The 288358-nt window shown below is 45.1% G+C and overlaps 2 pseudogenes and 3 gene segments (V, D, J or C); 1 reads left to right on the forward strand and 4 right to left on the reverse strand.

Moving 5' to 3' along the window:
• Nucleotides 1–24434: 24434 nt before the first annotated feature.
• LOC103346599 (immunoglobulin heavy variable 3-23-like) lies at nt 24435–237963 on the reverse strand. The segment is given in 2 exon segments: nt 24435–24748; nt 237856–237963. Coding segments are annotated over 2 exon segments (360 nt in total).
• On the reverse strand, nt 88429–88980 carry LOC138847292 (immunoglobulin heavy variable 3-11-like). The segment is given in 2 exon segments: nt 88429–88755; nt 88859–88980. Coding segments are annotated over 2 exon segments (366 nt in total).
• Nucleotides 110448–116167, reverse strand: LOC138847313 (immunoglobulin heavy variable 3-23-like; annotated as a pseudogene).
• LOC100349297 (immunoglobulin heavy variable 3-23-like) lies at nt 195957–196563 on the forward strand (annotated as a pseudogene).
• Nucleotides 237964–251464: 13501 nt separating the features above from the next.
• LOC138847238 (immunoglobulin heavy variable 3-11-like) lies at nt 251465–252221 on the reverse strand. The segment is given in 2 exon segments: nt 251465–251778; nt 252212–252221. Coding segments are annotated over 2 exon segments (324 nt in total).
• Between the last annotated feature and the right edge of the window lie 36137 nt (nt 252222–288358).

Consider the following 288358-nt stretch of genomic DNA (forward strand, 5'->3'; position numbering starts at 1 on the left):
CTCCCTGAGATGGAGACAAGGCCAGCAGAGTGTGGGGAACAAGACCTCTCCACACCCAGTGGACTACCAACGGCCACCTCTGCTTGCAAATGAGAGCAGGTCCGGGATCCCAGGAGACGTGAGTGAGGAAGTGCAAGCAGGATTTCTCGGAGCCACAGCCTGAGCCACCCCTGAGCTGCAGGTTAATCCCTGACCTGGGGTTTGGACCACGTGGACCCCAACCTGTGAGTTCAGGGTGAAGAAGTGAAAGGGAGACGAGGGCACAGCTGTAGAGAATGCACACGGGAGCCCCAGGACCAGGACCACGGTGTCATCTCACCCCTCAGGGCCCAGCTGTGCAGGAGGGGAGGGCATGGATGTGAAACACTGCAGCATTCATAGCCCCTGACCAGCTCTACACTGCCCCTGGGCTCTCAGCAGGGTCCCAGATGACATCATCAGAGAATTCCATGGAGAGCTCTTCCGTGACTCGGGCTGCAAAAGCCTCCCCGGGTGCCCAGAGCTCCCTCAGGTCTCAGATGCTGGGGACCCCAGAAATGTCATTCATTCCTCCAAAACGACTCCATTTTCTTCATGTGACGTCTTCCCGTGATACCAAAACTTCTGCTCGGTGATCGGTGTTAGGGACAGAATCATCCATGCAGAATTGGAACATAAGAAATGGTTACAGGACCACAAACCCCAATTTTCTCAGGAGGACCAGGGATTCACCTCCCACTGCATCTGGGAATGGGTCTGAGTCTGCTCAGTGCGTCTTGTGCGCCCCCTGGTGGAGCCGCGGCCCCTGCATGGAGGTTTGTGTCTGGGCTCAGCCTGAGGGCCCTCACTGTGTCTCTTGCACAGTAATAGAGGGACGTGTCCGCGGCTGTCAGACTGCTCATTTGCAGATCCAGCGTGCTCTTGACGTTGTTTCTGGAGACGGTGAATCGGCCATTTACCCTGCTCGCATACCATGTGCTACCACCATTAGGATTAATTTCTCCATTCCACTCCAGCCCCTTCCCTGGAGCCTGGCGGACCCAGCACATCCAGTAGCTACTGAGGTCGAACTCAGAGGCTTTGCAGGAGTGTTTCAGGGATCCCCCAGGCTGGACCAGGCCTCCCCGTGACTCCACCAGCTGCTCCTGACACTGGACACCTGCAAACACAGACGTCCTGGTCAGGACACTGTCACTCACCCTCTCTGTGTCTCTCACTCACGTCCTCTCCCAGACTCAGTGCCCCGTGTTCCCCATTATTACCTTTGAGCACAGCGACCAGGAGAAGCCAGCGCAGCCCAGTCTCCATGGTGAGCGTCGGTGTTGAGTGCGCTCACTGAGTGGACACCTGGGAGTCCTGGGGCTGGAGCTCCTGTGCCAGAGCTGCAGGGTGAGGGCTGGGCAGGTTTTCATGGGCAGAGGGAGGCCCTGTCTGCATGTGCTGCTGCTATTTAACCAGTCATGGGGTCAGATGCCTCACACAGGACAGGGCCCAGGGCAGAAGTGGGTGTCCTGGGAGAATAGTATGATATCTATATTTGGATTCAGATCAAGTGAAATTTTACATTAACTGTGGAAGGTAATTACCTTCCTTCATTTTAATATGTGTGTACATTTAATATCCAGTGTTAGCAATATCATGTCATTCATTTTTCAAATAACCATTAGATCATTATTAACTATTTGAATGACATGGGAACAGTGACAGAGAGAGAAGGTGGGAGAGAAACCGAAATGTATAGATGGACAGAAAGATGACAATGGTAAATTTCTGCCTTTGTGTTGACAGCCCCAAACATCCCAAGTGCCTACAACATCTAGGACTTAGCCTTTCTAAAACCTGGAGCCCAAAACTGTGTCTGTGTTTCCCGGGTCCGAGGTAGGGGCTCATTTGCTCTTAGCGTCATCTACAGTTTCCCATGATGCATTATCAGGAAAAAAGTGTGGGAAGCCGTGTGGCTGGGCTCAGTCAGTTCTCACATGGGAACATGGGTGATCCTAGTGGGGACTTAGCCAATTTTGTCCTAATGCCTGCCACCCATATTTAAACAGATGAAGGACTGCAAGTGGATTTTTTAAGGTTAACTATGTTTTGTTCCCTTATTCATTCATTGCCTTAGTTTAAAACTGTTCCTGAACACAGAACACTGTACATGGTAGTGGGGTGTAGTGTGCTATTGGAATCTGTGTGTTGTAGAAATGGGCACAGATCAACTGAATGTCATTCACATTTCCACCTCCTTTCCTTCACACTGAGTTGGGAGGTCTGGAGGTCTCAGTTCTAGTTATTCGTGGAACCTATCATGGGTTGTAGTGAACTGAGTCAGCCCACTGTGGTGTCTACATAATTATTCCTCCCTTTGAGTGGTGCCTTGTGTCCTGGTAGCAGTCGTCCTCTTTTCCCCCCTCTTCCCTGTGTCTAGTAATCATAACTCTGAGTTCAAGTCAAGCACTGGGTATGAAGTCACTGTGTCACAATTCACCCGCAGTGCTGGCTTCAGGTTGCAGCTTTGTTCCCAGTAGTTCAGTCTACAATAAAGCAAGTGTGCATAGAACAGTGACTGGATTCTTTCACATTTGGATATGGAATATTATTCAGTATTAAGAAAGGGGTTTTTCTGTCATTACAAAATCATTGGTCAGCCTGGAGCATAATATGCTAACAGAAATAATCCCGGTACATGTGGACACATAGTATGTGACATTAGTTATATATGCAGTCCACAAGCTTGAACTCACAGAGGGAGGAAGCACAATGGTGATCACTGTCTACCATGACCCAAGTGTTTGTCACCTTCCAGCCTTGTGGGAAACTGGAGGAAGTTCCAGGCTCCTGGCTTCAGGCTCAGCCATCCCCAGCCTTTGCAGCCATTCAGGAAAAAAAAAGCAGTGATGGAAGATTCTCTCTTCAGCTCCTTTTGTGTTCCTCTCTCTCTATTACACAGTCTTTCAAATAAACTAAATAGACATTTAAAATAAATGAAAGATTAATTATACATATGGTTAGGAGCCTATTTCCAAATGTTGAATGAACTCAAGCCACTGAATCCCAAGGGAAGAAACCAATTGTTTAAATGCAGTGACTGACAAGGTGGTGACAGGATCAGCACTGGAGTTAGCATGTGGGATTCCTGCTCCTGCATTAAGATGCTGAGTGTTGTGTCCTAGTTTGGGTCCAATTTCAGATTCCTGTCAATGTGCACTCTGGGAGGCAGTACGAGAAGTCTGAGTTTATCCCATGTGTGAGACCTGGACTGAGTTCCATGCACCTGGCTATGGTCTGACCCAACTCAGCTTTTATGGGCATCTGGGAAGTTATCAGGATTCAGTAGATCACTGTCTGTCAGTCTCTATCTCTGTCTTTTTGGACAAATAACCAAATACAAATTTGACAAGATGTAAAAGTATATCTGTATTTTTTAAAGAAAATATATAAAGGCTACCATGTAAAAATGCTTTAAATATGGAATCTTCATTCATGTTTATGTTGGAGAAACAATGAGACATCCCATCCCTCCTGTTAGACTGAGTATTTTCAGACATACCAGATCTGACAAATCTTGTGCAGGAAGAGAGAGATGATAACCTGGTACAAGGCTGGAGTCAAGTAAGTTAGTAAAGCCTTCATGGAAAACATCAGAGGCTGGGAAATAAAATTATCACAGGATCCTCAAACACCATTCCTGGGTAGAAGGAATATGAAATCCCAGGGAGGTGTCCACAAGATGCGCAGTCACTATGGGAATGAAATCTGCAGTCCCATGTTCAGTTAAGGCAGAATCATTTGCAGGAGTTCACACACATAGCCGGCGCCACGGTTCACTAGGCTAATCCTCCGCCTTGTGCCGCCGGCACACCGGGTTCTAGTCCCGGTCGGGGCACCAGATTCTGTCCCGGTTGCCCCCTTCCAAGCAAGCCCTCTGCTATGGCCAGGGAGTGCAGTGGAGGATGGCCCAAGTACTTGGGCCCTGCATCCCATGGGAGACCAGGATAAGCACCTGGCTCCTGCCATCGGATGAGCGTGGTGCACCGGGCGCAGTGTGCTGGCTGCGGCGGCCATTGGAGGGTGAACCAATGGCAAAGGAAGACTTTTCTCTCTCTCTCTCTCACTGTCCACTCTGCCTGTCAAAAAAAAAGAGTTCACACATATAAACCAGTGAAATTTACAGTGAAGAAGGAATGGATAAAGGGACAAGTGGACAAAGTTATATTTTAACAGGACATTTATATGGCAGTAAACAGGAGGAAAATCAGATATCTTGGAAACTTGTAAGATCCTGGAGAATAATGTCCAAGGATAATGTGTCAGGATAAGTACACTCTAACTAGCTAGCTAGCTAACTAACTAACTAACTGCTAACCATCCAGGCCAAGAAGGTAATAATAGGTGATGCTAGCTACGTGGGATAAAAAGGATGAACTCACAGAGGCAGGAAGCACAATGGTAAAGACCAAAGTCTGAACATGGTAGAAACAGAGATGATGCTGGAGCATGGACAGATGTTTAGTCCGACAGGATCCACATGTTGTGTGGTCTACTGTACAGCATGGTAACAGCAGTTAAGAGAATACTGTGTCTACCGAATTCCAAAACGGGAGACAACTGACACTCTATCATGAAAATAATGTCCATTTAGTGATAAACATGTCACTAAATCTGAGAACATTATTTCTCACAATATACATTCATTTTGTCAGCACATATCATGGTACCTCATATCTCTATGTTCAGGTATTATTTACCAAACAGATAGATTCAGAACTCTGAATACTGGTGTTGTGTTAGCCATGTTAGCCAACGTTTTTGGAGATGATAAATAAAGGCAGTGTACTCAAGGCTTGGCAGCTGGAACCCAGGAGCATCGAACTGCATCAGTGTTCCCACCTTGGTGATGGGGCCTCCTAACAGATCCATCATCTACTGTCTTCCAGGGTGCACTGTCAGTTACTAGTCTGGGAAAGCGTGCAAATGGGCTCCATCTAGCACTCTGTATGCAGCTTGGGTGTTTCCCTATATAATACTGAGGAAAGATTCCAACTGCATTGATGATGCCAGTGAGCATGACATGGAGAGAAGAGCAGGGACTTTGGACAAATGGTCTCTGAGACTGGCTCTTCCTGCAGCTGTGATCCAGCCTCAGGACACTGGGCATCATGCTGGAGCCACAGACACAGCTCTCCATGATGTGGACTCCAGCTCCAGAGTGCACAGCCACTGTGTGTCGCACTTTCTGCTCTCCCTGAACCACAGCAGGTGCAGGGGGTCCCACGACACTGGAGCAAAACCAGATCAGCTGGAAGTACACACCCAACACTTTCCATCCAGTTATGACCTTGACTGCTGATGTCCAGTGCATTTCCCTCCTGAGTCCAGGCAGGGAGCCCCACAGGAGGGTCCCAGGACCTAGAGGATGAGGAAGTCCCTGTAGGCTCCCCAGGTGCCTGCAGAAGCTCAGCCTGAGACACAGCTGAGTGGCAAGTACATTCCTGAGTGCTGTGACATTCACACAGGAACAATTAAATGTTTTAGGAATAAAAAGAAAATGGCGATGTGGGCACAATCTGTAGAAATATGGATCACCCACAGATTAAAAAAAATGTAGGTTCAGTTCGGTACACATGCTCATTTTAATGGGAGGAGAGGGATGACTTAGGTAGTTGAGGTTTACCAGAACAGAAACCCTAGCTCTACTGTCCCTGGTTCTAAAGGGAAAACTAAAATTGTCCTAAAATCGGCACTGCCCTAGGGCGCTGTCCTGAGTCAGGTTGGAAAAGAATCACCAGGGTCCTCAGATTCCCAGGATCTCTGATCCTGGTGACTGCTATCCTTGTTTATGAACTGAATTTGTTCATTAAGGACTCCTTCCTTTCACATCAAACTTTCTCACCGTCACTGAAGTCATCGGCAGGGTCAGAACAACAAGAGTAGAATTAATTCCTCAAAACGGCTACCGGAGAGGAAACCCCAATTTCCTGACAGGAAACCAGGGCTTCATCTCTTCCTGCACCTACTCAAGACCAGAATGTGCTCTCGGTACGTCTTGTGCGCCCCCTGGTGGAGCCGCGCGCCCCTGCACGGAGGTTTGTGTCTAGGTTCAGCCCTAGGGCCCCTCACTGTGTCTCTCGCACAGTAATACATGGCCGTGTCCGCAGCTGTCAGACTGTTCAGTTGTAGGCAACCTGTGCTCTGGTCGATGTCTCTGGAGAGAGTGAATCGGCCATTCACCCAGCTTGCGTAGTAAGTGCTACCACTACCAGCATAAATGCATCCGATCCACTCCAGCCCCTTCCCTGGAGCCTGGCGGCCCCAGCATATCCAGTAGCTGCTACTGAGGGAGAATCCAGAGGCTTTGCAGCAGAGTTTCAGGGATCCCCCAGGCTTGACCAGGCCTCCTCCGGCTCCTCCTCCGGACTGCGTCAGCTGCTGACACTGGACATCTGCAAACACAGATGTCCTGGTCAATACACTGTCACTCACACTCTCTGTGTCTCTCACTCACGTCCTCTCCCAGACTCAGTGCCCCGCATTCTCCATCATTACCTTTGAGCACAGCGACCAGGAGAAGCCAGCGCAGGCCAGTCTCCATGGTGAGCGTTTGTGTTGAGTGCAATCACTGAGTGGACACCTGGGAGTCCTGGGGCTGGAGCTCCTGTGCCAGAGCTGCAGGGTGAGGGCTGGGCTGGTTTCATGGGCAGAGGGAGGCCCTATTTGCATGTCTGCTCCTATATAGCCAGCCCTGGAGTAGACGTCTCAGACAGGACAGGGCCCAGGGCAGATGTACATGTCCTGTGGGTGTAGGCTATGATAGGATTTGGATCATATGAATTTTTATATTTTATTGCTTTTTTATAACAGTTGAAGGCAATGACCTTGTTTCCTTTTAATATGTGTATACCCTTAATATCCAGTGTAAGCAATATCATGTCCTTCATTTTTAAATAACAATTGTTTCATATCATCTATTGACCTCTCTATCATCTATATGAAAGACATTGGAATAGTGATAGAGAGAAGGAGTGAGAGAAACACAAGTGTAGTGATGGACAGCAAAGATGAAAATGGGAGATTTCTGCCTTTGGATTGACAGCCCCAAACTCCCCAAATGCCTACAACATCTAGGAGTTAGCTTTTCTAAAACCTGGAGCCCAGAACTGCGTCTGTGGTTCCTTTGTCAGTTGTAGGGGCTCTATCGCTATAGCGTCATCTGTAGTTTACCACGATGTGTTATCAGGAAAAAGTGTGGGAAGCCGTGTGGCTGGGCTCAAGCAGCACTCTGATGGGAACACGGGTGTCCCTAGTGGGAACTTTGCCAATTTTGTCCTAATGCCTGCCGCCCATATTTACACAGATGAAAGACTGCAAGTGGATTCATTTAAGGATACTATGTATTGTTTCCTTATTCATCCATTACCTTATTTTAAAACTGTTCATTAACACAGAACACTGTGCATGTTAGTGGGGTGTAGTGTGCTATTGGAATCTGTGTATTGCAGAAATGGGCACAGATCAACTCACTGTCACTCACATTTCTACCTCCGTTCCATCACTTTGTGTTGGGAGACCGGATGTCCTCAGTACTGTTTATTTGTGGAACATATCGTGGGTTGTAGTGAACTGAGTCAGCCCACTGTGGTGGGGGCAGAATTATTCCTTGCTTTGAGTGCTGCTTTGTGTCCTGGTAGCAGCCGTCTGCTGTTCCCTCTCTTCCCTGTGTCTGGTAATCATGACGCTGAGTTCAGCTCAAGCACTGGGTATGAAGTCACTGTGTCACAATTCACCCACAGTCCTGGGTTCAGGTAATGCAGCTGTGTTCACAATAGTTCAGTCTACAATAAAGCCAAATGTGCATAAAACGGTGAATGCAGTCTGTTACATTTGACATGGAATATTATTCAGTGTTAAGAAGGAGATTGTTTTGTCATTAGGAAATCTTGGGTCAGCCTTGAGCATAATATGCTAACAGAAATAATGCAGGTACACGTGGACACATAGTATTTGACATTAGTTATATATGCAGTCCACAAGCTTTTACTCACAGAGGTAGGGAGTGCAATGGAGATCACTGTCTACCATGACCCAAGTGTTTGTCCCCTTCCAGCCCTGTTGGCAACTCGGGGAAGTTCCAGGCTCCTGGCTTCAGGCTCAGCCATCCCAGCCTTTGCAGCCATTCAGGAAGGAAACCTGTGGAAGGAAGATTCTCTCTCCATCTGTTGGTCTCTTCCTCTCTTGCTATAACACTGCCTTTCAAACTAAATAAATAGATATTAAAATAAATGGAAAATTAATGTTATATATCATTAGGAGCCTATATGCATATGTTGAATAAACACAGAAAACTGAATCCCAAGGGAAGACATCAATTGTTTAAATGCAGTTACTGCCAAGGTGGTGACAGCAGCAGCACTGGAGTTAGCAATGGGATTGCTGCTCCCGCATCAGGATGCTGAGTGCTGTGTCCTAGTTTTGTTCCAGTTTCAGATTCCTGCCTAAGCCCACTCTGGGAGGCCGTAGGTGAAGTTCCAAGAACTCCCACGTTGGAGACCTGGAATGAATTCTAAGTACCTGGCTGTCACCTGTTCCAGCTGAAGCGTTTGTAGCCACCTGGGAAGTGACCAGGAGTTAGATGATCACTGTCAGTCTCAGCCTTGTGGTTTTAGATAAAAACGTACATACAACTTTTAAAACAAAATCTATGAATTTTTAAATGTATATTACATCTATAAAATTTAAGAAATGATATAAAAGCAAACATGTAAAATGCCATAAATCTCAGATCATCATGTATGCACATTTTAGAAGCACAATGAGATGTCCCATCCTTCATGTTAGAATGAGTATTACCAGACAAGCCAGAGCTGACAATTCTTGTGAAGGAAGAGAGATGACCACTCTGGTTGTACAAGGCTGGAGTCAGGTAAATTAGTAAATCCATTATGGAAAGTCATCAAAAACTGAGACATACAGTTATCACAGGATCTTCAAACAGCATTTTGGGTAGCAGGAATGTGAAATCCCAGGGAGATGTGCATGGGATTCACAGTCTCTATAGAAAATACAACTGCAGTTCCATGTGCAATTAAAGCAGCATCGTTCGCGAGTGTTCACACATATAATCCAGTGAAATTTTCATGGAAGAAGGAATCAATAATGGAAGAAAAGGGCATGGAACAGAGGAGACATTGGAGCAAGGTCAGAGTTTCAGTCCCACAGGATCCACATGTTGAGGGATCTACTGTACAGCATGGTGACAGCAGTTAAGCAAATATTGTGTCTACAGAATTCCAAAACAGAAGACAACTGACATTCTACCATGGGAACATGTGGATTTTGTGATGAGCATGTCAATAGGAGTGACTTCATAATTCCACTCAATTTGATACATTTGTTTTACAACAATATCATTGTACATCATATGTCTATATTCAATTATTATTTATCAAACATTTATGACAATGAAATGGCAAAAATGGCAAATCATGAAGATTCAATACTCTGAATACTGGTGTTGTGTTTGCCAATGTTTTATGGAGATGATAAACAAAGGCAGTGCACTCAAGGCTTGGCAGCTGGAACTCAGGAACATGGAACTGCATCAGTGTTCCCACCTTGTTGATAGGGCCTCATAACAGATCCATCATCTGCTGTCTTCCAGGGTGCACTGTCAGTTACAAGTGTGGTTAAGAATGTAAATGTGGGCCAGTGCCGCGGCTCACTAGGCTAATCTGGGTTCTAGTCCCGGTTACGGCGCTGGATTCTGTCCCGGTTGCTCCTCTTCCACTCCAGCTCTCTGATGCAGCCTGAGAAGACAGTGGAGGATGGCCCAACTGCTTGGGCCCTGCACCCGCATGGGAGACCAGGAGGAAGCACTTGGTTTCTGGCTTTGGATCGGCGCAGCATGCTGGCCGTAGCAGCCATTTTGGTGGAACCAATGGAACAAAGACTTTTACCTTTCTCTCTTTCTCTCTCCCACTGTCTAAATCTGATTGTCAAAAAAAAAAAAAAAAACAATGTAAATATATTCAGTCCAGCACTCTGATATGCAGCCTGGGTGTCTCCCTCTCTAAAACTGATGAAGGATTCCAAATGGATTGATGATTCCAGCCAGCATAGACATGGAGTGAAGAGTAGGGACTCTGGATACATGGTTTCCGAGACTGGCTCTTCCTGCAGCTGTGATCCAGCCTCAGGACACTGGTCATCATGCTGGAGCCACAGACACAGCTCCCCGTGATGTGGACTCCAGCTCCAGAGTGCACAGCCACTGTGTGTCCCACTTTCTGCTCTCCCTGAACCACAGCAGGTGCAGGGGGTCCCACAACACGCGACAGAACCAGATCAGCTGGAAGTGCACACCCAACACTTTCCATTCAGTAATGACCTTGACTGCTGATGTCCAGTGCATTTCCCTCCTGAATTCAGGCAGGGAGCCCCCAGGAGGGTCCCAGGACCTAGAGGATGAGGAAGTCCCTGTAGGCTTTCCAGGTGCATGCAGAAGCTCAGCCTGAGACACAGCTGAGCTGCAGTACATTCCTGAGTGCTGTGACGTTCACACAAGGACCACAGACTGTGTTAGGATTAAATGGTAAATGGAGATTGTGAATAAAGTCTGTGGAAAGTGAGTGTTGATCACCCACAGTGTAAAATGAAAGGTTGGTTCAGTTCAGCACACTCACTCGTTTTGACAGGTGAGAGATATTAAATAGCCGATTTTTAAACCCAAACCCTGGCTCAGCTATCGCTGGATAGAAAGGGAAATGTAAAATTTCCCTAAAGTTGGCAGTGCCCTGAGAGAGTTGTCCTGTCAGACTGGACAACACTCATGATGTCCCCAGATCGTCCCACATATCTGATCCTGGTGATCCTGGAGACCGCTGAGCCTGGATTCGTTCATATAGGACTTCTCCTGTCACATCAAACTTCTCCACGTCAGAGAATCAGTAGCAGGGTCAGAATCATAAAAGAAGAATTCTTCCCTCAAAACTGTTACAGGAGAGGAAACCCCAATTCCCTAACAGGAAACCAGGGCTTCATCCCACTCTGCACCTGTGCATGACCAGAATCTGCGCTCAGTGAGTCTTGTGCACCCCCTGGTGGAGACGCGCGCCCCTGCAGGGAGGTTTCTGTCTAGGCTCAGCTGTCTTGCACAGTAATACAGGGTCGTGTCGCAGCTGTCAGACTGTTCATTTGCAGAGACACCGTGTTCTGGGTTTTCTCTCTGGAGATGGAGAATCGGCCATTCACCCAGCCCGCGTAGTATGTGCTACGATCACCAGTATAAATGCATCCGATCCACTCCAGCCCCTTCCCTGGAGCCTGGCGGACCCAGCACATCCAGTAGCTGCTACTGATGGTGAATCCAGAGGCTTTGCAAAAGAGTTTCAGAGATTCCCCAGGCGTGACCTGGCCTCCCCGGGACTCCACCAGCTGCTCCTGACACTGGACACCTGCAAACACAGACGTCCTGGTCAGGAAGCTGTCACTCACACTTTTGGGTCTCTCACTCACGTCCTCTCCCAGACTCAGTGCCCCGCGTTCTCCATCATTACCTTTGAGCACAGCGACCAGCAGAAGCCAGCGCAGCCCAGTCTCCATGGTCAGCGTCTGTGTTGAGTGCGCTCACTGAGTGGACACCTGGGAGTGCTGGGGCTGGAGCTCCTGTGCCAGAGCTGCAGGGTGAGGGCTGGGCTGGTTTCATGGGCAGAGGGAGGCCCTATTTGCATGTGCTGCAGGCATGGGGTCAGATGCCTCATACAGGACAGGGCCCAGTGCAGATTTGTTTTCCTGGTTGTGTAGGTTGATGGCTATGATAGGATTCAGATCATACGAATTTTTTTTTCTTGTTGTTGTTTTACCAGTTGTAGGCAACGACTTCATTTCATTAAAATATGTGTGTGCCCTTAATGTCCATTGTTAGCAATACCATGTCCTTCATTTTAAAATAACCTTTGCTTCATTATTAACTATGCTAATGACATTGGAACAGTGACAGAGAGAGAATTGGTGAGAGAAACAGAAATGTAGAGATGGACAGTGAGTTGACAATGGGAGATTTTTGCCTTTGGATTGACAGCTCAACAATACCAAATGCCTACAACATCTAGGAGTTGGTCTTCCTAAATCCTAGAGCAAAAGTCTGTGTTTCCTACATCAGTGGTAGGAGCTCATTCGCTTGTAGCATCAGGTACAGTTCCCCATGATGCTTTATCTTCAAAGTGTGGGAAGCCGTGTGAATGAGCTGAAGCAGCACTCATATGGGAACAGGGGTGTCTGTGGTGGGGACTTAGCCAATTGTGTCCTAATTCCTGCTGCCCACTTTTACAGATGAAAGAGTACAAGTGGATTCACTTAAGGTTAATTATTTTGTTTTTTTTTTTTTGAAAAATTGTGGTTTCATACCATGTGATTTTTCTCATTTTTATAAAAATTTATTTAATTTCTTTAAAATCAGAGATACACAAGAAAGAAGGAGAGGGAGAGAGAGACAGAGAGAGTGAGAGAGAGAGAGAAGTCCTCCATCCACGGCCTCCCTCTCCAATTGGTAACAATGGTCAGAGCTGCACTGATCTGAATCTAGGAGCCAGTTGCCTGCACTGGGTCTCCCATGGATTACGGGAACTGAAGATGGAAGCCATCTTCTACTGCCTACCCGGGCCACAGCAGGGAGCTGGATTGGAAGTGGAACAGCCAGGACTCCAACTGGCGTCCATATGGGATGCCAGCACTGAAGGCTTTACCCACTACACCACAGCACCAGCCCTGATGATCTTAATTATATGTGGAATCCGCAATCGTGAGCTCACAGAGGTAGGAAGTACAATGCAGATACTGAGTCTGCGAGAAGAGAAGAAAAGGGACCACATTCCTGCAAGCACAGAGAGTTTTTTGTGACCAGAGAGGCACGTCGAGAGATCTACTGCACAGCACGGGGACAACAGTTATGCAGCTTTATTGTGTTCTTTCCAGTTCCTGCAGGAGTAGGCATTTGTCATTCGATCACAAAATAATGGTAGTGTTGCTAGGGAAGGACTTGTGGGTTCATCTGACTCTAGAATTCCTGATGAAATAAATCCACATCAACACCTTTCCTTATACCTCACATAGAGATTCAGGTACTATTTGTAAATTTAACATTTATGAAACCTATTTTGAAGGGACAATTCTCTGTTGACTTGTCTTGCATCTGCCTGTGGTTTTATTCTAAGAAGAAAATTACATGGTGTTGCAATCATTCCTGGTACTAATGCAGTCACAAGGGCTGTGAGTTCATCGACACATGAGAGGTTATCTATCGTGTCCGGCTGGCACAACTGCCCCACCACAGCCCTCTCGAATTCCTCCCCTCCCATGTATACCTGAGTCATTTTAGAAGAGCCCCTGTCTTCACTCACATCACGTCCATGGAAACCTCTCTCTGTGCTGTTTAGTTACCCCCAATCTCCCTGTGTCCAACTGGTTTCACAAGATGTTAGTTCATGGACCCACCAAGGCCCACCTGCCAACTCCTTGAAAACACAGTCATCAGAGACCCCCAGTCATGCTTGCCCAGACAGGACCACCCTCTTCTCACCATGGAGCAGTCCTGCCATTTGTCACCCTGGGGACCCAGCGTCTTATACAACTGACAGCCCATCAGAACCTGGTGGGAGACTCTGTCGTGGTGCTTACACAAATGGAATATGTTTCTATCAGTTATAATTTGAGTAAATTCTCTTGAGTAATTTCTTGTGACTGTAGATAAGTGATGAATTATACATCTCACATTTCCTAGTACTGTAGATATGAGGTGTTCTCACATAACAATGGAATTCACTGTGTCAGATGGTGGATTCTGTCAATGAATTCTCTAGGTGAATGCATGAAAACTGTCCCCAGCTAAATAGAAACAATTTATGTTTGTCAATCTTCTCTCAGAAAAGGCAGAGATAAGTCAACTGTTTTAATTTAGTAGGAATTTTTGTGTCTCTGGATTTAGATGGGAGTCACTCAGAACACACATTGCTGCATGAGGTGAGTGACTGGCTGCAGTTTCTGTAAGAACTGTTCATGGCAGATCAATTGCAGTTTAGCAGAAAATATCCTGTAAAACACAGGGGATCGCTGCACTGGGCATTTCTGGCTGCAGGAACTTGGTTTGCCCTGGACGAGTATGAACTTGACAGAAGAGGAGTTATTTTCTCTTGGTAAGGATGAAGTACTGATGAGGACATGCAGGGGGAGCCAGGGAGGGAGGAGCGGGGACTCTGGACCAGGGCTGGCTCATCACGCAGCACTGATTCAGCTCACCAGATGGGTCAGCGTGTGGCAGCCCCTGGCACCCAGATCCCAGGGATGGTGACTCTGGCCCCAGAGTCTGGGCCCTGGACTGTCCCACTCTGGTCACCCTGAAACACCGCAGTGCAGCGGATTCCACCACACTGGAGCAGAAACAGAACGTGTAAGTCCACACCACACACTTTCCAAACAGATTATTCCCTGAATGCAAATGTCCACCTGTGCTTCCCATGGGTTCATGCAATGAGGTCATCTGAAATGTTTCAGGAAACTGAATGCGGAATTTCATGGTGCTTGGGAAACTTGAATGCACCTGAAAATAATTCATCATGCTGTCATCTCACACCAGTATCCCAAAGAGAGTGAACAGGATGAAACTCTTAAAGGCAAGACCCAAAACTGTAAAGTTCTAGAGGAAAACACTGGACCAAAGCAAGTTCCCATTGGTTTGGGCAATGATAGTTTGATAATCTCCAAAGTACAGGCAACCAAGATACACAGACAACGAATAATGGATCCAACTACAGATTCTGAGCAACAAAGAGAAAGAATGAAGAACCAGGAGTCGCCTGCAGATGGGGAGAAAGTATTTTCAGATGACACCCATGGGGGCCAATGTTGTGGCCCTGCAGGTTAAGCTGCCATCCCTATGCATGCATCACACAGGAGCATGGGTTCAGATTCCGCTTACTCCACTTCAAATGCACAGGTGCCTGGGAGACATGGAATGGCATCGTCTCTGGGGAGTGCATCCAGTGACGACTCCACGCCATGAGTGGATTCAACGTCAGGGCCTCATGGAGGAAGCTGAGGTCTCCAGTGCTCTGAACAGGACCACACAGAATGCTGGGAGCAGCCTGCTGGGGGTGGATGTGATTTGTCCTCACACCATCAGTGCTGAGCATGGCCCCAATGTAACAACACTGACAAGGGGTACACGGTCTGGATGTTTACATAAAAAGCATGGAATAACCAGACTCTGATGTCAAATGCAAAGTCCTTGTAAAACTACTGAAGGAAACCTTGGGCAGAATCTCCCTGATGTTGGTCTGGCCATGATTTCCCTTTCAGATCTTCAAAATTCAAGAGACCAAAAAAATATTCTCAAATGATGCTGCATAAACGACAGAGCTTCTGCATTACAAACAGACTGACTGAGAAGTGAGCAGCCTACACACAGATTGGAAGTGACTATTCTCTGTGGGGAGCAATCCGGACTAGACTGAGTTACTCGAATTAGGACTTATTCTATGCATCTGCTCTCCCACAATATGGCGCTGGGAGAGAAGTAAACAGCTTTCGCACAGCTGCCTCCAGTTCAACCAATTAACTGTAGGACTTGCTCCTGATTGGAGAGCAGCGTACTCGGCGTGTGGGCAGCCGAGTTGGGATTGGCGGAGGAGGACTATAAAGGAGGAGAGAGACGGCATGCACCAGGAACATCTATGGGGAACATCTAAGGGAACACCTGTGCAGCCCCCGAGAAGTGCCGGCCGGCGGTGTGCTGCTCCCCTGCGGAAGTGGGGAATGTGGCCAGGGGGAACTGCCCTTCCACGGAGGTGGAAGGGATAGTAGCCAACCCGGGAAGAACCAGCAGCAAACCCGGGGAGGGCCGAGCAGACGAAAGAACAGCGCAGGGTCCTGTGTCGTTCCTCCACGAAGAGGGGGAGCGACATAATGGTGCCGTGACTCGGATATGAAGCCTAGGCAGGGCTTAGTGTCGTTCCTCCACGAGGAGGGGGAGCGACAATTCTCATATCAAATGTATGATCAATAGCCTGTATCCAAAAGGAATAAGAAGGAACTATCTGTATGAGCTGTGTTTAGAACTGTTCTGAGTCTTCTGCAGTCTCAAAATAACTGTGATACACAATTGGCTTTTTCATCCTGATTGACAGGTTCTGTGTCATCAGGCCTACAATGGGTATAGAAGCAAACTTCTCTGATTGTGTGTGGCTCAGTGTTGCTATGGATTCATTCTGGTGGGGGCCAGTGGAGCGGGGTCACCACACAGACCCCGGGAGTTGGGTGAAAGCAGGTCAGAGGTGAGCAGCCCACAGACTCATTTTTTTCAGTAGGTACAGCCGCTTATATAGCCGAGGCAGCCAATCTGGTCAAGGGGCAGTTTATGCCTAACCAATCACAGCCTGTTGCCAGGCAGTATCTGAAGCCATCCAATCACACCCTGTTGCCAGGCAGGCTCCATTGCCAGGTGGCATTGAAGCCATGCCTGAGTAACTGATGCTTGCTTGCCAGCAGCCATCTAGGCATGGCCTTCTCATTCCACCACAGCTCAGTGTGTCCCAAAGGCATTGTGTTTTAGGTGTGCTCCCAGGAAGACCATGGGAGAAAAGATGGGAGCTCTGGGAGTGAGGCCTAGTGGGATTTGTTCATTCCTGGGGAATCTGCTATGGAGGAGATCACAGTAGATCCTGGGTCCCCAGCTTCAGCACAGAGCACAGTGCTGCTAGAGTCAGCACTGGTCTCGTCTGAAGTCCTGTGTGGGGATGGGGACTCTCCCATCCGTGTTCACAATATTAGGCTAAAGACTGCCATGATATTCACAATATTATCATGCCTGATGGCACAATATTCTGCAGTCACTATGGCAAACACCTCTGTAGTCCCATGTTCAATTAAAGCAGCATCATTCTCAAGAGTTCACAATATAATCCAGGAAAATTTCCATTTAAGAAGGAATGGATAATGGGACAAATGGACAGAGTTATATTTTAACAGGAAGTTTATATGGCTATAGTATAGAGGAAGAAATTCTGGTATCTTGGATAACATGGATGATCCTGGAGAATAATATCCAAGGATAATATGTCAGGATAAGTATACTCTGCTAAAATACCAAGGCCAAGAAGGCAAATAATATGTGATGCTAGTTACGTGGGATAAAAGGATGAACTCACAAGGCAAAAGTTCGATGGTGAAGACCAACGTCTGTGCTTGGGAGGAACAGAGGAGACACGGGAGCAAGGTCAGAGTTTCAGTCCTACAGGATCCACATGTTGAGGGATCTACTGTGCAGCATGGTGACAGCAGTAAAGCGAAGATAGTGTCTGCAGAATTCCAAGACATTGGACAAATGACATTCTACCATGAAAAACGTGGGTTTTGTGATAAACATGTCAGTAAGTCTGACGTCATTATTCCACTCAGTATACATTTATTTATTCAACACATATCATTGTAACTCATATGTCTATATTAAATATTATTTATCAAACATTTATGAATATGAAATGGCAATGACGGCCAATCATGAAGATGCAGATCTCTGGCTATGATAGGATTCAGATCAAGGCAAATTTTACTTTATTATTTTTAATCATTTGAAAGCAATACCTCATTTCATTTTAATATGTTTGTACTCTTTATATCCCATGTTAGCAGTATCATGTCCTTCGTTTTTAAAATAACCATTGGTTCATTATTAACTATTCTAATGACATTGAAACAGTGACAGAGAGAGAAGGAGTGAGAGAAACATAAATGTTGAGACATCTAGGAGTTAGACTTTCTAAAACCTGGAGCAGAAAACTGTGTCCCACATCAGTGGGAGGGTCTCATTCACTTGTAGTGTCATCTACAGTTTCCCATGATGTATTATCAGGAAAAAGTATTGGAAACTGTGAGGATGGGCTCAAGCAACAATCTGATGGGAACAGGGGTGTCCCAAGTGGGATCTTAGTCAATTTTGTCCTAATGCCTGCTGCACACTTTTAAACAGATGAAAGACTGCAAGTGGATTTTTTAAGGTTAACTATGTTTTGTTCCCTTATTCATTCAGTTCCTTAGTTTAAAATTGTTCCTGAACACAGAACACTGTACATGGTAGTGGGGTGTAGGGTGCTATTGGAATCTGTGTGTTGTAGAAATGGTCACAGATCAACTCAGTGTCATGCACATTTCCACCTCCTTTCCATCACTCTGTGTTGGGAGGCGTGGAGGCCTCAGTTCTAGTTATTCGTGGAACCCATGGTTGGTTGTGGTGAACTGAGGCAAATCATGAAGATTCAGATCTCTGAATACTGGTGTTGTGTTTGCCAATGTTTTATGGAGATGATAAATGAAGGCAGTGGACTCAAGCTTGGCGGCTGGAACCCAGGAGCATGGAACTGCATCAGTGTTCCCACCTTGGTGTCAGGGCCTCATAGAGATCCATCATCTACTGTCTTCCAGGGTGCATTGTCAGTACAAGTATGGGAAAGCGTGAAAATGGGCTCCGTCCAGCAATGTGATATGCAGCCTTGGTGTCTCCCTCTCTAAAACTGATGAGAGAACACAAATGGATTGATGACCCCAGTCAGCGTAGACATGGAGTGAAGAGCAGGGACTCTGGACAAATGGTCTCTGGGACTGGCTCTTCCTGCAGCTGTGATTCAGCCTCAGGACACTGGTCATCATGCTGGAGCCACAGACACAGCTCCCTGTGATGTGGACTCCAGCCCCAGAGTGCACAGCCACTGTGTGTCCCACTTTCTGCTCTCCCTGAACCACAGCAGGTGCAGGAGGTCCCACAACACTGGAGCAGAACCAGATCAGCTGGAAGTGCACACCCAACACTTTCCATTCAGTTATGACCTTGACTGCTGATGTCCAGTGCATTTCCATCCTGAGTTCAGGCAGGGAGCCCCCAGGAGGGTCCCAGGACCTAGAGAATGAGGAAGTCCCTGTAGGCTTCCCAGGTGCCTGCAGAAGCTCAGCCTGAGACACAGCTGAGCTACAATACATTCCTGAGTGCTGTGACGTTCACACAGGGACCACAGACTGTTTCAGGATTAAAGGGAAATGCAGTTCGGGTTAAAGTCTGCAGAAAGTGAGTGTGGATCACCCACATGTAAAGTCAAAGGTTGGTTCAGTGCACACTTGCTGGTTGTGGCAGGAGAGGGCTGAGTGGAATAGCTGCTGTTTAACAGATCAACGGCCCTGTCTCAGCTGTCCCTGGTTATGAGGGAAAACTGAAACTGTCCAAAGCTTTCAGTGCCCTGAGGGTGCTGTCCTGTGTCAGGTTGGAATAGATTCAATAGTGTCCTCAATATTCCCACATCTCTGACCCTGGTGAGCACAGTCGCTGTCCATGAACCAAATTGTTCAATTAGGACTTCTTCCTTTTATATCAAACTTTCAATCCGTCAGTGAAGTTGGGAGGGACAGAATCAAAAAGTAGAATTCTTTCCTCAAAACTCTTACAGGAGAGGAAACCCCAATTCCCTGACAGGAACCAGGGATTCATCTCCCTCTGTGCCTGTGCATGACCAGAGTCTGCGCTCGGCGCATCTTGTGCGCCCCCTAGTGGTTCCGGGCACCCCTGCAGGGAGGTTTGTGTCTGGGCTCAGCCCTAGGGCCCTCACTGTGTCTCTAGCACAGAAATAGGTGGCCCTGTCCGCGGCAGTCAGACTTGTCATTTTCAGAGAGACCGTGTTCTCGTTGGTGTCTCTGGAGATGGTGAATCGGTCATTCACCCAGCTCGCGTACCATGTGCTACCACCACTACTAATGTATCCGATGTATTCCAGCCCCTTCCCTGGAGCCTGGCGGACCCAGCTCATGTCGTTGCTACTGAGAGAGAATCCAGAGACTGTGCAGGTGAATGTCAGACTTCCTCCAGGCTTCACAGGGCCTCTCCCGGACTCCTGCGCCTACTGACAAGGACACCTGTAAACACAGATGACATGATCAGGACACTGTCACGCACACTCTCTGTGTCTCTCACTCACGTCCTCTCCCAGACTCAGTGCCCCGCGTTCTCCATCATTACCTTTGAGCACAGCGACCAGGAGAAGCCAGCGCAGCCCAGTCTCCATGGTGAGCGTCTGTGTTGAGTGCGATCACTGAGTGGACACCTGGGAGTCCTGGGGTTGGAGCTCCTGTGCCAGAGCTGCAGGGTGAGGGCTGGGCTGGTTTTCATGGGCAGAGGGAGCCCTATTTGCATGTGCTGCTCCTATATAGCAGGCATGGGGTCAGATGCCTCAACAGGACAGGGCCCAGGGAAGTTGTCTGTGTTCTTGGTGTGTTGGGTGATGGCTATGATAGAATTAAGATCATGTGAATTTTTATGTTATCATAATTTTAAAAAGTTGAAGGCAATGACCTTGTTTCATTTTAATATGTGTGTACCCTTCATATCGAGTGTTAGCAATATCATGTCCCTCATTTATTTAAATAACCATTAGTTCCTTATCATCTATATGAAAGACATTGGGACAGAGATAGTGAGAGAAGGGGTGAGAGATACAGAAATGTAGAGATGGACAGAAAAGGTGACAATGGGAGATTTCTGCCTTTGGGTTGACAGCCCCAGACACCCCAAATGCCTATGACATCTAGGAGTTTGTCTTTCTGAACCCTGGAGCAATAAATTGTGTCTGTAATTCCAACGTGGATGGTAGGGGTTCATTTGCTTGTAGCATCATCTACAGTTTCCCATGATGCATTATGAGGGAAAAGTGTGGGAAGCCGTGAGGTTGGGCTCAGTCAGTTCTCTGATGGGAACACGGGTGACCCTAGTGGGGACTTAGCCAATTTTGTCCTAATGCCTGTCACCCACTTTTAAATAGATAAAATACTCAAGTGTATTTTTTTAAGGTTAACTATGTTTTGTTTCCTTATTCATCCATTGCCTTAAAGTTTAAAAACTGTTTAAACTGTTTAAAACTGTTCCTGAACACAGAACACTGTACATGGTAGTGGGGTTTGTGTGCTACTGGAATGTGCATGGTAGAAATGGGCACAGATGAACTCACTGTCATTCACATTTCCACCTCCTTCCCATCACTCTGTTGGGAGGCCTGGAGACCTCAGTTCTAGTCATTCTTGGAACCTGTTGTGTGTTGTGGTGAACTGAGTCAGCCCACTGTGGTGTGGGCAGAATTATTCCTGCCTTTGGTGGTGCTTTCTGCCCTGGTATCAGCTGCCCTGTGTTCACTCTTCCCTGTTCTTTTTTTTTATTTTTTGAGAGGCAGAGTGAACAGTGAGAGAGAGAGACAGAGAGAAAGGTCTTCCTTTGCCGTTGGTTCACCCTCCAATGGCCGTCGCAGCTGGCGCGCTGCGGCCGGTGCACCACGCTGATCCGATGGCAGGAGCCAGGTACTTCTCCTGGTCTCCCATGGGGTGCAGGGCCCAAGCACTTGGGCCATCCTCCACTGCACTCCCTGGCCACAGCAGAGAGCTGGCCTGGAAGAGGGGCAACCAGGATAGAATCTGGCGCCCCAACCGTGACTAGAACCCAGTGTGCCGGCACCGCAAGGTGGAGGATTAGCCTAGTGAGCCACAGCGCCGGCCACTCTTCCCTGTTCTGTAACCATGACTCTGAGTTTAGCTCAAGCACTGGGTAGAAGTCACTGTGTCACAATTCACCCCCAGTCCTGCATTTGGGTAATGCAGCTTTGTTCACAATAGTTCAGTCTACAAAGAACAAGTGTGCATAAAACAGTGAATGGATTCTTTCACATTTAGACAAAGAATATTATTCAGTATTAAGAAGGAGGTTGTTCTGTCATTAGGAAATGTGGGTCAGCCTGGAGCATACATACTAAAAGAAATGATCCAGGTAGATGTGGACACACAGTATGTGACATTAGTTATACATGCAGTGCACAAGCTTGAACTCACAGAGGTAGGCAGTGCAATGGTGAAAACTGTCTACCATGATCCAAGTCAGGCTCCTGAATTTAGGCTGAGCCATCCCCAGCCTTTGCAGCCATTCAGGAAGTTAACCAGTGGATGGAATTCTCCCTCCATTTGTTGATCTCTTCCTCTCTTGCTATAACACTGTTTTTAAAATAAAATAAACAGAGACTTAAAATACATTGAAGATTAATTGTACATATGATTAGGAGCCTGTTTCCTAATGTTGAATGATCTCAAGCAACTGAATCCCAAGGGAAGAAATCAATTGTGTACATGCAGTGATGATAAGGTGGAGACAGGAGCAGCACTGGAGTGAGCCTGAGGGATTCCTGCCTCCCGTATCAGGATGCTTAGTGCTGTGTCCTAGTTTGGTTCCAGTGTCATATTCCTGCCTGGGCACACTCTGGGAGGCCGTAGGTGAAGTTCCAAGTAGTCCCACGTGGGAGCCCTGGACAGAATTCCAAGCACCTGGCTGTCACCTGACCCAGCTAAATCTTTTGTAGCCACTGGGGAAGTGACGCAGGAATTAGAACATCACTGACAATCTCAGTCTCTCTGTGGTTTTGGACAAATACATAAAGACAAGTTCTCAAATAAAATGATAAATTTTAAAATTTATATAATATCTATAAATTATTAAAAGAAGATATATAGGCAAACGTAAAATGCTATAAATCTGGGACCATCATGTATGTCCATGTTGGAAGCACAATGAGACATCGCATCACTCCAGTTAGAATGGCTATTATCAGACATACCAGAGCTGACATGTTTTATGGAGGTAGAGAGAGATGATAACCCTGGTACAAGTCTGTGTCACGTTAATTAGTAAAACCGTATGGAAAAGCATCAAAAACTAGAAATAGAATTATTACATGATCTTCAAGCACCATTGCATGGTACAATGAATATGAAATCCCAGGGAGGTGTCCACAGGATCTGCAGTCACTGTGCCAAACACCTCTACAGTTCCTTGTTCATTTAAAAGAGTCCATTCAAAAGAGTTCACACATATGATACAGTGACATCTCATGAAAGAAAGAATGGAAAATGAAGAACTGGACAAAGTTACATTTTAAAAGGAGTTTAAAAGCAGTGCAGAGTAAGAAATTCTGTAATTTTGGACAACTTGGATGACCCTGGAGAATAATGTGCCTAGGATAATATGTCAGTAAAAGTACACTCTGCTAACCATCCAGGCCAGGAAGACACATAATATGTAATGCTACCTACATGGGATAAAAGGATGAACAATGGCCAGTCATGAAGATTCAGATCTCTGCATACTGGTGTTGTGTTTGCCAATGTTTTATGGAGATGATTTAAAAAGGCAGTGCACTCAGGCTTGGCAGCTGGAACCCAGGAGCTTGGAACTGCATCAGTGTTCCCACCTTGGTGATGGGGCATCATAACAGATCCACCATCTGCTGTCTTCCAGGGTGCATTGTCAGTTACAAGTATGGGAAAGCGTGAAAATGGGCTCCATCCAGCAATGTGATATGCAGCCTGAAAGACTCCAAATGGATTGATGACACCAGTCAGCATAGACATGGAGTGAAGAGCAGGGACTATGGACACATGGTCTCTGGGACTGGCTCTTCCTGCAGCTGTGATCCAGCCTCAGGACACTGGTCATCATGCTGGAGCCACAGACACAGCTCCCCGTGATGTGGACTCCAGCCCCAGAGTGCACAGCCACTGTGTGTCCCACTTTCTGCTCTCCCTGAACCACACAGGTGCAGGTGGTCTCACAACACTGGAGCAGAACTAGACCAGCTGGAAGTGCACACCCAACACTTTCCATTCAGTGATGACCTTGACTGCTGATGTCCAGTGTTTTTCCCTCCTGAGTCCAGGCAGGGAGCCCCCCAGGAGGGTCCCAGGACCTAGAGAATGAGGAAGTCCCTGTAGGCTTCCCAGGTGCCTGCAGAAGCTCAGCCTGAGACACAACTGAGCTGCAAGTATATTCCTGAGTGCTGTGACGTTCACACAGGGACCACAGACTGTTTCAGGATTAAAGGAAAATGGAGATTGGGTATAAAGTCTGTTAGAAATGATGCAGAACACTCACAGTTTAAAATAAGATGGTTGGTTCAGTTCAGCACAGTCGCTCATTTTGAAAGGAGAGAGATACTTAAATAGCAGATTTTTAAACTCAAACCCTGGCTCAGCTATTGCTGGATTGAAAGGGAAAAGTAAAATTGCCCTAAAGTCGGCAGTGTCCTAAGAACTCTGTCCTGACTCAGGCTGGACAACACTCACGAGGTCCCCAGATTGTCCCACATCTCTGATACTGGAGACCACTGAACCTAAATTCGTTCATGTAGGACTTCTCCTGTCACATCAGAGAGTCAGTACAGGGTCAAAATCATCAAAGAAGAATTCTTCCCTCAAAACTGTTGCAGGAGAGGAAACCCCAATTCCCTGACAGGAAACCAGGGCTTGGGCTCCTTCTGCACCTGTGCATGACCAGAATCTGCGCTCGGCGCATCTTGTGCGCCCCCTGCATGGAGGTTTGTGTCTGGGCTCAGCCCTAGGGCCCCTCATGTGTCTCTCACACAGAAATAGGTGGCCGTGTCCATGGCAGTCAGACTAGTCATTTTCAGACACACCGTGTTCTCTTTGGTGTTTCTGGAGATGGTGAATCGGCCATTCACCCAGCTCGCGTACCATGTGCTACCACTACCAGTATTAATGTATGCGATCCACTCCAACCCCTTCCCTGGAGCCTGGCGGAACCAGTACATTGCGTAGTTGTCACTGAAGATGAATCCGGAGGCTTTGCAGGAGAGTTTCAGGGATCCCCCAGGCTTGAACAGGCCTCCCCCGGACTCCTCCAGCGACTGACACTGGACACCTGCAAACACAGATGACATGGTCAGGAAGCTGTCACTCACACTCTCTGTGTCTCTCACTCACGTCCTCTCCCAGACTCAGTGCCCCGCGTTCCCCATCATTACCTTTGAGCACAGCGACAAGGAGAAGCCAGCACAGCCCAGTCCCCATGGTGAGCGTCTGTGTTGAGTGCGAGCACTGAGTGGACACCTGGGAGTCCTGGGGCTGGAGCTCCTGTGCCAGAGCTGCAGAGTGAGGGCTGGGCTAGTTTTCATGGGTAGAGGGAGGCCCTATTTGCATGTGCTGCCCCTATATAGCTGGCATGGGGTCCGACGCCTCAGACAGGACAGTGTCCAGGGCAGACATAGTGTCCTGGGTGTGTAGTTGATGGCTATGATATGATTCAGATCATATGAATTTTTATGTTATCATAATTTTAAAAAGTTGAAGGCAATGACCTTGTTTCATCTTAATTCAGTGTGTATCCTTAATATCCAGTGTTAGCAATATCATGTCCCTCATTTATTTAAATAACCACTAGTTCCTTATCATCTATATAAAGACATTGGGACAGTGATAGAGAGAAAAGGGGTGAGAAAGACAGAAATGTAGTGATGGACAGAAAAGGTGACAATGGGAGAATTCTGCCTTTGGGTCGAGAATCCCAAACATCCTAAATCTGCAACATCTAGGACTTAACCCTTCTAATACCTGAAGCAGAAAAAAGTTTCTGTGTTTCCCAGGTCCCTTGTAGGGGCTCATTTGCTCTTAGCATCATCCACAGTTTCCCATGATGCGTTACCAGGAAAAAGTGTGGGAAGCCGTGAGGCTGGGCTCAAGCAGCACTCTGATGGGAACACGGGTGGGGACTTTGCCAATTTTGTCGTAGTGCCTGCTGCCCACTTTTAAACAGATGAAGGACTGCAAGTGGATTCGTTTAAGGTTAACTATATTTTGTTTCTTATTCAACCATTGTATTAGTTTAAAACTGTTCCTGGGCTGGCGCCGCGGCTTACTAGGCTAATCCTCCGCCTTGCGGTGCTGGCACACTGGGTTCTTGTTGATCCAGGCGCCGGATTCTGTCCTGGTTGCCCCTCTTCCAGGCCAGCTCTCTGCTGTGGCCAGGGAGTGCAGTGGAGGATGGCCCAAGTGCTTAGACCCTGCACCCCATGGGAGAACAGGAGAAGCACCTGGCTCCTGCCATCAGATCACCACGGTGGGCCGGCCGCAGCGCACCGGCCGCAGTGGCCATTGGAGGGTGAACGAACGGCAAAGGAAGACCTTTCTCTCTGTCTCTCCATCTCTCTCACTGTCCACTCTGCCTGTCAAAAAAAAAAAAAAACTGTTCCTGAACACAGAACACTGTACGTGGAAGTGGGGTGTAGTGTGCTATTGGAATCTGTGTGTTGTAGAAAAGGGCACAGATCAACTCAGTGTCAGGCACATTTCTACCTCCTTTCCATCACTCTGTGTTAGGAGTTCTGGAGACATCAGTTCTAGTTATTGGTGGAACCTGTCATGGGTTGTAGTGAACTGAGTCAGCCCACAGTTGTGTCTACAGAATTATTCCTTCCTGTGAGTGGTGCTTTTGGCCCTGGTAGCAGTCGCCCTGTGTCCCCCTCTTCCCTGTTCTGTAACCATGAGTCCGAGTTCAGGTCAAACACTGGGTATGAAGTCACTGTGTCACAATTCACCCTCAGTCCTGCGTTCAGGTTGCAGCTATGTTCACAGTAGTTTAGTCTACAATAAAGCAAGTGTGCATAGAACAGTGAATGGATTCTTTCCCATTTGGACATGGAATATTATTCAGTATTAAGAAGGAGGTTGTTCTGTCATTAGGAAACGTGGGTCAGCCTGGAGCATAATGTGCTAACAGAAATAATCCAGGTAGATGTGGACACATAGTATGTGACATTAGTTATATGTACAGTCCACAAGCTTATTCTCACAGAGGGAGAAGTGCAATTGTGATCACTGTCTACCATGACCCAAGTGTTTGTCCCCTTCCAGCCCTGTGGGAAACTGGAGGAAATTCCAAGCTCCTGGATTCCGGCTCAGCCTTCCCAGCCTTTGCAGCCATTCACGAAGTGAACCAGTGCACGGAAGCCTCACTCTCCATCTGTTGGTCTCTTCTTCTCTTGATATAACACTGTCTCTAAAATAAAATACTTAAAATAAATTGAAGATTAATTATAAATATGATTAGGAGCCTATTTCCTAATGTTGAATGATCTCAAGCAACTGAATCCCAAGGGAAGAAATTAATTGTGTACATGCAGTGATGATAAGGTGGTGACAGGAGCAGCACTGGAGTGAGCCTGAGGGATTCCTGACTCCCGTGTCAGGATGCTTAGTGCTGTGTCCTAGTTTGGTTCCAGTGTCATATTCCTGACTAAGCCCCTCTGGGAGGCAGTAGGTGAAGTTCCAAATACTCCCATTTGGACACGTGGACAGAATTCCAAGCACCTGGCTGTCACCTGACCCAGCTGAATCTTTTGTAGCCATCTGGGAAGTGACCAGGAGTTAGAAGATCACTGTCAGTCTCAGTCTCTTTGCCTTTTTGGAAACATATGTGTGGGGCTCCATGGGATGCACAGCCATGGAGCCCCCACGTCAAGGTCGGTCTGATAGCTGTTGCTGTGTCTTTATCACAAGGCGAATGTTGCTAGTTTCGGTTAGGGCAATGCTTTCCCACGGTTGGGAATTTCCAGAGGAGTTGAGAATGTTGTAAACAACAAGATGGCGCCGAGGACTGTGCGGTGAGCCTGCCTGCTGTGTGACACCTCATCTGATCGGCCTGAGGTCGCGTGCATAATGCGTGAACAGACAGCAGATTGGAGTGTTCCGTGCATGGACTTGAGCCCGTTTGCAATTGGCCAGATTTTGTATATAAGCTCTGTGCTGAGGAAGGAGGGGGCTTTTCTGTCCACTCTCCTCCCTTCATTCTTTCTCTGTCGCTGTTATTTTCTCATTAAAAGTCTGCTGAAGACCGATAAGCTGCAAACAGTGTCGTTCCTTTGCGGGCAAGGGATCGACAAGTGGTTCCATGCCTCGGATTTGGACCACTTTCTACATGCAGGAATAGGTAAGGAGCAAAATGTAAGCGTGCGTGTGCACGGAAATCCAGCTGGGGAAAGAATAGAAACCGCGGTTCCGTCAAAGAAAGACGGGGAAATTAAGTGCCAGAAAAAAGGGTAAAGGAATCCCTTAAAAGGTGGGAGTACAAAGTGTTCAGAAATGCCAGGAAATAGGCAGAAACTTCCTTTTTACCTCCAAATGGACAATACTCCATCCACCACTAGGTTGTGCATGCTGTTGATCCACTTGTTAAAAGCTGTGGGGAAGCCCGTTAAAGCTGCTACAGTATGTGCATTCACTATGGCCATTGCCAAGAGGTCACCATGGTTTGTGGAAGGTGGCCAATTAGATGAGCAACAGTGGCGGAGAGTAGGCAGACAGTTGAGAGCAGCCAGAGAGCCGGTAGAAATACTTAGATTATGGCAACTCATTGAACAGACACTTCAGGACCCCACTGAGAGCATAGATCTTTTACTTGATGAAGGATGCGAGCTCCTAGAAAAGGTTCAGGAGGAGTCTCGGCATGATAGTCAGTCTAGTGACTGTGGTAGTCAGTGGAACAGGAAACAGATGGACAAAGGTCCCTGTAGGGACCAGCCACTGGATAAGACAAAGGAAAATTCAGTGAAGGACCATCCCCCATTGAGTGTGCCCCTGTGCTCAAGGGAGTCATCTCATTTATATCCCAGTTTGACTAGGCTAGCAAATTTGTCCTTAGAGGATGAACCGCCGCCGCGGTATCGTCCATTGACTCTCCCTAAATTGGCCCCTAGGAAAAAAATAAAAAAGTTATAAAGACTCCATTACAGACACAGGGAATAGGGTTAAACAAGGCGAGCCATAGAATGGTTCATTAATGCTATAGGAATAGTCAGTCCTTGGTTCACAAAAGAAGTCGTAAATGAGCAACATTGGGATTTGTTCAAAACAGATTTAAATGTGCATTAAAAAAAAAAAAGCAAGCCGTGACAAAGGCTGTGAAAACTTTGTTGCAGATGTAAAAAATAGGGTTAAAGAAACAAACCGTAGAGCAGTTTATCAGTGCTGTTAAAACAATTAGTCCTTGGTTTGCTGAAGAGGGTGTTGTGGATAAGAAACACTGGGAGTAAAAAATATAGATCAGTGTACACTGGACAGCCCTCACCTTGCATTTAAATATTTCATTTGAAGTAAATGTTCTCTGTTATAAAGTTCATATTACTATGTAAAATGAAAAATTGTGGTAACAAAGTGTCCGGACTACCCATTCTGTTTTTGTTTTATGTACTAACTCTACCCCTATTATTGATAGGAATGCTTGAGCAGATTATGCTTGGTTTGCTTTACAAAAAAAAAATGTAAGTCAAAATATGCCGCAAGTAGTTAAGATTCCACACACCTGCAGAAATGTAATAATTACAGATAATAAGAGGCTAGTTCCCTCAGATATGTTTCAATTTATCCTTAAAACATACTGAATATTATTGTGTTTGATTGCTAAATGTAGATTTGTATAAAAATTTGTATTATATTCTTATGATGTATTAATTATGCCTATACCTTGGTACAACTCTAGGGCCAAATGTAAGGACAAATTTTTGGGATGGAGAGGCTTGTGTCTTTGTTTGGCTCTGATAAACAAGTAACTTGTCTGCCAGATGACCTTCTCCTGCTCCTTGGGAGCCTGGCCAGCTCCCGGGGAGGAGGATAAAGGAATGTTTTCTGATAAACAGGTGGGCATGCTTCGTGTCTTGGCTCTCTGGCCAAGATCCGGGACGGGACGCACTGCTTGCCCAACATCTTGGCAATGAGCCACCCTTGTCCTTGGGGGCTTTAAGGGGGAGCCGGAGCAAGCCTCTGCTGCTGCTGTTTCATCCCGGGGGAACACGCAGTCAAGCTGAACGTTAAACGTGCCCGTGATGATTACTAATGATGTTTAATTCTCAGTACGGATCCTTTTCTGGTGCTGTGTGAAAATTGCCTAGTAATGCCCATAGTACTGTAAATTCTACAAAACATAAGTACAACGCAGATATGGATCGATTGGCTATTGTGGCTGAGGTGTTCTGTAACAGTCCCTTTAATAAAAAATTAACAAAATAAATTAATTTAAAAAACAGAACATTCAGGACCTGCCACTCTACTTGGTAGGTCATTACAAAAATCAACAAGGAGGGCTATACCTGATAAATAAGGGTACTATCAATGTGGGCAACAGGGACATGTACAAATATTGTCCAAAAGTCAAACACCAAAAAAGCCCCTCCTCCTGGGATTTGCCCCCAGTGTAAAAGAGGAAGGCATTGGGCCAATAAATGTCACTCCAAATCTAATAAAAAAATTCATTAAATAAATAAAGTTCAAAAAACTAAAAGCGGGGCTGGCCCCAGGCCCCATCCCAACAAATTTTGGGGGCCATGACATTTGTTCCTCAACAGAACACCCTAAGTCCATCAATTTCCTCCATGGAGCCACAGAGTGTAGTGCAGGACTGGACCTCAGTGCCACCTCCTATACAGTATTGACCCCTGAGATGGGCCCACAAGGCCTCCCTACTGGGATTTTTGGTCCTTTGCCAACTGGGTTTTTTGGTCTCCTACTGGGCAGAAGTAGTATAACTATAAAAGGGTTACAGGTTTTTCCTGGAGTTATAAACACTGACTTTACTGGTAAGATAAAAATTATGACTCAAGCCAATAATGAAACTTTAACTCCAGGACAATGCATTGCTCACTTGATTCTGTTCCCCTTCTCTTCAATTGGTAAGTCTTTTTTAAATAAAAGAGAAAATAACTGTTTTGAATCTTCTGATGCTTATCGTATACAACCTATAACTGAGGACTGACCCAAATTTTTCTTAAAATTAAATAAAAAGTTATTCAGTGGTCTTTTAGATACTGGAGCTGGTGCCTCTGTTATTTCAGCAGCAAGCTGGCCCACAAATTAAAAAAAGAAAATTACCATAACTCAATTGCAAGGTATTGGTCAGAGTCAAAGATTAACACAAAGTTCCATATTGCTCCAATGGGAGGATAAAACATATATTTTGGCTGCATTACTTGTTAATCTCTGGAGACGTAATATTCTAACTTAAAAGGGGGCTTTAATACATAGTCCAAGTAAGATTGTTACCATTAACATACTTCAACAAGGTCATTTGCCAGGTAAGGGTTTAGGCAAACAACAACAAAGCATCACATCTCCAGTTACTATAACTGTCAATCATAACCAGAGAGGCTTGGGTTTCCCTTGATGGCTACTGGTCAGTCTGTGCCCCATACAAAAATTGAAATAAAATAAAAATCATATAATCCCGTGTGGGTGAATCAATGTCCTTTACTGCAAGAAAATATAAATACTGCACAGATATTGGTAAAAAAAAAAAAAACAATTAACAGCAGGACATATAGTTCCTTCTAATTCTCCTTAGAATAGTCCTATTTTTGTTATCAGAAAAAAAATCTGGGAGATAGCGATTGCTTCAAGGCCTTAGGGCTGTTAATGCTACTGTGGAAGTTATGGGGGCTTTATACCAGGTTTACCATTGCCTACTACAATTCCAAAGGACTCTTATATTGCAATAATAGATTTAAAAGATTATTTTTTATACTATACCTTTACATCCAAAAAATTGTCCCCGATTTGCTTTCAGTGTTCCATCAGTAAATTTTAAAGAACCTATGCAAAGATGCCTATAAAGGATCTTACCTCAAAAAATGGCTTATAGCCCTACTTTGTGCCAATAATTCATTAATGCTGCTCTTCAAAAAATTTGCAAAAAATATAGCAATTTATATATTATACACTATATGGATGATATTTTGATAACTGGACCCGAGAAATTTTTGGTGATACAATGTCTGACAGTAATAAGAGAGCAATTAACTGCTTTTGGTCTTAGCATAGCCCCTGAGAAAATGCAACTTCAATATCCTTATCAGTATCTAGACTTCCAATTATACCCATAAAAAATACTTCCACAAAAAGTCACCTTACAATTGGATTCTTTACAGACTTTAAATAAGTTTCAAAACTTCTAGGAAATATTAATTGGCTTTCTGCACATCTCCACCTCACAACAGGAGACCTTAAACCTTTATTCAATATCCTAAAAGGAGGTCAAGCTTCTGTAATTTGTGATGGTCACCATACTGTTATTAACACCTCTTTTTCATCTCTACAGCTAGTTAAATTAGCTGCTGTTGCACTTGCATTGCAGTCTACTTTGGATGTAGTGGTTAACATACACACCAATAGCAAATATGTGTTCCTATCGGTGCCTCAATTGAAAACGTGTTCATTCCTTCCTAAATCCTCAGCTGCTTCTCCTTTGTTTTCTCGCATTTGCACTGTCATTCGACGACATACCTGCTCTTTCTTTATAGGTCATATTCGAGCACATTCCAATCTTCCCAGACCTTTGGTAGAGGGTAACCATTTGGCAGATTCTGCTCTATGCATATATTCTATTAATACAGCAACAAAAGATCATGTTTTACATCATTTAAATGCTCATACATTATGCTTAAAACATAATATTACTCAAGAACAAGCTCGACAAATTGTAAAATTCTGTTCTACCTGCTCCATCCAGTTACCATTACCTCACTTTCGAATTAATCCTCGTGATTTATTCCCCCAATCAACTATGGCAAATGGATATCACCCACTTCATGAAATTTGGTAAACAAAAATAGATACATGTGTCTATTGATACTTGTTCTGGATTTATTTTTGCTTCCTTACATACAGGTAAAGCTACAAAACATGTTATTGCCCGTTGCTTACAAGCTTTTGCTTCCCTAGGAACTCCAAAACAGATTAAAATGGATAATGGACCTGCTTATATTTCTGCCTCTTTTAGAAATTTTTGTGTAACTTTCTATCTCATGTTACTGACATTCCTTATAATCCTCAGGGTCAAGACATTATTATACGTACACATCACACTTTAAAACAATATTTTAATAATATAAACAAAAGGGGGAGTTTAGGGTTCTTGCCCATTCTCCTAACAAATGGCTCTCACGTGCTTTATTCATTTTAAATTTTTTCACATTGGATAAAGATGATCGTTTTGCATCTGATCAACAGTGGCATCCACAAACAGCTGGGGTAAGAACAATGGTAAAATGGAAGGATCCTATCACCAATCAATGGAATGGACCTGATCCAGTACTGGTATGGGACATGGGCTCTTAAGGGATGGGTATTTTTATGCCACCAATTTGCTTTTACATTGTTAGCCCCTAATGATTTTTGCAACTGCTCATTGGGCCGTGTGGCCCCAATGCTAACATCTGTATTTCCAAAGGCACGACAGCGACGCTCGTTACCTGAGAACTGTGATGATGATGTCATCTTAATTGGAGACCTGCTTTCACCATGGCTATGCAGCTAGTGGGAGTTCCTGGATTGGTTTATGGAAATAATTGTGGACTACAAAGGCTTACACCTTTGGTGACCAAAACAATCAATCTTACTGCTACTGTGCTATCCAATATAGCTGAAGAATTGGATCAAGTTCGTTCAGGAGTACTCTTAAACCAAGCAGCTATCGATTATTTGCTGTTAAAAGATCATATAAGCTGTAAATCTGTTCAAGGGGAATGTTGTTTTAACATTACAATGCCATATATAGAGTCTGTTATTGATAAACTTAAAAGAGTAAAATGCAACATATATTTATTGCTAACCCACTATTCATTTGGAGGGTTTCAATGGATTTGTTGGTTATTAATGCGGGCTGGACCGTTACTGCTTTTCATACTTTGTATGGGATGTTTTCCGTGTGTTCTGCAATTTGTGCTATCTTCGCTACAGTCTGTATGGACTGACATTCATCACTTAAAACTTCGTACCAAACCTCCTTTGTAATCAAAAATAATTAATATTTGGCTGTATGTTTCATCTCTCACCTAATGTTGGGCTAAAATGGTACTCAAAATGGGTAAGACACTCCACATCCAGTACCTACCTAAGACAGGGCTCAAGTTAAAGAATGGGTCGCTATTGGTTGCTTGTTTGTCGTGGTACCACTGGGCCTTGCCTTCATTGCCAGATGGATCAGAGCCTTAGCACTCCGTCAGCAGAATACCAACTTGATAATCCAACAGGCTATGCTAGCCACCTTGCGATCTCACCCCAATAAAGAAGTATGGCTTAGCATGATGGAGCGGTAGTCAAAGACGGGTAAACACTGATGGGCGCTCCTAGCAACCTAAGACAGAGAGTAGGACAGGCTTCCTATTACCTCCATGACAGGTAAGCAGGTAGCGCGCCATTGGGTACCTAAGACAGGCACGTTTCCATGCCATTTAAATAATAAAGAAGGGGGAGATGTGGGGCTCCATGGGATGTGCAGCCATGGAGCCCCCACGTCAAGGTCGGTCTGATAGTTGTTGCTGTGTCTTTATCACAAGGCGAATGTTGCTAGTTTCGGTTAGGGCAATGCTTTCCCACGGTTGGGAATTTCCAGAGGAGTTGAGAATGTTGTAAACAACAAGATGGCACCGAGGACTGTGCGGTGAGCCTGCCTGCTGTGTGACACCTCATCTGATTGGCCCGAGGACGTGTGCACAATGCGTGAACAGACAGCAGATTGGAGTGTTCCGTGCATGGACTTGAGCCCATTTGCAATTGGCCAGATTTTGTATATAAGCTCTGTGCTGAGGAAGGAGGGGGCTTTTCTGTCCACTCTCCTCCCTTCATTCTTTTTCTGTCGCTGTTATTTTCTCATTAAAAGTCTACTCAAGACCGATAAGTTGCGAACAATGTCGTTCCTTTGCGGGCAAGGGAGCGACACATATGTAAATGCAAATATCTAAATAAGTGAAATAATATCCATAAATGTTTAAAAAAGATATAAAGGCAACATATAAAATATCTGGGACCATCATGCATGTCCATATTAGATGCACAATGAGACATCCCATCCTTCCTGTTAGAATGAGTATTATACAATCCAGAGCTGACAATCCATGTGGAGGAAGCTAGAGACGATAACTCTGGTACAAGATCGAAGTCAGGTAAACAAGTAAATCTATTATGGAAAATCATCAAAACCGAGAAACAGAATTATCACAAGATCTTCAAACATCATTTCTGGGTAGAAGGAATATGAAATCCCAGGGAGGTGTCCAGGGGAACCGCAATCAATGTGGCAAACACCTCTGCTCTTCCATGTTCAACTAATGCAGCATCATTCACAAGATTCACACATACAACAATGGAACAAATGGACAAAATTATATTTAACAGGAAGTTTATATGGCATTAAAGATGAGGAAATTCTGTATTTTGGACAACTCGGATGATCCTGGAGAATAATGTCCACGGATAATGTGTCAGGGTAAGTACACTCTGCTAACCATGCAGGACAAGAAGACAAATAATACGTGATGCTGGATACATGGGATAAAAGGATGAAGTCACAGAGGCAGGAAGTATGATGGTGAAGACCAACATCTGAGCAAGGGAGGGGTAGAGGAGACGCTGGAACAAGGTCAGAGTTTCAGTCCCACAGGATCCACACACTGAGGATCTACTGTACAGCATGGTCAAAGCAGTGAAGGGAATATTGTGTCTACTGAATTCCAAAACAGGAGACAACTGACATTCTACCATGGAAAAATGTGGTTTTCTGATGAGCATGTCAATAAGTCTGACTTCATAACTCCTCTCAATTTGATACATTCCTTTTTCAACACGTATCATTATACCTCATAAGTCTGTGTTCAGGTGTTATTTATCAAACATTTATGATGAAAAATGATCACAAATGAAGATTCAACACTCTGAATACTTGTGTTGTGTTTGTCAATGTTTATGGAGATGATAAATAAAGGCAGTGTACTCAAGGCTTGGCAGCTGGAACCCAGGAGCATGGAAATACATCAGTGTTCCCACCTTGGTGATGGGGCCTCATAACACATCCATCATCTACTGTCTTCCAGGGTGCATTGTCAGTACAAGCATGGGAAAGCGTGTAAATGGGCTCCATGCAGCACTCTGATATGAGCCTGGGTGACTCACTCTGAAATATTAATGAAAGACTCCAAATGGATTGATGACACCAGTCAGCATAGACATGGAGTGAAGAGCAGGGACTATGGACACATGGTCTCTGGGACTGGCTCTTCCTGCAGCTGTGATTCAGCCTCAGGACACTGGTCATCATGCTGGAGTCACAGACACAGCTCCCTGTGATGTGGACTCCAGCCCCAGAGTGCACAGCCACTGTGTGTCCCACTTTCTGCTCTCCCTGAACCACAGCAAGTACAGGGGGTCTCACGACACTGGAGTAGAACCAGATCAGCTGGAAGTGCACACCCAACACTTTCCATTCAGTTATGACCTTGACTGCTGATGTCCAGTGCATTTCCCTCCTGAGTTCTGGTAGGGAGCCCCCCCAGGAGTGTCCCAGGACCTAGAGAATGAGGAAGTCCCTGTAGGCTTCCCAGGTGCCTGCAGAAGCTCAGCCTGAGACACAGCTGAGCTGCAAGTACATTCCTGAGTGCTGTGACGTTCACAGGGACCACAAACAGTTTTAGGATTAAAGGTAAAAAGGAGTTTGGGCATAAGTCTTTAGAAAGTGAATGTGGAACAACAACAGCTTAAAATAAGACTGCTGGTGCTATTTGCTTACATGCTCACTTTGATAGGAAGAGGGATGACTGAAATAATTGAAGTTAAAAAAACAAGACTCTGGCTTGACTCTCTCTGGGTTTGAAGGGAAAACTAAAAGTGGGCCCCTCACTGTGTCTCCCACGCAGTAATAGACGGCCATGTCATCCTCTGTAAGATGGTTCATTTGCAGAGACACCATGTTCTGGGCGTTGTCACTGGAGATTGTGAATTGGCCCTGCTACCACTACCAGGATAAATATATGTGATCCACTCCGGGACCTTCTCTGGAGCCTGGTGAACCCATCTCATGCTGTAGCTACTGAAGTCTAACCCAGAGGCTTTGCAGGAGAGTTTCAGGGATCTCCCAGCCTGGACCAGGACTCCCCTGTACTCTACCAGCTGCTCCTGACACTGTACACCTGCAAACACAGATGTCCTGGTCAGGAAGCTGTCGCTCACACTCTCTGTGTCTCTCACTCACGTCCTCTGCCAGACTCAGTACCCCACATTCTCCATCATTACCTTTGAGCACAGCGACCAGGAGAAGCCAGCGCAGCCCAGTCTCCTTGGTGAGCGTCTGTGTTGAGTGCGCTCACTGAGTGGACACCTAGGAGTCCTGGGGCTGGAGCTCCTGTGCCAGAGCTGCAGGGTGAGGGCTGGGCTGGTTTTCATGGGCAGAGGGAGGCTCAATTTGCATGTGCTGCTGCTATATAGCAGGCATGGGGTCAGACGCCTCAGACAGGACAGAGCCCAGGGCAGACGTGGGTGACCTGGGAACTTAAGTAGCCAATTACTGCCTTGGAATGTGGTATTTGCTGTGGGATTATGGACAGATAAGCATTCTGTTCACCTGTATTTTTATTTATTTTTATAAATATTTATTTATTTAAAGTAAGAGTTACACACAAAGAGAAGGAGAGACAGAAAGATTAGAGAAAGAGGTCTTCGATCCTCTGGTTCACTCTCGAATTGTCTGCAACAGCTGGAGCTTAGCTGATTGGAAGCCAGGTGCCAGGAGCTTCTTCCAGGGCTCCCATTTTGTTCCAGGGACCCAAGGACTTGGATTATCTTCTACTACTTTCCCAGGCCATAGCAGAGAGCTGGACTGGAAGTAGAGCAGCTGGGACTTGAACCAGTGACCCTATGGGATTCCGGTACTGCAGATTTGGTCTGTAACATACTGTGCCACAGCGCTGGCCCCACCTTTATTTTTTTATGAAGATCATTCTGGTGAGTATATTCTGCCAGAAACACAAATGCCACGTTTTTCTCATACGTAGGAGCAAACACAGATGGAGAGCATTAGAAATGTGTGGGGTGTGTTTCTTGGGAGTCCACAGATAGAAACACTGTTCACCGAATAAACCATCTACGTGACAGTGTGCCCTCTCCCTTCCCTTTATGCCTTTTCCAGCCTCCTACTACATGAAATGAATAATTCTATTCAGGAAGGGGACGTTTGTGTATGTATTTAAACTCTACTCATGAAGTGATTACAGCTAAATGTTAAAGGTCATTGAATCTGAATAAATATAAATATGTGCATATTTATTTACAAGTCAGAATGCCACACACAGAGAGATGGAGAGACAGACAGGGAAAGACCCCACTGCTGGATTGCTCCCCAAACATCCACAGAAGCCAGGCCTTGCCCAGGTCAAAGCCAGCAGCCTGGACCTCCACGCAGGTCCTCCAGGTGGGAGGCAGGGCCCATGACCTTGGGCCGTCGTCAGCTGCCTCCCAGGTGCATGAGCAGGAAGCAGCGCCTGAAGTGGAGAGGCTGGTTCTTGAGCCATCACTCCAGCAAGGGTGTGGGCTCCCAACAAGGGCTCAGCTCACTGCACAACAGTGCCTGCCCCTGTGTTGTGTCTGCACAAGCACAGAAATGTGATACTGGCATGAGGGATACCTCCCTTGAACACGTGCACAGTTACTGAAGGAATCACAGACAGGCTGTGCTGTGTCCAGGGGCTCTAGTCTGGTAGGAGGCACCTCCACACTCTACACCTCTGTTCCTCACACAGGACTTCCCACTCCACCTAACAGCTCCAGGAGCGATGTGCGCTCTGTACCGTCATTGGTTGTGGTTGTCCAGTTTTCCTAATGATTTTGTTAATGTGCTGTGAAAGGTTGAAATATGAGTTTTTTGTGTATATGATGTTAAATTGTGACTGGGTGGGATTTATGTAAGAGCAATCTTTGAAGATACTGGTACATGAAAGCCTCTTAAGGATGTGTTTCTTCCATATTTGAAGTCGAATGTCACTGAAATCACTATAAAAAAGGGAATTCATGGCTTTTTAGGTTTTAGTGTGTGTGTGTTAAGAATTGAGTACACATCAAAACATCTGTGTGCTGAATATTAACACCAATGAAATATCAGTTATGGACAAAATGTGCTTGTCCATGAACTCCCACCCCAAACGTTCACCAATCTCATGCTTTAGTTCTGACAAGATCAGGACAGATAATACTTCCAAGGTCCACATTTCCTCGATTGTTTGTGTTTTGATGTTATTTCCTTACAACATGGCTGAACAGAAGCACAGTATTTCAACTGACTGGCCCATCCAAGAATCTTATATGGTGGGAATATGAAACCACAATCCTAGTTGTTGGAGGGTAAATAAACAGATTTCTAATTAGTGTTGGTAGAGGATGGTTAGTGGAGAGGAGATGAGCAGGAGGGCTTAGTTAGGTATCTGGTGCCCTTCACCCAAAAAGAATGAACAGCACAGGCCAAATCCAGGTTGCACTGGATGTTCAAGGCCAGACTCAGAATGCAGAGACCATGATGTCACCAACACAGGGCCCTCGGGTGGCCTACAAAAATGGAATGGAGCCCAGGGCATCCACCCTCCCATCTCTCCAGGGGAGACAGAACTGAACCTAATGGTCTTCCCTGGTAGGGACAGATAAGCAGGAGGCCACAGCCTCCCATGAACACTGCAGACACCTGAGTCCCAGCTGATGAAGAAGCTCAGAGTCCTCACAGACCTCAGCCCAGGGGGAAGATCTCCCAGGGGACCCATGCCAATCATTCACAGGAGCAACAAAACCATGACATAGCCTGGAGGAAATTTAGCAAGGGGGTGAGTGATGTCTACATGAAAATTCTGAATCAAGTTTCAAGATCCTGTCTCTGGCCTGGCTCACTTGGGCATTGTGACCATTTGGGGGAGTGAACCAGCAGTTGGAAGATCTCTCTCTGTCTCTCTCGCTCTTCCCCACCCTTTCTCTCTGTCTCTCCTGCTTCTTTCTCTGCAACTCTGCATTTCAAATAAATAAGTAAATAAGCAAACAAGGCTTGATCTCAAAAACCCTGGGAAATGTTAATGGAATAAAATTGTTGGGGCCTGTGTGGTGCAGTGGGTGAAAGCCCTGGCCTGAAGTGCTGGCATCTCAAATGGGCGCTGGTCTAGTTCTGGCTGCTCCTCTTCCCGTCCAGTTCTCTGCTATGGCCTGGGAAAGCAGTAGAGGATGTCCCGAGTCCTTGGGCTCCTGTACCTTGTGTGAGACCCAGAAGATGCTTCTGGCTCCTGCCTTCGGATATGCAGAGCTTTTGGCCATCTGGGGGGTGAACCAGCAGATGGAAGATCTCTTTCTTTGTCTCTACCTCTCTCTGTAACTCTTTCAAATAAGAAAATAAATCTTTAAAAAATTGCCAAATGATGCTCCTTCATACAGGGAATATGAAGTCTGAGGGATGTGTCCAAGGATTCTGATGGCACCATGTCTAGTCATTTGCAGTCACATGTCCAATACAGTGACCTCATTCACAACTTAGTTCATCTAATTCAGTGAAATTTTCATTGAGGAATGATTGGATAACTGAACAATTCATACTGTCATATTTCAAATGGTATTGTATATGCCAATAAATAGGTTCAATTCTGTCATTTGGGACAATTGGAGGGATTATGGACATAATAAACTAAATGAAAATATGTAGGAAATCAGAGAAAAATAACATGTGTGAATGCTTATGCGCAGTAAACGTTGAGCCCATACAGGTGGGAAGTTCAATGGTGTTCATCAGAGGCTGAGCATGAAAAGGAAAAGGGGAGACGTTAGTGCAAGGTCCCCGAGATTCAGGTTGAGAGCAGACACTCAGTTAGTGACCCATGCACAGTATAGCGACAGTAGTTAAGGAAACACACTGTGCATTTCAACATTCCCTGCAGAATGGACGAGGGCCAACCTCTCACAGCAGATGATAACATGGGTGATGTATGAACACGTTAGTGAGTCAAAATTCCTAACCCACAAGGGGTGCACTATTCACCAGGACATTTCATTGATACTCCTATCTGTGTTCAATTCTTATTTATCAAACATTTATGGCTAGGAAATGGAGCACGTGCATTGTGAAGAGTCAGTGTTCAGTACACTATTATTGCACGTGCTTATGTTCTTATTTTCAGATGGTAAATAAGTGACATCCTATCCTTTCATGATATTGACTACACAGCTACGAGAGCTGCGCTGTTCTGAAACACAAGAGTTTGTCTCCTGTGCAGCTGGACGTGATGACCCACAGCTCTGTCGTCCTCACTTGCTCCCTTCCCAGGGTAAGGGTCATTCATTCATACTCAGACCCATTCTTCTTTCACATCGGGTGCTAGGACACACTTCCCTCAACTGTCTACTAACTTTAGGACGAGTCTCCCAATGTCACTTTGAGTTCAAAAAGCAATTTTGGGACCAGGGAGTCCTGGGGCTGGAGCTCCTGTGCCAGAGCTGCAGGGTGAACACTCCGTGTTCTGGTTGGTGTTTCTGGAGATGGTGAATCGGCCATTCACCAGGTCGAGTAGTTTGTGCTACCACCAGAATTAATTTATGCAATCGACTCCAGCCCCTTCCCTGGAGCCTGGTGGACCCAGCACATTGCATTGCTACTGAAGATGATTCCAGAGGCTTTGCAGCAGAGTTTCAGGGATCCCCCAGCCTGGACCAGGCCTCCCCTGGACTCCACCAGCTGCTCCTGACACTGGACACCTGGAAACACAGATGTCCTGGTCAGGAAACTGTCACTCACACTCTCTGTGTCTCTCACTCACGTCCTCTCCCAGACTCAGTGCCCCACGTTCTCCATCATTACCTTTGAGCACAGCGACCAGGAGAAGCCAGCGCAGCCCAGTCTCCTTGGTGAGCGTCTGTGTTGAGTGCGCTCACTGAGTGGACACCTGGGAGTCCTGGGGCTGGAGCTCCTGTGCCAGAGCTGCAGGGTGAGGGCTGGGGTGGTTTCATGGGCAGAGTGGGCCCTATTTGCATGTGCTGCCCCTATATAGCAGGCATGGGGTCAGACGCCTCAGACAGGACAGTGCCCAGGGCAGATGTGGTGTCCTGTGGTGTAGGTTGATGGCTATGATAGGATTCAGATCATATAAATCTTTACGTTATCATTGTTGTTTAAACAATTGAAGGCAATGACCTTGTTTCATTTTAATATGTGTGTACCCTTAACAATCCAGTGTTAGCATGTCCTTCATTTTTAAATAACCATTGGTTCATTTTTAACTATTTGAATAACATTGGAATAGTGACAGTGAGAGAAGGGGTGAGAGAAAGAGAAATGTAGAGATGGACAGAAAAGGTGACAAAGGGAGATTTCCACCTTTGATTGACAGCCCCAGACATCCCAAGTGCCTACAACATCGAGGACTTAGCCTTTCTAAAACCTGGAGCCCAAAACTGCGACTTTGTTTCCCCCATCAGTGGTAGGGGCTCATTCACTTGTAGTGTCATCTACAGTTTTCCAAAATGCATTATCAGAAAAAGTGTGGGGAGTCATGTGGCTGAATGATTCATTCTGATGGGAACACGGGTGTCCCTAGTGGGCACTTTGCCTATTTTGTCCTAATGCCTGCCTCCCACTTTTAAACAGATAAAAGACTGCAAGTGGATTCTTTTAAGGTTAACTATGTTTTGTTTCCTTATTCATCCATTGCCTTATTTAACACTCGTCATGAACACAGAACACTGTGCATGTTAGTGGGGTTTGTGTGCTATTGGAATCTGTGTGTTGTAGAAATGGGCACAGATCAACTCATTGTCATTCACATTTCCACCTCCTTCCCTACACTCTGAGTTGGAGGGACCTGGAGGCCTCAGTTCTCATTATTCATGGAACCTGTCGTGGGTTGTGGTGAACTGAGTCAGCCCACTGTGGTGTGGGCAGAATTATTCCTTCCTGTGAGTGCTTTCTGCCCTGATATCAGCTGCCCTGTGTTCTCCCTCTTCCCTGTGTCTAGTAACCATGACTCTGAGTTCAGCTCAAGCACTGGATAGAAGTCACTGTGTCACAATTCACCCACAGTCCTGGGTTCAGGTAATGCAGCTTTGTTCACAATAGTTCATTCTAAATAAAGTGAAATGTGCCTAAAAGGTGAATGCATTCTGTTACATTTGACATGCAATATTATTCAGTGTTAAGAAGGAGGTTGCTCTGTCATTAGGAAATCATGGGTCAGTCTGGAGCATAATATGCTAACAGAAATAATGCAGGTACATGTGGACACATAGTATGTGACATTAGTTATACATGCAGTCCACAAGCTTGAACTCACAGAGGGAGGAAGTGCAATGGTGATCACTGTCTACCATGACCCAAGTATCTGTCCCCTTCTAGCTCTGGGGGAAACTGGGGGAAGTTCCAGGCTCCTGACTTTAGGCTCAGCCACCCCAGCCTTTGCAGCCATTCACGAAGTGAACCAGTGAATGGAAACTTCTCTCTCCATCTGTTGATAGCTTTCTCTCTTGCTATAACACTGCCTTTCAAATAAAATAAATACTTAAAATAAATGAAACATTAATTATACATATGGTTAGGAGCCTATTTCCAAATGTTGAATGAACTCAAGCCACTGATCCCAAGGGAAGCAATCAATTCCTTAAATGCAGTGATGATAGGTGGTGACAGGAGCAGCACTGGAGTGAGCCTGAGGGATTCCTGACTCCCGTGTCAGGATGCTGAGTGCTGTGTCCTAGTTTGGTTCCAGTGTCAGATTCCTGCCTAAGCCCCTCTGGGAGGCAGTAGGTGAAGTTCCAAGTACAGCCATGTGGACACCTGGACAGAATTCCAAGCATCTGTCTGTCACCTGACCCAGCTGAAGCCTTTGTAGCCATCTGAGAAGTGACCAGGAATTAGATGATCACTGTCAGTCTCAGTCTCTTTGCCTTTTTGAAAAAATATGTAAATACAAATATCAAAATAAGTGAAATAGTATCTTTAACTTTTTAAAAAAGATATGAAGACAACATATAAAATGATATATTGGGCCCATCATGCATGTCCATAATAGATGCACAATGAGACATCCCATCCTTCCTGTTAGAATGAGTATTATCCTACAATCCAGAGCTGACAATCCATGTGGAGGAAGCTGGAGATAACTCTGGTGCAAGAATGGAGTCAGGTAAATAAGTAAATCTATTATGGAAAATCATCAAAACTGAGAAACAGAATTATCACAGGATCTTCAAACACCATTTTTGAGTAGAAGGAATATGAAATCCCAGGGAGGTGTCCAGGGGAACCGCAATCAATGTGGCAAACACCTCTGCTCTTCCATGTTCAACTAATGCAGCATCATTCACAAGAGTTCACACATACAATCCAGTGAAATATTCATGAAGAAAGAATCAACAATGGAACAAATGGACAAAATTATATTTAACAGGAAGTTTATATGGCAGTACAGATGAGGAAATTCTTGTATTCTGGACAACTCGGATGATCCTGGAGAATAATGTCCAAGGATAATGTGTCAGGGTAAGTACACTCTGCTAACCATGCAGGACAAGAAGACAAATAATACGTGATGCTGGATACATGGGATAAAAGGATGAAGTCACAGAGGCAGGAAGTATGATGGTGAAGACCAATGTCTGAGCAAGGGAGGAGCAGAGGAGACGCTGTAGTAGGATCAGAGTTTCAGTCCCACAGGATCCACACACTGAGGATCTACTGTACAGCATGGTCACAGCAGTGAAGGGAATATTGTGTCTACAGAATTCCAAAACAGGAGACAACTGACATTCTACCATGGAAAAATGTGGTTTTCTGATGAGCATGTCAATAAGTCTGACTTCATAAAAACTCAGTCTGATACATTTATTTTTCAACACATATCATTGTACCTAATTTGTCTATGTTTTGGTATTATATATCAAACACTTATGTAAAGGAAATGATTAAATGATCAAAAATGGAGATTCAACACTCTGAATACTGGTGTAGTGCTTTCCAATATTTTATGGAGATGATAAATAAAGGCACTGCACTCAGGCTTGGCAGCTGGAACCCAGGAGCATGGAACTGCATCAGTGTTCCCACCTTGGTGATAGGGCCTCATAACACATCCATCATCTACTGTCTTCCAGGGTGCACTGTCAGTTACTAGTCTGGGAAAGTGTGCAAATGGGCTGTGTCCATCACTCTGATATGCAGCCTGCGTGTCTCCCTCTCTAATACTGATGGAAGTCTCCAAATGCATTGATGACACCAGTCAGCATAGACATGGAGTGAAGAGCAGGGACTATGGACACATGATCTCTGGGACTGGCTCTTCCTGCAGCTGTGATTCAGCCTCAGGACACTGGGCATCATGCTTGAGCCACAGACACAGCTCCCTGTGATGTGGACTCCAGCCCCAGAGTGCACAGCCACTGTGTGTCCCACTTTCTGCTCTGCTGAACCACAGCAGGTGCAGGGAGTCCCACAACACTTGACAGAATCAGGTGAGCTAGAAGTGCACACCCAACACTTTCCATTCAGTGATGACCTTGACTGCTGATGTCCAGTGCATTTCCCCTCTGAGTTCATGCAGGGAGCCCCCCAGGAGGGTCCCAGGACCTAGAGAATGAGGAAGTCCCTGTAGGCTTCCCAGGTGCCTGCAGAAGCTCAGCCTGAGACACAGCTGAGCTGCAAGTACATTCCTGAGTGCTGTGACATTCACACAGGGACCACAGACTGTTCCAGGATTAAAGGTGGCCACATTCTGTGGAAAGTGAGTGTGGATCACCCACAGTTTAAAATAAAATGTCAGTTCAGTTCCGCACACAGGCTACTTTGACAGGAAGAGAGGGAAATAGTTGAGATTTAACAGACCGGAGACCCTGGCTCAGCTGTCTCCAGGATATAAAGGGAAAAATAAAATTGTCCTAGAGTCAGCAGTGCCCTGAGGACACCAGCATGAGTTAGACTGGAAAAGACTCACGAGGTCCTCACAGATTCCCATGATATCTGATCGCGGTGAGGACAGTTGTCAATGATGAACCCGAAATTGTCACGTAGTACTTCTTCCTTCTATTCAAAGTTTTTTTTTTTCTTTATCCAAAGTTATGTTTATTTAAACAAATGTATTAATTTTTAATAATCCATTAAATTTTCATAATAACTAGAAACATAAAATATTTCTGAGAATACACAGCCACATAATAGGAAATGTTACTACCAATTATGTAATTTCCGTGTCAAAGTTAATATTCTTAAAATTACTATTATTGTGATTTCATTAAGACCACACTGTTTTTTCTTCTGTGATGCACTTTCTTTTTCTTTTTTTTAAATTTATTTAATGAGCATAAATTTCCAAAGTACAGCTTATGGACCACAATAGCCTCCTCCCCCCCATGTCTTCCCTCCCATCCACAATGCTCCCCTCTCCCACTCCCTCTCCCCTTCCCCTTCACATCACAATTAATTTTCAATTATCTTTATATACAGAAGATCAATTTAGCGTATGTTAAGTAAAGATTACCACATTTTGCTCCCACACAGAAACATAAAGTGTAAAATACTATTTGAGTACTAGTTATAGCATTAATTAAACACCTAAGAGTAATTGTGTATTAATTACAGAGCTCAACCAATAGTTTTAAGTAGAATATAAAATGCATCTTTTGTATTGTTGTGGCTTCCCCCCGACCTCCCTCCCTCCCGTGGCCCTCCCTCTCCCACTTCCTCTCCCCTCTCCCCCCTTCATCATGTTTCATTTTCGGTTACCTTCATATACCGAAGATCAATTTAGTATATACTAAGCAGGGATTTCAACAGGTTGCACTCACACAACCGAACCAGGTATAGGTATTGTTCGACTAGTAGTGTTGTTTTTGAGTTTCATAGATAAACATATTAAGGACAGAGATCCTGCGAGGGGAGCATGAACCCAGTGACTCCCGTTGTTGATTTAACAATTGACACTCTTATTTATGACGTCAGCAATCACCCGAGACTCTTGCTATGAGCTGTCTAGGCTATGGAAGCCCCTTGAGTTCACCAACTCTGAGTTTGTTTAGTCAAGGCCATATCACAGTGGAGGTTCCTTCCTCCCTTCAGAGAAAGGTGCCTCTCTCCTTGATGGCCTGATCCTTCTGCTGGAGTGTTGTTCACCAGGATCCTTCATTTAGATTGTTTTTTTGCCACCGTGTCATGGCTTTCCATGCCTGCGAGACTCTCATGGACCTTTTAGTCAGATCCGAATGTCCCAAGGGTTGATTCTGAGGCAGGAGTGCTGTTTTGGGCATTTGCCATTCTATGAGTCTGCTGTGTGACCTGCTTCCCCCGCAGGATCATTCTCAACCCTTTTGATTCTATCTTTCATTATTTGCTTACACTGGTCTTATTTGTGTAATCTCTTCGACACTTACCCTATCTTTTGGATCAGTTGTGTATTTATATTTGTCTCTTTACCAAGTGTGCTGGCATTGGTACCTGCCTCCTTGGTAAGATTGAGTTGAAATCCCATGGCACATTTCCAGTTCCACCATTGGAGGTAGGTCTGATTGAGTATGTGCCGTCCTATATATCTCCTCCCTCTCTTATTCCCACTCCCATGTTCCACAGAGATAAATTTCCTATTAATTTTTAAATGCTTAAGAATGGTTGTGCATTGATTGCAGAGTTCAACCAGTGGTCTTGTGTAGAGCATACTGAGCAACAACAACAACAAAAATACTAAAGGAACAAAATAGTAAGTTTTTCCTCAACAGTCTAGACAAGGGCTGCTCATGTCATTGTCTCTCATAGTGTCCATTTCACTTCAATGGGTATCATTTTAGGTGCTCGTTTAGTTGCCATCAATCAGGGAGAACATGTGATATTTATCCCTTTTGGACTGGCTTATTTCACTCAGCATGATGTTTTCCAGCTTCCTCCATTTTGTTGTGAATGCCCTGATTTCGTTGTTTTTTACTGCTGTATAGTATTCCATAGAGTACATATCCCATAGTTTCTTTATCCAGTCATCCGCTGATGGACATTTAGGTTGATTCCATGTCTTAGCTATTGTGAATTGAGCTGCAACAAATGTTGAGATGCAAATGGCTTTTTTCACTCCTTTAATTCCATTTGGGTATATTCCAAGGAGTGGGATGGCTGGGTCCTGTGGTAGTGCTATGTTCAGGTTTCTGAGGACTCTCCAGACTGTCTTCCATAGTGGCTTTACCAGCTTGCATTCCCACCAACAGTGGATTAGTGCCCCCTTTTCTCCACATCCTCACCAGCATCTGTTGTTGGTTGATTTCTGTATGTAAGCCAATGTAACCGGAGTGAGGTGGTATCTCATTGTGGTTTTGATCTGCATTTCCCTGATGGCTAGGGATCCTGAGCATTTTTTCATGTGCCTGTTGGCCATTTGGATTTCCTCTTTTGAAAAATGCCTGTTAAGGTCCTTGGCCCATTTTTTTATTGGGTTGTTTTGATTCTGTGGTGTTTTTTGATCATTGTGTAGATTCTAGTTGTTAATCCTTTATCTGTTGTGTAGTTTGCGAATAACGTCTCCCATTCTGTTGGTTGCCTCTTCGCTTTCCTGACTGTTTCCTTTGCTGTTAAGAAACTCTTCAATTTTAGGTAATCCCATTTGTTTATCTTATCTTTGATTACCCGTGCCTTTGGGGTCTTCTCCAGGAATTCTTTGCCTATTCCGATATCTTGAAGGGTTTCCCCTATGCTCTCAATTAGTTTCATGGTGTCGTGGCGCAACTCTAGTTCTTTGATCCATGTTGAGTGGATTTTTGTATAAGGTGTAAGGTAGGGGTCTTGCTTCATACTGTGGCATGTGGACATCCAGTTTTCCCAGCACCATTTGTGGAAGAGGCTGTCCTTGTTCCAGGGGTTGGTTTTAGGTCCTTTGTCAAATATGAGTTGGTTATAGATGTTTGGATTGATCTCCGGTGTTTCTATTCTGTTCCATTGGTCTATCCATCTGCTTTTGTACCAGTACCAGGCTGTTTTGATTATAACTGCCCTGCCCTGTAGTATGCTTTGAAGTCTGGAATTGTGATGCCTCTGGCCTTGTTTTTATTGTAAAGGATTGCTTTAGCTATTCTGGGTCTCCTGTTTCTCCATATGAATTTCAGCATCGTTTTTTCTAGGTCTTTGAAGAATGACTTTGGTATTTTGATTGGTATTGCATTGAACTTGTAAATTGTTTTTGGGAGAATGGACATTTTGATGATATTGATTCTTCCAATCCATGAGCATGGCAGGTTTTTCCATTTTTTTGTGTCGTCTTCTATTTCTTTCTTTAGTGTTTTGTAATTTTCATCATAGAGGTCTTTGACCTCCTTGGTTAAATTTATTCCAAGGCACTTTATTGTTTTTGTGGCTATTGTGAATGGGATTGTTCTTAGTAGTTCTTCCTCGGCCCTGGCATTGTCTGTGTATACAAAGGCTGTTGATTTCTGAGCATTGACTTTGTATCCTGCTACTTTACCAAACTCTTCTATGAGTTTCAGTAGCCTCTTATAGGAGTTTATTGGGTCCTCTATATATAGTATCATGTCATCTGCAAACAGGGATAGTTTGACTTCCTCCTTTCCCATTTGTATCCCTTTAATTTCTTTTTCTTGCCTGATGGCTCTGGCTAAGACTTCTAGGACTATATTGAATAGCAATGGTGAGAGTGGGCATCCCTGTCTGGTGCCAGATCTCAATGGAAATGCCTCCAACTTTTCCCCATTCAATATGATGCTGGCCTTTGGTTTATCATAGATTGCCTTAATTGTGTTGAGGAATGTTCCTTCTAACCCCAATTTGCTTAGGGTTTTCATCATGAAGGGGTGTTGTATTTTGTCAAATGCTTTCTCTGCATCTATTGAGATAACCATATGATTTTTGTTTCTCAATTTGTTAATGTGCTGGATTACGTTGATTGACTTTCAAATATTGAACCATCCCTGCATACCAGGGATAAACCCCACTTGGTCCGGGTGAATGATCTTTCTGATGTGTAGTTGGATTCGGTTTGCCAGAATTTTATTGAGTATTTTTGCATCTATGTTCATCAGGGAGATAGGTCTGTAGTTTTCTTTCTCTGCTGTGTCTTTTCCAGGCTTAGGAATTAAGGTGATATTGGCTTCGTAGAAGGAATTTGGGAGGATTCCCTCTCTTTCAAGCGTTTGGAATAATTTGAGAAGAACTGGGGTTAGCTGTTCTCTAAATGCCTGGTAAAATTCGGCAGTGAAGCCATCCGGTCCTGGGCTCTTCTTTTTCAGTAGTGCGTTTATTACTGATTCAATTTCTTCCATGGTTATGGGTCTGTTTAGATTTTCTATATCTTCACGGCTCAGTTTAGGAAGGTGGCATTTGTCCAGGAATCTATCCATTTCTTCCAGGTTCCCCAATTTGTTAGCATACATCTCTTTGTAGTAGTTTCTGATGATTCTATTTATTTCTATTGTGTCAGTTGTTACATTTCCATTACTATCTTTTATTTTACAGATTTGGGTCTTCTCTCTCCTTTTTTTGGTTAGTTGGGCCAATGGTGTGTCAATTTTGTTTATTTTTTCAAAGAACCAGCTCCTGGTTTTGTTGATCTTTTGTATTTTTTTTTGGTTTCAATTCTGTTTATTTCTTCTCTGATCTTTAGTATTTCTTTCCTCCTTTTGGATTTGGGCTTGATTTGCTGCTGTTTTTCTAGTTCCTTGAGGTGCATGGAGAGTTCATTTGTTTGGTTCCTTTCCAGCTTCTTGATGTAGGCACTAATTGCTATAAACTTTCCTCTTAGCACTGCTTTTGCTGTGTCCCACAGGTTTTGATAGGTTGTGTTATCATTTTCATTTGTTTCTAGAAATCTTTTGATTTCTCTTTTAATTTCTTCGATGACCCACTGTTCATTTAGGATCATGTTGTCCATTCTCCATATATTTGCATATGGTGTAGAGATTCTTGGGTTGTTGATTTCAAGTTTCACTGCACTATGATCTGAGAAGCTGCATGGTATAGTTTCAATTTTTTTGAACTTGTTGAGGCTCCCTTTATGGCCTAGTATATGGTCAATCCTAGAGAATGTTCCATGTACTGGGGAGAAATACGTGAACTCTGTGTCTGTGGGGTGGAGGGTTCTGAAGATATCTATTAGGTCTATTTGGTCTATGGCATCAATTAGTTCAGTTGTTTCCTTGTTGAATTTCTGTCTGGTTGATCTGTCCATTGGTGAGAGTGGGGTGTTGAAGTCCCCTGTTACTATTGTATTTGAGTCTATATCTCCCTTTAAATCCTTTAGTAATTCTTTCAGGTAGCCAGGCGCCCTGTAATTAGGTGCGTATACATTTATAATAGTAATGTCTTCCTGTTGGATAGATCTTTAATCATTATATAGTGCCCTTCTCTGTCTCTTTTAATAGTTTTTATGTTAAAGTCTATTTTGTCTGATATTAGGATGGCCACACCAGCTCTTTTTTGATTTCCATTAGCTTAGAGTATCTTTTTCCATCCTTTCACTTTCATTCTGCATGCATCTTTGCTGATGAGGTGTGTCTCCTGAAGGCAGCATATAGTTGGATCCTCTTGTTTTATCCAATCCGCTAGTCTGTGCCTCTTTGTCGTGAAATTAAGACCATTCACATTCAATGTGATTACTGTTAAGTACTGTCTTTTTCCCTTCATGTTTCCTGAAACGAGCTGTTTATGTATTTTGAACTTTGTTTGTGGGTTACCCTACATTCGCTTTTTTTTGCAGTGAAGTTCTTGTTTTTGTATTTCTGTGTCTTTTGTATTTGAGCAAGTGTTGTAGGGTTGGACGCGTGGATTCAAATTCTTTCAGTTTCTGTTTGTCGTGGAAGATCTTTATTTCCCCTTCATTCACAAATGATAGCTTTGCAGGATATAGTATTCTAGGTTGGCATTGTTTGTCTTTTAAAACTTGAAATATATCATGCCATTGTCTCCTTGCCTGTAGTGTTTGCGATGAGAAGTCTGGGGTGAGTCTGATTGACTTACCCCTGAATGTGATTTGTCGCTTTTCTCTGGCACATTTTAGGATTTGTTCTTTGTGTGTCACTGAACTGAGTGTTGCCACAATGTGTCGTGGTGAATTTCTCTTCTGGTCTACTCTGTTCGGGGTCCTGGTTATCTGTTGTATTTGTGTGTTGTTATCCAGCTGCCTTTGTTTAAAGTTTTCTGATATTATTTCGTTGAAGACACCGTCTAATCCATTCTCTCTCTTTCCACCCCCTCAGGGACTCCTATTATCCCAACATTACACCATTTGATTGAATCTTGTAGGTCTCCGACCGTGTTTTTTAATTTTTTAATTTCTTCTTCCTGCGATTGAACTGACTGTATTATTTCTGGAATTTTGTCTTCGAATTCTGATATTCGGTCTTCTATTTCATCTGTTCAATTTCCGAGGGATTCCACGGTGTTTTTTATATGGTCAATTGAGTTTTTCAGTTCTAGTATCTCATTCTGGCTTCTCTTTAAGATCTCTAATCCTTGGGCTTGTTTTTCATTCAGTTCTTGACACTGTTTCTCATTATTTCTAAGTATTCTGATTATTAATTTTCTGAATTATTTTTCTGGCATGTTTTCAACTTCTTCTTCTTCTGCCTCTGTTATGGTTGGTTTAGCCTGCTCCATTGGCAAATTTATATTATCTTCTATATTTTTTTGGTTTTTGGTTTTGTTTTTTGGCATTCCGTCTGGGTGATTTTTCGGGTTGATTTCCCTCTACTATAGGCTGCTGTGAGTCTCTACCAATATCCTGTGTAACCAGGCTGCTCTACACAGCCCACAGGTAAACAGACAGGATGGCTGCTCTCTGCCCACTGCAGCTCTGGATTCTGTGCTTTTTCCCTACCAGGAGGCGCTATTCAGTAACTTGAGTAGTCGGGTCTCAGGGCTTCCGGCTGCCCTCCCTCGAGTACCCTCAGCTCCACCTTTGGGCTCCGCCTCCGAAGGTTAGTGTGGAGGCAAAGATAGTTCTCCTTTAAGCCCGAATGTAAACAAACAAAATGGCTGCTTCCCACCCGCTGGAGCTCCGGGGAGGTGCCAAGAGATACTGGCTTACTCAGACTCTCAATTAGTGTCCCTGAATTGTGCACTCTCTCTGCCGGCACTACTCACTCTGTTCCGTTTTCTATTTCCTCCCCCACTCAGTCGTGCACGTCTCAGTGTCCATCCCAGGATGTGTTGGGGGAGGGGCTGCGGCAGCTGTGCCACGGTGCTGGGCGAGCGCCCCGTCACACCTCGGCTTCCAGCGCTGGTGCGTACATGCTCCTGCTGCTGTCCTGATTCTCAGGCATCCGCGTCCTCCTCGCGTGTCCACCCTAACACCCCAGTTTGAGGAAGGGCTTAAAAACTACAAATTTTCATCCCTCTTTGAACCTTCCCTTAGTGGAGCTTCGCTGTGCTCCCTCGCTCTCTATTCCGCCATCTTCCGCTAAGTCCCTATTCAAAGTTTCTATCCGTCAGTGAAGTCAGTGGCAGGGACAGAATCGTAAGAATAGAACCATTTCCTCAAATGCGTTAGAGGAGAGGAAACCCCAATTCCCTAACAGGAAACCAGGGCTTAATGTCCCTTTGCACCTACCCATGACCAGAATATATATTCAGTGCGTTTTGTGCACACCCTGGTGGAGCCGCGCGTCCCTGCAGGGAGGTTTGTGTCTGGGCTCAGCCTGAGGGCCCTCACTGTGTCTCTAGCACAGAAATAGGTGGCCGTGTCCGTGGCTGTCATACTGTTCATTTGAAGATCCACAGTGTTCTGGGCGTTGTCGCTGGAGATGGTGAATCAGCCATTCAACCAGCTCGCGTAGTCTGCGCTACCTCTACCAGCATAAATGATTCCCATACACTCCAGCCCCTTCCCTGGAGCCTGGCGGACCCAGATCATTGCATAGCTACTGAAGTCGAATCCAGAGGCTTTGCAGGAGAGTTTCAGGGATTCCCCCAGGCTGGACCAGGCCTCCCCCGGACTCCTTCAGCTATTCCTGACACTGGACACCTGCAAACACAGACGTCCTGGTCAGGACACTGTCACTCACACTCTCTGTGTCTCTCACTCACGTCCTCTCCCAGACTCAGTGTCCCGCGTTCTCCATCATTACCTTTGAGCACAGCGACCAGAAGAAGCCAGCACAGCCCAGTCTCCATGGTGAGCATCTGTGTTGAGTGCACTCACTGAGTGGACACCTGGGAGTCCTGGGGCTGGAGCTCCTGTGCCAGAGCTGCAGGGTGAGGGCTGGGCTGGTTTTCATGGGCAGAGGGAGGCCCTATTTGCATGTCTGCTCCTATATAGCCAGCCCTGGAGTAGACGTCTCAGACAGGACAGGGCCCAGGGCAGATGTACATGTCCTGTGGGTGTAGGCTATGATAGGATTTGGATCATATGAATTTTTATGTTTTATTGCTTTTTTATAACAGTTGAAGGCAATGACCTTGTTTCCTTTTACTATGTGTGTACCCTTAATATCTAGTGTTAGCAATATCATGTCCTTCATTTTTTAAATAACAATTGTTTCATATCATCTATTGACCTCTCTATCATCTATATGAAAGACATTGGAATAGTGATAGAGAGAAGGGGTGAGAGAAACACAAGTGTAGTGATGGACTGCAAAGATGAAAATGGGAGATTTCTGCCTTTGGATTGACAGCCCCAAACTCCCCAAATGCCTACAACATCTAGGAGTTAGCCTTTCTAAAACCTGGAGCCCAGAACTGTGTCTGTGTTTCCTTTGTCGGTTGTAGGGGCTCTATCGCTATAGCGTCATCTATAGTTTACCACGATGTGTTATCAGGAAAGAGCCCAGCACTCTGATGGGAACTCGGGTGTCCCTAGTGGGGACTTTGCCAATTTTGTCCTAATGCCTGCCGCCCATATTTACACAGATGAAAGACTGCAAGTGGATTCATTTAAGGATACTATGTATTGTTCCTTATTCATCCATTACCTTATTTGAAAACTGTTCATTAACTCAGAACACTGTGCATGTTAGTGGGGTGTAGTGTGCTATTGGAATCTGTGTATTGCAGAAATGGGCACAGATCAACTCACTGTCACTCACATTTCTACCTCCGTTCCATCACTTTGTGTTGGGAGACCGGATGTCCTCAGTACTGTTTATTTGTGGAACATATCGTGGGTTGTAGTGAACTGAGTCAGCCCACTGTGGTGGGGGCAGAATTATTCCCTGCTTTGAGTGGTGCTTTGTGTCTGGTAGCAGCCGTCTGCTGTTCCCTCTCTTCCCTGTGTCTGGTAATCATGACGCTGAGTTCAGCTCAAGCATTGGATAGAAGTCACTGTGTCACAATTCACCCACAGTCCTGGGTTCAGGTAATGCAGCTGTGTTCACAATAGTTCAGTCTACAATAAAGCCAAATGTGCATAAAACGGTGAATGCAGTCTGTTACATTTGACATGGAATATTATTCAGTGTTAAGAAGGAGGTTGTTCTGTCATTAGGAAATCTTGGGTCAGCCTTGAGCATAATATGCTAACAGAAATAATGCAGGTACATGTGGACACATAGTATTTGATATTAGTTATATATGCAGTCCACAAGCTTTAACTCACAGAGGTAGGGAGTGCAATGGAGATCACTGTCTACCATGACCCAAGTGTTTGTCCCCTTCCAGCTCTGGGGGAAACTGGGGGAAGTTCCAGGCTCCTGGCTTCAGGCTCAGGCATCCCAGCCTTTGCAGCCATTCAGGAAGAAAAGCAGTGAATGGAAACTTCTCTCTCCATCTGTTGGTCTCTTCCTCTCTTGCTATAACACTGCCTTTCAAACTAAATAAATAGATATTAAAATAAATGGAAAATTAATGTTATATATCATTAGGAGCCTATATGCATATGTTGAATAAACACAGAAAACTGAATCCCAAGGGAAGACATCAATTGTTTAAATGCAGTTACTGCCAAGGTGGTGACAGCAGCAGCACTGGAGTTAGCAATGGGATTGCTGCTCCTGCATCAGGATGCTGAGTGCTGTGTCCTAGTTTTGTTCCAGTTTCAGATTCTTGCCTAAGCCCACTCTGGGAGGCCGTAGGTGAAGTTCCAAGAACTCCCACGTTGGAGACCTGGAATGAATTCTAAGTACCTGGCTGTCACCTGTTCCAGCTGAAGCGTTTGTAGCCTCCTGGGAAGTGACCAGGAGTTAGATGATCACTGTCAGTCTCAGTCTTTGTGGTTTTAGATAAAAACGTACATACAAATTTTAAAACAAAATCTATGAATTTTTAAATGTATATTACATCTATAAAATTTAAGAAATGATATAAAAGCAAACATGTAAAATGCCATAAATCTCAGATCATCATATATGTACATTTTAGAAGCACAATGAGATGTCCCATCCTTCATGTTAGAATGAGTATTACCAGACAAGCCAGAGCTGACAATTCTTGTGAAGGAAGAGAGATGACCACTCTGGTTGCACAAGGCTGGAGTCAGGTAAATTAGTAAATCCATTATGGAAAGTCATCAAAAACTGAGACATACAGTTATCACAGGATCTTCAAACAGCATTTTGGGTAGCAGGAATGTGAAATCCCAGGGAGATGTGCATGGGATTCACAGTCTCTATAGAAAATACAACTGCAGTTCCATGTGCAATTAAAGCAGCGTCGTTCACGAGTGTTCACACATATAATCCAGTGAAATTTTCATGGAAGAAGGAATCAATAATGGAAGAAAAGGGCATGGAACAGAGGAGACATTGGAGCAAGGTCAGAGTTTCAGTCCCACAGGATCCACACACTGAGGATCTACTGTACAGCATGGTGACAGCAGTGAAGTGGATATTGGGTCTACGGAATTCCAAAACAGAAGACAACTGACATTCTACCATGGGAACATGTGGATTTTGTGATGAGCATGTCAATAGGAGTGACTTCATAATTCCACTCAATTTGATACATTCGTTTTACAACAATATCATTGTACCTCATATGTCTATATTCAATTATTATTTATCAAACATTTATGACAATGAAATGGCAAAAATGGCAAATCATGAAGATTCAATACTCTGAATACTGGTGTTGTGTTTGCCAATGTTTTATGGAGATGATAAACAAAGGCAGTGCACTCAAGGCTTGGCAGCTGGAACTCAGGAACATGGAACTGCATCAGTGTTCCCACCTTGGTGATAGGGCCTCATAACAGATCCATCATCTGCTGTCTTCCAGGGTGCACTGTCAGTTACAAGTGTGGTTAAGAATGTAAATGTGGGCCAGTGCCGCGGCTCACTAGGCTAATCTGGGTTCTAGTCCCGGTTACGGTGCTGGATTCTGTCCCGGTTGCTCCTCTTCCACTCCAGCTCTCTGGTGCGGCCTGAGAAGACAGTGGAGGATGGCCCAACTGCTTGGGCCCTGCACCCGCATGGGAGACCAGGAGGAAGCACTTGGTTTCTGGCTTTGGATCGGCGCAGCATGCTGGCTGTAGCGGCCATTTTGGTGGAACCAATGGAAGAAAGACTTTTATCTTTGTCTCTCTCTCTCTCTCCCACCGTCTAAATCTGACTGTCAAAAAAAAAAAAAGAATGTAAATACATTCAGTCCAGCACTCTGATATGCAGCCTGAGTGACTCTCTCTCTAAAACTGATGAAAGATTCCAAATGGATTGATGATTCCAGTCAGCGTAGACATGGAGTGAAGAGTAGGGACTCTGGATACATGGTCTCTGAGACTGGATCTTCCTGCAGCTGTGATCCAGCCTCAGGATATTGGTCATCATGCTGGAGCCACAGACACAGCTCCCCGTGATGTGGACTCCAGCCCCAGAGTGCACAGCCACTGTGTGTCCCACTTTCTGCTCTCCCTGAACCACAGCAGGTGCAGGGGGTCCCACAACACGCGACAGAACCAGATCAGCTAGAAGTGCACACTCAACACTTTCCATTCAGTAATGACCTTGACTGCTGATGTCCAGTGCATTTCCCTCCTGAGTTCAGGCAGGGAGCCCACAGGAGGGTCCCAGGACCTAGAGAATGAGGAAGTCCCTGTAGGCTTTCCAGGTGCCTGCAGAAGCTCAGCCTGAGACACAGCTGAGCTGCAAGTACATTCCTGAGTGCTGTGACATTCACACAGGGACCACAGACTGTGTTAGGATTAAATGGTAAATGGAGATTAGGAATAAAGTCTGTGGAAAGGGAGTGTTTGTTGCCCACAGTGTAAAATGAAAGGTTGGTTTAGTTCAGCACAGTCGCTCGTTTTGAAAGGAGAGAGATAGTTAAATAGCTGATTTTTAAACCCAAACCCTGGCTCAGCTATCGCTGGATAGAAAGGGAAATGTAAAATTTCCCTAATGTTGGCAGTGCCCTGAGAGCGTTGTCCTGTCAGAGTGGACAACACTCACGTTGTACCCAGATCGTCCCACATCTCTGATCCTGGTGATCCTGGACACCACTGAGCCTGGATTCGTTCATATAGGACTTCTCCTGTCACATCAAACTTCTCCACGTCAGGGAACAACTAGCAGGGTCAGAATCATAAAAGAATTCTTCCCTCAAAACTGTTACAGGAGAGGAAACCCCAATTCCCTGACAGGAAAACAGGGCTTCATCTCACTCTGCACCTGTGCATGACCAGAATCTGCGCTCAATGAGTCTTGTTCGCCCCCTGGTGGAGACTCGCGCCCCTGCAGGGAGGTTTCTGTCTGGGCTCAGCTGTCTTGCACAGTAATACAGGGTCGTGTCGCAGCTGTCAGACTGTTCATTGGCAGAGACACCGTGTTCTGGTTGTTCTCTCTGGAGAGAGTGAATCGGCCATTCACCCAGCTCGCGTACCATGTGCTACGATTACCAGTATAAATGCATCCGATCCACTCCAGCCCCTTCCCTGGAGCCTGGTGGACCCAGCACATCCAGTAGCTGCTACTGATGGTGAATCCAGAGGCTTTGCAGAAGAGTTTCAGAGATTCCCCAGGCGTGACCAGGGCTCCCCGGGACTCCACCAGCTTCTCCTGACACTGGACACCTGTAAACACAGACGTCCTGGTCAGCACACTGTCACTCACCCTCTCTGTGTCTCTCACTCACGTCCTCTCCCAGACTCAGTGTCCCGCGTTCTCCATCATTACCTTTGAGCACAGCGACCAGGAGAAGCCAGCGCAGCCCAGTGTCCTTGGTGAGCGTCTGTGTTGAGTGCAATCACTGAGTGGACACCTGGGAGTGCTGGGGCTGGAGCTCCTGTGCCAGAGCTGCAGGGTGAGGGCTGGGCTGGTTTTCATGGGCAGAGGGAGGCCTATCTGCATGTGCCTCCCCTATATAGCAGCCCTGGAGTAGACACCTCAGACACGACAGGGCCCAGACTGATGAGAGTGTCCCATGGCAGTCCGATATTATTCATATATGGGACAAGTGATAAATTGTGTGCTCTCACTGCACAAAGAACCCTGTCTGAGTCCTTTTATGTGAATGGACCTACAACATGTTTTCATGGGTTCCCTGAGCTCTTGGCCCAGGTCAACATTACAGGAGAAATCATCAGACTCTGAATGTGTCCCCAACTCCATGTGCTAACAGGAGTCCAGCACCTGATCTGCCCCCTCACCACAGGACTCAGCTCTGCCCCAGTTCACACTCAGCACTCACGGGGGCTTCCTGGTGAGGTCTACAGAACTCCCTGCCAGCAGCAGAACAAGGAGCACTTTTGCTGGATTCCGTTTTTGGCAGAGAGATGCACAGGGGACCAGGTTCCACGCCAGTGCATCTGAGTGTGGTGTTCCACGTGCCAGTGTCTGTCTGTCTGTCTGTCTGTCTGCTCTTCACAATTTCTTTACTGGGCAATTTTGCTTCCATGGGCAATGCTGTTGAGCTGTGATAGATACAGAGGCAGCCGCACATGTTGAAAGTGTGTGGTGAGTGCGACTCAGCTGTGCCTCTCTCACTCGTCTTCACAACTATGCCAAGAGCAAATATCACATCCCACGGTGCTGCCCACTGCCTCTGTGTCACCCAGCCCCGGGCCCACCTCCTCTAGTCACATTAAGGCCTGAAACCCATTGGACTCCTTCACAACAGATTCATCCAATTCAGCCCTGTGCATCATGCAAGTTTTGTAGAAGTCGAAGGCATACCAGGGGATTCCAATTCAATCCCATTGAGGTGGCATGTACCAATGCCATCTCACTGTTCCAGGTGATCAGTTTCAGTTCACAGTTGATCATGGTGAAGGGACTGGGAGTCAAAGGGAGCACATAGACAAGTCTAGTACCTGCTAACGCTAACTGATGGAGTAAATAAAGGGGAGAGTGATCCAACATGGGAAGTGAGATACTCAGCAGACTCATAGAATGGCAGATGTCCTAAATAGCACTCTGGCCTCAGGATCAGCCCTAAAGGCATTCGGAGCTGGCTGAAAAGCTCATGAGAGTATTTCAGGCATGGAAAGCCAAGACACTCTGGCAAAAGATCTCTGCAAGTGAGATCCCAGTGGAAAGAACAGGTCTTCAAAGAAGGAGGTACCTTTCTCTGAAGGGAGGAGAGAACCTCCACTTTGACTATGACCTTGTCTAAACAAGATAAGAGTCGGAGAACTCAGAGGGCTTCCATAGCCTTGGAAACTCATGACTGGAGCGTAGGGAGATTACTGATGCCATAGACAGGAGTGTCAATTGGTAAAGTCAACAACAGGAGTCACTGTGCACTTACTCCTCATGTAGGATCTCTATCCTTAATGTGCTGTACATTGAGATTTAATGGTATAACGAGTACTCAAACAATATATTTCACTTTGTGTTTCTATGGGGGTGCAAACTGTTGAAATCCTTACTTAATGCATACTAAACTGATCCTCTGTAAAAAAAAAAAAAGAAATTATCAATTCCCAACTTGTCTCTCACTGGGATTAAACATGACAATAGGTCTGATCTGATTTCATCATCATTTTAAAAAATCATCTATTATTTTTCACTTTATGTTTCTGTGTGGGAGCAAACTGTTGAAATCCATACTTAATGTATACTAAGCTGATCTTCTGTATATTAAGATAATCGAAAATGAATCTTGATGTGAATGGAAGGGGAGAGAGAGTGGGAAAGGGGAGGGTTGTGGGTGGGAGGGACGGTATGGGGGGAAGCCATTGTAATCCATAAGTCGTACTTTGGAAATTTATATGCATTAAATAAGTTTAAAATATAAAAAAAAATAAATTTTAAAAATCAAAAAAAAAGAAATCAGAAAAATCAAATCTACTGTTACAGAGACATTGACTTGATCTTAATTTTTTTTCAACTTTTAAATCTAATGAGAAAAGTGAAAACTGTTGACATTAAGCTTAATGCATAATAAGGTATGGAAGCTTGACAGCTATAGAATAATTGTACATAAGATGGAATAAAGGAAGAGGGGTTTGTATGATTCAATTTTGGTGCACTAATAAAAGTAACCCAGATCTTAAAAAAAAAAAAAAAAAGAAGTCGAAGGTCTTGAGTTTGTAGGTTCTGTGCAGCCCAGGTGAATGAGTTTTTATTAGTTTTTAACCAAAATATCTGAAAATCTTATATGAGTGAAACTGAAAGTAAAGCAGAGAGGATGGCGGAATAGTGAGGGCATGCACCGATAGTCCAGGAAAATTTAGTTTAATAAAAGTGGAGTTACGGTATCCTCAGAAAAAGGATCAGGAAAACATTGCAGAGGAAACTCTTCTGGATCTAGTGGCTGTGACTCAGAGGACCTATTGGGAGAACAAGGTCGCCCACCGCGTGGAAGCCGAGCCGCAGGAGCCGCAGGGTCTGCGGGCCAGTGCAGGAAGGGGAGTGGATGTCACATAGACACCAGCAGGGAGAGTTGGGACGCCCAGGGCTCCGAGTCCACACATCGGCGCTGGAAGGGGAGGTGAGCTCAGTAACCCGTGAGATTGACGGGGAAACGGCGGTCAGAATCTAGAGGGGAGTGGGAAAGTTCACCAGACTGACTACAGGAGAGAAGGAAAAAAGGTGGGGGGGTTCTCTCTCCGCCAATCTTGAAAAGGTTGCAAGGTTGCAAGGTTTGCAAGAGTTTGCAAGAGTTTGCAAGGTTTGCAAGAGACAAAGAGCAGGCCCCCTCTCTGGATTTACATAACAACAGGGGAGAGCTAAGGAACTGAGTCACTACAATTCAGTAGCCTAGGCAACCCAGTGGGAGTCCAGAGGAGAAACAGAGCCTGCACAGACGCTTTGGGTAGAAGCCAGAGATCAGAAGCTAAATACCATCAATTCTGCACAGCCTTGTGGTGCGGTATTACTTACCTCCTGAATAAATAAAATAAATAAATAAATAAATAAATAAATAGAGAGAGATTTACCACACATAAACTGAGGGTGTCACCTTTGCACACCCGTAACCCGGAAGAACCAAGCAGAGCTCTCAGGCCACACCCATCTCAAGCCTCCAAGGCTCCTCCAACAGCAGGCAGTCCACTTAACACAGACATAGTATAAAAAAAACAATTTAAAAAAACGCACAGTGACGAAAGAAGAATTAACTATGCCAAGCAACAAACACAGAAATCAAGGGAACAAGATCAACGATGACACTATGATGCCTCCAAATAAACAAAACACCCCAAGCCAAGATTATGAAGATGATGAGATAGAAGAAATGCAAGATACAGATTTCAAAAAATTTATGATAAGAACATTTAGAAGTTTTCAAAAGCAAATCCTTGAACTACAGAAATCCTTATTGGACAGGATTGAAAATCTCTCTCATGAAAATGAAACTTTAAGGAAGAATCAAAATGAAACGCAGAAACTAGTAGACAGGAAAGTGTGATAGTGAAGAGAAATCAAAATGAAATGAAGAACTCAATAGATCAAATGACAAACACACTAGAAAGCCTTAAAAACAGAATGGGTGAAGCAGAAGAGAGAATATCGGACTTAGAAGACAGAGCACAGGAAAACATACAGTCAAACCAAATAAAAGAAGAGGAAATTCGAAATCTAAAAAATATTGTTGGGAATCTACAGGATACTATTAAAAAAAAAAAAAAAAACATTCGAGTTCTAGGAGTTCCTGAAGGCATGGAGAGAGAAAAAGGATTAGAAGGCCTTTTTAGTGAGATACTAGCAGAGAACATTCCAGGTTTGGAGAAGGACAGAGACATCCTAGTACAGGAAGCTCATAGAACCCCCAATAAACGTGACCAAAAGAGATCCTCACCACGATATGTGGTAATTAAACCCACCACAGTGAAACATAAAGAAAAGATCCTAAAATGTGCAAGAGAGAAACATCAGATTACTCTCAGAGGATCTCCAATTAGACTCACAGCAGACTTCTCATCAGAAACACTACAGGCTAGGAGGGAATTGTGAGACATAGCACAGGTGCTAAGAGAGAAAAATTGCCAGCCCAGAATATTATATCCTGCTAAGTTCTCATGTGTGAATGAAGGTGAAATAAAGACCTTTCATAGCAAACAGAAATTGAAAGACTTTGTGGCCACTCGCCTGGCCCTGCAAAAGATACTTAAAGATGTGCTACACTCAGAAACACAGAAACACGGCCATCAATATGAAAGAAGGTAAAGGAAGAAAAACCACCAGTAAAAGAGCATGGGAAGCTCAAAGCATATACTAGAAAATATCTCTGGGAAAATGGCAGGGCAAAGTCACTACATATCAATAGTCACATTAAGCATTAATGGTCTTAACTCTTCAGTTAAAAGACACCGATTGGCTGATTGGCTCAAGGAATACAACCCAACTATTTGTTGCCTACAAGAAACACATCTCTCTAACAAAGATGCATGCAGACTGAAAGTGAAAGGTTGGAAAAAGATATTCCATGCCAACAGAAACAAAAAAAGCAGGTGTAGCCATATTAATATCAGACAAAATAAACTTTAATACAAAAACTCTTAAGAGAGACAAAGAGGGACACTATATAATGATTAAGGGTTCAATTCAACAGGAAGATGTACCTATTATAAATGTATATGCACCTAATTACAGGGCACCGGTCTATTTAAAAGATATGTTAAGGGACTTAAAGGGAGACTTAGACCCCAATACAATAGTACTGGGGGACTTCAATACTCCACTCTCAGAAATAGATCAATTGGACGGATATCAACAAGGAAACAGCAGATTTAATCGACACTATTGCCCAAATGGATCTAACAGATATCTACAGAACTTTCAATCCTACATCTAAAGACTTCACATTCTTCTCATCAGTGCATGGAACCTTCTCTAGGATTGATCACATACTAGGCCATAAAGCAAGTCTCAGCAAATTTAAAAGAATTAGAATCATACCATGCAGCTTCTCAGACCACAGCGGAATGAAGCTGGAAATTAGCAACTCAGGAAACCCCAGAAAGCATGCAAACACATGGAGACTGAACAACATGCTCCTGAATGAACACCGGGTCATTCAAGGAGTCAAAAGAGAAATCAGAAACTTTCTGGAAGTAAATGAGGATAACAACACAACATATCAAAACTTATGGGATACAGCAAAAGCAGTACTGAGAGGCAAGTTTATAGCAATAGGTGCCTATATCAAGAAATTGGAAAGGTACCAAATAAATGAGCTTTCAGTGCATCTCAAGGACCTAGAAAAACTGCAGCAAACCAAACCCAAATCTAGTAGGAGAAGAGAAATAATTAAAATCAGAGAAGAAATTAACAGGATTGGATCCAAAATAAAATTACAAAAAATCAGCCAGCGAGAAGCAGGTTTTTTGAAAAAATAAACAAAATTGACACCCCATTGGCCCAACTAACTAAAAAAAGAAGAGAAAAGACCCAAATCAATAAAATCAGAGATGAAAAAGGAAACGTAACAACAGACACCACAGAAATAAAAAGAATCATCAGAAATTACTACAAGGACTTGTATGCCAGCAAACAGGAAAATCTATCAGAAATGGATAGATTCCTGGACGCAGGCAATCTACCAAAATTGAACCATGAAGACATAGAAAACCTAAATAGATCCATAACTGAGACAGAAATTGAAACAGTAATAAAGGCCCTCCCAACAAAGAAAAACCCAGGACCGGATGGATTCACTGCTGAATTCTACCAGACATTTAAAGAAGAACTAATCCCATTTCTTCTCAAACTATTCAGAACAATCGAAAAAGAGGGAATCCTCCCAAATTCTTCCTATGAAGCCAGCATCACCTTAATCCCTAAGCCAGAGAAAGATGCAGCACTGAAAGAAAATTATAGACCAATATCCCTGATGAACATAGACGCAAAAATCCTCAATAAAATTCTCGCCAATAGAATAGAACAACACATCAGAAAAACCATCCACCCAGACCAAGTGGGATTTATCCCTGGTATGCAGGGATGGTTCAACATTCGCAAATCAATCAATGTGATTCACCACATTAACAGACTGCAAAAGAAAAACCATATGATTATCTCAATAGATGCAGAGAAAGCATTTGATAAAATTCAACACCCTTTCATGATGAAAACTCTAAGCAAATTGGGTATAGAAGGAACATTCCTCAATATAATCAAAGCAATTTATGAAAAACCCACGGCCAGCATCCTATTGAATGGGGAAAAGTTGGAAGCATTTCCACTGAGATCTGGCACCAGACAGGGATGCCCACTCTCACCACTGCTATTTAATATAGTTCTGGAAGTTTTAGCCAGAGCCATCAGACAAGAAAAAGAAATTAAAGGAATACAAATTGAGAAGGAAGAACTCAAACTATCCCTCTTTTCAGATGATATGATTCTTTACTTAGAGGATCCAAAGAACTCTGCTAAGAGACTAATGGAACTCATAGAGGAGTTTGGCAAAGTGGCAGGATATAAAATCAATGCACAAAAATCAACAGCCTTTGTATACACAAGCAATGCCATGACTGAGAAAGAACTGCTAAGATCAATCCCATTCACAATAGCTACAAAAACAATCAAATACCTTGGAATAAACTTAACCAAGGATGTTAAAGATCTCTACAATGAGAATTAAAATCTCTTAAAGAAAGAAATAGAAGAGGATACCAAAAAATGGAAAAATCTTCCATTCTCATGGATTGGAAGAATCAACATCATCAAAATGTCCATTCTCCCAAAAGCAATTTATAGATTCAATGCAATTCCAATCAGGATACCAAAGACATTCTTCTCAGATCTAGAAAAAATGATGCTGAAATTCATATGGAGGCAAAAGAGACCTCGAAAAGCTAAAGCAATCTTGTACAACAAAAACAAAGCCGGAGGCATCACAATGCCAGATTTCAGGACATACTACAGGGCAGTTGTAATCAAAACAGCATGGTACTGGTACAGAAACATATGGATAGACCAATGGAACAGAATTGAAACACCAGAAACCAACCCAAACCTCTACAGCCAACTTATATTTGATCAAGGATCTAAAACCAATTCCTGGAGCAAGGACAGTCTATTCAATAAATGGTGCTGGGAAAACTGGATTTTCACATGCAGAAGCATGAAGCAAGACCCCTACCTTACACCGTACACAAAAATCCACTCAACATGGATGAAAGACCTAAATCTACGACCTGACACCATCAAGTTATTAGAGAACATTGGAGAAACACTTCAAGATACTGGCACAGGCAAAGAGTTTCTGGAAAAGACCCGGGAGGCACAGGCAGTCAAAGCCAAAATCAACTATTGGGATTGCATCAAATTGAGAAGTTTCTGTACTGCAAAAGTTAGGAGAGTGAAGAGACAACCGACAGAATGGGAAAAAATATTTGCAAACTATGCAATAGATAAAGGGTTAATAAGCAGAATCTAAAGAGATCAAGAAACTCCACAAAAACAAAAAAAAACAAACCACGTAAGAGATGGGCCAAGGACCTCAATAGACATTTTTCAAAAGAGGAAATCCAAATGGCCAACAGACACATGAAAAAATGTTCAAGATCACTAGCAGTCAGGGAAATGCAAATCAAAACCACAATGAGGTTTCACCTCACCCCGGATAGAATGGCTCACATACAGAAATCTACCAACAACAGATGCTGGCCAGGATGTGGGGAAAAAGCGACATTAATCCACTGTTGGTGGGAATGCAAACTGGTCAAGCCACTATGGAAGTCAGTCTGGAGATTCCTCAGAAACCTGAATATAACCCTACTGTTCGACCCACCCATCCCACTCCTTGGAATTTACCCAAAGGAGTTTAAATTGGCAAACAAAAAAAGTGGTCTGCACCCTAATGTTTATTGCAGCACAATTCACAATAGCCAAGACCTGGAACCAACCTAAATGCCCATCAACGGTAGACTGGATAAAGAAATTATGGGATATGTACTCTTTAGAATACTATACCGCAGTAAGAAACAACAAAATCCAGTCATTTGCAACAAAATGGAGGAATCTGGAACACATCATGCTGAGTGAAGTAAGCCAGTCCCAAAGGGACAAATACCATATGTTCTCCCTGATCGGTGACAACTGACTGAACACCAAAAAGGAAACCTGTTGAAGTGAAATGGACACTATGAGAAACGGTGACTTGATCAGCATAGCCCTGACTGTTAATGAACAACTTAATACATTATCCCTCTTAGTAGTTTTTTTGTCTGTTCTACTTAATATGACTGGTTTAATTCTGTAATTAATACACAGTTATTCTTAAGTGTTGAAATTTAACTGAAATGTGATCCCTGTTAAACATAAGAGTGGGAATAAGAGAGGGAAGAGATGTATAATTTGGGACATGCTCAAGCTGACTTGCCCCAAATGGTAGAGTTAGAAACATACCAGGGGACTCCAATTCAATCCCATCAAGGTGGCATGTACCAATGCCATCTCCCTAGTCCAAGAGATCAATTTCAGTTCACAATCGATCATAATGAAAGGACTATGAGTCAAAGGGAGCACATAAACAAGTCTAGTACCTGCTAACACTAACCAATAGAATAAATAAAGGGGAGAGTGATCCAGCATGGGAAGCAAAATACTCAGCAGACTCATAGAATGGCAGATGTCCTAAATAGCACTCTGGCCTCAGGATCAGCCCTAAAGGCATTCGTATCTGGCTGAAAAGCTCATGAGGGTATTTCAGGCATGGAAAGCCAAGACACTCTGGCAAAAAAAAAAAAAAAAACTAAATGAAAGATCTCTGTGAGTGAGATCCCAATGGAAAGAACAGGTTTTCAAAGAAGGAGGTACCTTTCTCTGAAGGGAGGAGAGAACCTCCACTTTGAGTATGACTTTGTCTAAACAAGATAAGAGTCGGAGAACTCAAAAGGCTTCCATAGCCTTGGAAACTCATGACTGGAGCATAGGGAGATTACTGATGCCATAAACAGGAGTGTCAATTTGCTAAGTCAACAACAGGAGTCACTGTGCACTTTCTCCTCATGTAGGATCTCTGTCCTTAATGTGCTGTACATTGAGATTTAATGCTATAATGAGTACTCAAACAGTATATTTCATTTTGTGTTTCTATGGGGGTGCAAACTGTTGAAATCTTTACTTAATGTATACTAAATGATCTTCTGTAAAAAAAAGAAATTATCAATTCCCAACCTGACTCTCACTGGGATTAAACATGACAATAGGTCTGATCTGATTTCATCATCATTTAAAAAATCATCTATTATTTTTCACTTTATGTTTCTGTGTGGGAGCAAGCTGTTGAAATCTTTACTTAATGTATGCTAAACTGATCTTCTGTATATAAAGAGAATCGAAAATGAATCTTGATGGGAATGGAAGGGGAGAGGGAGTGGGAAAGGGGAGGGTTGTGGGTGGGAGGGACGTTATGCGGGGGAAGCCATTGTAATTCATAAGCCGTACTTTGGAAATTTATATTCATTAAATTATAGTTAAAAAAAGTAAAGAAGAGTAAGAATATGATATTTTGCACAAATATGCAGTGTATTAGTCTTAACTGTGTCATCAAATTTCATGGAAATAAAGGAAATAATAAATTGAAAGTTGCAGTGTTTAAGATGCACACATTACCCAGGGGAGTGCCAGGTTCTCATATGTGGTTCTGGGTCCAAGTACCAGATTCCTGCTCCTGCAGCCCCAGGAATCAGAAATTTATGGAAGATATTTGGGCCCGGTCACTCTAGTGGATGCACCTGATTGTTGTCCTGAAACTGGGCCAGGCTGGGAGGCAGACCTGGCCACAGCGACATTGGAGAAAGTGCAGTGAGTGGGAGCATCTCTCTCTTTCCTTACTGACTCATGTGTGAGAGTTAAACCTTGAGTAACTGAAGGGTCTTTCAAATGTCCTGTTCCCTTCAATGCAGGCAGCAACCCTCATGGCCTTGTCCCCTCCCTAGAGCCCCTCTCAATGGGATCACTGGGTGGTGAGGTCCCCACATGCATGATGGGAGGCTCTGTGCATCAAGTATGGAGGGTAAGTTCCACCTAACATGCAGCCTTCAGCTGCTCAGTTGGAGAGACCACACACGCATACCAAGCAGTGCTGGCTCTGCTCACGGCTCTGCAGGAACAGCATCCTCAGCCTCAATACCCCAGACCCTGCTCCTCTGTGTCCACTGAGTAGGAAAGTGATTCACCTGCAGGAGGAAACCATCATGACCCATGTCCTGGTGAAATCCTGTACAAAATGTTATCGAGCAGATTCCACCCCAGACACTGTGCCAGCACTGATCCCCCAAGACACAGAAGTCTGCATCTTCAGGGGATGGCTCCACCCCCAAAGCTGAGGACTGGGGAGGAGAACCATGGCACATGGGGAAGTGACAGTCGGGACAGGGTCCAGCAGCAGGAGGGAGAGGACCTGGTGGAGGAGTGGGCTCTGCTGTGCAGGAGGGTAAGGAGAGGTGGAAGGGCCACACTGCTGGGACCCAGTGCCTGCAGGAGAGAACTGAGTCAGGAGGTCTGATCTGGTGTCCTTGCCCCCGGCAACCCCCACACTGACCACCACTGAGTAAAACTAGCACAGGTGCCTGGGAGACGTGGAATGACATCGTCTCTGGGGAGTGCATCCAGTGACAACTCCCACCATGAGTGGATTCAACGTCAGGGCCTCATGGAGGAAGCTGAGGTCTCCAGTGCCCCTAACAGGACCACATGGAATGCTGGGAGAAGCCTGCTGGGGGTGGATGTGGTTTGTCCTCACAGCTTCAGTGCTGAGCATGGCCCCAACGTAACAGCACTGGCAGGGGGTGCACGGTCTGGATGTTTACAGAAATAGATTGTTCACTTCTGGGGAATCTGCTATGGAGGAGATCACAGTAGATCTCCTGGGTCCCCAGCTTCAGCACAGAGCACAGTGCTGCTAGAGTCAGCCCTGGTCTCGTCTGACGTCCTGTGTGGGGATGGGGTCCCTCACATCCGTGTTCACAATAATAGAATGGCTATGACTGCCATGCTGTTCACAATATTAGGATGGCTGACGGCACAACATTCTCACTCTCTGATCCTGGACTTCCAGCCTCTACAGCTGTGAGCTCAATAAACCTTTTTGCTCCATACACCTCCTATCTTGGGTACTGCATGATGGTACTAACTGGAAAAGCCTCCCTGGGTGCCCAGAGCTCCCTCAGGTCTCAGATGCTTGGGACCCCAGAGATGTCATTCATTCCTCCAGAAACGACTCCATTTTCTTCATGTGACATCTTCCCGTGATACCAAAACGTCTGCTCGGTGATCGGTGTTAGGGAGAGAATCATCCATCCAGATCGGTATGTAGGAAAGCTTTAGAGGACCACAAACCCCAATTTCCGGACCGGAGCCAGCGATTCACCTCCCACTGCATCTGGTCCTGGGTCTGAGTCTCTCGGTGCGTCTTGTGCGCCCCCTGGTGGAGCCACGTGCCCCAGCAGGGAGGTTTGTGTCTGGGTTCACCCTGAGGGCCTTCACTCTGTCTCTGGCACAGTAATACAAGGCCGAGTCTGCGGCTGTCAGACTGTTCAGTTGTAGGCAAACTGTGCTCTGGGCGTTATCGCTGGAGATAGTGAATCGGCCATTCGCCCAGCTCGCGTACCATGTGCTACCACCACTACTAATCCATCGGATCCACTCCAACCCCTTCCCTGGAGCCTGGCGGACACATTGCATGTTGTAGCTACTGACGGTGAATCCAGAGGCTTTGGAGGAGAGTTTCAGGGATTCCCCCAGGCGTGACCAGGCCTCCTCCGGACTCCACCAGCTGCTCCTGACACTGGACACCTGGAAACACAGACGTCCTGGTCAGCACACTGTCACTCACACTCTCTGTGTCTCTCACTCACGTCCTCTCCCAGACTCAGTGCCCCGCATTCCCCATCATTACCTTTGAGCACAGCGACCAGGAGAAGCCAGCGCAGCCCAGTCTCCATGTGAGCGTCTGTGTTGAGTGTGATCACTGAGTGGACACCTGGGAGTCCTGGGGCTGGAGCTCCTGTGCCAGAGCTGCAGGGTGAGGGCTGGGCTGGTTTTCATGGGCAGAGGGAGGCCTATCTGCATGTGCTGCCCCTATATAGCAGGCATGGGGTCAGACGCCTCAGACAGGACAGGGCCCAGGGCAGACATGTGTGTCCTGGGGGTTTAGGGTGATGGCTATGATAGGATTCTGATCAAGTCAAATTTTACATTATTAATATTTTTAAAAAGTTGAAGGCAAATGCCTCATTTCACTTTAATATGTGTGTACTCTTTTTTTTTTTTTTTTTTTGACAGGCAGAGTGGACAGTGAGAGAGAGAGAGACAGAGAGAAAGGTCTTCCTTTGCCGTTGGTTCACCCTCCAATGGCCGCCGCGGCTGGTGTGCTGCGGCCGGCGCACCGCGCTGATCCGATGGCAGGAGCCAGGAGCCAGGTGCTTTTCCTGATATGTGTGTACTCTTAATATGCAGTGTTAGCAGTTTCATGCCCTTCATTTTTAAAGTAACCGTTGGTTCATTATTAACTATTCTAATGATATTGAAACAGTGACAGAGAGAGAAGGAGTGAGAGAAACATAAATGTTGAGACATCTAGGAGTTAGACTTTCTAAAACCTGGAGCAGAAAACTGTGTGTCCCACGTTGGCGCTAGGGTCTCATTCACTTGTAGGGTCATCTACAGTTTCCCATGATGCATTATCAAGAAAGAGTATTGGAATCTGTTAGGCTGGGCTCAAGCAACACTCTGATGGGAACATGGGTGTCTCTAGTGGATACTGAGCCAATTTTGTCCTAGTGCCTGCTGCACACTTTTAAACAGATGAAAGACTGCAAGTGGATTCGTTAACTATGATTTGTTTCTTTATTCATCCATTGCCTTAGTTTAAAACTGTTCCTGAACACAGAACACTGTATGTGTTAGTGGTGTGTAGTGTGCTATTGGAATCTGTGTGTCGTAGAAATGGGCACAGATCAACTCACTGTCATGCACATTTCCACCTTCTTTCCATCACTCTGTGTTGGGAGGCCTGGAGGCCTCAGTTCTAGTTATTTGTGGAACATGATCTGGGTTCTAGTGAACTGAGGCAGCCCACTGAGGCACAGAGCATAATTATTCCTCCCTTTGAGTGGTGCTTTGTGCCCTGGTAACAGCCGTCCCCTGTTCCCCCCTCTTCCTCATGTCTAGTAATCATGACTCTGATTTGAGGTCAAGCACTGGGTATGAAGTCACTGTGCTACAATTCACCCGCAGTCCTGCATTCAGGTAATGCAGCTTTTTTTTTTGACAGGCAGAGTTAGACAGTGAGAGAGAGAGAGAGAGAGAGAGAGAGAGAGAGAAAAGTCCTCCTTTTTCCGTTGTTTAACCCTCAATAGGTGCTGCGGCCAGCGAGTTGTGACTGGTGCACCGCGCTGATCTGAAGCCAGGAGCCAGGTGCTTCTCCTGGTCTCCCATGTGGGTGCAGAGCCCAAGGACTTGGGCCATCCTCCACTGCACTCCCGGGCCACAGCAAAGAGCTGCACTGGAAGAGGAGCAACCGGGAGAGCATCCGGCGCCCCGACCGGGACTAGAACCCGGGTGCCGAGCTGCAGGAGGAGGATTAGCCTATTGAGCAGTGCGCTGGCCTCAGGTAATGCAGCTTTGATTACAATAGTTCAATCTGCAAAAAGCAAGTGTGCATAACACAGTGAATGGATTCTTTCACATTTGGACATGGAATATTATTCAGTACTAAGAAGGAGGTCATTCTGTCATTATGAAATCGTGGGTCAGGCTGGAGCCTAATATGCTAAAAGAAATAATCCCAGTACATGTGGACACACAGTATGTGACATTAGTTATATATACAGTCCACAAGCTTGAACTCACAGAGGTAGGAAGTGCAAAGGAGATCACTGTCTACCATGACCCAAGGGTTTGTCACCTTCCAGCCCTGTGGGAAACTGGGGCAAGTTCCAGGGTCCTGGTTTCTGGCTGAGCCATCCCAGCCTATACAGCCATTCAGGAAGGAAATCTGTGGAAGGAAGATTCTCTCTCCATCTGTTGGTCTCTTCCTCTCTTGCTATAACACTGCCTTTCAAACAAAATAAATAGATATTAAAATAAATGAAAGATTAATTATCCATATCATTAGAAGCCTATATGCAAATGTTGAATAAACACAGACAAGTGAATCCCAAGGAAAGAAATCAATTGCTTAAATGCAGTGACTGATAAGGAGGTGACAGGAGCAGCACTGGAGTTAGCATGTGGGATTGCTGCCTCCCGTGTCAGGTTCTTTAGTGCTGCATCCTAGTTTGGTTCTGGTGGCCATAGGTGAAGTTCCAAGTACTCCCTTTTGGAGACCTGGACAGAATTCTAAGCCCCTGGCTGTCACATGATCCAACTGAAGCAGTTGTAGCCCTCTGGGAATTGACCAGGAGTTAGAAGATCACTGTCAGTCTCAGTCTCTTTGTGGGTTTAGACAAATACATAAAGACAAATTTTAAAATAAAATCTACAAATTTTAAATGTATATTATATCTATAATTTTAAGAAATGATATAAAAGCAAACATATAAAATGCCATAAATCTCAGATCATCATGTATGCACATTTTAGAAGCACAATGAGATGTCCCATCCTTCATGTTAGAATGAGTATTACCAGACAAGCCAGAGCTGACAATTCTTGTGAAGGAAGAGAGATGACCACTCTGGTTGCACAAGGCTGGAGTCAGGTAAATTAGTAAATCCATTATGGAAAGTCATCAAAAACTGAGACATACAGTTATCACAGGATCTTCAAACAGCATTTTGGGTAGCAGGAATGTGAAATCCCAGGGAGATGTGCATGGGATTCACAGTCTCTATAGAAAATACAACTGCAGTTCCATGTGCAATTAAAGCAGCGTCGTTCACGAGTGTTCACACATATAATCCAGTGAAATTTTCATGGAAGAAGGAATCAATAATGGAAGAAAAGGGCATGGAACAGAGGAGACATTGGAGCAAGGTCAGAGTTTCAGTCCCACAGGATCCACACACTGAGGATCTACTGTACAGCATGGTGACAGCAGTGAAGTGGATATTGGGTCTACGGAATTCCAAAACAGGAGACAACTGGCCGGCGCCGCAGCTCACTAGGCTAATCCTCCACATGCAGCGCCAGCACCCTGGGTTCTAGTCCCGGTTGGGCGCCGGATTCTGTCCCGGTTGCCCCTCTTCCAGGCCAGCTCTCTGCTGTGGCCAGGGAGTGCAGTGAAGGATGGCCCAAGTCCTTGGGCCCTGCACCCACATGGGAGACCAGGAGAAGCACCTGGCTTCTGCCTTCGGATCAGTGTGGTGCGCCGGTCTCAGCGCACCAGCCGCGGTGGCCAATAGAGGGCGAACAAACGGCAAAGGAAGACATTTCTCTCTGTCTCTCTCTCTCACTGTCCACTCTACTTGTCAAAAACAAAACAAAAAAAAAAAAAAAAAAAAAAACAGGAGACAACTGACATCCTAGCATGGAAACATGTGGATTTTGTGAAGAACATGTCAATAAGAATGACAACACATAATTGTACCTCATATGTATATATGAAATTAATATTTATCTGGCCGGCGCCGCGGCACACTAGGCTAATCCTCCGCCTTGTGCCGCCGGCACACCGGGTTCTAGTCCCGGTCGGGGCGCCGGAATCTGTCCCGGTTGCCCCTCTTCCAGGCCAGCCCTCTGCTGTGGCCAGGGAGTGCAGTGGAGGATGGCCCAGGTGCTTGGGCCCTGCACCCCATGGGAGACCAGGAAAAGCACCTGGCTCCTGGCTCCTGCCATCAGATCAGCGTGGTGCGCCGGCCGCAGCGCGCCGGCCGTGGCGGCCATTGGAGGGTGAACCAACGGCAAAGGAAAACCTTTCTCTCTGTCTCTCTCTCTCACTGTCCACTCTGCCTGTCAAAAAAAAATTAAAAAAAATAAAAAAAATTAATATTTATCAAACATTTATAAAAATAAAATGGCTAAAACGGAAAATGCTGGTGTTGTGCTTCCCAATGTTTTATGGAGTTGATAAATGAAGGCAGTGCACTCAAGGCTTGGCAGCTGGAACCCAGGAGCATGGAACTGCATCAGTGTTCCCACCTTGATGATGGGGCCTCTTAACAGATCCATCATCTACTGTCTTCCAGGTGCACTGTCAGTACAAGTATGGGAAAGCGTGCAAATGGCTGTGTCCAGAATTTTGATATGCAGCCTGGCGGACTCCCTCTGTATATTAAAGAAAGCCTCCAAATGGATTGATGATGCCAGTCAGCATAGACATGGAGTGAAGAGCAGGGACTATGGACACATGGTCTAAGACTGGCTCTTCCTGCAGCTGTGATTCAGCCTCAGGACACTGGTCATCATGCTGGAGCCACAGACACAGCTCCCCGTGATGTGGACTCCAGCCCCAGAGTGCACAGCCACTGTGTGTCCCACTTTCTGCTCTCCCTGAACCACAACAGGTGCAGGGGATCTCACGACACTGGAGCAGAACCAGATCAGCTGGAAGGGCACACCCAACACTTTCCATTCAGTTATGACCTTGACTGCTGATGTCCAGTGCATTTCCATCCTGAGTTCAGGCAGGGAGCCCCCAGGAGGGTCCCAGGAACTAGAGGATGAGGAAGTCCCTGTAGGCTTCCCAGGTGCCTGCAGAAGCTCAGCCTGAGACACAGCTGAGCTGCAGTACATTCCTGAGTGCTGTGACATTCACACAGGGACCACAGACTGTTCCAGGATTAAAGGGGAAATGCAGGTCGGGTTAAAGTCTGCAGAAAGTGAGTGTGGATCACCCACATGTAGAGTCAAAGGTTGGTTCAGTGCACACTTGCTGGTTGTGGCAGGAGAGGGCTGAGTGGAATAGTTGCTGTTTAACAGATCAACGGCCCTGTCTCAGCTGTCCCTGGTTATGAGGGAAAACTGAAACTGTCCAAAGCTTTCAGTGCCCTGAGGGTGCTGTCCGGAGTCAGGTTGGAAGAGATTCAATAGTGTCCTCAATATTCCCACATCTCTGATCCTGGTGAGCACAGTCGCTGTCCATGTACTAAATCGTTCAATTAGGACTTCTTCCTTTTACATCAAAGTTTCTCCCCGTCATTGAAGTTGGGAGGGACAGAATCAAAAAGTAGAATTCTTTCCTCAAAACTCTTACAGGAGAGCAAACCCCAATTCCTGACAGGAAACCAGGACTTCATCTCCCTCTGCGCCTGTGCAGGACCAGAATCTGCGCTCAGTGCGTCTTGTGCGCCCCCTGGTGTAGCCGCGCGCCCCTGCGGGAGTTTGGTGTTTTGGCTCAGTGTGAGGGCCCCTCACTGTGTTTCTTGCACAGAAATAGGTGGCCGTGTCCGAGGCTGTCAGACTGGTCATTTTCAGATCCACCGTGCTCGAGGTTTTGGAGATGGTGAATCGACCATTCACCCAGCTCGCGTAGTATGCGCTACCACTACTACTAATGTATCCGATCCATTCCAGCCCCTTCCCTGCAGCCTGGCGGACCCAGCTCACTCCATAGCTACTGAGGGAGAATCCAGAGACTGTGCAGGTGAGTGTCAGGGTTCCTCCAGGCGTGACCAGGCCTCCCCCGGATTCCTCCAGCTGCTCCTGACACTGGACACCTGCAAACACAGACGTCCTGGTCAGGAAGCTGTCACTCACACTCTCTGTGTTTCTCACTCACGTCCTCTCCCAGACTCAGTACCCTGCGTTCTCCATCATTACCTTTGAGCACAGTGACCAGGAGAAGCCAGCGCAGCCCAGTCTCCATGGTGAGTGTCTGTGTTCAGTGTAATCACTGAGTCCTGTGGCTGGAGCTCCTGTGCCAGAGCTGCAGGGTGAGGGCTGGGCTGGTTTTCATGGGCAGAGGGAGCCCTATTTGCATGTGCTGCCCCTAGATAGCAGGCATGGGGTCAGATGCCTCAGATAGGACAGGGCCCAGGGCAGACGTCGTGTCCTAGGTTTGTAGGCTGATGGCTATGATATGATTCAGATCATATGAATGTTTATGTTATCATAATTTTAAAAGATTGAAGGCAATGACCTTGTTTCATTCTAATATGTGTGTACCCTTAATATCCAGTGCTAGCAATATCATGTCCCTCATTTATTTAAATAACCATTAGTTCTTTATCATCTATATGAAAGACATTGGTACAGTGATAGAGAGAGAAGGGGTGAGAGAGACAGAAATGTAGAGATGGACAGAAAAGGTGACAATGGGAGATTTCTGCCTTTGGGTTGACAGCCCCAGACATCCCAAATGCCTATGACCCCTAGGAGTTAGTCTTTTTGAACCCTGAAGCAAGAAACTGTGTCTGTAATTCAAACATCGGTGGTAGAGGCTCCTTTGTTTGTAGCATCATCTACAATTTCCCATGATGCATTATCAGGAAAAAGTGTGGGAAGCCGTGAGGCTGGGCTCAGTTAGTTCTCTGACGGGAACACAGGTGTCCCTAGTGGGGACTTAGCCAATTTTGTCCTAATGCCTGTCACCCACTTTTAAACAGATGAAGGACTTCAAGTGTATTTTTTTAAGGTTAACTGTGTTTTGTTTCCTTATTCATCCATTGCCTTAAAGTTTAAAAACTATTTAAACTGTTTAAAACTGTTCCTGAACACAGAACACGGTACATGGTGGTGGGGTTTGTGTGCTATTGGAATGTGCATGGTAGAAATGGGCACAGATGAACTCACTGTCATTCACATTTCCACCTCCTTTCCATCACTATGTTGGGAGGCCTGGAGACCTCAGTTCTAGTTATTTGTGGAACCTGTCATGGGTTGTGGTGAACTGAGTCAGCCCACTGTGGTGTGGGCAGAATTATTCCTGCCTTTGGTGGTGCTTTGTGTTCTGGTATCAGCCGTCCCCTGTTCCCCCCTCTTCCCTGTGTCTAGTAATAATGACTCTGAGTTGAGGCCAAGCACTGGGTAGAAGTCACTGTGTCACAATTCACCCCCAGTCCTGTGTTCAGGTTGCAGCTTTGTTCCCAATAGTTCAGTTTACAAAAAACAAGTGTGCATAAAACCGTGAATGGATTCTTTCCCATTTGGACATGGAATATTATTCAGTATTAAGAAGGAGGTTGTTCTGTCATTAGGAAATGTGGATCAACCTGGAGCGTACATACTAAAAGAAAAGATCCAGGTACATGTGGACACACAGTATGTGACATTAGTTATATATGCTGTCCACACGCTTGAACTCACAGAGGTAGGAAGTGCAATGGTGATCACTGTCAACCATGACCCAAGGGTTTGCCACCTTCCAGCCCTGTGGGAATCTGGAGGAAGTTCCAGGCTCCTGACGTTAGGCTGAGCCATCTCCAGCCTTAGAGACATTCATGAAGGAAACCTGTGGAAGGAAGATTCTCCCTCCATCTGTTTCTCTCTTCTTCTGTTGCTATAACACTGTCTTTAAAATAAAATAAATAGATACTTAAAATACATTGAAGATTAATTATACATATGATTAGGAGCCTGTTTCCTAATGTTCAAAGATCTCAAGCAACTGAATCCCAAGGGAAGAAATCAATTGTTTACATGCAGTGATGATAAGGTGGTGACAGGAGCAGCACTGGAGTTAGCCTGAGGGATTCCTGCTCCTGTATCAGGATGCTTAGTGCTGCGTCCTACTTTGGTTCCAGTTTCAGATTCCTGCCTAAGCACACCCTGGGAGGCTGTAGATGAGGTACCAAGTAGTCTCACGTGGGAGACCTGGACAGAATTACAAGCACCTGGCTGTCACCTGACCCAGCTGAATCTTTTGTAGCCATCGGGGAAGTGACGCAGGAATTAGAACATCACTGACAGTCTCAGTCTCTCTGTGGTTTTGGACAAATACATAAAGACAAGTTCTCAAATAAAATGATAAATTTTAAAATTTATATCATTTCTATAAATTATTAAAAGAAGATATATAGACAGACATATAAAATGCTATCAATTTGGGACCATCATGTATGTCCATGTTAGAAGCACATTGAGACATCGCATCGCTCCTGTTAGAATGGCTATTATCAGACATACCAGAGCTGACATGTTTTATGGAGGTAGAGAGAGATGATAACCCTGGTACAAGTCTGTGTCAGGTTAATTAGTAAAACCATATGGAAAAGCATCAAAAACGAGAAACAATTATTACATGATCTTCAAACACCATTGGGTGGTACAATGAATATGAAATCCCAGGGAGGTGTCCACGGAATCTGCAGTCAGTCGGAAACAAAAAAAGTAGAATTATTCCCTGAAAAGTGTTAAAGGAGAGGAAACCTCAATTCCCTGACCTGAAACCAGGGCTTCATCTCCCTCTGCACCTGTGCAGGACCCGAATCTTGGTTCAGTGCGTCTTGTGCGCCCCCTGGTGGAGCCTCACGTCCCTGCAGGGAGGTTTGTGTCTGGGCTCAGCCTGAGGACCCTCACTGTGTCCCTTTCACAGAAATAGACTGTTCATTTGCAGAGAAACCGTGTTCTGGGCGTGTTGCTGGAAATGGTGGATCGGCTTCTCGCCCAGCTCGCGTAGTATGTGTTACCACCACTACTAATGATTCTGATATATTCCAGCTCCTTCCCTGGAGCCTGGCGGACCCAGCCCATGCTGTAGCTACTGAGGGAGAATCCAGAGGCTGTGCAGGTGAGTGTCAGGGATCCTCCAGGGTTGACCAGGCCTCCTGCAAACTCCTCCAGCTGCTCCTGACACTGGACACCAGCAAACACAGACGTCCTGGTCAGGGCACTGTCACTCACACTCTCTGTGTCTCTCACTCATGCCCTCTCCCAGACTCAGTGCCCTGCGTTCTCCATCATTACCTTTGAGCACAGTGACCAGGAGAACCCAGCGCAGCCCAGTCTCCATGGTGAGCGTCTGTGTTGAGTGTGATCACTGACTGGACACCTGGGAGTCCTGGGGCTGGAGCTCCTGTGCCAGAGCTGCAGGGTGAGGGCTGGGCAGGTTTTCATGGGCAGAGGGAGCCCTATTTGCATGTGCTGCCCCTAGATAGCAGGCATGGGGTCAGACGCCTCAGATAGGACAGGGCCCAGGGCAGACGAGGGTGTCTGGCGTCTTAAGTAGCCGATTAATGCCATGAGACCTGGAAATTGTTGTGAGATAATGGACAGAAAAGCATTTCATTCATCTTTTTAAAATTTTTATAAATATATATTTCTTTATTTGGAGGTAGAGTTATAGAGAGTGAGAGAGAGACACAGAGAGAAAGCTCTTCCTTCTGTTTATTCCCTCCCCAAATGGCAGCTACAGCCAGCGCTGTTCCAATCTGAAGAGATGAGCCAGGTGCTTCTTCCTGGACTCCCATGTGGGTGCAGGGGCACAAGAACCTGGGCCATCCTCCACTGCCCTCCTGGGCCACAGCTCAGAGCTGGACTGGAAGAGGAGCAACTGGGACTAGAACCTGGCACCTGTATGGGATGCCGGCACCTCAGAGAGAGGATTAGCCAAGTGAGCCCTGGCTCGGGCCCTTAATTTATACTTTGAACATTTATTTATTTATTTGAAAGTCAAAGTTACACACGGAGAGAACTAGAGGCAGAGAGAGAGAGAGAGAATGAGAGAGAGAGAGAGAGATGGAGAGAGACACAGAGAGAGAGAGCGCAATCGTCTTTCCTCTGGTTCACTTTCCAATTAGTCACAACAGCTAGACCTTAGCGACTTGGAAGCTAGGAGCCAGGAGCTTCTTCCAGATCCCCATGCGGGTACAAGGAACCAAGGACTTGGGCTGTCTTCTACTGCTTTCCCTGGCTGTAGCAGGGAGCTGGATTGGAAGTAGAGCAGCTGGGAATTGAACCGGTGCACATGTGGGACGCCAGTACTGCAGATTTGGTCTGCAACATACTATGTCCCAGCACCGGCCCCACCTTTATGTTTTCACCCTCCGGACACAGGGCCTGAGGTGGAGAGGCTGGTTCTTGAGCCATCACTCCAACACAGGGTGTGGGCTCCCAACAAGGGCTCAGCTCACTGCACAACAGTGCCTGCCCCTGTGTTGTGTCTGCACAAGCACAGAAATGTGATATTGGCATGAGTGATACCTCCCTTGAACACGTGCACAGTTACTGAAGGAATCACAGACAGGCTGTGCTGTGTCCAGGGGCTCTAGTCTGGTAGGAGGCACCTCCACACTCTACACCTCTGTTCCTCACACAGGACTTCCTACTCCACCTAACAGCTCCAGGAGCGATGTGCGCTCTGTACCGTCATTGGTTGTGGTTGTCCAGTTTACCTAATGAATTTGTTAATGTGATGTGAAGGGTTGAAATAGTGAGTTATTCGTGTATATGATGTTAAATTGTGACTGGGTAGGATTTATGTAAGAGCAGTCTTTGAAGATAGTGGCACATGAATGTGTTTCTTCCAAATCTGAAGTCGAATGTCATTGAAATAACTTTTTTTAAAAAAAGCAATGCATGGCTTTTTAGGTTTTCATGTGTGTGTTAAGAATTGAGTACACATCAAAACACCTGTGTGCTGGATATTAACACCAATGAAATATCAGTTATGGACAAAAAAGTGCCAGTCCGTGAACTCCCACCCCAAAAGTTCACCAGTCTCATACTTTAGCTGGTGTGTGGCACATTGGGTGAAAGCTCTGGCCTGAAGCGCCGGCATCTCAAATGAGTGCCGGTCTAGTCCTGGCTGCTTCTCTTCCCATCCAGCTCTCTGCTATGGCCTGGGAAGCAGTAGAAGATGGCCCAAGTCTTTGGGCCCCTGAATCTACATGGCCCTGTAGCTCCTGGCCCTTGCCTTCAGATCGGAACAATTTTGGCCATTGTGACCAACTGGGGAGAGAACCAGTGGATGGAAGACCTCTCTCTGTGTGTCTCTACCTCTCTCTGTAACTCTGTCATTTAAATAAATAAAGTAAATAAAATAAATCTTTTTTAAAAATTGCCAAATCCTGCTGTTGCTTACAGGGAATACGAAGTCTGAGGGATGTGTCCAAGCGATCTGAGGGCGCCATGTCTAGACATTTGCAGTCCCATCTCCAACTACAGTGACCTCATTCACAAGTTAGTTCATGAACATGGAGCACTTTTGCTGGATTCTGTTTTTGACAGAGAGATGCACAGGGGACCAAGTTTCATGCAGGTGTATATCAGTGTGGTGTTCCACGTGCTGGTGTCTGTCTGTCTGTTCTTCACAATTTCTCTGCTGGGCAATTTGCTTCCCAATGCTGTCGAGTTGTGATAGATACAGAGGCAGCCCCACATGTTGAAAGTGTGTGGTGAGTGCGACTCACCTGTGCCTCTCTCACTCTTAATCACAACTACGCCAAGAGCAAATATCACATCCCACGGTGCTGCCCACTGTCCCTGTGTCACCCTGCCCTGGCCCACCTCCTCCAGTCACATTAAGGCCTGAGCCCTTTTGGGCTCCTTCACAACAGATTTCATCCAGTTCAGTGCTGAGCATCATGTAGGTTTGCCAGGGGCAGAAGTTGAAGGCACTGAGTTTCCAGGTCCTGTAGGGCACAGGTGAATGAGAGTTTCTTAGTTTTTAACCAAAATATCTGAAAATCTGATAAGAGTAAAACTGAAATAAATTAGAGTAAGTATATTGTATTTTGCACAAATGTGCAGCACATTAATCTTAACTCTGTTATCAAATTTTATGGATATAAGATAAATAATAAAATGAAAGTTGCATTGTATAAGATGTGCACCTCCCCCAAGGGAGTGCAAGGGTCTCACATGTGACTCTGGCACCCAATAGCAGATTCCTGTTCCTGCAGCCCCAGGAACCACAAATGTATGGGAGGGTCTCTCTAAGGTTCATAGTCCCTTCAATGCAGGTAGAACCTTCATGGCTTTCTCCCCTCCTTAGAGCCCCTCTCAATGGGATCACTGGGTGGTGAGGTCCCCACATGCATGATGGGAGGCTCCGTGCATCAAGTATGGAGGGTAAGTTCCACCTAATGTGCAGCCTTCAGCTGCTCAGTTGGAGCGACCACACACGCACACCAAGCAGTGCTGGCTCTGCTCACGGCTCTGCAGGAACAGCATCCTCAGCCTCAATGCCCCAGACCCTGCTCCTCTGTGTCCACTGAATAGGAAAGTGATTCACCTGCAGGAGGAAACCATCATGACCAATGTCCTGGTGGGATCCTGTAGAAAATGTTAGCGAGCAGAGTCCACCCCAGACACTGTGCCAGCACTGATCCCCCAAGACACAGAAGTCTGCATCTTCGTGGGATGGCTCCACCCCCAAAGCTGAGGACTGGGGAGGAGAAGCATGACATGTGGGGAAGTGACAGTCAGGGACAGGGTCCAGCAGCAGAGGGAGAGGACCTGGTGGAGGGGTGGGCTCTGCTGTGCAGGAGGGTAAGGACAGGTGGAAGGCCACACAGCTGGAGCCCCAGTGCCTGCAGGAGAACACTGAGTCAGGAGGTCTGATCAGGTTCCTTCACCCCCGGCAACCCCCACACTGACCACCACTGAGTAAAACTAGCACAGGTGCCTGGGAGATGTGGAATGACATTGTCCCTGGGGAGTGCATCCAGTGACGACTCCCACCATGAGTGGATTTAACGTCAGGGCCTCATGGAGGAAGCTGAGATCTCCAGTGCCCTGAACAGGACCACACGGAATGCTGGGAGCAGCCTGTGGTGGTGATGTGGTTTGTCCTCACACCATCAGTGCTGAGCATGGCCCCAACATGATAGCACTGACAGGGGGTGCACGGTCTGGATGTTTACATGAAAAGCATGGAATAACAGGGATCTGACATCAGATGCAAAGTCCATTGTGTAACTACTAAAAGGAAACAAAGGGCAGAATCTCCCTGATAGTGGTCTGTCCATGATTTCCCTTTTAGATCTCCAGAGTTCAGGCAACGTAAGAAAACCCTTTCAGAAGATGCTGCATAAACTACAGAGCTTCTCTAATGCAAGTGGACCGATGAGAAGTGAGCAGCCTACACACACGGAAGTAACTATTTTCATATAGAATGTATGATCAGTAGCCTGTATCCCAAAGGAACAAAAGGACAGTCTGTACGAGCTGTGTTTAAAATGGCCATGAGTCTTCTAACGTCTCAAAATACCTGTTTTACACAACTGGCGTCATCCTGAACAACAGGTTCTGGGAGTCCTGGGGCTGGAGCTCCTGTGCCAGAGCTGCAGAGTGAGGGCTGGGCTGGTTTTCATGGGCAGAGGGAGGCCCTATTTGCATGTGCTGCTGCTATTTAACCAGTCATGGGGTCAGATGCCTCACACAGGACAGGGCCCAGGGCCCAGGGCAGAAGTGGGTGTCCTGGGAGAATAGTATGATATCTATATTTGGATTCAGATCAAGTGAAATTTTACATTAACAGTTGAAGGTAATTACCTTCCTTCATTTTAATATGTGTGTACATTTAATATTCAGTGTTAGCAATATCATGTCATTCATTTTTCAAATAACCATTTGATCATTATTAACTATTTGAATGACATTGGAACAGTGACAGAGAGAGAAGGTGTGAGAGAAACCGAAATGTATAGATGGACAGAAAGATGACAATGGTAAATTTCTGCCTTTGTGTTGACAGCCCCAAACATCCCAAGTGCCTACAACATCTAGGACTTAGCCTTTCTAAAACCTGGAGCCCAAAACTGTGTCTGTGTTTCCCAGGTCCGTGGTAGGGGCTCATTTGCGCTTAGCGTCATCTACAGTTCCCATGATGCATTATCAGGAAAAAGTGTGGGAAGCCGTGTGGCTGGGCTCAGTCAGTTCTCTCATGGGAACATGGGTGACCCTAGTGGGGACTTAGCCAATTTTGTCCTAATGCCTGCCACCCATATTTAAACAGATGAAGGACTGCAAGTGGATTTTTTAAGGTTAACTATGTTTTGTTCCCTTATTCATTCATTGCCTTAGTTTAAAACTGTTCCTGAACACAGAACACTGTACATGGTAGTGGGGTGTAGTGTGCCATTGGAATCTGTGTGTTGTAGAAATGGGCACAGATCAACTGAATGTCATTCACATTTCCACCTCCTTTCCTTCACACTGAGTTGGGAGGTCTGGAGGCCTCAGTTCTAGTTATTCATGGAACCTATCATGGGTTCTAGTGAACTGAGTCAGCCCACTGTGTTGTCTACATAATTATTCCTCCCTTTGAGTGGTGCCTTGTGTCCTGGTAGCAGTCGTCCCCTGTTCCCCCCTCTTCCCTGCGTCTATTAATCATAACTCTGAGTTCAGGTCAAGCACTGGGTATGATGTCACTGTATCACAATTCACCCGCAGTGCTGGCTTCAGGTTGCAGCTTTGTTCCCAATAGTTCATTCTACAAATAAGCAAGTGTGCATAAACAGTGATTGGATTCTTTCACATTTGGATATGGAATATTATTCAGTATTAAGAAAGGGGTTTTTCTGTCATTACGAAATCATGGGTCAGTCTGGAGCATAATATGCTAACAGAAATAATCCCGGTACATGTGGACACATTCTATGTGACATTAGTTATATATGCAGTCCACAAGCTTGAACTCACAGAGGGAGGAAGCACAATGGTGATCACTGTCTACCATGACCCAAGTGTTTGTCACCTTCCAGCCCTGTGGGAAACTGGAGGAAGTTCCAGGCTCCTGACTTCAGGTTCAGCCATCCCAGCCTTTGCAGCCATTCAGGAAAAAAAAAGCAGTGATGGAAGATTCTCTCTTCATCTCTTTTTGTGTTCCTCTCTCTCTATTACACAGTCTTTCAAATAAAATAAGTAGACATTTAAAATAAATGAAAGATTAATTATACATATGGTTAGGAGCCTATTTCCAAATGTTGAATGAACTCAAGCCACTGAATCCCAAGGGAAGAATCCAATTGTTTAAATGCAGTGACTGACAAGGTGGTGACAGGATCAGCACTGGAGTAAGCATGTGGGATTCCTGCTCCTGCATCAAGATGCTGAGTGTTGTGTCCTAGTTTGGGTCCAATTTCAGATTCCTGTCAATGTGCACTCTGGGAGGCAGTACGAGAAGTCTGAGTTTATCCCATGTGTGAGACCTGGACTGAGTTCCATGCACCTGGCTATGGTCTGACCCAACTCAGCTTTTATGGGCATCTGGAAAGTTATCAGGATTCAGTAGATCACTGTCTGTCAGTCTCTGTCTCTGTCTTTTTGGACAAATACCCAAATACAAATTTGACAAGAAGTAAAAGTATATCTGTAATTTTTTAAAGAAAATATATAAAGGCTACCATGTAAAAATGCTTTAAATATGGAATCTTCATTCATGTTTATGTTGGAGAAACAATGAGACATCCCATCCCTTCTGTTAGACTGAGTATTTTCAGACATACCAGATCTGACAAATCTTGTGCAGGAAGAGAGAGGTGATAACCTGGTTCAAGGCTGGAGTCAAGTAAGTTAGTAAAGCCTTCATGGAAAACATCAGAGGCTGGGAAATAGAATTATCACAGGATCCTCAAACACCATTCCTGGGTAGAAGGACTATGAAATCCCAGGGAGGTGTCCACAAGATGCGCAGTCACTATGGGAATGACATCTGCAGTCCCATGTTCAGTTAAGGCAGAATCATTTGCAAGAGTTCACACATATAAACCAGTGAAATTTACAGTGAAGAAGGAATGGATAAAGGGACAAGTGGACAAAGTTATATTTTAACAGGACATTTATATGGCAGTAAACAGGAGGAAAATCTGATATCTTAGAAACTTGTAAGATCCAGGAGAATAATGTCCAAGGATAATGTGTCAGGATAAGTACACTCTAACTAGCTAGCTAGCTAACTAACTAACTGCTAACCATCCAGGCCAAGAAGATAATAATAGGTGATGCTAGCTACGTGGGATAAAAAGGATGAACTCACAGAGGCAGGACGCACAATGGTAAAGACCAAAGTCTGAACATGGTAGAAACAGAGATGATGCTGGAGCATGGACAGATGTTTAGTCCGACAGGATCCACATGTTGTGTGGTCTACTGTACAGCATGGTAACAGCAGTTAAGAGAATTCTGTGTCTACAGAATTCCAAAACGGGAGACAACTGACACTCTATCATGAAAATAATGTCCATTTAGTGATGAACATGTCACTAAATCTGAGAACATTATTTCTCACAATATACATTCATTTTGTCAGCACATAGCATGGTACCTCATATCTCTATGTTCAATATTATTTACCAAACAGATAGATTCAGATCTCTGAATACTGGTGTTGTGTTTGCCATGTTAGCCAACGTTTTTGGAGATGATAAATAAAGGCAGTGTACTCAAGGCTTGGCAGCTGGAACCCAAGAACATGGAACTGCATCAGTGTTCCCACCTTGGTGATGGGGTCTCATAACACATCCATCATCTACAGTCTTCCAGGGTGCATATTCAGTACAAGTGTGGGAAAGCGTGCAAATGGGCTCCATCTAGCACTCTGTATTCAGCTTGGGTGTTTCCCTATATAATACTGAGGAAAGATTCCAAATGCATTGATGATGCCAGTGAGCATGACATGGAGTGAAGAGCAGGGACTCTGGACACATGGTCTCTGGGACTGGCTCTTCCTGCAGCTGTGATCCAGCCTCAGGACACTGGGCATCATGCTGGACCCACAGACACAGCTCCCCATGATGTGGACTCCAGCCTCAGAGTGCACAGCCACTGTGTGTCCCACATTCTGCTCTCCCTGAAGCACAGCAGGTGCAGGGGGTCCCATGACACTGGAGCAGAACCAGATCAGCTGGAAGTGCACACCCAACACTTTGCATTCAGTGATGACCTTGACTGCTGATGTCCAGTGCATTTCCCTCCTGAGTTCATGCAGGGAGCCCCCCAGGAGGGTCCCAGGACCTAGAGGATGAGGAAGTCCCTGTAGGCTTCCCAGGTGCCTGCAGAAGCTCAGCCTGAGACACAGCTGAGCTGCAAGTGCATTCCTGAGTGCTGTGACGTTCACACAGGGACCACAGTTTTAGCATTAAAGGGAAAATGGAGATCAGGTATAAAGACTGTGGAACCTGTGGAACACCCACCTTTTAAAATAAGATGGTTGGTTCATTTCACTACACAGGCTACTCTGACAGGAGCAGTGGGATGACTTATATAATTGAGTTTAACAATCAAGTCTCTGGCTCGGCTCTCTCTGAGTTTTTAGGGAAAACTAAAATTATCCTAAAATCGGTAGTGTTCTGAGGGCGCTGTCCTGAGTCAGACTGGAAAACACGAGGTCCTCAGATAGTCCCACATCTCTGACCTTGGTGACCACTGTCATCTTTCATGAACCTGAATTTGTACATTTGTACATATAACTTTACATATAATTTGTACATATAAATTCTTCCTGCCACATCAAACTTCTCTATGTCAGTGAAGTCAGTGGCAGGGACAGAATCATAAAAGTAGAATTCTTCCCTCAGAACTGTAGGAGAGGAAACCCCAATTCCCTGACAGGAAACCAGGGCTTAATTTCCCTCTGCACCTGTGCATGACCAGAATCTGATCTTAATGCATCTTGTGCGCCCCTGGTGGAGCCGCGTGCCCCTGCAGGGAGGTTTGTGTCTGGGCTCAGCCTGAGGGCCCCTCACTGTGTCTCTTGCACAGAAATAGGTGGCGTGTCCGAGGCTGTCAGACTGGTCATTTGCAGAAACACCGTGTTCTGGGCGTTGTCGCTGGAGATGGAGAATCGGCCCTTCACAGAGTTCGCGTAGTTTGTGATACCAAAACCAGGATAAATGTATGCGATCCACTCAAGCCCCTTCCCTGGAGCCTGGCGGACCCAGCTCATGTAGTAGCTACTGAAGTCGATTCCAGAGGCTTTGCAGGAGAGTTTCAGGGATCCCCCCGGCTGGACCAGACCCCCTCCAGACTCCACCAGCTCCTGACACTGGACTCCTGCAAGCACAGATGACATGGTCAGGACACTGTCACTGACACTCTCTGTGTCTCTCACTCACCCACTCTCCCAGACTCAGTGCCCCGCGTTCTCCATCATTACCTTTGAGCACAGCGACCAGGAGAAGCCAGCGCAGTCCAGTCTCCATGGTGAGCATCTGTGTTGAGTGCGATCACTGAGTGGACACCTGGGAGTCCTGGGGCTGGAGCTCCTGTGCCAGAGCTGCAGGGTGAGGGCTGGTCTGGTTTTCATGGGCAGAGGGAGGCCCTATTTGCATGTCCTGCCCCTATATAGCAGGCATGGGGTCAGATGCCTCAGACAGGACAGGGCCTGGGGCAGACGTGGGTGTCCTGGGGGTGAGGGTAATGGGTATAATAGGATTCAGATCATATGACTTTTTACATTATCAGTTTTTTAACAATTGAAAGCAAATCGCTTGTTTCATTTTAATTCAATGTGTACCCTTAATATCCAGTGTTAGCAATATCATTTCCTTCGATTTTTAAATAACCATTGGTTCATTATCATCTATATCAAAACATTGGAATAGTGATAAAGAGAGAAGGGGTGAGAGAGACAGAAATGTATAGACAGACAGAAAAGGTGACATTGGGAGATCTGCCTTTTGATTGACAGCCCCTGACATCACAAATGCCTATAATATCTAGTACTCAGCCTTTCTAAACCCTGGAACAGAAAACAGCATCTATGTTTCCCACATTGGTGGTAGGGGCTCATTCGGGTGTGTGTCATCTACAGTTTCCCATGATGCATTATGAGGGAAAAGTGTGGGAAGCCGTGAGGCTGGGCTCAGTCAGTTCTCTGATGAGAACACGGGTGTTCCTATTGGGGACTTAGTCAATTTTGTCCTAATGCCTGTGCCCACTTTAAAACAGATGAGACTGCAAGTGGATTCCTTTGATAACTATGTTTTGTTTTCTTATTCATCCATTGCCTTAGATTAAAACTGTTCCTGAACACAGAACACTGTACATGGTAGTGGGGTGTAGTGTGCTATTGGAATCTGTGTGTTGTAGAAATGGGCACAGATCAACTGAATGTCATTCACATTTCCACCTCCTTTCCATCACTCTGAGTAGGGAGGCCTGGAGGCCACAGTTCTAGCTATTTGTGGAACATGATCTGGGTTCTAGTGAACTGAGGCAGCCCACAGTTGTGTGGGCAGAATTATTCCTTCCTTTGGTGGTGCTTTCTGCCCTGGTATCAGCCTTCCTGTGTTCCCCCTCTTCCCTGTTCTGTAATCACCACTCTGAGTTGGGGTCAAGCACTGGGTAGAAGTCACTGTGTCACAATTCAGCTGCATTCCTGAGTTCAGGTTACAGCTGTGTTCACAATAGTTCAGTCTACAATTAAGCGAAATGTGCATAGAACAGTGAATGGATTCTTTCACATTAGGACATGGAATACTATTCAGTAGTAAGAAGGAAGTCATTCTGTCACTGGGAAATCATGGTTCAGGCTGCACCATAATATGCTAAAATAATCCCGGTACATGTGGACACATAGTATGTGACATTAGTTATATATGCAGTCCACAAGCTTGAACTCACAGAGGGAGGAAATGCAATGGTGATCACTGTCTACCATGACCCAAGTGTTTGTTGCCTTCCAGCCCTGTGGGAAACTGAAGGAAGTTCCAGGCTCCTGGCTTCAGGCTCAGCCATCCCAGCCTTTGCAGCCATTCACGAAGTGAACCAGTGGACGGAAGCTTCTCTCTCCATCTGTTGGTCTCTTCCTCTCTTGCTATAACACTGTCTCTAAAATAAAATAGATACTTAAAATAAATTGAAGATTAATTATATATATGGTTAGGAGCCTATTTCCAAATGTTGAATGAACTCAAGCCACTGAATCCCAAGGGAATAAATCAATTGTGTACATGCAGTGACTGATAAGGTGGTGACAGGAGCAGCACTGGAGTGAGCCTGAGGGATTCCTGCCTCCCGTGTCAGGATGCTTAGTGCTGTGTCCTAGTTTGGTTCCAGTTTCAGATGCCTGCCTAAGCACACCCTGGGAGGCTGTAGGTGAAGTTCCAAGTACTCCCATGTGGGAACCCTGAACAGAATTCCAAGCACCAGGCTGTTGCCTCACCCAGCTGAAGCTTTTGTAGCCATCGGGGAAGTGACCAGGAATTAAAGGATCACTGTCAGTCTCAGTCTCTTTGTAGCTTTGGACAAATACATGCAGACAAGTTATTAATAAAATGATAAATTTTAACATTTATATCATATCTATAAATTTAAAAAGAACTATAAAGGCAAACATATAAAATGCACAGGTGCCTGGGAGACGTGGAATGGCATCGTCTCTGGGGAGTGCATCCAGTGACGACTCCACGCCATGAGTGGATTCAGCGTCAGGGCCTCATGGAGGAAGCTGAGGTCTCCAGTGCCCTGAACAGGACCACACGGAATGCTGGGAGCAGCCTGCTGGGGGTGGATGTGGTTTGTTCTCTCACCATCAGTGCTGAGCATGGCCCCAACGTAACAGCACTGACAGGGGGTGCACGGTCTGGATGTTTACATAAAAAGCATGGAATTAACCAGGATCTGATGTCAGATATAATGTCCTTGTAAAATTACCAAAGGAAACATTGGGCAAAATCTCCCTGATGTTGTTCTGGCCATGATTTCCCTTTCAGAATTCAAATTTCAAGCAACCTAAGAAAACATTTTCACATGATGCTGCATGAACTACAGAGCTTCTGCATTACAGACTGACTGAGAAGTGAGCAGCCTACACACAGATTGGAAGTGACTATTCTCGTATCAAATGTATGATCAATAGCCTGTATGCAAAAGGAACAAAAAGGAACTGTCTGTATGAGCTGTGTTTAGAACTGGTTCTGAGTCATCTGCAGTCTCAAAATAACTGTGATACACAATTGGCTTCTTTATCCTGAATGACACGTTCTGCGTCATCAGGCCTACAATGGGTATAGAAGCAAACCTCTGTGATATGTGTGTGGCTCAGTGTTGCTATGGATTTGTTCTGAGAGGAGGAGCATGGTGGGGCAAGAGGTGCGGAGTCACTACAAGGACCCTGGGAATTGGGTGAAAGCAGGTTAGAGGTGAGCAGCCCACAGACTCAATTATTTCATTGGTACAGCAGCTTATATAGCTGAGGCAGCCAATCCGGTCAAGGGGCGGTTTATGTCTAACCAATCACAGCCTGTTGCCAGGCAGGCTCTGCTTCCAGGTGGCATTGAAGCCATCCCTGAGTAACTGATGCTCCTTGCCAGCAGCCATCTAGGCATGGCCTTCTATCCCACCACAGCTCAGTGTGTCCCAAAGGCATTGTGTTTTAGATGTGCTCCCAGGGAGACCATGGGTGAAATGAAGGGAGCTCTGGGAGTGAGGCCTAGTAGGATTTGTCCATTTCTGGGGAATCTGCTATGGAGGAGATCACAGTAGATCTCCTGGGTCCCCAGCTTCAACACAGAGCACAGTGCTGCTAGAGTCAGCCCTGGTCTAATCTGAAGTCCTGTGTGGGGATGGGGTCCCTCCCATCCGTGTTCACAATGTTAGGATGCCTGATGACTGCCATGCTGTTCACAATATTATGATGGCTGACGGCACTACATTCTCACTCTCTGATCCTGGACTTCCAGCCTCTACAGCTGTGAGCTCAATAAACCTTTTTGCTCCATACACCTCCCTATGGGGTACTGCTTGATGGATTGGCATCGCCCTGATGGTTAGTGATCCGGAACTTTGTTTCATGTATCTGTTGGCCATTTGGACTTTCTCTTTTGAAAAATGTTTGAATTCTTGGCCCATCACTTAACTCAGTTGTTTTTGTTGTTTGGAATTTCTTAATCTCTTTGTAGATTCTGGTTATTAATCCATGTCAGTTGCTTAGCTTTAAATATTTTGCATATGCTGTCAGATGTCTCTTCAGTTTCCTAGGTGTTTCTTTTGCCATACAGAGACCTCTCACTTTGATATAATCCCATTTATTAATTTTGTCTTTGACTGCCTATGTCTCAGGTCTTTTCCAAGAATTCTTTTCCTGTGCCAGTGTCTTGCAGGGTTTCCTAAATGTTCTCTAATAACTGGATGGTGTAGGGTCATAGATTTAGATCTTTAATCCATCTTGTGTGGATTTTCGTGTAAGGTGTGAGATAGGAGTCTTGCTTCCTACTTCTGCAATACATAATAATTTTAAAAGTGAAAAGGAATTTGAAGATTATTGTAAATTGGAATGATGTAGTCATGGATTTGAGGGAATGAGCTTGTTAAAATAGCCAAGCTACAATGTGATTTGCAGATTCAATGCATTTCCTGTGAAACAGCCTGCTGTTCTTCACAGGACCAGGAAGAAAATTCAAGAATTATCATGAAAAAACAGGGTTCATGATGGCTGAATATTTGTGAGGAAAGCTAGCAAAGCAGGAGGCTTCATCACATCTGAGCTGAAATCAAGCCTGGTGCTGGGATAACATAGACACCCAGAGCCCTGGGACAGAACAGAACCTAGAAATAAAGGAACACGTTCTGAGAATGTGAGTTCTGAGAATGCACGGTGACAAAAGCCCAGGATGGGGATGGGTTTCCTGTCGTTGCCTGGGGTTGGGGACACTTGAATGCACCTGAAAATCATTCAATTATGTGGTCATCTGACACCAGATTAGAACAGAGTGAACTTGAGGAATGCCTTACAGGCAAGAGCCGAGACTGTAAAGTTCTAGAAGAAAACACGGGACAAAAGCAAGCTGACATTGGTTTGGGCAATGATATTTTGATAATCTCCAAAGTACAGGCAACCAAGCAAAAATAGGCAAAAGATAATGGACCCAACTACAGAGCTCCTGTGTAACAAAGGGAGTGATTGAAGAACCAAAAACAACCACAGATGGGGAGAAAGCATTTTCAGATCACACATGGGTTGTCCAACATTTGGCCCCACAGGTTAAGCTGCCATCCCTATGCAGCATCACTCAGCAGCATGGGTTCAGACCCTGCTTGCTGCACTTCAAATCCAGCTCCCTGCTCATGGACCAGGGAACTCTGTCAACGATGACTCAAGTGTGTGTCCCCTTCAAGCCTCGTGGGAAACTGGAGGAAGTTCCAGGCTCCTGGCTACAGTCTTGCCCTTCCCCAGCCTTTGCAGCCATTCAGGAAGGAAACCAGTGGATGGAAGCTTCTCTCTCCCTCTGTTAGTCTCTTCCTCTCTTGCTATAACACTGCCTTTCAAATCAAATAAATAGATATTTAAAAGAAATGAAACATAATTGTACATATGATTTGGAGCCTAGATCCAAATGTTGAATGAACAAAAGAAACTGAATCACAGGGGAAGAAATCATTTGTTTAAATGCAGTGACTGACAACGTGGGTGACAGGATCGAAATTGAGGGTATCACGTGGCATTCCTGCTCCCGCATGGATGCTAAGGTTTAGGTCCTAGTTTAGGTCCCAATTTCAGATTCCTGCCAATGCGCACTCTGGGAGGCAGTATGAGAAGTCTGAGTTAATCCCATGTGTGAGACCTGGACTGAATTCCTTGCACCTGGCTATGATCTGACAAAACTTCAGCTTTTATGGGCATCTAGGAAGTTACCCAGGATTCACTAGATCACTGTTGTCTGTCTCTGTCTCTTTTTCTTTTTGGACAAATACACAAATACAAGTTTTAAAGAGGTAAAAGTATATCTGTAATTTTTAAAATAAAATATGTAAAGGCAAACGTATAAAAATGCTTTATCTGGGATCATCATGCATGTGCATGTTGGAGAAACAATGAGATATCCCATCCCTTCGTTAGACTGAGTATCACCAGACATACCAGAGCTGACACATCTTGTGCAGGAAGAGAGAGATAATAACCTGGTAAAGGCTGGAGTCAGGTAAATTAAGAAAGCTTTTATGGAAAACATCAGAAGCTGAGAAACAGAATTATCACAGGATCCTCCAACACCATTCCTGGTAGAAGCAATATGAAATCCCAGGGAGGAGACCACGGGATGTGCAGTCACTGTGGCAAACAGTTCTGCAGTCCCATGTTCAATTAAAGCAGCGTCATTCTCAAGAGTTCACACATGTAATCCAGAGAAATTAGCATTAAAGGAATGTGACACAGACACCAGTGGGGAGAGGAGGGACGCCCAGGGCTCCGAGTCCACACATCAGCGCTGGAAGCGGAGGTGAGCTCAGTAACCGGAGACATTGGCGGGGAAACGACGGACAGAATTTTAGAGGGACGCGGGTTTTGAAGCGGGAAAGTTCAACAGACTGACTACAGGAGAGAAGGGAAAAAAAAAAGGTGGGGGCATACTGGTACAGACAAGTTCCTCTGTCTGCCAACCTTGCAAAGACGAGCAAGAGACAAAGAGCTGGGATATACATAATAAAAGGGGAGAGTTAAGGCTACAATTCAGTAGCCTAGGCAACCCAGTGGGAGTCCACAGGAGAAAAGGAGCCTGCACAGACTCTTTGTGTAGAAGCCAGAGATCAGAAGCTAAATAGCATCCATTCTGCTCAGCTTTGCAGTATTACTTACGTTCTGAATAAAAAATAAAATAAAATAAAATAAAATAAAATAAATGAATAAATAAATAAATAAAGAGAGATTTACCACGCATAACCTGAGGGTGTCACCTTTGCACACCCGTAACCCTGAAGAACCAAGCAGAGCTCTCAGGCCACACCCATCTCAAGCCTCCAAGGCTCCTCCAACAGCAGGCAGTCCACTTAACATGGACATGGTATAAAAAAAAAATGCACCTCACAGTGAGGGAAAAAGAATTAACCATGCCAAGCAATAAACACAGAAATCAAGGGAACAAGATCAACAATGACTCTATGACACCTCCAAATAAACAAAACACCCCAAGCCAAGATTATGAAGATGATGAGATAGAAGAACTGCAAGATACAGATTTCAAAAAATTTATGATAAGAACATTTAGAAGTTTTCAAAAGCAAATCCTTGAACTACAGAAATCCTTATTGGGCAGGATTAAAAATCTCTCTCATGAAAATGAAATTTTAAGTGAGAATCAAAATGAAACGCAGAAACTAGTAGAACAGGAAAGTGTGATAGTGAAGAGAAATCAAAATGAAATGAAGAGCTCAATAGATCAAATGACAAACACATTAGAGAGCCTTAAAAACAGAATGGGTGAAGCAGAAGAGAGAATATCGGACTTAGAAGACAAAGAACAGGAAAGGATACAGTTAAACCAAAGAAAAGAAGAGGAAATTAGAAATCTAAAAAATATTGTTGGGAATCTACAGGATACTATTAAAAAAACCACATTTGGGTTCTAGGAGTTCCTGAAGGCATGGAGAGGGAGAAAGGATTAGAAGGCCTTTTTAGTGAGATACTAGCACAGAACTTTCCGGGTTTGGAGAAGGACAGAGACATCCTAGTACAGGAAGCTCATAGAACCCCCAATAAACATGACCAAGAGATCCTCACCACGACACGTGGTAATTAAACTCACCACAGTGAAACATAAAGAAAAGATCCTAAAATGTGCAAGAGAGAAACGTCAGATTACTCTCAGAGGATCTCCAATTAGACTCACAGCAGACTTCTCATCAGAAACACTACAGGCTAGGAGGGAATGGCGAAACATAGCACAGGTGCTAAGAGAGAAAAATTGCCAGCCCAGAATATTATATCCTGCTAAGCTCTCATTTGTGAATGAAGGTGAAATAAAGACCTTTCATAGCAAACAGAAATTGAAAGATTTTGCCGCCGCTCGTCCGGCCCTGCAAAAGATATTTAAAGATGTGCTACACTCAGAAACACAGAAACATGGCCATCAATATGAAAGAAGGTAAAGGAAGAACACCTACCACTAAAAGAGCATGGGAAGCTCAAAGCATATACTAGAAAATATCTCTGGGAAAATGGCAGGGCAAAGTCACTATGTATCAATAGTCACATTAAACATTAATGGACTTAACTCTTCAGTTAAAAGACACCGATTGGCTGACTGGCTTAAGGAACAACACCCAACTATTTGTTGCCTACAAGAAACACATCTCTCTAACAAAGATGCATGCAGACTGAAAGTGAAAGGTTGGAAAAAGATATTCCATGCCAACAGAAACCAAAAAAAAGCAGGTGTAGCCATATTAAAATCAGACAAAATAAATTTTAATACAAAAACTGTTAAGAGAGACAAAGAGGGACAATATATAATGATTAAGGGTTCAATTCAACAGGAAGATGTAACTATTATAAATGTATATGCACCTAATTACAGGGCACCGGTCTATCTAAAAGATTTGTTAAGGGACTTAAAGGGAAACTTAGATTCCAATACAATAGTACTGGGGGACTTCAATACTCCACTCTCAGAAATAGATAGATCATCCGAACAGAAGATCAACAAGGAAACAGCAGATTTAATCGACACTATTGCCCAAATGGATCTAACAGATATCTACAGAACTTTCAATCCTACATCTAAAGACTTCACATTCTTCTCATCAGTGCATGGAACCTTCTCTAGGATTGATCACATACTAGGCCATAAAGCAAGTCTCAGCAAATTTAAAAGAATTAGAATCATACCATGCAGCTTCTCAGACCACAGCGGAATGAAGCTGGAAATTAGCAACTCAGGAAACCCCAGAAAGTATGCAAACACATGGAGACTGAACAACATGCTCCTGAATGAACACCGGGTCATTCAAGGAGTCAAAAGAGAAATCAGAAACTTTCTGGAAGTAAATGAGGATAACAACACAACATATCAAAACTTATGGGATACAGTAAAAGCAGTATTGAGAGGCAAGTTTATAGCAATAGGGGCCTATATCAAGAAATTGGAAAGGTACCAAATAAATGAGCTTTCAGCGCATCTCAAGGACGTAGAAAAACTGCAGCAAACCAAACCCAAATCTAGTAGGAGAAGAGAAATAATTAAAATCAGAGAAGAAATTAACACTATTGAATCAAAAAAAATTACAAAAAATCAGCCAAGCGAAGAGCTGGTTTTCTGAAAAAATAAACAAAATTGTCACCCCATTGGCCCAACTAACTAAAAAAAGAAAAGACCCAAATCAATAAAATCAGAGATGAAAAAGGAAACGTAACAACAGACACCACAGAAATAAAAAGAATCATCAGAAATTACTACAAGGACTTGTATGCCAGCAAACAAGAAAACCTATCAGAAATGGATAGATTCCTGGACACATGCAATCTACCTAAATTGAACCATGAAGACATAGAAAACCCAAACAGACCCATAACTGAGACAGAAATTGAAACAGTAATAAAGGCCCTCCCAACTAAGAGAAGCCCAGGACCAGATGGATTCACTGCTGAATTCTACCAGACATTTAAAGAAGAACTAATTCCATTTCTTCTCAAACTATTCAGAACAATCAAAAAAGATGGAATCCTCCCAAATTCTTTCTATGAAGCCAGCATCACCTTAATCCCTAAGCCAGAGAAAGATACAGGACTGAAAGAAAATTATAGACCAATATCCCTGATGAACATAGACGCAAAAATCCTCAATAAAATTCTGGCCAATAGAATACAACAACACATCAGGAAAATCATCCACCCAGACCACGTGGGATTTATCCCTGGTATGCAGGGATGGTTCAACATTCGCAAATCAATCAATGTGATTCACCACATTAACAGACTGCAGAAGAAAAACCATATGATTATCTCAATAGATGCAGAGAAAGCATTCGATAAAATTCAACACCCTTTCATGATGAAAACTCTAAGCAAATTGAGTATAGAAGGAACATTCCTCAATATAATCAAAGCAATTTATGAAAAACCCACGGCCAGCAACCTATTGAATGAGGAAATATTGGAAGCATTTCCACTGAGATCTAGTCCAGACACGGATGCCCACTCTCACCACTGCTATTTAACATAGTTCCGGAACTTTTAGCCAGAGCCATCAGACAAGAAAAAGAAATTAAAGGAATACAAATTGAGAAGGAAGAAGTCAAACTATCCCTCTTTGCAGACGATATGATTCTTTACTTGGAGGAAGCAAAGAATTCTACTTAGAGACTATTAGAACTCATAGAGGAGTTTGGCAAAGTGGCAGGATATAAAATCAATGCACAAAAATCAACAGCCTTTGTATACACAAGCAATGCCATGGCTGAGAAAGAACTGCTAAGATCAATCCCATTCACAATAGCTACAAAAACAATCAAATACCTTGGAATAAACTTAACCAAGGATGTTAAAGATCTCTACAATGAGAATTACAAAATCTTAAAGAAAGAAATAGAAGAGGATACCAAAAAATGGAAAAATCTTCCATGCTCATGGATTGGAAGAATCAACATCATCAAAATGTCCATTCTCCCAAAAGCAATTTATAGATTCAATGCAATCCCAATCAAGATACCAAAGACATTCTTCGCAGATCTAGAAAAAATGATGCTGAAATTCATATGGAGGCACAAGAGACCTCGAATAGCTAAAGCAATCTTGTACAACAAAAACAAAGCCGGAGGCATCACAATACCAGATTCAGATTTCAGGACATACTACAGGGCAGTTGTAATCAAAACAGCATGGTACTGGTACAGAAACAGATGGATAGACCAATGGAACAGAATTGAAACACCAGAAATCAACCCAAACATCTACAGCCAACTTATATTTGATCAAGGATCTAAAACCAATTCCTGGAGCAAGGACAGTCTATTCAATAAATGGTGCTGGGAAAACTGGATTTTCACATGCAGAAGCATGAATCAAGACCCCTACCTTACACCTTACACAAAAATCTACTCAACATAGATTAAAGACCTAAACCTATGACCTGACACCATCAAGTTATTAGAGAACATTGGAGAAACCCTTCAAGATATTGGCACAGGCAAAGAATTTCTGGAAAAGACCTGGGAGGCACAGGCAGTCAAAGCCAAAATCAACTATTGGGATTGAATCAAATTGAGAAGTTTCTGTACTGCAAAAGAAACAGTCAGGAGAGTGAAGAGACAACCGACAGAATGGGAAAAATATTTGCAAACTATGCAACAGATAAAGGGTTAATAACCAGAATCTACAAAGAGATCAAGAAACTTCGCAAAAACAAAACAAACAACCCAATTAAGAGATGGACCAAGGACCTCAATAGACATTTTTCAAAAGAGGAAATCCAAATGGCCAACAGGCACATGAAAAAATGTTCAAGGTCACTAGCAATCAGGGAAATGCAAATCAAAAGCACAATGAGGTTTCACCTCACCCCGGTTAGAATGGCTCACATACACAAATCTACCAGCAAGAGATGCTGGCGAGGATGTGGGGAAAAAGGGACACTAACCCACGGTTGGTGGGAATGCAAACTGGTCAAGCCACTATGGAAGTCAGTCTGGAGATTCCTCAGAAACCTGAATATAACCCTACCATACAACCCAGCCATCCCACTCCTCGGAATTTACCCAAAGGAATTTAAATTGGCAAACAAAAAAGCGGTCTGCACATTAATGTTTATTGCAGCTCAATTCACAATAGCCGACACCTGGAACCAACCTAAATGCCCATCAACGGTAGACTGGATAAAGAAATTATGGGATATGTACTCTTTAGAATACAACGAAATCCAGTCATTTGCAACAAAATGGAGGAATCTGGAACACATCATGCTGAGTGAAATAAGCCAGTCCCAAAGGGACAAATACCATATGTTCTCCCTGATCAGTGACAACTGGCTGAACACCAAAAAGGAAACCTGTTGAAGAGAAATGGACACTATGAGAAACGGTGACTTGATCAGCATAGCCCTGACTGTTAATGAACAACTTAATACATTATCCCTCTTAGTAGTTTTTTTTGTCTGTTCTACTTAATATGACTGGTTTAATTCTGTAATTAATACACAGTTATTCTTAAGTGTTGAAATTTAACTGAAATGTGATCCCTGTCAAACATAAGAGTGGGAATAAGAGAGGGAAGAGATATACAATTTGGGACATGCTCAAGCTGACTTGCCCCAAATGGTAGAGTTAGAAACATACCAGGGGGCTCCAATTCAATCCCATCAAGGTGGCATGTACCAATGCCATCTCCCTAGTCCAAGTGATCAATTTCAGTTCACAATTGATCATAATGAAAGGACTAAGAGTCAAAGGGAGCACATAAACAAGTCTAGTACCTGCTAATACTAACCGATAGAATAAATAAAGTGGAGAGTGATCCAACATGGGAAGCAAGTAACTCAGCAGACTCATAGAATGGCGGATGTCCTAAACAGCACTCTGGCCTCAGAATCAGCCCTAAAGGCATTCGGATCTGGCTGAAAAGCCCATGAGAGTATTTCAGGCATGGAAAGCCAAGACACTCTGGCAAAAAAAAAAAAAAAAAAAAAAAAAAAAAAAAAAAAAAAAAAACACCTAAATGAAAGATCTCTGTGAGTGAGATCCCAGTGGAAAGAACAGGTCTTCAAAGAAGGAGGTACCTTTCTCTGAAGGGAGGAGAGAACCTCCACTTTGACTATGACCTTGTCTAAACAAGATAAGAGTTGGAGAACATAGCCTTGGAAACTCATGACTGGAGCATAGGGAGATTACTGATGCCATAAACAGGAGTGTCAATTTGTAAAGTCAACAACAGGAGTCACTGTGCACTTACTCCTCATGTAGGATCTCTGTGCTTAATGTGCTGGACATTGAGACTTAATGCTATAACGAGTACTCAAACAGTATGTTTCACTTTGTGTTTCTATGGGGGTGCAAACTGTTGAAATCTTTACTCAATGTATACTAAACTGATCTTCTGTTAAAAAAAAGAAATTATCAATTCCCAACTTGACTCTCACTGGGATTAAACATGACAATAGGTCTGATCTGATTCCATCATCATTTAAAAAATCATCTATTATTTTTCACTTTATGTTTCTGTGTGGGAGCAAACTGTGGAAATCTTTACTTAATGTATGCTAAACTGATCTTCTGTATATAAAGAGAATCGAAAATGAATCTTGATGTGAATGGAAGGGGAGAGGGAGTGGGAAAGGGGAGGGTTGCGGGTGGGAGGGACATTATGGGGGGGGAAGCCATTGTAATCCATAAGCCGTACTTTGGAAATTTATATTCATTACATAAAAGTTAAAAAAATTAGCATTGATGAAGGAATGGATAATGGGACAAATGGGCAGAGTTATATTTTAACAGGAAGTTTATATGGCAGTATAGAGGAAGAAATTCTGGTATCTTGGATAACATGGATGATCCTGGAGAATAATATCCAAGGATAATATGTCAGGATAAGTATACTCTGCTAAAATACCAAGGCCAAGAAGACAAATAATATGTGATGCTACGTACATGGGATAAAAGCATAAACTCACAGAGGCAGAAGCTCAATGGTGAAGACCAACGTCTATGTTTGGGAGGAACAGAGGAGACGCTGGAGCAAGGTCAGAGTTATAGTCCCACAGGATCCACACGTTGAGGGATCTACTGTACAGCATGGTGACAGCAGTGAAGGGAATATAGTGTCTACAGAATTCCAAGACATTAGACAAATGACATTCTACCATGAAAAAACATGGATTTTGTGATAAAATGTCAATAAGTCTGACTTCATAGTTCCACTCAATATACATTCATTACTCAACTCATATCATTGTACCTCATATGTCTATATTCAATATTATTTATCAAACATGATGATGAAATGGCACAAATGGGAAATCATGAAGATTGATCTCTGGATACTGGTGTTGTGTTTTCCAATGTTTTATGGAGATGATTAATGAAGGCAGTGCACTCAAGGCTTGGCAGCTGGAACCCAGGAGCATGGAACTGCATCAGTGTTCCCACCTTGGTGAAGGGGCCTCATAACACATCCATCATCCACTGTCTTCCTGGTGCATTAAAAGTCAAAAGACTAGGAAAGCATGTAAATGGGCTCCATCCAGCACTCTGATATGCAGCCTGAGTGACTCCCTCTCTAAAACTGATGAAAGACTCAAATGGATTGATGACACCAGTCAGCATAGACATGGAGTGAAGAACAGGAACTCTGGACACATGGTCTCTGGGACTGGCTCTTCCTGCAGCTGTGATTCAGCCTCAGGACACTGGTCATCATGCTGGAGCCACAGACACAGCTCCCCGTGATGTGGACTCCAGCCCCAGAGTGCACAGCCACTGTGTGTCCCACTTTCTGCTCTCCCTGAACCACAGCAGGTGCAGGGGGTCCCAAGACACTGGAGCAGAAGCAGATCAGCTGGAAGTGCACACCCAACACTTTCCATTCAGTGATGACCTTGACTGCTGATGTCCAGCGCATTTCCCCTCTGAGTTCATGCAGGGAGCCCCCCCCCAGGAGGGTCCCAGGACCTAGAGGATGAGGAAGTCCCTGTAGGCTTCCCAGGTGCCTGCAGAAGCTCAGCCTGAGACACAGCTGAGCTGCAAGTACATTCCTGAGTGCTGTGATGTTCACACAGGGACCACAGACGGTTCCAGGATTAAAAGGGAAATGGAGATTGGGTACAAAGTCTGCAGAAAGTGAGTGTGGATCACCCACAGTTTAAAATAAAAAAGGTTGATTTAGTTTCACACACTTGCTTGTTTTGACAGGAGAGAGATACTTAGATAGTTGATTTTTAAAGACCAAAGATCCTGTCTCAGCTTTCCCTGGTTCGAAAGGGAAAAGTAAAATTGTTCTAAAGTCAGCAGTGCCCTGATATCGTTGTGCTGTCAGACTGGACAACACTCACGAGGTCCCCAGATCATCCCACATCTCTGATCCTGGAGATCCTGGAGACCTCTGAGCCTGGATTCGTTCATATAGGACTTCTCCTGTCACGTCAAACTTCTCCACGTCAGAGAATCAGTAGCAGGGTCAGAATCATATTCTTCACTCAAAACTGTTGCAGGAGAGGAAACCCCAATTCCCTGACAGGAAACTAGGGCTTGGTCTCCCTCTGCACCTGTGCATGACCAAAATCTGGGCTCAGTGTGTCTTGTGCGCCCCCTGGTGGAGCCGCGCGCCCCTGCAGGGAGGTTTGAGTCTGGGCTCAGCCTGAGGGCCCCTCACTGTGTCTCTCACATAGAAATACAGTGCGACTGTCGGTTGTTTTTTGCAGATATAGCGTGTTCTTGGCATTGTCTCTGGAGATGGTGAATCGCCCATTCACCCAGCTCGTGTACCATGTGCTACACCAGTATTAATGAATCTGAGCCACTCCAGCTCCTTCCCTGGAGCCTGGCGGACCCAGCACATGTATTTACTACTGAGGGTGAATCCAGAGGCTTTGCAGGAGAGTTTCAGGGATCCCCCAGGCTGGACCAGGCCTCCTCTGTACTCCTCCAGCTGCTCCTGACCCTGGACACCTGCAAACACAGACGTCCTGGTCAGGAAGCTGTCACTCACACTCTTTGTGTCTCTCACTCACGTCCTCTCCCAGACTCAGTGCCCCGCGTTCCCCATCATTACCTTGAGCACAGCGACCAGGAGAAGCCAGCGCAGCCCAGTCTCCATGGTGAGCGTCTGTGTTGAGTGTGATCACTGAGTGGACACCTGGGAGTCCTGGGGCTGGAGCTCCTGTGCCAGAGCTGCAGGGTGAGGGCTGGGCAGGTTTTCTTGGCAGAGGGAGCCCTATTTGCATGTGCTGCCCCTATATAGCAGGCATGGGGTCAGATGCCTCAGACAGGACAGGGCCCAGGACAGATGTGGTGTCCTGGGGGTGAGGGTGATGGCTATGATAGGATTCAGATGATATGAATTTTATGTTCTCATTTTGTTTTAACAGTTGAAGACAATGACTTCATTTCATTCTAATATTGTGTACCCTTAATGTCCAGTGTTAGCAATATCATGTCCTTCATTGTAAAGTAACCATTGGTTCATTATGAACTATGATAATGACATTGGAACAGTGACAAAGAGAGAATGGGTGAGAGAAACAGAAATGTAGAGATGGACAGTGAGTTGACAATGGGAGATTTCTGCCTTTGGATTGACAGCTCCACAACACCAAATGCCTACAACATCTAGGACTTAGCCCTTCTAAATCCTGGAGCAACAAACTAGGTCTGTGTTTCCTACGTAGGTGGTAGGGGCTCATTAGCTTGTAGAGTCAGGTACAGTTTCCCATGATGCATTATCATCAAATGGTGAGAAGCTGTGTGGCTGAGCTGAAGCATCATTCATATGGGCATATGGGAACATGAGTGTTGCAGCTGATTTCTCACCAATGTTGCAGTGGATTCGTTTCTGAGAGGAGGAGCATGGTGGGGGCAGGAGGCGCGGAGTCACCACAAAGAACCCGAGAGTCGAGTGAAAGCGGGCTTGAGGCGAGCAGCCTGCAGACTCATTATTTGAGTTAGTACAACAGCTTATATAGTCAAGACCAGTCAATCCGGTCAAGGGGCGGTCTATGACCCAAGCAATGGCAGCCTGTTGCCAGTCAGACTCTTGTTGCCAGGCAGTTTCTGAAACTATCCAATCACGGCCTCCCATCAGTCAGGCTCTGTTGTCATGTGGTTTCCTCTGTTGTCATGTGGTTTCCGAAGCCATCCAATCACGGCCTGTTGCCAGACATTTTCTATTGTAGAGCGGCCATCTTGGCATGACCTTTTCACCTCAGTGGCCATCTTGATATGACCTTTACAACTCATTCCAACACACATGAGTGTCTGTAGTGGGGACTAAGCCAATTGTGTCTTAATTCCTGCCGCCCACTTTTAAAAAGATGAAAGACTACAAGTGGATTCATTTAAGGTTAATTATTTTTGTTTTTTTTTTCTTAAAAAGTTTGGTTTCATACCATGTAATTTTTCATTTTTTTAAAGATTTATTTAATTTCTTTGAAGTCAGATTACACAGAGAAAGAAGGAGAGGCACTCAGAGAGAGAGAGAGAGAGAGAGAGAGAGAGAGAATGAAGTCCTCCATCTATGGGCTGCACTGATCTGAATCTAGGAGCCAGTTGCCTCTTCTAGGTCTCCCATGGGATTATAGGAGCTGAAGACGTCAGACATCTTCTACTGCCTACCCAGGCCACAGCAGAGAGCTGGATTGGAAGTGGAATTGCTAGGACTCCAGTGGCATCCATATGGGATGCCAGCACTGAAGGCAGAGGCTCTACCCACTACACCACAGCACCAGCCCTGATGATCTTAATTATATATGGAATCCACAAAAGTGAATCACAGAGGCAGGAAGTACAATGCAGATACTGAGTCTGGGAGTAGAGAAGAAAAAGGACAACATTCCTGCAAGCACAGAGAGTTTTCTGTGACCAGAGAGGCACGTGGAGAGATCTACTGCACAGCATGTGGACAGTAGTTATGAAGCTTTATTGCATCCTTTCCAGTCCAGTTCCTGCAGGAAGATGCATTTCTCATTCAGTCACAAAGGATGGTAGTGTTGCTAGGGAAGGACTTCTGAGTTCATCTGACTCTAGAATTCCTGATCAAATAAATCCACATCAACACCTTTCCTTATACCTCACATATAGATTCAGGTACTATTTGTCAGTTTAACATTTATGAAACCTATTTTGAAGGGACAATTCTCTGTTGACTTGTCTTGCATCTGTCTGTGGTTTTATTCTAAGAAGAAAATTACGTGGTGTTGCAATCATTCCTGGTACTAATGCAGTCACGAGGGCTGTGAGCTCATCAGCACGTGAGAGGTTATCTGTCGTGTCCGGCTGGCACAACTGCCCCACCACTGCCCTCTCAAATTCCTCCCCTCCCATGTGTGAAGCTGAGTCATTTTAGAAGAGCCCCTGTCTTCACTCAGATCACGTCCATGGAAACCTCTCTCTGTGCTGTTTACTTCACCCCCCAATCTCCCTGTGTCCAACTGGTTTCACAAGCTGTTTCTTCATGGACCACCAAGGCCCACCTGCCAACTCCTTGAAAACACAGCCATCAGAGACCCCAGTCGTGCTTGCCCAGACAGGACCTCCCTCTTCTCACCATGGTGCAGTCCTGCCATTTGTCACCCTGGGGACACAGCGTCTTATACAACTGACAGCCCCTCAGCACCTGGGGGGAGACTCTGTCATGGTGTTCAAACAAATGGAATATGTTTCTATCAGTTATAATTTGAGTGAATTCTCTTGTTGGGGTAATTTCTTGTGACTGTAGATATCTGACAAATTAAATTTCACATTTTCTAGTACTGTAGATATGAGGTGTTCTCACAGAACAATGGAATTCACTGTGTCAGATGGTGGATTGTGTCAATGAATTCTGTGGGCAAATGCATGAAAACTGTCCCCAGCTAAATAGAAACAATTTCTGTTTGTCAATCTTCTCTCAGAAAAGGCAATGATATGTCAACTGTTTTAATTTAGTAGGAATTTTTGTGTCTCTGGATTTAGATGGGAGTCACTCAGAACACACATTGCTACATGAGGTGAGTGACTGGCTGCAGTTTCTGTAAGAATTGTTCATGGCAGATCAATTGCAATTTAGCAGAAAATATCCTGTAAAACACAGGGGATTGCTGCACTGGGCATTTCTGGCTGCAGGAACTTGGTTTGCCCTGGACGAGTATGAACTTGACAGAAGAGGAGTTATTTTCTCTCTTGGTAAGGATGAAGTACTGATGAGGACATGCAGGGGGAGCCAGGGAGGGAGGAGCGGGGACTCTGGACCAGGGCTGGCTCATCACGCAGCACTGATTCAGCTCACCAGGTGGGTCAGTGTGTGGCAGCACCTGGCACCCAGATCCCAGGGATGGGGACTCTGGCCCCAGAGTCAGGGCCCTGGACTGTCCCCCTCTGTTAACCCTGAAAGTCCTGCAGTGCAACAGATTCCACCACACTGGAGCAGAAGCAGAACGTGTAAGTCCACACCACACACTTTCCAAACAGATTATTCCTTGAATGCAAATGTCCACCTGTGCTTCCCATGAGTTCATGCAATGAGGTCATCTGAAATGTTTCAGGAAACAGTGAATGCTGAATTTCATGGTGTTGGAGAAATTTGAATGCACCTGAAAATAATTCATCATGCTGTCATCTCACACCAGTATCCCAAAGAGAGTGAACAGAATGAAACTCTTAAAGGCAAGACCCGAGACTGTAAAGTTCTAGAGGAAAACACCTAACAACAGTAAGTTCCCATTGGTTTGGGCAATGATATTTTGATATCTCCAAATTACAGGCAACCAAGAAACAAGAGAAAGGATAATGGATCCAACTATATGAGGGTTTTGTGATGAGCATGTCAATAAGTATGACTTCGTAATTTAACTCAAAATACATTTTTCAACACATATCATTGTAGCTCATATGTCTACTTTTTTTTTTTTGACAGGCAGAGTGGACAGTGAGAGAGAGAGACAGAGAGAAAGGTCTTCCTTTTGCCATTGGTTCACCCTCCAATGGCCACCGTGACCGGCAGTGCGCTTCGGCTGGCACACCGCGCTGATCCAAAGGCAGGAGGCAGGTGCTTCTCCTGGTCTCCCTTGTGGTGCAGGGCCCAAGCAGTTGGGCCATCCTCCACTGCACCCCCGGGCTACAGCAGAGAGCTGGCCTGGAAGAGGGGCTATCGGGACAGATTCCGGTCCCCCAACTGGGAGTAGAACCCAGTGTGCTGGCGCTGCAGGTGGAGGATTATCCTATTGAGCCCCAGCACTGGCCCGTATGTCTATTTCAAATTATTATATATGAAATATTCATGAACATTAAAAGACAAAAATGGCCAATCATGAAGATTCAGTTCTCTAAAGACGGCTGTTGTGCTTGGCAGTGTTTTCTGGAGATGATAAATGAAGGCAGTGCACTCAAGGCTTGGCAGCTGGAACCCAGGAGCATGGAACTACATCAGTTTTCCCACCTTGGTGAAGGGGCCTCATAACACATCCATCATCCACTGTCTTCCAGGTGCATTATCAGTTATAAATATGGGAAAGTGTGTAAATGGACTCCATCCAGCACTCTGATATGCAGCCTGGGTGTCTCCCTCTCTAAAACTGATGAAAGACTCCAAATGGATTGATGACGCCAGTCAGCATAGACATGGAGTAAAGAGCAGGAACTCTGGACACATGGTCTCTGGGACTGGCTCTTCCTGCAGCTGTGATTCAGCCTCAGGACACTGGTCATCATGCTGGAGCCACAGACACAGCTCCCCGTGATGTGGACTCCCTGTGATGTGGACTCCAGCCCCAGAGTGCACAGCCACTGTGTGTCCTGCTTTCTGCTCTCCCTGAACCACAGCCAGTGCAGGGGTCACACGACACTGGAGCAGAAGCAGATCAGCTGGAAGTGCACACCCAACACTTTCCATTCAGTGATGACCTTGACTGCTGATGTCCAGCGCATTTCCCTCCTTAGTTCATGCAGGGAGCCCCCTAGGAGGGTCCCAGGACCTAGAGGATGAGGAAGTCCCTGTAGGCTTCCCAAGTGACTGCAGAAGCTCAGCCTGAGACACAGCTGAGCTGCAAGTACATTCCTGAGTGCTGTGACGTTCACACAGGGACCACAGACTGTTCCAGGATTAAAGGGGAAATGGAGATTGAGTATAAAGTCTGCAGAAAGTGAGCATGGATCACCCACATGTAAAGTAAAAGGTTGGTTCAGTTGCACACTTGCTCATATTGGCAAGAGAGGGATGAGTGGAATAGTTGCTGTTTAACAGATCAACGGCCCTGTCTCAGCTGTCCCTGGTTCCAAAGGGAAAACTGAAACTGTCCAAAGCTTTCAGTGCCCTGAGGGTGCTGTCCTGAGTCAGGTTGGAAGAGACTCAATAGTGTCTTCAATATTCCCACATCTCTGTCCCTGGTGAGCACAGTCGCTGTCCATGTACCAAATTGTTCATTTAGGACATCTTCCTTTTACATCAAACTTTCAATCCGTCAGTGAAGTTGGGAAGGACAGAATCAAAAAGTAGAATTCTTCCCTGAAAACTGTTAGGGGAGAGGAAACCCCAAATCCCTGACAGGAAACCAGGGCTTCATCTCCCTCTGCACCTGTGCATGACCAGAATCTAGGCTCAGTGCTTCTTGTGCGCCCCCTGGTGGAGCCGCGCGCCCCTGCAGGGAGGTTTGAGTCTGGGCTCAGCCTGAGGGCCCCTCACTGTGTCTCTGGCACAGAAATAGGTGGCCATGTCCGCGGCTGTCAGACTGTTCATTTGCAGAGAAACCGTGTTCTGGTTGGTGTGGCTGGAGATGGTGAATCGGCTTTTCGCCCAGCTCGCGTAGTCTGTTGTGGGGCCCCATGGGCTGGCCAGTCATGGGGTCCCCATATCAGGGTTTGGTCTGATAGCTGTCGTTGTGTCTTTATTGCGAGGCGCATGTTGCTGGTTTTGGTTAGGGCAATGCTTTCCAGCGGTCGGGACTTTCCAGAGAAGTTGAGCCTGTCTCAAAAATAACAAGATGGCTCCGAGGACTGTGCAGTGAGCCTGCCTGCTGCGTGACACTTCATCTGATTGGCCCTAGGATGCGTGCACACTGCGTGAACAAGCAGCAGATTGGAGTGTTCCGTGCATGGACTAGAGCCCACTTGAAATAGGTTGAATTTCGTATATAAGCTGTGTGCCCAGGAAGGAGGGGGCTTTTTTCTCTCCCCTCTCTTCCTCCTTTCATGCTTTCTCTGTCGCTGTTATTTTCTCAATAATAGTCTACAGAAGACTGATTAGCTGCGAGTATCGTCGTTCCTTTGCGGGCAAGGGAACGGCAGTCTGTGCTACCACTACTAGTATAAATGCTTGCGATCCACTCCAGCCCCTTCCCTAGAGCCTGGTGTAAGCATCACATCCCGTAGTTGCTAATGAAGTCGAATCCAGAGACTGTGCAGGTGAGTGTCAGGGATCCTCCAGGCGTGACCAGGCCTCCCCTGGACTCCATCAGCTGCTCCTGACACTGGACACCTGCAAACACAGATGTCCTGGTCAGGAAGCTGTCACTGACACTCTCTGTGTCTCTCACTCACCCACTCTCCCAGACTCAGTGCCCCGCGTTCTCCATCATTACCTTGAGCACAGCGACCAGGAGAAGCCAGCGCAGCCCAGTCTCCATGGTGAGCGTCTGTGTTGAGTGCGATCACTGAGTGGACACCTGGGAGTCCTGGGGCTGGAGCTCCTGTGCCAGAGCTGCAGAGTGAGGGCTGGGCTGGTTTTCATGGGCAGAGGGGGCCCTATTTGCATGTGCAGCCCCTATATAGCAGGCATGGGGTCAGACACCTCAGACAGGACAGGGCCCAGGGCAGACGTGGGTGACCTGGGAACTTAAGTAGCCAATTACTGCCTTGGAACGTGGGATTTGCTGTGGGATTATGGACAGGTAAGCATTCCATTCACCTGTATTTTTTATTTATTTTTATAAATATTTATTTATTTATTTAAAGTCAGAGTAACACACAAAGAGAAGGAGAGACAGAAAGATATAGAGAAAGAGGTCTTCCATCCTCTGGTTCACTCTCCAATTGTCTGCAACAGCTGGAGCTTAGCCAATTGGAATCCAGGATCCAGGAGCTTCTTCCAGGTCTCCCATTTTGTTGCAGGGGCCCAAGGACTTGGATCATCTTCTACTGCTTTCCTAGGCCATAGCAGAGAGCTGGACTGGAAGTAGAACAGCTGGGACTTGAACCAGTGACCCTATGGGATGCCGGTATTGCAGATTTGGTCTTTAACATACTATGCCACAGCGCCGGTCCCACCTTTATTTTTTTATGAAGATCATTCTGGTGAGTGTATTCTGCCAGAAACACAAATGCCACGTTTCTCTCATACGTAGGAGCAAACACAGATGGAGAGCATTAGAAATGTGTGGGGTGTGTTTCTTGGGAGTCCACAGATAGAAACACTGCTCACAGAATAAACCATCTATGTGACAGTGTGCCCTCTCCCTTCCCTTTATGCCTTTTCCAGCCTCCTACTACGTGAAATGAATAATTCTATTCAGGAAGGGGACGTTTGTGTATGTATTTAAACTCTACTCATGAAGTGATTACAGCTAAATGTTAAAGATCATTGAATCTGAATAAATATATATATATGTGCATATTTATTTAAAAGTCTGAGTGCCACACAGAGAGATGGAGAGACAGACAGGGAAAGGCCCCCACTTCCGGATTGCTCCCCAAACATCCACAGAAGCCAGGCCTTGCCCAGGTCAAAGCCAGCAGCCTGGACCTCCACGCAGGTCCTCCAGGTGGGAGGCAGGGCCCATGACCTTGGGCCGTCGTCAGCTGCCTCCCAGGTGCATGAGCAGAAAACAGCGCTTGAGGTGGAGAGGCTGGTTCTTGAGCCATCACTCCAACACAGGGTGTGGGCTCCCAACAAGGGCTCAGCTCACTGCACAACACTGCCTGCCCCTGTGTTGTGTCTGCACAAGCACAGAAATGTGATATTGGCATGAGGGATACCTCCCTTGAACACGTGCACAGTTACTGAAGGAATCACAGACAGGCTGTGCTGTGTCCAGGGGCTCTAGTCTGGTAGGAGGCACCTCCACACTCTACACCTCTGTTCCTCACACAGGACTTCCCACTCCACCTAACAGCTCCAGGAGCGATGTGCGCTCTGTACCGTCATTGGTTGTGGTTGTCCAGTTTTCCTAATGACTTTGTTAAAGTGCTGTGAAAGGTTGAAATACTGAGTATACAATGTATATGATGTTAAATTGTGACTGGGTGGTATTTATGTAAGAGGAATCTTTGAAGATAATGGTACGTGAAAGCCTCTTAAGGATGTGTTTCTTCCATATTTGAAGTTGAATGTCACTGAAATAAATAAAAAAAAAAGGCAATTCATGGCTTTTTAGGTTTTAGTGTGTGTGTGTTAAGAATTGAGTACACATCAAAACATCTGTGTGCTGGATATTAATACCAATGAAATATCAGTTATGGACAAAATGTGCTTGTCCATGAACTCCCACCCCAAACGTTCACCAATCTCACGCTTTAGTTCTGACAAGATCAGGACAGATAATACTTCCAAGGTCCACATTTCCTCAATTGTTTGTGTTTCGATGTTATTTCCTTACAACATGGCTGGAAAGAAGCACAGTATTTCAACTGACTGGCCCATCCAAGAATCTTATATGGTGGGAATATGAAACCACAATCCTAGTTGTTGGGGGGTAAATAAACAGATTTCTAATTAGTGTTGGTAGAGGATGGTTAGTGGAGAGGAGCTGAGCAGGAGGGCTTAGTTAGGTATCTGGCGCCCTTCACCCAAAAAGAATGAACAGCACAGGCCAAAGCCAGGTTGCACTGGATGTTCAAGGCCAGACTCAGAGTGCAGAGACCATGATGTCACCAACACAGGGCCCTCGGGTGGCCTACAAAAATGGAATGGAGCCCAGGGCATCCACCCTCCCATCTCTCCAGGGGAGACAGAACTGAACCTAATGGTCTTCCCTGGTGGGGACAGATAAGCAGGAGGCCACAGCCTCCCATGAACACTGCAGACACCTGAGTCCCAGCTGATGGAGAAGCTCAGAGTCCTCACAGACCTCAGCCCAGGGGGAAGATCTCCCAGGGGACCCATGCCAATCATTCACAGGAGCAACAAAACCATGACATAGCCTGGAGGAAATTTAGCAAGGGGGTGAGTGATGTCTACATGAAAATTCTGAATCAAGTTTCAAGATCCTGTCTCTGGTCTGGCTCACTTGGGCATTGTGACCATTTGGGGGAGTGAACCAGCAGTTGGAAGATCTCTCTCTGTCTCTCTCGCTCTTCCCCACCCTTTCCCTCTGTCTCTTCTGCTTCTTTCTCTGCAACTCTGCATTTCAAATAAATAAGCAATAAGCAAACAAGGCTTGATCTCAAAAACCCTGGGAAATGTTAATGGAATAAAATTGCTGGGGCCTGTGTGGTGCAGTGGGTGAAAGCCCTGGCCGGAAGTGCTGGCATCTCAAATGGGCGCTGGTCTAGTTCTGGCTGCTCCTCTTCCCGTCCAGTTCTCTGCTATGGCCTGGGAAAGCAGTAGAGGATGTCCCGAGTCCTTGGGCTCCTGCACCTAGTGTGAGACCCAGAAGATGCTTCTGGCTCCTGCCTTCGGATATGCAGAGCTCCGGCCATTGTGGCCATCTGGGGGGTGAACCAGCAGATGGAAGATCTCTTTCTTTGTCTCTACCTCTCTCTGTAACTCTTTCAAATAAGAAAATAAACCTTTAAAAAATTGCCAAATGATGCTCCTTCATACAGGGAATATGAAGTCTGAGGGATGTGTCCAAGGATTCTGATGGCACCATGTCTAGGCATTTGCAGTCACATTTCCAATACAGTGACCTCATTCACAACTTAGTTCATCTAATTCAGTGAAATTTTCATTGAGGAATGATTGGATAACTGAACAATTCATACTGTCATATTTCAAATGGTGTTGTATATGCCAATAAATAGGTTCAATTCTGTCATTTGGGACAATTGGAGGGATTATGGACATAATAAACTAAATGAAAATATGTAGGAAATCAGAGAAAAATAACATGTGTGAATGCTTATGTGCAGTAAACGTTGAGCCCATACAGGTGGGAAGTTCAATGGTGATCATCAGAGGCTGAGCATGAAAAGGAAAAGGGGAGACGTTAGTGCAAGGTCCCCGAGTTTCAGGTTGAGAGCAGACACTCAGTTAGTGACCCATGCAAAGTATAGCAACAGTAGTTAAGGAAACACACTGTGCATTTCAACATTCCCTGCAGAATGGACGAGGGCCAACCTCTCACAGCAGATGATAACATGGGTGATGTATGAACACATTAGTGAGTCAGAATTCCTGACCCACAAGGGGTGCACTATTCACCAGGACATTTCATTGATACTCCTATCTGTGTTCAATTCTTATTTATCAAACATTTATGACTAGGAAATGGAGCACGTGCATTGTGAAGAGTCAGTGTTCGGTACACTATTATTGCACGTGCTTATGTTCTTATTTTCAGATGGCAAATAAGATGGCAAATAAGTGCCTATCCTATGGCAAATAAGTGACATCCTATCCTATCCTATTGACTGCACAGCTACCAAGAGCTGCGCTGTTCTGAAACACAAGAGTTTGTCTCCTGTGCAGCTGGACGTGATGACCCACAACTCTGTCGTCCTCACTTGCTCCCCTCCCAGGGTAAGGGTCATTCATTCATCCTCAGACCCATTCTTCTCTCACATCGGGTGCTAGGACACACTTCCCTTGACTGTCTACTAACTTTAGGATGAGTCTCCCAATGTCACTTTGGGTTCAAAAAGCATTTTTCACGGAGACGCCATGGTCTGCACAGCTGTGATGTGACAGCAGCAGGCAAGTCCCAGGAAATGGTGAATGAGGACGTCCCCTCAGGATTTCAGGGAACCTGCAGGACCCACAGCATGAACCACACCTGAGCTGCAGGTTAGCACACAGAGCCCTGGGGTTTAGACCACGTGGACCCTGAACCTTGTTTCAGGATGTAGAACAGAAAGGAGAAATGTGTGCACGAAGCCTCCAGAGAGGACATGGATTTCCACAGGGAGAAGGACCACGGGGTCAGCTCTGCTTCGCAGGTGCCCACTTGTGCACGAGGAGGGGGATGGTTATGAAACACCTTAGGTTTAACAGAGCCTGACCTGCTCTGGGCTGTCTGAGTTCTCACTGAGGACTGTGTATCAGGGAGTTCCACGGAGAGCTCTTCTGTGATCGGACAGGAAAGACTCACCAGGGGCCCAGAGGTCCCTCAGCACTCTGATGCTGGTGACCCCGAGCTGCCATTCATTCCTAAGATAACGGTGTGTTCACGGGAAACGGCTCCCTAACCAGCCAGACTCTGTACTGAGAAACGTCAGCGACTGGGAAAAAAAAACAAGAATTATACCCTAAGAAACTGTTGTCGGAAGCAGAAAACAAAAACAAAACAAAATCCAGGACTACAATCCTACAGAGAGGTCTGGTTAAGTACGATACACATTGCGCCCCCTGGTGGAGCTGCGCGCCCCTGCAGGGAGGTTTGTGTCCTCTCAGCCTGAGGGCCCCTCACTGTGTCTCTTGCACAGAAATACAGGGCCGAGTCCGCTGCTGTCAGACTGTTCATTTGCAGATACGCCGTGTTCTGGTTGGTGTTTCTGGAGATGGTGAATGGGCCATTCACCAGGTCGAGTAGTTTGTGCTACCACCAGAATTAATTTATGCGAACGACTCAAGCCCCTTCCCTGGAGCCTGGCGGACCCAGCTCATGTAGTAGCTACTGAAGTCGAATCCAGAGGCTTTGCAGGAGAGTTTCAGGGATTCCCCAGGCGTGACCAGGCCTCCTCCGGACTCCTCCAGCTGCTCCTGACACTGGACACCTGCAAACACAGACGTCCTAGTCAGGACACTGTCACTCACACTCTCCGTGTCTCTCACTCACGTCCTCTCCCAGACTCAGTGCCCCGCGTTCCCCATCATTACCTTTGAGCACAGCGACCAGGAGAAGCCAGCGCAGCCCAGTCTCCATGGTGAGCGTCTGTGTTGAGTGCGATCACTGAGTGGACACCTGGGAGTCCTGGGGCTGGAGCTCCTGTGCCAGAGCTGCAGGGTGAGGGCTGGGCTGGTTTTCATGGGCAGAGGGGGCCCTACTTGCATGTCTGCCCCTATATAGCCAGCCCTGGGGTTGTGCACTTCAGATAGGACAGGTTCCTGGCAGAGCACAGTGTCCTCTGGTGTTTGGTAGCACAGGTAACGACACAGAACATATGATTCTTTCCATGATTCTGTACAGTTATGATTTCAGGACATCTTTGATTTGATACAGGTCTTTGTGCCTAGTGACATCAGCCAGTGCAAGAACAACGGGTGCCTCTTGTGTCTCTCATGTGTGGAAGCTCACATGCAGGATAAGAAGTTGAGGTTGTGTGTTCCCTGATGTGGGCACTAGGTCTGGGTGGCAGCGAGGGAATATCATGAAGAGGGAAGTTCTAACAAAAACAAACTGCCAAGCTCAGGGCTGACAGCCCATGAACGAAATGATGGAGAATAATATACTCCACCACTAGGTGCCATTTAGGAAACATCAGTGCTGCATTTATTTGTACACTGACAACAAATGCGCAGAAATGGAGAAAACATCACTGTGGTGCAGCAGGTGAATCAACTGCCTATGATGCCTGCACCCCATAGTGCTGTGTGTTCCTGTTCCAGCTGCTGCACTTCCAATCGTCTCTTGCTGATGCATCTGGGAGAGCAGAAAAGCATGGTCCTAGTATTTGGCCCCTGCACCCACGTGGGAGATCCCAAAGAAACTCCTGTCTCCTGTTGTCACTGTCATCTGGGGGATGAACCAGCAGGTGGAAGACTTGTCTCTGTGTCTTTCCCTCTCTCTGTGTAACACTGACTTTCAGAAAATAAATAAATCTTTTCTAAAAAATTGCACGTGCAGTTTCAACAAATCTTTTAAAACCTTGGAGGAAATTTAGGAACAGCATGCATGATGTCCATGTAACAATATTATTTAAAAATTTTTTTTAATATTTTTTATTTTTTAAATTTAATTTTTTAACTTTTATTTATTAAATATAAATTTCCAAAGTACTTCTTTTGGATTACAATGGTTTTTCCCCCTCATAACTTCCCTCCCTCTCACAACCCTCCCATCTCCTGCTCCCTCTCCCATCCCTTTCACATCAAGATTCATTTTCAATTAACTTTATATACAGAAGATCAGTTTAGTATACATTAAGCAAAGATTTCAACAGTTTACACTCACACAGAAGCACAAAGTGTAAAGTACTGTTTCAGTACTCGTTATAGCATTAATTCACATTGTACAACACATTAAGGACAGAGATCCTACATGGGGAGTAAGTGCACAGTGACTCCTTTTATTGACTTAACAACTGACACTCTTGTTTATGGCATTAGTAATCACCCTAGGCTCTTCTCACGAGTTGCCAAGGCTATAGAAGCCTTTTGATTTCGCCAACTCTGATCTTATTTAGACAAGGTCATAGTCAAAGTGGAAGTTCTCTCCCCCCTTCAGAGAAAGGTACGTCTTTCTTTGATGGCCTATTTTTTTTTCCGCTGGGATCTCACTCACAGAGATCTTTCATTTAGGTCATTATTTTTTTTTTTTTGCTAGAGTGTCTTGGCTTTCCATGCCTGAAATACTCTCATGGGCTTTTTACCCATATCCGAATGCCTTAAGGGCTGATTCTGAGGCCAGAGTGCTGTTCAGGACATCTGACATTCTATGAGTCTGCTGTGTATCCCGCTTCCCATGTTGGATCATTCTCTCCTTTATAATTCTATCAGTTAGTAGTAGCAGACACTAGTCTTGTATATGTGATCCCTTTGAATCCCAATCCTATCATTATGATAAATTATGAACTAAAACTGATCACTTTGACTAGTGAAATGGCATTGGTACATGCCACCTTGATCGGGTTGAATTGGAATTCCCTGGCACATTTCTAAATCTACCGTTTGATGCAAGTCCGATTGAGCATGTGCCAAACTGTACATGTCCTCCCTCTCTTATTCCCACTCTCATATTTAACAGGGATCACCTTATTTTTTTATTTTTATTTTTATTTTTATTTATTTATTTATTTTTATATTTTATTTGACAGGTAGAGTTTTTTTTTTTAACTTTTCTTTAATGAATATAAATTTCCAAAATACGGCTTATGGATTACAATTGCTTCCCCCCCATAACATCCCTCCCACCCACAACCCTCCCCTTTCCCACTCCCTCTCCCCTTCCATTCACATCAAGATTCATTTTCGATTCTCTTAATAGACAGAAGATCAGTTTAGCATACATTAAGTAAAGATTTCAACAGTTTGCTCCCACACAGAAACATAAAGTGAAAACTAATAGATGATTTTTTAAATGATGATGAAATCAGATCAGGCCTATTGTCATGTTTAATCCCAGTGAGAGTCAAGTTGGGAATTGATAATTTCTTTTTTTTTCCGAAGATCAGTTTAGTATACATTAAGTAAAGATTTGAACAGTTTGCACCCCCATAGAAACACAAAGTGAAACATACTGTTTGAGTACTCGTTAGAGCATTAAATCTCAATGTACAGCACATTAAGGACAGAGATCCTACATGAGGAGTAAGTGCACAGTGACTCCTGTTGTTGACTTTACAAATTGACACTCCTGTTTATGGCATCAGTAATCTCCCTATGCTCCAATCATGAGTTTCCAAGGCTATGGAAGCCTTTTGAATTTCTGACTCTTATCTTGTTTAGACAAAGTCATACTCAAAGTGGAGGGGTTCTCTCCTCCCTTCAGAGAAAGGTACCTCCTTCTTTGAAGACCTGTTCTTTCCACTGGGATCTCACTCACAGAGATCTTTCATTTAGGTGTTGGTTTTTTTTTTTTTTTTTTTTTTTTTTTTTTTTTTTTTTTTGCCAGAGTGTCTTGGCTTTCCATGCCTGAAATACTCTCATGGGCTTTTCAGCCAGATCCGAATGCCTTTAGGGCTGATTCTGAGGCCAGAGTACTGTTCAGGACATCTGCCATTCTATGAGTCTGCTGAGTATCTTCCTTCCCATGTTGGATCACTCTCCCCTTTATTTATTCTATCGGTTAGTATTAGCAGGTACTAGACTAGTTTATGTGCTCCCTTTGACTCTTAGTCCTTTCATTATGATCAATTGTGAACTGAAATTGATCTCTTGGACTAGGGAGATGGCATTGGTACATGCCACCTTGATGGGATTGAATTGGAGTCCCCTGGTATGTTTCTAACTCTACCATTTGGGGCAAGTCAGCTTGAGCATGTCCCAAATTATACATCTCTTCCCTCTCTTATTCCCACTCTTATGTTTACCAGGGATCACATTTCAGTTAAATTTCAACACTTAAGAATAACTGTGTATTAATTACAGAATTAAAGCAGTCATGTTAAGTAGAACAGACAAAAAAACTACTAAGAGGGATAATGTATTAAGTTGTTCATTAACAGTCAGGGCTATGCTGATCAAGTCACCGTTTCTCATAGTGTCCATTTCACTTCAACAGGTTTCCTTTTTGGTGTTCAGCCAGTTGTCACCGATCAGGGAGAACATATGGTATTTGTCCCTTTGGGACTGGCTTATTTCACTCAGCATGATGTGTTCCAGTTTCCTCCATTTTGTTGCAAATGACTGGATTTCGTTGTTTCTTACTGTGGTATAGTATTCTAAAGAGTACATATCCCATAATTTCTTTATCCAGTCTACCGTTGATGGGCATTTAGGTTGGTTCCAGGTCTTGGCTATTGTGAATTGTGCTGCGATAAACATTAGGGTGCAGACCTCTTTTTTGTTTGCCAATTTAAATTCCTTTGGGTAAATTCCAAGGAGTGGGATGGCTGGGTTGTATGGTAGGGTTATCTTCAGGTTTCTGAGGAATCTCCAGACTGACTTCCATAGTGGCTTGACCAGTTTGCATTCCCACCCACCGTGGGTTAGTGAGGGATCACTTTTCAATCAAATTTAAACACCTAAGAATAATTGTGTGTTAATTAAAGACGTCAACCAATAGTATTAGTAGAACAAAAAAAAATATTAAAAGGGATAAAATATTAAGTTGTTCCTCGACAGTCAGGACAAGGGCTGATCAAGTCGCTGTTTCTCATAGTGTCCATTTCACTTCAACAGGTTCCCTTTTTGGTGCTCGGTTAGTCATCACCGATCAGGGAGAACATATGATATTTGTCCCTTTGGGACTGGCTTATTTCACTCAGCACGATCTTTTCCAGATCCCTCCATTTTGTTGCAAATGACCGAATTTCATCGTTTTTTAATGCTGTATTGTATTCTAAAGAGTACATGTCCCATAATTTCTTTATCCAGTCTACTGTTGATGGGCATTTAGGTTGGTTCCAGGTCTTAGCTATTGTGAATTGAGCTGCAATAAACATTAAGGTGCAGACAGCTCTTTTATTTGCCAATTTAATTTCCTCTGGGTGAATTCCAAGGAGTGGGATGGCTGGGTTGTATGGTAGGGTTATATTCAGGTTTCTGAGGAATCTCCAAACTGACTTCCATAGTGGCTTTACTAGTTTGCATTCCCACCAACAGTGGGTTAGTGTCCATTTTCCCCCACAACCTCGCCAGCATCTGTTGTTGGTAGATTTCTGTATGTGAGGATTCTATCCGGAGTGAGTTGAAACCTCATTGTGGTTTTGATTTGCATTTCCCTGATGGCTAGTGATCCTGAACATTTTTTCATGTGTCTGTTGGCCATTGGGATTTCCTCTTTTGAAAAATGTCTGTTGAGGTCCTTGGCCCATCTCTTAAGTGGGTTGTTTGTTTTGTTTTTGTGGAGTTTCTTGATCTCTTTGTAGATTCTGGTTATTAACCCTTTATCTGTTGCACAGTTGGCAATATTTTTTCCCATTCTGTTGGTTGCCTCTTCACTTTCCTGTTTTTTTTTTTTTTCAGTACAGAAACTTCTCAACTTGATGTAATCCCAGTTGTTAATTTTGGCTCTGACAGCCTGTGCCTCTCAGGTCTTTTCCAAGAAGACTGTGCCCGTGCGTATATCTTGCAGGGTTTCTCCAATGTTCTCTAATAACTTGATGGTGTCAGGTCGTAGGTTTAGATATTTAATCCAGTTTGAGTGGGTTTTTTGTAAGGTGTAAGGTAGGAGTCCTGCTTCATACTTCTGCACATGGAAATCCAGTTTTCCCAGCACCATTTATTGAATAGATGTGCTTGCTCTGGGAATTGGTTTTAGATCCTTGGTCAAATATAAGTTGGCTGTAGATGTTTGGGTTGATTTCTGGTGTTTCTATTTTGTTCCATTGGTCTATCCATCTGTTTCTGTACCAGTGCCATGCTGTTTTGATTATAACTGCCCTGTAGTATGTCTTGAAATCTGGTATTGTGATGCCTCCAGCTTTGGTTTTGTTGTACAGTATTACTTTAGCTATTCGAGGCCTCCTGTGCCTCCATATGAATTTCTGCATCATTTTTTTACAGATTTGCGAAGAATGTCTTTGGTATTTTGATTGGTATTGCATTGATCTATAAATTGCTTTTGGGAGAATGGACATTTTGATGATATTTATTCTTCCAATCCATGAGCATGGAAGATTTTTCCATTTTTTGGTATCCTCTTCTATTTCTTTGTTTAAGATTTTGTAATTCTCATTGTAGAGGTCTTTAACATCCTTGGTTAAGTTTATTCCAAGGTGTTTGGTTTGTAGCTATTGTGAATGGGATTGATCTTAGAAGTTCTTTCTCAGCCGTGGCATTGCCTATGTATACAAAGGCTTTTTTTTGATAGGCAGAGTCGACTGTGAGAGAGAGAGACGGAGAGAAAGGTCTTCCTTTTGCCATTGGTTCACCCTCCAATGGCTGCTGCGGACAGCGTGCTGCGGCCAATGCACCGCGCTAATCCGATGGCAGGAGCCAGGTGCTTATCCTGGTCTTCCATGGGGTGCAGGGCCGAAGCACTTGGGCCATCCTCCACTGCACTCCCTGGCCACAGCAGAGAGCTGGCCTGGAAGAGGAGCAACCGGGACAGAATCTGGCGCCCCGACCGGGACTAGAACTCGGTGTGCCAGTGCCGCAAGGCGGAGGATTAGCCTAGTTAGCCACAGTGCCAGCCAAGTCTGTTGGTTTTTGTGCATTGATTTTATAACCTACTACTTTGCCAAACTCTTCTATGAGTTCCAATAGTCTCTTAGTAGAGTTCTTTGGATCCCCTAAATAAAGAATCATATCATCTGCAAAGACGGATAGTTTGAGTTCTTCCTTCCCAATTTGTATCACTTTAATTTCTTTTTCTTGCCCAGTGGCTCTGGCTAAAACTTCCAGAACTATATTGAATAGCAGTAGTGAGAGTGGGCAACCGTGTCTGGTGCCGGATCTCAGTGGAACTGCTTCCAACTTTCCCCCATTCAATAGGATACTGGCTGTGGGTTTTTTATAAGTTGTTTTGATTGTATTGAGGAATGTTTTTTCTATACCCAATTTGCTTAGAGTTTTCATCATGAAAGGGTGTTGAATTTTATCAAATGCTTTCTCTGCATCTATTGAGATAATCATATGGTTTTTCTTCTGCAGTTTGTTAATGTGGTGTATCACATTGATTGATTTGCAAACATTGAACCATCCCTGCATACCAGGGATAAATCCCACGTGGTCTGGGTGGATGATCTTTCTGATGTGTTGTTGTGTTCTATTGGCCAGAATTTTATTGAGCATTTTTGCGTCTATGTTCATCAGGTATATTGGTCTTTAATTTTCTTTCAATGCTGCATAATTTTCAGGCTTAGGGATTAAGGTGATTCTGGCTTCATAGAAAGAATTTGGGAGGATTCCCTCTTTTTCGACTGTTCTGAATAATTTAAGAAGAATTGGAGTTAGTTCTTCTTTAAATGTGTGGTAGAATTCAGCAGTGAATCCATCCGGTCCTGGGCTTTTCTTTGTTGGGAGGGACTTTATTACTGATTCAATTTCTTTCTCAGTTATGGGTCTGTTTGGGTTTTCTATGTCTTCATGGTTCAATTTAGGTAGGTGGCATGTGTCCAGGAATCTATCCATTTCTGATAGATTTCCCTGTTTGCTGGCACACAGCTCCTTGTGGTAATTTCTGATGACTATTTTTATTTCTGTGGTGTGTGTTTTTACATTCCCTTTTTCATCTCTGATTTTATTGATTTGGTTCTTTTCCTTTTTTGGTTAGATGGGCCAATGGTCTGTCAATTGTTTTAATTTTTTCAAAAAATCAGCTCTTTGGCTGATCTTTTGTAATTTTTTTGGATTCAATTATGTTGATTTTGTTTCTGATTTTAATATTTCTCTTCTCCTACTAGTTTTGGGTCTGGTTTGCTGCAGTTTTTCTAGATCCTTCAGATGCATTGAAAGCTCATTTATTTGGTGCCTTTCCAATTTCTTGATGGAGGCACCTATTGCTGTAAACTTTCCGCTTAACATTGCTTTTGCTGTATCCCATGAGTTTTGATATGTTGTGTTGTTATCCTCATTTACTTCCAGAAAGTTTTTGATTTCTCTTTTGATTTCTTCTATGACCCAGTGTTCATTCAGGAGCATGTTGTTCAGTCTCCATGTGTTTGCATATGTTCTAGGAATTCCTGAGTTGCTAATTTCCAGCTTTATTCCAATTCTTTTGAATTTGCTGAGACTTGCTTTATGGCCTAGTGTGTGGTCAATCCTAGAATAGGTTCCATGCACTGCTGAGAAGAATGTATATTCTTTAAGTGTAGGATGAAAAGTTCTGTAGATATCTGTTAGATCCATTTGGGCTATAGTGTCGATTAAATCTGCTGTTTCCTTGTTGATCTTCTGTCTGGTTGATATATTTCTGAAAGTGGAGTATTGAAGTGCCCCAGTAGTATTGCATTGGAGTCTAAGTCTCCCTTTAAGTCCCTTAACAAATCTTTTAAATAAACTAGTGTCCTGTAATTAGGTGCATATACATTTATAATAGTTACATCTTCCTGTTGAATTGATCCCTTAATCATTATGTAGTGCCCTTCTTTGTCTCTCTTAACTTTTTTTGTGTTGAGGTTTATTTTGTCTGATATTAATATGGCTATGCCAGCTCTTTTTTGGTTTCTGTTGGCATGGAATATCTTTTCCAACCTTCCACTTCCAGTCTGCATGCACCTTTGTTGGAAAGATGTGTTTCTTGTAAGCAGCAAATAGGTGGGTTTTGTTCCTTAATCCATTCAGGAAGTCTGTCTTTACCTGGAGAGTTGGGGCCATTAACATTCAATGTGACTATTGATAAATAGTAGCTTTTCCCTGCCATTTTCCCAAAGATATTTCTAATATAGGCTTTGGACTTCCTGTGATCTTTTACTGGGAGTTTTTCTTCCTTTACCTTCTTTCGTATTGATGGTTGTGTTTCTGTGTTTCTGTGTGTAACACATCTTTAAGGGTCTTTTGCAGGGCTGGACTAGTGGTGAGAAATTATTTTAATTCTGTTTGCTATGAAAAGTCTTTATTTCATCTTCATTCACAAATGAGAGCTTAGCAGGATATAATATTCTGGGCTGGCAATTTTTTTTCTCTTAGTACCTGGGCTATGTCTCGCCATTCCCTCCTAACCTGTAGGGTTTCTGATGAGAAGTCTGCTGTGAGTCTAACTGGAGATTCTCTGAGAGTAATCTTACATTTCTCTCTTCCACATGTTAGAATCTTTTCTTTATAATTCACTGTGGTGAGTTTGATTACAACGCGTCATGGTGAGGATCTCTTTTGGTCACGTTTATTGGGGGTTCTATGTGCTTGGATGTCTCTGTCCTTCTCCAAACCTGGGAAGTTTTCTGCTAGTATCTCACTAAAAAGGCTTTCCAATCCTTTCTTTCTCTCTCCATGCCTTCAGGAACTCCTAGAACTCGAATGTTGTTTTTTTTTTTTTTTAATAGTATCCTGTAGATTCCGAACAATATTTTTTTTAATTTCTAATTTCCCCTTCTTGCCTTTGGTTTGACTGTATACTTTCCTGTGCTCTGTCTTCTAAGTCCGATATTGTCTCTTCTATATCACTGATTCTGTCTTTAAGGCTCTCAAGAGCGTTTGTCATTAGTTCCATTGAATTCTTCATTTCATTTTGATTTCTCTTCAGTATCACAATTTCAGGTTCTACTAGATTCCTCATTTCATTATGATTCCCCCTTAAGATTTCATTTTCATGAGAGAGATTTTCTATCCAGTGAGGATTTCTGTAGTTCATGAATTTGTTTTTGATAACTTCTCAATATTCTTATCATAAATTTTTGAAATCTGTATCTTGCATTTCTTCTATCTCATCATCTTCATAATCTTGAATTGGAGTGTCATGTTCATTTGGGGGCATCATAATGTCTTCCTTGTTCTTGTTTCCTTGGTTTCTGCATTTGTTGTTTGGTATTGGGAAATATTCTTTGGTTTCTTCTTCTTTTTTTTTCCTTGCTCCTTTCTCATTATACTATGACCCTAGATTAAGTGGACTGTCTGCTTTTGGTAAATCTCTAGAGGCTTGTGGTGGGTGTGTCCAGAGGGCTCTGTGCAGTTCTTTATGGTAAGGGTGTGCCAACGGTGACACACCCAGGTTTGGCATGGTAAAGCTTCTCTCTCTTTTATTCAGAAGGGAAGTAATTCTGCACAGATGAGCTATTCTCCTTGAAGGCAACCAGTGCCTGAGCACTAGCCCCAGTGGGTATAATATTTGTCCACTCTGTCCCAAGGACCACACAAAGGATCTGTGCAGCCCTCTGTGTAAGCTCAGATTCCCCTGCAATGTCTCCCACCGTTTGGCCAAGGTTACTGAGTTTGTGGTGTCTCCCGAGAGTACTCACGTCTCAGGTACTCTGTGAGTTCCTTCACACACCCTCAGTTTTTTCTTTTTTCACAGTCCCAGTTCATAAGCTGCACACATTCACTAGGTCTTAACCTCCTGGTATTTCTCCCCACCAGAGTCATGTTTTTCTGCTTGGCTGAGGGTGGGCACAGCCCTGAGCTGGTGCAGCTGTTATGTATGTCCAAATGGCACCTGCTCTTTGTCTTGCTTGCCTTTGTAAGGTGAATGGAGAGAGGGAATCATGTCCATACTGGTCCATTTTATTTTTTCTCTCTCCTCTAGTTAGCATGGTGAATTTTCCCCCATGGGGCTTCAAGCCTCATTCCCTGTAGGCTTTTCTGCCGCTTTCCCGCCAGTGTCTTGGGCTACTACAGTTTCACCTCACCTCCCTTTCCAGCGCTGGTGTGTAGACTCAGCACTGGGGTCCTGAGCCATGGGTGCTCGTGCCCTCCATGTAGTTCCATTGTGTCCCACTAGTTCCAGAACAGTTTCCTTTGCAGGTTTTTCCCTAACTCTTCCCTGAGACTACAGTATCTCCACTTTTATTAAACTATCTTTCCCTGGGCTATCAGTGTTCTCCCTCCCTATTCCTCCAACTTGGAGCTCTCTAAATTTATTTATTTATTTTTTTAACTTTTATTTAATGCATATAATTTTCCAAAGTACGACTTATGGATTACAATGGCTTCCCCCCATACCATCCCTCCCACCCACAACCCTCCCCTTTCCCATTCCCTCTCCCCTTCCATTCACATCAAGATTCATTTTCGATTATCTTAATATACAGAAGATCAGCTTAGTATACATTAAGTATGGATTTCAACAGTTTGCTCCCACACAGAAACATAAAGTGAAAAATAATAGATGATTTTTTTTAAATGATGATGAAACCAGAACAGACCTATTGTCATGTTTAATCCCAGTGAGAGTCAAGTTGGGAATTGATAATTTCTTTCTTTTTTTTTTTTTTACAGAGGATCAGTTTAGTATGCATTAAGTAAGGATTTCAACAGTTTGCACCCCCATAGAAACACAAAGTGAAATATATTGTTTGAGTACTCGTTATAGCATTAAGCCTCAATGCACAGCACATTAAGGATAGAGATCCTACATGAGGAGTAAGTGCACAGTGACTCCTGTTGTTGACTTTACCAATTGACACTCCTGTCTATGGCATCAGTAATCTCCCTATGCTCCAGTCATGAGTTTCCAAGGCTATGGAAGCCCTCTGAGTTCTCCGACTCTTATCTTGTTTAGACAAGGTCATAGTCAAAGTGGAGGTTCTCTCCTCCCTTCAGAGAAAGGTACCTCCTTCTTTGATGGCCTGTTCTTTCCACTGGGATCTCACTCGCAGAGATCTTTTGCCAGAGTGTCTTGGCTTTCCATGCCTGAAATACTCTCATGAGCTTTTCAGCCAGCTCCGAATGCCTTTAGGGCTGATTCTGAGGCCAGAGTGCTATTTAAGACGTCTGCAATTCTATGAGTCTGCTGAGTATCTCACTTCCCATGTTGGATCACTCTCCCCTTTATTTACTCCATCAGTTAGCATTAGCAGGTACTAGACTTGTCTATGTGCTCCCTTTGACTCCCAGTCCCTTCACCATGACCAACTGTGAACTGAAACTGATCACCTGGAACAGTGAGATGGCATTGGTACATGCCACCTCGATGGGATTGAATTGGAATCCCCTGGTATGCTTCCAACTCTCTAAATTTATTTTTTAAGGAATACAAATTCAATGAGTACAGGTATTATTCAAAAAACACATATGTAAAGATTAACAAAAGTGCTCAATTGCAGATCAGTTCTCTGAATACTGGCATTGTGTTTGCCAATGTTTTATTGAGATGATAAATTAGGCCATTGTACTCAAAATATGGCATCTGGAAACGTATGAAGGGGTATGAAGCTGTATCAACGTTCCCACCTTGGTGATGGGGCCTCACAATGGATCCATCATCTACTGTCTTCCAGGGCGTACTATCAGTTAAAAGTATGGGGAGGAGTGTAATGGGCTCTGTCCAGGACTCTGATATGCAGCCTGGTTGTCTCCCTCTCTAAAACTGATGAAAGACTACAAATGGATTGATAATGCCAGTCAGCATAGACGTGGAGTGAAGAACAGGGACACTGGACACATGGTCTCCGAGACTGGCTCTTCCTGCAGCTGTGATCCAGCCTCAGGACACTGGTCATCATGATGGACCCACAGACACAGCTCCACATGATGTGGACTCCAGCCCCAGAGTGCACAGACACTGTGTGTCCCACTTTCTGCTTTGCTGATTCACAGCAGGTGCAGGGGTCCCACAACACTCGACAGAACCAGATCAGCTGGAAGTGCACACCCAACACTTTCCATTCAGTGATGACCTTGACTGCTGATGTCCAGCGCATTTCCCTCCTTAGTTCATGCAGGGAGCCCCCCAGGAGGGTCCCAGGACCTAGAGGATGAGGAAGTCCCTGTAGGTTTCCCAGGTGCCTGCAGAAGCTCAGCCTGAGACACAGCTGAGCTGCAAGTACATTCCTGAGTGCTGTGACGTTCACACAGGGACCACAATGTGTTTTCAGGATTAACTGGAAATAGAGGTCAGGTATAAAGTCTGTAGAAAGTGAGTGTGGATCATCCACAGGTTAAAAAAACATTATGTGGCCGGCACCACGTCTCAATAGGCTATAATGCTCCACCTGCGGTGCCGGCACCCCAGATTCTAGTCCCGGTCGGGGCGCGGGATTCTGTCCCAGTCGCTCCTCTTCCAGGCCAGCTCTCTGCTGTGGCCTGGGAGTGCAGTGGAGGATGGCCCAACTCCTTGGGCCCATCAAACACATGGGAGACCAGGAGAAGCACCTGGCTCCTGGCTTCGGATTTGTGAGGTGTGCTGGCCGCAGTGCGACTGTCGCAGCAGCCATTGGGGGGCAAACCAATGGAAAAGGATGACCTTTGTCTCTGTCTCTCTCTATCACGGTCCACTCTGCCTGTCAAAAAAAATGTAGGTTCAGTTCGGTACACATGCTCATTTTGATGGGAGGAGAGGGATGACTTAGGTAGTTGAGGTTTACCAGAACAAAAACCCTAGCTCTACTGTCCCTGGTTCTAAAAGGAAAACTAAAATTGTTTTAAAGTTAGCAGTGCCCTGAGGGCTCTATTTGAGTCAGGTTGGAAAAGAATCACCAGGGTCCTCAGAGATTCCCAGGATCTCTGATCCTGGTGACTGCTGTCCTTGTTTATGAACCGAAGTTGTTCATTAACGACTCCTTCCTTTCACATCAAACTTTCTCACCGTCACTGAAGTCATCGGTAGAGTCAGAACAACAAGAGTAGAATTAATTCCTCAAAACGGCTACCGGAGAGGAAACCCCAATTCCCTGACAGGAAACCAGGGCTTCATCTCTTCCTGCACCTGCTCAAGACCAGAATGTGCTCTCGGTACGTCTTGTGCGCCCCCTGGTGGAGCCGCGCGCCCCTGCAGGGAGGTTTGAGTCTGGGCTCAGCCCTAGGGCCCCTCACTGCGTCTCTCGCACAGTAATGCATGGCCGTGTCCGCGGCTGTCAGACTGTTCAGTTGTAGGCAACCTGTGCTCTGGGCGTTGTCTCTGAAGAGAGTGAATCGGCCATTCACCCAGCTCGCATTGTATGTGCTACCATCACCAGCATAAATGCATCCGATCCACTCCAGCCCCTTCCCTGGAGCCGGTGGACCCAGTATATCCAGTAGCTGCTACAAATGGTGAATCCAGAGGCTTTGCAGGAGAGTTTCAGGGATCCCCCAGGCTGGACCAGGCCTCCTCCGGACTCCTCCAGCTGCTGACACTGGACACCTGCAAACACAGACATCCTGGTCAGAAAGCTGTCACTCACACTCTCTGTGTCTCTCACTCATGTCCTCTCCCAGACTCAGTGCCCCGCGTTCCCCATCATTACCTTTGAGCACAGCGACCAGGAGAAGCCAGCGCAGCCCAGTCTCCATGGTGAGCGTCTGTGTTGAGTGCGATCACTGAGTGGACACCTGGGAGTCCTGGGGCTGGAGCTCCTGTGCCAGAGCTGCAGGGTGAGGGCTGGGCTGGTTTTCATGGGCAGAGGGGGCCCTATTTGCATGTGCTGCTGCTATATAGCAGGCATGGGGTCAGACGCCTCAGACAGGACAGACCCAGACTGAGTAGTGTTACCGGGGCCGTCTGTAGTGCACACTTATGGAACCAGTGATAACTGTGTGCTCTGATTGCACTTTGAACCCTGTCTTAGTCCTTTTATGTGAATGGAACCACAACCTGTATCATGGGTTCACTTAGCTATGGTTCCAGATCAGTGTTACAGGAGAAATCATCAGTAGACTCTGGATGTGTCTCCAACTCCATGTGCTAACAGGAGTCCAGCATCTGGATCTGCCCCCTCACTACAGGACTCAGCTCTGCCCCAGTCCACCCTCAGTACTCACGGGGGCTTCCTGGTGAGGTCTGCAGAACTCTCTGCCAGCAGCAGAACATGGAGCACTTTTGCTGGATTCCGTTTTTGACAGAGAGATGCACAGGGGACCAGGTTCCACGCAGGTGCATCTGAGTGTGGTGTTCCATGTACCAGTGTCTGCCTGTCTGTCCTTCACACTTTCTCTGCTGGTAAATTTTGCTTCCATGGGCAATGCTGTTGAGCTGTGATAGATACAGAGGCAGCCGCCCAAGTTTAAAGTGTGCCTGTGGTGAGTGCGACTCAGCTGTGCCTCTCTCACTCCTCATCACAACTTCGCCAAGAGCAAATATCACATCCCACGGTGCTGCCCACTGCCCCTGTGTCACCCAGCCCCCGGCCCACCTCCTCCAGTCACATTAAGGCCTGAGCCCCTTTGGGTTCCTTCACAATGGATTTCATCCAGTTCAGCTCTGAGCGACATGCAGGTTTGTTGGGGGCGGAAGGTGAAGGCATTGAGTTTTCAGGTCCTGTGGGGCCCAGGTGAATGAAGGCTTCTTAGGTTTTAAACAAAGTATCTGAAAATCTGATATGAATATAACTTTAAATAAAGCAGAGTAAGTGTATGATATTTTCCACAACTGTGCAGTACATTCTTATTAACTGTGTTATTAAATTTCATGGAAATAATAAATTAAAATTTTCACTGTTTAGGTTGCGCTCACCCCTCAAGGGAGTGCCTGCATCTCATATGTGGCTCTGGCACCCAGTACCAGATTCCTACTCCTGCAACCCCAGGAATCAGAAGTTTATGGGATGATATTTGGGCACTGTCACTCTCGTGGATGCACCTGATTGTTGTCCCGAAAACTGGGTGAGGCTGGGAAGCAGACCTGTCCAAGCGACACTTGGGAAAGTGCATGCGTGGGAGTGTCTCTCCTTTTCCTTGCCTCATGTGGGAATAACTGAAATTTAAAACTTGAGTTACTGAAGGGTCTCTCTAAGGGTCGTATTCCCTTCATTGCAGGCAGCAACCCTCATGGTATTTTCCCCTCCCTAAAGCCCCTCTCAATGGGATAACTGGGTGGTGAGGTCCCCACATGCATGATGGGAGGCTCCGTGCATCAAGTATGGAGGGTAAGTTCCACCTAACGTGCAGCCTTCAGCTGCTCAGTTGGAGAGACCACACACGCATACCAAGCAGTGCTGGCTCTGCTCACGGCTCTGCAGGAACAGCATCCTCAGCCTCAATACCCCAGAGCCTGCTCCTCTGTGTCCACTGAGTAGGAAAGTGATTCACCTGCAGGAGGAAACCATCATGACCAATGTCCTGGTGAAATCCTGTAGAAAATGTTCGTGAGCAGAGTCCACCCCAGACACTGTGCCAGCACTGATCCCCAAGACACAGAAGTCTGCATCTTCAGGGGATGGCTCCACCCCCAAAGCTGAGGACTGGGGAGGAGAACCATGGCACGTGGGGAAGTGACAGTTGGGACAGGGTCCAGCAGCAGGAGGGAGAGAACCTGGTGGAGGGGTGGGCTCTACTGTTCAGGAGGGTAAGGAGAGGCGGAAGGGCCACACTGCTGGAGCCCCAGTGCCTGCAGGAGAGCACTGAGTCAGGAGGTCTGATCAGGTCTCCTTGCCCCCGGGACCCCCACACTGACCACCACTGAGTAAAGAAGCACAGGTGCATGGGAGACGTGGAATGGCATCGTCTTTGGGGAGTGCATCCAGTGACGACTCCCACCATGAGTAGCTTCAACATCAGGGCCTCATGGAGGAAGCTGAGGTCCCCAGTGCCCTTAACAGGACCACAGGGAATGCTGGGAGCAGCCTGTGGGGGTGGATGTGGTTTGTCCTCACACCATCAGTGCTGAGCATGGCCCCAACGTAACAGCTCTGGCAGGGGGTGCACGATCTGGATGTTTACATGAAAAGCATGGAATAACAGGATCTGACATCAGATGCAAAGTCCATTGTACAACTACTAAAAGGAAACATAGGGCAGAATCTCCCTGATAGTGGTCTGTCCATGATTTCCCTTTTAGATCTCCAGAGTTCAGGCAACGTAAGAAAACCTTTTTCAGATGATGCTGCATAAACTACAGAGCTTCTCTACTGCAAGTGGACCGATGAGAAGTGAGCAGCCTACACACACCTGGAAGTAACTATTTTCATACAGAATGTATGATCAGTAGCCTATATCCCAAAGGAACAAAAGGACTGTCTGCATGAGCTGTGTTTAAAACTGGCCCTGAGTCTTCTAACGTCTCAAAATACCTGTTTTACACAACTGGCTTCATCCTGAACAACAGGTTCTGTGTCATCAGGCCTACAATGTGTGTGGAAGGAAACCTCCCTCCTCTGCCTGTGGCAGAGAGTGTCCTCAAAGGTGTGTGTGTTTTGGAGTGATTCCAGGGTGACCGTGGGAGAAGTGGAGGAGCTCTTGAGTGAGGCCTAGTGGGATTTGTTCATTTCTGGGGAATCTGCTCTTGGAGGAGATCACAGTAGATCTTCTGGGTCCTCAGGTTCTGCATAGAGCACAGTGCTGCTAGAGTCAGCCCTGGTCTCGTCTGACGTCCTGTGTGGGGATGGGGTCCCTCTCATCCCTGTTCCCAATATTAGGATGCCTGAACACTGTATGATGTTCACAATATTAGGATGCCTGATGGCACAACATTCTCACTGTCTGATCCTGGACTTCCAGCCTCTACAGCTGTAAGGTCCACACACCTCCCCTCTGGGGTACTACATTGTGGAACCAACATGTGGAAAAAAACCAGGTGCATAGCAACATACTAGCCACTCATCTGTTCCCACCTGAAACAGAGACTCTCCTTTGTCTCCAGATTTAGACAGAGCCATTCCAAATTAGTCATTTCTACATCAGCGGAGAGATTTGCTTCAGTTTCTGTAAAAATACTACACAAGAGAACAATTGCATTTTTGCAGGAGACATTTTGTAAACACATGGGGTTGATACAGTTATCCTGGTGAAGAGCAGAAAATTTGTTCATTCCTGATGATGATAAAGTTGAGAGATGCAAGGACAATTTTGCTTCCACAGAAGGAGGAGCATGGCTGAGAACAGGTGCGGGCAGTCCCTGGAGGAAGGAGTCGGGGTCTCTGGACACACAGTCTCTGGGGAAGGCCCTTCATGCAGCAGGGATGCAGCTCCAGGGTTGGATCATTGGTGGGCTCACAGGGACACAGTCCAGAACCACCTGGACTCTAGTGCTTACTTCACTGAGCTGTCCCACCTGCTGGTCTCCCTGAGATGGAGACAAGGCCAGCAGAGTGTGGGGAACAAGACCTCTCCACACCCAGTGTTTTCCATGAGTCTGACCCCTTGCACTACCAACGGCCACCTCTGCTTGCAAATGAGAGCAGGTCCGGGGATCCCAGGAGACGTGAGTGAGGAAGAGCAAGCAGGATTTCTCGGAGCCACAGCCTGAGCCACCCCTGAGCTGCAGGTTAATCCCTGACCTGGGGTTTGGAGCACGTGGACCTCAAACTGTGAGTTCAGGGTGAGGAAGTGAAAGGGAGACGAGGGCACAGCTGTAGAGAATGGACACGGGAGCCCCAGGGAACAGGAACACGGGGTCAGCTCACCCCTCAGGGGCCCAGCTGTGCAGGAGGGGAGGGCATGGATGTGAAACACTGCAGCATCCATAGCCCCTGACCGGCTCCACACTGCCCCTGGGCTCTCAGCGGGGTCCCAGATGACTTCATCAGAGAATTCCACAAAGAGCTCTTCCGTGACTGGAAAAGCCTCCCCGGGTGCCCAGAGCTCCCTCAGGTCTCAGATGCTGGGGCCCCAGAGATGTCATTCATTCCTCCAGAAACGACTCCATTTTCTTCATGTGACGTCTTCCCGTGATACCAAAACTTCTGCTCAGTTAGTCGGTGTTAGGGACAGAATCATCCATGCAGAACTGGAACATAAGAAATAGTTACAGGACCACAAACCCCAATTTCCTCAGGAGGACCAGGGATTCACCTCCCACCGCATCTGGTAATGGGTCTGAGTCTGCTCAGTGTGTCTTGTTCACACCCTGGAAGAGCAGCGCGCCCCTGCAGGAAGGTTTGTGTCTGGGCTCGGCCTGAGGGCCCTCACTGTGTCTCTGGCACAGTAATAGATGGCTGTGTCCGCGGCTGTCAGACTGCTCATTTGCAGATCCAGCATGCTCTCGACGTTGTTTCTGGAGACAGTGAATTGGCCATTTACCCTGCTCGCATACCATGTGCTACCACCATTAGGATTAATTTCTCCAGCCCCTTCCCTGGAGCCTGGCGGACCCAGCACATTGCATAGCTACTGAGGTCGAATCCAGAGGCTGTGCAGGTGAGTTTCAGGGATCCCCCAGGCTGGACCAGGCCTCCTCCGGACTCCTCCAGCTGCTCCTGACACTGGACACCTGCAAACACAGACGTCCTGGTCAGCACACTGTCACTCACACTCTCTGTGTCTCTCACTCACGTCCTCTGCCAGACTCAGTGCCCCGCGTTCTCCATCATTACCTTTGAGCACAGCGACCAGGAGAAGCCAGCACAGCCCAGTCTCCATGGTGAGCGTCTGTGTTGAGTGCGATCACTGAGTGGACACCTGGGAGTCCTGGGGCTGGAGCTCCTGTGCCAGAGCTGCAGGTGAGGGCTGGGCAGGTTTTCATGGGCAGGGGAAGGCCCTATTTGCATGTGCTGCTGCTGTTTAACCAGTCATTGGGTCAGATGCCTCAGACAGGACAGTGCCCAGGGCAGACGTGGGTGTCCTCGGAGAATAGTATGATATCTATATTTGGATTCAGATCAAGTGAAATTTTACATTAACTGTGGAAGGTAATTACCTTCCTTCATTTTAATATGTGTGTACATTTACTATCCAGTGTTAGCAATATCATGTCATTCATTTTTCAAATAACCATTAGATCATTATTAACTATTTGAATGACATTGGAACAGTGACAGAGAGAGAAGGTGGGAGAGAAACCGAAATGTATAGATGGACAGAAAGATGACAATGGTAAATTTCTGCCTTTGTGTTGACAGCCCCAAACATCCCAAGTGCCTACAACATCTAGGACTTAGCCTTTCTAAAACCTGGAGCCCAAAACTGTGTCTGTGTTTCCCGGGTCCGAGGTAGGGGCTCATTTGCTCTTAGCGTCATCTACAGTTTCCCATGATGCATTATCAGGAAAAAGTGTGGGAAGCCGTGTGGCTGGGCTCAGTCAGTTCTCACATGGGAACATGGGTGATCCTAGTGGGGACTTAGCCAATTTTGTCCTAATGCCTGCCACCCATATTTAAACAGATGAAGGACTGCAAGTGGATTTTTTAAGGTTAACTATGTTTTGTTCCCTTATTCATTCATTGCCTTAGTTTAAAACTGTTCCTGAACACAGAACACTGTACATGGTAGTGGGGTGTAGTGTGCTATTGGAATCTGTGTGTTGTAGAAATGGGCACAGATCAACTGAATGTCATTCACATTTCCACCTTCTTTTCCATCACTCTGTTCCGAGGCCTGGAGACGTCAGTTCTAGTTATTCGTGGAACCTATCATTGGTTGTAGTGAATTGAGTCAGCCCACTGTGGTGTCTACATAATTATTCCTCCCTTTGAGTGGTGCCTTGTGTCCTGGTAGCAGTCGTCCTCTTTTCCCCCCCTCTTCCCTGTGTCTAGTAGTCATAACTCTGAGTTCAGGTCAAGCACTGGGTATGAAGTCACTGTGTCACAATTCACCCGCAGTGCTGGCTTCAGGTTGCAGCTTTGTTCCCAATAGTTCAGTCTACAATAAAGCTTGTGTGCATAGAACAGTGATTGGATTCTTTCACATTAGGACATGGAATATTATTCAGTATTAAGAAAGGGGTTTTTCTGTCATTACAAAATCATTGGTCAGCCTGGAGCATAATATGCTAACAGAAATATTCCCGGTACATGTGGACACATAGTATGTGACATTAGTTATATATGCAGTCCACAAGCTTGAACTCACAGAGGGAGGAAGCGCTATGGTGATCACTGTCTACCATGACCCAAGTGTTTGTCGCCTTCCAGCCTTGTGGGAAACTGGAGGAAGTTCCAGGCTCCTGGCTTCAGGCTCAGCCATCCCAGCCTTTGCAGCCATTCAGGAAAAAAAAAAACAGTGATGGAAGATTCTCTCTTCAGCTCTTATTGTGTTCCTCTCTATTACACAGTCTTTCAAATAAAATAAGTAGACATTTAAAATAAATGAAAGATTAATTATACATATGTTTAGGAGCCTATTTCCAAATGTTGAATGAACTCAAGCCACTGAATCCCAAGGGAAGAAACCAATTGTTTAAATGCAGTGACTGACAAGGTGGTGACAGGATCAGCACTGGAGTTAGCATGTGGGATTCCTGCTCCTGCATCAAGATGCTGAGTGTTGTGTCCTAGTTTGGGTCCAATTTCAGATTCCTGTCAATGTGCACTCTGGGAGGCAGTACGAGAAGTCTGAGTTTATCCCATGTGTGAGACCTGGACTGAGTTCCATGCACCTGGCTATGGTCTGACCCAACTCAGCTTTTATGGGCATCTGGGAAGTTGCCAGGATTCAGTAGATCACTGTCTGTCAGTCTCTGTCTCTTTGTCTTTTTGGACAAATACCCAAATACAAATTTTACAAGATGTAAAAGGATATCTGTAATTTTTTAAAGAAAATATATAAAGGGAAACATGTAAAAATGCTTTAAATATGGAATCTTCATTTATGTTTATGTTGGAGAACAATGAGACATCCCATCCCTCCTGTTAGACTGAGTGCTTTCAGACATACCAGATCTGACAAATCTTCTGCAGGAAGAGAGAGATGATAACCTGGTTCAAGGCTGGAGTCAAGTAAGTTAGTAAAGCCTTCATGGAAAACATCAGAGGCTGGGAAATAGAATTATCACAGGATCCTCAAACACCATTCCTGGGTAGAAGGACTATGAAATCCCAGGGAGGTGTCCACAAGATGCGCAGTCACTATGGGAATGACATCTGCAGTCCCATGTTCAGTTAAGGCAGAATCATTTGCAAGAGTTCACACATATAAACCAGTGAAATTTACAGTGAAGAAGGAATGGATAAAGGGACAAGTGGACAAAGTTATATTTTAACAGGACATTTATATGGCAGTAAACAGGAGGAAAATCTGATATCTTGGAAACTTGTAAGATCCTGGAGATTAATGTCCAAGGATAATGTGTCAGGATAAGTACACTCTAACTAGCTAGCTACCTAACTAATTAACTAACTGCTAACCATCCAGGCCAAGAAGATAATAATAGGTGATGCTAGCTACGTGGGATAAAAAGGATGAACTCACAGAGGCAGGACGCACAATGGTAAAGACCAAAGTCTGAACATGGTAGAAACAGAGATGATGCTGGAGCATGGACAGATGTTTAGTCCGACAGGATCCACATGTTGTGTGGTCTACTGTACAGCATGGTAACAGCAGTTAAGAGAATACTGTGTCTACAGAATTCCAAAACGGGAGACAACTGACACTCTATCATGAAAATAATGTCCATTTAGTGATGAACATGTCACTAAATCTGAGAACATTATTTCTCACAATATACATTCATTTTGTCAGCACATATCATGGTACCTCATATCTCTATGTTCAGGTATTATTTACCAAACAGATAGATTCAGATCTCTGAATACTGGTGTTGTGTTTGCCATGTTAGCCAACATGTTTGGAGATGATAAATAAAGGCAGTGTACTCAAGGCTTGGCAGCTGGAACCCAGAAATAATGGAACTGCATCAGTGTTCCCACCTTGGTGATGGGGTCTCATAACAGATCCATCATCTACTGTCTTCCAGGGTGCATTGTCAGTTACAAGTGTGGGAAAGCGCACAAATGGGCTCCATCCAGCACTCTGTATGCAGCTTGGGTGTTTCCCTATATAATACTGAGGAAAGATTCCAAATGCATTGGTGATGCCAGTTAGCATGACATGGAGAGAAGAGCAGGGACTCTGGACAAATGGTCTCTGGGACTGGCTCTTCCTGCAGCTGTGATCCAGCCTCAGGACACTGGTCATCATGCTGGACCCACAGACACAGCTCCACATGATGTGGACTCCAGCCCCAGAGTGCACAGCCACTGTGTGTCCCACTTTCTGCTCTCCCTGAACCACAGCAGGTGCAGGGGGTCCCACGACACTGGAGCAGAACCAGATCAGCTGGAAGTGCACACCCAACACTTTCCATTCAGTGATGACCTTGACTGCTGATGTCCAGTGCATTTCCCCTCTGAGTTCAGGCAGGGAGCCCACAGGAGGGTCCCAGGACCTAGAGAATGAGGAAGTCCCTGTAGGCTTCCCAGGTGCCTGCAGAAGCTCAGCCTGAGACACAGCTGAGCTGCAAGTATATTCCTGAGTCCTGTGACGTTCACACAGGGACCACAGACTGTTCCAGGATTAAAGGGGAAATGGAGATTTGGTATAAAATCTGTACAAGTGAGTCTGGATCATCCGCAGTTTTAAATAAAAGATTTTTCAGGTCAGCATGCTCACTCGTTTATTTTATTTTATTTTTTTATTTTTTGACAGGCAGAGTAAGCCAGTGAGAGAGAGAGAGAGAGAGAGAGAAAGAGAAAGAAAGAAAGGTCTTGGTTTTTCCGTTGGTTCACTCCCCAATTGGCCGCTATGGCTGGCGCGTTGTGGCCGGCTGGCTGCTCTGTCTGAGGCCAGGGACCAGGTGCTTCCTCCTGGCCTCCCATGCGGGTGCAGGGCCCAAGCACTTGGGTCATCCTCCACTGCACTCCCGGGCACAGCAGAGAGCTGGACTGGAAGAGGAGCAACCGGGACTAGAACCCGGAGTGCCTGCGCCACAGGTGGAGGGTTACCTAGTGAGCGGCGGCGCCAGCAACACTCACTCGTTTTGACAAGAGAGAGATGATTTAAGTAGTTGAGGTTTAACAGATCAAGGACCCTGCCTCAGCTGCCCCTGGTTCTAAAGGGAAAACTAAAACTGTCCTAAAGTCAGCGGTGCCCTGAGGGTGCTGCCCTGAGTCAGGTTGGAAAAGACTCAAAGGGATCTCAGAGTCCCACATCTCTGATCCTGGTGACCACTGTCGTTGTTCATGAACCAAATTTGTTCATTTAGGACTCCTTCTTTCACAGCGAAATTTCTCTGTGTCAGTGAAGTTGGCAGGGACAGAATCATAAAAGTAGAATTCTTCCCTCAAAACTCTTACAGGAGAGGAAACCCCAATTCCTTGGCAGGAAACCAGGGCTTCATCTCCCTCTGCACCTGTGCATGACCAGAATCTGTGCTCGGTGCATCTTGTGCGCCCCCTAGTGGTACCGCGCGCCCCTGCAGGGAGATTTGTGTCTGGGCTCAGCCTGAGGGCCCCTCATGTGTCTCTGGCACAGAAATAGAGGGCCGTGTCTGTGGTTGTTAGACTTCATTTGCAGATACAGCGTGCTCTGGGCATTGTTTCTGGAGACGATGACTCGGCCATTCACGGAGTTCGCATAGTATGCGCTACCACCATTATAACCATTAGCTGCGATCCACTCCAGCCCCTTCCCTGGAGCCTGGCGGACCCAGTCCATTGCATGATTAGAGTGTGAATCCAGAGGCTTTGCAGGAGACTACTAACAGAAACAAACTGCCAAGTACAGGCTCACAGCACGTGCAACAAATAATGGAGAAAAATATACTCCACTACTACATGCCATTTATGAAAAATCACTGGTGAATTTATACACTGAGAACAAATTTGCAGAAAATGGAGAAAACCTCACAGTGGTTTAGCATGTGAATCTTCCGCCTGTGATGCCTACATCCCATACTGCTGTCTGTTCTTATTCCAGCTGCACTTCCAACCATCTCTTGTTGATGCACCTGGGAAAGCAGACAAGCATGGTCCAAGTGATTGTGCCTCTGAACCCATGTGGGGACTGGGAAGAAACTCCTGGCTCTAGGTGTCAATGTCATTTCGGGGAGTGAACCAGCAGATGGGAGAACTTGTCTCTGGGTCTTTCCCTCTCTCTGTGTAACACTGACTTTCAATAAATAAATAAATATTTTCTAAAAGATCGCATATGTAGTATCAACAAATTTTTTAAATCCTGGAGGAAATTTATCAACAGGCTGAATGATGTCCACATAACAATATTATTGTTTTTCAATTTTGAATTCATTTTTTATTTTTTAGAATTTATTTTTAAGGAATAAAAATTTCATAGTACAACTTTAGGAATATAGATATTCTTCCCAGCATTTCTGCACTCCCACTTACATTCCCACCACCTTTCTCATCCCTCTCCACTTGTCAGTTCAGTTTTCCAATAAGATTCATTTTAAGTTGGTACACAGATTCAAGATCAAGATCCATCATCAAGATTCACTTGAGTTGCTACACAGAAAACCAGCTCTGTACTATGTAAAGATTTAAACACACACACACACACACACACACACACCAAAAACTGTTTGAGAACTGGTTTACAGTTAACTCTCATAATAGAACTCATTGAGGATGGAGGTCCTGCATGGGGAGTTAGTGCACAGTGAGACCTGTTGTTAATTTAACAATTAACACTCGTACGTATGATGTCAGACTCTTGACATGAGCTGCTTGGTCTATGGAAGCCTTTTGAGTCCACAAACTCTGATAGTATTTGGACAAGGCCATGAGCAAAGTGGAAGTTCTCTCCTCCCTTTAGAGAAAAGTACCTCCTTCTTTGAGGCCACTTCTACTGCCTGAGGTCTCAGTCACAGAGATCCTTTAGGCAGAACATTTTTGCCACAGTGTCTTGGATTTCATGCCTGAAATGTTCTCATGGGCTTTTCAGCCAGACCAGGAAGTCTTAAGGGCTGATTATCAGGTCAGAGTGTTACTTAAAGTGGTTATCATTCTATGAGTCTGCTGTGTAGACTTCTGCTCATGTTGGAACATTCTCTCCTTTTTAATGCTATCTCTTCTTATTACCAGGCACTTGATTCTATTTATATGATCACTTTAACACTTAATCCTATCTATGTGTTCACCTTACACTTAATGTGATCACTTTAATTAAGCTTAATGGGACTTGGAATCCCACAACAAAATTTTAAATTGTGTGTTTAGAAGTAAGTCCATAGGAATGTATGCACTTTACAGTTGCAAAATTCCTCCTCCTGCTCTTACTCCCATTCCTATTTTTTACTGAGATCAGTTTTCAATTGGCTTTATGTGCATTCGATGGACTGAATGTTAAGACTTCAACAAATAGTAGGAAGAAAAGCAAACAAACAAACAAAAACAAACAAAAAACTGTCCCTCAACAGTCAAGACAAGGGCAGCTCAAGTCATCCCTTCTTGAAGTGTCGATTTCGCTTCCCCAGATTTCCTTTTGGGTACTCTATCAGGTCTCACCTATCAGGAAGAACATGTGGTACTTGTCCCCGGGGTCCTGACTTTTTTCACAAAGTATGATCTTTTCCAGATTCATCCATTGTGTTGCAAATAACCGAATTTTATTGTTTTTACCACTGTGTAGTATTCCATACTGTACACATCCCATAATTTTTTTTTTATTTTTTGACAGGCAGAGTAGACAGAGAGAGAGAGACAGAGGGAAAGGTCTTCCTTTGCCATTGGTTCACCCTCCAATGGCCGCCGTGGCTGGCACGCTGTGACCGGCACACCGTGCTGATCCGATGGCAGGAACCAGGAACTTATCCTGGTCTCCCATGGGGTGCAGGGCCCAAATACTCGGGCCATCCTCCACTGCACTCCCTGGAAACAGCAGAGAGCTGGCCTGGAAGAGGGGCAACCGGGACAGAATCTGGCTCCCCGACCAGGACTAGAACCCGGTGTGCCGGCACCGCAAGGCGGAGGATTAGCCTAGTGAGCCGCAGCTCCAGCCCCCATAATTTCTTTATCCAGTTTTTGGTTGATGAGCATTTAGGTTGAATCCATGTCTTAGCTATTATGAATTGAGCTGCAATAAACATGGAGGTACAGGTATCTCTTGTGTGTAGTGAATTCATTTCCCTTGGGTAAGTTCCCAGGAGGGGGATTCCGGGGTCATATAAGGTAGGACTATATTCAGATTTTTGAGATATCTCCATGGTGTCTTCCATAGTGGCTTTACCAGTTTGCATTCCCACCAACAGTGGATTCAGGCACCTTTCCCCACAACCTCGCCAGCATTTGATGTTTGTTGATTTCCGTATGAAGCCATTCTAGCTGGGGTGATGTGAAACCTCCTTGTGGTTTGATTTGCATTTCTCAGACAGCTAGTGAAGCTGAACATTTTTTCATGTGTCTGTGTTGGCCATTTGGACTTCCTCTTTTGAAAAATGTGTAAGTCCTTGGCCCATCTCTTAACTGGGTTGTTTGTTTTGTTTTTGGAATTTCTTCATCTCTTTGTAAATTCTGGTTATTAATCCATATCCGTTGCATAGCTTGCAAATAATTTTGCACATTCTGTCAAATGCCTCTTCACTTGCCTGAGTGTTTCTTTTACCACACAGAGACTTCCCAATTTGATCTAATACCATTTATTAATTTTGGCTTTGACTTCCTATGTCTCTGAGGTCTTTTCCAAGAACTCTTTACCTGTGCCAGTGTCTTGAGGGTTTCCCTAATGTTCTCTAATAATTGGGTGGCGTGGGATCGTAGGTTTTTGTCTTTAATCCTTGTTGAGTGGATTTTTGTGTGAGGTGTAAGATAGGGGTCTTGCTTCCTACTTCTGTAATACATAATAATTTAAAAAGTGAAAAGGAATCTGAAGATTACTTGCACATTTTAATGACATAGTTGTGGTATGAAGAAATGATCTTGTTAAAATAGCCAAGCTACCATGTGATTCACAGATTCAATGCATTTCCTGTCAAACACCCTGTATTCTTCACAGGAAGAGGAATAAAATTCTGGAATTCACATGAAAAAATCAGGGTAATGATGACTGAACAGTGTTGAGAATAATAGCAAAGCAGGAGGCTTCATCCTAGCTGAGCTGAAACCAAGCCTGGTGCTGGGATAACATAGACACCCACAGCCATGTAACACAACAGAAGCCTAGAAATAAAAAAAACGCATTCTCAGAAAACTGATTGCATGCATGGTGCCACACACAGAATGGGGGATGGGTATTCTGTCATACATGGGGTTGGGGAAACTTGAATGCACTTGAAAATAATTCAACTATGTGGTCATCTCACACCAGATACAGAAACGGAGTGAACTTGAAAAATACCTAGAAAGCAAGAGCCGAGACTGTAAAGTTCTAGAAGAAAACACTGGACAAAAGCAAGATGACATTGGTTTGCGCAATGATATTTTGATAATCTCCAATGTACAGGCAACCAAGCAAAAATAGGCAAAAGATAATGGATCCAACTACAGAGCTCCTGTGTAACAAAGAGAGTGATTGAAGAACCAGGAGTCGCTGCAAATGTGGAGAAAGTATTTTCAGATCACACCCGTGGGGGCCAATGTTGTGGCCCCGCAGGTTAAGCTGCCATACCTACTATGCATGCATCACACAGGAGCATGGGTTCAGATTCTGCTTGCTCCACTTCAAATCCAGCTCCCTGCTAATGGACCTGGGTCAAAGGTGACCCAATTGTTTGTCCCCTTCAAGCCATGTGGGAAACCTAGAGAATGTTCCTGGGTCCTGGCTTCAGCCTCAGCCATTTCCAGCCTTTGCAGCCATTCAGGAAGGAAACCAGTGGATGGAAGATTCTCTCTTCATCTCTTTGGGTGTTCCTCTCTTGCTATAAACTGCCTTTCAAATAAAATTGGGTCCAATTTCAGATTCCTGCCAATGCACACTCTGGGAGGCAGTACAAGAAGTCTGAGTTAATCCCGTGTTTGAGACCTTGACTGAATTCATGCACCTGGCTATGGTCTTACCAAATTCCAGCTTTTATGGGCATCTCGGAAGTTACCCAGGATTCAGTACATCACTGTCTGTCAGTCTCTGTCTCTTTGTCTTTTTGGACAAATACACAAATACAAGTTTTAAAGAGGTAAAAGTATATCTGTAATTTTTTGAAGAAAATATACAAAGGCAAACATATAAAAATGCTTTAAATCTGAGATCATCATGCATGTCCATGTTAGAAGCACAACGAGACAGCCCACCCCTCCTGGTAGACTGAGTATCATCAGACATACCAGAGCTGACAAGTCTTGTGCAGGAAGAGAGAGAAGAAAACCCTGGTACAAGGCTGGAGTCAGGTAAGTTAGTAAAGCTTTCATGGAAAACATCAAAAGCTGAGAAATACAATTATCACAGCATCCTCAAACACTGTTGCCTGGTAGAAGAAATATGAAATCCCAGGGAGGTGCCCAGGGGATCCACAGCCACTGTGACAAACACCTCTGCAGTTCCATGTACAATTAATGCAGCATAATTCACGAGAGCTCACACATATAATCCACTGAAATTTGCATTGAAGAAGGAATGGATAATGGGACAAGTAGACAGAGTTATACTTTAACAGGAAGTTTATATGGCAGTAAAGAGTAGCAAGGACAGAGCTTCAGGCAGGCAGGATCCACACGTTGAGGGATCTGCTGTACAGCATGGTGACAGCAGTTAAGGGAATGTTGTATCTACAGATCTCCAAAACAGGAGACAGATGCCATTCCACATGAGACATGTGCGTTTTGCGATGAGCATGTCAATAACTCTGACTTCATAATTCCACTCAATTTGATACATTCATTTTTCAACACATATCATTGTGTCTCATATGTCTATATTCACTTATTATTTATCAAACAGTCATGAAAAGGAAATGGAAAAAATGGCAAATAGTAAAAATTCAGTTCTCTAAAACTGAATCACCATCTGCTGTCTTCCAGGGTGCATTGTCAGTTACAAGTATGGGAAATTCTTGTAAATAAACTCAGTCCAGCATCTGATATGCAGCCTGGGTGTCTCCCTCTCTAAAACTGATGAAAGACTACAAATGGATTGATGATGACAGTCAGCATAGACATGGAGTGAAAAGCAGGGACTCTGGACAAATGGTCTAAGACTGGCTCTTCCTGCAGCTGTGATTCAGCCTCAGGACACTGGTCATCATGCTGGACCCACAGACACAGATCCCCGTGATGTGGACTCCAGCCTCAGAGTGCACAGCCACTGTGTGTCCCACTTTCTACTCTCCCTGAATCACAGAAGGTGCAGGGGGTCCCACGACACTGGAGCAGAACCAGATCAGCTGGAAGTGCACACCCAACACTTTCCATTCAGTGATGACCTTGACTGCTGATGTCCAGCGCATTTCCCTCCTGAGTTCAGGCAGGGAGCCCACAGGAGGGTCCCAGGACCTAGAGGATGAGGAAGTCCCTGTAGGCTTCCCAGGTGCCTGCAGAAGCTCAGCCTGAGACCCAGCTGAGCTGCAAGTACATTTCTGAGTGCTGTGACGTTTACACAGGGACCACAGTTTTAGTATTAAAGAGAAAATGGAAATTGTGTATGAAGTCTGTGAAAGTGAATGTGGAACACTCAAATTTAAAATAAGTCGGTTGGTTCATTTAGCTGGGAGGGAATAATTAAATAATTAATGTTAACAAATCAAGACTCTGGCTTGGCTATCCCTGGGTTTGAAGGGAAAACTAAAATTGTCCTAAAGTTGGCAGTGTTTGAGGGCGCTGTCCTGAGTCAGGCTGGAAAACACTCACGAGGTCCTCAGATAGTCCCGCATCTCTGACCCTGGTCACCACTGTCATCGTTCACGAATCTGAATTTGTTCATATAGGACTTCTTCCTGCCACATCTAACTTACACTAAATCCGTGAGTCAGTGGAAGGGACAGAATCATAAAAGTAGAATTCCTCCCTCAAAAGTGCTACAGAGAGGGCGGAGCCAAGATGGCGGAATAGTGAGGGCACGCACCGATAGTCCGGGAAAATTTAGTTTAATAAAAGGGGAGTTACGGTAGCTGCAGAAAAAAAGAACCAGGAAAAAATTGCACGGGAATCGGGAATCGGAGGACCTACTGGGAGAACAAGGTCGCCCACCGCGCAGAAGCCAAGTCGCAGGACCGAGCCTCAGAAGCCCCAGGGTCGGCACACCAGTGCTCCAAGGGGAGTGCACGCCACACAGACAACAGCGGGGAGACTTGGGACGCTCAGGGCTCCGAGTCCACACATCGGCGCTGGAAGGGGAGGTGAGCTCAATAACCTGAGACATTCGTGGGGAAACGGGGGTCAGAATCTAGAGGGGGGCCGGAAAGTGCAGCAAACTCACTACCGTAAAGAAGGAAAAAAAGCTTCGGGGTTTCTCTTCCCCCTAACCTTGCAAAGGTTACAAGGCTGCAAGGCTTGAAGAGACAAAGAGCAGGCCTCCTCTCTGGATTTACATATCAATCGGGGAGAGCTAAGGAACTGAGTCACTACAATTCAGTAGCCTAGGAAACCCAGTGGGAGTCCAGAGGAGCCAAAGACTGGAAGCTAAATACCATCAATTCCGCACAGCCATGCCCTGCGGTGTTACTTACCCCCTGAATAAATAAAATAAATAAATAAATAAAAAGAGAGAGATTTACCACGCATAACCTGAGGGTGTCACCCTTGCACACCCTTAACCAGGAAGAACCAGGCAGAGCTCTCAGGCCGCACCCATCTCAAGCCTCCAAGGCTCCTCCAACAGCAGGCAGTCCACTTAACACGGACACAGTATAAAATAAAAAAAAAAAACGCACAGTGACGAAAGAAGAATTAACTATGCCAAGTAACAAACACAGAAATAGAGGGAGCAAGATCAACGATGACACTATGATGCCTCCAAATAAGCAAAACACCCCAAGCCAAGAGTATGAAGATGATGAGATAGAAGAAATGCAAGATACGGATTTCAAAAAATTTATGATAAGAACATTTAGAAGTTTTCAAAAGCAAATCCTTGAACTACAGAAATCCTTATTGGACAGGATTGAAAATCTCTCTCATGAAAATGAAATTTTAAGGAAGAATCAAAATGAAACGCAGAAACTAGTAGAACAGGAAAGTGTGATAGTGAAGAGAAATCAAAATGAAATGAAGAACTCAATAGCTCAAATGACAAACACACTAGAAAGTCTTAAAAACAAAATGGGTGAAGCAGAAGAGAGAATATCGGACTTAGAAGACAGAGCACAGGAAACCATACAGTCAAACCAAAGAAAAGAAGAGGAAATTCGAAATCTAAAAAATATTGTTGGGAATCTACAGGATACTATTAAAAAAAAAAAAACAACATTCGAGTTCTAGGAGTTCCTGAAGGCATGGAGAGAGAAAAAGGATTAGAAGGCCTTTTTAGTGAGATACTAGCAGAGAACTTTCCAGGTTTGGAGAAGGACAGAGACATCCTAATACAGGAAGCTCATAGAACCCCCAATAAACATGACCAAAAGAGATCCTCACCACGACACGTGGTAATTAAACTCACCACAGTGAAACATAAAGAAAAGATCCTAAAATGTGCAAGAGAGAAACGTCAGATTACTCTCAGAGGATCTCCAATTAGACTCACAGCAGACTTCTCATCAGAAACACTACAGGCTAGGAGGGAATGGCGAGACATAGCACAGGTGCTAAGAGAGAAAAATTGCCAGCCCAGAATATTATATCCTGCTAAGTTCTCATGTGTGAATGAAGGTGAAATAAAGACCTTTCATAGCAAACAGAAATTGAAAGACTTTGTGGCCACTCGTCCGGCCCTGCCAAAGATACTTAAAGATGTGCTACACTTGGAAACACAGAAACACGGCCATCAATATGAAAGAAGGTAAAGGAAGAAAAACCACCAGTAAAAGAGCATGGGAAGCTCAAAGCATATACTAGAAAATATCTCTGGGAAAATGGCAGGGCAAAGTCACTACATATCAATAGTCACATTAAGCATTAATGGTCTTAACTCTTCAGTTAAAAGACACCGATTGGCTGATTGGCTCAAGGAATACAACCCAACTATTTGTTGCCTACAAGAAACACATCTCTCTAACAAAGATGCATGCAGACTGAAAGTGAAAGGTTGGAAAAAGATATTCCATGCCAACAGAAACCAAAAAAAGCAGGGGTAGCCATATTAGTATCAGACAAAATAAACTTTAATACAAAAACTGTTAAGAGAGACAAAGAGGGACAATATATAATGATTAAGGGTTCAATTCAACAGGAAGATGTAACTATTATAAATGTATATGAACCTAATTACAGGGCACCGGTCTATTTAAAAGATATGTTAAGGGACTTAAAGGGAGACTTAGACCCCAATACAATAGTACTGGGGGACTTCAATACTCCACTCTCAGAAATAGACAGATCATCCAGACAGAAGGTCAACAAGGAAACAGCAGATTTAATCGACACTATTGCCCAAATGGATCTAACAGATATCTACAGAACTTTCAATCCTACATCTAAAGACTTTACATTCTTCTCATCAGTGCATGGAACCTTCTCTAGGATTGATCACATACTAGGCCATAAAGCAAGTCTCAGCAAATTTAAAAGAATTAGAATCATACCATGCAGCTTCTCAGACCACAGCGGAATGAAGCTGGAAATTAGCAACTCAGGAAACCCTAGAAAGTATGCAAACACATGGAGACTGAACAACATGCTCCTGAATGAACACTGGGTCATTCAAGAAATCAAAAGAGAAATCAAAAACTTTCTGGAAGTAAATGAGGATAACAACACAACATATCAAAACTTATGGGATACAGCAAAAGCAGTACTGAGAGGCAAGTTTATAGCAATAGGTGCCTATATCAAGAAACTGGAAAGGTACCAAATAAATGAGCTTCAAGTGCATCTCAAGGACCTAGAAAAACTGCAGCAAACCAGAGCCAAATCTAGTAGGAGAAGAGAAATAATTAAAATCAGAGAAGAAATTAACAGGATTGAATCCAAAATAACATTACAAAAAATCAGCCAAGCGAGAAGCTGGTTTTTTGAAAAAATAAACAAAATTGACACCCCATTGGCCCAACTAACTAAAAAAAAGAAGAGAAAAGACCCAAATCAATAAAATCAGAGATGAAAAAGGAAACGTAACAACAGACACCACAGAAATAAAAAGAATCATCAGAAATTACTACAAGGACTTGTATGCCAGCAAACAGGAAAATCTATCAGAAATGGATAGATTCCTGGACACAGGCAATCTACCAAAATTGAACCATGAAGACATAGAAAACCTAAATAGATCCATAACTGAGACAGAAATTGAAACAGTAATAAAGGCCCTCCCAACAAAGAAAAACCCAGGACCGGATGGATTCACTGCTGAATTCTACCAGACATTTAAAGAAGAACTAATCCCATTTCTTCTCAAACTATTCAGAACAATCGAAAAAGAGGGAATCCTCCCAAATTCTTTCTATGAAGCCAGCATCACCTTAATCCCTAAGCCAGAGAAAGATGCAGCACTGAAAGAAAATTAAAGACCAATATCCCTGATGAACATAGACTCAAAAATCCTCAATAAAATTCTCGCCAATAGAATAGAACAACACATCAGAAAAACCATCCACCCAGACCAAGTGGAATTTATCCCTGGTATGCAGGGATGGTTCAACATTCGCAAATCAATCAATGTGATTCACCACATTAACAGACTGCAGAAGAAACCATATGATTATATCAATAGATGCAGAGAAAGCATTCGATAAAATTCAACACCCTTTCATGATGAAAACTCTAAGCAAATTGGGTATAGAAGGAACATTCCTCAATATAATCAAAGCAATTTATGAAAAACCCATGGCCAGCATCCTATTGAATGGGGAAAAGTTGGAAGCATTTCCACTGAGATCTGGCACCAGACAGGGATGCCCACTCTCACCACTGCTATTTAACATAGTTCTGGAAGTTTTAGCCAGAGCCATCAGACAAGAAAAAGAAACTAAAGGAATACAAATTGAGAAGGAAGAAGTAAACTATCCCTCTTTTCAGATGATATGATTCGTTACTTAGAGGATCCAAAGAACTCTACTAAGAGACTATTGGAACTCATAAAGGAGTTTGGCAAAGTGGCAGGATATAAAATCAATGCACAAAAATCAACAGCCTTTGTATACACAAGCAATGCCACGACTGAGAAAGAACTGCTAAGATCAATCCCATTCACAATAGCTACAAAAACAATCAAATACCTTGGAATAAACTTAACCAAGGATGTTAAAGATCTCTACGATGAAAATTAAAATCTCTTAAAGAAAGAAATAGAAGAGGATACCAAAAAATGGAAAAATCTTCCATGCTCATGGATTGGAAGAATCAACATCATCAAAATGTCCATTCTCCCAAAAGCAATTTATAGATTCAATGCAATTCCAATCAGGATACCAAAGACATTCTTCTCAGATATGGAAAAAGTGATGCTGAGATTCATATGGAGGCAAAAGAGACCTCGAATAGCTAAAGCAATCTTGTACAACAAAAACAAAGCCGGAGGCATCACAATGCCAGATCTCAGGATATACTACAGGGCAGTTGTAATCAAAACAGCATGGTACTGGTACAGAAACAGATGGATAGACCAATGGAACAGAATTGAAACACCAGAAACCAACCCAAACCTCTACAGCCAACTTATATTTGATCAAGGATCTAAAACTAATTCCTGGAGCAAGGACAGTCTATTCAATAAATGGTGCTGGGAAAACTGGATTTGCACATGCAGAAGCATGAAGCAAGACCCCTACCTTACACCTTACACAAAAATCCACTCAACATGGATAAAAGACCTAAATCTACGACCTGACACCATCAAGTTATTAGAGAACATTGGAGAAACCCTTCAAGATATTGGCACAGGCAAAGAGTTTCTGGAAAAGACCCGGGAGGCACAGGCAGTCAAAGCCAAAATCAACTATTGGGATTGCATCAAATTGCGAAGTTTCTGTACTGCAAAAGAAACAGTCAGGAGAGTGAAGAGACAACCGACAGAATGGGAAAAAATATTTGCAAACTATGCAACAGATAAAGGGTTAATAACCAGAATCTAAAGAGATCAAGAAACTCCACAAAAACAAAACCAACAACCCACTTAAGAGATGGGCCAAGGACCTCAATAGATATTTTTCAAAAGAGGAAATCCAAATGTCCAACAGGCACATGAAAAAATGTTCAAGATCACTAGCAGTCAGGGAAATGCAAATCAAAACCACAATGAGGTTTCACCTCACCCCGGTTAGAATGGCTCACATACAGAAATCTACCAACAACAGATGCTGGCCAGGATGTGGGGAAAAAGCGACATTAATCCACTGTTGGTGGGAATGCAAACTGGTCAAGCCACTATGGAAGTCAGTCTGGAGATTCCTCAGAAACCTGAATATAACCCTACCGTTCGACCCACCCATCCCACTCCTTGGAATTTACCCAAAGGAATTTAAATTGGCAAACAAAAAAAGTTGTCTGCACCCTAATGTTTATTTTAGCACAATTCACAATAGCCAAGACCTGGAACCAGCCTAAATGCCCATCAACAATACACTGGATAAAGAAATTATGGGATATGTACTCTCTAGAATACTATGCCGGAGTAAGAAACAATGAAATCCAGTCATTTGCAACAAAATGGAGGAATCTGGAACACATCATGCTGAGTGAAGTAAGCCAGTCCCAAAGGGACAAATACCATATTTTCTCCCTGATCGGTGACAACTGACTGAACACCAAAAAGGAAACCTCCTGAAGTGAAATGGACACTATGAGAAATGGTGACTTGATCAGTATAATGAACAACTTAATACATTATCCCTCTTAGTAGTTTTTTTGTCTGTTCTACTTAACATGACTGGTTTAATTCTGTAATTAATACACAGTTATTCTTAAGTGTTGAAATTTAACTGAAATGTGATCCCTGTTAAACATAAGAGTGGGAATAAGAGAGGGAAGAGATGTACAATTTGGGACATGCTCAAGGTGACTTGCCCCAAATGGTAGAGTTAGAAACATACCAGGGGACTCCAATTCAATCCCATCAAGGTGGCATGTACCAATGCCATCTCCCTAGTCCAAGAGATCAATTTCAGTTAACAATTGATCATAATGAAAGGACTAAGAGTCAAAGGGAGCACATAAACAAGTCTAGTACCTGCTAATACTAACCAATAGAATAAATAAAGGGGAGAGTGATCCAACATGTTAAGTGAGATACTCAGGAGACTCATAGAATGGCAGATGTCCTAGACAGCACTCTGGCCTCAGAATCAGCCCTAAAGGCATTCGGATCTGGCTGAAAAGCCCATGAGAGTATTTCAGGCATGGAAAGCCAAGACACTCTGGCCAAAAAAAAAAAGGCCTAAATGAAAGATCTCTGTGAGTGAGATCCCAATGGAAAGAACAGGTCTTCAAAGAAGGAGGTACCTTTCTCTGAAGGGAGGAGAGAACCTCCACTTTGAGTATGACTTTGTCTAAACAAGATAAGAGTTGGAGAACTCAAAAGGCTTCCATAGCCTTGGAAACTCATGACTGGAGCATAGGGAGATTACTAATGCCATAAACAGGAGTGTCAATTTGCTAAGTCAACAACAGGAGTCACTGTGCACTTACTCCTCATGTAGGATCTCTGTCCTTAATGTGCTGTACATTGAGATTTAATGCTATAACGAGTACTCAAACAGTATATTTCACTTTGTGTTTCTATGGGGGTGCAAACTGTTGAAATCTTTACTTAATGTATACTAAACTGATCTTCTGTAAAAAAAAAGAAATTATCAATTCCCAACCTGACTCTCACTGGGATTAAACATGACAATAGGTCTGATCTAATTTCATCATCATTTAAAAAATCATCTATTATTTTTCACTTTATGTTTCTGTGTGGGAGCAAGCTGTTGAAATCTTAATGTATGCTAAACTGATCTTCTGTATATAAAGAGAATCGAAAATGAATCTTGATGGGAATGGAAGGGGAGAGGGAGTGGGAAAGGGGAGTGTTGCGCGTGGGAGGGACGGTATTGTGGGGGAAGCCATTGTAATCCATAAGCTGTACTTTGGAAATTTATATTCATTAAATTATAGTTAAAAAAAAGTAAATCAGAGTAAGAATATGATATTTTGCACAAATATGCAGTGTATGAGTCTTAACTGTGTCATCAAATTTCATGGAAATAAAGGAAATAATAAATTGAAAGTTGCACTGTTTAAGATGCAAACATTACCCAGGGGAGTGCCAGGTTCTCATATGTGGTTCTGGGTCCCAGTACCAGATTCCTGCTCCTGCAGAGCCAGGAATCAGAAATTTATGGAAGATATTTGGACCCTGTCACTCTAGTGGATGCACCTGATTGTTGTCCTGAAACTGGGCCAGGCTGGGAGGCAGACCTGGCCACAGCGAGCATTGGAGAAAGTGCAGTGAGTGGAGCATCTTCTCTTTTCCTTACTGACTCATGTATGAGAGTTAAACCTTGAGTTACTGAAGGGTCTTTCAAATGTCCTGTTCCCTTCAATGCAGGCAGCAACCCTCATGGCCTTGTCCCCTCCCTAGAGCCCCTCTCAATGGGATCACTGGGTGGTGAGGTCCCCACATGCATGATGGGAGGCTCCGTGCATCAAGTATGGAGGGTAAGTTCCACCTAACATGCAGCCTTCAGCTGCTCAGTTGGAGAGACCACACACACACACACACACCAAGCAGTGCTGGCTCTGCTCACGGCTCTGCAGGAACAGCATCCTCAGCCTCAATACCCCAGACCCTGCTCCTCTGTGTCCACTGAGTAGGAAAGTTATTCACCTGCAGGAGGAAACCATCATGACCAATGTCCAGGTGAAATCCTGTAGAAAATGTTCGTGAGCAGAGTCCACCCCAGACACTGTGCCAGTACTGATCCCCCAAGACACAGAAGTCTGCATCTTCAGGGGTTGGCTCCACCCCCAAAGCTGAGGACTGGGGAGGAGAAGCATGGCACATGGGGAATAGACAGTCGGGACAGGGTCCAGCAGCAGGAGGGAGAGGACCTCGTGGAGGGATGGGCTCTGCTGTGCAGGAGGGTAAGGACAGGTGGAAGCCCACAGAGCTGGGCCCCAGTGCCTTCAGGAGAACACTGAGTCAGGAGATCTGATCAGGTCTCCTTGCCCCAGGGACCCCCACACTGACCACCACTGAGTAAAACTAGCACAGGTGCCTAGGAGACATGGAATGACATCGTCTCTGGGAGTGCATCCAGTGACGACTCCCACCATGAGTGGATTCAACGTCAGGGCCTCATGGAGGAAGCTGAGGTCTCCAGTGCCCCTAACAGGACCACATGGAATGCTGGGAGAAGCCTGCTGGGGGTGGATGTGGTTTGTCCTCACACCATCAGTGCTGAGCATGGCCCCAACGTAACAGCCCTGGCAGGGGCTGCATGGTCTGGATGTTTACAGAAATAGATTGTTCACTTCTGGGGCATCTGCTATGGAGGAGATCACAGTAGATCTCCTGGGTCCCCAGCTTCAGCACAGAGCACAGTGCTGCTAGAGTCAGCCCTGGTCTCGTCTGACGTCCTGTGTGGGGATGGGGTCCCTCCCATCCGTGTTCACAATAATAGAATGCCTGATGACTGCCATGCTGTTCACAATATTATGATGGCTGACGGCACTACATTCTCACTCTCTGATCCTGGACTTCCAGCCTCTACAGCTGTGAGCTCAATAAACCTTTTTGCTCCATACACCTCCTATCTTGGGTACTGCATTCTTGTACTAACTGGAAAAGCCTCCCTGGTGCCCAGAGCCGCCTCAGGTCTCAGATGCTGGGGACCCCAGAGATGTAATTCATTCCTCCAGAAACGACTCCATTTTCTTCATGTGACGTCTTCCCATGATACCAAAATTTCTGCTCGGTGATCGGTGTTAGGGAGAGAATCATCCATCCAGATCGGAATGTAGGAAAGCTTTAGAGGACCACAAACCCCAATTTCCGGACCAGAGCCAGCGATTCACCTCCCACTGCATCTGGTCCTGGGTCTGAGTCTCTCGGTGCGTCTTGTGCGCCCCCTGGTGGAGTCACGTGCCCCAGCAGGGAGGTTTGTGTCTGGGTTCACCCTGAGGGCCTTCACACTGTCTCTGGCACAGTAATACAAGGCCGAGCCTGTGGCTGTCAGACTGTTCAGTTGTAGGCAAACTGTGCTCTGGGCGTTATCGCTGGAGGTAGTGAATCGGCCATTCGCCCAGCTCGCGTACCATGTGCTACCACCACTACTAATCCATCGGATCCACTCCAACCCTTTCCCTGGAGCCTGGTGGACCCAGCACATTGCATAGCTACTGAAGTCAAATCCAGAGCCTTTGTAGGAGAGTTTCAGGGATCCCCCAGGCGTGACCAGGCCTCCTCCGGACTCCACCAGCTGCTCCTGACACTGGACACCTGCAAACACAGACGTCCTGGTCAGGAAGCTGTCACTCACACTCTCTGTGTCTCTCACTCACGTCCTCTGCCAGACTCAGTGCCCTGCGTTCCCCATCATTCCCTTTGAGCACAGCGACCAGGAGAAGCCAGCGCAGCCCAGTCTCCATGGTGAGCGTCTGTGTTGAGTGCGATCACTGAGTGGACACCTGGGAGTCCTGGGGCTGGAGCTCCTGTGCCAGAGCTGCAGGGTGAGGGCTGGGCAGGTTTTCATGGGCAGAGGGAGGCCTATTTGCATGTGCTGCCCCTATATAGCAGGCATGGGGTCAGATGCCTCAACAGGACAGGGCCCAGGGCAGACGTGGGTGTCCTGGGGTTTTAAGGTGATGGCTATGATAGGATTCTGATCAAGTCAAATTTTACATTATTATTATTTTTAAAAAGTTGAAGGCGAATGCCTCATTTCACTTTAATATGTGTGTACTCTTAATATGCAGTGTTAGCAGTTTCATGTCCTTCATTTTTAAAGTAACCCTTGGTTCATTATTAACTCTTCTAATGATATTGAAACAGTGACAGAGAGAGAAGGAATGAGAGAAACATAAATGTTGAGACATCTAGGAGTTAGACTTTCTAAAACCTGGAGCAGAAAACTGTGTGTCCCACGTTGGCGGTAGGGTCTCATTCACTTGTAGGGTCATCTACAGTTTCCCATGATGCATTATCAAGAAAGAGTATTGGAATCTGTTAGGCTGGGCTCAAGCAACACTCTGATGGGAACACGGGTGTCTCTAGTGGGTACTTAGCCAATTTTGTCCTAGTGCCTGCTGCACACTTTTAAACAGATGAAAGACTGCAAGTGGATTCGTTAACTATGATTTGTTTTTTTATTCATCCATTGCCTTAGTTTAAAACTATTCCTGAACACAGAACACTGTATGTGTTAGTGGTGTGTAGTGTGCTATTGGAATCTGTGTGCCCTAGAAGTGGGCACAGATCAACTCAGTGTCATGCACATTTCCACCTCCTTTCCATCACTCTGTGTTGGGAGGCCTGGAGGCCTCAGTTCTAGTTATTTGTGGAACATGATCTGGGTTCTAGTGAACTGAGGCAGCCCACTGAGGCACAGAGCATAATTATTCCTCCCTTTGAGTGGTGCTTTGTGCCCTGGTAACAGCCGTCCCCTGTTCCCCCCTCTTCCTCAAGTCTAGTAATCATGACTCTGATTTGAGGTCAAGCACTGGGTATGAAGTCACTGTGCTACAATTCACCCGCAGTCCTGCATTCAGGTAATGCAGCTTTTTTTTTTTGACAGGCAGAGTTAGACAGTGAGAGAGAGAGAGATACAGAGAGAAAAGTCCTCCTTTTTCCATTGTTTAATCCTCAATAGGCGCTGCGGCCAGCGAGTTGTGGCTGGTGCACCAAGCTGATCTGAAGCCAGGAGCCAGGTGCTTCTCCTGGTCTCCCATGTGGGTGCAGAGCCCAAGGACTTGGGCCATCCTCCACTGCACTCCCAGGCCACAGCAAAGAGCTGCACTGGAAGAGGAGCAACCGGGAGAGCATCTGGCGCCCCGACCGGGACTAGAACCCGGGTGCCGAGCTGCAGGAGGAGGATTAGCCTATTGAGCAGTGGTGCTGGCCTCAGGTAATGCAGCTTTGATTACAATAGTTCAATCTGCAAAAAGCAAGTGTGCATAAAACAGTGAATGGATTCTTTCACATTTGGACATGGAATATTATTCAGTACTAAGAAGGAGGTCATTCTGTCATTACGAAATCGTGGGTCAGGCTGGAGCCTAATATGCTAAAAGAAATAATCCTGGTACATGTGGACACACAGTATGTGACATTAGTTATATATACAGTCCACAAGCTTGAACTCACAGAGGTAGGAAGTGCAAAGGAGATCACTGTCTACCATGACCCAAGGGTTTGTCACCTTCCAGCCCTGTGGGAAACTGGGGCAAGTTCCAGGGTCCTGGTTTCTGGCTGAGCCATCCCAGCCTATACAGCCATTCAGGAAGGAAATCTGTGGAAGGAAGATTCTCTCTCCATCTGTTGGTCTCTTCCTCTCTTGCTATAACACTGCCTTTCAAACAAAATAAATAGATATTAAAATAAATGACAGATTAATTATCCATATCATTAGAAGCCTACATGCAAATGTTGAATAAACACAGACAAGTGAATCCCAAGGAAAAAAAATCAATTGCTTAAATGCAGTGACTGATAAGGTGGTGACAGGAGCAGCACTGGAGTTAGCATGTGGGATTGCTGCCTCCCGTGTCAGGTTCTTTAGTGCTGCATCCTAGTTTGGTTCTGGTGGCCATAGGTGAAGTTCCAAGTACTCCCTTTTGGAGACCTGGACAGAATTCTAAGCCCCTGGCTGTCACATGATCCAATGAAGCAGTTGTAGCCCTCTGGGAATTGACCAGGAGTTAGAAGATCACTGTCAGTCTCAGTCTCTTTGTGGGTTTAGACAAATACATAAAGACAAATTTTAAAATAAAATCTACAAATTTTAAATGTATATTATATATATAATTTTAAGAAAGGATATAAAAGCAAACATTTAAAATGCCATAAATGTCAGATCATCATGTATGCACATTTTAGAAGCACAATGAGATGTCCCATCCTTCATGTTAGAATGAGTAATACCAGACAAGCCAGAGCTGACAATTCTTCTGAAGGAAGAGAGATGACCACTCTGGTTGTACAAGGCTGGAGTCAGGTAAATTAGTAAATCCGTTATGGAAAGTCATCAAAAACTGAGACATACAGTTATCACAGGATCTTCAAACAGCATTTTGGGTAGAAGGAATGTGAAATCCCAGGGAGTTGTGCATGGGATTCACAGTCACTATGGCAAACACATCTGCAGTTCCATGTGCAATTAAAGCAGCGTCGTTCACGAGTGTTCACACATATAATCCAGTGAAATTTTCATGGAAGAAGGAATCAATAATGGAAGAAAAGGGCATGGAACAGAGGAGACGTTGGAGCAATTTCAGAGTTTCAGTCCCACAGGATCCACACACTGAGGATCTACTGTACAGCATGGTGACAGCAGTGAATTGAATATTGGGTCTACGGAATTCCAAAACAAGAGACAACTGGCTGGCGCCGCGGCTCACTAGGCTAATGCTCCACATGCAGTGCCAGCACCCTGGGTTCTAGTCCCGGTCGGGTGCCTGATTCTGTCCCGGTTGCCCCTCTTCCAGGCCAGCTCTCTGCTGTGGCCAGGGAGTGCAGTGAAGGATGGCCCAAGTCCTTGGGCCCTGCACCCACATGGGAGACCAGGAGAAGCACCTGGCTTCTGCCTTCGGATCAGCGTGGTGCGCCGGCCTCAGCGCACCAGCCACGGTGGCCATTAGAGGGTGAACCAACGGCAAAGGAAGACCTTTCTCTCTGTCTCTCTCTCTCACTGTCCACTCTACTTGTCAAAAAAAAAAGAAAAAAAAAAAGAAAAAAAAAAAACCAGGATACAACTGACATCCTAGCATGGAAACATGTGGATTTTGTGATGAACATGTCAATAAGAATGACAACACATAATTGTACCTCATATTATATATCAAATTAATATTTATCAAACATTCATAAAAATAAAATGGCTAAAACGGAAAATGCTGGTGTCGTGCTTCCCAATGTTTTATGGATTTGATAAATGAAGGCAGTGCACTCAAGGCTTGGCAGCTGGAACCCAGGATCATGGAACTGCATCAGTGTTCCCACCTTGGTGATGGGGCCTCATAACAGATCCATCATCTACTGTCTTCCAGGTGCACTGTCAGTACAAGTATGGGAAAGTGTGCAAATGGGCTGTGTCCAGAATTTTGATATGCAGCCTGGGGCACTCCCTCTGTATATTAAAGAAAGCCTCCAATGGATTGATGATGCCAGTCAGCATAGACATGGAGTGAAGAGCAGGGACTCTGGACACATGGTCTCTGGGACTGGCTCTTCCTGCAGCTGTGATCCAGCCTCAGGACACTGGTCATCATGCTGGAGCCACAGACACAGCTCCCCGTGATGTGGACTCCAGCCCCAGAGTGCACAGCCACTGTGTGTCCCACTTTCTGCTCTCCCTCAACCACAACAGGTGCAGGGGTTCTCACGACACTGGAGCAGAACCAGATCAGCTGGAAGTGCACACCCAGCACTTTCCATTCAGTTATGACCTTGACTGCTGATGTCCAGGGCATTTCCCTCCTGAGTTCATGCAGGGAGCCCCCCAGGAGGGTCCCAGGACCTAGAGGATGAGGAAGTCCCTGTAGGTTTCCCCGGTGTCTGCAGAAGCTCAGCCTGAGACACAGCTGAGCTGCAGTACATTCCTGAGTGCTGTGACATTCACACAGGGACCACAGACTGTTCCAGGATTAAGGGGAAATGCAGGTTGGGTTAAAGTCTGCAGAAAGTGAGTGTGGATCACCCACATGTAAAGTCAAAGGTTTGTTCAGTGCACACTTGCTGGTTGTGGCAGGAGAGGGCTGAGTGGAATAATTGCTTTTTAACAGATCAACGACCCTGTCTCAGCTGTTCCTGGTTATACAGGGAAAACTGAAACTGTCCAAAGCTTTCAGTGCACTGAGGGTGCTGTCCGGAGTCAGGTTGGAAGAGCCTCAATAGTGTCCTCAATATTCACACATCTCTGATCCTGGTGAGCACAGTCATTGTTCATGTACTAAATCGTTCAATTAGGACTTCTTCCTTTTACATCAGACTTTCTCCCTGTCATTGAAGTTGGGAGGGACAGAATCAAAAAGTAGAATTCTTCCCTCAAAACTGTTACAGGAGAGCAAACCGCAATTCCTGACAGGAAACCAGGACTTCATCTCCCTCTGCGCCTGTGCAGGACCAGAATCTGAGCTCAGTGCGTCTGTGCGCCCCCTGGTGGAGCCGCGCGCCCCTGCAGGAGTTTGGTGTTTTGGCTCAGTGTGAGGGCCCCTCACTGTGTTTCTTGCACAGAAATAGGTGGCCGTGTCCGAGGCTGTCAGACTGTTCATTTTCAGATCCACCGAGGTCGAGGTTTTGGAGATGGTGAATCGACCATTCACCCAGCTCGTGTATTATGCGCTACCACTACTACTAATATATCCGATTTATTCCAGCCCCTTCCCTGGAGCCTGGCGGACCCAGCTCACTCCATAGCTACTGAGGGAGAATCCAGAGACTGTGCAGGTGAGTGTCAGGGTTCCTCCTTGCGTGACCAGGCCTCCCCCGGACTCCTCCAGCTGCTCCTGGCACTGGACACCTGCAAACATAGACGTCCTGGTCAGGAAGCTGTCACTCACACTCTCTGTGTTTCTCACTCACGTTCTCTCCCAGACTCAGTGCCCCGCGTTCCCCATCATTACCTCTGAGCACAGCGACCAGGAGAAGCCAGCGCAGCCCAGTCTCCATGGTGAGTGTCTGTGTTCAGTGTGATCACTGAGTGGACACCTGGGAGTCCTGGGGCTGGAGCTCCTGTTCCAGAGCTGCAGGGTGAGGGCTGGGCTGGTTTTCATGGGCAGAGGGAGGCCTATTTGCATGTGCTGCCCCTAGATAGCAGGCATGGGGTCAGATTCCTCAGACAGGAGAGAGCCCAGGGCAGGCGAGGTGTCCTAGGTTTGTAGGCTGATGGCTATGATATGATTCAGATCATATGATTGTTTATGTTATCATAATTTTAAAAGATTGAAGGCAATGACCTTGTTTCATTCTAATATGTGTGTACCCTTAATATCCAGTGCTAGCAATATCATGTCCCTCATTTATTTAAATAACCATTAGTTCTTTATCATCTATATGAAAGACATTGGTGCAGTGATAGAGAGAGAAGGGGTGAGAGAGGCAGAAATGTAGAGATGGACACAAAAGGTGACAATGGGAGATTTCTGCCTTTGGGTTGACAGCCCAGACATCCCAAATACCTATGACCCCTAGGAGTTAGTCTTTCTGAACCCTGAAGCAAGAAACTGTGTCTGTAATTCCAACGTCGGTGGTAGGGGCTCCTTTGCTTGTAGCATCATCTACAGTTTCCCATGATGCATTATGAGGGAAAAGTGTGGGAAGCCGTGAGGCTGGGCTCAGTCAGTTCTCTGACGGGAACACGGGTGTCCCTATTGGGGACTTAGCCAATTTTGTCCTAATGCCTGTCACCCACTTTTAAACAGATGAAGGACTGCCAGTGGATTTTTTTAAGGTTAACTATGTTTTTTTCCTTATTCATCCATTGCCTTAAAGTTTAAAAACTATTTAAACTGTTTAAAACTGTTCCTGAACACAGAACACTGTACATGGTAGTGGGGTTTGTGTGCTATTGGAATGTGCATGGTAGAAATGGGCACAGATGAACTCACTGTCATTCACATTTCCACCTCCTTTCCATCACTCCGTTGGGAGGCCTGGAGACCTCAGTTCTAGTTATTTGTGGAACCTGTCATGGGTTGTGGTGAAATGAGTCAGCCCACTGTGGTGTGGGCAGATTTATTCCTGCCTTTGGTGGTGCTTTGTGTCCTGGTATCAGCCGTCCCCTGTTCCCCCCTCTTCCCTGTGTCTAGTAATAATGACTCTGAGTTGAGCTCAAGCACTGGGTAGAAGTCACTGTGTCACAATTCACCCCCAGCCCTGTGTTCAGGTTGTAGCTTTGCTCACAATAGTTCAGTCAACAAAGATCAAGTGTGCATAAAACAGTGAATGGATTCTTTCCCATTTGGACATGGAATATTATTCAGTATTAAGAAGGAGGTTGTTCTGTCACTAGGAAATGTGGGTCAACCTGGATCATACATACTAAAAGAAATGATCCAGGTACATGTGGACACACAGTATGTGACATTAGTTATATATGCAGTCCACACGCTTGAACTCACAGAGGTAGGAAGTGCAATGGTGATCACTGTCAACCATGACCCAAGTGTTTGCCACCTTCCGGCCCTGTGGGAATCTGGAGGAAGTTCCAGGCTCCTGACTTTAGGCTGAGCCATCTCCAGTCTTAGAGACATTCATGAAGGAAACCTGTGGAAGGAAGATTCTCCCTCCATCTGTTTGTCTCTTCCTCTGTTGCTATAACACTGTCTTTAAAATAGAATAAATAGATACTTAAAATAAATTGAAGATTAATTATACATATGATTAGGGGCCTGTTTCCGAATGTTCCAAGATCTCAAGCAACTGAATCCCAAGGGAAGAAATGAATTGTTTACATGCAGTGATGATAAGGTAGTGACAGGAGCAGCACTGGAGTTAGCCTGAGGGATTCCTGCTCCTGTATCAGGATGCTTAGTGCTGCGTCCTACTTTGGTTCCAGTTTCAGATTCCTGCCTAAGCACACCCTGGGAGGCTGTAGATGAGGTTCCAAGTAGTCCCACGTGGGAGACCTGGACAGAATTACAAGCACCTGGCTGTCACCTGACCCAGCTGAATCTTTTGTAGCCATCTGGGAAGTGACGCAGGAATTAGAAGATCACTGTCAGTCTCAGGCTCTCTGTGGTTTTGGACAAATACATAAAGACAAGTTCTCAAATAAAATGATAAATTTTAAAATTTATATCATTTCTATAAATTATTGAAAGAAGATATATAGACAGACATATAAAATGCTATCAATTTGGGACCATCATGTATGTCCATGTTAGAAGCACATTGAGACATCGCATCGCTCCTGTTAGAATGGCTATTATCAGACATACCAGAGCTGACATGTTTTATGGAGGTAGAAAGAGATGATAACCCTGGTACAAGTCTGTGTCAGGTTAATTAGTAAAACCGTTATGGAAAAGCATCAAAAACTAGAAATAGAATTATTACATGATCTTCAAGCACCATTGCACGGTACAATGAATATGAAATCCCAGGGAGGTGTCCACGGAATCTGCAGTCAGTCGGAAACAAAAAAAGTAGAATTATTCCCTGAAAAGTGTTAAAGGAGAGGAAACCTCAATTCCCTGACCTGAAACCAGGGCTTCATCTCCCTCTGCACCTGTGCAGGACCAGAATTTTGGTTCAGTACATCTTGTGCTCCCCCTGGTGGAGCCTCACTTCCCTGCAGGGAGGTTTGTGTCTGGGCTCAGCCTGAGGACCCTCACTGTGTCCCTTTCACAGAAATAGACTGTTCATTTGCAGAGAAACCGTGTTCTGGGCGTGTTGCTGGAAATGGTGGATCGGCTTCTCACCCAGCTCGTGTAGTATGTGTTACCACCACTACTAATGATTCTGATATATTCCAGCTCCTTCCCTGGAGCCTGGCGGACCCAGCCCATGCTGCAGCTACTGAGGGAGAATCAGAGGCTGTGCAGGTGAGTGTCAGGGATCCTCCAGGGTTGACCAGGCCTCCTGCAGACTCCTCCAGCTGCTCCTGACACTGGACACCTGCAAACACAGACGTCCTGGTCAGGACACTGTCACTCACACTCTCTGTGTCTCTCACTCATGTCCTCTCCCAGACTCAGTGCCCCGCGTTCTCCATCATTACCTTTGAGCACAGCGACCAGGAGAAGCCACCGCAGCCCAGTCTCCATGGTGAGTGTCTGTGTTCAGTGTGATCACTGAGTGGACACCTGGGAGTCCTGGGGCTGGAGCTCCTGTTCCAGAGCTGCAGGGTGAGGGCTGGGCAAGTTTTCATGGGCAGAGGGAGCCCTATTTGCATGTGCTGCCTTAGATAGCAGTCAGGGGGTCAGACGCCTCAGACAGGACAGGGCCCAGGGCAGACGAGGGTGTCTGGCGTCTTAAGTAGCCGATTAATTCCATGAGACCTGGAAATTGTTGTGAGATAATGGACAGAAAAGCATTTCATTCATCTTTTTAAAATTTATATAAATATATATTTATTTATTTGGAGGTAGAGTTATAGACAGTGAGAGAGAGACACAGAGAGAAAGGTCTTCCTTCTGTTTATTCCCTCCCCAAATGGCAGCTACAGCCAGCGCTGTTCCAATCCAAAGAGATGAGCCAGGTGCTTCTTCCTGGTCTCCCATGTGGGTGCAGGGGCACAAGAACCTGAGCCATCCTCCACTGCCCTCCTGGGCCACAGCTCAGAGTTGGACTGGAAGAGGAGCAACTGGGACTAGAACCTGACACCTGTATGGGATGCCCGCACCACAGAGAGAGGATTAGCCAAGTGAGCCCTGGCTTGGGCCCTTAATTTATATTTTGAACATTTATTTATTTATTTGAAAGTCAAAGTTACACACAGAGAGAACTAGAGGCAGAGAGAGATAGAGAGAGTGAGAGAGAGAGAGAGAGATGGAGAGAGACACGCAGAGAGAGAGCGCAATTGTCTTTCCTCTGGTTCATTTTCCAATTAGTCACAACAGCTAGACCTTAGCGACTTGGAAGCTAGGAGCCAGGATCTTCTTCCAGATCCCCATGTGGGTACAAGGAACCAAGGACTTGGGCTGTCTTCTACTGCTTTCCCTGGCTGTAGCAGTGAGCTGGATTGGAAGTAGAGCAGCTGGGACTTGAACCGGTGCACATGTGGGATGCCAGTACTGCAGATTTGGTCTGCAACACACTATGTCCCAGCACCGGCCCCACCTTTACGTTTTTACCCTCCGGACACAGGGCCTGAGGTGGAGAGGCTGCTTCTTGAGCCATCACTCCAACACAGGGTGTGGGCTCCCAACAAGGGCTCAGCTCACTGCACAACAGTGCCTTCCCCTGTGTTGTGTCTGCACAAGCACAGAAATGTGATACTGGCATGAGTGATACCTCCCTTGAACACGTGCACAGTTACTGAAGGAATCACAGACAGGCTGTGCAGTGTCCAGGGGCTCTAGTCTGGTAGAGGGCACCTCCACACTCTACACCTCTGTTCCTCACACAGGACTTCCTACTCCACCTAACAGCTCCAGGAGCGATGTGCGCTCTGTACCGTCATTGGTTGTGGTTGTCCAGTTTACCTAATGAATTTGTTAATGTGCTGTGAAGGGTTGAAATAGTGAGTTTTTTGTGTATATGATGTTAAATTGTGACTGGGTAGGATTTATGTAGGAGCAGTCTTTGAAGATACTGGCACATGAATGTGTTTCTTCCAAATTTGAAGTCGAATGTCATTGAAATAACGTTTTTTAAAAAAAGCAATGCATGGCTTTTTAGGTTTTCGTGTGTGTGTTAAGAATTGAGTACACATCAAAACACCTGTGTGCTGGATATTAAAACCAATGAAATATCAGTTATGGACAAAAAAGTGCCAGTCCGTGAACTCCCACCCCAAAAGTTCACCAATCTCATACTTTAGCTGGTGTGTGGCACATTGGGTGAAAGCCCTGGCCTGAAGCGCCGGCATCTCAAATGAGCGCCGGTCTAGTCCTGGCTGCTCCTCTTCCCATCCAGCTCTCTGCTATGGCCTGGGAAGCAGTAGAAGATGGCCCAAGTCTTTGGGCCCCTGAATCTACATGGGAGACCCCAAGAAGCTCCTGGCTTTTGCCTTCGGATCGGAACAATTTTGGCCATTGTGACCAACTGGGGAGAGAACCAGTGGATGGGAGACCTCTCTCTGTGTGTCTCTACTTCTCTCTGTAACTCTGTCATTTAAATAAATAAAGTAAATAAAATAAATCTTTTTAAAAAATTGCCAAATCCTGCTGTTGCTTACAGGGAATACGAAGTCTGAGGGATGTGTCCAAGCAATCTGAGGGCGCCATGTCTAGACATTTGCAGTCCCATCTCCAACTACAGTGACCTCATTCACAAGTTAGCTCATGAACATGGAGCACATTTGCTGGATTCTGTTTTTGACAGAGAGATGCACAGTGGAACAGGTTTCATGCAGGTGCATCTGAGTGTGGTGTTCCACATGCTGGTGTCTGTCTGTCTGTTCTTCACAATTTCTCTGCTGGGCAATTTGCTTCCCAATGCTGTCGAGTTGTGATAGATACAGAGGCAGCCCCACATGTTGAAAGTGTGTGGTGAGTGTGACTCACCTGTGCCTCTCTCACTCTTCATCACAACTACGCCAAGAGCAAATATGACATCCCACAGTGCTGTCCACTGCTCCTGTGTCACCCTGCTCTGGCCCACCTCCTCCAGTCACATTAAGGCCTGAGCCCTTTTGGGCTCCTTCACAACAGATTTCATCCAGTTCAGTGCTGAGCATCATGTAGGTTTGCCAGGGGCAGAAGTTGAAGGCACTGAGTTTGCAGGTCCTGTAGGGCACAGGTGAATGAGGGTTTCTTAGTTTTTAACCAAAATATATGAAAATCTGATAAGAGTAAAACTGAAATAAATTAGAGTAAGTATATTGTATTTTGCACAAATGTGCAGCACATTAATCTTAACTCTGTTATCAAATTTCATGGATATAAGATAAATAATAAAATGAGTTGCATTGTTTAAGATGTGCACCTCCCCCAAGGGAGTGCAAGGGTCTCACATGTGACTCTGGCACCCAATACCAGATTCCTGTTCCTGCAGCCCCAGGAACCACAAATGTATGGGAGGGTCTCTCTAAGGTTCATAGTCCCTTCAATGCAGGCAGAACCTTCATGGCCTTGTCCCCTCCCTAGAGCCCCTCTCAATGGGATCACTGGGTGGTGAGGTCCCCACATGCATGATGGGAGGCTCCGTGCATCAAGTATGAAGGGTACGTTCCACCTAACATGCAGCCTTCAGCTGCTCAGTTGGAGCGACCACACACACACACCAAGCAGTGCTGGCTCTGCTCACGGCTCTGCAGGAACAGCATCCTCAGCCTCAATACCCCAGACCCTGCTCCTCTGTGTCCACTGAGTAGGAAAGTTATTCACCTGCAGGAGGAAACCATCATGACCAATGTCCAGGTGAAATCCTGTAGAAAATGTTCGTGAGCAGAGTCCACCCCAGACACTGTGCCAGCACTGATCCCCCAAGACACAGAAGTCTGCATCTTCAGGGGTTGGCTCCACCCCCAAAGCTGAGGACTGGGGAGGAGAAGCAAGGCACGTGGGGAAGTGACAGTCAGGACAGGGTCCAGCAGCATAGAGAGAGAGGACATGGTGGACAGGGTGGGCTCTTCCTCTGCAGGAGGGTAAGGACAGGTGGAAGGGCCACACTGCTGGGACCCAGTGCCTGCAGGAGAACACTGAGTCAGGAGGTCTGATCAGGTCTCCTTGCCCCAGGGACCCCCACACTGACCACCACTGAGTAAAACTAGCACAGGTGCCTGGGAGATGTGGAATGGTGTCGCCTCTGGGGAGTGCATCCAGTGATGACTCCCACCATGAGTGGATTCAACGTCAGGGCCTCATGGAGGAAGCTGAGGTCTCCAGTGCCCCTAACAGAACCATACGGAATGCTTGGAGCAGCCTGCTGGGGGTGGATGTAGTTTGTCCTCACAGCTTCAGTGCTGAGCATGGCCCCAACATAACAGCACTGGCAGGGGGTGCACGGTCTGGATGTTTACATGGAAAGCATGGAATAACCAGGATCTGACATCAGATGCAAAGTCCATTGTACAACTACTAGAAGGAAACATAGGGCAGAATCTCCCTGATAGTGGTCTGTCCATGATTTCCCTTTTAGATCTCCAGAGTTCAGGCAACGTAAGAAAACCTTTTCAGATGATGCTGCATAAACTACAGAGCTTCTCTACTGCAAGTGGACCGATGAGACGTGAGCAGCCTACACACACATGGAAGTAACTATTTTCATACAGAATGTATGATCAGTAGCCTGTATCCCAAAGGAACAAAAGGACTGTCTGCATGAGCTGTGTTTAAAACTGGCCCTGAGTCTTCTAAAGTCTCAAAATACCTGTTTTACACAACTGGCTTCATCCTGAACAACAGGTTCTGTGTCTCAGGCCTACAATGCGTGTGGAAGGAAACCTCCCTCCTCTGCCTGTGGCAGAGTGTGTCCTCAAAGGTGTGTGTGTTTTGGAGTGATTCCAGGGTGACTGTGGGAGAAGTGGGGGAGCTCTGCGAGTGAGGCCTAGTGGGATTTGTTCACTTCTGGGGAATCTGCTCTTGGAGGAGATCACAGTAGATCTCCTGGGTCCCCAGCTTCAGCACAGAGCACAGTGCTGCTAGAGTCAACCCTGGTCTCGTCTGATGTCCTGTGTGGGGATGGGGTCCCTCCCATCCCTGTTCCCAATATTAGGATGCCTGAACACTGTATGATGTTCACAATATTAGGATGCCTGAAAACTGTATGATGTTCACAATATTAGGATGCCTGATGGCACAACATTCTCACTGTCTGATCCTGGACGTCAGCCTCTACGGCTGTGAGTTCCACACGCCTCCCCTCTGGGGTACTACATTTGGAACCAACATGCGGAAAAAAAAAAAAAAAAAAAAACAGGTGCATAGCAACATACTAGCCACTCATCTGTTCCCACCTGAAACAGAGACTCTCCTTTGTCTCCAAATTTAGACAGAGCCACTCCAAATTAGTCATTTCTACTTCAGCTGAGAGAATTGCTTCAGTTTCTGTAAGAATCCTACATGAGAGAACAATTGCATTTTTGCAGGAGACATTTTGTAAACACATGGGGATGATACAGTTATCCTGGTGAAGAGCAGAAAATTTGTTCATTCCTGATGATGATAAAGTTGAGAGTTGAAGGACAATTTTGCTTCCACAGAAGGAGGAGCATGGCTGAGAACAGGTGCAGGCAGTCCCTGGAGGAAGGAGTCGGGGTCTCTGGACACACAGTCTCTGGGGCAGGCCCTTCATGCAGCAGGGATGCAGCTTCAGGGTTGGATCATTGGTGGGCTCACAGGGACACAGTCCAGAACCACCTGGACTCTAGTGCAGACTTCACTGGGCTGTCCCACCTGCTGGTCTCCCTGAGATGGAGACAAGGCCAGCAGAGTGTGGGGAACAAGACCTCTCCACACCCAGTGTTTTCCATGAGTCTGACCCCTTGCACTACCAACGGCCACCTCTGCTTGCAAATGAGAGCAGGTCCGGGGATCCCAGGAGACATGAGTGAGGAAGAGCAAGCAGGATTTCTAGGAGCCACAGCCTGAGCCACCCCTGAGCTGCAGGTTAATCCTTGACCTGGGGTTTGGACCACGTGGACCTCAACCTGTGAGTTCAGGGTGAGGAAGTGAAAGGGAGACGAGGGCACAGCTGCAGAGAATGGACATGGGAGCCCCAGGGACCAGGACCACGGGGCCAGCTCTGTCCCTCGGGGGCCCAGCTGTGCAGGAGGGGAGGGCATGGATGTGAAACACTGCAGCATCCATAGCCCCTGACCGGCTCTACACTGCCCCTGGGCTCTCAGCAGGGTCCCAGATGACGTCATCAGAGAATTCCACGGAGAGCTCCTCTTTGATTTGGACAGGAAAAGACTCCCCGGGTGCCCAGAGCTTAGTCAGGTCTCAGATGCTGGGGACCCCAAAGATGTCATTCATTCTTCCAGAAACGACTCCATTTTCTTCATGTGACGTCTTACCATGATACCAAAACTTCTGCTCAGTGATCGGTGTTAGGGACAGAATCATCCTTCCAGATCGGAACGTAGGAAACAGTTACAGGACCACAAACCCCAATTTCCTCAGGAGGACCAGGGATTCACCTCCCACCACATCTGGGAATGGGTCTGAGTCTGCTCAGTGCGTCTTGTGGGCCCCTGGTGGAGCCGCGCGCCCCTGCAGGCAGGTTTGTGTCTGGGCTCAGCCTGAGGGCCCTCACTGTGTCTCTGGCACAGAAATAGGTGGCCATGTCCGCTGTTGTTGGACTGTTCATTTGCAGATTCACCGTGTTCTGGGCGTGGTGAATTGGCCATTCACCCAGCTCGCTTAGTCTGTGCTACCACTACCAGCATAAATGCATCCAATCCACTCCAGCCCCTTCCCTGGAGCCTGGCAGACCCAGCTTACTCCAAAGCTACTGAGGGAGAATCCAGAGGCTTTGCAGGAGAGTTTCAGGGATCCCCCAGGCTTGACCAGGCCTCTCCCGGACTCCACCAGCTGCTCCTGACATTGGAAACCTGCAAACACAGACGTCCTGGTCAGGACACTGTCACTCACACTCTCTGTGTCTCTCACTCACGTCCTCTCCCAGACTCAGTGCCCCACGTTCCCCATCATTACCTTTGAGCACAGCGACCAGGAGAAGCCAGCGCAGCCCAGTCTCCATGGTGAGCGTCTGTGTTGAGTGCGATCACTGAGTGGACACCTGGGAGTCCTGGGGCTGGAGCTCCTGTGCCAGAGCTGCAGGGTGAGGGCTGGGCTGGTTTTCATGGGCAGAGGGAGGCCCTATTTGCATGAGATGCCCCTATATAGCCAGACCTGGAGTAGACGTCTCAGACAGGACAGGGCCCAGGGCAGATGTACATGTCCTGGGGGTGTAGGCTATGATAGGATTTGGATCATATGAATTTTTTATGTTTTATTGTTTTTTCATTTTAGTATGTGTGTACCCTTAGTATCCAGTGTTAGCAATATCATGTCCTTCATTTTTTAAATAACAATTGTTTCATATTATCTATTGACATCTATATCATCTATATGAAAGACATTGGAATAGTGATAGAGAGAAGGGGTGAGAGAAACACAAGTGTAGTGATGGACAGCAAAGATGAAAATGGGAGATTTCTGCCTTTGGATTGACAGCCCCAAACTCCCCAAATGCCTACAACATCTAGGAGTTAGCCTTTCTAAAACCTGGAGCCCAGAACTGCGTCCGTGTTTGCTTTGTCGGTTGTAGGGGCTCTATCGCTATAGCGCCATCTGTAGTTTACCACGATGTGTTATCAGGAAAAAGTGTAGGAAGCCGTGTGGCTGGGCTCAAGCAGCACTCTGATGGGAACACGGGTGTCCCTAGTGGGGACTTTGCCAATTTTGTCCTAATGCCTGCCGCCCATATTTGCACAGATGAAAGACTGCAAGTGGATTCATTTAAGAATACTATGTCTTGTTTCCTTATTCATCCATTACCTTATTTTAAAACTGTTCATTAACACAGAACACTGTATGTGTTAGTGGTGTGTAGTGTGCTATTGGAATCTGTGTGTTGTAGAAATGGGCACAGATCAACTCACTGTCATTCACATTTCTACCTCCGTCCCATCACTTTGTGTTGGGAGACCGGGTGTCCTCAGTACTGCTTATTTGTGGAACATGTCGTGGGTTGTAGTGAACTGAGTCAGCCCACTGTGGTGTGGGCAGAATTATTCCTTCCTTTGAGTTGTGCTTTGTGCCCTGGTATCAGCCATCCCCTGTGTTCCCCCTCTTCCCTGTTCTGTAACCATGACTCTGAGTTCAGCTCAAGCACTGGGTATGAAGTCACTGTGTCACAATTCACCCACAGTCCTGGGTTCAGGTAATGCAGCTGTGTTCACAATAGTTCAGTCTACAATAAAGTGAAATGTGCATAAAACGGTGAATGCAGTCTGTTACATTTGACATGGAATATTACTCGGTGTTAAGAAGGAGGTTGCTCTGTCATTAGGAAATCATGGGTCAGCCTTGAGCATAATATGCTAACAGAAATAATGCAGGTACATGTGGACACATAGTATGTGACATTAGTTATATATGCAGTCCACAAGCTTGAACTCACAGAGGGAGGAAGTGCAATGGAGATCACTGTGTACCATGACCCAAGTGTTTGTCTCCTTCCAGCCCTGTGGAAAACTGCAGGAAGTTCCAGGCTCCTGACTTCATGCTTTTGCAGCCCCAACATTGTAACCATTCAGGAAGTGAAGCAACGGATTGAGATTCTCTATCTGTTGGTCTCTTCCTCTCTTGCTATAACACTGACTTTAAAATAAAATAAATAGATACTAAAATAATTGAAGATTAATTATACATATGATTAGGAGCCTATTTGCTAATGTTGAATGATCTCAAGCAACTGAATCCCAAGGGAAGAAATCAATTGTTTAAATGCAGTGATGATAAGGTGGTGACAGGAGCAGCACTGGAGTGAGCCTGTGGGATTCCTGCCTCCCCTGTCAGGATGCTGAGTGCTGTGTCCTCGTTTGGTTCCAGTGTCATGTTCCTGCCTAAGCACACTCTGGGAGGCCATAGGTGAAGTTCCAAGTACTGCCATGTGGACACCTGGACAGAATTCCAAGCACCTGGCTGTCACCTGACCCAGCTGAATCTTTTGTAGCCATCTGGGAAGTGACCAGGAATTGGAAGATCACTGTCAGTCTCAGTCTCTTTTTGGACGCATACATACATACAAATTTTAAAATAAGTGAAATAATATCTATAAACTTTTAAAGACGTTATATAAAGGGAAACATACAAAATGCTGTAAACCTGGGAACAGCATGCATATCCCTGTTAGAAGCACAATGAGACATCCCATCCCTCCAGGTAGAATGAGAATTATCAGACAATCCAAGGCTGACAATTCTTGGGGAGGCAGAGTGAGACGACAACCCTGGGACAAGGCTGGGGTCAGGAAAATTAGTCAAAATGTTATGGAAAATCGTCAAAAACTGACAAGTACAATTACCACAGGATCTACAAACACCATTTCTGGGTAGAAGGAACAGGATATCCCTGGAGGTGTCCAGTGGATCCACAGTCACTGTGGCAAAGACATCTGCAGTTCCATGTTCAATTAAAGCAGCGCCAATCTCAATAGTTCACACATATAATCCATGGAATTTTCATGGAAGAAAGAATCAACAATGGAACAAATATACAAAGCTACATTTTACTAGGAGTTTATATGGCAGTAAAGTGGAAGAAATTCTGTATTTTGGACAACTTGGATGATCCTAGAGAATAATGTCCAAGGATAATGTGTCAGGATAAGTACACTCTGAAAACCATCAAGGCCAAGAAGACAAATAATATGAGATGCTGGTTACATGAGATAAAAAGGATGAACTCACAGAGGCAGGATACAATGGTGAGACCAAAGTCTGAGCGAGGGAGGAGCAGAGGAGACGCTGTTCAAGGTCAGAGTTTCAGCCCGACAGGATCCACACATTCAGTGATCTATTGCACAGGATGGTGACGGCAGTGAAGGGAATATTGTGTCTGTGGAATTCCAAAACAGGAGACAAATGCCATTCTACCATGGAAACATAGGGTTTTCTGATGAGCTTGTCAATAAATCTGTGCTCTGGGCGTTGTTTCTGGAGAACATGAATTGGCCATTCACGGAGTTTACATAGTATGTGCTACCACCATTATAACCATTAGCTGCGATCCACTCCAGCCCCTTCCCTGGAGCCTGGCGGACCCAGTCCATTGCATGGTTAGAGTGTGAATCCAGAGGCTTTGCAGGAGACTACTAACAGAAACAAACTGCCGACTACAGGGCTCACAGCACGTGCAACAAATAATGGAGAAAAATATACTCCACTACTACATGCCATTTATGAAAAATCACTGGTGCATTTATACACTGAGAACAAATTTGCAGAAAATGGAGAAAACATCACAGTGGTTTAGCATGTGAATCTTCCGCCTGTGATGCCTACATCCCATACTGCTGTCTGTTCTTATTCCAGCTGCACTTCCAATCATCTCTTGTTGATGCACCTGGGAAAGCAGACAAGCATGGCCCAAGTGATTGGGCCTCTGCACCCATGTGGGGAATGGGAAGAAACTCCTGGCTCTAGATGTCAATGTCATTTGGGGGAGTAAACCAGCAGATGGGAGAACTTGTCTCTGGGTCTTTCCCTCTCTCTGTGTAACACTGACTTTCAATAAATAAATAAATCTTTTCTAAAAGATTGCATATGTAGTATCAACAAACTTTTAAAGTCCTGGAGGAAATTTATCAACAGGCTGAATGATGTCCACATAACAATATTATTGTTTTTCAATTTTGAATTTATTTTGTATTTTTTAAAATTTATTTTTAAGGAATAAAAATGTCATAGTACAACTTTAGGAATATGGATATTCTTCCCAGCATTTCTGCCCTCCCACTTACATTCCCACCACCTTTCTCATCCCTCTCCACTTGTCAGTTCAGTTTTCCAATAAGACTCACTTTAAGTTGGTACACAGATTCAAGATCAAGATCCATCATCAAGATTCACTTGAGTTGCTACACAGAAAACCAGCTCTGTACTATGTAAAGATTTAAACACACACACACACACATATCCAAGAACTGTTTGATAACTGGTTTACAGTCAACTCTCATAATAGAACTCATTGAGGATGGAGGTCCTGCATGGGGAGTTAGTGCACAGTGAGACCAGTTGTTAATTTAACAATAAACACTCTTACGTATGATGTCAGTGACCACCTGAGACTCTTGACATGAGCTGCTTAGGCTATGGAAGCCTTTTGAGTCCACAAACTCTGATAGTATTTGGACAAGGCCATGAGCAAAGTGGAAGTTCTCTCCTCCCTTTAGAGAAAAGTACCTCCTTCTTTGAGGCCACTTCTACTGCCTGAGGTCTCAGTCACAGAGATCCTTTAGGCAGAACATTTTTGCCACAGTGTCTTGGATTTCATGCCTGAAATGTTCTCATGGGCTTTTCAGCCACACCAGAAAGACTGAAGGGCTGATTATCAGGTCAGAGTGTTACTTAAAGCGATTATCATTTTATGAGTCTGCTGTGTAGACTTCTGCTCATGTTGGAACATTCTCTCCTTTTAAATTCTATCTCTTCTTATTACCAGGAACTTGATCCTATTTATATGATCACTTTAACACTCAATCCTATCTATGTGTTCACCTTACACTTAATGTAATCACTTTAATTAAGTTTCATGGGACTTGGAGTCCCACAACAAATTTTTAAATTGTGTGTTTAGAAGTAAGTCCATAGGAAGATGGCGGAATAGTGAGGGCGCGCACCGATAGTCCGGGAAAATTTAGTTTAATAAAAGGGGAGTTACGGTAGCCGCAGAAAATAGAACCAAAAAATTGCAGGGGAAACCCTTCTGGATGGAGCAGGCGTGAATTGGAGGACCTACTGGGAGAACAAGGTCGCCCACCGCGTGGAAGCCAAGTTGCGGGACCCAGCCGCAGAAGCCCCAGGGTCTACGCGACAGTGCTCCAAGGGGAGTGCATGCCACACAGACAACAGCGGGGAGACTTGGGACGCTCAGGGCTCCGAGTCCACACATCGGCGCTGGAAGGGGAGGTGAGCTCAATAACCCGAGACATTGGTGGGGAAACGGGGGTCAGAATCTAGAGGGGGGCCGGAAAGTGCAGCAAACTCACTACCGGAAAGAAGGAAAAAAAAAAAGCTTCTGGGTTTCTCTTCCCCCTAACCTTGCAAAGGTTACAAGGCTGCAACACTTGAAGAATTCCCAAGAGACAAAGAGCAGGCCTCCTCTTTGGATTTACATATCAATGGGGGAGAGTTAAGGAACTGAGTCACTACAATTCAGTAGCCTAGGCAACCCAGTGGGAGTCCAGAGGAGCCAAAGACTGGAAATTAAATACCATCAATGCTGCACAGCCCTGCCCTGCGGTGTTACTTACCCCCTGAATAAATAAAATAAATAAATAAATAAAAAGAGAGAGATTTACCACGCATAACCTGAGGGTGTCACCTTTGCACACCCTTAACCAGGAAGAACCAGGCAGAGCTCTCAGGCCGCACCCATCTCAAGCCTCCAAGGCTCCTCCAACAGCAGGCAGTCCACTTAACACGGACACAGTATAAAATAAAAAAAAAAGACAAAAAAAAAACGCACAGTGACGCAAGAAGAATTAACTATGCCAAGTAACAAACACAGAAATAGAGGGAGCAAGATCAACGATGACACTATGATGCCTCCAAATAAGCAAAACACCCCAAGCCAAGAGTATGAAGATGATGAGATAGAAGAAATGCAAGATACGGATTTCAAAAAATTTATGATAAGAACATTTAGAAGTTTTCAAAAGCAAATCCTTGAACTACAGAAATCCTTAACGGACAAGATTGAAAATCTCTCTCGTGAAAATGAAATTTTAAGGAAGAGTCAAAATGAAACGCAGAAACTAGTAGAACAGGAAAGTGTAATAGTCAAGAGAAATCAAAATTAAATGAAGAGCTCAATAGATCAAATGACAAACACATTAGAAAGCCTTAAAAACAGAATGGGTGAAGCAGAAGAGAGAATATCGGACTTAGAAGATAGAGCACAGGAAAACATACAGTCAAACCAAAGAAAAGAAGAGGAAATTAGAAACCTAAAAAATATTGTTGGGAATCTACAGGATACTATTAAAAAAACCAACATTCGAGTTCTAGGAGTTCCTGAAGGCATGGAGAGAGAGAAAGGATTGGAAGGCCTTTTTAGTGAGATACTAGCAGAGAACTTTCCAGGTTTGGAGAAGGACAGAGATATCCTAGTACAGGAAGCTCATAGAACCCCCAATAAACATGACCAAAAGAGATCCTCACCACGACACGTGGTAATTAAACTTACCACAGTGAAACATAAAGAAAAGATCCTAAAATGTGCAAGAGAGAAACGTCAGATTACTCTCAGAGGATCTCCAATCAGACTCACAGCTGACTTCTCATCAGAAACCCTACAAGCCAGGAGGGAATGGCGAGACATAGCACAGGTGCTAAGAGAGAAAAATTGCCAGCCCAGAATATTATATCCTGCCAAGCTCTCATTTGTGAATGAAGGTGAAATAAAGACTTTTCATAGCAAACAGAAATTGAAGGACTTTGTGGCCACTCGTCCGGCCCTGCAAAAGATACTTAAAGATGTGCTACACTCAGAAACACAGAAACACGGCCATCAATATGAAAGAAGGGAAAGGAAGAACACCTACCAGTAAAAGAGCATGGGAAGCTCAAAGCATATACTAGAAAATATTTCCGGGAAAATGGCAGGGCAAAGTCACTACATATCAATTGTCACATTGAACATTAATGGTCTGAATTCTTCAGTTAAAAGACACCGTTTGGCTGACTGGCTCACAGAACACAACCCAACTATTTGTTGCCTACAAGAAACACATCTCTCTAACAAAGAGGCATGCAGACTGAAAGTGAAAGGTTGGAAAAAGATATTCCATGCCAACAGAAACCAAAAAAAAGCAGGTGTAGCCATATTAATATCAGACAAAATAAACTTTAATACAAAAACTGTTAAGAGAGACAAAGAGGGACACTATATAATGATTAAGGGTTCAATTCAACAGGAAGATGTAACTATTATAAATGTATATGAACCTAATTACAGGGCACCGGTCTATTTAAAAGATATGTTAAGGGACTTAAAGGGAGATTTAGATTCCAATACAATAGTACTGGGGGACTTCAATACTCCACTCTCAGAAATGGACAGATCATCCGGACAGAAGATCAACAAGGAAACAGCAGATTTAATTGACACTATTGCCCAAATGGATCTAACAGATATCTACAGAACTTTCAACCCTACATCTACAGACTTCACATTCTTCTCAGCAGCGCATGGAACCTTCTCTAGGATTGATCACATACTAGGCCATAAAGCAAGTCTCAGCAAATTTAAAAGAATTAGAATCATACCATGCAGCTTCTCAGACCACAGCGGGATGAAGCTGGAAATTAGCAACTCAGGAAACCCCAGAAAGTATGCAAACACATGGAGACTGAACAACATGCTCCTGAATGAACACTGGGTCATTCAAGAAATCAAAAGAGAAATCAAAAACTTTCTGGAAGTAAATGAAGACAACAACACAACATATCAAAACTTATGGGATACAGCAAAAGCAGTATTGAGAGGCAAATTTATAGCAATAGGTGCCTATATCAAGAAATTGGAAAGGTACCAAATAAATGAGCTTTCAGCGCACCTCAAGGACCTAGAAAAACTGCAGCAAACCAAACCCAAATCTAGTAGGAGAAGAGAAATAATTAAAACCAGAGAAGAAATTAACAGGATTGAATCCAAAAAAATTACAAAAAATCAGCCAAGCGAGAAGCTGGTTTTTTGAAAAAATAAACAAAATTGACACCCCATTGGCCCAACTAACTAAAAAAAGAAGAGAAAAGACCCAAATCAATAAAATCAGAGATGAAAAAGGAAACGTAACAACAGACACCACAGAAATAAAAAGAATCATCAGAAATTACTACAAGGACCTGTATGCCAGAAAACAGGAAAACCTATCAGAAATGGATAGATTCCTGGACACATGCAACCTACCTAAATTGAACCAGGAAGACATAGAAAACCTAAATAGACCCATAACTGAAACAGAAATTGAAACAGTAATAAAGGCCCTCCCAACAAAGAAAAGCCCAGGACCGGATGGATTCACTGCTGAATTCTACCAGACATTTAAAGAAGAACTAATCCCATTTCTTCTCAAACTATTCAGAACAATCGAAGAAGAGGGAATCCTCCCAAATTCTTTCTATGAAGCCAGCATCACCTTAATCCCTAAGCCAGAGAAAGATGCAGCACTGAAAGAAAATTACAGACCAATATCCCTGATGAACATAGATGCAAAAATCCTCAATAAAATTCTGGCCAATAGAATAGAACAACACATCAGGAAAATCATCCACCCAGACCAAGTGGGATTCATCCCTGGTATGCAGGGATGGTTCAACATTCGCAAATCAATCAATGTGATTCACCACATTAACAGACTGCAGAAGAAAAACCATATGGTTATCTCAATTGATGCAGAGAAAGCATTTGATAAAATTCAACACCCTTTCATGATGAAAACTCTAAGCAAATTGGGTATAGAAGGAACATTCCTCAATATAATCAAAGCAATTTATAAAAAACCCACAGCCAGCATCCTATTGAATGGGGAAAAGTTGGAAGCATTTCCACTGAAATCTGGCACCAGGCAGGGATGCCCACTCTCACCACTGCTATTTAACATAGTTCTGGAAGTTTTAGCCAGAGCCATCAGACAAGAAAAAGAAATCAAAGGAATACAAATCAAGAAGGAAGAAGTCAAACTATCCCTCTTTGCAGACGATATGATTCTGTACTTAGAGGATCCAAAGAACTCTACTAAGAGACTATTGGAACTCATAGAGGAGTTTGGCAAAGTGTCAGGATATAAAATCAATGCACAAAAATCAACAGCCTTTGTATACACAAGCAATGCCATGAATGAGAAAGAACTGCTAAGATCAATCCCATTCACAATAGCTACAAAAACAATCAAATACCTTGGAATAAACTTAACCAAGGACGTTAAAGATCTCTACGATGAAAATTACAAAACCTTAAAGAAAGAAATAGAAGAGGATACCAAAAAATGGAAAAATCTTCCATGCTCATGGATTGGAAGAATCAACATCATCAAAATGTCCATTCTCCCAAAAGCAATTTATAGATTCAATGCAATCCCAATCAAGATACCAAAGACATTCTTCGCAGATCTAGAAAAAATGATGCTGAAATTCATATGGAGGCACAAGAGACCTCGAATAGCTAAAGCAATCTTGTACAACAAAAACAAAGCCGGAGGCATCACAATACCAGACTTCAGGACATACTACAGGGCAGTTGTAATCAAAACAGCATGGTACTGGTACAGAAACAGATGGATAGACCAATGGAACAGAATTGAAACACCAGAAATCAATCCAAACATCTACAGCCAACTTATATTTGATCAAGGATCTAAAACTAATTCCTGGAGCAAGGACAGTCTATTCAATAAATGGTGCTGGGAAAACTGGATTTCCACGTGCAGAAGCATGAAGCAAGACCCCTACCTTACACCTTACACAAAAATCCACTCAACGTGGATTAAAGACCTAAATCTACATCCTGACACCATTAAGTTATTAGAGAACATTGGAGAAACCCTTCAAGATATTGGCACAGCCAAAGAATTTCTGGAAAAGACCCGGGAGGCACAGACAGTCAAAGCCAAAATCAACTATTGGGATTGCATCAAATTGAGAAGTTTCTGTACTGCAAAAGAAACAGTCAGGAGAGTGAAGAGACAACCGACAGAATGGGAAAAAATATTTGCAAACTATGCAACAGATAAAGGGTTAATAACCAGAATCTACAAAGAGATCAAGAAACTCCACAAAAACAAAACCAACAACCCAATTAAGAGATGGGCCAAGGACTTCAATAGACATTTTTCAAAAGAGGAAATCCAAATGGCCAACAGGCACATGAAAAAATGTTCAAGGTCACTAGCAATCAGGGAAATGCAAATCAAAACCACAATGAGGTTTCACCTCACCCCGGTTAGAATGGCTCACATTCAGAAATCTACCAACAACAGATGCTGGCGAGGATGTGGGGAAAAAGGGACACTAACCCACTGTTGGTGGGAATGCAAACTGGTCAAGCCACTATGGAAATCAGTCTGGAGATTCCTCAGAAACCTGAAGATAACCCTACCATACAACCCAGCCATCCCACTCCTTGGAATTTACCCAAAGGAGTTTAAATTGATAAACAAAAAAGAGGTCTACACCCTAATGTTTATCGCAGCACAATTCACAATAGCCAAGACCTGGAACCAACCTAAATGCCCATCAACGGTAGACTGGATAAAGAAATTATGGGATATGTATTCTTTAGAATACTATGCCGCAGTAAGAAACAACGAAATCCAGTCATTTGCAACAAAATGGAGGAAACTGGAACACATCATGCTGAGTGAAGTAAGCCAGTCCCAAAGGGACAAATACCATATGTTCTCCCTGATCGGTGACAACTGACTGAACACCAAAAAGGAAACCTCCTGAAGTGAAATGGACACTATGAGAAATGGTGACTTGATCAGCATAGCCCTGACTGTTAATGAACAACTTAATACATTATCCCTCTTAGTATTTTTTTTGTCTGTTCTACTTAATATGACTGGTTTAATTCTGTAATTAATACACACTTATTCTTAAGCGTTGAAATTTAACTGAAATGTGTTCCCTGTTAAACATAAGAGTGGGAATAAGAGAGGGAAGAGATGTATAATTTGGGACATGCTCAAGCTGACCTGCCCCAAATGGTAGAGTTAGAAACATACCAGGGGATTCCAATTCAATCCCATCAAGGTGGCATGTGCCAATGCCATTTCCCTAGTCCAAGAGATCAATTTCAGTTCACAGTTGATCATAATGAAAGGACTAAGAGTCAAAGGGAGCACATAAACAAGTCTAGTACCTGCTAATACTAACCGATAGAATAAATAAAGGGGAGAGTGATCCAACATGGGAAGTGAGATACTCAGCAGACTCATAGAATGGCAGATGTCCTAAACAGCACTCTGGCCTCAGAATCAGCCCTAAAGGCATTCGGATCTGGCTGAAAAGCCCATGAGAGTATTTCAGGCATGGAAAGCCAAGACACTCTGGCAAAAAGATCTCTGTGAGTGAGATCACAGTGGAAAGAACAGGTCTTCAAAGAAGGAGGTACCTTTCTCTGAAGGGAGGAGAGAACCTCCACTTTGAATATGACCTTGTCTAAACAAGATAAGAGTCGGAGAACTCAGAGGGCTTCCATAGCCTTGGAAACTCATGACTGGAGCATAGGGAGATTACTGATGCCATAGACAGGAGTGTCAATTGGTAAAGTCAACAACAGGAGTCACTGTGCACTTACTCCTCATGTAGGATCTCTGTCCTTAATGTGCTGTTCATTGAGATTTAATGCTATAACGAGTACTCAAACAGTATATTTCACTTTGTGTTTCTATGGGGGTGCAAACTGTTGAAATCTTTACTTAATGCATACTAAACTGATCTTCTGTAAAAAAAAAAAAAGAAAGAAATTATCAATTCCCAACTTGTCTCTCACTGGGATTAAACATGACAATAGGTCTGATCTGATTTCATCATCATTTAAAAAAATCATCTATTATTTTTCACTTTATGTTTCAGTGTGGGAGCAAACTGTTGAAATCCTTACATAATGTATACTAAGCTGATCTTCTGTATATTAAGATAATCAAAAATGAATCTTGATGTGAATGGAAGGGGAGAGGGAGTGGGAAAGGGGAGGGTTGCGGGTGGGAGGGACGGTATGGGGGGGAAGCCATTGTAATCCATAAGTCGTACTTTGGAAATTTATATTCATTAAATAACAGTTAAAAAAATAAAGAAACAGAAAAAAAGGGGATGGGAGAGGGAGCAGGAGATGGGAGGGTTGCGGGAGGGAGGGAAGTTATGAGGAGGAAAAGCCACTGTGATCCAAAAGCAGTACTTTGGAAATTTATATTTAATAAATAAAAGTTAAAAAATTAAAAAATAAAAAAGATTTAAATATTTTAAATAATATTGTTACATGGACATCATGCATGCTGTTCCTATATTTCCTCCAAGGTTTTAAAAGATGTTGAAACTGCTCGTGCAATTTTTTAGAAAAGATTTATTTATTTACTGAAAGTCAGTGTTACACAGAGACAGGGAAAGACACAGAGACAAGTCTTCCATCTGCTGGTTCATCCCCCAGATGACAGTGACACCAGGAGACAGGAGTTTCTTCGGGGTCTCCCACGTGGGTGCAGGGGCCAAATACTAGGACCATGCTTTTCTGCTCTCCCAGGTGCATCAGCAAGAGATGATTGGAAGTGCCACAGCTGGAACAGGAACACACAGCACTATGGGGTGCAGGCATCATAGGCAGTTGATTCACCTGCTGCACCACAGTGATGCTTTCTCCATTTCTGCGCATTTGTTCTCAGTGTACAAATGCAGCACTGATGTTTCCTAAATGGCACCTAGTGGTGGAGTATATTATTCTCCATCATTTCGTGCATGGGCTCTCAGCCCTGAGCTTGGCAGTTTGTTTTTGTTAGAACTTCCCTCTTCATGATATTCCCTCGCTGCCACCCAGACCTAGTGCCCACATCAGGGAACACACAATACCAACTTCTTATCCTGCATGTGAGGTTCCACACATGAGACACAAGAGGCACCCGTTGTTCTTGCCCTGGCTGATGTCACTAGGCACAAAGACCTATATCAAAAAAAGATATCCTGAAATCATAACTGTACAGAATCATGGAAAGAATCATATGTTCTGTGTCGTTACCTGTGCTACTAAACACCAGAGGACACTGTGCTCTGCCAGGAACCTGTCCTATCTGAAGTGCACAACCCCATGCCTGCTATACAGGGGCAGCACATGCAAATAGGGCCTCCCTCTGCCCATGAAAACCAGCCCAGCCCTCACCCTGCAGCTCTGGCACAGGAGCTCCAGCCCCAGAACTCCCAGGTGTCCACTCAGTGAGTGCACTCAACACAGACGCTCACCATGGAGACAGGGCTGCGCTGGCTTCTCCTGGTCGCTGTGCTCAAAGGTAATGATGGGGAACGCGGGGCATTGAGTCTGGGAGAGGACGTGAGTGAGAGACACAGAGAGTGTGCGTGACAGTGTCCTGACCAGGACGTCTGTGTTTGCAGGTGTCCAGTGCCAGAAGCAGCTGAAGGAGTCCGGGGGAGGCCTGGTCCAGGCTGGGGGATCCCTGAAACTCTCCTGCAAAGCCTCTGGATTCAACTTCAGTAGCAATGCAATGAGCTGGGTCCACCAGGCTCCAGGGAAGGGGCTGGAATGGATCACATGTATTGATAGTTACGGTAGCACAAACTACGCGAGCTGGGTGAATGGCCGATTCACCATCTCCAGCGACAACGCCCAGAACATGGTGGATCTTGAAATGAACAGTCTGACAGCAGCGGACATGGCCACCTATTTCGGTGCCAGAGACACAGTGAGGGACCCTCAGGCTGAGTCCAGACACAAACCTCTGCAGGAGCGCGCGGCTCCACCAGGGGGCGCACAAGAAGCACTGAATATATATTCTGGTAATGGGTAGGTGCAGAGGGACAATAAGCCCTGGTTTCCTGTTGGGAATTGGGGTTTCCTCTCCTCTAACGCATTTGAAGAAATGGTTCTACTCTTACGATTCTGTCCCTGCCACTTACTTCTCTGACGGATAGAAACTTTGAATAGAAGGAAGAAGTCCTACGTGACTATTTCGGGTTCGTGATTGACAACTGTCCTCACCGCGATCAGATATCATGGGGATCTGTGAGGACCTCGTGAGTCTTTTCCAGTCTAACTCGTGCTGGTGTCCTCAGGGCACTGCCGACTCTAGGACAATTTTACTTTTCCCTTTATATCCTGGAGACAGCTGAGCCAGGGTCTCTGGTCTGTTAAACCTCAACTATTTCCCTCTCTTCCTGTCAAAGTAGCCTGTGTGCGGAACTGAACTGACATTTTATTTTAAACTGTGGGTGATCCACACTCACTTTCCACAGAATGTGGCCACCTTTAATCCTGGAACAGTCTGTGGTCCCTGTGTGAACGTCACAGCACTCAGGAATGTACTGCAGCTCAGCTGTGTCTCAGGCTGAGCTTCTGCAGGCACCTGGGAAGCCTACAGGGACTTCCTCATCCTCTAGGTCCTGGGACCCTCCTGGGGGGCTCCCTGCCTGGACTCAGGAGGGAAATGCACTGGACATCAGCAGTCAAGGTCATCACTGAATGGAAAGTGTTGGGTGTGCACTTCTAGTTGATCTGATTCTGTTGAGTGTTGTGGGATTCCCTGCACCTGCTGTGGTTCAGGGAGAGCAGAAAGTGGGACATACAGTGGCTGTGCACTCTGGGGCTGGAGTCCACATCACGGGGAGCTGTGTCTGTGCCTCCAGCATGATGACCAGTGTCCTGAGGCTGAATCACAGCTGCAGGAAGAGCCAGTCCAAGAGATCATGTGTCCAGAGTCCCTGCTCTTCACTCCATGTCTATGCTGACTGGGGTCATCAATGCATTTGGAGACTTCCATCAGTATTAGAGAGGGAGACACCCAGGCTGCATATCAGAGTGATGGACACAGCCCATTTGCACACTTTCCCAGACTAGTAACTGACAGTGCACCCTGGAAGACAGTAGATGATGGATGTGTTATGAGGCCCCATCACCAAGGTGGGAACACTGATGCAGTTCCAAGCTCCTGGGTTCCAGCTGCCAAGCTTGAGTCCACTGGAATTTATTTATCATCTCCATAAAATATTGGAAAATACTGGAAAACACTACACCAGTATTCAGAGTGTTGAATCTCCATTTTTGATCATTTAATCATTTCCTTTACGTAAGTGTTTGATATATAATACCAAAACATGGACATATGAGGTACAATGATATGTGTTGAAAAATGAATGTATCAAATTGAGTGGAGTTACGAAGTCAGACTTATTCACATGCTCATCAGAAAACCACGTTTCCATGGTAGAATGTCAGTTGTCTCCTGTTTTGGAATTCCGTAGACACAATATTCCCTTCACTGCTGTGACCATGCTGTACAGTAGATCCTCAGTGTGTGGATCCTGTTGGACTGGAACTCTGACCTTGCTCCAGCATCTCCTCTGTTCCTCCCTTGCTCAGACGTTGGTCTTCACCATTGTACTTCCTGCCTCTGTGACTTCATCCTTTTATCCCATGTATCCAGCATCAAATATTATTTGTCTTCTTGTCCTGCATGGTTAGCAGAGTGTACTTACCCTGACACATTATCCTTGGACATTATTCTCCAGGATCATCCGAGTTGTCCAAAGTACAGAATTTCCTCATCTTTACTGCCATATAAACTTCCTGTTAAATATAATTTTGCCCATTTGTTCCATTGTGGATTCTTTCTTCATGAATATTTCACTGGATTATATGTGTGAACTCTTGTGAATGACGCTGCATTAGTTGAACATGGAAGAGCAGAGGTGTTTGCCACATTGATTGCGGTTCCCCTGGACACCTCCCTGGGATTTCATATTCCTTCTACCCAGAAATGGTGTTTGAAGATCTTGTGAAAATTCTATTTCTCAGTTTTTGATGATTTTCCATAATAGATTTACTTGTTTACCTGACTTCGATCTTGTACCAGAGTTATCATCTCTAGCTTCCTCCACATGGATTGTCAGTTCTGGATTGTAGGATAATACTCATTCTAACAGGAAGGATGGGATGTCTCATTGTGCATCTATTATGGACATGCATGATGGGCCCAATATATCATTTTATATGTTGCCTTTATATCTTTTTAAAAAAGTTAAAGATACTATTTCACTTATTTTGATATTTGTATTTACATATTTTTTCAAAAAGTCAAAGAGACTGAGACTGACAGTGATCTTCTAATTCCTGGTCACTTCCCAGATGGCTACAAAAGCTTCATCTTGGTTAGGTGACAGCCATGTGCTTGGAATTCTGTCCAGGTGTCCACATGGCAGTACTTGGAACTTCACCTACTGCCTCCCAGAAGGGCTTAGGCAGGAATCTGACACTGGAACCAAAACAGGACACAGCACTCAGCATCCTGACACGGGAGGCAGGAATCCCTCAGGTTCACTCCAGTGCTGCTCCTGTCACCACCTTATCATCACTCCATTTAAGGAATTAATTTCTTCCCTTGGGATCAGTGGCTTGAGTTCACTCAACATTTGGAAATAGGCTCCTAACCATATGTATAATTAATGTTTCATTTATTTTAAGTATTTATTTTATTTGAAAGGCAGTGTTATAGCAAGAGAGAAAGCTATCAACAGATGGAGAGTGAAGTTTCCATTCACTGCTTTTCTTCCTGAATGGCTGCAAAGGCTGGGATGGCTGAGCCTGAAGCCAGGAGCCTGGAACTTCCCCCAGTTTCCCACAGGGCTGGAAGGAGACAAACACTTGGGTCATGGTACACAGTGATCACCATTGCACTTCCTGCCTCTGTGAGTTAAAGCTTGTGGACTGCATGTATAACTAATGTCACATACTATGTGTCAACATCTACCTGCATTATTTCTGTTAGCATATTATGCTCAAGGCTGACCCATGATTTCCTAACGACCGAACAACCTCCTTCTTAACACTGAATAATATTCCATGTCAAATGTAACAGACTGCATTCACTGTTTTAGGCACATTTCACTTTATTGTAGACTGAACTATTGTGAACAAAGCTGCATTACCTGAACCCAGGACTGCAGGTGAATTGTGACACAGTGACTTTTATCCAGTGCTTGAGCAGAACTCAGAGTCATGGTTACTAGACACAGGGAAGAGGGGGAACACAGGGCAGCTGATACCAGGGCACAAAGCACTCACAGGAAGGAATAATTCTGCCCACACCACAGTGGGCTGATTCAGTTCACCACAACCCACGACAGATACCATGAATAATGAGAACTGAGGCCTCCAGGCCCCTCCAACTCAGAGTGTAGGAAAGGAGGTGGAAATGTGAATGACAATGAGTTGATCTGTGCCATTTCTACAACACACAGATTCCAATAGCACACAAACCCCACTAGCAAGCACAGTGTTCTGTGTTCATGACGAGTGTTAAATAAGGCAATGGATGAATAAGGAAACAAAACATAGTTAACCTAAAAAGAATCCACTTGCAGTCTTTTATCTGTTTAAAAGTGGGAGGCAGGCATTAGGACAAAATTGGCAAAGTCCCCACTAGGGACACCCATGTTCCCATCAGAATGAATCATTCAGCCACACGACTTCCCACACTTTCTCTGATAATGCATTTTGGAAAACTGTAGATGACACTACAAGTGAATGAGCCCCTACCACTGACGTGGGAAACAAAGTTGCAGTTTTGGGCTCCAGGTTTTAGAAAGGCAAAGTCCTCGGTGTTGTAGGCACTTGGGATGTCTGGGGCTGTCAATCAAAGGTGGAAATCTCCCTTTGTCACCTTTTCTGTCCATCTCTACATTTCTCTTTCTCTCACCCCTTCTCTCACTATCACTATTCCAATGTTATTCAAATAGTTAAAAATGAACCAATGGTTATTTTAAAAATGAAGGACATGCTAACACTGGATTATTAAGGATACACACATATTAAAATGAAACAAGGTCATTGCCTTCAATTGTTTAAACAACAATGATAATGTAAAGATTTATATGATCTGAATCCTATCATAGCCATCAACCTACACCACAGGACACCACATCTGCCCTGGGCACTGTCCTGTCTGAGGCGTCTGACCCCATGCCTGCTATCTAGCGGCAGCACACGAAAACAGGGCCTCCCTCTGCCCATGAAAACCAGCACAGGCCTCACCCTGCAGATTTGGCACAGGAGCTCCAGCCCCAGGACTCCCAGGTGTCCACTCAGTGAGCGCACCCAACACAGACGCTCACCATGGAGACTGGGCTGCGCTGGCTTCTCCTGGTCGCTGTGCTCAAAGGTAATGATGGGGAATGCGGGGCACTGAGTCTGGGAGAGGACGTGAGTGAGAGACACAGAGAGTGTGAGTGACAGTGTCCTGACCAGGACGTCTGTGTTTGCAGGTGTCCAGTGTCAGCAGCTAGAGGAGTCCGGGGAGGCCTAGTCCAGCCTGGAGAATCCCTGAAACTCATCTGGAAAGCCTCTGGATTCACCTTCAGTAGCTACTGGATTTGCTGGGTCCACCATGCTCAGGGAAGGGCCCGGAGTGGATCGGATGCATTTATCCTGATCATGGTAGCACAGACTACGTGAGCTCGGTGAATGACAGATTCACCATCTCCAGCAACAACGCCCAGAACACGGTAGATCTGAAAATGAACAGTCTGACAGCCGCGGACACGGCAACCTATTTCTGTGCCAGAGACACAGTGAGGGGCCCTCAGGCTGAGCCCAGACACAAACCTCCCTGCAGGGGCGCGCGGCTCCACCAGGGGGCGCACAACACACACTGAGCAGACTCAACCCGTGCCCAGATGCAGTGGGAGGTGAATCGCTGATTCCTTCAGGAAATTTGGGTTTGCTGTAACCGTTTCCTACGTTCCAATTCTTGATGGATGATTCTGTCCCTAACACCGATCACTGAGCAGAAGTTTTGGTATCATGGTAAGACGTCACATGAAGAAAATGGAGTCGTTTTGAAGGAATGATTGACATCTCTGGGGTCCCCAGCATCTGAGACCTGAGTGAGCTCTGGGTACCCGGGAAGGCTTTTCGGGGTCTGAGTCTCTGGAGTGTGCCCCGTGGTATTCTCTGATGACGTCATCTGGGACCCTGCTGAGAGCCCAGGGGCAGTGTAGAGCTGGTCAGGGGCTATGGATGCTGCAGTGTTTCACATCCATTCCCTCCCCTCCTGCATAGCTGGGCCACAGAGAGGCAGAGCTGACCCCGTGGTCTTGTTCCCTGGGGCTCCCATGTCCATTCTCTGCAGCTGTGCCCTCGTCTCCCTTCACTTCTTCACCCTGAACTCACAGGTTGAGGTCCACGTGGTCCAAACCACAGGTCAGGGATTAACCTGCAGCTCAGGGGTGGCTCAGGCTGTGGCTCCTAGAAATCCTGCTTGCTCTTCCTCACTCACATCTCCTGGGATCCCCGGACCTGCTCTCATTTACAAGCAGAGGTGGCCGTTGGTAGTGCAAGGGGTCAGACTCATGGAAAACACTGGGTGTGGAGAGGTCTTGTTCCCCACACTCTGCTGGCCTTGTCTCCATCTCAGGGAGACCAGCAGGTGGGACAGCCCAGTGACGTCTGCACTAGAGTCCAGGTGGTTCTGGACTGTGTCCTTGCGAGTCCAGCAGGATATTCCAACCCTGGAGCTGCATCCCTGCTGCCTGAGGCGCCTGCCCCAGAGACTGTTTGTCCAGAGACCCCGACTCCTTCCTCCAACACAAAATAGTCCTCGTTTTCATCTTCCAATATGTGTGCTGTTTCAAATCCTGGATGAGACACCCAATCCTGGACTCTGCTCTGGCCTTGGAAACAGCAGAAGGTGGCCCAAGTTCCTGTGCCCCTGCTCCCTCATGGGAGAACCTGAAGAACCTCCTGGCTCCGGGATTCAGATTGGCCCATCTCTGCCCTGGTGCCCAGCTGTGTATAGAAGCAGCAGATGGAGGACCACTTTCTCTCTCTCTGCATCTGCCACTCTGTATTTCTGCCTTTCAAATAAATAACCAAGTCTTTAAAAGAATACAAAAGAGAAAAATCAGTCCTTGCTTTCTCTCAACTTCATAATCACCAGGAGTAAACAAATTTTCTTCTGTCATTCACCAGAATAACAGCATCAACCCCATGTGTTTGCAAAATGTTTCCTGCAAAATTGCAATTGTTCTCTCATGTAGGATTCTTACAGAACCTAAGCAATTCCCTCAGCTGATATAGAGATGACGATTTCTGAGTGGCTCTGTCTAATTCTGTAAACACAGCTGAGTCTCTGTTTCAGGTAGGAACAGAGCATTGGCTAGTGTGTGGCTCTTCGATTGTTTTATTCCACCTGTTGATTCCATAATGGAGTACCCCAGAAAGGAGGTGTATGGAGCAAAAAGGTTTATTGTGCTCACAGCTATAAGGGTGCAAGTCCAGGATCAGACAGTGAGAATGTTGTGCCATCAGGCTTCCTAATATTGTGAACATCATGCAGTCATCAGGCATCCTAATATTGTGAACAGGGATGGGAGAGACCCCATCCCCACACAGGACGTCAGACGAGACCAGGGCTGACTCTAGCAGCACTGTGCTCTGTGCTGAAGCTGGGGACCCAGGAGATCTACTGTGATCTCCTCCATAGAAGATTCCCCAGAAATGAACAAATCCCACTAGGCCTCACTCGCAGAGCTCCCCCCACTTCTCCTGTGGTCATCTTGGGAGCTCACCTAAAACACACACCTCAGCCACTAGCAGATCAGAGAGGTTTGCTTCTACACCAATTGTAGGCCTGATGACACAGAACCTGTCATTCAGGATGAAGAAGCTAATTGTCTATCATAGTTATTTGAGACTGCAGAAGACTTGGGACCAGTTCTAAACACACAATTTTTTATTTATATTTATAACAGCTGATACAGACGGTTCATTTGATTTTTACAGCTCTTATCCAGCGCTTACAGAGATTTCCTTTTTATTTCTTTGGGATACAGGCTATTCATCATACATATGGTTTGTAAATAGTTACTTCCCTTGTGTGTAGGCTGCTCACTTCTCATCGGTCCACTTACAGTGCAGAAGCTCTGTAGTCTATGCAGCATCATCTGAAAATGTTTTCTTACATTGCATGAACTTTGGGGATCTAAAAGAAAAATCAAGGCCAGACTACTATCAGGGAGATTTTGCCCTATGTTTCCTTCTAGTAGCTGTACAATGGACTTTGCATCTGATGTCAGATCCTGGTTGTTCAATGCTTCTTATGTAAACATCAAGACCATGCACCCCCTGTCAGTGCTGTTACGTTGGGGTGAGGACAAACCACATCCACCCCCACAGGCTGCTCCCAGCATTCCGTGTGGTTCTGTTAGGGGCACTGGGGACCTCAGCTTCCTCCATGAGGCCCTGACATTGAATCTACTCATGGTGGGAGTCGTCACTGGATGCACTCCCCAGAGGCGACACCATTCCACATCTCCCAGGCACCTGTGCTAGTTTTACTCAGTGGTGGTCAGTGTGGGGGTTGCCGGGGGCAAGGAGACCTGATCAGACCTCCTGACTCTGTTCTCCTGCAGGCATTGGGTCCCAGCAGTGTGGCCCTTCCACCTGTCCTTACCCTCCTGCACAGCAGAGCCCATCCCTCCACGAGGTCCTCTCCGTCTGCTGCTGGACCCTGTCCCCGACTGTCACTTCCCCACGTGTCATGGTTCTCCTCCCCAGTCCTCAGCTTTGGGGATGGACCCATCCCCTGAAGATGCAGACTTCTGTGTCTTGGGGGATCAGTGCTGGCACAGTGTCTGGGGTGGACTCTGCTCACGAACATTTTCTACAGGATCCCACCAGGACATTGGTCATGATGGTTTCCTCCTGCAGGTGAATCACTTTCCTACTCAGTGGACACAGAGGAGCAGGGTCTGGGGTATTGAGGCTGAGGATGCTGTTCCTGCAGAGCCGTGAGCAGAGCCAGCACTGCTTGGTGTGTGTGTGTGTGGTCGCTCCAACTAAGCAGCTGAAGGCTGAATGTTAGGTGGAACTTACCCTCCATACTTGATGCACGGAGTCTCCCATCATGCATGTAGGGATCTCACCACCCAGTGATCCCACTGAGAGGGGCTCTAGGGAGGGGAGAAGGCCATGAGGGTTGCTGCCTGCATGTAGGGAATACGACCTCTAGAGAGACCCTTCAGTAACTCAAGTTTTAACTTTCAGTTATTCCCATATGAGGCAAAGAAAAAGAGAGAGAGACACTCCCATGCACTTCACTTTCCCAAGTGTCACTCTGGCCAGCTCTGCTTCCCAGCCTCACCCAGTTTCCGGACAACAATCTGGCACATCCACAAGAGTGACAGGGCCCAAATGTCCTCCCATAAACTTCTGATTCCTGGGGCTGCAGGAGCAGGAAAGTGGTATTGGGAGCCAGTGACACACATGAGACACAGGCTCTCCTTTGGTGGATGAACGCATCTTAAACAGTGCAAATTTTAATGTTTTATTTCCTGTATTTCCATGAAATTTGATAACACAGTTAAGACTGATATACTCACAGTTGTGTCAAATATGATATACCTACACTATTTTACTTTGAATTTTATTCTTATCAGATTTTCAGACCCCTATCTTACACCTTACACAAAATCCACTCAACATAGAATAAAGGTGTAAATCTATGACCCTACAATATCCAATTATTAGAGAACATTTGGGAAATGCTGCAAGACATTGGAATAGGCAAAGAGTTCTTGGAAAAGAACTCAGGGGCATAGGCAGTCAAAACCAAATCTAATAAATAGGATTACATCCAATTGAGAAGTCTCTGTACAGCAAAAAAAAAAAAAAAAAAAAACCCTCAGGAAAGTAAAGAGGCATCTTACATAATGGGAGATATTATTTGTAAGCTATGCAATTGATACAGATTAATAACCAGAATCTACAAAGTGATTAAGAAACTCCACAACAACATAACAAATAACCCAGTTAAGAGATGGGCCAAGAACTTACACATTTTTCAAAAGAGGAAGTCCAAGTGGCCAACAGACACATGAAAAAATGTTCAGGATAACTAGCTGTCAGGGAAATGCAAATCCAAACTACAATGTGGTTTCACTTCACCCCAGCCAGAACAGCTTCATACAGAAATCAACAAACAACAAATGCTGATGAGGATGTGTGGAAAAAGGTGCCCTAATCCACTGTTGGTAGGAATGCAAACTGGTAAAGCCACCATGGAAGACAGTATAGAGATACCTCAAGACTCTGAATATAGACCTACTATATGATCCATGAACCCCACTCCTGGGAATTTACCCAGGGGAAATGAATTCACTACCCAAAGTAAGTTATCTGTACCTCCGTGTTTATTGCAACCAATTCAAAATAACTAAGAAATGGAATCAACCTAAATGCCCATCAACCAAAAACTGGATAAAGAAATTATGGGATATTTATACCTGGAATAATACACAGTGGTAAAAACAATGAAATCCAGTTATTTGCAACACAATGGATGAATCAAGAAAAGCTCATACTTGGTGAAATAAGCCAGTCCCAAAGGGACAAATACCACATGTTCTTCCTGATAGGTGAGAACTAACAGAGAACCTAAAAGGAAATCTAGAGAAGTGAAATAGATACTTTAAGAATGGATAACTAGAACTGCCCTTGTCTTAACTGTCGAGGAACAGGTTTTTTGGTGTGTTTTTTTTTTTTTTTTTTTTGGTTTTTGGTTATTTTTCTTCCTACTATTTTTTTAACTTTTACTTAACATAGAGTCAATCATACGTGCATAAAGTCAATTGAAAATTGATCCCAGTAAAAAAAAGGATGGAAATAAGCATGGGAGGAGGAATTTGGTAACTGCAAAGCTGTATAGTTCTGCATACTTTCCTACAGACTTACTTCTGAGGGTGCAGTTTAAAAACATGAGTGGGACTCCAAGTCCCAATAGCTTAGTGGTAAAAACGTCATCATAATTGTTAAAGTGATCATATTAAGTGTTAACATGAAGATTTAGATAGGATAAATTGAAAGTGATCATATAAATAGGATCAATGCCTGGTAATAATATAAATAGAATTATAAAGGAGAGAAAGTTCCAACATGGGAAGAAGTCCACACAGCAGACTCATTGAATGGCAATCGCTTTAAGTAACACTCTGACCTGATAATCAGCCCTTAAGTCAACCTAGTCTGGCTGAAAAGCCATGATAGCATTTCAGGCATGGAAATCTAAGACACTGTGGCAAAAATGTTCTGCCTAAAGGATCTCTGTAAGTGAGAACCCAGGGGAAAGAAGTGGCCTCAAAGAAGAAGGTACTTTTCTCTAAAGCGAGAAGCAAATTTCCACTTTACTTATGGTCTTGTCCAAATACTGACAGTTTGTGGACTCAGAAGGCTTCCATAGCCTAAGCAGCTCATGTCAAGAGTCTCAGGTGGTCACTGACATCATATGTAAGAGTGTTTATTGTTAAATTAACAACAGGTCTCACTGTGCACTAACTCCCCATGCAGGACCTCCATCCTCAATGAGTTCTATTATGAGAGTTAACTGTAAAATCAGTTCTCAAACAGTTCTTGTATTTGTGTGTGTGTGTGTGTGTGTGTTTAAATCTTTACATAGTATAGAGTTGGTCTTCTGTGTACAAAGTTAATTGAAAATAAATCTTAATGGAGAATGGGAATGGCAAGTTGAGAGGAGGAGGGGTGAGAGAGTGGATGGGAGGGTGGGAATGCTGGGAAGAATCACTATATTCCTAAAGTTCTATGTGTGAAATTTGTATTCCTTAAAAAATAAATTTTTAAAAATTAAAATACAACACTATTGTTATTTTCCTAAATATTCTCCAAGATTTTAAAAGATTTGTTGATACTACATATGGAATATTTAAGAAAAAGTTTTATTATTTATTGAAAGTCAGTGTTACACAGAGACAGGGAAAGACACAGAGACAAGTTCTTCCATCTGCTGGTTCATCCCCCAGATGACAGTGACACCAGGAGACAGGAGTTTCTTCGGGGTCTCCCACGTGGGTGCAGGGGCCAAATATTAGGACCATGCTTTTCTGCTCTCCCAGGTGCATCAGCAAGAGACGATTGGAAGTGCCGCAGCTGGAACAGGAACACACAGCACTATGGGATGCAGGCATCATAGGCAGTGGATTCACCTGCTGCACCACAGTGAAGCTTTCTCCATTTCTGCGCATTCATTCTCAGTGTACAAATGCAGCACCAATGTTTCATAAATGGCACCTAGTGGTGGAGTATATTATCCATCATTTCTTGCACGTGCTGTGAGCCCTGCAGTTGGCAGTTTGTTACTGCTAGAACTTTCCCCCTTTCACGACATTCCATCATGGCCACCAGGACCCAGTGCTTACATCAAGGAACACACAACACCAACTTCTTATCCTGCGTGTGAGCTTCCACACATGAGAAACACAAGAGGCACCCAACCTTCATGCCCTGGCTGATGTCACTAGGCACAATGACCTGCATCAAAACAAAGATGTCCTGAAATCATAAATGTACAGAATCATGGGAAGAATCATATGTTCTGTGTCGTTACCTGTGCTACCAAACACCAGGGGACACTGTGCTCTGCCAGAAACCTGTGCTCTCTGAAGTGCACAACCCCATGCCTGCTATACAGGGGCAGCACATGCAAATAGGGCCTCCCTCTGCCCATGAAAACCTGCCCAGCCCTCACCCTGCAGCTCTGGAACAGGAGCTCCAGCCCCAGCACTCCTAGGTGTCCACTCAGTGATCACACTCAACACAGACGCTCACCATGGAGACAGGGCTGCGCTGGCTTCTCCTGGTCGCTGTGCTCAAAGGTAATGATGGAGAACACGGGGCACCGAGTCTGGGAGAGGACGTGAGTGAGAAACACAGAGAGTGTGAGTGACAGTGTCCTGACCAGGACGTCTGTGTTTGCAGGTGTCCAGTGTCAGGAGCAGCTGAAGGAGTCCGGAGGGGGTCTGGTCCAGCCGGAGGATCCCTGAAACTCTCCTGCAAAGCCTCTGGAGTCTACTTCAGTAGCTACGGCATGAGCTGGGTCTGCCAGGCTCCAGGGAAGGGGCTGGAGTGGATCGCATACATTTATCTTGGTTTGGTATCACAAACTATGCGAACTCCGTGAAGACCCGATACACCATCTCCAGCGACAACACCCAGAACACGGTGTTTCTGCAAATGAACAGTCTGACAGACGAGGACACAGCCATCTATTTCTGTGTCAGAGACACAGTGAGGGACCCTCAGGCTGAGCCCGGACACAAACCTCCCTGCAGGGACGCACGGTTCCACCAGGGAGTGCACACGATGCATTAAGCTCAGAATATGGTCCTGCACAGGTGCAGAGGGAAATTAAGCCCTGGTTACCTGTCAGGGAATTGGGGTTTCCTCTCCTACAGTTCTGAGGGAAGACTGCTACTTTTATGATTCTGTCCCCGCCACTGACTTCACTGACATAGAGAAGTTTGATGTGACAGGATGAAGTCCTATATGAACAAATTCAGGTTCGTGAACGATGACAGTGGTGACCAGGGTCAGAGATGTGGGACTCTCTGAGGACCTCGTGAGTGTATTCAAGTCTGACTCAGGACAGTGCCCTCAAACACTGCCGACTTTAGGACAATTTTAGTTTTCCCTTAAAACTCAGGGAGAGCTGAGCCAGAGACTTGATTTGTTAACCTCAGTTATATGTCATCAAACTGCTCCTGACAGAGTAGCCTGTGTGCTAAAATGAACCAACCATCTTATTTTAAAAGGTGGCTGTTCCACAGGTTCCACAGTCTTTGTACCCGATCTCCATTTTTCCTTTAATCCTGAAACAGTCTGTGGTCCCTGTGTGAACGTCACAGCACTCAGGAATGTACTTGCAGCTCAGCTGTGTCTCAGGCTGAGCTTCTGTAGGCACCTGGGAAGCCTACAGGGACTTCCTCATCCTCTAGGTCATGGGACCCTCCTGTGGGCTCCCTGCATGAACTCAGGAGGGAAATGCACTGGACAATAGCAGTCAAGGTCATTACTGAATGGAAAGTGTTGGGTGTGCACTTCCAGCTGATCTGGTTCTGCTCCAGTGTCGTGGGACCCCTGCACCTGCTGTGGTTCAGCAGAGCAGAAAGTGGGACACACAGTGGCTGTGTACTCTGGGGCTGGAGTCCACATCACGGGGAGCTGTGTCTGTGCCTCCAGCATGATGACCATTGTCCTGAGGCTGAATCACAGCTGCAGGAAGAGCCAGTCCCAGCGACCATGTGTCCAGAGTCCCTGCTCTTCACTCCGTGTCTATGCTCACTGGCGTCATCAATCCATTTGCAGTCTTAGATCAGTTTTAGAGAGGGAGACACCCAACCTGCATATCAGAGTCCTGGACAGAGCCCATTTACACATTTCCCACACTTGTACTGACAATGCACCCTGGAAGACAGTAGGTGATGATTCAGTTTTAGAGAACAGAATTTTCACTATTTGCCATTCTTCCCTTTCCTGTCATGACTGTTTGATGAATAATAAGTGAATATAGACATATGAGGTACAATGATATGTGTTGAAAAATGAATGTATCAAATTGAGTGGAATTATGAAGTCAGAGTTATTGACATGCTCATCGCAAAACGCACTGTCGCTCCCCCACTTGCAGAGGAACGACACCGGACCCTGCGCTGTTGTCTTTTCCCGGCCCTTCCTGGGTTTGCTGCCGCTCCCCCCTGCTTCCAGGAAGGAGCAGCACACCGCCGGCTGGCTCTCTCAGGGGTTGCTCAGATGTTCCTCCTGCATGTTGTCTCTCTCTCCTCCTTTATAGTCCTCTTCCACCAATCCCAACTCTGCTGGCGTTCTCTCCCCATGCGCTGAGCACGCTGCTCTCCTCCAATCAGGAGCGGGATCAGCTTCTGCAGCTTGTTAGTCGAATTGGTGAGGCAGCTGTGTGGTAGTTGTTTATTCTGTCTCAGCGCCATATGGTGGGAGATCAGATGCATAGAATTAGTCTTAGCAGTTCCAGTAATTTAGTCTAGTCTCGGTTGCTCCTCACACACACGTCTCATGTAGAATGGCATCTGTCTCCTGTTTTGGAATTCTGTAGATACAATATTCCCTTAACTGCTGTCACCATGCTGTACAGCAGATCCCTCAACGTGTGGATCCTGCCGGCCTGAAGCTCTGTCCTTGCTACTCTTTACTGCAATATAAACTTCCTGTTAAAGCATAACCCTTTCCACTTGTCCTATTATCCATTCCATCTTCAATGCAAATTTCACTGGATTATATGTGTGAGCTCTCGTGAATTATGCTGCATTAATTGTACATGGAACTGCAGAGGTGTTTGCCACAGTAGCTGTGGATCCCCTGGGCACCTCCCTGGGATTTCATGTTTCTTCTACCAGGCAACAGTGTTTGAGGATCCTGTGATAATTGTATTTCTCAGCTTTTGATGTTTTCCATGGAAGCTTTACTAACTTACCTGACTCCAGCCTTGTACCAGGGTTATCTTCTCTCTCTTCCTGCACAAGACTTGTCAGCTCTGGTATGTCTGATGATATTCAGTCTACCAGTAGGGGTGGGCTGTCTCGTTGTGCTTCTAACATGGACATGCATGATGATCTCAGATTTAAAGCAGTTTTATACGTTTGCCTTTGTATATTTTCTTCAAAAAATTACAGATATACTTTTACCTCTTTTAAAACTTGTATGTGTTTATTTGTCCAAAAATACAAAACAACAGAGACTGACAGACAGTGATCTACTGAATCCTGGGTAACTTCCCAGATGCCCATAAAAGCTGGATTCGGTCAGATCACAGCCAGGTGCATGATTTCAGTGCAGGTCTCACACATGGGATTAACTCAGACTTCTCGTACTGCCTCCCAGAGTGCACATTGGCAAGAGTCTGAAATAGACCCAAAATTCGGACATAAACCTAAGCATCCTGAAACGGGAGGCAGGAATCCCACGTGATACCTTCAAGGCCAGTCCTGTCACCCACCTTATCAGTAACTACATTTTTTTTAGACAGGCAGAGTTAGACAGTGAGAGAGAGAGAGACAGAGAGAAAGGTCTTCCCTCCATTGGTTCACCCCGCAAATGGCCGCTACAGCCAGCGTGCTGTGCCAATCTGAAGCCAGGAGCCAGGCGCCTCCTCCCAGTCTCTCATGCGGGTGTAGGGCCCAAGTTCTTGGGCCATCCTACAATGTCTTCCCGGGCTACAGCAGAGAGCTGGACTGGAAGAGGAGCAACCGGGACAGAATCTGACACTCCGACCGGGACTAGAACCCGGAGTGCCGGAACAGCAGGTGGAGGAGTAGCCTAGTGAGCTGCATCGCCGGCCAATCAGTCACTACATTTTAAACGATTGATTTCTTCCCTTGTGATTCAGTTGTAAGATGTCATTCAACATTTGGATCTAGGCTCCTAAGCATATGTGTAAGTATCTGTCTTTTACTTTAAATATCTTTTATTTCAAAGGCAGTTTATAGCAAGAGAGAAACACCCAAAGAGATGAAGAGAGAATCTTCCATCCACTGGTTTCCTTCCTGAATGGCTGCAAAGGCTGGAAATGGCTGAGGCTGAAGCCAGGACCCAGGAACATTCTCTAGGTTTCCCACATGGCTTGAAGGGGACAAACACTTGGGTCATCATTGACCCAGGTCCATTAGCAGGGAGCTGGATTTGAAGTGGAGCAAGCAGAATCTGAACCCATGCTCCTGTGTGATGCATGCATAGTAGGTATGGCAGCTTAACCTGCAGCGCCACAACATTGGCCCCCATGGGTGTGATCGGAAAATACTTTCTGCCCAACTGCAGGTGACTCCTGGTTCTTCAATCACTCTCTTTGTTACACAGGAGCTCTGTAGTTGGATCCATTATCTTTTGCCTATTTTCGCTTGGTTGCCTGTACTTTGGAGATTATCAAAATGTCATTGCCCAAACCAATGTCAGCTTGCTTTTGTCCAGTGTTTTCAAACCAATGTCAGCTTGCTTTTGTCCAGTGTTTTCTTCTAGACCTTTACAGTCTCAGGTCTTGCTTTTTAGGTATTTTTCAAGCTCACTCTGTTTCTGTATCTGGTGTGAGATGACCACATAATTGAATTATTTTCAAGTGCATTCAAGTTTCCCCAACCCCATGTATGACAGAATACCCATCCCCCATTCTGTGTGTGGCACCATGCATGCAATCAGTTTTCTGAGAATGTGTTTTTTTTATTTCTAGGCTTCTGTTGTGCTCCACAGCTGTGGGTGTCTATGTTATCTCAGCACCAGGTCTGATTTCAGCTTAGCTAGGATGAAGCCTCCTGCTTTGCTATTTTTCTCAAGACTGTTCAGTCATCATTACCCTGAAATTTTCTTGTGAATTCCAGAATTTTATTCCTCTTCCTGTGAAGAATACAGGGTGTTTGACAGGAAATACATTGAATCTGTGAATCACATGGTAGCTTGGCTATTTTAGCAAGATCATTTTTTCATACCACAACTATGTCATTAAAATGTACAGGTAATCTTCAGATTCCTTTTCACTTTTTATTTATTTTTATTTTTATTTTTATTTTTTGACATGCAGAGTGGACAGTGAGAGAGAGAGAGAGACAGAGAGAAAGGTCTTCCTTTGCCGTTGGCTCACCCTCCAATGGCCACCTTGTCAGGCGTGCTGTGGCCAGCACACTGTGCTGATCCAATGGCAGGAGCCAGGTGCATCTCCTGGTCTCCCATGGGGTGCAGGGCCCAAGCACTTGGGCCATCCTCCACTGTACTCCCTGGAAACAGCAGAAAGCTGGCCTGGAAGAGGGGCAACCGGGACAGAATCCGGTGCCCTGACTGGGAATAGTTCCCGGTGTGTCGGCGCTGCAAGACAGAGGATTGGCCTAGTGAGCCACGGTGCCGGCTAAGACCCCTATCTTACACCTTATACAAAAATCCACTCAACAAGGATTAAAGATAAACACCTATGATCCCACACCATCCAATTAGTAGAGAACATTAGGGAAGCCCTCAAGACACTGGCACACGTTAAGAGTTCTTGGAAAAGACCTCAGAGACATAGGAAGTCAAAGCCAAAATTAATAAATGGGATTAGATCAAATTGGGAAGTCTCTGTGTGGTAAAAGAAAAACTCAGGCAAGTGAAGAGGCATCTGACAGAATGTGCAAAATTATTTGCAAGCTACGCAACGGATATGGATTAATAACCAGAATTTACAAAGAGATGAAGAAATTCCAAAAACAAAACAAACAACCCAGTTAAGAGATGGGCCAAGGACTTACACATTTTTCAAAAGAGGAAGTCCAAATGGCCAACACAGACACATGAAAAAATGTTCAGCTTCACTAGCTGTCTGAGAAATGCAAATCAAACCACAAGGAGGTTTCACAAGCCGGCGCCGTGGCTCAATAGGCTAATCCTCCACCTTGCGGCGCCGGCACACCGGGTTCTAGTCCCGGTTGGGGCGCCGGATTCTGTCCCGGTTGCCCCTCTTCCAGGCCAGCTCTCTGCTATGGCCAGGGAGTGCAGTGGAGGATGGCCCAGGTGCTTGGGCCCTGCACCCCATGGGAGACCAGGAAAAGCACCTGGCTCCTGGCTCCTGCCAGGATCAGCGCGGTGCGCCGGCTGCAGCGGCGGCCATTGGAGGGTGAACCAACGGCAAAGGAAGATCTTTCTCTCTCTGTCTCTCTCTCACTGTCCACTCTGCCTGTCAAAAAAAAAAAAAAAAAAAAAAAAAAAAAAAAAAAAAAAAAAAAAAAAAAAAAGGAGGTTTCACATCACCCCAGCTAAAATGGCTTCATACGGAAATCAACAAACATCAAATGCTGGCGAGGTTGTGGGGAAAGGTGCCTGAATCCACTGTTGGTGGGAATGCAAACTGGTAAAGCCACTATGGAAGACACTATGGAGATATCTCAAAAATCTGAATATATAGTCCTATCTTATATGACCCAGGAATCCCCCTCCTGGGAACTTACCCAAGGGAAATGAATTCACTACACACAAGAGATACCTGTACCTCCATGCTTATTGCAGCTCTATTCACAATAGCTAAGATATGGATTCAACCTAAATGCTCATCAACCAACAACTGGATAAAGAAATTATGGGATGTGTACACTATGGAATACTACACAGTGGTAAAAACAGTAATATCCGGTTATTCGCAACACAATGCATGAATCTGGAAAAGATCATACTTTGAGAAAAAGGCCAGTACCCCGGGGACAAATACCACATGTTCTTCCTGATAGGTGAGACCTAATAGAGCACCCAAAAGGAAACCTAGGTAAGTGAAATTGACACTTCGAGAAGGGAAGACTTGAGCTGCCCTTCTCTTGACTGTCGAGGGGCAGTTTTTTGTTTGTTTGTTTTTTGTTTGTTTGTTTATTTTTCTTCCTACTATTTGTTGAAGAACTTATGTAACATTCAGTCCATCGTATGCTCATACAGTCAATTGAAAATTGATCTCAGTAAAAAATAGGAATGGGAGTAAGAGCAGGAGGAGGAATTTTTTAACTGTAAAGTGCATACATTCCTATGGACTTACTTCTTTTTTTTTATCTTTTATTTAATGAATATAAATTTCCAAAGGACGACTCATGAGTTACAATGGCTTTCCCCCCCATTCCGTCCCTCCCACCCACAACCCTCCCCTTTCCCACTCCCTCTCCCCTTCCATTCACATCAAGATTCATTTTTGATTATCTTAATATACAGAAGATCAGCTTAGTATACCTTAAGTAAGGATTTCAACTGTTTGTTCCCACACAGAAACATAAAGTGAAAAATAATAGATGATTTTTTTTAAATCATGATGAAATCAGATCAGACCTATTGTCATGTTTAATCCCAGTGAGAGTCAAGTTGGGAATTGATAATTTCTTATTTTTTTTTTTTACAGAAGATCAGTTTAGTGTACATTAAGTAAAGATTTCAATCGTTTGCACCCCCATAGAAACACAAAGCGAAATACACTGTTTGAGTACTCGTTATAGCATTAAGCCTCAGTGTACAGCACATTAAGGACAGAGATCCTACATGAGGAGTAAGTGCACAGTGACTCCTGTTGTTGACTTTACAAATTGACACTCCTGTTTATGGCATCAATAATCTCCCTATTCACCAGTCATGAGTTTCCAAGGCTATGGAAGCCCCTTGAGTTCTCCGACTCTTATCTTGTTTAGACAAGGTCATAGTCAAAGTGGAGGTTCTCTCCTCCCTTCAGAGAAAGGCACCTCCCTCTTTGAAGACCTGTTCTTTCCACTGGGATCTCACTCACAGAGATCTTTTTGCCAGAGTGCCTTGGCTTTCCATGCCTGAAATACTCTCATGGGCTTTTCAGCCAGATCCGAATGACTTTAGGGCTGATTCTGAGGCCAGAGTGCTATTTAGGACATCCGCCATTCTATGAGTCTGCTGAGTATCTCACTTCCTATGTTGGATCACTCTCCCCTTTATTTATTCTATCGGTTAGTGTTAGCAGATACTAGACTTGTTTATGTGATCCCTTTAAATCCCAATCCTATCATTATGATAAATTATGAACTAAAACTGATCACTTTGACTAGTGAGATGGCATTGGTACATGCCACCTTGATCAGATTGAATTGGAATCCCCTGGCACGTTTCTAAATCTACCGTTTGAAGCAAGTCTGATTGAGCATGAGCCAAACTGTACATCTCCTCCCTCTCTTATTCCCACTCTCATATTTAACAGGGATCACTTTTCAATCAAATTTAAACACCTAAGAATAATTGTGTGTTAATTAAATACGTCAACCAATAGTATTAGTAGAACAAAAAAAATACTAAAAGGGATAAAATATTAAGTTGTTCCTCGACAGTCAGGACAAGGGCTGATCAAGTCGCTGTTTCTCATAGTGTCCATTTCACTTCAACAGGTTCCCTTTTTGGTGCTTGGTTAGTCATCACCAATCAGGGAGAACATATGATATTTGTCCCTTTGGGACTGGCTTATTTCACTCAGCACGATCTTTTCCAGATCCCTCCATTTTGTTGCAAATGACCAGATTTCATTTTTTTTTACTGCTGTATAGTATTCTAAAGAGTACATTTCCCATAATTTCTTTATCCAGTCTACTGTTGATGGGCATTTAGGTTGGTTCCAGGTCTTAGCTATTGTGAATTGAGCTGCAATAAACATTGAGGTGCAGACAGCTCTTTTATTTGCCAATTTAATTTCCTCTGGGTGAATTCCAAGGAGTGGGATGGCTGGGTTGTATGGTAGGGTTATATTCAGGTTCTGAGGAATCTCCAAACTGACTTCCTTAGTGGCTTTACTAGTTTGCATTCCCACCAACAGTGGGTTAGTGTCCATTTTTCCCCACAACCTCGCCAGCATCTGTTGTTGGTAGATTTCTGTATGTGAGGATTCTATCCAGAGTGAGTTGAAACCTCACTGTGGTTTTGATTTGCATTTCCCTGATGGCTAGTGATCCTGATCATTTTTTCATGTGTCTGTTGGCCATTGGGATTTCCTCTTTTGAAAAATGTCTGTTGAGGTCCTTGGCCCATCTCTTAAGTGGGTTGTTTGTTTTGTTGTTGTGGAGTTTCTTGATCTCTTTTTAGATTCTGGTTATTAATCCTTTATCTGTTGCATGGTTTGCAAATACTTTTCCCATTCTTTTGGTTGCTTCTTCACTTTCCTGTTTTTTTGTTTTTTGTTTTTTTGTTTTTTTTTGTTTTTGTTTTTTTTTTTTGCAGTACAGAAACTTCTCAACTTGATGTAATCCCAGTTGTTAATTTTGGCTCTGACAGCCTGTGCCTCTCAGGTCTTTTCCAAGAAGACTGTGCCCGTGCGTATATCTTGCAGGGTTTCTCCAATGTTCTCTAATAATTTGATGGTGTCAGGTCGTAGATTTAGATATTTAATCCAGTTTGAGTGGATTTTTTGTAAGGTGTAAGGTAGGGGTCCTGCTTCATACTTCTGCACATGGAAATCCAGTTTTCCCAGCACCATTTATTGAATAGATGTGCTTGCTCTGGGAATTGGTTTTAGATCCTTGGTCAAATATAAGTTGGCTGTAGATGTTTGGGTTGATTTCTGGTGTTTCTATTTTGTTCCATTGGTCTATCCATCTGTTTCTGTACCAGTGCCATGCTGTTTTGATTATAACTGCCCTGTAGTATGTCTTGAAATCTGGTATTGTGATGCCTCCAGCTTTGTTTTTGTTGTACAGTATTACTTTAGCTATTCGAGGTCTCCTGTGCCTCCATATGAATTTCTGCATCAGTTTTTTACAGATTTGCAAAGAATGTTTTGGTATTTTGATTGGTATTGCATTGAATCTATAAATTGCTTTTGGGAGAATGGACATTTTGATGATATTTATTCTTCCAATCCATGAGCATGGAAGATTTTTCCTTTTATTGGTATCCTCTTCTATTTCTTTGTTTAAGATTTCATAATTCTCATTGTAGAGGTCTTTAACATCCTTGGTTAAGTTTATTCCAAGGTGTTTGATTGGTTTGTAGCTATTGTGAATGGGATTGATCTTAGAAGTTCTTTCTCAGCCGTGGCATTGCCTGTGTATACAAAGGCTTTTTTTTGATAGGCAGAGTCAACCCTAAGAGAGAGAGACAGAGAGAAAGGTCTTCCTTTTGCCATTGGTTCACCGTCCAATGGCTGCTGCGGACAGCGTGCTGCAGCCAGTGCACCGCGCTAATCCGATGGCAGGAGCCAGGTGCTTATCCTGGTCTTCCATGGGGTGCAGGGCACAAGCACTTGGGCCATCCTCCACTGCACTCCCTGGCCACAGCAGAGAGCTGGCCTGGAAGAGGAGCAACTGGGACAGAATCTGGTGCCCCGACCGGGACTAGAACCCGGTGTGCCAGTGCTGAAAGAGGAGGATTAGCCTAGTTAGCCGCAGTGCCGGCCAAGTCTGTTGGTTTTTGTGCATTGATTTTATAACCTACTACTTTGCCAAACTCTTCTATGAGTTCCAATAGTCTCTTAGTAGAGTTCTTTGGATCCCCTAAATAAAGAATCATACCATCTGCAAAGACGGATAGTTTGAGTTCTTCCTTCCCCATTTGTATCATTTTAATTTCTTTTTCTTGCCCAGTGGCTCTGGCTAAAACTTCCAGAACTATATTGAATAGCAGTAGTGAGAGTGGGCATCCCTGTCTGGTACCGGATCTCAGTGGAACTGCTTCCAACTTTCCTCCATTCAATAGGATACTGGCTGTGGGTTTTTTATAAGTTGTTTTGATTGTATTGAGGAATGTTTTTTCTATACCCAATTTGCTTAGAGTTTTCATCATGAAAGGGTGTTGTATTTTATTGAATGCTTTCTCTGCATCTATTGAGATAATCATATGATTTTTCTTCTGCAGTTTGTTAATGTGGTGTATCACATTGATTGATTTGCAAACATTGAACCATCCCTGCATACCAGGGATAAATCCCACGTGGTCTGTGTGGATGATCTTTCTGATGTGTTGTTGCATTCTATTGGCCAGAATTTTTTTGAGGATTTTTGCGTCTATGTTCAACAAGTATATTGGTCTTTAATTTTCTTTCAATGCTGCATCATTTTCAGGCTTAGGGATTAAGGTGATTCTGGCTTCATAGAAAGAATTTGGGAGGATTCCCTCTTTTTCGATTGTTCTGAATAATTTAAGAAGAATTGGAGTTAGTTCTTCTTTAAATGTGTGGTAGAATTCAGCAGTGAATCCATCCGGTCCTGGGCTTTTCTTTGTTGGGAGGGACTTTATTACTGATTCAATTTCTGTCTCAGTTATGGGTCTGTTTGGGTTTTCTATGTCTTCATGGTTCAATTTAGGTAGGTGGATGTGTCCAGGAATCTATTCATTTCTGATAGATTTCCCTGTTTCCTGGCACGCAGCTCCTTGTAGTAATTTCTGATGATTATTTTTATTTCTGTGGTGTGTGTTGTTACATTCCCTTTTTCATCTCTGATTTTATTGATTTGGGTCTTTTCTTGTTTTGGTTAGATGGGCCAATGGTCTGTCAATTGTGCTAATTTTTTCAAAAAATCAGCTCTTTGGCTGATCTTTGTAATTATTTGAATTCAATCCTGTTGACTTTTTCTCTGATTTTAATTATTTCTCTTCTTCTACTAGTTTTGGGTCTGGTTTGCTGCAGTTTTTCTAGATCCTTCAGATGCATTGAAAGCTCATTTATTTGGTGCCTTTCCAATTTCTTGATGGAGGCACCTATTGCTGTAAACTTTCCGCTTAACATTGCTTTTGCTGTATCCCATGAGTTTTGATATGTTGTGTTGTTATCCTCATTTACTTCCAGAAAGTTTTTGATTTCTCTTTTGATTTCTTCTATGACCTAGTGTTCATTCAGGAGCATGTTGTTCAGTCTCCATGTGTTTGCATATGTTCTAGGAATTCCTGAGTTGCTAATTTCCAGCTTTATTCCAATTCTTTTGAATTTGCTGAGACTTGCTTTATGGTCTAGTGTGTGGTCAATCCTAGAATAGGTTCCATGTACTGCTGAGAAGAATGTATATTCTTTAAGTGTAGGATGAAAAGTTCTGTAGATATCTGTTAGATCCATTTGGGCTATAGTGTCGATTAAATCTGCTGTTTCCTTGTTGATCTTCTGTCTGGTTGATATATTTCTGAAAGTGGAGTATTGAAGTCCCCCAGTACTATTGTATTGGAGTCTAAGTCTCCCTTTAAGTCCATTAACAAATCTTTTAAATAAAATAGTGTCCTGTAATTAGGTGCATATACATTTATAATAGTTACATCTTCCTGTTGAATTGATCCCTTAATCATTATGTAGTGGCCTTCTTTGTCTCTCTTAACTTTTTTTGTGTTGAGGTTTATTTTGTCTGATATTAATATGGCTATGCCAGCTCTTTTTTGGTTTCTGTTGGCATGGAATATCTTTTCCAACCTTCCACGTTCAGTCTGCATGCACCTTTGTTGGAAAGATGTGTTTCTTGTAAGCAGCAAATAGGTGGGTTTTGTTCCTTAATCCATTCAGCCAGTCTGTCTTTTAACTGGAGAGTTGGGGCCATTAACATTCAATGTGATTATTGATAAATAGTAGCTTTTCCCTGCCATTTTCCCAAAGATATTTCTAATATAGGCTTTGAAGTTCCTGTGATCTTTTACTGGGAGTTTTTCTTCCTTTACCTTCTTTCGTATTGATGCTTGTGTTTCTGTGTTTCTGTGTGTAACACATCTTCAAGGGTCTTTTGCAGGGCTGGACTAGTGGTGAGAAATTATTTCAATTCTGTTTGCTATGAAAAGTCTTTATTTCATCTTCATTCACAAATGAGAGCTTAGCAGGATATAATATTCTGGGCTGGCAATTTTTTTCTCTTAGTACCTGGGCTATGTCTCACCATTCCCTCCTAGCCTGTAGGGTTTCTGATGAGAAGTCTGCTGTGAGTCCAACTGGAGATCCTCTGAGAGTAATCTTACATTTCTCTCTTCCTCATGTTAGATCCTCTTCTCCATAATTCACTTTGGTGAGTTTGATTACAACGCGTTGTGGTGAGGATCTCTTTTGGTCACGTTTATTGGGGGTTCTATGTGCTTGGATGTCTCTGTCCTTCTCCAAACCTGGGAAGTTTTCTGCTAGTATCTCACTAAAAAGGCCTTCCAATCCTTTCTTTCTCTCTCCATGCCTTCAGGAACTCCTAGAACCCGAATGTTGGTTTTTAAATAGTATTCTGTAGATTCCCAACAATTTTTTTTTTTAATTTCTAATTTCCCCTTCTTGCCTTTGGTTTGACTGTATACTTTCCTGTGCTCTGTCTTCTAAGTCTTATATTGTCTCTTCTATATCACTGATTCAGTCTTTAAGGCTCTCAAGTGCGTTTGTCATTAGTTCCATTGAATTCTTCATTTCATTTTGATTTCTCTTCAGTATCACAATTTCAGGTTCTACTAGATTCCTCATTTCATTATGATTCCTCCTTAAGATTTCATTTTCATGAGAGAGATTTTCTATCCAGTAAGGATTTCTGTAGTTCATGAATTTGTTTTTGATAACTTCTAAATATTCTTATCATAAATTTTTGAAATCTGTATCTTGCATTTCTTCTATCTCATCATCTTCATAATCTTGAATTGGAGTGTCATGTTCATTTGGGGGCATCATAATGTCTTCCTTGTTCTTGTTTCCTTGGTTTCTGCATTTGTTGTTTGGTATTGGGAAATATTCTTTGGTTTCTTCTTCTTTTTTTTTCCTTGCTCCTTTCTCATTATACTATGACCCTAGATTAAGTGGACTGTCTGCTTTTGGTAAATCTCTAGAGGCTTGCGGTGGGTGTGTCCAGAGGGCTCTGTGCAGTTCTTTATGGTAAGGGTGTGCCAACGGTGACACACCCAGGTTTGGCATGGTAAAGCTTCTCTCTCTTTTATTCAGAAGGGAAGTAATTCTGCACAGATGAGCTATTCTCCTTGAAGGCAACCAGTGCCTGAGCACTAGCCCCAGTGGGTATAATATTTGTCCACTCTGTCCCAAGGACCACACAAAGGATCTGTGCAGCCCTCTGTGTAAGCTCAGATTCCCCTGCAATGTCTCCCACCGTTTGGCCAAGGTTACTGTGTTTGTGGTGTCTTCCGAGAGCACTCATGTCTCAGGTACTCTGTGAGTTCCCTCACACACCCTCAGTTTTTTCTTTTTTCACAGTCCCAGTTCATAAGCTGCACACATTCACTAGGTCTTAACCTCCTGGTATTTCTCCCCACCAGAGTCATTTTTTTTCTGCTTGGCTGAGGGTGGGCACAGCCCTGAGCTGGTGCAGCTGTTATGTATGTCCAAATGGCACCTGCTCTTTGTCTTGCTTGCCTTTGTAAGGCGAGTGGAGAGAGGGAATCGTGTCCGTACTGGTCCATTTTATTTTTTCTCTCTCCTCTAGTTAGCATGGTGAATTTTCCCCCATGGGGCTTCAAGCCTCATTCCCTGTAGGCTTTTCTGCCACTTTCCCGCCAGTGTCTTGGGCTACTGCAGTTTCACCTCACCTCCCTTTCCAGCGCTGGTGTGTAGACTCAGCACTGGGGTCCTGCGCCTTGGGCGCTCGTGCCCTCCATGTAGTTCCATTGTGTCCCACTAGTTCCAGAAGAGTTTCCTTTACAGGTTTTTCCCTAACTCTTCCCTGAGACTACAGTATCTCCACTTTTATTAAACTATCTTTCCCTGGGCTATCAGTGTGCTCCCTCCCTATTCCACCAACATGGAGCAGTCTAAATTTATTTTTTAAGGAATACAAATTCAATGAGTACAGGTATTATTCAAAAACCACATATGTAAAGATTAACAAAAATGCCCAACTTCAGATCAGTTCTCTGAATACTGGCATTGTGTTTGCCAATGTTTTATTGAGATGATAAATTAGGCCATTGTACTCAAAATATGGCAGCTGGAACCGAGGAGTATGAAGCTGCATCAATGTTCCCACCTTGGTGATGGGGCCTCATAACTGACCCATCATCCACTGTCCTCCAGGATGTACTATCAGTTACAAGTATGGGGAGGAGTGTAATGGGCTCTGTCCAGGACTCTGATATGCAGCCTGGTTGTCTCCCTCTCTAAAACTGATGAAAGACTACAAATGGATTGATAATGCCAGTCAGCATAGATGTGGAGTGAAGGACAGGGACACTGGACACATGGTCTCTGGGACTGGCTCTTCCTGCAGCTGTGATCCAGCCTCAGGACACTGGTAATCATGCTGGACCCACAGACACAGCTCCCCATGATGTGGACTCCAGCCCCAGAGTGCACAGCCACTGTGTGTCCCACTTTCTGCTTTGCTGATCCACAGCAGGTGCAGGGCTCCCACAACACTGGAGCAAAAGCAGATCAGCTGGAAGTGCACACCCAACACTTTCCATTCAGTGATGACCTTGACTGCTGATGTCCAGTGCATTTCCCACCTGAGTTCATGCAGGGAGCCCCACAGGAGGGTCCCGGGACCTAAAGAAGGAGGAAGTCCCTGTAGGTTTCCCAGGTGCCTGCAGAAGCTCAGCCTGAGACAGAGCTGAGCAACAAGTGCATTCCTGAGTGCTGTGACGTTCACACAGGGACCACAATGTGTTTTCAGGATTAACAGGAAAGAGAGGTCGGGTATAAAGTCTGTAGAAAGTGAGTGTGGATCATCCACAGATTAAAAAAACATTATGTGGCCGGCACTGCATCTCAATAGACTATAATGCTCCACCTGCGGTGCCGGCACCCCAGATTCTAGTCCTGGTCGGGGCGCCGGATTCTGTCCCAGTCGCTCCTCTTCCAGGCCAGCTCTCTGCTGTGGCCCGGGAGTGCAGTGGAGGATGGCCCAACTCCTTGGGCCCCTCAAACACATGGGAGACCAGGAGAAGCACCTGGCTCCTGGCTTCGGATCTGTGAGGTGTGCTGCCCGCAGTGCGACTGTCGCAGCAGCCATTGGGGGGCAAACCAACGGAAAAGGATGACCTTTCTCTCTGTCTCTCTATATCATGGTCCAATCTGCCTGTCAAAAAAAATGTAGGTTCAGTTCGGTACACATGCTCATTTTGATGGGAGGAGAGGGATGACTTAGGTAGTTGAGGTTTACCAGAACAAAAACCCTAGCTCTACTGTCCCTGGTTCTAAAGGGAAAACTACAATTGTCCTAAAGTTAGCAGTGCCCTGAGGGCTCTATCTGAGTCAGGTTGGAAAAGAATCACCAGGGTCCTCAGAGATTCCCAGGATCTCTAATCCTGGTGACTGCTGTCCTTGTTTATGAACTGAATTTGTTCATTAACGACTCCTTCCTTTCACATCAAACTTTATCACCATCACTGAAGTCATCGGTAGGGTCAGAATAACAAGAGTAGAATTAATTCCTCAAAATGGCTACAGGAGAGGAAACCCCAATTCCCTGACAGGAAACCAGGGCTTCATCTCTTCCTGCACCTGCTCAAGACCAGAATGTGCTCTCGGTACGTCTTGTGCGCCCCCTGGTGGAGCCGCGTGCCCCTGCACGGAGGTTTGTGTCTGGGCTCAGCCTGAGGGCCCCTCACTGTGTCTCTGGCACAGAAATAAGTGGCCGTGTCCGCGGCTGTCAGACTGTTCAGTTGTAGGCAAACTGTGTTCTGGGCGTTGTCTCTGGAGAGAGTGAATCGGCCATTCACCCAGCTAGCGTAGTGTGTGCTACCACTACCAGCATAAATGCATCCGATCCACTCCAGCCCCTTCCCTGGAGCCTGGTGGACCCAGCACATGTAGTAGCTACTGAAGGTGAATCCAGAGGCTTTGCAGCAGAGTTCCAGGGATACCCCAGGCTTGACCAGGCCTCCTCCGGACTCCTCCAGCTGCTCCTGACACTGGACACCTGCAAACACAGACGTCCTGGTCAGGACACTGTCACTCACACTCTCTGTGTCTCTCACTCACGTCCTCTCCCAGACTCGGTGCCCCGCGTTCCCCATCATTACCTTTGAGCACAGCGACCAGGAGAAGCCAGCGCAGCCCTGTCTCCATGGTGAGCGTCTGTGTTGAGTGCGCTCACTGAGTGGACACCCGGGAGTCCTGGGGCTGGAGCTCCTGTGCCAGAGCTGCAGGGTGAGGGCTGGGCTGGTTTTCATGGGCAGAGGGAGCCCTATCTCATGTCTGCTCCTATATAGCAGGCATGGGGTCAGACTCCTCAGACAGCACAGACCCAGACTGAGTAGTGTTACCGGGGCCGTCTGTAGTGCACACTTATGGAACCAGTGATAACTTTGTGCTCTGATTGCACTTTGAACCCTGTCTTAGTCCTTTTATGTGAATGGAACCAAAACCTGTATCATGGGTTCACTTAGCTATGGTTCCAGATCAGTGTTACAGGAGAAATCATCAGTAGACTCTGTATGTGTCTCCAACTCCATGTGCTAACAGGAGTCCAGCATCTGGATCTGCCCCCTCACCACAGGACTCAGCTCTGCCCCAGTCCACCCTCAGCACTCACGGGGGCTTCCTGGTGAGGTCTGCAGAACTCCCTGCCAGCAGCAGAACATGGAGCATTTTGCTGGATTCCGTTTTTGACAGAGAGATGCACAGGGGACCAGGTTCCATGCAGGTGCATCTGAGTGTGGTGTTCCATGTGCCAGTGTCTGTCTGTCTGTCCTTCACAACTTCTCAGCTGGTAAATTTTGCTTCCATGGGCAATGCTGTTGAGCTGTGATAGATACAGAGGCAGCCGCACATGTTGAAAGTGTGCCTGTGTTGAGTGCAATTCAGCTGTGCCTCTCTCACTCCTCATCACAACTTCGCCAAGAGCAAATATCACATCCCACGGTGCTGCCCACTGCCCCTGTGTCACCCAGCCCCCGGCCCACCTCCTCCAGTCACATTAAGGCCTGAGCCCCTTTGGGTTCCTTCACAATGGATTTCATCCAGTTCAGCTCTGAGCGACATGCAGGTTTGTTGGGGGCGGAAGGTGAAGGCATTGAGTTTTCAGGTCCTGTGGGGCCCAGGTGAATGAAGGCTTCTTAGTTTTTAAACAAAGTATCTGAAAATCTGATATGAATATAACTTTAAATAAAGCAGAGTAAGTATATGATATTTTCCACAACTGTGCAGTACATTCGTATTAACTGTGTTATTAAATTTCATGGAAATAATAAATTAAAATTTTCACTGTTTAGGTTGCGCTCACCCCTCAAGGGAGTGCCTGCATCTCATATGTGGCTCTGGCACCCAGTACCAGATTCCTACCTCTGCAACCCCAGGAATCAGAAGTTTATGGGAGGACATTTGGGCACTGTCACTCTCGTGGATGCACCTGATTGTTGTCCAGAAACTGGGTGAGGCTGGGAAGCAGACCTGTCCAAGCGACACTTTGGAAAGTGCATGTGTGGGAGTGTCTCTCCCTTTTCCTTGCCTCATGTGGGAATAACTGAAATTTAAAACTTGAGTTACTGAAGGATCTCTCTAAGGGTCGTATTCCCTTCATTGCAGGCAGCAACCCTCATGCTATTTTCACCTCCCTAAAGCCCTCTCTCAATGGGATCACTGGGTGGTGAGGTCCCTACATGCATGATGGGAGGCTCCGTGCATCAAGTATGGAGGGTAAGGTCCACCTAACATGCAGCCTTCAGCTGCTCAGTTGGAGAGACCAAACACACACACACCAAGCAGTGCTGGCTCTGCTCACGGCTCTGCAGGAACAGCATCCTCAGCCTCAATACCCCAGACCCTGCTCCTCTGTGTCCACTGAGTAGGAAAGTGATTCACCTGCAGGAGGAAACCATCATGACCCATGTCCTGGTGAAATCCTGTAGAAAATGTTAGTGAGCAGAGTCCACCCCAGACACTGTGCCAGCACTGATCCCCCAAGACACAGAAGTCTGCATCTTCAGGGGATGGGTCCATCCCCAAAGCTGAGGACTGGGGAGGAGAAGCATGGCACGTGGGGAAGTGACAGTCAGGACAGGGTCCAGCAGCAGGAGGGAGAGGACCTGGTGGAGGGGTGGGCTCTGCTGTGCAGGAAGGTAATGACAGGGGAAAGGTCCACACAGCTGGGACCCAGTGCCTGCAGGAGAGCACTGAGTCAGGAGGTCTGATCAGGTCTCCTTGCCCCCGGCAACCCCCACACTGACCACCACTGAGTAAAGAAGCACAGGTGCCTGGGAAACGTGGAATGGCATCGTCTCTTGGGAGTGCATCCACTGACGACTCCCACCATGAGTGGATTCAACGTCAGGGTCTCATGGAGGAAGCTGAGGTCTCCAGTGCTCTGAACAGGACCACACAGAATGCTGGGAGCAGCCTGTGGGGGTGAATGTGGTTTGTCCTCACACCATCAGTGCTGAGCATGGCCCCAATGTAACAGCACTGACTGGGGTTCACGGTCTGGATGTTTACATAAAAAGCATTGAAATAACCAGGATCTAATGTCAGATATAAAGACCTTGTAAAACTACCAAAGGAAACATTGGGCAAAATCTTCCTGATATGCTTTGTCCATGATTTTCCTTTCAGATCTTCAAATTTTGAGCAACCTAAGAAAACATTTTTAGATGATGCTGCATAACTACAGAGCTTCTGCATTACAAACAGACTGACTGAGAAGTGAGCAGCCTACACACAGATTGGAAGTGACTATTCTCGTATCAAATGTATGATCAATAGCCTGTGTCCAATAGGAATAAGAAGGAACTATCTGTATGAGCTGTGTTTAGAACTGTTCTGAGTCTTCTGCAGTCTCAAAATAACTGTGATGCACAATTGGCTTCTTCATCCTGACCGACAGGTTCTGTGTCATCAGGCCTACAATGGGTATAGAAGCAAACCTCTGTGATATGTGTGTGGCTCAGTGTTGCTATGGATTCATTCTGGTGGGGGCAAGAGGCATGGAGTCACCACACAGACCCCAGGAGTTGGGTGAAAGCAGGCCAGAGGCAAGCAGCCCACAGACTCATTTATTTCAGTTGGTACCACAGCTCATATAGCTGAGGCAGCCAATCCGGTCAAGGGGTGGTTTATGCCTAACCAATCACAGCCTGTTGCCAGGCAGTATCTGAAGCCATCCAATCACAGCCTGTTGCCAGGCAGGCTCTGTTGCCAGGTGGCATTGAAGCCATCCCTGAGTAACTGATGCTCGCTTTCCAGCAGCCATCTTGGCATGGCCTTCTCATTCCACCACAGCTCAGTGTGTCCCAAAGGGGTTGTGTTGTAGATGTGCTCCCAGGGTGACCATGGGAGAAGCACTGAGTGCTCTGGGAGTGAGGCCTAGTGGGATGTGTCCATTTCTGGGGAATCTGCTCTTGGAGGAGATCACAGTAGATTTCCTGGGTCCCCAGCTTCAGCACAGAGCACAGTGCTGCTAGCGTCAGCCCCGGTTTCGTCTGAAGTCCTGTGTGGGGATGGGGTCCCTCCTGTCTGTGTTCACAATATTAGGATGCCTGAAGACTGCCATGGTGTTCACAATATTATGATGGCTGACAGCACAACATTCTCACTGTCTGATCCTAGACTTCTAGCCTCTACAGCTATGAGCTAATAAACCTTTTTGCTTCATACACCTACTATCTGGGGTACTTCATTATGGAGCCAACAAGCAGAATAAAACAGTTGATGAGCCCCACTCCTTTGTTCCTACCTCAAAGACTCACCTGTGTCTCCAGATTTAGTTGGAACCACTCAGAATTCCAAGCACCTGGCTGTTTCCTGACCCAGCTGAAGCTTTTGTAGCCATGTGGGAAATGACCAGGAGTTAGAAGTTCACTGTCATTCTCAGTTGCTTTGTGTTTGTGGAAAAATATGTTAATATAAATTTTAAAATAAGTGATATAATAGTATAAATGTTTCAAAGAAGATATGAAAGTAAACATTCAAATGCTACAAATCTGGGATCACCATGCATGTATATGTTAGAAGCACAATGAGACATCCCATCCCTCCTGTTAGTATGAGAATTATCAGACAAGCCAGAGCTGACAATTCTTTGGGAGGAAGCAAGAAATGACAACACTGGTACAAGGCTTGAGTCAGGTAAATTAGTAAAACCATTATGGAAAATCTTCAAAAACTGAGAAATCGGATTATCACAGGATCCTCAAACACCACGTGTGGGTAGAAGGAATATGGTATCCCAGGGGTGTGTCCACAGGATCTGCAGCCACTGTGGGAAACACATCTGCAGTTCCTTGTCAGTTAAGAAGCGCCATTGTCGCTCCCCCTCTTCGTGGAGGAACGACACTAGACCCTGTGCTGTTCTTTTGTCTGCTCGGCCCTTCCCGGGTTTGCTGCTGGTTCTTCCCGGGTTGGCTGCCGATCCTTCCACCTCCGTGGAAGGGCGGCACCCCCTGCCACTTTCTCCACTTCCATGGGGGAGTGGCACACTGCCGGCCGGCTCTCTCGAGGGCTGCTCAGCTGTTATCCGGATGTTCCTCTTAGATGTTCCTGGTGCATGTTGTCTCTCTTCTCCTTTATAGTCCTCTTCCACCAATCCCAACTCTGCTACCCACACGCCGAGAATGCTGCTCTCCTCCAATCAGGAGCAGGATCAGCTCCTGCAGGTTATTGGTCAAACTGGAGGCAGCTGTGTAGAAGCTGTTTACTCCCTTCTCAGTGCCATATTGTGGGAGAGCAGATGCATAGAATAAGTCTTAATTTCAGTAACTTAGTCTAGTCCGAGTTGCTCCCCCCAGTTCCCCCTTTCTTTTTATTTTTTGGCATTGATACATGCCTGTCTTCGGTGCCCCATGGCACACACTCTGCTCTGCTTGCTAGAGTTGCCCACAGGTGCTTACAAGCCCTACCAATCAGGCAAACCAAATCCGGGTCCTCTCTTCGCCATGTTGTGAGGAGGTTTTTAGGCACTGATGCATGCCTGTGTTTGGTGCCCTGCAGTGCACGCTCTGCTCGAGCTGCCTGCAAGTGCTTATTGCCTAATCAGGCAGACCGAATCCAAGCCCTCTCATTGCCGTGTTGTGGGGAGACTTATTGGTGTTGATAACGTGCCTGTCTTCGGTGACCTGCGGCGCATAAGCTGCTAGCCACCCGCAGGTGCTCACCGCCTCACTAATCAGGCAGACAGAACCTGAGCCCTCTCATTGCCATGTTGTGGGGAGGCCTTATTTTTCTCTATTTCTCTGTCTCCGGGCATTCCTATCTCTCCTATTTTACTTCTATCTGCCAGCATTCCTATTTCTCTCATTTTACTTCTATACTTCTGTTTCTCTTATCCCCGGGCTTCCCGGCGCCCGCCCCAATGCGGCTTCTTGGCGCCGCGCCCTGTGGTGGCTTCCCGGCTCTGTGTGGCTTCAGCCCACGCCTCTCTCATCTCTGCGGCTTCCCGGCTTCGCGCGCTCCGCGGTCTCCGCGCCCTTTGCGCCCGCACCACGGCCTCTGCACAGCCCCGCACTTCCTATCTACTCGCGCCCTGTGCGCTCTTTCTGCTTGTGCCCCGCGCGCTTTCTCTGCGCGCGGCGGCTTCTGCGAATCAGGGCCTAGCTCACGTTTCCGCTTCTCGGTTTTCAGTCTAAGTTCCCCGGGCTAACCTGATGAAATCCAACCTAGCTTACGTCTCCGCCTTTTGGTTTGGCTTCCCGTCTTTTGCTCCCCTGGCTAATGTGACGGATTCCAACCTAGCTTACATCTCTGCTTCTGGTTTTAGTTTTTCAACTTTTGCTCCCTGGGCTGACTTGACGAATCCCACCTAGCTTACGTCTCTGCTTCGGCCTGCCCCCGTGGCTTCATCCTCCCTAACATATTTTTCTCTACCCGGTATGTTTCCTAACTTTTCTTCCAACAAAATTCCCCTCTCATTTCTCCTGGCTTCTCCCCACAGTCCGTATCCGAGTCTAAGTTTCTTCTAGCTTTCACTTTCGCTTTCAATCCTAACTTCTTCTGGCACTTTTTCCATCCGGCTTTTCCCTAGGGTCTCTCTAATCTCTCTCCAGTATTTTCCCACTTTTTCCTGCTTCTTCCCTCCTAGGTTTCCTATCTGAGTCAAGGCACCATTATGTCACCTAGGTTTCCTATCCGAGTCACGGCAACAATATGTCACTCCCCCTCTTCATGGAGGAACGACACTAGACCCTGTGCTGTTCTTTTGTCTGCTCGGCCCTTCCCGGGTTTGCTGCTGGTTCTTCCCGGGTTGGCTGCCGATCCTTCCACCTCTGTGGAAGGGCGGCTCCCCCTGCCACTTTCCCCACTTCTGCGGGGGAGCGGCACACTGCCAGCCGGCTCTCTTGGGGGCTGCTCAGATGTTATCCGGATGTTCCCCTTAGATGTTCCTGGTGCATGTTGTCTCTCTTCTCCTTTATAGTTCTCTTCCACCAATCCCAACTCTGCTACCCACACGCCGAGTATGCTGCTCTCCTCCAATCAGGAGCAGGATCAGCTCCTGCAGGTCAGTCAATCAAATTGGCAAGAAGCAGCTGTGTAGAAGCTGTTTACTCCCTTCTCAGCGCCATATTGTGGGAGAGCAGATGCATAGAATAAGTCTTAATTTCAGTAACTTAGTCTAGTCCGAGTTGCTTCCCACACGCCATTATCAAGAGTCCACACATATAATCCAGTGAAATCTTCATGGAAGAAAGAATGGATAATGGAACCAATGGAAAACTTTATAAATCAAAAGGGAGTTTATATGGCAGTAAAGATGATGAAATTCTGTTATTTTTACAACGTGGATGATCCTGGAGTATAATGTCCAAGGATAATGTGTCAGGATAAGTATACTCTGCTAACCATCCAGGCCAAGAAGACAAATAATATGTGATGCTAGTTATGTGGGATAAAAGGATGAACTCACAGAGGCAGAAGTACAATGCTGAAGACAAAAGTCTGAGTATGGGAGGAACAGAAGAGACACTGGAGCAAGGTCCGAGCTTCACTATGACAGGATCCACACGTTGAGTGATCCACTGTACTGCATGGTGACTGCAGTTAAGGGAATACTGTGGGATCAGCGATGTGGTGCAGTGGGTTAAAGCACTGGCCTGAAGTGCCGGCATCCCATGTGGGTGCCAGTTCTAGTCCTGGCTGGTCCTCTTCCAATCCAGCTCTCTGCTATGGCCCGGGAAAGCAGTAGAAGAGGACGAAGTGCTTGGGGCCCTGTACCCATGTGTGGGACCCGGAAGAAGCTCTTGGCTCCTGGCTTCAGATGGGCGCAGCTCAGACACGGCAATCTGGGGAGTGAACCAGCAGATGGAAGAACTCTCTCTCTGTCTCTACCTCTTTCTGTAACTCTGTCCTTCAAAAGAATAAAATAAGTCTTTAAAAATAAAAGAGAGAGAATATTGTGTCTATGGAATTCCAAAACAGGAGAAAATTGACATTCTACCATGGAAACATGTGGGTTTTGTGATGAGCATGTCAATAACTCTGACTTCATATTTCCAATCAATTTTTTATCAATTTGATATGTTAATTTGATCAACACATAGCATTGTATATCATATGTTTATGTTCAGATATTATTTATCAAACATTTATGAAGGGAAAATGACAAAAATGGCCAGTTGCAGATTCAGTTCTCTGAATACTGGTGTTGTGTTTGCCAATGTTTATGGAGATGATAAATAAAGGCAGTGTACTCAGGCTTGGAAGCTGGAACCCAGGAGCATGGAACTGCATCAATGTTCCCACCTTGGAGATGAGGCCTCATAACACATCCACCATCTACTGTCTTCCAGGGTGCATTGTCAGTTACAAGTGTGGGAAAGCGTGTAAATGGAATTTGTCAAGAACTCTTATGAAGGCTGGGTGTTTGCCTCTCTAAATAAAGGAAAGATTAAAGTGGATTGATGACGCCGATCAGCACAGCCATGGAGTGGAGAGCTGGGACTCTGGAAAAATGGTCTCTGGGACTGGCTCTTCCTGCAGCGGTGATCCAGCCTCAGGATACTGGTTATCATGCTGGGCCCACAGACACAGCTCCCCGTGATGTGGACTCCAGCCCCAGAGTGCACAGCTACTGTGTGTCCCACTTTCTGCTCTCCCTGAACCACAGCAGGTGCAGGGGCTCCACGACACTGGAGCAGAACCAGATCAGCTGGAAGTGCACACTCAACACTTTCCATTCAGTGATGACCTTGACTGCTGATGTCCAGTGCATTTCCCTCCTGAGTTCAGGCAGGGAACCCCCAGGAGGGTACCAGGACCTAGATGATGAGGAAGTCCCTGTAGGTTTCCCAGGTGCCTGCAGAAGCTCAGCCTGAGACACACCTGAGCTGCAGTACATTCCTGAGTGCTGTGACATTCACACAGGGACCACAGACTGTTCCAGGATTAAAGGGAAAATGGACTTGTGGGAACAATCTGTAAAAAGTCAGTCTGGATCACCCACAGATTTAAAAAACTGTAGGTTCAGTTTGGTACACATGCTCGTTTTGACGGGAGGAGAGGGATGACTTAAGTAGGTGAGGTTTAACAGAACAAAGACCCTGAAAAATGATCTTTTAAGTGATTGGTTGGTCCTTATGTCCTGCCCCAATGACTCTGCAATTTTGTGTTTTAAAAGGCTTTGTTACAAGCACAATAAACCAGTTCTTGCTTGACTTGACTCCCCACTGCATCTGACTGTACCCAGGATCACGAGGCTGGGAAAAGGGCGAGCAGAACACTTACCTTTCCTTGGGCCCAGTCTGTCCTCGTATGGGTGAAATGAGACCCTGCACAAGTGTACATGAAACAGTGAATGGATTATTTCCCATTTGGTCAAGGGTGTTATTCAGTATTAAGAAGGAGGTTGTTCTGACATTAGGAAATCGTGGGTCAGCCTGGAGCATAATATGATAACAGAAATAATCCCGGTACATGTAGACACATCATATGTCACAGTAATTATATATGAAATCCAGAAGCTTGAACTCACAGAGGCAGGCAGTGCAATGGAGATCACTGTCTACCATGACCCAAGTGTTTGTCCCCTCCCAGCTCTGTGGAAAACTGGGGGAAGTTCCATGCACTGGCTTTAGGCTCAGCCAACCCCCAGCATTTAGAATCTATCAGTAAAGAAACCAGTGGATGGAAGATTCTCTCTCCATCTGTTGGTCTCTTCCTCTTGGTCATAACACTGCTTTTCAATTAAAATAAATAGACACTAAAAATAAATGAAAGACTAATTATACATATAATTACTAGCCTAGATCCTTACGTTGAATGAACACAGACAACTGAATCCCAAGGGAAGAAATCAATTGTGTACATGCAGTGATGATAAGGTGGTGACAGGAGCAGCACTGGAGTTAGCCTGAGGGATTACTGACTCCCGTGTCAGGATGCTTAGTGCTGTGTCCTAGTTTGGTTCCAGTGTCAGATTCCTGCCTAAGCCCCTCTGGGAGGCCGCAGTGAAATTCCAAGTACTGCCATGTGGACACCTGGAAAGAATTCCAAGCACCTGGCTGTCACCTGACCCAGCTGAAGCTTTTGTAGCCATCGGGGAAGTGACCCAGGAGTTAGAAGATCACTGTCTGTCTCAGTCTCTTTGTAAATGCAAATATCTAAATAAGTGAAATAATATCCCTAAATGTTTAAAAAAGATATAAAGGCAACATATAAAATGATATATTGGGCCCATCATGCATGTCCATAATAGATGCACAATGAGACATCCCATCCTTCCTGTTAGAATGAGTATTATCCTACAATCCAGAACTGACAATCCATGTGGAGGAAGCTAGAGATGATAACTCTGGTACAAGATCGAAGTCAGGTAAACAAGTAAATCTATTATGGAAAATCATCAAAACTGAGAAACAGAATTATCACAAGATCTTCAAACACCATTTCTGGGTAGAAGGAATATGAAATCCCAGGGACGTGTCCAGGGGAACCGCAATCAATGTGGCAAACACCTCTGCTCTTCCATGTTCAACTAATGCAGCATCATTCACAAGAGTTCACACATATAATCCAGTGAAATATTCATGAAGAAAGAATCAACAATGGAACAAATGGGCAAAATTATATTTAACAGGAAGTTTATATGGCAGTAAAGATGAGGAAATTCTGTACTTTGGACAACTCGGATGATCCTGGAGAATAATGTCCAAGGATAATGTGTCAGGGTAAGTACACTCTGCTAACCATGCAGGACAAGAAGACAAATAATACGTGATGCTGGATACATGGGATAAAAGGATGAAGTCACAGAGGCAGGAAGTACGATGGTGAAGACCAACGTCTGAGCAAGGGAGAAGCAGAGGAGATGCTGTAGTAGGATCAGAGTTTCAGTCCCACAGGATCCACACATTGAGGATCTACTGTACAGCATGGTCACAGCAGTGAAGGGAATATTGTGTCTACAGAATTCCAAAACAGGAGACAACTGACATTCCACCATGGAAACATGTGGTTATCTGATGAGCATGTCAATAAGTCTGACTTCATAACTCCACTCAATTTGATACATTCATTTTTCAACACATATCATTGTACCTCACAGTCTGTGTTCATGTGTTATTTATCAAATATTTATGATCAAAAATGATCGAAAATAAGATTCAACACTCTGAATATTGGTGTTGTGTTTGTCAATGTTTATGGAGATGATAAATAAAGGCAGTGTACTCAAGGCTTGGCAGATGGAACCCAGGAGCATGGAACTGCATCAGTGTTCCCACCTTGGTGATGGGGCCTCATAACACATCCATCATCTACTGTCTTCCAGGGTGCACTGTCAGTTACTAGTCTGGGAAAGCGTGTAAATGGGCTCCATCCTGCACTCTGATATGCAGCCTGCGTGTCTCCCTCTGTAATGTTAATGAAAGACTCCAAATGCATTGATGACCCCAGTCAGCATAGACATGGAGTGAAGAGCAGGGAGTCTGGACACATGGTCTCTGGGACTGACTCTTCCTGCAGCTGTGGTTCAGCCTCAGGACACTGGTCATCATGCTGGAGTCACAGACACAGCTCCCTGTGATGTGGACTCCAGCCCCAGAGTGCACAGCTACTGTGTGTCCCACTTTCTGCTCTCTCCTGAACCACAGCAGGTGCAGGGGGTCTCACGACACTGGAGCAAAACCAGATCAGCTGGAAGTGCATACCCAATGCTTTCCATTCAGTGATGACCTTGACTGCTGATGTCCAGTGCATTTTCCTCCTGAGTTCTGGCAGGGAGCCCCGCAAGGCATGTCCCAGGACCTAGAGGATGAGGAAGTCCCTGTAGGCTTCCCAGGTGCCTGCAGAAGCTCAGCCTGAGGCACAGCTGAGCTGCAAGTACATTCCTGAGTGCTGTGACGTTCACCTTAGGGACCACAAACGGTTTTAGGGTTAAAGGTAAAATGGAGTTTGGGCGTAAGTCTTTAGAAAGTGAATGTGGTACAACAACAGCTTAAAATAAGACTGCTGGTTCTATTTGCTTACATGCCCATTTTGATAGGAAGAGGGATGACTGAAATAATTGAAGTTAAAAAAACAAGTCTCTGGCTTGGCTCTCTCTGGGTTTGAAGGGTAAACTAAAATTGCCCTAAAGCCGGCTGGGCCTTGAGAACGCATCCTGTGTCAGACTGGACAACACTCACAATGTCCTCAGATAGTCCCACATGTCTGATCCTGGTGACCACTGTCATCGTTCACGAACCTGAAACTGTTCATATAGGACTTCTTCCTGTCATATCAGACATCTCCAGGTCAGTGAAGTCAGTGGCAGGGACAGAGTGATAAAAGTAGAATTCTTCTCTCAAAACTGTTACAAGAGCGGAAACCCCAATTCCCTGACAGGAAACCAGGGCTTGGTTTCTCTGCACCTGCTCATGACCAGAATCTGGGCTCTGTGCGTCTTGTGTGCCCCCTGGTGGAGCAATGTGCCCCTCAAGGAGGTTTGTGTCTGGGCTCAGCTGAGAGCCCCTCACTGTGTCTCCCACACAGTAATAGGTGGCCGTGTCATCCTCTGTAAGATGGTTCATTTGCAGAGACACCATGTTCTGGGCATTGTCTCTGGAGATTGTGAATTGGCCCTGCTACCACTACCAGGATAAATATATGCGATCCACTCCGGGACCTTCCCTGGGGCCTGGTGGACCCAGCTCACGCTGTAGCTACTGAAGTCTAACCCAGAGGCTTTGCAGGAGAGTTTCAGGGATCCCCCAGGCTGGACCAGGCCTCCCCCAGACTCCTCTAGCTGCTCCTGACACTGGACACCTGCAAACACAGACGTCCTGGTCAGCACACTGTCATTCACCCTCTCTGTATCTCTCACTCACGTCCTCTGCCAGACTCAGTACCCCGCATTCTCCATCATTGCCTTTGAGCACTGCGACCAGGAGAAGCCAGCGCAGCCCAGTCTCCATGGTGAGCGTCTGTGTTGAGTGCGATCACTGAGTGGACACCTGGGAGTCCTGGGGCTGGAGCTCCTGTGCCAGAGCTGCAGGGTGAGGGCTGGGCTGGTTTTCATGGGCAGAGGGGGCCCTATTTGCATGTGCTGCTGCTATATAGCAGGCATGGGGTCAGACGCCTCAGACAGGACAGTGCCCAGGGCAGACGTGGGTGTCTGGCGTCTTAAGTAGCTGATTAATTCCATGGGACGTGAAGTTTTTTGTGAGATTATGGGCAGAAAAGCATTTCGTTCACCTTTTAAAAAATATATATATATATACATATATATATATATGGCAGTTATATAGAGTTATAGACAGTGAGAGAGACACAGAGAGAAAGGTCTTCCTTCCATTGGTTCCCTCCCCAAATGGCAGCTACAGCCAGAGCTGTTCTGATCCAAAGCGAGGAGCCAAGTGCTTCTTCCTGGTCTCCCATGCGGGTGCAGGGGCCTAAGCACTTGGGCCATCCCTCACTGCCCTCCTGGGCCATAGCAGAGAGCTGGACTGGAAGAGGAGCAACTGGGACTAGAACTTAGCACCTGTATGGGATGCCGGCACCTCAGGCAGAGGATTAGCCAAGTGAGCCCTGGCTCGGGCCCTTAATTTATATTTTGAACATTTATTTATTTATTTGAAAGTCAAAGTTACACACACAGAGAGAACTAGAGGCAGAGAGAGAGAGAGAGAGAGAGAGAGAGAGAGATGGAGAGAGAGCATGCAGAGAGAGAGCGCAATCGTCTTTCCTCTGGTTCACTTTCCAATTAGTCGCAACAGCTAGAGCTTAGCGGCTTGGAAGCCAGGAGCCAGGAGCTTCTTCCAGATCCCCATGTGGGTACAAGGAACCAAGGACTTGGGCCGTCTTCTACCACTTTCCCTGGCTGTAGCAGAAAGCTGGATTGGAAGTAGAGCAGCTGGGACTTGAACCGGTGCACATGTGGGATGCCAGTACTGCAGATTTGGTCTGTAACATACTATGCCCCAGCACTGGCCCCACCTTTACTTTTTCAAAAGCAGGAAGGAGGGCCTGAGGTGGAGAGGCTGGTTCTTGAGCCATCACTCCAACACAGGGTGTGGGCTCCCAACAAGGGCTCAGCTCACTGCACAACAGTGCCTGCCCCTGTGTTGTGTCTGCACAAGCACAGAAATGTGATACTGGCATGAGTGATACCTCCCTTGAACACGTGCACAGTTACTGAAGGAAGCACTGACAGGCTGTGCAGTGTCCAGGGGCTCTTGTCTGGTAGGAGGCACCTCCACACTCTACACCTCTCTTCCTCACACAGGATTTTCCACTCCACCTAACAGCCATCATCAGTTGTGGTTGTCCAGTTGCTTATCCTGGTCTCCCATGGGATGCAGGGCCCATGGTACCATGAGGTACCGTGAGATGTGCTGTTTCAGGATTAAAGGGGAAATGGAGATTGGTATAAAATCTGTACAAGTGAGTCTGGATCATCCACAGTTTAAAATAAAAGATTGGTTCAGTTCAGCATGCTCACTCGTTTTTTTATTTTATATTTTATTTTTGACAGGCAGAGTAAGACAGTGAGAGAGAGAGAGAGAGAGAGAGTGAGAGAAAGAAAGAAAGGTCTTCGTTTTTCCGTTGGTTCACTCCCCAATTGGCCACTATGGCTGGCGAGTTGTGGCCGGCTCGCTACTTTTGAGGCCAGGGACCAGGTGCTTCCTCCTGGCCTCCCATGCAGGTGCAGGGGCCCAAGCACTTGGGTCATCCTCCACTGCACTCCCGGGCACAGCAGAGAGCTGGACTGGAAGAGGAGAAACCGGGACTAGAACCCAGAGTGCCTGCGCCGCAGGTGGAGGGTTACCTAGTGAGCGCGGCGCCAGCAACACTCACTCGTTTTGACAAGAGAGAGATGATTTAAGTAGTTGAGGTTTAACAGATCAAGGACCCTGCCTCAGCTGCCCCTGGTTCTAAAGGGAAAACTAAAACTGTCCTAAAGTCAGCAGTGCCCTGAGGGCGCTGCCCTGAGTCAGGTTGGAAAAGACTCAAAGGGATCTCAGAGTCCCACATCTCTGATCCTAGTGACCACAGTCGCTGTCCATGAAACAAATTTGTTCATTTAGGACTCCTTCTTTCACATCAAAATTTCTCTCTGTCAGTGAAGTTGGCAGGGACAGAATCATAAAAGAATTCTTCCCTCAAAACTCTTACAGTAGAGGAAACCCCAATTCCTTGACAGGAAACCAGGGCTTCATCTCCCTCTGCACCTGTGCATGACCAGAATCTGCGCTTGGTGCATCTTGTGCGTCCCCTAGTGGTACCGCGAGCCCCTGCAGGGAGGTTTGTGTCTGGGCTCAGCCAGAGGGCCCCTCATTTGTCTCTGGCACAGAAATAGAGGGCCGTGTCTGTGGTTGTCAGACTTCATTTGCAGATCCACCGCTCTTGGGCGTTGTTTCTGGAGACAATGACTCGGCCATTCACGGAGTTTGCATAGTATGTGCTACCACCATTATAACCATTAGCTTCGATCCACTCCAGCCCCTTCCCTGGAGCCTGGCGGACCCAGTCCATTGCATGGTTAGAGTGTGAATCCAGAGGCTTTGCAGGAGACTACTAACAGAAACAAACTGCCAACTACAGGCTCACAGCACTTGCAACAAATAATGGAGAAAAATATACTCCACTACTACATGCCATTTATGAAAAATCACTGGTGCATTTATACACTGAGAACAAATTTGCAGAAAATGGAGAAAACATCACAGTGGTTTAGCATGTGAATCTTCCGCCTGTGATGCCTACATCCCATACTGCTGTCTGTTCTTATTCCAGCTGCACTTCCAATCATCTCTTGTTGATGCACCTGGGAAAGCAGACAAGCATGGTCCAAGTGATTGTGCCTCTGCACCCAGGTGGGGACTGGGAAGAAACTCCTGGCTCTAGGTGAATGTCCTGGCTCAATGTCATTTTGGGGATTGAACCAGCAGATGGAGAACTTGTCTCTGGGTCTTTCCCTCTCTCTGTGTAACACTGACTTTCAATAAATAAATAAATATTTTCTAAAAGATTGCATATGTAGTATCAACAAACTTTTAAAGTCCTGGAGGAAATTTATCAACAGGCTGAATGATGTCCACATAACAATATTATTGTTTTTCAATTTTGAATTTATTTTGTATTTTTTAAAATTTATTTTTAAGGAATAAAAATGTCATAGTACAGCTTTAGGAATATAGATATTCTTCCCAGCATTTCTGCCCTCCCACTTACATTCCCACCACCTTTCTCATCCCTCTCCACTTGTCAGTTCAGTTTTCCAATAAGACTCATTTTAAGTTGGTACACAGATTCAAGATCAAGATCCATCATCAAGATTCACTTGAGTTGCTACACAGAAAACCAGCTGTATACTATGTAAAGATTTAAACACACACACACACACACACACACATAACAAAAACTGTTTGAGAACTGGTTTTACAGTTAACTCTCATAATAGAACTCATTGAGGATGGAGGTCCTGCATGGGGAGTTAGTGCACAGTGAGACCTCTTGTTATGTAACAATTAACACTCTTACATATGATGCCAGTGACCACCTGAGACTCTTGACATGAGCTGCTTGGTCTATGGAAGCCTTTTGAGTCCACAAACTCTGATAGTATTTGGACAAGGCCATGAGCAAAGTGGAAGTTCTCTCCTCCCTTTAGAGAAAAGTACCTCCTTCTTTGAGGCCACTTCTACTGCCTGAGGTCTCAGTCACAGAGATCCTTTAGGCAGAACATTTTTGCCACAGTGTCTTGGATTTCATGCCTGAAATGTTCTCATGGGCTTTTCAGCCAGATCAGGAAATCTTAAGGGCTGATTATCAGGTCAGAGTGTTACTTAAAGTGGTTATCATTCTATGAGTCTGCTGTGTAGACTTCTGCTCATATTGGAACATTCTCTCCTTTTTAATTCTATCTCTTCTTATTACCAGGCACTTGATCCTATTTATATGATCACTTTAACACTTAATCCTATCTATGTGTTCACCTTACACTTAATGTAATCACTTTAATTAAGCTTAATGGGATTTGGAATCCCACAACAAATTTTTAAATTGTGTGTTTAGAAGTAAGTCCATAGGAATGTATGCACTTTACAGTTACAAAATTCCTCCTTCTGCTCTTATTCCCATTCCTATTTTTTACTGAGATCAATTTTCAATTGACTTTATGTGCATACGATGGACTGAATGTTAAGACTTCAACAAATAGTAGGAAGAAAAATAAACAACCAAACACAAACAAAAAAAGAAAAAACTGTTCCTCAACAGTCAAGACAAGGGCAGCTCAAGTCGTCCCTTCTTGAAGTGTCGATTTCGCTTCCACCTGCAGTTCCGGCACTCCGGGTTCTAGTCCCGGTCGGAGTGTCAGATTCTGTCCCGGTTGCTCCTCTTCCAGTCCAGCTCTCTGCTGTGGCCAGGGAAGACAGTGTAGGATGGCCCAACTGCTTGGGTCCTGCACCCGCATGAGAGACTGGGAGGAGGCGCCTGGCTGCTGGCTTCAGATCGGCACAGCACGCCGGCTGTAGCAGCCATTTGCGGGGTGAACCAATGGAGGGAAGGCCTTTCTCTCTGTCTCTCTCTCTCTCACTGTCTAACTCTGCCTGTCTAAAAAAAAATGTAGTTACTGATAAGGTGGGTGACAGGACTGGCCTTGAAGGTATCACGTGGGATTCCTGCCTCCCATTTAGGATGCTTAGGTTTATGTCCAAATTTTGGGTCTATTTCAGACTCTTGCCAATGTGCACACTGGGAGGCAGTACTAGAAGTATGAGTTAATCTCATGTGTGAGACCTGGACTGAATTCATGCACCTGGCTGTGATCTGACTGAATCCAGCTTTTATGGGCATCTGGGAAGTTACCCAGGATTCAGTAGATCACTGTCTGTCAGTCTCTGTCGCTTTGTCTTTTTGGACAAATAAACAAATACAAGTTTTAAAAGAGGTAAAAGTATATCTGAAATTTTTTGAAGAAAATATACAAAGGCAAACGTATAAAAATGCTTTAAATCTGAGATCATCATGCATGTCCATGTTAGAAGCACAACGAGACAGCCCACCTGTGGGGAGCAACTGGGAGCAACTCGGACTAGACTAAGTTACTGGAATTAAGACTTATTCTATGCATCTGCTCTCCCACAATATGGTGCTGGGAGAGGAGAAAACAGGTTCTACGCAGCTGCCTCTTGCCAACTTGAGTGATGACCTCCAGGAGCTGATCCTGCTCCTGATTGGAGGAGAGCAGCATACTCGGTGTGTGGGCATCTGAGTTGGGATTGGCGGAAGAGGACTATGAAGGAGGAGAGAGACAACATGCACCAGGAACATCTAAGGGGAACATCTATCTGAAAGAACACCTGTGCAGCCCCCGAGAGAGCCGGCCGGTGGTGTGCCGCTCCCCTGCGGAAGTGGGGAAAGTGGCCAGGGGGAACCGCCCTTCCACAGAGGTGGAAGGGATGGCAGCCAACCCAGGAAGAACCAGCAGCAAACCCGGGGAGGGCCGAGCAGACAAAAGAACAGCGCAGGGTCCTGTGTCGTTCCTCCACGAAGAGGGGGAGCAACACCCACCCCTCCTGGTAGACTGAGTATCATCAGACATACCAGAGCTGACAAGTCTTGTGCAGGAAGAGAGAGAAGAAAACCCTGGTACAAAGCTGGAGTCAGATAAGTTAGTAAAGCTTCCATGGAAAACATCAAAAGCTGAGAAATACAATTATCACAGGATCCTCAAACACTGTTGCCTGGTAGAAGAAATATGAAATCCCAGGGAGGTTCCCAGCAGATCCACAGCCACTGTGGCAAACACCTCTGCAGTTCCATGTACAATTAATGCAGCATAATTCACGAGAGCTCACACATATAAGCCACTGAAATTTGCATTGAAGAAGGAATGGATAATGGGACAAGTGGACAGAGTTATATTTTAACAGGAAGTTTATATGGCAGTAAAGAATAGCAAGGACAGAGCTTCAGGCTGACAGGATCCACACATTGAGGGGATCTGCTGTACAGCATGGTGACAGCAGTTAAGGGAATATTGTATCTACAGAATTCCAAAACAGGAGACAGATGCCATTCCACATGAGACATGTACGTTTTGTGATGAGCATGTCAATAACTCTGACTTCATAATTCCACTCAATTTGATACATTCATTAGTCAACACATATCATTGTGTCTCATATGTCTATATTCACTTATTATTCATCAAAAAGGACAGGAAAGGGAAGAATGGCAAATAGTGAAAATTCAGTTCTCTAAAACTGAATTACCATCTGCTGTCTTCCAGGGTGCATTGTCAGTTACAAGTCTTAGAAATTCTTGTAAATAAACTCAGTCCAGCACTCTGATATGCAGCCTGGATGTCTCCCTCTCTAAAACTCATGGAAGTCTCCAAATGGATTGATGACACCAGCCAGCATAGACATGGAGTAAAGAGCAGGGACTCTGAACAAATGGTCTCTGGGACTGGCTCTTCCTGCAGCTGTGGTTCAGCCTCAGGACACTGGTCATCATGCTGGAGCCACAGACACAGCTCCCCGTGATGTGGACTCCAGCCCCAGAGTGCACAGCCACTGTGTGTCCCACTTTCTGCTCTGCTGAACCACAGCAGGTGCAGGGGTCCCACGACACTGGAGTAGAATCAGATCAGCTGGAAGTGCACACTCAACACTTTCCATTCAGTTATGACCTTGACTGCTGATGTCCAGTGCATTTCCCTCCTGAGTTCAGACAGGGAGCCCCCCAGGAGGGTCCCAGGACCTAGAGAATGAGAAAGTCCCTGTAGGCTTCCCAGGTGCCTGCAGAAGCTCAGCCTGAGACACAGCTGAGCTGCAAATACATTCCTGAGTGCTGTGACATTCACACAGGAACAATTAAATGTTTTAGGAATAAAAAGAAAATGGCGATGTGGGCACAATCTGTAGAAATATGGATCACCCACAGATTTAAAAAAAATGTAGGTTCAGTTCGGTACACATGCTCATTTTGATGGGAGGAGAGGGATGACTTAGGTAGTTGAGGTTTACCAGAACAGAAACCCTAGCTCTGCTGTCCCTGGTTCTAAAGGGAAAACTAAAATTGTCCTAAAATCGGCACTGCCCTAGGGCGCTGTCCTGAGTCAGGTTGGAAAAGAATCACCAGGGTCCTCAGATTCACAAGATCGCTGATCCTGGTGACTGCTGTCCTTGTTTATGAACCAAATTTGTTCATTAACAACTCCTTCCTTTCACATCAAACTTTCTCACCGTCACTGAAGTCATCGGCAGGGTCAGAACAACAAGAGTAGAATTAATTCCTCAAAATGGCTACCAGAGAGGAAAATCCAATTCCCTGACAGGAAACCAGGGCTTCATCTCTTCCTGCACCTGCTCAAGACCAGAATGTGCTCTCGGTACGACTTCTGCGCCCCCTGGTGGAGCCGCGCGCCCCTGCACGGAGGTTTGTGTCTGGGTTCAGCCCTAGGGCCCCTCACTGTGTCTCTCACACAGTAATACATGGCCGTGTCCGCGGCTGTCAGACTGTTCAGTTGTAGGCAACCTGTGCTCTGGTCGATGTCTCTGGAGAGAGTGAATCGGCCATTCACCCAGCTCGCGTAGTAAGTGCTACCACTACTACCAGCATAAATGCATCCGATCCACTCCAGCCCCTTTCCTGGAGCCTGGCGGACCCAGCAAATCCAGTAGCTGCTACTGAGGGTGAATCCAGAGGCTTTGCAGCAGAGTTCCAGGGATACCCCAGGCTTGACCAGGCCTCCTCCGGCTCCTCCTCCGGACTGCTCCAGCTGCTGACACTGGACACCTGCAAACACAGACGACATGGTCAGTACACTTTCACTCACACTCTCTGTGTCTCTCACTCACATCCTCTCCCAGACTCAGTGCCCCGCGTTCTCCATCATTACCTTTGAGCACAGCGACCAGGAGAAGCCAGCGCAGCCCAGTCTCCATGGTGAGCGTCTGTGTTGAGTGCGCTCACTGAGTGGACACCTGGGAGTGCTGGGGCTGGAGCTCCTGTGCCAGAGCTGCAGGGTGAGGGCTGGGCTGGTTTTCATGGGCAGAGGGAGGCCCTATTTGCATGTCTGCTCCTATATAGCCAGCCCTGGAGTAGACGCCTCAGACAGGACAGGGCCCAGGGCAGATGTACATGTCCTGGGGGTGTAGGCTATGATAGGATTTGGATCATATGAATTTTTATCTTTTATTGCTTTTTTATAACAGTTGAAGGCAATGACCTTGTTTCCTTTTAATATGTGTGTACCCTTAATATCCAGTGTAAGCAATATCATGTCCTTCATTTTTTAAATAACAATTGTTTCATATCATCTGTTGACCTCTCTATCATCTATATGAAAGACATTGGAATAGTGATAGAGAGAAGGGGTGAGACAAACACAAGTGTAGTGATGGACAGCAAAGATGAAAATGGGAGATTTCTGCCTTTGGATTGACAGTCCCAAACTCCCCAAATGCCTACAACATCTAGGAGTTAGCCTTTCTAAACCCTGGAGCCCAGAACTGCGTCCGTGTTTCCTTTGTCGGTTGTAGGGGCTCTATCGCTATAGCGTCATCTGTAGTTTACCACGATGTGTTATCAGGAAAAAGTGTAGGAAGCCGTGTGGCTGGGCTCAAGAAGCACTCTGATGGGAACACGGGTATCCCTAGTGGGACTTTGCCAATTTTGTCCTAATGCCTGCCGCCCATATTTACACAGATGAAAAACTGCAAGTGGATTCATTTAAGGATACTATGTCTTGTTTCCTTATTCATCCATTACCTTATTTTAAAACTGTTCATTAACTCAGAACACTGTGCATGTTAGTGGGGTGTAGTGTGCTATTGGAATCTGTGTGTTGCAGAAATGGGCACAGATCAACTCACTGTCATTCACATTTCTACCTCCGTTCCAACACTTTGTGTTGGGAGACCGGGTGTCCTCAGTACTGCTTATTTGTGGAACATGTCGTGGGTTGTAGTGAACTGAGTCAGCCCACTGTGGTGTGGGCAGAATTATTCCTTGCTTTGAGTGGTGCTTTGTGTCCTGGTAGCAGCTGTCTGCTGTTCCCTCTCTTCCCTGTGTCTAGTAATCATGACTCTGAGTTCAGCTCAAGAACTGGGTATGAAGTCACTGTGTCACAATTCACCCACAGTCCTGGGTTCAGGTAATGCAGCTGTGTTCACAATAGTTCAGTCTACAATAAAGCGAAATGTGCATTTAATGGTGAATGCAGTCTGTTACATTTGACATGGGATATTTTTCAGTGTTAAGAAGGAGATTGTTTTGTCATTAGGAAATCATGGGTCAGCCTTGAGCATAATATGCTAACAGAAATAATGCAGGTACACGTGGACACATAGTATTTGACATTAGTTATATATGCAGTCCACAAGCTTGAACTCACAGAGGGAGGGAGTGCAATGGAGATCACTGTCTACCTTGATCCAAGTGTTTGTCCCCTTCCAGCCCTGTGGGAAACTCGGGGAAGTTCCAGGCTCCTGGCTTCAGGCTCAGCCATCCCCAGCCTTTGCAGCCATTCAGGAAGGAAACCTGTGGAAGGAAGCTTCTCTCTCCACCTGTTGGTCTCTTCCTCTCTTGCTATCACACTGCCTTTCAAACTAAATAAATAGATATTAAAATAAATGGAAAATTAATTTTATATATCATTAGGAGCCTATATGCACATGCTGAATAAGCACAGAAAACTGAATCCCAAGGGAAGACATCAATTGTTTAAATGCAGTTACTGACAAGGTGGTGACAGCAGCAGCACTGGAGTTAGTAATGGGATTGCTGCTCCCGCATCAGGATGCTGAGTGCTGTGTCCTAGTTTTGTTCCAGTTTCAGATGCCTGCCTAAGCCCACTCTGGGAGGCCGTAGGTGAAGTTCCAAGAACTCCCACGTTGGAGACCTGGAATGAATTCTAAGTACCTGGCTGTCACCTGTTCCAGCTGAAGCGTTTGTAGCCACGTGGGAAGTGACCAGGAGTTAGATGATCACTGTCAGTCTCAGTCTTTGTGGTTTTAGATAAAAACGTACATACAAATTTGAAAACAAAATCTATGAATTTTTAAATGTATATTACAACTATAAAATTTAAGAAATGATATAAAAGCAAACATGTAAAATGCCATAAATCTCAGATCATCATGTATGTACATTTTAGAAGCACAATGAAATGTCCCATCCTTCATGTTAGAATGAGTATTACCAGACAAGCCAGAGCTGACAATTCTTGTGAAGAGAGAGGTGACCACTCCGGTTGTACAAGGCTGGAGTCGGGTAAATTAGTAAAGCCATTATGGAAAGTCATCAAAAACTGAGACATACAGTTATCACAGGATCTTCAAACAGCATTTTGGGTAGAAGGAATGTGAAATCCCAGGGAGATGTGCATGGGATTCACAGTCTCTATAGAAAATACAACTGCAGTTCCATGTGCAATTAAAGCAGCGTCGTTCGCGAGTGTTCACACATATAATCCAGTGAAATTTTCATGGAAGAAGGAATCAATAATGGAAGAAAAGGGCATGGAACAGAGGAGACATTGGAGCAAGGTCAGAGTTTCAGTCCCACAGGATCCACGTGTTGAGAGATCTACTGTACAGCATGGTGACAGCAGTTAAGCAAATATTGTGTCTACAGAATTCCAAAACAGAAGACAACTGACAATCTACCATGGGAACATGTGGATTTTGTGATGAGCATGTCAATAGGAGTGACTTCATAATTCCACTCAATTTGATACATTCGTTTTACAACAATATCATTGTACCTCATATGTCTATATTCAATTATTATTTATCAAACATTTATGATAATTAAATGGCAAATATGGCAAATCATGAAGATTCAATACTCTGAATACTGGTGTTGTGTTTGCCAATGTTTTATGGAGATGATAAACAAAGGCAGTGCACTCAAGGCTTGGCAGCTGGAACCCAGGAACATGGAACTGCATCAGTGTTCCCACCTTGGTGATGGGGCCTCATAACAGATCCATCATCTGCTGTCTTCCAGGGTGCACTGTCAGTTACAAGTGTGGTTAAGAATGTAGATGTGGGCCAGTGCCGTGGCTCACTAGGCTAATCTGGGTTCTAGTCCCGGTTATGGCGCTGGATTCTGTCCCGGTTGCTCCTCTTCCACTCCAGCTCTCTGATGCGGCCTGAGAAGACAGTGGAGGATGGCCCAACTGCTTGGGCCCTGCACCCGCATGGGAGACCAGGAGGAAGCACTTGGTTTCTGGCTTTGGATCGGTGCAGCATGCTGGCCGTAGCAGCCATTTTGGTGGAACCAATGGAACAAAGACTTTTATCTTTGTCTCTCTCTCTCTCTCCCACTGTCTAAATCTGATTGTCAAAAAAAAAAAAGAATGTAAATATATTCAGTCCATCACTCTCATAAGCAGCCTGAGTGACTCCCTCTCTAAAACTGATGAAGGATTCCAAATGGATTGATGATTCCAGGCAGCATAGACATGGAGTGAAGAGTAGGGACTCTGGATACATGGTCTCTGAGACTGGCTCTTCCTGCAGCTGTGATCCAGCCTCAGGACACTGGTCATCATGCTGGAGCCACAGACACAGCTCCCCGTGATGTGGACTCCAGCTCCAGAGTGCACAGCCACTGTGTGTCCCACTTTCTGCTCTCCCTGAACCACAGCAGGTGCAGGGGTTCCCACGACACGTGACAGAACCAGATCAGCTGGAAGTGCACACTCAACACTTTCCATTCAGTAATGACCTTGACTGCTGATGTCCAGTGCATTTCCCTCCTGAGTTCATGCAGGGAGCCCCCCAGGAGGGTCCCAGGACCTAGAGGATGAGGAAGTCCCTGTAGGCTTCCCAGGTGCCTGCAGAAGCTCAGCCTGAGACACAGCTGAGCTGCAGTACATTCCTGAGTGCTGTGACGTTCACACAAGGACCACAGACTGTGTTAGGATTAAATGGTAAATGGAGATTGTGAATAAAGTCTGTGGAAAGTGAGTGTTTATCACCCACAGTGTAAAATGAAAGGTTGGCTTAGTTCAGCACACTCGCTCATTTTGACAGGTGAGAGATATTAAATAGCCGATTTTTAAACCCAAACCCTCGCTCAGCTATCGCTGGATAGAAAGGGAAATGTAAAATATCCCTAAAGTTGGCAGTGCCCTGAGAGAGTTATTCTGTCAGACTGGACAACACTCACGATGTCCCCAGATTGTCCCACATCTGATCCTGGTGATCCTGGAGACCGCTGAGCCTGGATTCGTTCATTTAGGACTTCTCCTGTCACATCAAACTTCTCCACGTCAGAAAATCAGTAGCAGGGTCAGAATCATAAAAGAAGAATTCTTTCCTCAAAACTGTTACAGGAGAGGAAACCCCAATTCCCTGACAGGAAACCAGGGCTTCATCCCACTCTGCACCTGTGCATGACCAGAATCTGCGCTCAGTGAGTCTTGTGCGCCCCCTGGTGGAGACACGCGCCCCTGCAGGGAGGTTTCTGTCTGGGCTCAGCTGTCTTGCACAGTAATACAGGGTCGTATCCAGCTGTCAGACTGTTCATTTGCAGAGACACCGTGTTCTGCGTGTTCTCTCTGGAGATGGAGAATCGGCCATTCACCCAGATCGCGTACCATGTGCTACGATCACCAGTATAAATGCATCCGATCCACTCCAGCCCCTTCCCTGGAGCCTGGCGGACCCAGCACATCCAGTAGCTGCTACTGATGGTGAATCCAGAGGCTTTGCAGAAGAGTGTCAGAGATTCCACAGGCGTGACCAGGCCTCCCCGGGACTCCACCAGATGCTCCTGACACTGGACACCTGCAAACACAGACGACGTGGTCAGGAAGCTGTCACTCACACTTTTGGGTCTCTCACTCACGTCCTCTGCCAGACTCAGTGCCCCGCGTTCCCCATCATTACCTTTGAGCACAGCGACCAGGAGAAGCCAGCGCAGCCCAGTCTCCATGGTGAGTGTCTGTGTTGAGTGCGCTCACTGAGTGGACACCTGGGAGTGCTGGGGCTGGAGCTCCTGTGCTAGAGCTGCAGGGTGAGGGCTGGGCTGATTTTCATGGGCAGAGGGAGGCCCTATTTGCATGTGCTGCCCCTATATAGCAGGCATGGCGTCAGATGCCTCAGACAGGACAGGGCCCAGTGCAGATGTGGTGTCCTGGGGCTGTAGGGTGATGGCTATGATAGGATTCAGATCATACGAATTTTTTTTTTCTCATTGTTGTTTTACCAGTTGTAGGCAACGACTTCATTTCATTACAATATGTGTGTGCCCTTAATGTCCATTGTTAGCAATACCATGTCCTTCATTTTAAAATAACCTTTGCTTCATTATTAACTATGCTAATGACATTGGAACAGTGACAGAGAGAGAATTGGTGAGGGAAACAGAAATTTAGAGATGGACAGTGAATTGACAATGGGAGATTTTTGCCTTTGGATTGACAGCTCAACAATACCAAATGCCTACAACATCTAGGAGTTGGTCTTCCTAAATCCTAGAGCAAAAGTCTGTGTTTCCTACATCAGTGGTAGGAGCTCATTTGCTTGTAGCATCAGGTACAGTTTCCCATGATGCTTTATCTTCAAAGTGTGGGAAGCCGTGTGAATGAGCTGAAGCAGCACTCATATGGGAACAGGGGTGTCTGTGGTGGGGACTTAGCCAATTGTGTCCTAATTCCTGCTGCCCACTTTTACAGATGAAAGAGTACAAGTGGATTCACGTAAGGTTAATTATTTTGGTTTTTTTTTTTTTTTTGAAAAATTGTGGTTTCATACCATGTGATTTTCCTCCTTTTTATAAAAATTTATTTAATTTCTTTAAAATCAGAGATACACAAGAAAGAAGGAGAGGGAGAGGGAGAGGGAGAGGGAGAGAGAGAGAGAGAGAGAGAAGTCCTCCATCCACGGCCTCCCTCTCCAATTGGTAACAATGGTTGGAGCTGCACTGATCTGAATCTAGGAGCCAGTTGCCTGCACTGGGTCTCCCATGGATTACGGGAACTGAAGATGGAAGCCATCTTCTACTGCCTACCCAGGCCACAGCAGGGAGCTGGATTGGAAGTGGAACAGCCAGGACTCCAACTGGCGTCCATATGGGATGCCAGCACTGAAGGCTTTACCCACTACACCACAGCACCGGCCCTGATGATCTTAATTATATGTGGAATCCACAATCGTGAGCTCACAGAAGCAGGAAGTACAATGCAGATACTGAGTCTGGGAGAAGAGAAGAAAAGGGACCACATTCCTGCAAGCACAGAGAGTTTTCTGTGACCAGAGAGGCATGTCGAGAGATTTACTGCACAGCATGGGGACAATAGTTATGAAGCTTTATTGTGTTCTTTCCAGTTCCTGCAGGAGTAGGCATTTGTCATTCGATCACAAAAGAATGGTAGTGTTGCTAGGGAAGGACTTGTGGGTTCGTCTGACTCTAGAATTCCTGATGAAATAAATCCACATCAACACCTTTCCTTACACCTCACATAGAGATTCAGGTACTATTTGTCAATTTAACATTTATGAAACCTATTTTGAAGGGACAATTCTCTGTTGACTTATCTTGCATCTGCCTGTGGTTTTATTCTAAGAAGAAAATTATGTGGTGTTGCAATCATTCCTGGTACTAATACAGTCACAAGGGCTGTGAGTTCATCGACACGTGAGAGGTTATCTGTCATGTCTGGCTGGCACAACTGCCCCACCACTGCCCTCTGAAATTCCTCCCCTCCCATGTGTGAAGCTGAGTCATTTTAGAAGAGCCCCTGTCTTCACTCAGATCACGTCCATGGAAACCTCTCTCTGTGCCGTTTAGTTATCCCCCAATCTCCCTGTGTCCAACTGGTTTCACAAGCCGTTTCTTCATGGACACACCAAGGCCCACCTGCCAACTCCTTGAAAACACAGTCATCAGAGACCCCCAGTCGTGCTTGCCCTGACAGGACCTCCCACTTCTCACCATGGTGCAGTCCTGCCATTTGTCACCCAGGGGACCCAGCGTCTTATACAACTGACAGCCCATCAGCACCTGGTGGGAGACTGTGTCGTGGTGTTTACACAAATGGAATATGTTTCTATCAGTTATAATTTGAGTAAATTCTCTTGAGTAATTTCTTGTGACTGTAGATAAGTGATGAATTATACATCTCACATTTCCTAGTACTGTAGATATGAGGTGTTCTCACATAACAATGGAATTCACTGTGTCAGATGGTGGATTGTGTCAATGAATTCTGTGGGCAAATGCATGAAAACTGTCCCCAGCTAAATAGAAACAATTTCTGTTTGTCAATCTTCTCTCAGAAAAGGCAGAGATATGTCAACTGTTTTAATTTAGTAGGAATTTTTATGTCTCTGGATTTAGATGGGAGTCACTCAGAACACACCTTGCTGCATGAGGTGAGTGACTGGTTGCAGTTTCTGTAAGAACTGTTCATGGCAGATCAATTGCAGTTTAGCAGAAAATATCCTGTAAAACACAGGGGATCGCTGCACTGGGCATTTCTGGCTGCAGGAACTTGGTTTCCCCTGGACGAGTATGAACTTGACAGAAGAGGAGTTATTTTCTCTCTTGGAAAGGATGAAGTACTGATGAGGACATGCAGGGGGAGCCAGGGAGGGAGGAGCGGGGACTCTGGACCAGGGCTGGCTCATCACGCAGCACTGATTCAGCTCCCCAGGTGGTCAGTGTGTGGCAGCCCCTGGCAGCCAGATCCCAGGGATGGGGACTCTGGCCCCGGAGTCAGGGCCCTGGACTGTCCCCCGCTGCTCACCCTGAAACACCGCAGTGTAGGGGATTCCACCACACTGGAGCAGAAACAGAACGTGTAAGTCCACACCACACACTTTCCAAACAGATTATTCCATGAATGCAAATGTCCACCTGTGCTTCCCATGTGTTCATGCATGAGGTCACCTGAAATGTTTCAGGAAACTGAATGCGGAATTTCATGGTGCTGGGGAAACTTGAGTGCACCTAAAATAATTCATCATGCTTTCATCTCACACCAGTATCCCAAAGAGAGTGAACAGGATGAAACTCTTAAAGGAAAGACCCGAGACTGTAAAGTTCTAGAGGAAAACACAGGACAAAAGCAAGTTCCCATTGGTTTGGGCAATGATAGTTTGATAATCTCCAAAGTACAGGCAACCAAGATACATAGACAAAGAATAATGGATCCAACTACAGATTCTGAGTAACAAAGAGAAAGATTGAAGAACCAGGAGTCGCCCGCAGATGGGGAGAAAGTATTTTCAGATGACACCCATGGGGGCCAATGTTGTGGCCCTGCAGGTTAAGCTGCCATCCCTATGCATGCATCACACAGGAGCATGGGTTCAGATTCTGCTTGCTCCACTTCAAATCCAACTGCCTGCTGGGATCCAGACCTGGGAACTCTCTCAATGATGACTCAAGTGTGTGTCCCCTTCCAGCCCTGTGGGAAACTGGAGAAAGTTCCAGGCTCTTGGCATTAGGCTTGCCCTACCTCACCTTTGCTGCAATATGGGAAGTGAACCAGTGGATGGAAGCTTCTCTCTCCATCTGTTGGTCTCTTCCTCTCTTGCTAAAACACTGCCTTTCAAATAAAATAAATACTTAAAATAAATGAAAGATTAATTATATATATGGTTAGGAGCCTATTTCCAAATGTTGAATGAACTCAAGCCACTGAATCCCAAGGGAAGAAATCAATTGTGTACATGCAGTGACTGATAAGGTGGTGACAGGAGCAGCACTGGAGTGAGCCTGTGGGATTGCTGCCTCCCATGTCAGGATGCTTAGTGCTGCATCCTGGTTTGGTTCCAGTTTCAGATGCCTGCCTAAGCCCCTCTGTGAGGCCATAGGTGAAGTTCCAAGCACTGCCATGTGGAGACCTGGCCAGAATTCCAAGCACCTGGCTGTCAGCTGACCCGGCTGAAGCTTTTGTAACCGTCTGGGAAGTGATCCAGGAGTTAGAATATCACTCTCAGTCTCAGTCTCTTTGTGGTTTTGGACAAATACATGCAGACAAGTATTAATAAAATGATAAATTTTGAAATTTATATCATATCTATAAAATTTAAAAAGAACTATAAAGGCAAACATATCAAATGCACAGGTGCCTGGGAGACGTGGAATGGCATCATCTCTGGGGAGTGCATCCAGTGACAACTCCACGCCATGAGTGGATTCAACGTCAGGGCCTCATGGATGAAGCTGAGGTCTCCAGTGCTCTGAACAGGACCACACAGAATGCTGGGAGCAGCCTGCTGGGGGTGGATGTGATTTGTCCTCACACCATCAGTGCTGAGCATGGCCCCAACATAACAGCACTGACAAGGGGTACACGGTCTGGATGTTTACATAAAAAGCATGGAATAACCAGTGTCACTCCCCGACTTCATGGAGGAATGGCACAGGACCCTGCGCTGTTCTTTTGTCTGCTCGGCCCTCCCCGGGTTTGCTGCTGGTTCTTCCCAGGTTGGCTACCGTCCCTTCCACCTCCGTGGAAGGGCGGTTCCCCCTGCCACCTTCCCCACTTCCGTGGGGGAGGGGCACACCGCCGGCCTGCTCTCTCGGGGGCTGCACAGGTGTTATTCGGATAGATGTTCCCTTTAGATGTTCCTGGTGCATGTTGTCTCTCTCCTCCTTTATAGTCCTCTTCCACCAATCCCAACTCTGCTACCCACACGCCGAGTACGCTGCTCTCCTCCAATCAGGAGCAGGTCCTACAGTTTATTGGTTGAACTGGAGGCAGCTGTGTAGAAGCTGTTTCTCCCTTCTCAGCGTCATATTGTGGGAGAGCAGATGCATAGAATAAGTCTTAATTCCAGTAACTTAGTCTAGTCCGAGTTGCTCCCCACAAACCAGACTCTGATGTCAAATGCAAAGTCCTTGTGAAACTACTGAAGGAAACATTGGGCAAAATCTCCCTGATGTTGGTCTGGCCATGATTTCCCTTTCAGATCTTCAAAATACAAGAGACCAAAAAAATATTCCCAAATGATGCTGCATAAACTACAGAGCTTCTGCATTACAAACAGACTGACTGAGAAGTGAACAGCCTACACACAGATTGGAAGTGACTATTCTCATATCAAATGTATGATCAATAGCCTGTATCCAAAAGGAATAAGAAGGAACTAACTGTATGAGCTGTGTTTAGAACTGTTCTGAGTCTTCTGCAGTCTCAAAATAACTGTGATACACAATTGGCTTGTTCATCCTGACTGACAGGTTCTGCGTCATCAGGCCTACAATGGGTATAGAAGCAAACCTCTCTGATTGTGTGTGGCTCAGTGTTGCTATGGATTCATTCTGGTGCGGGCAAGAGGCACGGGGTCACCACACAGACCCCGGGAGTTGGGTGAAAGCAGGTCAGAGGCGAGTAGCCCACAGACGCATTTGTTTCAGTAGGTACAGCCGCTTATATAGCCGAGGCGGCCAATCTGGTCAAGGGGCAGTTTATGCCTAACCAATCACAGCCTGTTGCCAGGCAGTATCTGAAGCCATCCAATCACAGCCCGTTGCCAGGCAGGCTCCGTTGCCAGGTGGCATTGAAGCCATGCCTGAGTAACTGATGCTTGCTTGCCAGCAGCCATCTAGGCATGGCCTTCTCATTCCACCACAGCTCAGTGTGTCCCAAAGGCGTTGTGTTTCAGGTGTGCTCCCAGGGAGACCATGGGAGAAAAGATGGGAGCTCTGGGAGTGAGGCCTAGTGGGATTTGTTCATTCCTGGGGAATCTGCTATGGAGGAGATCACAGTAGATCCTGGGTCCCCAGCTTCAGCACAGAGCACAGTGCTGCTAGAGTCAGCCCTGGTCTCGTCTGAAGTCCTGTGTGGGGATGGGGTCTCTCCCATCCGTGTTCACAATATTAGGCTGAAGACTGCCATGATATTCACAATATTATCATGCCTGATGGCACAACATTCTGCAGTCACTATGGCAAACACCTCTGTAGTCCCATGTTCAATTAAATCAGCATCATTCTCAAGAGTTCACACATATAATCCAGGAAAATTTGCATTTAAGAAGGAATGGATAATGGGACAAATGGACAGAGTTATATTTTAACAGGAAGTTTATATGGCTATAGTATAGAGGAAGAAATTCTGGTATCTTGGATAACATGGATGATCCTGGAGAATAATATCCAAGGATAATATGTCAGGATAAGTATACTCTGCTAAACTATCCAGGCCAAGAAGGCAAATAATATGTGATGCTAGTTACGTGGGATAAAAGGATGAACTCACAAGGCAGAAGTTCAATGGTGAAGACCAACGTCTGTGCTTGGGAGGAACAGAGGAGACACGGGAGCAAGGTCAGAGTTTCAGTCCTACAGGATCCACATGTTGAGGGATCTATGTGCAGCATGGTGACAGCAGTAAAGAGAATATAGTGTCTGCAGAATTCCAAGACATTGGACAAACGACATTCTACCATGAAAAACGTGGGTTTTGTGATAAACATGTCAGTAAGTCTGACTTCATTATTCCACTCAGTATACATTCATTTATTCAACACATATCATTGTAACTCATATGTCTATATTAAATATTATTTATCAAACATTTATGAATATGAAATGGCAATGGCGGCCAATCATGAAGATGCAGATCTCTGGCTATGATAGGATTCAGATCAAGGCAAATTTTACTTTATTATTTTTAATCATTTGAAAGCAATACCTCATTTCATTTGAATATGTTTGTACTCTTTATATCCCATGTTAGCAGTATCATGTCCTCCATTTTTAAAATAACCATTGGTTCATTATTAACTATTCTAATGACATTGAAACAGTGACACAGAGAGAAGGAGTGAGAGAAACATAAATGTTGAGACATCTAGGAGTTAGACTTTCTAAAACCTGGAGCAGAAAACTGTGTGTCCCACATCAGTGGTAGGGTCTCATTCAATTGTAGTGTCATCTACAGTTTCTCATGATGCATTATCAGGAAAAAGTATTGGAAACTGTGAGGATGGGCTCAAGTAACAATCTGATGGGAACAGGGGTGTCCCAAGTGGGATCTTAGCCAATTTTGTCCTAATGCCTGCTGCACACTTTTAAACAGATGAAAGACTGCAAGGGGATTTTTTAAGGTTAACTATGTTTTGTTCCCTTATTCATTCATTTCCTTAGTTTAAAACTGTTCCTGAACACAGAACACTGTACATGGTAGTGGGGTATAGTGTGCTATTGGAATCTGTGTGTTGTAGAAATGGTCACAGATCAACTCAGTATCATGCACATTTCCACCTCCTTTACATCACTCTGTGTTGGGAGGCGTGGAGGCCTCAGTTCTAGTTATTCATGGAACCCGTGGTTGGTTGTGGTGAACTGAGGCAAATCATGAAGATTCAGATCTCTGAATACTGGTGTTGTGTTTGCCAATGTTTTATGGAGATGATAAATGAAGGCAGTGCACTCAAGCTTGGCGGCTGGAACCCAGGAGCATGGAACTGTATCAGTGTCCCCAACTTGGTGTCGGGGCCTCATAACAGATCCATCATCTACTGTCTTCCAGGGTGCATTGTCAGTACAAGTATGGGAAAGTGTGCAAATGGGCTCCGTCCAGCAATGTGATATGCAGCCAGGGTGTCTCCCTCTCTAATACTGATGAAAGAACACAAATGGATTGATGACCCCAGTCACCATAGACATGGAGTGAAGAGCAGGGACTCTGGACACATGGTCTCTGCGACTGGCTCTTCCTGCAGCTGTGATTCAGCCTCAGGACACTGGGCATCATGCTGGAGCCACAGACACAGCTCCACGTGATGTGGACTCCAGCCCCAGAGTGCACAGCCACTGTGTGTCCCACTTTCTGCTCTCCCTCAACCACAGCAGGTGCAGGGGGTCCCATGACACTGGAGCAGAACCAGATCAGCTAGAAGTGCACACCCAACACTTTCCATTCAGTTATGACCTTAACCGCTGATGCCCAGTGCATTTCCCTCCTGAGTTCAGGCAGGGAGCCCCCCAGGAGGGTCCCAGGACCTAGAGAATGAGGAAGTCCCTGTAGGCTTTCCAGGTGCCTGCAGAAGCTCAGCCTGAGACACAGCTGAGCTGCAGTACATTCCTGAGTGCTGTGATGTTCACACAGGGACCACAGACTGCTTCAGGATTAAAGGGAAATGCAGGTCGTGTTAAAGTCTGCAGAAAGTGAGTGTGGATCACACACATGTAAAGTCAAAGGTTGGTTCAGTGCACTCTTGCTCATTGTGGCAGGAGAGGGATGAGTGGAATAGTTGCTGTTTAACAGATCACGGCCCTGTCTCAGCTGTCCCTGGTTATACAGGGAAAACTGAAACTGTCCAAAGCTTTCAGTGCCCTGAGGGTGCTGTCGGGAGTCAGGTTGGAAGAGACTCAATAGTGTCCTCAATATTCCCACATCTCTGACCCTGGTGAGCACAGTCGCTGTCCATGAACCAAATTGTTCAATTAGGACTTCTTCCTTTTATATCAAACTTTCAATCCGTCAGTGAAGTTGGGAGGGACAGAATCAAAAAGTAGAATTCTTCCCTCAAAACTGTTACAGGAGAGGAAACCCCAGTTCCCTGACAGGAACCAGGGATTCATCTCCCTCTGTACCTGTGCATGACCAGAGTCTGCGCTCGGCGCATCTTGTGCGCCCCCTAGTGGTTCCGCGCGCCCCTGCAGGGAGGTTTGTGTCTGGGTTCTGTGAGGGCCCCTCACTGTGTCTCTCCCACAGATATAGGTGGCCGTGTCCGCGGCAGTCAGACTTGTCATTTTCAGAGACACCGTGTTCTCGTTGGAGTCTCTGGAGATGGTGAATCGGTCATTCACGCAGCTCGTGTAGTATGTGCTACCACCACTACTAATGTATCCGATGTATTCCAGCCCCTTCCCTGGAGCCTGGCGGACCCAGCTCATGTCGTTGCTACTGAGAGAGAATCCAGAGACTGTGCAGGTGAGTGTCAGACTTCCTCCATGCTTTAACGGGCCTCTCCCGGACTCCTCCGCCTACTGACAAGGACACCTGTAAACACAGATGACATGGTCAGGACACTGTCACGCACACTCTCTGTGTCTCTCACTCACGTCCTCTCCCAGACTCAGTGCCCCGCGTTCTCCATCATTACGTTTGAGCACAGCGACCAGGAGAAGCCAGCGCAGCCCAGTCTCCATGGTGAGCGTCTGTGTTGAGTGTGATCACTGAGTGGACACCTGGGAGTCCTGGGGCTGGAGCTCCTGTGCCAGAGCTGCAGGGTGAGGGCTGGGCTAGTTTTCATGGGCAGAGGGAGCCCTATTTGCATGTGCTGCTCCTATATAGCAGGCATGGGGTCAGATGCCTGAACAGGACAGGGCCCAGGGAAGTTGTCTGTGTTCTTGGTGTGTTGGGTGATGGCTATGATAGAATTCAGATCATGTGAATTTTTATGTTATCATAATTTTAAAAAGTTGAAGACAATGGCCTTGTTTCATTTTAATATGTGTGTACCCTTCATATCGAGTGTTAGCAATATCATGTCCCTCATTTATTTAAATAACCACTAGTTCCTTATCATCTATATGAAAGACATTGGGACAGAGATAGAGAGAGAAGGGTTGAGTGATACAGAAATGTAGAGATGGACAGAAAAGGTGACAGTGGGAAATTTATGCCTTTGGGTTGACAGTCCAGACATCCCAAATGCCTATGACATCTAGGAATTAGTCTTTCTGAACCCTGGAGCAATAAACTGTGTCTGTAATTCCAACGTCGGTGGTAGGGGTTCATTTGCTTGTAGCATCATCTACAGTTTCCCATGATGCATTATGAGGGAAAAGTGTGGGAAGCCGTGAGGCTGGGCTCAGTCAGTTCTCTGATGGGAACACGGGTGACCCTAGTGGGGACTTAGCCAATTTTGTCCTAATGCCTGTCACCCACTTTTAAATAGATGAAATACTCAAGTGGATTTTTTAAGGTTAACTATGTTTTTTTCCTTATTCATCCATTGCCTTAAAGTTTAAAAACTGTTTAAACTGTTTAAAACTGTTCCTGAACACAGAACACTGTACATGGTAGTGGGGTGTAGTGTGCTATTGGAATGTGCATGGTAGAAATGGGCACAGATGAACTCACTGTCATTCACATTTCCACCTCCTTCCCATCACTCTGTTGGGAGGCCTGGAGACCTCAGTTCTAGTCATTCTTGGAACCTGTTGTGTGTTTTGGTGAACTGTGTCAGCCCAAAGTGGTGTGGGCAGAATTATTCCTGCCTTTGGTGGTGCTTTCTGCCCTGGTATCAGCTGCCCTGTGTTCTCTCTTCCTGTTCTTTTTTTTTATTTTTTGACAGGCAGAGTGAACAGTGAGAGAGAGACAGAGAGAAAGGTCTTCCTTTGCCATTGGTTCACCCTCCAATGGCCTCTGCAGCAGGCGCGCTGCGGCCGGCACACCGCGCTGATCCAATGGCAGGAGCCAGGTACTTCTCCTGGTCTACCATGGGGTGCAGGGCCCAAGCACTTGGGCCATCCTCCACTGCACTCCCTGGCCACAGCAGAGAGCTGGCCTGGAAGAGGGGCAACCAGGACAGAATCTGGCGCCTGGATCAACTAGAACCTGGTGTGCCGGCGCCGCAAGGTGGAGGATTAGCCTAGTGAGCCACAGCGCTCTCCAGTCTTCCCTGTTCTGTAACCATGACTCTGAGATTAGCTCAAGCACTGGGTAGAAGTCACTGTGTCACAATTCACCCGCAGTCCTGCGTTTGGGTAATGCAGCTTTGTTCACAATAGTTCAGTCTACAAAGAACAAGTGTGGATAAAACAGTGAATGGATTCTTTCACATTTAGACAAAGAATATTATTCAGTATTAAGAAGGAGGTTGTTCTGTCATTAGGAAATGTGGGTCATCCTGGAGCATACATACTAAAAGAAATGATCCAGGTACATGTGGACACACAGTATGTGACATTAGTTATACATGCAGTGCACAAGCTTGAACTCACAGAGGTAGGCAGTGCAATGGTGAAAACTGTCTACCATGATCCAAGTCAGGCTCCTGAATTTAGGCTGAGCCATCCCCAGCCTTTGCAGCCATTCAGGAAGTTAACCAGTGGATGGAATTCTCCCTCCATTTGTTGATCTCTTCCTCTCTTGCTATAACACTGTTTTTAAAATAAAATAAACAGAGACTTAAAATAAATTGAAGATTAATTATACATATGATTAGGAGCCTGTTTCCTAATGTTGAATGATCTCAAGCAACTGAAACCCAAGGGAAGAAATCAATTGTGTACATGCAGTGATGATAAGGTGGAGACAGGAGCAGCACTGGAGTGAGCCTGTGGGATTCCTTCCTCCTGTATCAGGATGCTTAGTGCTGTGTACTAGTTTGGTTCCAGTGTGATATTCCTGCCTGAGCACACTCTGGGAGGCCATAGGTGAAGTTCCAAGTACTCCCACGTGGGAGCCCTGGACAGAATTCTAAGCACCTGGCTGTCAGCTGACCCAGCTGAATCTTTTGTAGCCATTGGGGAAGTGATGCAGGAATTAGAAGATCACTGTCAGTCTCAGTCTCTCTGTGGTTTTGTACAAATACATAAAGACAAGTTCTCAAATAAAATGATAAATTTTAAAATTTATATAATATCTATAAATTATTAAAAGAAGATATATAGGCAAACATATAAAATACTATAAATCTGTGACCATCATGTATGTCCATGTTGGAAGCACAATGAGACATCGCATCGCCCCAGTTAGAATGGCTATTATCAGACATACCAGAGCTGACATGTTTTATGGAGGTAGAGAGAGATGATAACCCTGGTACAAGTCTGTGTCACGTTAATTAGTAAAACCGTATGGAAAAGCATCAAAAACTAGAAATAGAATTATTACATGATCTTCAAGCACCATTGCATGGTACATGAATATGAAATCCCAGGGAGGTGTCCATGGGATCTGCAGTCAGTGTGGCAAACACCTCTGCAGTTCCTTGTTCATTTAAAGCACCGTCATTCAAAAGAGTTCACACATATGATCCAGTGACATCTCATGGAAGAAAGAATGGAAAATGAAGAAATGGACAAAGTTACATTTTAAAAGGAAGTTTATAAGCAGTACAGAGTAAGAAATTCTGTAATTTTGGACAACTTGGATGACCCTGGAGAATAATGTGCCTAGGATAATATGTCAGTAAAAGTACACTCTGCTAACCATCCAGGCCAGGAAGACATATAATATGTGATGCTACCTACATGGGATAAAAGGATGAACAATGGCCAGTCATGAATATTCAGATCTCTGCATACTGGTGTTGTGTTTGCCAATGTTTTATGGAGATGATAAAAAAAGGCAGTGCACTCAGGCTTGGCAGCTGGAACCCAGGAGCTTGGAACTGCATCAGTGTTCCCACCTTGGTGATGGGGCCTCATAACAGATCCATCATCTACTGTCTTCCAGGGTGCATTGTCAGTACAAGTATGGGAAAGCGTGTAAATGGGCTCCATCCAGCACTCTGATATGAGCCTGGGTGACTCCCTCTGTAATATTAATGAAAGACTCCAAATGGATTGACATTTGGAGCATAGACGTGGAGTAAAGAGCAGGGACTCTGGACACATGATCTCTGGGACTGGCTCTTCCTGCAGCTGTGATTCAGCCTCCGGACACTGGTCATCATGCTGGAGCCACAGACACAGCTCCCCGTGATGTGGACTCCAGCCCCAGAGTGCACAGCCACTGTGTGTCCCACTTTCTGCTCTCCCTGAACCATACAGGTGCAGGTGGTCTCACGACACTGGAGCAAAACTAGACCAGCTGGAAGTGCACACCCAACACTTTCCATTCAGTTATGACCTTGACTGCTGATGTCCAGTGTTTTTCCCTCCTGAGTCCAGGCAGGGAGCCCCACAGGAGGGTCCCAGGACCTAGAGGATGAGGAAGTCCCTGTAGGCTTCCCAGGTGCCTGCAGAATCTCAGCCTGAGACACAACTGAGCTGCAAGTATATTCCTGAGTGCTGTGACATTCACACAGGGACCACAGACTGTTTCAGGATTAAAGGAAAATGGAGATCGGGTATAAAGTCTGTTAGAATTGATGCAGAACACTCACAGTTTAAAATAAGACGGTTGGTTCAGTTCAGCACAGTCGCTCGTTTTGAAAGGAGAGAGATACTTAAATAGCAGATTTTTAAACTCAAACCCTGGCTCAGCTATTGCTGGATTGAAAGGGAAAGGTAAAATTGCCCTAACGTCGGTAGTGTCCTAAGAACTCTGTCCTGACTCAGGCTGGACAACACTCACGAGGTCCCCAGATTGTCCTACATCTCTGATACTGGAGACCACTGAACCTAAATTCGTTCATGTAGGCCTTCTCCTGTCACATCAGAGAGTCAGTACAGGGTCAGAATCATCAAAGAAGAATTCTTCCCTCAAAACTGTTGCAGGAGAGGAAACCCCAATTCCCTGACAGGAAACCAGGGCTTGGGCTCCTTCTGCACCTGTGCATGACCAGAATCTGCACTCAGTGTGTCTTGTGCGCCCCCTGCAGGGAGGTTTGTGTCTGGGCTCAGCCTGAGTGCCCTTCATGTGTCTCTCAAACAGAAATAGGCGGCCGTGTCCGCGGCAGTCAGACTAGTCATTTTCAGAGACACCGTGTTCTCCTTGGTGTTTCTGGAGATGGTGAATCGGCCATTCACCCAGCTCGTGTACCATGTGCTACCACTACCAGTATTAATGTATGCGATCCACTCCAACCCCTTCCCTGGAGCCTGGCGGACCCAGCACATCGCGTAGTTGTCACTGAATATGAATGCGGCGGCTTTGCAGGAGAGTTTCAGGGATCCCCCAGGCTTGAACAGGCCTCCCCCGGACTCCTCCACCGACTGACACTGCACACCTGCAAATACAGACGTCCTGGTCAGGAAGCTATCGCTCACACTCTCTGGGTCTCTCACTCATGTCCTCTCCCAGACTCAGTGCCCCGCGTTCCCCATCATTACCTTTGAGCACAGCGACCAGGAGAAGCCAGCGCAGCCCAGTCTCCATGGTGAGCGTCTGTGTTGAGTGCGATCACTGAGTGGACACCTGGGAGTCCTGGGGCTGGAGCTCCTGTGCCAGAGCTGCAGGGTGAGGGCTGGGCTAGTTTTCATGGGTAGAGGGAGGCCCTATTTGCATGTGCTCCCCCTATATAGCTGGCATGGGTTAGACGTCTCAGACAGGACAGTGCCCAGGGCAGACATAGTGTCCTTGGTGTGTAGTTGATGGCTGTGATGATTCAGATCATATGAATTTTTATGTTATCAAAATTTTAAATAGTTAAAGGCAAATACCTTGTTTCATCTTAATTCAGTGTGTATCCTTAATATCCAGTGTTAGCAATATCATGTCCCTCATTTATTTAAATAACCACTAGTTCCTTATAATCTATATAAAGACATTGGGACAGTGATAGAGAGAGAAGGGGTGAGAGATACAGAAATGTAGTGATGGACAGAAAAAGTGACAATGGGAGAATTCTGCCTTTGGGTCGAGAATCCCAAACATCCCAAAGTCTGCAACATCTAGGACTTAATCCTTCTAATACCTGAAGCAGAAAAAAGTTTCTGTGTTTCCCAGGTCCCTTGTAGGGGCTCATTTGCTCTTAGCATCATCCACAGTTTCCCATGATGCGTTACCAGGAAAAAGTGTGGGAAGCCGTGAGGCTGGGCTCAAGCAGCACTCTGATGGGAACACGGGTGGGGACTTTGCCAAATTTGTCGTAGTGCCTGCTGCCCACTTTTAAACAGATGAAGGACTGCAAGTGGATTCATTTAAGGTTAACTATATTTTGTTTCTTATTCAACCATTGTATTAGTTTAAAACTGTTCCTGGGCTGGCGCCGCGGCTCACTAGGCTAATCATCCACAATGGGGTGCCGGCACACCGGGTTCTAGTTGATCCAGGCACCGGATTCTGTCCTGGTTGCCCCTCTTCCAGGCCAGCTCTCTGCTGTGGCCAGGGAGTGCAGTGGAGGATGGCCCAAGGGCTTGGGCTCTGCACCCCATGGGAGAAGCACCTGGCTCCTGCCATCGGATCACCACAGTGGGCCGGCCGCAGCGCACCGGCCGCGGCGGCCATTGGAGGGTGAACCAATGGCAAAGGAAGACCTTTCTCTCTGTCTCTCCATCTCTCTCACTGTCCACTCTGCCTGTCAAAAAAAAAAAAAAACTATTCCTGAACACAGAACACTGTACGTGGTAGTGGGGTGTAGTGTGCTATTGGAATCTGTGTGTTGTAGAAAAGGGCACAGATCAACTCAGTGTCAGGCACATTTCTACCTCCTTTCCATCACTCTGTGTTAGGAGGCCTGGAGACATCAGTTCTAGTTATTGGTGGAACCTGTCATGGGTTGTAGTGAACTGAGTCAGCCCACAGTTGTGTCTACAGAATTATTCCGTCCTGTGAGTGGTGCTTTTGGCCCTGGTAGCAGTCGCCCTGTGTCCCCCTCTTCCCTGTTCTGTAACCATGACTCTGAGTTCAGGTCAAACACTGGGTAGAAGTCACTGTGTCACAATTCACCCTCAGTCCTGCGTTCAGGTTGCAGCTGTGTTCACAGTAGTTTAGTCTACAATAAAGAAAGTGTGCATAGAACAGTGAATGGATTCTTTCCCATTTGGACATGGAATATTATTCAGTATTGAGAAGGAGGTTGTTCTGTCATTAGGAAACGTGGGTCAGCCTGGAGCATAATGTGCTAACAGAAATAATCCAGGTAGATGTGGACACATAGTATGTGAAATTAGTTATATGTGCAGTCCACAAGCTTATTCTCACAGAGGGAGAAGTGCAATGGTGATCACTGTCTACCATGACCAAGTGTTTGTCCCCTTCCAGCCCTGTGGGAAACTGGAGGAAATTCCAAGCTCCTGGTTTCCGGCTCAGCCTTGCCAGCCTTTGCAGCCATTCACGAAGTGAACCAGTGGACGGAAGCCTCACTCTCCATCTGTTGGTCTCTTCTTCTCTTGATATAACACTGTCTCTAAAATAAAATACTTAAAATAAATTGAAGATTAATTATACATATGATTAGGAGCCTATTTCCTAATGTTGAATGATCTCAAGCAACTGAATCCCAAGGGAAGAAATTAATTGTGTACATGCAGTGATGATAAGGTGGTGACAGGAGCAGCACTGGAGTGAGCCTGTGGGATTGTTGCCTCCCGTGTCAGGATGCTGAGTGCTGTGTCCTAGTTTGGTTCCAGTGTCATATTCCTGCGTAAGCCCCTCTGGGAGGCAGTAGGTGAAGTTCCAAATACTCCCATTTAGACAGCTGGACAGAATTCCAAGCACCTGGCTGTCACCTGACCCAGCTGAATCTTTTGTAGCCATCGGGGAAGTGACCAGGAGTTAGAAGATCACTGTCAGTCTCAGTCTCTTTGCCTTTTTGGAAACACATGTGTGGGGCTCCATGGGATGCACAGCCATGGAGCCCCCACGTCAAGGTCGGTCTGATAGCTGTTGCTGTGTCTTTATCACAAGGCGAATGTTGCTAGTTTCAGTTAGGGCAATGCTTTCCCACGGTTGGGACTTTCCAGAGGAGTTGAGAATGTTGTAAACAACAAGATGGCGCTGAGGACTGTGCGGTGAGCCTGCCTGCTGTGTGACACCTCATCTGATTGGCCCGAGGACGCGTGCACAATGCGTGAACAGACAGCAGATTGGAGTGTTCCGTGCATGGACTTGAGCCCGCTTGCAATTGGCCAGATTTTGTATATAAGCTCTGTGCTGAGGAAGGAGGGGGCTTTTCTGTCCACTCTCCTCCCTTCATTCTTTCTCTGTCGCTGTTATTTTCTCATTAAAAGTCTACTGAAAACCGATAAGTTGTGAACAGTGTCGTTCGTTTGCGGGCAAGGGAGCGACAAGTGGTTCCGTGACTCGGATTCGGACCACTTTCTACACGCAGGAATAGGTAAGGAACAAAAGGTAAGTGTGCGTGTGCACGGAAATCCAGCTGGGGAAAGAATAGAAACCATGGTTCCGTCGAAGAAAGACGGGGAAAGTAAGTGCCAGAAAAAAGGGTAAAGGAATCCCTTAAAAGGCGGGAGTACAAAGTGTTCAGAAACGCCAGGAAATAGGCAGAAACATCCTTTTTACCTCCAAATGGACAATACTCCATCCACCACTAGGTTGGGCATGCTGTTGATCCACTTGTTAAAAGCTGTGGGGATGCCCGTTAAGGCCGCTACAGTATGCGCATTCACTAGGGCCATTGCCAAGAGGTCACCATGGTTTGTGGAAGGTGGCCAATTAGATGAGCTACAGTGGCGGAGAGTAGGGAGACAGTTGAGAGCAGCCAGAGAGCCAGTAGAAATACTTAGATTATGGCAACTCATTGAACAGACACTTCAGGACCCCACTGAGAGCATAGGGCTTTTACTTGATGAAGGATGCGAGCTCCTAGAAAAGGTTCAGGAGGAGTCTCGGCATGATAGTCAGTCTAGTGACTGTGGTAGTCAGTGGGACAGGAAACAGATGGACAAAGGTCCCTGTAGGGACGAGCCACTGGATAAGACAAAGGAAAATTCAGTGAAGGACCATCCCCCATCGAGTGCGCTCCTGCGCTCGAGGGAGCCATCTCATTTATATCCCAGTTTGACTAGGCTAGCAAATTTGTCCTTAGAGGATGAACCGCCGCTGCGGTATCGTCCATTGACTCTCCCTAAATCGGCCCCTAGGAAAAAAATAAAAAAAGTTATAAAGACTCCATTACAGACGCAGGGAATAGGGTTAAACAAGGCGAGCCATAGAATGGTTCATTAATGCTATAGGAATAGTCAGTACTTGGTTCACAAAAGAAGTCGTAAAGGAGCAACATTGGGATTTGCTCAAAAAAGATTTAAATGTGCATAAAAAAAAACAAAACAAAACAAAACAAAGCAAGCCGTGACAAAGGCTGTGAAAACTTTGTTGCAGATGTAAAAAATAGGGTTAAAGAAACAAACCGTAGAGCAGTTTATCAGTGCTGTTAAAACAATTAGTCCTTGGTTTGCTGAAGAGGGTGTTGTGGATAAGAAACACTGGGAGTAAAAAATATAGATCAGTGTACACTGGACAGCCCTCACCTTGCATTTAAATATTTCATTTGAAGTAAATGTTCTCTGTTATAAAGTTCATATTACTATGTAAAATGAAAAATTGTGGTAACAAAGTGTCCGGACTACCCATTCTGTTTTTGTTTTATGTACTAACTCTACCCCTATTATTGATAGGAATGCTTGAGCAGATTATGCTTGGTTTGCTTTACAAAAAAAAAAAAATGTAAGTCAAAATATGCCGCAAGTAGTTAAGATTCCACACACCTGCAGAAATGTAATAATTACAGATAATAAGAGGCTAGTTCCCTCAGATATGTTTCAATTTATCCTTAAAACATACTGAATATTATTGTGTTTGATTGCAAAATGTAGATTTATATAAAAATTTATATTATATTCTTATGATGTATTAATTATGCCTATACCTTGGTACAACTCTAGGGCCAAATGTAAGGACAAATTTTTGGGATGGAGAGGCTTGTGTCTTTGTTTGGCTCTGATAAACAAGTAACTTGTCTGCCAGATGACCTTCTCCTGCTCCTTGGGAGCCTGGCCAGCTCCCGGGGAGGAGGATAAAGGAATGTTTTCTGATAAACAGGTGGGCATGCTTCGTGTCTCGGCTCTCTGGCCAAGATCCGGGACGGGACGCACTGCTTGCCCAACATCTTGGCAATGAGCCACCCTTGTCCTTGGGGGCTTTAAGGGGAGCCGGAGCAAGCCTCTGCTGCTGCTGTTTCATCCCGGGGGAACACGCAGTCAAGCTGAACGTTAAACGTGCCCGTGATGATTACTAATGATGTTTAATTTTCAGTACAGATCCTTTTCTGGTGCTGTGTGAAAATTGCCTAGTAATGCCCATAGTACTGTAAATTCTACAAAACATAAGTATAACGCAGATATGGATCGATTGGCTATTGTGGCTGAGGTGTTCTGTAACAGTCCCTTTAATAAAAAATTAACAAAATAAATTAATTTAAAAAACAGAACATTCAGGACCTGCCACTCTACTTGGTATGTCATTACAAAAATCAACAAGGAGGGCTATACCTGATAAACAAGGGTACTATCAATGTGGGAAACAGGGACATGTACAAATATTGTCCAAAAGTCAAACACCAAAAAAGCCCCTCCTCCTGGGATTTGCCCCCAGTGCAAAAGAGGAAGGCATTGGGCCAAACAAATGTCACTCCAAAACTAATAAAAAAATTCATTAAATAAATAAAGTTCAAAAAACTAAAAGCAGGGCTGGCCCCAGGCCCCATCCCAACAAATTTTGGGGGCCATGACATTTGTTCCTCAACAGAACACCCTCAATCCATCAATTTCCTCCATGGAGCCACAGAGGGTAGTGCAGGACTGGACCTCAGTGCCACCTCCTATACAGTATTGACCCCTGAGATGGACCCACAAGGCCTCCCTACTGGGATTTTTGGTCCTTTGCCAACTGGGTTTTTTGGTCTCCTACTGGGCAGAAGTAGTATAACTATAAAAGGGTTACAGGTTTTTCCTGGAGTTATAAACACTGACTTTACTGGTAAGATAAAAATTATGACTCAAGACAATAATGAAACTTTAACTCCAGGACAATGCATTGCTCACTTGATTCTGTTCCCCTTCTCTTCAATTGGTAAGTCTTTTTTAAATAAAAGAGAAAATAACGGGTTTGAATCTTCTGATGCTTATCGGATACAACCTATAACTGAGGACCGACCCAAATTTTTCTTAAAATTAAACAAAAAGTTATTCAGTGGTATTTTAGATACTGGAGCTGGTGCCTCTGTTATTTCAGCAGCACGCTGGCCCACAAATTAAAAAAAGAAAATTACCATAACTCAATTGCAAGGTATTGGTCAGAGTCAAAGATTAACACAAAGTTCCATATTGCTCCAATGGGAGGATAAAACATATATTTTGGCTGCATTACTTGTTAATCTCTGGAGACGTAATATTCTAACTCAAATGGGGGCTTTAATACATAGTCCAAGTAAGATTGTTACCATTAACATACTTCAACAAGGTCATTTGCCAGGTAAGGGTTTAGGCAAACAACAACAAAGCATCACATCTCCAGTTACTATAACTGTCAATCATAACCAGAGAGGCTTGGGTTTCCCTTGATGGCTACTGGTCAGCCTGTGCCCCATATAAAAATTAAAATAAAATAAAAATCAGATAATCCCGTGTGGGTGAATCAGTGTCCTTTACTGCAGGAAAATATAAATACTGCACAGATATTGGTAAAAAAACAAAAAAACAAAAAAACAAAAAAAAAAAAACAATTAACAGCAGGACATATAGTTCCTTCTAATTCTCCTTGGAATACTCCTATTTTTGTTATCAGAAAAAAAATCTGGGAGATAGCGATTGCTTCAAGGCCTTAGGGCTGTTAATGCTACTGTGGAAATTATGGGGGCTTTACAACCAGGTTTACCATTGCCTACTACAATTCCAAAGGACTCTTATATTGCAATAATAGATTTAAAAGATTATTTTTTATACTATACTTTACATCCAAAAAATTGTCCCCCATTTGCTTTCAATGTTCCATCAGTAAATTTTAAAGAACCTATGCAAAGATGCCTACAAAAGATCTTACCTCAAAAAATGGCTTAGAGCCCTACTTTGTGCCAATAATTCATTAATGCTGCTCTTCAAAAAATTTGCAAAAAATATAGCAATTTATATATTATACACTATGTGGATGATATTTTGATAACTGGACCCGAGAAATTTTTGGTGATACAATGTCTGACAGTAATAAGAGAGCAATTAACTGCTTTTGGTCTTAGCATAGCCCCTGAGAAAATGCAACTTCAATATCCTTATCAATATCTAGACTTCCATTTATACCCATAAAAAATACTTCCACAAAAAGTCACCTTACAATTGGATTCTTTACAGACTTTAAATAAGTTTCAAAACTTCTAGGAAATATTCATTGGCTTTCTGCACATCTCCACCTCACAACAGGAGACCTTAAACCTTTATTCAATATCCTAAAAGGAGGTCAAGCTTCTGTAATTTGTGATGGTCACCATACTGTTATTAACACCTCTTTTTCATCTCTACAGCTAGTTAAATTAGCTGCTGTTGCACTTGCATTGCAGTCTACTTTGGATGTAGCGGTTAACATACACACCAATAGCAAATATGTGTTCCTATCGGTGCCTCAATTGAAAACGTGTTCATTCCTTCCTAAATCCTCAGCTGCTTCTCCTTTGTTTTCTCGCATTTGCACTGTCATTCGGCAGCATACCTGCTCTTTCTTTATAGGTCATATTCGAGCACATTCCAATCTTCCCAGACCTTTGGTAGAGGGTAACCATTTGGCAGATTCTGCTCTATGCATATATTCTATTAATACAGCAACAAAAGATCATGTTTTACATCATTTAAATGCTCATACATTATGCTTAAAACATAATATTACTCAAGAACAAGCTCGACAAATTGTAAAATTCTGTTCTACCTGCTCCATCCAGTTACCATTACCTCACTTTCGAATTAATCCTCGTGATTTATTCCCCCAATTAACTATGGCAAATGGATATCACCCACTTCATGAAATTTGGTAAACAAAAATAGATTCATGTGTCTATTGATACTTGTTCTGGATTTATTTTTGCTTCCTTACATACAGGTAAAGCTACAAAACATGTTATTGCCCGTTGCTTACAAGCTTTTGCTTCCCTAGGAACTCCAAAACAGATTAAAATGGATAATGGACCTGCTTATATTTCTGCCTCTTTTAGAAATTTTTGTGTAACTTTCTATCTCATGTTACTGACATTCCTTATAATCCTCAGGGTCAAGACATTATTATATGTACACATCAAACTTTAAAACAATATTTTAATAATATAAACAAAAGGGGGAGTTTAGGGTTCTTGCCCATTCTCATAACAAATGGCTCTCACGTGCTTTATTCATTTTAAATGTTTTCACATTGGATAAAGATGGTCGTTTTGCATCTGATCAACAGTGGCATCCACAAACAGCTGGGGTAAGAACAATGGTAAAATGGAAGGATCCTATCACCAATCAATGGAATGGACCTGATCCAGTATTGGTATGGGACATGGGCTCTTAAGGGATGGGTATTTTTATGCAACCAATTTGCTTTTACATTGTTAGCCCCTAATGATTTTTGCAACTGCTCATTGGGCCGTGTGGCCCCAATGCTAACATCTGTATTTCCAAAGGCACGACAGCGATGCTCATTACCTGAGAACTGTGATGATGATGTCATCTTAATTGGAGACCTGCTTTCACCATGGCTATGCAGCTAGTGGGAGTTCCTGGATTGGCTTATGGAAATAATCGTGGACTACGAAGGCTTACACGTTTGGTGACCAAAACAATCAATCTTACTGCTACTGCACTATCCAATATAGCTGAAGAATTGGATCAAGTTCGTTCAGGAGTACTCTTAAACCGAGCAGCTATCGATTATTTGCTGTTAAAAAATCATATAAGCTGTAAATCTGTTCCAGGGGAATGTTGTTTTAACATTACTAACAATGCCATATATAGAGTCTGTTATTGATAAACTTAAAAGAGTAAAATGCAACATATATTTATTGCTAACCCACTATTCATTTGGAGGGTTTCAATGGATTCGTTGGTTATTAATGCAGGCTGGACCGTTACTGCTTTTCATACTTTGTATGGGATGTTTTCCGTGTGTTCTGCAATTTGTGCTATCTTCGCTACAGTCTGTATGGACTGACATTCATCACTTAAAACTTCGTACCAAACCTCCTTTGTAATCAAAAATAATTAATATTTGGCTGTATGTTTCATCTCTCACCTAATGTTGGGCTAAAATGGTACTCAAAAACAGGTAAGACACTCCACATCCAGTACCTACCTAAGACAGGGCTCAAGTTAAAGAATGGGTCGCTATCGATTGCTTATTTGTCATGGTACCACTGGGCCTTGCCTTCATCGCCAGATGGATCAGAGCCTTAGCACTCCATCAGCAGAATACCAACTTGATAATCCAACAGGCTATGCTGGCCACCTTGCGATCTCACCCCAATAAAGAAGTATGGCTTAGCATGATGGAGCGGTAGTCAAAGACGGGTAAACACTGATGGGCGCTCCTAGCAACCTAAGACAGATGGTAGGACAGGCTTCCTATTACCTCCATGACAGGTAAGCAGGTAGCACGCCATTGGGTACCTAAAACAGGCACGTTTCCATGCCATTTAAATAATAAAGAAGGGGGAGATGTGGGGCTCCATGGGATGCGCAGCCATGGAGCCCCCACGTCAAGGTCGGTCTGATAGCTGTTGCTGTGTCTTTATCACAAGGCGAATGTTGCTAGTTTCGGTTAGGGCAATGCTTTCCCACGGTTGGGACTTTCCAGAGGAGTTGAGAATGTTGTAAACAACAAGATGGCGCTGAGGACTGTGCGGTGAGCCTGCCTGCTGTGTGACACCTCATCTGATTGGCCCAAGGACGTGTGCACAATGTGTGAACAGACAGCAGATTGGAGTGTTCCGTGCATGGACTTGAGCCCATTTGCAATTGGCCAGATTTTGTATATAAGCTCTGTGCTGAGGAAGGAGGGGGCTTTTCTGTCCACTCTCCTCCCTTCATTCTTTCTCTGTCACTGTTATTTTCTCATTAAAAGTCTACTGAAAACCGATAAGTTGTGAACAATGTCGTTCCTTTGCGGGCAAGGGAGCAACACATATGTAAATGCAAATATCTAAATAAGTGAAATAATATCCATAAATGTTTAAAAAAATATAAAGGCAACATATAAAATATCTGGAACCATCATGCATGTCCATATTAGATGCACAATGAGACATCCCATCCTTCCTGTTAGAATGAGTATTATACAATCCAGAGCTGACAAACCATGTGGAGGAAGCTGGAGACAATAACTCTGGTACAAGATCGAAGTCAGGTAAACAAGTAAATCTATTATGGAAAATCATCAAAACTGAGAAACAGAATTATCACAAGATCTTCAAACACCATTTCTGGGTAGAAGGAATATGAAATCCCAGGGACGTGTCCAGGGGAACTGCAATCAATGTGGCCAACACCTCTGCTCTTCCATGTTCAACTAATGCAGCATCATTCACAAGAGTTCACACATATAATCCAGTGAAACATTCATGAAGAAAGAATCCACAATGGAACAAATGGACAAAATTATATTTAACAGGAAGTTTATATGGCAGTACAGATGAGGAAATTCTGTATTTTGGACAACTCGGATGATCCTGGAGAATAATGTCCAAGGATACTGTGTCAGGGTAAGTACACTCTGCTAACCATGCAGGACAAGAAGACAAATAATACGTGATGCTGGATATATGGGATAAAAGGATGAAGTCACAGAGACAGGAAGTATGATGGTGAAGACCAACGTCTGAGCAAGGGAGGAGCAGAGGAGACGCTGGAGCAAGGTCAGAGTTTCAGTCCCACAGGATCCACACACTGAGGATCTACTGTACAGCATGGTCACAGCAGTGAAGGGAATATTGTGTATACAGAATTCCAAAACAGGAGACAACTGACATTCTACCATGGAAACATGTGGTTTTCTGATGAGCATGTCAGTAAGTCTGACTTCATAACTCCTCTCAATTTGATACATTCATTTTTCAACACATATTATTGTACCTCATAGTCTGTGTTCAGGTGTTATTTATCAAACATTTATGATCAAAAATGATCACAAATGAAGATTCAACACTCTGAATACTTGTGCTGTGTTTTTCAATGTTTATGGAGATGATAAATAAAGGCAGTGCACTCAAGGCTTGGCAGCTGGAACCCAGGAGCATGGAAATGCATCAGTGTTCCCACCTTGGTGATGGGGCCTCAAAACAAATCCATCATCTACTGTCTTCCAGGGTGCATTGTCAGTACAAGTATGGGAAAGCGTGTAAATGGGCTCCATCCAGCACTCTGATATGAGCCTGGGTGACTCCCTCTGTAATATTAATGAAAGACTCCAAATGGATTGATGACACCAGTCAGCATAGACATGGAGTGAAGAGCAGGGACTCTGGACACATGATCTCTGGGACTGGCTCTTCCTGCAGCTGTGATTCAGCCTCAGGACACTGGGCATCATGCTGGAGTCACAGACACAGCTCCCTGTGATGTGGACTCCAGCCCCAGAGTGCACAGCCACTGTGTGTCCCACTTTCTGCTCTGCTGAACCACAGCAGGTGCAGGGCGTCTCACGACACTGGAGTAGAACCAGATCAGCTAGAAGTGCACACCCAACACTTTCCATTCACTTATGACCTTGACTGCTAATGTCCAGTGCATTTCCCTCCTGAGTTCTGGCAGGGAGCCCCCCCAGGAGGGTCCCAGGACCTAGAGGATGAGGAAGTCCCTGTAGGCTTCCCAGGTGCCTGCAGAATCTCAGCCTGAGACACAGCTGAGCTGCAAGTACATTCCTGAGTGCTGTGACGTTCACACAGGGACCACAAATGGTTTTAGAATTAAAGGTAAAAAGGAGTTTGGGCGTAAGTCTTTAGAAAGTGAATGTGGAACAACAACAGCTTAAAATAAGACTTCTGGTGCTATTTGCTTACATGCTCATTTTGATAGGAAGAGGGATGACTGAAATAATTAAAGTTAAAAAAAAAACAAGACTCTGGCTTGACTCTCTCTGGGTTTGAAGGGAAAACTAAAATTGTCCTAAAGCCGGCTGGGCCTTGAGAACGCATCCTGTGTCAGAGTGGACAACACTCACAATGTCCTCAGATAGTCCCACATGTCTGATCCTGGTGACCACTGTCATCGTTCACGAACCTGAAACTGTTCATATAGGACTTCTTCCTGTCATATCAGACATCTCCAGGTCAGTGAAGTCAGCGGCAGGGACAGAGTCATAAAAGTAGAATTCTTCTCTCAAAACTGTTACAAGAGCAGAAACCCCATTCCCTGACAGGAAACCAGGGCTTGGTTTCTCTGCACCTGCTCATGACCAGAATCTGGGCTCAGTGCGTCTTTTGCGCCCCCTGGCGGAGCAGTGTGCCCCTCAAGGAGGTTTGTATCTGGGCTCAGCTTGAGGGCCCCTCACTGTGTCTCCCACACAGCAATAGGTGGCCGTGTAAGATGGTTCATTTGCAGAGACATCATGTTCTGGGCGTTTTCGCTGGAGATTGTGAATTGGCCCTGCTACCACTACCAGGATAAATATATTCGATCCACTCCGGGACCTTCTCTGGAGCCTGGTGAACCCATCTCATGCTGTAGCTACTGAAGTCTAACCCAGAGGCTTTGCAGGAGAGTTTCAGGGATCTCCCAGCCTGGACCAGGCCTCCCCTGTACTCTACCAGCTGCTCCTGACACTGGACACCTGAAAACACAGACGTCCTGGTCAGGAAGCTGTCGCTCACACTCTCTGGGTCTCTCACTCACGTCCTCTCCTAGATTCAGTGCCCCGCGTTCTCCATCATTACCTTTGAGCACAGCGACCAGGAGAAGCCAGCGCAGCCCAGTCTCCATGGTGAGCGTCTGTGTTGAGTGCGCTCACTGAGTGGACACCTGGGAGTCCTGGGGCTGGAGCTCCTGTGCCAGAGCTGCAGGGTGAGGGCTGGGCTGGTTTTCAAGGGCAGAGGGAGGCCCAATTTGCATGTGCTGCCCCTATATAGCAGTCATGGGTTCAGACGCCTCAGACAGGACAGAGCCCAGGGCAGACGTGGGTGACCTGGGAACTTAAGTAGCCAATTACTGCCTTGGAACGTGGTATTTGCTGTGGGATTATGGACAGATAAGCATTCCGTTCACCTGTATTTTTATTTGTTTTTATAAATATTTATTTATTTAAAGTCAGAGTTACACACAAAGAGAAGGAGAGACAGAAAGATTAGAGAAAGAGGTCTTCGATCCTCTGGTTCACTCTCCAATTGTCTGCAACAGCTGGAGCTTAGCCGATTGGAAGCCAGGTGCCAGGAGCTTCTTCCAGGGCTCCCATTTTGTTCCAGGGGCCCAAGGACTTGGATTATCTTCTACTACTTTCCCAGGCCATAGCAGAGAGCTGGACTGGAAGTAGAGCAGCTGGGACTTGAACCAGTGACCCTATGGGTTTCCGGTACTGCAGATTTGGTCTGTAACATACTGTGCCACAGCGCTTGCCCCACCTTTATTTTTTTATGAAGATCATTCTGGTGAGTGTATTCTGCCAGAAACACAAATGCCACGTTTTTCTCATACGTAGGAGCAAACACAGATGGAGAGCATTAGAAATGTGTGGGGCGTGTTTCTTGGGAGTCCACAGATAGAAACACTGTTCACCGAATAAACCATCTACGTGACAGTGTGCCCTCTCCCTTCCCTTTATGCCTTTTCCAGCCTCCTACTACGTGAAATGAATAATTCTATTCAGGAAGGGGATGGTTGTGTATGCATTTAAACTCTACTCATGGAGTGATTACAGCTAAATGTTAAAGGTCATTGAATCTGAATAAATATAAATATGTGCATATTTATTTACAAGTCAGAATGCACACACAGAGAGATGGAGAGACAGACAGGGAAAGACCCCACTGCTGGATTGCTCCCCAAACATCCACAGAAGCCAGGCCTTGCCCATGTCAAAGCCAGCAGCCTGGACCTCCACGCAGGTCCTCTAGGTGGGAGGCAGGGCCCATGACCTTGGGCCGTCATCAGCTGCCTCCCAGGTGCATGAGCAGGAAGCAGCGCCTGAAGTGGAGAGGCTGGTTCTTGAGCCATCACTCCAGCAAGGGTGTGGGCTCCCAACAAGGGCTCAGCTCACTGCACAACAGTGCCTGCCCCTGTGTTGTGTCTGCACAAGCACAGAAATGTGATACTGGCATGAGTGATACCTCCCTTGAACACGTGCACAGTTACTGAAGGAATCACAGACAGGCTGTGCTGTGTCCAGGGGCTCTAGTCTGGTAGGAGGCACCTCCACACTCTACACCTCTGTTCCTCACACAGGACTTCCCACTCCACCTAACAGCTCCAGGAGCGATGTGCGCTCTGTACCGTCATTGGTTGTGGTTGTCCAGTTTTCCTAATGATTTTGTTAATGTGCTGTGAAAGGTTGAAATATGAGTTTTTTGTGTATATGATGTTAAATTGTGACTGGGTGGGATTTATGTAAGAGCAATCTTTGAAGATACTGGTACATGAAAGCCTCTTAAGGATGTGTTTCTTCCATATTTGAAGTCGAATGTCACTGAAATCACTATAAAAAAGGGAATTCATGGCTTTTTAGGTTTTAGTGTGTGTGTGTGTTAAGAATTGAGCACACATCAAAACATCTGTGTGCTGAATATTAACACCAATGAAATATCAGTTATGGACAAAATGTGCTTGTCCATGAACTCCCACCCCAAACGTTCACCAATCTCACGCTTTAGTTCTGACAAGATCAGGACAGATAATCCTTCCAAGGTCCACATTTCCTCGATTGTTTGTGTTTTGATGTCATTTCCTTACAACATGGCTGGAAAGAAGCACAGTATTTCAACTGACTGGCCCATCCAAGAATCTTATATGGTGGGAATATGAAACCACAATCCTAGTTGTTGGAGGGTAAATAAACAGATTTCTAATTAGTGTTGGTAGAGGATGGTTAGTGGAGAGGAGATGAGCAGGAGGGCTTAGTTAGGTATCTGGCGCCCTTCACCCAAAAAGAATGAACAGCACAGGCCAAAGCCAGGTTGCACTGGATGTTCAAGGCCAGACTCAGAGTGCAGAGACCATGATGTCACCAACACAGGGCCCTCGGGTGGCCTACAAAAATGGAATGGAGCCCAGGGCATCCACCCTCCCATCTCTCCAGGGGAGACAGAACTGAACCTAATGGTCTTCCCTGGTGGGGACAGATAAGCAGGAGGCCACAGCCTCCCATGAACACTGCAGACACCTGAGTCCCAGCTGATGGAGAAGCTCAGAGTCCTCATAGACCTCAGCCCAGGGGGAAGATCTCCCAGGGGACCCATGCCAATCATTCACAGGAGCAACAAAACCATGACATAGCCTGGAGGAAATTTAGCAAGGGGGTGAGTGATGTCTACATGAAAATTCTGAATCAAGTTTCAAGATCCTGTCTCTGGCCTGGCTCACTTGGGCATTGTGACCATTTGGCGGAGTGAACCAGCAGTTGGAAGATCTCTCTCTGTCTCTCTCGCTCTTCCCCACCCTTTCTCTCTGTCTCTCCTGCTTCTTTCTCTGCAACTCTGCATTTCAAATAAATAAGTAAATAAGCAAACAAGGCTTGATCTCAAAAACCCTGGGAAATGTTAATGGAATAAAATTGCTGGGGCCTGTGTGGTGCAGTGGGTGAAAGCCCTGGCCGGAAGTGCTGGCATCTCAAATGGGTGCTGGTCTAGTTCTGGCTGCTCCTCTTCCCGTCCAGTTCTCTGCTATGGCCTGGGAAAGCAGTAGAGGATGTCCCGAGTCCTTGGGCTCCTGCACCTAGTGTGAGACCCAGAAGATGCTTCTGGCTCCTGCCTTCGGATATGCAGAGCTCCGGCCATTGTGGCCATCTGGGGGGTGAACCAGCAGATGGAAGATCTCTTTCTTTGTCTCTACCTCTCTCTGTAACTCTTTCAAATAAGAAAATAAATCTTTAAAAAATTGCCAAATGATGCTCCTTCATACAGGGAATATGAAGTCTGAGGGATGTGTCCAAGGATTCTGATGGCACCATGTCTAGGCATTTGCAGTCACATGTCCAATACAGTGACCTCATTCACAACATAGTTCATCTAATTCAGTGAAATTTTCATTGAGGAATGATTGGATAACTGAACAATTCATACTGTCATATTTCAAATGGTGTAGTATATGCCAATAAATAGGTTCAATTCTGTCATTTGGGACAATTGGAGGGATTATGGACATAATAAACTAAATGAAAATATGTAGGAAATCAGAGAAAAATAACATGTGTGAATGCTTATGTGCAGTAAACGTTGAGCCCATACAGGTGGGAAGTTCAATGGTGTTCATCAGAGGCTGAGCATGAAAAGGAAAAGGGGAGACGTTAGTGCAAGGTCCCCGAGTTTCAGGTTGAGAGCAGACACTCAGTTAGTGACCCATGCACAGTATAGCGACAGTAGTTAAGGAAACACACTGTGCATTTCAACATTCCCTGCAGAATGGACGAGGGCCAACCTCTCACAGCAGATGATAACATGGGTGATGTATGAACACGTTAGTGAGTCAAAATTCCTAACCCACAAGGGGTGCACTATTCACCAGGACATTTCATTGATACTCCTATCTGTGTTCAATTCTTATTTATCAAACATTTATGACTAGGAAATGGAGCACGTGCATTGTGAAGAGTCAGTGTTCAGTACACTATTATTGCATGTGCTTATGTTCTTATTTTCAGATGGCAAATAAGTGACATCCTATCCTTTCATGATATTGACTACACAGCTACGAGAGCTGTGCTGTTCTGAAACACAAGAGTTTGTCTCCTGTGCAGCTGGACGTGATGACCCACAGCTCTGTCGTCCTCACTTGCTCCCTTCCCAGGGTAAGGGTCATTCATTCATACTCAGACCCATTCTTCTTTCACATCGGGTGCTAGGACACACTTCCCTCGACTGTCTACTAACTTTAGGACGAGTCTCCCAATGTCACTTTGAGTTCAAAAAGCAATTTTGGGACCTGGGAGTCCTGGGGCTGGAGCTCCTGTGCCAGAGCTGCAGGGTGAACACTCCGTGTTCTGGTTGGTGTTTCTGGAGATGGTGAATCAGCCATTCACCAGGTCGAGTAGTTTGTGCTACCACCAGAATTAATTTATGCAATCGACTCCAGCCCCTTCCCTGGAGCCTGGTGGACCCAGCACATTGCATTGCTACTGAAGATGATTCCAGAGGCTTTGCAGAAGAGTTTCAGGGATCCCCCAGGCTGGACCAGGCCTCCCCTGGACTCCACCAACTGCTCCTGACACTGGACACCTGGAAACACAGATGTCCTGGTCAGGAAACTGTCACTCACACTCTCTGTGTCTCTCACTCACGTCCTCTCCCAGACTCAGTGCCCCACGTTCTCTATCATTACCTTACAACACAGCGACCAGGAGAAGCCAGTGCAGCACAGTCTCCATGGGGAGCATCTGTGTTGAGTGTGATCACTGAGTGGACACCTGGGAGTCCTGGGGCTGGAGCTCCTGTGCCAGAGCTGCAGGGTGAGGGCTGCAGTGGTTTCATGGGCAGAGGGAGGCCCTGTTTTCATGTGCTGCCCCTATATAGCAGGTATGGGGTCAGACGCCTCAGACAGGACAGTGCCCAGGGCAGATCTGGTGTCCTGTGGTGTAGGTTGATGGCTATGATAGGATTCAGATCATATAAATCTTTACGGTATCATTGTTGTTTATACAATTGAAGGCAATGACCTTGTTTCATTTTAATATGTGTGTACCCTTAATAATCCAGTGTTAGCATGTCCTTCATTTTTAAATAACCATTGTTTCATTTTTAACTATTTGAATAACATTGGAATAGTGACAGTGAGAGAAGGGGTGAGAGAAAGAGAAATGTAGAGATGGACAGAAAAGGTGACAAAGGGAGATTTCCAACTTTGATTGACAGCACCAGACATCACAAGTGCCTACAACATCGAGGACTTAGCCTTTCTAAAACCTGGAGCCCAAAACTGCGACTTTGTTTCCCACGTCAGTGGTAGGGGCTCATTCACTTGTAGTGTCATCTACAGTTTTCTAAAATGCATTATCAGAAAAAGTGTGGGGAGTCGTGTGGCTGAATGATTCATTCTGATGGGAACACGGGTGTCCCTAGTGGGGACTTTGCCAATTTTGTCCTAATGCCTGCCTCCCACTTTTAAACAGATAAAAGACTGCAAGTGGATTCTTTTTAGGTTAACTATGTTTTGTTTCCTTATTCATCCATTGCCTTATTTAACACGCGTCATGAACACAGAACACTGTGCATGTTAGTGGGGTTTGTGTGCTACTGGAATCTGTGTGTTGTAGAAATGGGCACAGATCAACTCATTGTCATTCACATTTCCACCTCCTTTCCTACACTCTGAGATCGAGGGGCCTGGAGGCCTCAGTTCTGATTATTCGTGGAACCTGTCGTGGGTTGTGGTGAACTGAGTCAGCCCACTGTGGTGTGGGCAGAATTATTCCTTCCTGTGAGTGCTTTCTGCCCTGGTATCAACTGCCCTGTGTCCCCCCTCTTCCCTGTGTCTAGTAACCATGACTCTGAGTTCAGCTCAAGCACTGGATAGAAGTCACTGTGTCACAATTCGCCAGCAGTCCTGGGTTCAGGTAATGCAGCTTTGTTCACAATAGTTCATTCTAAATAAAGTGAAATGTGCCTAAAACGGTGAATGCATTCTGTTACATTTGACATGGAATATTATTCAGTGTTAAGAAGGAGGTTGCTCTGTCATTAGGAAATCATGGGTCAGCCTGGAGCATAATATGCTAACAGAAATAATGCAGGTACATGTGGACACATAGTATGTGACATTAGTTATACATGCAGTCCACAAGCTTGAACTCACAGAGGCAGGAAGTGCAATGGTGATCACTGTGTACCATGACCCAAGTGTTTGTCCCCTTCCAGCTCTGTGGGAAACTGGGGGAAGTTCCAGGCTCCTGACTTTAGGCTCAGCCATCCCAGCCTTTGCAGCCATTCAGGAAGTGAACCAGTGAATGGAAGCTTCTCTCTCCATCTGTTGATTGCTTTCTCTCTTGCTATAACACTGCCTTTCAAATAAAATAAATACTTAAAATAAATGAAAGATTAATTATACATATGGTTAGGAGCCTATTTCCAAATGTTGAATGAACTCAAGCCACTGATCCCAAGGGAAGCAATCAATTGTTTAAATGCAGTGATGATAAGGTGGTGACAGGAGCAGCACTGGAGTGAGCCTGAGGGATTCCTGCCTCCCATGTCAGGATGCTGAGTGCTGTGTCCTAGTTTGGTTCCAGTGTCAGATTCCTGCCTAAGCCCCTCTGGGAGGCAGTAGGTGAAGTTCCAAGAACTGCCATGTGGACACCTGGACAGAATTCCAAGCACCTGGCTGTCACCTGACCCAGCTGAATCTTTTGTAGCCATCTGAGAAGTGACCAGGAATTAGAAGATCACTGTCAGTCTCAGTCTCTTTGCCTTTTTGAAAAAATATGTAAATACAAATATCAAAATAAGTCAAATAGTATCTTTATCTTTTTAAAAAAGATATAAAGGCAACATATAAAATATCTGGAACCATCATGCATGTCCATAGTAGATGCACAATGAGACATCCCATCCTTCCTGTTAGAATGAGTATTATCCTACAATCCAGAGCTGACAATCCATGTGGAGGAAGCTGGAGATAACTCTGGTGCAAGATTGGAGTCAGGTAAATAAGTAAAACTATTATGGAAAATCATCAAAACTGAAACAGAATTATCACAGGATCTTCAAACACCATTTTTGAGTAGAAGGAATATGAAATCCCAGGGAGGTGTCCAGGAGAACCGCAATCAATGTGGCAAACACCTCTGCTCTTCCATGTTCAACTAATGCAGCATCATTCACAAGAGTTCACACATACAATCCAGTGAAATATTCATGAAGAAAGAATCAACAATGGAACAAATGGACAAAATTATATTTAACAGGAAGTTTATATGGCAGTACAGATGAGGAAATTCTGTATTTTGGACAACTTGGATGATCCTGGAGAATAATGTCCAAGGATACTGTGTCAGGGTAAGTACACTCTGCTAACCATGCAGGACAAGAAGACAAATAATACGTGTTGCTGGATACATGGGATAAAAGGATGAAGTCACAGAGGCAGGAAGTATGATGGTGAAGACCAACATCTGAGCAAGGGAGGAGCAGAGGAGACGCTGGAGCAAGGTCAGAGTTTCAGTCCCACAGGATCCACACACTGAGGATCTACTGTACAGCATGGTCACAGCAGTGAAGGGAATATTGTGTCTACAGAATTCCAAACCAGGAGACAATTGACATTCTACCATGGAAACATGTGGTTTTCTGATGAGCATGTCAACAAGTCTGACTTCATAAAAACTCAATTTGATACATTTATTTTTGAACACATATCATTGTTCCTCATATGTCTATGTTTTGGTATTATATATCAAACATTTATGTAAAGGAAATGATTAAATGATCAAAAATGGAGATTCAACACTCTGAATACTGGTGTAGTGCTTTCCAATATTTTCCAATATTTTATGGAGATGATAAATAAAGGCAGTGCACACAGGCTTGGCAGCTGGAACCCAGGAGCATGGAGCTGCATCAGTGTTCCCACCTTGGTGATGGGGCCTCATAACAGATCCATCATCTACTGTCTTCCAGGGTGCACTGTCAGTTACTAGTCTGGGAAAGCGTGCATATGGGCTGTGTCCATCACTCTGATATGCAGCCTGCATGTCTCCCTCTCTAATACTGATGGAAGTCTCCAAATGCACTGATGATGCCAGTGAGCATAGACATGGAGTGAAGAGCAGGGACTCTGGACACACGATCTCTGGGACTGGCTCTTCCTGCAGCTGTGATTCAGCCTCAGGACACTGGGCATCATGCTGGAGCCACAGACACAGCTCCCCGTGATGTGGACTCCAGCCCCAGAGTGCACAGCCACTGTGTGTCCCACTTTCTGCTCTGCTGAACCACAGCAGGTGCAGGGAGTCCCACAACACTTGACAGAATCAGATGAGCTAGAAGTGCACACCCAACACTTTCCATTCAGTGATGACCTTGACTGCTGATGTCCAGTGCATTTCCCCTCTGAGTTCATGCAGGGAGCCCCCCAGGAGGGTCCCAGGACCTAGAGGATGAGGAAGTCCCTGTAGGCTTCCCAGGTGCTTGCAGAATCTCAGCCTGAGACACAGCTGAGCTGCAAGTACATTCCTGAGTGCTGTGACGTTCACACAGGGACCACAGACTGTTCCAGGATTAAAGGTGGCCACATTCTGTGGAAAGTGAGTGTGGATCACCCACAGTTTAAAATAAAATGTCAGTTCAGTTCCGCACACAGGCTACTTTGACAGGAAGAGAGGGAAATATTTGAGATTTAACAGACCGGAGACCCTGGCTCAGCTGTCTCCAGGATATAAAGGGAAAAATAAAATTGTCCTAGAGTCAGCAGTGCCCTGAGGACACCAGCACGATTTAGACTGGAAAAGACTCATGAGGTTCTCACAGATCCCCATGGTATCTGATCGCGGTGAGGACAGTTGTCAGTCATGAACCCGAAATTGTCACGTAGGACTTCTTCCTTCTATTCAAAGTTTTTTTTTTTTCTTTATCCAAAGTTATGTTTATTTAAACAAATGTATTAATTTTTAATAATCCATTAAATTTTCATAATAACTAGAAACATAAAATATTTCTGAGAATACACAACCACATAATAGGAAATGTTACTACCAATTATGTAATTTCCATGTCAAAGTTAATATTCTTAAAATTACTATTATTGTGATTTCATTAAGACCACACTGTTTTTTCTTCTGTGATACACATTATTTTTCTTTTTTTAAAAATTTATTTAATGAGCATAAATTTCCAAAGTACAGCTTATGGACCACAATAGCCTCCTCCCCCACCCCCGTGTCTTCCCTCCCATCCACAACGCTCCCCTCTCCCACTCCCTCTCCCCTTCCCCTTCACATCACAATTAATTTTCAATTATCTTTATATACAGAAGATCAATTTAGCGTATGTTAAGTAAAGATTACCACATTTTGCTCCCACACAGAAACATAAAGTGTAAAATACTATTTGAGTACTAGTTATAGCATTAATTAAACAACTAAGAGTAATTGTGTATTAATTACAGAGCTCAACCAATAGTTTTAAGTAGAATATAAAATGCATCTTTTGCATTGTTGTGGCTTCCCCCCGACCTCCCTCCCTCCCGTGGCCCTCCCTCACCCACTTCCTCTCCCCTCTCCCCACTTCATCACGTTTCATTTTCGGTTACCTTCATATACCGAAGATCAATTTAGTATATACTAAGCAGGGATTTCAACAGGTTGCACTCACACAACCGAACCAGGTATAGGGTATTGTTCGACTAGTAGTGTTGTTTTTGAGTTTCATAGATAAACATATTAAGGACAGAGATCCTGCGAGGGGAGCATGAACCCAGTGACTCCCGTTGTTGATTTAACAATTGGCACTCTTATTTAGGACATCAGCAATCACCCGAGACTCTTGCTATGAGCTGTCTAGGCTATGGAAGCCCCTTGAGTTCACCAACTCTGAATTTGTTTAGTCAAGGCCATATCACAGTGGAGGTTCCTTCCTCCCTTCAGAGAAAGGCGCCTCTCTCCTTGATGGCCTGATCCTTCTGCTGGAGTGTTGTTCACCAGGATCCTTCATTTAGATTGTTTTTTGCCACCGTGACATGGCTTTCCATGCCTGCGAGACTCTCATGGATCTTTTAGTCAGATCCGAATGTCCCAAGGGTTGATTCTGAGGCAGGAGTGCTGTTTTGGGCATTTGCCATTCTACGAGTCTGCTGTGTGACCTGCTTCCCCCGCAGGATCATTCTCAAGCCTTTTGATTCTATCTTTCATTATTTGCTTACACTGGTCTTATTTGTGTAATCTCTTCGACACTTACCCTATCTTTTGGATCAGTTGTGTATTTATATTTGTCTCTTTACCAAGTGTGCTGGCATTGGTACCTGCCTCCTTGGTAAGATTGAGTTGAAATCCCCTGGCACATTTCCAGTTCCACCATTGGAGGTAGGTCTGATTGAGTATGTGCCATCCTATATATCTCCTCCCTCTCTTATTCCCACTCCCATGTTCCACAGAGATAAATTCCCTATTAATTTTTAAATGCTTAAGAATGGCTGTGCATTGATTGCAGAGTTCAACCAGTGGTCTTGTGTAGAGCATACCGAGCAACAACAACAACAACAAAAATACTAAAGGAACAAAATAGTAAGTTTTTCCTCAACAGTCTGGACAAGGGCTGCTCATGTCATTGTCTCTCATAGTGTCCATTTCACTTCAATGGGTATCATTTTAGGTGCTCGTTTAGTTGCCATCAATCAGGGAGAACATGTGATATTTATCCCTTTTGGACTGGCTTATTTCACTCAGCATGATGTTTTCCAGCTTCCTCCATTTTGTTGTGAATGCCCTGATTTCATTGTTTTTTACTGCTGTATAGTATTCCATAGAGTACATATCCCATAGTTTCTTTATCCAGTCATCCGCTGATGGACATTTAGGTTGACTCCATGTCTTAGCTATTGTGAATTGAGCTGCAACAAATGTTGAGGTGCAAATGGCTTTTTTCACCCCTTTAATTCCATTTGGGTATATTCCAAGGAGTGGGATGGCTGGGTCCTGTGGTAGTGCTATGTTCAGGTTTCTGAGGACTCTCCAGACTGTCTTCCATAGTAGCTTTACCAGCTTGCATTCCCACCAACAGTGGATTAGTGTCCCCTTTTCTCCACATCCTCACCAGCATCTGTTGTTGGTTGATTTCTGTATGTAAGCCAATCTAACCGGAGTGAGGTGGTATCTCATTGTGGTTTTGATCTGCATTTCCCTGATGGCTAGGGATCCTGAGCATTTTTTCATGTGCCTGTTGGCCATTTGGATTTCCTCTTTTGAAAAATGCCTGTTAAGGTCCTTGGCTCATTTTTTTTTTTTATTGGGTTGTTTGTTTTGATTCTGTGGTGTTTTTTGATCATTGTGTAGATTCTAGTTGTTAATCCTTTATCTGTTGTGTAGTTTGCGAATAACGTCTCCCATTCTGTTGGTTGCCTCTTCGCTTTCCTGACTGTTTCCTTTGCTGTTAAGAAACTCTTCAATTTTAGGTAATCCCATTTGTTTATTTTATCTTTGATTACCCGTGCCTGTGGGGTCTTCTCCAGGAATTCTTTGCCTATTCCGATATCTTGAAGGGTTTCCCCTATGCTCTCAATTAGTTTCATGGTGTCATGGCACAACTCTAGTTCTTTGATCCATGTTGAGTGGATTTTTGTATAAGGTGTAAGGTAGGGGTCTTGCTTCATACTGTGGCATGTGGACATCCAGTTTTCCCAGCACCATTTGTTGAAGAGGCTGTCCTTGTTCCAGGGGTTGGTTTTAGGTCCTTTGTCAAATATGAGTTGGTTATAGATGTTTGGATTGATCTCCGGTGTTTCTATTCTGTTCCATTGGTCTATCCATCTGTTTTTGTACCAGTACCAGGCTGTTTTGATTATAACTGCCCTGTAGTATGCTTTGAAGTCTGGAATTGTGATGCCTCCGGCCTTGTTTTTATTGTAAAGGATTGCTTTAGCTATTCTGGGTCGCCTGTTTCTCCATATGAATTTCAGCATCGTTTTTTCTAGGTCTTTGAAGAATGACTTTGGTATTTTGATTGGCATTGCACTGAACTTGTAAATTGCTTTTGGGAGAATGGACATTTTGATGATATTGATTCTTCCAATCCATGAGCATGGCAGGTTTTTCCATTTTTTTGTGTCGTCTTCTATTTCTTTCTTTAGTGTTTTGTAATTTTCATCATAGAGGTCTTTGACCTCCTTGGTTAAATTTATTCCAAGGTACTTTATTGTTTTTGTGGCTATTGTGAATGGGATTGATCTTAGTAGTTCTTCCTCGGCCCTGGCATTGTCTGTGTATACAAAGGCTGTTAATTTCTGAGCGTTGACTTTGTATCCTGCTACTTTACCAAACTCTTCTATGAGTTTCAGTAGCCTCTTATAGGAGTTTATTGGGTCCTCTATATATAGTATCATGTCATCTGCAAACAGGGATAGTTTGACTTCCTCCTTTCCCATTTGTATCCCTTTAATTTCTTTTTCTTGCCTGATGGCTCTGGCTAAGACTTCTAGGACTATATTGAATAGCAATGGTGAGAGTGGGCATCCCTGTCTGGTGCCAGATCTCAATGGAAATGCCTCCAACTTTTTCCCATTCAATATGATGCTGGCCTTTGGTTTATCATAGATTGCCTTAATTGTGTTGAGGAATGTTCCTTCTAACCCCAATTTGCTTAGGGTTTTCATCATGAAGGGGTGTTGTATTTTGTCAAATGCTTTCTCTGCATCTATTGAGATAACCATATGATTTTTGTTTCTCAATTTGTTAATGTGCTGGATTACGTTGATTGACTTTCAAATATTGAACCATCCCTGCATACCAGGGATAAATCCCACTTGGTCCGGGTGAATGATCTTTCTGATGTGTAGTTGGATTCGGTTTGCCAGAATTTTATTGAGTATTTTTGCATCTATGTTCATCAGGGAGATAGGTCTGTAGTTTTCTTTCTCTGCTGTGTCTTTTCCGGGCTTAGGAATTAAGGTGATATTGGCTTCGTAGAAGGAATTTGGGAGGATTCCCTCTCTTTCAATCATTTGGAATAATTTGAGAAGAACTGGGGTTAGTTGTTCTCTAAATGCCTGGTAAAATTCGGCAGTGAAGCCATCTGGTCCTGGGCTCTTCTTTTTCGGTAGTGCGTTTATTACTGATTCAATTTCTTCCATGGTTATGGGTCTGTTTAGATTTTCTATATCTTCACGGCTCAGTTTAGGAAGGTGGCATTTGTCCAGGAATCTATCCATTTCTTCCAGGTTCCCCAATTTGTTAGCATACATCTCTTTGTTTTAGTTTCTGATGATTCTTTTTATTTCTATTGTGTCAGTTGTTACATTTCCATTACTATCTTTGATTTTACAGATTTGGGTCTTCTCTCTCCTTTTTTTGGTTAGTTGGGCCAATGGTGTGTCAATTTTGTTTATTTTTTCAAAGAACCAGCTCCTGGTTTTGTTGATCTTTGTATTGTGTTTTTTTTTGTTGTTGTTGTTTCAATTCTGTTTATTTCTTCTCTGATCTTTAGTATTTCTTTCCTCCTTTTGGATTTGGGCTTGATTTGCTGCTGTTTTTCTAGTTCCTTGAGGTGCATGGAGAGTTCATTTGTTTGGTTCCTTTCCAGCTTCTTGATGTAGGCACTAATTGCTATAAACTTTCCTCTTAGCACTGCTTTTGCTGTGTCCCACAGGTTTTGATAGGTTGTGTTATCATTTTCATTTGTTTCTAGAAATCTTTTGATTTCTCTTTTAATTTCTTCGATGACCCACTGTTCATTTAGGATCATGTTGTCCATTCTCCATATATTTGCATATGGTGTAGAGATTCTTGGGTTGTTGATTTCAAGTTTCACTGCACTATGGTCTGAGAAGCTGCATGGTATAGTTTCAATTTTTTTGAACTTGTTGAGGCTCCCTTTATGGCCTAGTATATGGTCAATCCTAGAGAATGTTCCATGTACTGGGGAGAAATACGTGAACTCTGTGTCTGTGGGGTGGAGGGTTCTGAAGATATCTATTAGGTCTATTTGGTCTATGGCGTCAATTAGCTCAGTTGTTTCCTTGTTGAATTTCTGTCTGGTTGATCTGTCCATTGGTGAGAGTGGGGTGTTGAAGTCCCCTGTTACTATTGTATTTGAGTCTATATCTCCCTTTAAATCCTTTACTAATTCTTTCAGGTAGCCAGGCGCCCTGTAATTAGGTGCGTATACATTTATAATAGTAATGTCTTCCTGTTGGATAGATCTTTAATCATTATATAGTGCCCTTCTCTGTCTCTTAATAGTTTTTATGTTAAAGTCTATTTTGTCTGATATTAGGATGGCCACACCAGCTCTTTTTTGATTTCCATTAGCTTGGAGTATCTTTTTCCATCCTTTCACTTTCAGTCTGCATGCATCTTTGCTGATGAGGTGTGTCTCCTGAAGGCAGCATATAGTTGGATCCTCTTGTTTTATCCAATCCACTAGTCTGTGCCTCTTTGTCGTGGAATTAAGACCATTCACATTCAATATGATTACTGTTAATTGCTGTCTTTTTCCCTTCATGTTTCCTGAAACGAGCTGTTTATGTATTTTGAACTTTTTTTTTGTGGGTTACTCTACATTCGCTTTTTTTTTGCAGTGAAGTTCTTGTTTTTGTATTTCTGTGTGCAGCACGTCTTTGAGCAAGTGTTGTAGGGTTGGACGCATGGATACAAATTCTTTCAGTTTCTGTTTGTCGTGGAAGATCTTTATTTCCCCTTCATTCACAAATGATAGCTTTGCAGGATATAGTATTCTAGGTTGGCATTGTCTGTCTTTTAAAACTTGAAATATATCATGCCATTGTCTCCTTGCCTGTAGTGTTTGCGATGAGAAGTCTGGGGTGAGTCTGATTGACTTACCCCTGAATGTGATTTGTCGCTTTTCTCTGGCACATTTTAGGATTTGTTCTTTGTGTGTCACTGAACTGAGTGTTGCCACAATGTGTCGTGGTGAATTTCTCTTCTGGTCTACTCTGTTCGGGGTCCTGGTTATCTGTTGTATTTGTGTGTTGTTATCCAGCTGCCTTTGTTTAAAGTTTTCTGATATTATTTCGTTGAAGACACCGTCTAATCCATTCTCTCTCTTTCCACCCCCTCAGGGACTCCTATTATCCCAACATTACACCGTTTGATTGAATCTTGTAGGTCTCCGACCGTGCTTTTTAATTTTTTAATTTCTTCTTCCTGCGATTGAACTGACTGTATTATTTCTGGAATTTTGTCTTCGAATTCTGATATTCGGTCTTCTATTTCATCTGTTCGATTTCCGAGGGATTCCACGGTATTTTTCATATGGTCAATTGAGTTTTTCAGTTCTAGTATCTCATTCTGGCTTCTCTTTAAGATCTCTAATCCTTGGGCTTGTTTTTCATTCAGCTCTTGACACTGTTTCTCATTATTTCTAAGTATTCTGATTATTAATTTTCTGAATTATTTTTCTGGCATGTTTTCAACTTCTTCTTCTTCTGCCTCTGTTATGGTTGGTTTAGCCTGCTCCATTGGCAAATTTATATTATCTTCTATGTTTTTTTGGGTTTTGGTTTTGTTTTTTGGCATTCCGTCTGGGTGATTTTTCAGGTTGATTTTCCTCTACTATAGGCTGCTGTGAGTCTCTACCAATATCCTGTGTAACCAGGCTGCTCTACACAGCCCGCAGGTAAACAGACAGGATGGCTGCTCTCTACCCACTGCAGCTCTGGATCCTGTGCATTTTCCCCACCAGGAGGCGCTATTCAGTAACTTGAGTAGTCGGGTCTCAGGGCTTCGGGCTGCCCTCCCTCAAGTACCCTCAGCTCCACCTTTGGGCTCCGCCTCCGAAGGTTAGTGTGGAGGCAAAGATAGTTCTCCTTTAAGCCCGAATGTAAACTAACAAAATGGCTGCTTCACGCCCTCTGGAGCTCCGTGGAGGCTCCAAGAGATACTGGCTTACTCAGACTCTCAATTAGTGTTCCTGAATCGTGCACTCTCTCTGCCGGCGCCACTCACTCTGTTCCGTTTTCTATTTCCTCCCCCACTCAGTCATGCATGTCTCAGTGTCCTTCCCAGGATGTGTTGGGGGAGGGGCGGCGGCAGCTGTGCCGTGGTGCTGGGCGAGCGCCCCGTCTCACCTTGGCTTCCAGCGCTGGTGTGTACACGATCCTGCTGGTGTCCTGAGTCTCAGGCGTCCGCGTCCTCCTTGCGTGTCCACCCTAACACCCCAGTTTGAGGAAGGGCTTAAAAAATACAAATTTTCATCCCTCTTTGAACCTTCCCTTAGTGGAGCTTCGCTGTGCTCCCTCCCTCTCTATTCCGCCATCTTCCGCTAAGTCCCTATTCAAAGTTTCTATCCGTCATTGAAGTCAGTGGCAGGGACAGAATCGTAAGAATAGAACCATTTCCTCAAATGCATTAGAGGAGAGGAAACCCCAATTCCCTAACAGGAAACCAGGGCTTAATGTCCCTTTGCACCTACCCATGACCAGAATATATACTCAGTGCGTTTTGTGCGCCCCCTGGTGGAGCAGCGCGTTCCTGCAGGGAGGTTTGTGTCTGGGCTCAGCCTGAGGGCCCCTCACTGTGTCTCTCACACAGAAATAGGTGGCCGTGTCCGCGGCTGTCAGACTGTTCATTTGAAGATCCACAGTGTTCTGGGCATTGTTGCGGGAGATGGTGAATCGGCCATTCACCCAGCTCGCGTAGTCTGTGCTACCTCTACCAGCATAAATGATTCCGATCCACTCCAGCCCCTTCCCTGGAGCCTGGCGGACCCAGATCATTGCATAGCTACTGATGTCGAATCCAGAGGCTTTGCAGGAGAGTTTCAGGGATTCCACCAGGCTGGACCAGGCCTCCTCTGGACTCCTGCAGCTACTCCTGACACTGGACACCTGCAAACACAGACGACATGGTCAGGAAGCTGTCACGCACACTCTCTGTGTCTCTCACTCACGTCCTCTCCCAGACTCAGTGCCCCACGTTCTCCATCATTACCTTTGAGCACAGCGACCAGGAGAAGCCAGCGCAGCCCAGTCTCCATGGTGAGCGTCTGTGTTGAGTGTGATCACTGAGTGGACACCTAGGAGTCCTGGGGCTGGAGCTCCTGTGCCAGAGCTGCAGGGTGAGGGCTGGGCTGGTTTCCATGGGCAGAGGGAGGCCCTATTTGCATGTGCTGCTGCTGTATAGGCAGCCCTGGAGTAGACGTCTCAGACAGGACAGGGCCCAGGGCAGATGTACATGTCCTGGGGGTGTAGGCTATGATAGGATTTGGATCATATGAATTTTTATGTTTTATTGCTTTTTTATAACAGTTGAAGGCAATGACCTTGTTTCCTTTTACTATGTGTGTACCCTTAATATCTAGTGTTAGCAGTATCATGTCCTTCATTTTTAAAATAACAATTGTTTCATATCATCTATTGACCTCTCTATCATCTATATGAAAGACATTGGAATAGTGATAGAGAGAAGGGGTGAGAGAAACACAAGTGTAGTGATGGACAGCAAAGATGAAAATGGGAGATTTCTGCCTTTGGATTGACAGCCCCAAACTCCCCAAATGCCTACAACATCTAGGAGTTAGCCTTTCTAAAACCTGGAGCCCAGAACTGCGTCTGTGTTTCCTTTGTCGTTTGTAGGGGCTCTATCGCTATAGCGTCATCTGTAGTTTACCACGATGTGTTATCAGGAAAGAGCCCAGCACTCTGATGGGAACACGGGTGTCCCTAGTGGGGACTTTGCCAATTTTGTCCTAATGCCTGCCGCCCATATTTACACAGATGAAAGACTGCAAGTGGATTCATTTAAGGATACTATGTCTTGTTTCCTTATTCATCCATTACCTTATTTGAAAACTGTTCATTAACTCAGAGCACTGTGCATGTTAGTGGGGTGTAGTGTGCTATTGGAATCTGTATGTTGCAGAAATGGGCACAGATCAACTCACTGTCATTCACATTTCTACCTCCGTTCCATCACTTTGTGTTGGGAGACCGGGTGTCCTCAGTACTGTTTATTTGTGGAACATGTCGTGGGTTGTAGTGAACTGAGTCAGCCCACTGTGGTGTGGGCAGAATTATTCCTTCCTTTGAGTGGTGCTTTGTGTCCTGGTAGCAGCTGTCTGCTGTTCCCTCTCTTCCCTGTGTCTGGTAATCATGACTCTGAGTTCAGCTCAAGCACTGGGTATGAAGTCACTGTGTCACAATTCACCCACAGTCCTGGGTTCAGGTAATGCAGCTGTGTTCACAATAGTTCAGTCTACAATAAAGTGAAATGTGCATAAAACGGTGAATGCAGTCTGTTACATTTGACATGGAATATTATTCAGTGTTAAGAAGGAGATTGTTCTGTCATTAGGAAATCTTGGGTCAGCCTTGAGCATAATATGCTAACAGAAATAATGAGGTACATGTGGACACATAGTATTTGATATTAGTTATATATGCAGTCCACAAGCTTGAACTCACAGAGGTAGTGAGTGCAATGGAGATCACTCTCTACCATGACCCAAGTGTTTGTCCCCTTCCAGCTCTGTGGGAAACTGGGGGAAGTTCCAGGCTCCTGGCTTCAGGCTCAGGCATCCCAGCCTTTGCAGCCATTCAGGAAGGAAATCTGTGGAAGGAAGATTCTCTCTCCATCTGTTGGTCTCTTCCTGTCTTGCTATAACACTGCCTTTCAAACTAAATAAATAGATATTAAAATAAATGGAAAATTAATTTTATATATCATTAGGAGCCTATATGCACATGCTGAATAAACACAGAAAACTGAATCCCAAGGGAAGACATCAATTGTTTAAATGCAGTTACTGACAAGGTGGTGACAGGAGCAGCACTGGAGTTAGTAATGGGATTGCTGCTCCCGCATCAGGATGCTGAGTGCTGTGTCCTAGTTTTGTTCCAGTTTCAGATTCCTGCCTAAGCCCACTCTGGGAGGCCGTAGGTGAAGTTCCAAGAACTCCCACGTTGGAGACCTGGAATGAATTCTAAGTACCTGGCTGTCACCTGTTCCAGCTGAAGCGTTTGTAGCCACGTGGGAAGTGACCAGGAGTTAGATGATCACTGTCAGTCTCAGTCTTTGTGGTTTTAGATAAAAACATACATACAAATTTTAAAACAAAATCTATGAATTTTTAAATGTATATTACATCTATAAAATTTAAGAAATGATATAAAAGCAAACATGTAAAATGCCATAAATCTCAGATCATCATGTATGTACATTGTAGAAGCACAATGAGATGTCCCATCCTTCATGTTAGAATGAGTATTACCAGACAAGCCAGAGCTGACAATTCTTGTGAAGGAAGAGAGATGACCACTCTGGTTGTGCAAGGCTGGAGTCAGGTAAATTAGTAAGTCCATTATGGAAACTCATCAAAAACTGAGACATACAGTTATCACAGGATCTTCAAACAGCATTTTGGGTAGCAGGAATGTGAAATCCCAGGGAGATGTGCATGGGATTCACAGTCTCTATAGAAAATACAACTGCAGTTCCATGTGCAATTAAAGCAGCGTCGTTCGCAAGTGTTCACACATATAATCCAGTGAAATTTTCATGGAAGAAGGAATCAATAATGGAAGAAAAGGGCATGGAACAGAGGAGACATTGGAGCAAGGTCAGAGTTTCAGTCCCACAGGATCCACATGTTGAGGGATCTACTGTACAGCATGGTGACAGCAGTTAAGCAAATATTGTGTCTACAGAATTCCAAAACAGAAGACAACTGACAATCTACCATGGGAACATGTGGATTTTGTGATGAGCATGTCAATAGGAGTGACTTCATAATTCCACTCAATTTGATACATTCGTTTTACAACAATATCATTGTACCTCATATGTCTATATTCAATTATTATTTATCAAACATTTATGATAATTAAATGGCAAAAATGGCAAATCATGAAGATTCAATACTCTGAATACTGGTGTTGTGTTTGCCAATGTTTTATCGAGATGATAAACAAAGGCAGTGCACTCAAGGCTTGGCAGCTGGGAACTCAGGAACATGCAACTGCATCAGTGTTCCCACCTTGGTGATAGGGCCTCATAACAGATCCATCATCTGCTGTCTTCCAGGGTGCACTGTCAGTTACAAGTGTGGTTAAGAATGTAAATGTGGGCCAGTGCTGTGGCTCACTAGGCTAATCTGGGTTCTAGTCCCGGTTACGGCGCTGGATTCGGTCCCGGTTGCTCCTCTTCCACTCCAGCTCTCTGGTGTGGCCTGAGAAGACAGTGGAGGATGGCCCAACTGCTTGGGTCCTGCACCCGCATGGGAGACCAGGAGGAAGCACTTTGTTTCTGTCTTTGGATCGGCGCAGCATGCTGGCCGTAGCGGCCATTTTGGTGGAACCAATGGAACAAAGACTTTTATCTTTGTCTCTCTCTCTCTCTCCCACCGTCTAAATCTGACTGTCAAAAAAAAAAGGAACGTAAATACATTCAGTCCAGCACTCTGATACGCAGCCTGAGTGACTCTCTCTCTAAAACTGATGAAGGATTCCAAATGGATTGATGATTCCAGTCAGCGTAGACATGGAGTGAAGAGTAGGGACTCCGGATACATGGTCTCTGAGACTGGCTCTTCCTGCAGCTGTGATCCAGCCTCAGGATACTGGTCATCATGCTGGAGCCACAGACACAGCTCCCTGTGATGTGGACTACAGCCCCAGAGTGCATAGCCACTGTGTGTCCCACTTTCTGCTCTCCCTGAACCACAGCAGGTGCAGGGGGTCCCACAACACACGACAGAACCAGATCAGCTAGAAGTGCACACTCAACACTTTCCATTCAGTAATGACCTTGACTGCTGATGTCCAGTGCATTTCCCTCCTGAGTTCAGGCAGGGAGCCCACAGGAGGGTCCCAGGACCTAGAGGATGAGGAAGTCCCTGTAGGCTTCCCAGGTGCCTGCAGAAGCTCAGCCTGAGACACAGCTGAGCTGCAGTACATTCCTGAGTGCTGTGATGTTCACACAGGGACCACAGACTGTGTTAGGATTAAATGGTAAATGGAGGTTGGGAATAAAGTCTGTGGAAAGGGAGTGTTTGTTGCCCACAGTGTAAAATGAAAGGTTGGTTTAGTTCAGCACAGTGGCTCGTTTTGAAAGGAGAGACATACTTAAATAGCCGATTTTTAAACCAAAACCCTGGCTCAGCTATCGCTGGATCGAAAGGGAAATGTAAAATTTCCCTAAACTTGGCAGTGCCCTGAGAGCGTTGTCCTGTCAGACTGGACAACACTCACGTTGTACCCAGATCGTCCCACATCTCTGATCCTGGTGATCCTGGAGACCGCTGAGCCTGGATTCGTTCTTATAGGACTTCTCCTGTCACATCAAACTTCTACACGTCAGAGAATCAGTAGCAGGGTCAGAATCATAAAAGAATTCTTCCCTCAAAACTGTTACAGGAGAGGAAACCCCAATTCCCTGACAGGAAACCAGGGCTTCATCTCACTCTGCACCTGTGCATGACCAGAATCTGCGCTCAGTGAGTCTTGTTCGCCCCCTGGTGGAGACTCTCGCCCCTGCAGGGAGGTTTCTGTCTGGGCTGAGCTCTCTTGCACAGTAATACAGGGTGGTGTCGCAGCTGTCAGACTATTCATTTGCAGAGACACCGTGTTCTGGGTGTTCTCTCTGGAGATGGAGAATCGGCCATTCACCCAGCTCGCGTAGTATGTGCTACCACTAGCATAAATGATTCCAATCCATTCGAGCCCCTTCCCTGGAGCCTGGCGGACCCAGCCAATGCTGTAGCTACTGATGTCGAATCCAGCGGCTGTGCAGGTGAGTGTCAGGGATCCTCCAGGCGTTACCAGGCCTCCTCCGGACTCCTTCAGCTGCTACTGATACTGGACACCTGCAAACACAGACGACATGGTCAGGACACTGTCACTCACACTCTCTGTGTCTCTCACTCACGTCCTCTCCTAGATTCAGTGCCCCGCGTTCTCCATCATTACCTTTGAGCACAGCGACCAGGAGAAGCCAGCGCAGCCCAGTCTCCATGGTGAGCGTCTGTGTTGAGTGCGATCACTGAGTGGACACCTGGGAGTCCTGGGGCTGGAGCTCCTGTGCCAGAGCTGCAGGGTGAGGGCTGGGCAGGTTTTCATGGGCAGAGGTAGGCCCTATTTGCATGTGCTGCCCCTATATAGCACGCATGGGGTCAGACCCCTCAGACAGAACAGGGCCCAGGGCAGATGTGGTGACCTGGGTGTGTAGGGTGATGGCTATGATACGATCTAGATCATATGAATTTTTATGTTATCATTATTTTAAAAAGTTGAAGGCAATGACCTTGTTTCCTTTTACTATGTGTGTACCCTTAATATCCAGTGTTAGCAATACCATATCCCTCATTTATTTAAATAGCCATTAGTTCTTTATCATCTATATGATAGACATTGGGATAGAGATAGAGAGAGAAGGGGTGAGAGAGACAGAAATGTAGAGATGGATAGAAAAGGTGACAATGGGAGATTTCTGCCTTTGGGTTGACAGCCCCAGACATCCCAAATGCCTATGACCCCTAGGAGTTAGTCTTTCTGAACCCTGGAGCAAGAAACTATGTTTGTATTATAACGTCAGTGGTAGGTACTCATTTGCTTGTAGCGTCATCTATAGTTTCTGATTATGCATTATGAGGAAAAAGTGTGGGAAGCCGTGAGGCTGGGCTCAGTCAGTTCTCTGATGGGAACTCGGGTGTCCCTAGTGGGGACTTAGCCAATTTTGTCCTAATGCCTGTTTCCCACTTTAAAACAGATGAGACTGCAAGTGCATTTTTAAGGTTAACTATGTTTTGTTTCCCTATTCTTCCATTGCCTTAGTTTAAAACTTTTCCTGAACACAGAACACTGTACATGGTAGTGGGGTGTAGAGTGCTATTGGAATGTGCATGGTAGAAATGGGCACAGATCAACTCGCTGTCATCACTCTGTTGGGAGGCCTGGAGGCCTCAATTCTAGTTATTTGTGGAAGCTGTCGTGGGTTGTGGTGAACTGAGTCAGCCCACTGTGGTGTGGAGCAGAATTATTCCTTCCTGTGAGTGCTTTCTGCCCTGGTATCAGCTGCCCTGTGTTCCCCCTCTTCCCTGTTCTGTAACCATGACTCTGAGTTCAGGTCAAGCACTGGATATAAGTCACAGAGTCACAATTCACCCACAGTCCTGGGTTCAGCTAATGCAGCTTTGTTCACAGTAGTTCAGTCTACAAAAAAGCAAGTGTGCAGAAAACAGTGAATGGATTCTTTCCCATTTGGGCATGGAATATTATTCAGTATTAAGAAGGAGGCTGTTCTGTCATTAGGAAACATGGGTCAGCATGGAGCATATGTACTAAAAGAAATGATTCAGATACATGTGGACACACAGTATGTGACATTAGTTATACATGCAGTCCACAAGCTTGAACTCACAGAGGTAGGCAGTGCAATGGTGATCACTGTGTACCATGACCCAAGTGTTTGTCCCCTTCCAGCCCTGTGGGAAGCTGGAGGAAGTTCCAGGCTCCTGGTTTCTGGCTGAGCCATTCCAGCCTTTGCAGCCATTCAGGAAGTGAACCAGTGGACGGAATCTTCTCTCTCCATGTGTTGGTCTCTTCGTCTCTTGCTATAACACTGACTTTAAAATGAAATAGATACTTAAAATATATTGAAGATTAATTATACATATGATTAGGAGCCTTTTTCCTAATGTTGAATGATCTCAAGCAACTGAATCCCAAGGGAAGAAATCAATTCCTTAAATGCAGTGATCATAAGGTGGTGACAGGAGCAGCACTGGAGTGAGCCTGTGGGACTCCTGCCTCCCACATCAGGATGATTAGTGCTGTGTCCTAGGTTGTTCCTGTTTCAGATTCCGGCCTAAGCGCACCCTGGGAGGCCATAGGTGAGGTTCCAAGTAGTCCCACGTGGGAACCCTGGACAGAATTCCAAGCACCTGGCTGCTGCCTGACCATATGAATGTTTTGTAACCATTGGGGAAGTGACCCAGGAGTTAGAAGATCACTGTCAGTCTCCATCTCTTTGTGGTTTTGGACAAATACATACAGACATATTTTTAAATAAAATAATAAATTTTTTTGACAGGAAGAGTG

This window comes from Oryctolagus cuniculus, chromosome 20, assembly GCF_964237555.1.
Source record: "Oryctolagus cuniculus chromosome 20, mOryCun1.1, whole genome shotgun sequence".
NCBI classification, from domain to species: Eukaryota; Metazoa; Chordata; class Mammalia; order Lagomorpha; family Leporidae; genus Oryctolagus; species Oryctolagus cuniculus.